Genomic DNA, 288,358 nt, shown 5'->3' with positions numbered 1-288,358 from the left:
CAGGGAAAATGGAAAAAGGATGTGCCCAGGGGCCCCTAGCCCTGGGCAGGGACCTCACTGCAAGAAATCCTTATATCAAAGGATGGACCCCACACCGAAGTTGTCCCCACCTCAAACTTGTGCTGCCCTGATAGACCCAAGGGAGCCCTACAAACTGACATCAGCAACCTGGACTGCTGAGTTTTCTTTCCCAGGGAAAATGGAAAAAGGATGTGCCCAGGGGCCCCTGGCCCTGACTGCAAAAAATCCTTATATCGAAGGATGGACCCCACACCGAAGCTGTCCCCACCTCAAACTTGTGCTGCCCTGATAGACCCAAGGGAGCCCTACAAACTGACATCAGGAACCTGGACTGCTGAGTTTTCTTTCCCAGGGAAAATGGAAAAAGGATGTGCCCAGGTGCCCCTGGCCCTGACTGCAAAAAATCATTATATCGAAGGATGGACCCCACATCGAAGTTGTCCCCACCTCAAACTTGTGCTGCCCTGATAGACCCAAGGGAGCCCTACAAACTGACATCAGGAACCTGGACTGCTGAGTTTTCTTTCCCAGGGAAAATGGAAAAAGGATGTGCCAAGGGCCCTGGCCCTGGGCTGGGACCTCACTGCAAAGAATCCTTATATCGAAGGATGGACCCCACACCGAAGTTATCCCCACCTCAAACTTGTGCTGCCCTGATAGACTCAAAGGAGCCCTACAAACTGACATCAGGAACCTGGACTGCTGAGTTTTCTTTCCCAGGGAAAATGGAAAAAGGATGTGCCCGGGTGCCCCTGGCCCTGACTGCAAAAAATCCTTATATCGAAGGATGGACCCCACACCGAAGTTGTCCCCACCTCAAACTTGTGCTGCCCTGATACACCCAAGGGAGCCCTACAAACTGACATCAGGAACCTGGACTGCTGAGTTTTCTTTCCCAGGGAAAATGGAAAATGGATGTGCCCAGGGGCCCCTAGCCCTGGGCAGGGACCTCACTGCAAGAAATCCTTATATCGAAGGATGGACCCCACACCGAAGTTGTCCCCACCTCAAACTTGTGCTGCCCTGATAGACCCAAGGGAGCCCTACAAACTGACATCAGGAACCTGGACTGCTGAGTTTTCTTTCCCAGGGAAAATGGAAAAAGGATGTGCCAAGGGCCCATGGCCATGAATGCAAAGAATCCTTATATCGAAGGATGGACCCCACACCGAAGTTGTCCCCACCTCAAACTTGAACTGCCCTGATAGACCCAAGGGAGCCCTACAAACTGACATCAGGAACCTGGACTGCTGAGTTTTCTTTCCCAGGGAAAATGGAAAAAGGATGTGCCCAGGGGCCCATGGCCCTGACTGCAAAAAATCCATATATCGAAGGATGGACCCCACACCGAAGTTGTCCCCACCTCAAACTTGTGCTGCCTTGATAGACCCAAGGGAACTCTACAAACTGACATCAGCAACCTGGACTGCTGAGTTTTCTTTCCCAGGGAAAATGGAAAAAGGATGTGCCAAGGGGCCCCTGGCCCTGACTGCAAAGAATCCTTATATCGAAGGATGGACCCCACACCGAAGTTGTCCCCACCTCAAACTTGTGCTGCCCTGATAGACCCAAGGGAGCCCTACAAACTGACATCAGGAACCTGGACTGCTGAGTTTTCTTTCCCAGGGAAAATGGAAAAAGGATGTGCCCAGGGGCCCCTGGCCCTGACTGCAAAGAATCCTTGTATCGAAGGATGGACCCCACATCGAAGTTGTCCCCACCTCAAACTTGTGCTGCCCTGATAGACCCAAGGGAGCCCTACAAACTGACATCAGGAACCTGGACTGCTGAGTTTTCTTTCCCAGGGAAAATGGAAAAAGGATGTGCCCGTGGGCCCCTGGCCCTGGGCCCCTGGCCCTGACTGCAAAGAATCCTTATATCGAAGGATGGACCCCACACTGAAGTTGTCCCCGCCTCAAACTTGTGCTGCCCTGATAGACCCAAGGGAGCCCTACAAACTGACATCAGCAACCTGGACTGCTGAGTTTTCTTTCCCAGGGAAAATGGAAAAAGGATGTGCCCAGGGGCCCCTGGCCCTGACTGCAAAGAATCCTTATATCGAAGGATGGACCCCACACCGAAGCTGTCCCCACCTCAAACTTGTGCTGCCCTGATAGACCCAAGGGAGCCCTACAAACTGACATCAGCAACCTGGACTGCTGAGTTTTCTTTCCCAGGGAAAATGGAAAAAGGATGTGCCCAGGGGCCCCTGGCCCTTGACTGCAAAAAATCCTTATATCGAAGGATGGACCCCACATCGAAGTTGTCCCCACCTCAAACTTGTGCTGCCCTGATAGACCCAAGGGAGCCCTACAAACTGACATCAGGAACCTGGACTGCTGAGTTTTCTTTCCCAGGGAAAATGGAAAAAGGATGTGCCAAGGGCCCTGGCCCTGGGCTGGGACCTCACTGCAAAGAATCCTTATATCGAAGGATGGAACCCACACCGAAGTTGTCCCCACCTCAAACTTGTGCTGCCTTGATAGACCCAAGGGAACTCTACAAACTGACATCAGCAACCTGGACTGCTGAGTTTTCTTTCCCAGGGAAAATGGAAAAAGGATGTGCCCAGGGGCCCCTGGCCCTGACTGCAAAGAATCCTTGTATCGAAGGATGGACCCCACACCGAAGTTGTCCCCACCTCAAACTTGTGCTGCCCTGATAGACCCAAGGGAGCCCTACAAACTGACATCAGCAACCTGGACTGCTGAGTTTTCTTTCCCAGGGAAAATGGAAAAAGGATGTGCCCGTGGGCCCCTGGCCCTGGGCCCCTGGCCCTGACTGCAAAGAATCCTTATATCGAAGGATGGACCCCACACTGAAGTTGTCCCCACCTCAAACTTGTGCTGCCCTGATAGACCCAAGGGAGCCCTACAAACTGACATCAGGAACCTGGACTGCTGAGTTTTCTTTCCCAGGGAAAATGGAAAAAGGATGTGCCAAGGGCCCCTGGCCCTGGGCTGGGACCTCACTGCAAAGAATCCTTATATCGAAGGATGGAACCCACACCGAAGTTGTCCCCACCTCAAACTTGTGCTGCCTTGATAGACCCAAGGGAACTCTACAAACTGACATCAGCAACCTGGACTGCTGAGTTTTCTTTCCCAGGGAAAATGGAAAAAGGATGTGCCAAGGGGCCCCTGGCCCTGACTGCAAAGAATCCTTATATCGAAGGATGGACCCCACACCGAAGTTGTCCCCACCTCAAACTTGTGCTGCCCTGATAGACCCAAGGGAGCCCTACAAACTGACATCAGGAACCTGGACTGCTGAGTTTTCTTTCCCAGGGAAAATGGAAAAAGGATGTGCCCAGGGGCCCCTGGCCCTGACTGCAAAGAATCCTTGTATCGAAGGATGGACCCCACATCGAAGTTGTCCCCACCTCAAACTTGTGCTGCCCTGATAGACCCAAGGGAGCCCTACAAACTGACATCAGGAACCTGGACTGCTGAGTTTTCTTTCCCAGGGAAAATGGAAAAAGGATGTGCCCGTGGGCCCCTGGCCCTGGGCCTCTGGCCCTGACTGCAAAGAATCCTTATATCGAAGGATGGACCCCACACTGAAGTTGTCCCCACCTCAAACTTGTGCTGCCCTGATAGACCCAAGGGAGCCCTACAAACTGACATCAGCAACCTGGACTGCTGAGTTTTCTTTCCCAGGGAAAATGGAAAAAGGATGTGCCCAGGGGCCCCTGGCCCTGACTGCAAAGAATCCTTATATCGAAGGATGGACCCCACACCGAAGTTGTCCCCACCTCAAACTTGTGCTGCCCTGATAGACCCAAGGGAGCCCTACAAACTGACATCAGCAACCTGGACTGCTGAGTTTTCTTTCCCAGGGAAAATGGAAAAAGGATGTGCCCAGGGGCCCCTGGCCCTTGACTGCAAAAAATCCTTATATCGAAGGATGGACCCCACATCGAAGTTGTCCCCACCTCAAACTTGTGCTGCCCTGATAGACCCAAGGGAGCCCTACAAACTGACATCAGGAACCTGGACTGCTGAGTTTTCTTTCCCAGGGAAAATGGAAAAAGGATGTGCCAAGGGCCCTGGCCCTGGGCTGGGACCTCACTGCAAAGAATCCTTATATCGAAGGATGGAACCCACACCGAAGTTGTCCCCACCTCAAACTTGTGCTGCCCTGATAGACCCAAGGGAACTCTACAAACTGACATCAGCAACCTGGACTGCTGAGTTTTCTTTCCCAGGGAAAATGGAAAAAGGATGTGCCCAGGGGCCCCTGGCCCTGACTGCAAAGAATCCTTGTATCGAAGGATGGACCCCACACCGAAGTTGTCCCCACCTCAAACTTTTGCTGCCTTGATAGACCCAAGGGAGCCCTACAAACTGACATCAGGAACCTGGACTGCTGAGTTTTCTTTCCCAGGGAAAATGGAAAAAGGATGTGCCCAGGGGCCCCTGGCCCTGACTGCAAAGAATCCTTATATCGAAGGATGGACCCCACACCGAAGTTGTCCCCACCTCAAACTTGTGCTGCCCTGATAGACCCAAGGGAGCCCTACAAACTGACATCAGGAACCTGGACCGCGCACTTTTCTTTCCCAGGGAAAATGGAAAAAAGATGTGCCCAGGGGCCCCCTGCCCTGGGCAGGCACCTTAGTACTAGAAATCCTTATATCGAAGGATGGACCCCACACCAAAGTTGTCCCCACCTCAAACTTGTGCTGCCCTGATACACCCAAGGGAGCCCTACAAACTGACATCAGGAACCTGGACTGCTGAGTTTTCTTTCCCAGGGAAAATGGAAAAAGGATGTGCCCAGGGGACCCTGGCCCTGACTTCAAGAAATCCTTATATCGAAGGATGGACCCCACACCGAAGTTGTCCCCACCTCAAACTTGTGCTGTCCTGATAGACCCAAGGCAGCCCTACAAACTGACATCAGGAACCTGGACTGCTGAGTTTTCTTTCCCAGGGAAAATGGAAAAAGGATGTGCCCAGGGGCCCCTGGCCCTGGGCTGGGACCTCACTGCAAAGAATCCTTATATCGAAGGATGGAACCCACACCGAAGTTGTCCCCACCTCAAACTTGTGCTGCCTTGATAGACCCAAGGGAACTCTACAAACTGACATCAGGAACCTGGACTGCTGAGTTTTCTTTCCCAGGGAAAATGGAAAAAGGATGTGCCCAGGGGCCCCTGGCCCTGACTGCAAAGAATCCTTGTATCGAAAGATGGACCCCACATCGAAGTTGTCCCCACCTCAAACTTGTGCTGCCCTGATAGACCCAAGGGAGCCCTACAAACTGACATCAGGAACCTGGACTGCTGAGTTTTCTTTCCCAGGGAAAATGGAAAAAGGATGTGCCCGTGGGCCCCTGGCCCTGGGCCCCTGGCCCTGACTGCAAAGAATCCTTATATCGAAGGATGGACCCCACACTGAAGTTGTCCCCACCTCAAACTTGTGCTGCCCTGATAGACCCAAGGGAGCCCTACAAACTGACATCAGGAACCTGGACTGCTGAGTTTTCTTTCCCAGGGAAAATGGAAAAAGGATGTGCCCAGGGGCCCCTGGCCCTGACTGCAAAGAATCCTTATATCGAAGGATGGACCCCACACCGAAGTTGTCCCCACCTCAAACTTGTGCTGCCCTGATAGACCCAAGGGAGCCCTACAAACTGACATCAGGAACCTGGACTGCTGAGTTTTCTTTCCCAGGGAAAATGGAAAAAGGATGTGCCAAGGGCCCTGGCCCTGGGCTGGGACCTCACTGCAAAGAATCCTTATATCGAAGGATGGAACCCACACCGAAGTTGTCCCCACCTGAAACTTGTGCTGCCCTGATAGACTCAAAGGAGCCCTACAAACTGCCATCAGGAACCTGGACTGCTGAGTTTTCTTTCCCAGGGAAAATGGAAAAAGGATGTGCCCGGGTGCCCCTGGCCCTGACTGCAAAAAATCCTTATATCGAAGGATGGACCCCACATCGAAGTTGTCCCCACCTCAAACTTGTGCTGCCCTGATAGACCCAAGGGAGCCCTACAAACTGACATCAGCAACCAGGACTGCTGAGTTTTCTTTCCCAGGGAAAATGGAAAAAGGATGTGCCAAGGGCCCTGGCCCTGGGCTGGGACCTCACTGCAAAGAATCCTTATATCGAAGGATGGAACCCACACCGAAGTTGTCCCCACCTCAAACTTTTGCTGCCTTGATAGACCCAAGGGAACTCTACAAACTGACATCAGCAACCTGGACTGCTGAGTTTTCTTTCCCAGGGAAAATGGAAAAAGGATGTGCCCAGGGGCCCCTGGCCCTGACTGCAAAGAATCCTTATATCGAAGGATGGACCCCACACCAAAGTTGTCCCCACCTCAAACTTGTGCTGCCCTGATAGACCCAAGGGAGCCCTACAAACTGACATCAGGAACCTGGACTGCTGAGTTTTCTTTCCCAGGGAAAATGGAAAAAGGATGTGCCCAGGGGCCCCTGGCCCTGACTGCAAAAAATCCTTTTATTGAAGGATGGACCCCACACCGAAGTTGTCCCCACCTCAAACTTGTGCTGCCCTGATAGACCCAAGGGAGCCCTACAAACTGACATCAGCAACCTGGATTGCTGGGTTTTCTTTCCCAGGGAAAATGGAAAACGGATGTGCCAAGGGCCCATGGCCCTGACTGCAAAGAATCGTTATATCGAAGGATGGACCCCACACCGAAGTTGTCCCCACCTCAAACTTGTGCTGCCCTGATAGACCCAAGGGAGCCCTACAAACTGACATCAGGAACCTGGACTGCTGAGTTTTCTTTCCCAGGGAAAATGGAAAAAGGATGTGCCAAGGGCCCATGGCCCTGACTGCAAAGAATCCTTATATCGAAGGATGGACCCCACACCGAAGTTGTCCCCACCTCAAACTTGTGCTGCCCTGATAGACCCAAGGCAGCCCTACAAACTGACATCAGGGACCTGGACTGCTGAGTTTTCTTTCCCAGGGAAAATGGAAAAAGGATGTGCCAAGGGCCCCTGGCCCTGGGCTGGGACCTCACTGCAAAGAATCCTTATATCGAAGGATGGAACCCACACCGAAGTTGTCCCCACCTCAAACTTGTGCTGCCTTGATAGACCCAAGGGAACTCTACAAACTGACATCAGGAACCTGGACTGCTGAGTTTTCTTTCCCAGGGAAAATGGAAAAAGGATGTGCCCAGGGGCCCCTGGCCCTGACTGCAAAGAATCCTTATATCGAAGGATGGAACCCACACCGAATTTGTGCCCACCTCAAACTTGTGCTGCCTTGATAGACCCAAGGGAACTCTACAAACTGACATCAGCAACCTGGACTGCTGAGTTTTCTTTCCCAGGGAAAATGGAAAAAGGATGTGCAAGGGGGCCCCTGGCCCTGACTGCAAAGAATCCTTATATCGAAGGATGGACCCCACACCGAAGTTCTCCCCACCTCAAACTTGAGCTGCCCTGCTAGACCCAAGGGAGCCCTACAAACTGACATCAGGAACCTGGACTGCTGAGTTTTCTTTCCCAGGGAAAATGGAAAAAGGATGTGCCCAGGGGCCCCTGGCCCTGACTGCAAAAAATCCTTTTATTGAAGGATGGACCCCACACCAAAGTTGTCCCCACCTCAAACTTGTGCTGCCCTGATAGACCCAAGGGAGCCCTACAAACTGACATCAGGAACCTGGACCGCGCACTTTTCTTTCCCAGGGAAAATGGAAAAAAGATGTGCCCAGGGGCCCCCTGCCCTGGGCAGGCACCTTAGTACTAGAAATCCTTATATCGAAGGATGGACCCCACACCAAAGTTGTCCCCACCTCAAACTTGTGCTGCCCTGATACACCCAAGGGAGCCCTACAAACTGACATCAGGAACCTGGACTGCTGAGTTTTCTTTCCCAGGGAAAATGGAAAAAGGATGTGCCCAGGGGACCCTGGCCCTGACTTCAAGAAATCCTTATATCGAAGGATGGACCCCACACCGAAGTTGTCCCCACCTCAAACTTGTGCTGTCCTGATAGACCCAAGGCAGCCCTACAAAATGACATCAGGAACCTGGACTGCTGAGTTTTCTTTCCCAGGGAAAATGGAAAAAGGATGTGCCAAGGGCCCCTGGCCCTGGGCTGGGACCTCACTGCAAAGAATCCTTATATCGAAGGATGGAACCCACACCGAAGTTGTCCCCACCTCAAACTTGTGCTGCCTTGATAGACCCAAGGGAACTCTACAAACTGACATCAGCAACCTGGACTGCTGAGTTTTCTTTCCCAGGGAAAATGGAAAAAGGATGTGCCCAGGGGCCCCTGGCCCTGACTGCAAAGAATCCTTATATCGAAGGATGGACCCCACACCGAAGTTGTCCCCACCTCAAACTTGTGCTGCCCTGATAGACCCAAGGGAGCCCTACAAACTGACATCAGGAACCTGGACTGCTGAGTTTTCTTTCCCAGGGAAAATGGAAAAAGGATGTGCCCAGGGGCCCATGGCCCTGACTGCAAAGAATCCTTATATCGAAGGATGGACCCCACACCGAAGTTGTCCCCACCTCAAACTTGTGCTGCCCTGATAGACCCAAGGGAGCCCTACAAACTGACATCAGCAACCTGGACTGCTGAGTTTTCTTTCCCAGGGAAAATGGAAAAAGGATGTGCCCGGGTGCCCCTGGCCCTGACTGCAAAAAATCCTTATATCGAAGGATCGAGCCCACACCGAAGTTGTCCCCACCTCAAACTTGTGCTGCCCTGATAGACCCAAGGGAGCCCTACAAACTGACATCAGGAACCTGGACTGCTGAGTTTTCTTTCCCAGGGAAAATGGAAAAAGGATGTGCCCGGGTGCCCCTGGCCCTGGGCTGGGACCTCACTGCAAAAAATCCTTATATCGAAGGATGGACCCCACATCGAAATTGTCCCCACCTCAAACTTGTGCTGCCCTGATACACCCAAGGGAGCCCTACAAACTGACATCAGGAACCTGGACTGCTGAGTTTTCTTTCCCAGGGAAAATGGAAAAAGGATGTGCCCAGGGGCCCCTAGCCCTGGGCAGGGACCTCACTGCAAGAAATCCTTATATCGAAGGATGGACCCCACACCGAAGTTGTCCCCACCTCAAACTTGTGCTGCCCTGATAGACCCAAGGGAGCCCTACAAACTGACATCAGCAACCTGGACTGCTGAGTTTTCTTTCCCAGGGAAAATGGAAAAAGGATGTGTCCAGGGGCCCCTAGCCCTGGGCAGGGACCTCACTGCAAGAAATCCTTATATCGAAGGATGGACCCCACACCGAAGTTGTCCCCACCTCAAACTTGTGCTGCCCTGATAGACCCAAGGGAGCCCTACAAACTGACATCAGGAACCTGGACTGCTGAGTTTTCTTTCCCAGGGAAAATGGAAAAAGGATGTGCCAAGTGCCCATGGCCCTGACTGCAAAGAATCCTTATATCGAAGGATGGACCCCACACCGAAGTTGTCCCCACCTCAAACTTGTGCTGCCCTGATAGACCCAAGGGAGCCCTACAAACTGACATCAGCAACCTGGACTGCTGAGTTTTCTTTCCCAGGGAAAATGGAAAAAGGATGTACCAAGGGCCCTGGCCCTGGGCTGCGACCTCACTGCAAAGAATCCTTATATCGAAGAATGGAACCCACACCGAAGTTGTCCCCACCTCAAACTTGTGCTGCCCTGATAGACCCAAGGGAGCCCTACAAACTGACATCAGGAACCTGGACTGCTGAGTTTTCTTTCCCAGGGAAAATGGAAAAAGGATGTGCCCAGGGGCCCCTGGCCCTGACTGCAAAAACTCCTTATATTGAAGGATGGACCCCACACCGAAGTTGTCCCCACCTCAAACTTGTGCTGCCCTGATAGACCCAAGGGAGCCCTACAAACTGACATCAGGAACCTGGACTGCTGAGTTTTCTTTCCCAGGGAAAATGGAAAAAGGATGTGTCCAGGGGCCCCTAGCCCTGGGCTGGGACCTCACTGCAAGAAATCCTTATATCGAAGGATGGACCCCACACCGAAGTTGTCCCCACCTCAAACTTGTGGTGCCCTGATACACCCAAGGGAGCCCTACAAACTGACATCAGGAACCTGGACTGCTGAGTTTTCTTTCCCAGGGAAAATGGAAAAAGGATGTGCCCAGGGGCCCATGGCCCTGACTGCAAAAAATCCTTATATCGAAGGATGGACCCCACACCGAAGCTGTCCCCACCTCAAACTTGTGCTGCCCTGATAGACCCAAGGGAGGCCTACAAACTGACATCAGGAACCTGGACTGCTGAGTTTTCTTTCCCAGGGAAAATGGAAAAAGGTTGTGCCCGTGTGCCCCTGGCCCTGACTGCAAAAAATCCTTATATCGAAGGATGGACCCCACATCGAAGTTGTCCCCACCTCAAACTTGTGCTGCCCTGATAGACCCAAGGGAGCCCTACAAACTGACATCAGGAACCTGGACTGCTGAGTTTTCTTTCCCAGGGAAAATGGAAAAAGGATGTGCCAAGGGCCCTGGCCCTGGGCTGGGACCTCACTGCAAAGAATCCTTATATCGAAGGATGGAAGCCACACCGAAGTTGTCCCCACCTCAAACTTTTGCGGCCTTGATAGACCCAATGGAACTCTACAAACTGACATCAGCAACCTGGACTGCTGAGTTTTCTTTCCCAGGGAAAATGGAAAAAGGATGTGCCCAGGGGCCCCTGGCCCTGACTGCAAAGAATCCTTATATCGAAGGATGGACCCCACACCGAAGTTGTCCCCACCTCAAACTTGTGCTGCCCTGATAGACCCAAGGCAGCCCTACAAACTGACATCAGCAACCTGGACTGCTGAGTTTTCTTTCCCAGGGAAAATGGAAAAAGGATGTGCCCAGGGACCCCTAGCCCTGGGCAGGGACCTCACTGCAAGAAATCCTTATATCGAAGGATGGACCCCACACCGAAGTTGCCCCCACCTCAAACTTGTGCTGCCCTGATAGACCCAATGCAGCCCTACAAACTGACATCAGGAACCTGGACTGCTGACTTTTCTTTCCCAGGGAAAATGGAAAAAGGATGTGCCAAGGGCCCAAGGCCATGAATGCAAAGAATCCTTATATCGAAGGATGGACCCCACACCGAAGTTGTCCCCACCTCAAACTTGTACTGCCCTGATAGACCCAAGGGAGCCCTACAAACTGACATCAGGAACCTGGACTGCTGAGTTTTCTTTCCCAGGGAAAATGGAAAAAGGATGTGCCCAGGGGCCCCTGGCCCTGACTGCAAAGAATCCTTATATCGAAGGATGGACCCCACACCGAAGTTATCCCCACCTCAAACTTGTGCTGCCCTGATAGACTCAAAGGAGCCCTACAAACTGACATCAGGAACCTGGACTGCTGAGTTTTCTTTCCCAGGGAAAATGGAAAAAGGATGTGCCCGGGTGCCCCTGGCCCTGACTGCAAAAAATCCTTATATCGAAGGATGGACCCCACACCGAAGTTGTCCCCACCTCAAACTTGTGCTGCCCTGATAGACCCAAGGGAGCCCTACAAACTGACATCAGGAACCTGGACTGCTGAGTTTTCTTTCCCAGGGAAAATGGAAAAAGGATGTGCCCAGGGGCCCCTGGCCCTGACTGCAAAGAATCCTTATATCGAAGGATGGACCCCACACCGAAGTTATCCCCACCTCAAACTTGTGCTGCCCTGATAGACTCAAAGGAGCCCTACAAACTGACATCAGGAACCTGGACTGCTGAGTTTTCTTTCCCAGGGAAAATGGAAAAAGGATGTGCCCCCGTGCCCCTGGCCCTGACTGCAAAAAATCCTTATATCGAAGGATGGACCCCACACCGAAGTTGTCCCAACCTCAAACTTGTGCTGCCCTGATACACCCAAGGGAGCCCTACAAACTGACATCAGGAACCTGGACTGCTGAGTTTTCTTTCCCAGGGAAAATGGAAAAAGGATGTGCCCAGGGGCCCCTAGCCCTGGGCAGGGACCTCACTGCAAGAAATCCTTATATCGAAGGATGGACCCCACACCGAAGTTGTCCCCACCTCAAACTTGTGCTGCCCTGATAGACCCAAGGGAGCCCTACAAACTGACATCAGCAACCTGGACTGCTGAGTTTTCTTTCCCAGGGAAAATGGAAAAAGGATGTGCCCAGGGGCCCCTGGCCCTGACTGCAAAAAATCCTTATATCGAAGGATGGACCCCACACCGAAGCTGTCCCCACCTCAAACTTGTGCTGCCCTGATAGACCCAAGGGAGCCCTACAAACTGACATCAGGAACCTGGACTGCTGAGTTTTCTTTCCCAGGGAAAATGGAAAAAGGATGTGCCCAGGTGCCCCTGGCCCTGACTGCAAAAAATCATTATATCGAAGGATGGACCCCACATCGAAGTTGTCCCCACCTCAAACTTGTGCTGCCCTGATAGACCCAAGGGAGCCCTACAAACTGACATCAGGAACCTGGACTGCTGAGTTTTCTTTCCCAGGGAAAATGGAAAAAGGATGTGCCAAGGGCCCTGGCCCTGGGCTGGGACCTCACTGCAAAGAATCCTTATATCGAAGGATGGACCCCACACCGAAGTTATCCCCACCTCAAACTTGTGCTGCCCTGATAGACTCAAAGGAGCCCTACAAACTGACATCAGGAACCTGGACTGCTGAGTTTTCTTTCCCAGGGAAAATGGAAAAAGGATGTGCCCGGGTGCCCCTGGCCCTGACTGCAAAAAATCCTTATATCGAAGGATGGACCCCACACCGAAGTTGTCCCCACCTCAAACTTGTGCTGCCCTGATACACCCAAGGGAGCCCTACAAACTGACATCAGGAACCTGGACTGCTGAGTTTTCTTTCCCAGGGAAAATGGAAAATGGATGTGCCCAGGGGCCCCTAGCCCTGGGCAGGGACCTCACTGCAAGAAATCCTTATATCGAAGGATGGACCCCACACCGAAGTTGTCCCCACCTCAAACTTGTGCTGCCCTGATAGACCCAAGGGAGCCCTACAAACTGACATCAGGAACCTGGACTGCTGAGTTTTCTTTCCCAGGGAAAATGGAAAAAGGATGTCCCAAGGGCCCTGGCCCTGGGCTGGGACCTCACTGCAAAGAATCCTTATATCGAAGGATGGAACCCACACCGAAGTTGTCCCCACCTCAAACTTGTGCTGCCTTGATAGACCCAAGGGAACTCTACAAACTGACATCAGCAACCTGGACTGCTGAGTTTTCTTTCCCAGGGAAAATGGAAAAAGGATGTGCCCAGGGGCCCCTGGCCCTGACTGCAAAGAATCCTTGTATCGAAGGATGGACCCCACACCGAAGTTGTCCCCACCTCAAACTTGTGCTGCCCTGATAGACCCAAGGGAGCCCTACAAACTGACATCAGCAACCTGGACTGCTGAGTTTTCTTTCCCAGGGAAAATGGAAAAAGGATGTGCCAAGGCCCATGGCCATGAATGCAAAGAATCCTTATATCGAAGGATGGACCCCACACCGAAGTTGTCCCCACCTCAAACTTGAACTGCCCTGATAGACCCAAGGGAGCCCTACAAACTGACATCAGGAACCTGGACTGCTGAGTTTTCTTTCCCAGGGAAAATGGAAAAAGGATGTGCCCAGGGGCCCATGGCCCTGACTGCAAAAAATCCATATATCGAAGGATGGACCCCACACCGAAGTTGTCCCCACCTCAAACTTGTGCTGCCCTGATAGACCCAAGGGAGCCCTACAAACTGACATCAGGAACCTGGACTGCTGAGTTTTCTTTCCCAGGGAAAATGGAAAAAGGATGTGCCCAGGGGCCCCTGGCCCTGACTGCAAAGAATCCTTGTATCGAAGGATGGACCCCACATCGAAGTTGTCCCCACCTCTAACTTGTGCTGCCCTGATAGACCCAAGGGAGCCCTACAAACTGACATCAGGAACCTGGACTGCTGAGTTTTCTTTCCCAGGGAAAATGGAAAAAGGATGTGCCCGTGGGCCCCTGGCCCTGGGCCCCTGGCCCTGACTGCAAAGAATCCTTATATCGAAGGATGGACCCCACACTGAAGTTGTCCCCGCCTCAAACTTGTGCTGCCCTGATAGACCCAAGGGAGCCCTACAAACTGACATCAGCAACCTGGACTGCTGAGTTTTCTTTCCCAGGGAAAATGGAAAAAGGATGTGCCCAGGGGCCCCTGGCCCTGACTGCAAAGAATCCTTATATCGAAGGATGGACCCCACACCGAAGCTGTCCCCACCTCAAACTTGTGCTGCCCTGATAGACCCAAGGGAGCCCTACAAACTGACATCAGCAACCTGGACTGCTGAGTTTTCTTTCCCAGGGAAAATGGAAAAAGGATGTGCCCAGGGGCCCCTGGCCCTTGACTGCAAAAAATCCTTATATCGAAGGATGGACCCCACATCGAAGTTGTCCCCACCTCAAACTTGTGCTGCCCTGATAGACCCAAGGGAGCCCTACAAACTGACATCAGGAACCTGGACTGCTGAGTTTTCTTTCCCAGGGAAAATGGAAAAAGGATGTGCCAAGGGCCCTGGCCCTGGGCTGGGACCTCACTGCAAAGAATCCTTATATCGAAGGATGGAACCCACACCGAAGTTGTCCCCACCTCAAACTTGTGCTGCCTTGATAGACCCAAGGGAACTCTACAAACTGACATCAGGAACCTGGACTGCTGAGTTTTCTTTCCCAGGGAAAATGGAAAAAGGATGTGCCCAGGGGCCCCTGGCCCTGACTGCAAAGAATCCTTGTATCGAAGGATGGACCCCACACCGAAGTTGTCCCCACCTCAAACTTGTGCTGCCCTGATAGACCCAAGGGAGCCCTACAAACTGACATCAGCAACCTGGACTGCTGAGTTTTCTTTCCCAGGGAAAATGGAAAAAGGATGTGCCCGTGGGCCCCTGGCCCTGGGCCCCTGGCCCTGACTGCAAAGAATCCTTATATCGAAGGATGGACCCCACACTGAAGTTGTCCCCACCTCAAACTTGTGCTGCCCTGATAGACCCAAGGGAGCCCTACAAACTGACATCAGGAACCTGGACTGCTGAGTTTTCTTTCCCAGGGAAAATGGAAAAAGGATGTGCCAAGGGCCCCTGGCCCTGGGCTGGGACCTCACTGCAAAGAATCCTTATATCGAAGGATGGAACCCACACCGAAGTTGTCCCCACCTCAAACTTGTGCTGCCTTGATAGACCCAAGGGAACTCTACAAACTGACATCAGCAACCTGGACTGCTGAGTTTTCTTTCCCAGGGAAAATGGAAAAAGGATGTGCCCAGGGGCCCCTGGCCCTGACTGCAAAGAATCCTTGTATCGAAGGATGGACCCCACATCGAAGTTGTCCCCACCTCAAACTTGTGCTGCCCTGATAGACCCAAGGGAGCCCTACAAACTGACATCAGGAACCTGGACTGCTGAGTTTTCTTTCCCAGGGAAAATGGAAAAAGGATGTGCCCGTGGGCCCCTGGCCCTGGGCCTCTGGCCCTGACTGCAAAGAATCCTTATATCGAAGGATGGACCCCACACTGAAGTTGTCCCCACCTCAAACTTGTGCTGCCCTGATAGACCCAAGGGAGCCCTACAAACTGACATCAGCAACCTGGACTGCTGAGTTTTCTTTCCCAGGGAAAATGGAAAAAGGATGTGCCCAGGGGCCCCTGGCCCTGACTGCAAAGAATCCTTATATCGAAGGATGGACCCCACACCGAAGTTGTCCCCACCTCAAACTTGTGCTGCCCTGATAGACCCAAGGGAGCCCTACAAACTGACATCAGGAACCTGGACTGCTGAGTTTTCTTTCCCAGGGAAAATGGAAAAAGGATGTGCCCAGGGGCCCCTGGCCCTTGACTGCAAAAAATCCTTATATCGAAGGATGGACCCCACATCGAAGTTGTCCCCACCTCAAACTTGTGCTGCCCTGATAGACCCAAGGGAGCCCTACAAACTGACATCAGGAACCTGGACTGCTGAGTTTTCTTTCCCAGGGAAAATGGAAAAAGGATGTGCCAAGGGCCCTGGCCCTGGGCTGGGACCTCACTGCAAAGAATCCTTATATCGAAGGATGGAACCCACACCGAAGTTGTCCCCACCTCAAACTTGTGCTGCCCTGATAGACCCAAGGGAACTCTACAAACTGACATCAGCAACCTGGACTGCTGAGTTTTCTTTCCCAGGGAAAATGGAAAAAGGATGTGCCCAGGGGCCCCTGGCCCTGACTGCAAAGAATCCTTGTATCGAAGGATGGACCCCACACCGAAGTTGTCCCCACCTCAAACTTGTGCTGCCCTGATAGACCCAAGGGAGCCCTACAAACTGACATCAGGAACCTGGACTGCTGAGTTTTCTTTCCCAGGGAAAATGGAAAAAGGATGTGCCAAGGGCCCTGGCCCTGGGCTGGGACCTCACTGCAAAGAATCCTTATATCGAAGGATGGAACCCACACCGAAGTTGTCCCCACCTCAAACTTGTGCTGCCTTGATAGACCCAAGGGAACTCTACAAACTGACATCAGCAACCTGGACTGCTGAGTTTTCTTTCCCAGGGAAAATGGAAAAAGGATGTGCCCAGGGGCCCCTGGCCCTGACTGCAAAGAATCCTTATATCGAAGGATGGACCCCACACCGAAGTTGTCCCCACCTCAAACTTGTGCTGCCCTGATAGACCCAAGGGAGCCCTACAAACTGACATCAGGAACCTGGACTGCTGAGTTTTCTTTCCCAGGGAAAATGGAAAAAGGATGTGCCCAGGGGCCCCTGGCCCTGACTGCAAAGAATCCTTGTATCGAAGGATGGACCCCACATCGAAGTTGTCCCCACCTCAAACTTGTGCTGCCCTGATAGACCCAAGGGAGCCCTACAAACTGACATCAGGAACCTGGACTGCTGAGTTTTCTTTCCCAGGGAAAATGGAAAAAGGATGTCCCCGTGGGCCCCTGGCCCTGGGCCCCTGGCCCTGACTGCAAAGAATCCTTATATCGAAGGATGGACCCCACACTGAAGTTGTCCCCACCTCAAACTTGTGCTGCCCTGATAGACCCAAGGGAGCCCTACAAACTGACATCAGCAACCTGGACTGCTGAGTTTTCTTTCCCAGGGAAAATGGAAAAAGGATGTGCCCAGGGGCCCCTGGCCCTGACTGCAAAGAATCCTTATATCGAAGGATGGACCCCACACCGAAGCTGTCCCCACCTCAAACTTGTGCTGCCCTGATAGACCCAAGGGAGCCCTACAAACTGACATCAGCAACCTGGACTGCTGAGTTTTCTTTCCCATGGAAAATGGAAAAAGGATGTGCCCAGGGGCCCCTGGCCCTGACTGCAAAGAATCCTTGTATCGAAGGATGGACCCCACACCGAAGTTGTCCCCACCTCAAACTTGTGCTGCCCTGATAGACCCAAGGGAGCCCTACAAACTGACATCAGGAACCTGGACTGCTGAGTTTTCTTTCCCAGGGAAAATGGAAAAAGGATGTGCCAAGGCCCCTGGCCCTGGGCTGGGACCTCACTGCAAAGAATCCTTATATCGAAGGATGGAACCCACACCGAAGTTGTCCCCACCTCAAACTTTTGCTGCCTTGATAGACCCAAGGGAACTCTACAAACTGACATCAGCAACCTGGACTGCTGAGTTTTCTTTCCCAGGGAAAATGGAAAAAGGATGTGCCCAGGGGCCCCTGGCCCTGACTGCAAAGAATCCTTATATCGAAGGATGGACCCCACACCAAAGTTGTCCCCACCTCAAACTTGTGCTGCCCTGATAGACCCAAGGCAGCCCTACAAACTGACATCAGGAACCTGGACTGCTGAGTTTTCTTTCCCAGGGAAAATGGAAAAAGGATGTGCCAAGGGCCCCTGGCCCTGGGCTGGGACCTCACTGCAAAGAATCCTTATATCGAAGGATGGAACCCACACCGAAGTTGTCCCCACCTCAAACTTGTGCTGCCTTGATAGACCCAAGGGAACTCTACAAACTGACATCAGCAACCTGGACTGCTGAGTTTTCTTTCCCAGGGAAAATGGAAAAAGGATGTGCCCAGGGGCCCCTGGCCCTGACTGCAAAGAATCCTTATATCGAAGGATGGACCCCACACCGAAGTTGTCCCCACCTCAAACTTGTGCTGCCCTGATAGACCCAAGGGAGCCCTACAAACTGACATCAGGAACCTGGACTGCTGAGTTTTCTTTCCCAGGGAAAATGGAAAAAGGATGTGCCAAAGGCCCCTGGCCCTGGGCTGGGACCTCACTGCAAAGAATCCTTATATCGAAGGATGGACCCCACACCGAAGTTGTCCCCACCTCAAACTTGTGCTGCCCTGATAGACCCAAGGGAGCCCTACAAACTGACATCAGCAACCTGGATTGCTGGGTTTTCTTTCCCAGGGAAAATGGAAAAAGGATGTGCCAAGGGCCCATGGCCCTGACTGCAAAGAATCCTTATATCGAAGGATGGACCCCACACCGAAGTTGTCCCCACCTGAAACTTGTGCTGCCCTGATAGACCCAAGGGAGCCCTACAAACTGATATCAGGAACCTGGACTGCTGAGTTTTCTTTCCCAGGGAAAATGGAAAAAGGATGTGCCCAGGGGCCCCTGGCCCTGGGCCCCTGGCTCTGACTGCAAAGAATCCTTATATCGAAGGATGGACTCCACACCGAAGTTGTCCCCACCTCAAACTTGTGCTGCCTTGATAGACCCAAGGGAACTCTACAAACTGACATCAGGAACCTGGACTGCTGAGTTTTCTTTCCCAGGGAAAATGGAAAAAGGATGTGCCCAGGGGCCCCTGGCCCTGACTGCAAAGAATCCTTGTATCGAAAGATGGACCCCACATCGAAGTTGTCCCCACCTCAAACTTGTGCTGCCCTGATAGACCCAAGGGAGCCCTACAAACTGACATCAGGAACCTGGACTGCTGAGTTTTCTTTCCCAGGGAAAATGGAAAAAGGATGTGCCCGTGGGCCCCTGGCCCTGGGCCCCTGGCCCTGACTGCAAAGAATCCTTATATCGAAGGATGGACCCCACACTGAAGTTGTCCCCACCTCAAACTTGTGCTGCCCTGATAGACCCAAGGGAGCCCTACAAACTGACATCAGGAACCTGGACTGCTGAGTTTTCTTTCCCAGGGAAAATGGAAAAAGGATGTGCCCAGGGGCCCCTGGCCCTGACTGCAAAGAATCCTTATATCGAAGGATGGACCCCACACCGAAGTTGTCCCCACCTCAAACTTGTGCTGCCCTGATAGACCCAAGGGAGCCCTACAAACTGACATCAGGAACCTGGACTGCTGAGTTTTCTTTCCCAGGGAAAATGGAAAAAGGATGTGCCAAGGGCCCTGGCCCTGGGCTGGGACCTCACTGCAAAGAATCCTTATATCGAAGGATGGAACCCACACCGAAGTTGTCCCCACCTCAAACTTTTGCTGCCTTGATAGACCCAAGGGAGCCCTACAAACTGACATCAGGAACCTGGACTGCTGAGTTTTCTTTCCCAGGGAAAATGGAAAAAGGATGTGCCCGTGGGCCCCTGGCCCTGGGCCCCTGGCCCTGACTGCAAAGAATCCTTATATCGAAGGATGGACCCCACACCGAAGTTGTCCCCACCTCAAACTTGTGCTGCCCTGATAGACCCAAGGCAGCCCTACAAACTGACATCAGCAACCTGGACTGCTGAGTTTTCTTTCCCAGGGAAAATGGAAAAAGGATGTGCCCAGGGGCCCCTGGCCCTGACTGCAAAGAATCCTTATATCGAAGGATGGACCCCACACCGAAGTTGTCCCCACCTCAAACTTGTGCTGCCCTGATAGACCCAAGGGAGCCCTACAAACTGACATCAGGAACCTGGACTGATGAGTTTTCTTTCCCAGGGAAAATGGAAAAAGGATGTGCCAAGGGCCCTGGCCCTGGGCTGGGACCTCACTGCAAAGAATCCTTATATCGAAGGATGGACCCCACACCGAAGTTGTCCCCACCTGAAACTTGTGCTGCCCTGATAGACTCAAAGGAGCCCTACAAACTGCCATCAGGAACCTGGACTGCTGAGTTTTCTTTCCCAGGGAAAATGGAAAAAGGATGTGCCCGGGTGCCCCTGGCCCTGACTGCAAAAAATCCTTATATCGAAGGATGGACCCCACATCGAAGTTGTCCCCACCTGAAACTTGTGCTGCCCTGATAGACCCAAGGGAGCCCTACAAACTGACATCAGCAACCAGGACTGCTGAGTTTTCTTTCCCAGGGAAAATGGAAAAAGGATGTGCCAAGGGCCCTGGCCCTGGGCTGGGACCTCACTGCAAAGAATCCTTATATCGAAGGATGGAACCCACACCGAAGTTGTCCCCACCTCAAACTTTTGCTGCCTTGATAGACCCAAGGGAACTCTACAAACTGACATCAGCAACCTGGACTGCTGAGTTTTCTTTCCCAGGGAAAATGGAAAAAGGATGTGCCCAGGGTCCCTGGCCCTGACTGCAAAGAATCCTTATATCGAAGGATGGACCCCACACCAAAGTTGTCCCCACCTCAAACTTGTGCTGCCCTGATAGACTCAAAGGAGCCCTACAAACTGACATCAGGAACCTGGACTGCTGAGTTTTCTTTCCCAGGGAAAATGGAAAAAGGATGTGCCCAGGGGCCCCTGGCCCTGACTGCAAAAAATCCTTTTATTGAAGGATGGACCCCACACCGAAGTTGTCCCCACCTCAAACTTGTGCTGCCCTGATAGACCCAAGGGAGCCCTACAAACTGACATCAGCAACCTGGATTGCTGGGTTTTCTTTCCCAGGGAAAATGGAAAAAGGATGTGCCAAGGGCCCATGGCCCTGACTGCAAAGAATCGTTATATCGAAGGATGGACCCCACACCGAAGTTGTCCCCACCTCAAACTTGTGCTGCCCTGATAGACCCAAGGGAGCCCTACAAACTGACATCAGGAACCTGGACTGCTGAGTTTTCTTTCCCAGGGAAAATGGAAAAAGGATGTGCCAAGGGCCCATGGCCCTGACTGCAAAGAATCCTTATATCGAAGGATGGACCCCACACCGAAGTTGTCCCCACCTCAAACTTGTGCTGCCCTGATAGACCCAAGGCAGCCCTACAAACTGACATCAGGGACCTGGACTGCTGAGTTTTCTTTCCCAGGGAAAATGGAAAAAGGATGTGCCAAGGGCCCCTGGCCCTGGGCTGGGACCTCACTGCAAAGAATCCTTATATCGAAGGATGGAACCCACACCGAAGTTGTCCCCACCTCAAACTTGTGCTGCCTTGATAGACCCAAGGGAACTCTACAAACTGACATCAGGAACCTGGACTGCTGAGTTTTCTTTCCCAGGGAAAATGGAAAAAGGATGTGCCCAGGGGCCCCTGGCCCTGACTGCAAAGAATCCTTATATCGAAGGATGGACCCCACACCGAAGTTGTCCCCACCTCAAACTTGTGCTGCCCTGATAGACCCAAGGGAGCCCTACAAACTGACATCAGCAACCAGGACTGCTGAGTTTTCTTTCCCAGGGAAAATGGCCAAAGGATGTGCAAGGGGGCCCCTGGCCCTGACTGCAAAGAATCCTTATATCGAAGGATGGACCCCACACCGAAGTTCTCCCCACCTCAAACTTGAGCTGCCCTGCTAGACCCAAGGGAGCCCTACAAACTGACATCAGGAACCTGGACTGCTGAGTTTTCTTTCCCAGGGAAAATGGAAAAAGGATGTGCCCAGGGGCCCCTGGCCCTGACTGCAAAAAATCCTTTTATTGAAGGATGGACCCCACACCGAAGTTGTCCCCACCTCAAACTTGTGCTGCCCTGATAGACCCAAGGGAGCCCTACAAACTGACATCAGGAACCTGGACCGCGCACTTTTCTTTCCCAGGGAAAATGGAAAAAGGATGTGCCCAGGGGACCCTGGCCCTGACTTCAAGAAATCCTTATATCGAAGGATGGACCCCACACCGAAGTTGTCCCCACCTCAAACTTGTGCTGTCCTGATAGACCCAAGGCAGCCCTACAAACTGACATCAGGAACCTGGACTGCTGAGTTTTCTTTCCCAGGGAAAATGGAAAAAGGATGTGCCCGCCTGCCCCTGGCCCTGACTGCAAAAAATCCTTATATCGAAGGATGGACCCCACATCGAAGTTGTCCCCACCTCAAACTTGTGCTGCCCTGATAGACCCAAGGGAGCCCTACAAACTGACATCAGGAACCTGGACTGCTGAGTTTTCTTTCCCAGGGAAAATGGAAAAAGGATGTGCCAAGGGCCCCTGGCCCTGGGCTGGGACCTCACTGCAAAGAATCCTTATATCGAAGGATGGAACCCACACCGAAGTTGTCCCCACCTCAAACTTGTGCTGCCTTGATAGAACCAAGGGAACTCTACAAACTGACATCAGCAACCTGGACTGCTGAGTTTTCTTTCCCAGGGAAAATGGAAAAAGGATGTGCCCAGGGGCCCCTGGCCCTGACTGCAAAGAATCCTTATATCGAAGGATGGACCCCACACCGAAGTTGTCCCCACCTCAAACTTGTGCTGCCCTGATAGACCCAAGGGAGCCCTACAAACTGACATCAGCAACCTGGACTGCTGAGTTTTCTTTCCCAGGGAAAATGGAAAAAGGATGTGCCCGGGTGCCCCTGGCCCTGACTGCAAAAAATCCTTATATCGAAGGATCGAGCCCACACCGAAGTTGTCCCCACCTCAAACTTGTGCTGCCCTGATAGACCCAAGGGAGCCCTACAAACTGACATCAGGAACCTGGACTGCTGAGTTTTCTTTCCCAGGGAAAATGGAAAAAGGATGTGCCGGGGTGCCACTGGCCCTGGGCTGGGACCTCACTGCAAAAAATCCTTATATCGAAGGATGGACCCCACATCGAAATTGTCCCCACCTCAAACTTGTGCTGCCCTGATACACCCAAGGGAGCCCTACAAACTGACATCAGGAACCTGGACTGCTGAGTTTTCTTTCCCAGGGAAAATGGAAAAAGGATGTGCCCAGGGGCCCCTAGCCCTGGGCAGGGACCTCACTGCAAGAAATCCTTATATCGAAGGATGGACCCCACACCGAAGTTGTCCCCACCTCAAACTTGTGCTGCCCTGATAGACCCAAGGGAGCCCTACAAACTGACATCAGCAACCTGGACTGCTGAGTTTTCTTTCCCAGGGAAAATGGAAAAAGGATGTGTCCAGGGGCCCCTAGCCCTGGGCAGGGACCTCACTGCAAGAAATCCTTGTATCGAAGGATGGACCCCACACCGAAGTTGTCCCCACCTCAAACTTGTGCTGCCCTGATAGACCCAAGGGAGCCCTACAAACTGACATCAGGAACCTGGACTGCTGAGTTTTCTTTCCCAGGGAAAATGGAAAAAGGATGTGCCAAGGCCCCTGGCCCTGGGCTGGGACCTCACTGCAAAGAATCCTTATATCGAAGGATGGAACCCACACCGAAGTTGTCCCCACCTCAAACTTTTGCTGCCTTGATAGACCCAAGGGAACTCTACAAACTGACATCAGCAACCTGGACTGCTGAGTTTTCTTTCCCAGGGAAAATGGAAAAAGGATGTGCCCAGGGGCCCCTGGCCCTGACTGCAAAGAATCCTTATATCGAAGGATGGACCCCACACCAAAGTTGTCCCCACCTCAAACTTGTGCTGCCCTGATAGACCCAAGGCAGCCCTACAAACTGACATCAGGAACCTGGACTGCTGAGTTTTCTTTCCCAGGGAAAATGGAAAAAGGATGTGCCAAGGGCCCTGGCCCTGGGCTGGGACCTCACTGCAAAGAATCCTTATATCGAAGGATGGAACCCACACCGAAGTTGTCCCCACCTCAAACTTTTGCTGCCTTGATAGACCCAAGGGAACTCTACAAATTGACATCAGCAACCTGGACTGCTGAGTTTTCATTCCCAGGGAAAATGGAAAAAGGATGTGCCCAGGGGCCCCTGGCCCTGACTGCAAAGAATCCTTATATCGAAGGATGGACCCCACACCAAAGTTGTCCCCACCTCAAACTTGTGCTGCCCTGATAGACCCAAGGGAGCCCTACAAACTGACATCAGGAACCTGGACTGCTGAGTTTTCTTTCCCAGGGAAAATGGAAAAAGGATGTGCCAAGGGCCCCTGGCCCTGGGCTGGGACCTCACTGCAAAGAATCCTTATATCGAAGGATGGAACCCACACCGAAGTTCTCCCCACCTCAAACTTGTGCTGCCTTGATAGACCCAAGGGAACTCTACAAACTGACATCAGCAACCTGGACTGCTGAGTTTTCTTTCCCAGGGAAAATGGAAAAAGGATGTGCCCAGGGGCCCCTGGCCCTGACTGCAAAGAATCCTTATATCGAAGGATGGACCCCACACCGAAGTTGTCCCCACCTCAAACTTGTGCTGCCCTGATAGACCCAAGGGAGCCCTACAAACTGACATCAGGAACCTGGACTGCTGAGTTTTCTTTCCCAGGGAAAATGGAAAAAGGATGTGCCAAAGGCCCTGGCCCTGGGCTGGGACCTCACTGCAAAGAATCCTTATATCGAAGGATGGACCCCACACCGAAGTTGTCCCCACCTCAAACTTGTGCTGCCCTGATAGACTCAAGGGAGCCCTACAAACTGACATCAGCAACCTGGATTGCTGGGTTTTCTTTCCCAGGGAAAATGGAAAAAGGATGTGCCAAGGGCCCATGGCCCTGACTGCAAAGAATCCTTATATCGAAGGATGGACCCCACACCGAAGTTGTCCCCACCTGAAACTTGTGCTGCCCTGATAGACCCAAGGGAGCCCTACAAACTGATATCAGGAACCTGGACTGCTGAGTTTTCTTTCCCAGGGAAAATGGAAAAAGGATGTGCCCAGGGGCCCCTGGCCCTGGGCCCCTGGCTCTGACTGCAAAGAATCCTTATATCGAAGGATGGACTCCACACCGAAGTTGTCCCCACCTCAAACTTGTGCTGCCTTGATAGACCCAAGGGAACTCTACAAACTGACATCAGGAACCTGGACTGCTGAGTTTTCTTTCCCAGGGAAAATGGAAAAAGGATGTGCCCAGGGGCCCCTGGCCCTGACTGCAAAGAATCCTTATATCGAAGGATGGACCCCACACCGGAGTTGTCCCCACCTCAAACTTGTGCTGCCCTGATAGACCCAAGGGAGCCCTACAAACTGACATCAGGAACCTGGACTGCTGAGTTTTCTTTCCCAGGGAAAATGGAAAAAGGATGTGCCCTGGGGCCCCTGGCCCTGACTGCAAAGAATCCTTGTATCGAAAGATGGACCCCACATCGAAGTTGTCCCCACCTCAAACTTGTGCTGCCCTGATAGACCCAAGGGAGCCCTACAAACTGACATCAGGAACCTGGACTGCTGAGTTTTCTTTCCCAGGGAAAATGGAAAAAGGATGTGCCCAGGGGCCCCTGGCCCTGACTGCAAAGAATCCTTATATCGAAGGATGGACCCCACACCGAAGTTGTCCCCACCTCAAACTTGTGCTGCCCTGATAGACCCAAGGGAGCCCTACAAACTGACATCAGGAACCTGGACTGCTGAGTTTTCTTTCCCAGGGAAAATGGAAAAAGGATGTGCCAAGGGCCCTGGCCCTGGGCTAGGACCTCACTGCAAAGAATCCTTATATCGAAGGATGGAACCCACACCGAAGTTGTCCCCACCTGAAACTTGTGCTGCCCTGATAGACTCAAAGGAGCCCTACAAACTGCCATCAGGAACCTGGACTGCTGAGTTTTCTTTCCCAGGGAAAATGGAAAAAGGATGTGCCCGGGTGCCCCAGGCCCTGACTGCAAAAAATCCTTATATCGAAGGATGGACCCCACATCGAAGTTGTCCCCACCTCAAACTTGTGCTGCCCTGATAGACCCAAGGGAGCCCTACAAACTGACATCAGCAACCAGGACTGCTGAGTTTTCTTTCCCAGGGAAAATGGAAAAAGGATGTGCCAAGGGCCCTGGCCCTGGGCTGGGACCTCACTGCAAAGAATCCTTATATCGAAGGATGGAACCCACACCGAAGTTGTCCCCACCTCAAACTTTTGCTGCCTTGATAGACCCAAGGGAACTCTACAAACTGACATCAGCAACCTGGACTGCTGAGTTTTCTTTCCCAGGGAAAATGGAAAAAGGATGTGCCCAGGGGCCCCTGGCCCTGACTGCAAAGAATCCTTATATCGAAGGATGGACCCCACACCAAAGTTGTCCCCACCTCAAACTTGTGCTGCCCTGATAGACCCAAGGGAGCCCTACAAACTGACATCAGGAACCTGGACTGCTGAGTTTTCTTTCCCAGGGAAAATGGAAAAAGGATGTGCCCAGGGGCCCCTGGCCCTGACTGCAAAGAATCCTTATATCGAAGGATGGACCCCACACCGAAGTTGTCCCCACCTCAAACTTGTGCTGCCCTGATAGACCCAAGGGAGCCCTACAAACTGACATCAGCAACCTGGATTGCTGGGTTTTCTTTCCCAGGGAAAATGGAAAAAGGATGTGCCAAGGGCCCATGGCCCTGACTGCAAAGAATCGTTATATCGAAGGATGGACCCCACACCGAAGTTGTCCCCACCTCAAACTTGTGCTGCCCTGATAGACCCAAGGGAGCCCTACAAACTGACATCAGGAACCTGGACTGCTGAGTTTTCTTTCCCAGGGAAAATGGAAAAAGGATGTGCCAAGGGCCCATGGCCCTGACTGCAAAGAATCCTTATATCGAAGGATGGACCCCACACCGAAGTTGTCCCCACCTCAAACTTGTGCTGCCCTGATAGACCCAAGGCAGCCCTACAAACTGACATCAGGGACCTGGACTGCTGAGTTTTCTTTCCCAGGGAAAATGGAAAAAGGATGTGCCAAGGGCCCCTGGCCCTGGGCTGGGACCTCACTGCAAAGAATCCTTATATCGAAGGATGGAACCCACACCGAAGTTGTCCCCACCTCAAACTTGTGCTGCCTTGATAGACCCAAGGGAACTCTACAAACTGACATCAGGAACCTGGACTGCTGAGTTTTCTTTCCCAGGGAAAATGGAAAAAGGATGTGCCCAGGGGCCCCTGGCCCTGACTGCAAAGAATCCTTATATCGAAGGATGGAACCCACACCGAATTTGTGCCCACCTCAAACTTGTGCTGCCTTGATAGACCCAAGGGAACTCTACAAACTGACATCAGCAACCTGGACTGCTGAGTTTTCTTTCCCAGGGAAAATGGAAAAAGGATGTGCCCAGGGGCCCCTGGCCCTGACTGCAAAGAATCCTTATATCGAAGGATGGACCCCACACCGAAGTTGTCCCCACCTCAAACTTGTGCTGCCCTGATAGACCCAAGGGAGCCCTACAAACTGACATCAGCAACCAGGACTGCTGAGTTTTCTTTCCCAGGGAAAATGGCCAAAGGATGTGCAAGGGGGCCCCTGGCCCTGACTGCAAAGAATCCTTATATCGAAGGATGGACCCCACACCGAAGTTCTCCCCACCTCAAACTTGAGCTGCCCTGCTAGACCCAAGGGAGCCCTACAAACTGACATCAGGAACCTGGACTGCTGAGTTTTCTTTCCCAGGGAAAATGGAAAAAGGATGTGCCCAGGGGCCCCTGGCCCTGACTGCAAAAAATCCTTTTATTGAAGGATGGACCCCACACCAAAGTTGTCCCCACCTCAAACTTGTGCTGCCCTGATAGACCCAAGGGAGCCCTACAAACTGACATCAGGAACCTGGACCGCGCACTTTTCTTTCCCAGGGAAAATGGAAAAAAGATGTGCCCAGGGGCCCCCTGCCCTGGGCAGGCACCTTAGTACTAGAAATCCTTATATCGAAGGATGGACCCCACACCAAAGTTGTCCCCACCTCAAACTTGTGCTGCCCTGATACACCCAAGGGAGCCCTACAAACTGACATCAGGAACCTGGACTGCTGAGTTTTCTTTCCCAGGGAAAATGGAAAAAGGATGTGCCCAGAGGACCCTGGCCCTGACTTCAAGAAATCCTTATATCGAAGGATGGACCCCACACCGAAGTTGTCCCCACCTCAAACTTGTGCTGTCCTGATAGACCCAAGGCAGCCCTACAAACTGACATCAGGAACCTGGACTGCTGAGTTTTCTTTCCCAGGGAAAATGGAAAAAGGATGTGCCCAGGGGCCCCTGGCCCTGGGCTGGGACCTCACTGCAAAGAATCCTTATATCGAAGGATGGAACCCACACCGAAGTTGTCCCCACCTCAAACTTGTGCTGCCTTGATAGACCCAAGGGAACTCTACAAACTGACATCAGGAACCTGGACTGCTGAGTTTTCTTTCCCAGGGAAAATGGAAAAAGGATGTGCCCAGGGGCCCCTGGCCCTGACTGCAAAGAATCCTTATATCGAAGGATGGACCCCACACCGAAGTTGTCCCCACCTCAAACTTGTGCTGCCCTGATACACCCAAGGGAGCCCTACAAACTGACATCAGGAACCTGGACTGCTGAGTTTTCTTTCCCAGGGAAAATGGAAAAAGGATGTGCCCAGGGGCCCCTGGCCCTGACTGCAAAGAATCCTTGTATCGAAAGATGGACCCCACATCGAAGTTGTCCCCACCTCAAACTTGTGCTGCCCTGATAGACCCAAGGGAGCCCTACAAACTGACATCAGGAACCTGGACTGCTGAGTTTTCTTTCCCAGGGAAAATGGAAAAAGGATGTGCCCAGGGGCCCCTGGCCCTGGGCCCCTGGCCCTGACTGCAAAGAATCCTTATATCGAAGGATGGACCCCACACTGAAGTTGTCCCCACCTCAAACTTGTGCTGCCCTGATAGACCCAAGGGAGCCCTACAAACTGACATCAGGAACCTGGACTGCTGAGTTTTCTTTCCCAGGGAAAATGGAAAAAGGATGTGCCCAGGGGCCCCTGGCCCTGACTGCAAAGAATCCTTATATCGAAGGATGGACCCCACACCGAAGTTGTCCCCACCTCAAACTTGTGCTGCCCTGATAGACCCAAGGGAGCCCTACAAACTGACATCAGGAACCTGGACTGCTGAGTTTTCTTTCCCAGGGAAAATGGAAAAAGGATGTGCCAAGGGCCCTGGCCCTGGGCTGGGACCTCACTGCAAAGAATCCTTATATCGAAGGATGGAACCCACACCGAAGTTGTCCCCACCTCAAACTTTTGCTGCCTTGATAGACCCAAGGGAGCCCTACAAACTGACATCAGGAACCTGGACTGCTGAGTTTTCTTTCCCAGGGAAAATGGAAAAAGGATGTGCCCGTGGGCCCCTGGCCCTGGGCCCCTGGCCCTGACTGCAAAGAATCCTTATATCGAAGGATGGACCCCACACCGAAGTTGTCCCCACCTCAAACTTGTGCTGCCCTGATAGACACAAGGGAGCCCTACAAACTGACATCAGGAACCTGGACTGCTGAGTTTTCTTTCCCAGGGAAAATGGAAAAAGGATGTGCCCAGGGGCCCCTAGCCCTGACTGCAAAAAATCCTTTTATTGAAGGATGGACCCCACACCGAAGTTGTCCCCACCTCAAACTTGTGCTGCCCTGATAGACCCAAGGGAGCCCTACAAACTGACATCAGCAACCTGGATTGCTGGGTTTTCTTTCCCAGGGAAAATGGAAAAAGGATGTGCCAAGGGCCCATGGCCCTGACTGCAAAGAATCGTTATATCGAAGGATGGACCCCACACCGAAGTTGTCCCCACCTCAAACTTGTGCTGCCCTGATAGACCCAAGGCAGCCCTACAAACTGACATCAGGGACCTGGACTGCTGAGTTTTCTTTCCCAGGGAAAATGGAAAAAGGATGTGCCAAGGGCCCCTGGCCCTGGGCTGGGACCTCACTGCAAAGAATCCTTATATCGAAGGATGGAACCCACACCGAAGTTGTCCCCACCTCAAACTTGTGCTGCCTTGATAGACCCAAGGGAACTCTACAAACTGACATCAGGAACCTGGACTGCTGAGTTTTCTTTCCCAGGGAAAATGGAAAAAGGATGTGCCCAGGGGCCCCTGGCCCTGACTGCAAAGAATCCTTATATCGAAGGATGGAACCCACACCGAATTTGTGCCCACCTCAAACTTGTGCTGCCTTGATAGACCCAAGGGAACTCTACAAACTGACATCAGCAACCTGGACTGCTGAGTTTTCTTTCCCAGGGAAAATGGAAAAAGGATGTGCCCAGGGGCCCCTGGCCCTGACTGCAAAGAATCCTTATATCGAAGGATGGACCCCACACCGAAGTTGTCCCCACCTCAAACTTGTGCTGCCCTGATAGACCCAAGGGAGCCCTACAAACTGACATCAGCAACCAGGACTGCTGAGTTTTCTTTCCCAGGGAAAATGGCCAAAGGATGTGCAAGGGGGCCCCTGGCCCTGACTGCAAAGAATCCTTATATCGAAGGATGGACCCCACACCGAAGTTCTCCCCACCTCAAACTTGAGCTGCCCTGCTAGACCCAAGGGAGCCCTACAAACTGACATCAGGAACCTGGACTGCTGAGTTTTCTTTCCCAGGGAAAATGGAAAAAGGATGTGCCCAGGGGCCCCTGGCCCTGACTGCAAAAAATCCTTTTATTGAAGGATGGACCCCACACCAAAGTTGTCCCCACCTCAAACTTGTGCTGCCCTGATAGACCCAAGGGAGCCCTACAAACTGACATCAGGAACCTGGACCGCGCACTTTTCTTTCCCAGGGAAAATGGAAAAAAGATGTGCCCAGGGGCCCCCTGCCCTGGGCAGGCACCTTAGTACTAGAAATCCTTATATCGAAGGATGGACCCCACACCAAAGTTGTCCCCACCTCAAACTTGTGCTGCCCTGATACACCCAAGGGAGCCCTACAAACTGACATCAGGAACCTGGACTGCTGAGTTTTCTTTCCCAGGGAAAATGGAAAAAGGATGTGCCCAGGGGACCCTGGCCCTGACTTCAAGAAATCCTTATATCGAAGGATGGACCCCACACCGAAGTTGTCCCCACCTCAAACTTGTGCTGTCCTGATAGACCCAAGGCAGCCCTACAAAATGACATCAGGAACCTGGACTGCTGAGTTTTCTTTCCCAGGGAAAATGGAAAAAGGATGTGCCAAGGGCCCCTGGCCCTGGGCTGGGACCTCACTGCAAAGAATCCTTATATCGAAGGATGGAACCCACACCGAAGTTGTCCCCACCTCAAACTTGTGCTGCCTTGATAGACCCAAGGGAACTCTACAAACTGACATCAGCAACCTGGACTGCTGAGTTTTCTTTCCCAGGGAAAATGGAAAAAGGATGTGCCCAGGGGCCCCTGGCCCTGACTGCAAAGAATCCTTATATCGAAGGATGGACCCCACACCGAAGTTGTCCCCACCTCAAACTTGTGCTGCCCTGATAGACCCAAGGGAGCCCTACAAACTGACATCAGGAACCTGGACTGCTGAGTTTTCTTTCCCAGGGAAAATGGAAAAAGGATGTGCCCAGGGGCCCCTGGCCCTGACTGCAAAGAATCCTTATATCGAAGGATGGACCCCACACCGAAGTTGTCCCCACCTCAAACTTGTGCTGCCCTGATAGACCCAAGGGAGCCCTACAAACTGACATCAGCAACCTGGACTGCTGAGTTTTCTTTCCCAGGGAAAATGGAAAAAGGATGTGCCCAGGGGCCCCTAGCCCTGGGCAGGGACCTCACTGCAAGAAATCCTTATATCGAAGGATGGACCCCACACCGAAGTTGTCCCCACCTCAAACTTGTGCTGCCCTGATAGACCCAAGGGAGCCCTACAAACTGACATCAGGAACCTGGACTGCTGAGTTTTCTTTCCCAGGGAAAATGGAAAAAGGATGTGCCAAGTGCCCATGGCCCTGACTGCAAAGAATCCTTATATCGAAGGATGGACCCCACACCGAAGTTGTCCCCACCTCAAACTTGTGCTGCCCTGATAGACCCAAGGGAGCCCTACAAACTGACATCAGGAACCTGGACTGCTGAGTTTTCTTTCCCAGGGAAAATGGAAAAAGGATGTACCAAGGGCCCTGGCCCTGGGCTGCGACCTCACTGCAAAGAATCCTTATATCGAAGAATGGAACCCACACCGAAGTTGTCCCCACCTCAAACTTGTGGTGCCCTGATACACCCAAGGGAGCCCTACAAACTGACATCAGGAACCTGGACTGCTGAGTTTTCTTTCCCAGGGAAAATGGAAAAAGGATGTGCCCAGGGGCCCATGGCCCTGACTGCAAAAAATCCTTATATTGAAGGATGGACCCCACACCGAAGCTGTCCCCACCTCAAACTTGTGCTGCCCTGATAGACCCAAGGGAGGCCTACAAACTGACATCAGGAACCTGGACTGCTGAGTTTTCTTTCCCAGGGAAAATGGAAAAAGGTTGTGCCCGGGTGCCCCTGGCCCTGACTGCAAAAAATCCTTATATCGAAGGATGGACCCCACATCGAAGTTGTCCCCACCTCAAACTTGTGCTGCCCTGATAGACCCAAGGGAGCCCTACAAACTGACATCAGGAACCTGGACTGCTGAGTTTTCTTTCCCAGGGAAAATGGAAAAAGGATGTGCCAAGGGCCCTGGCCCTGGGCTGGGACCTCACTGCAAAGAATCCTTATATCGAAGGATGGAAGCCACACCGAAGTTGTCCCCACCTCAAACTTTTGCGGCCTTGATAGACCCAAGGGAACTCTACAAACTGACATCAGCAACCTGGACTGCTGAGTTTTCTTTCCCAGGGAAAATGGAAAAAGGATGTGCCCAGGGACCCCTAGCCCTGGGCAGGGACCTCACTGCAAGAAATCCTTATATCGAAGGATGGACCCCACACCGAAGTTGCCCCCACCTCAAACTTGTGCTGCCCTGATAGACCCAAGGCAGCCCTACAAACTGACATCAGGAACCTGGACTGCTGAGTTTTCTTTCCCAGGGAAAATGGAAAAAGGATGTGCCAAGGGCCCAAGGCCATGAATGCAAAGAATCCTTATATCGAAGGATGGACCCCACACCGAAGTTGTCCCCACCTCAAACTTGTACTGCCCTGATAGACCCAAGGGAGCCCTACAAACTGACATCAGGAACCTGGACTGCTGAGTTTTCTTTCCCAGGGAAAATGGAAAAAGGATGTGCCCAGGGGCCCCTGGCCCTGACTGCAAAGAATCCTTATATCGAAGGATGGACCCCACACCGAAGTTATCCCCACCTCAAACTTGTGCTGCCCTGATAGACTCAAAGGAGCCCTACAAACTGACATCAGGAACCTGGACTGCTGAGTTTTCTTTCCCAGGGAAAATGGAAAAAGGATGTGCCCGGGTGCCCCTGGCCCTGACTGCAAAAAATCCTTATATCGAAGGATGGACCCCACACCGAAGTTGTCCCCACCTCAAACTTGTGCTGCCCTGATAGACCCAAGGGAGCCCTACAAACTGACATCAGGAACCTGGACTGCTGAGTTTTCTTTCCCAGGGAAAATGGAAAAAGGATGTGCCCAGGGGCCCCTGGCTCTGACTGCAAAGAATCCTTATATCGAAGGATGGACCCCACACCGAAGTTATCCCCACCTCAAACTTGTGCTGCCCTGATAGACTCAAAGGAGCCCTACAAACTGACATCAGGAACCTGGACTGCTGAGTTTTCTTTCCCAGGGAAAATGGAAAAAGGATGTGCCCCCGTGCCCCTGGCACTGACTGCAAAAAATCCTTATATCGAAGGATGGACCCCACACCGAAGTTGTCCCAACCTCAAACTTGTGCTGCCCTGATACACCCAAGGGAGCCCTACAAACTGACATCAGGAACCTGGACTGCTGAGTTTTCTTTCCCAGGGAAAATGGAAAAAGGATGTGCCCAGGGGCCCCTAGCCCTGGGCAGGGACCTCACTGCAAGAAATCCTTATATCGAAGGATGGACCCCACACCGAAGTTGTCCCCACCTCAAACTTGTGCTGCCCTGATAGACCCAAGGGAGCCCTACAAACTGACATCAGCAACCTGGACTGCTGAGTTTTCTTTCCCAGGGAAAATGGAAAAAGGATGTGCCCAGGGGCCCCTGGCCCTGACTGCAAAAAATCCTTATATCGAAGGATGGACCCCACACCGAAGCTGTCCCCACCTCAAACTTGTGCTGCCCTGATAGACCCAAGGGAGCCCTACAAACTGACATCAGGAACCTGGACTGCTGAGTTTTCTTTCCCAGGGAAAATGGAAAAAGGATGTGCCCGGGTGCCCCTGGCCCTGACTGCAAAAAATCATTATATCGAAGGATGGACCCCACATCGAAGTTGTCCCCACCTCAAACTTGTGCTGCCCTGATAGACCCAAGGGAGCCCTACAAACTGACATCAGGAACCTGGACTGCTGAGTTTTCTTTCCCAGGGAAAATGGAAAAAGGATGTGCCAAGGGCCCTGGCCCTGGGCTGGGACCTCACTGCAAAGAATCCTTATATCGAAGGATGGACCCCACACCGAAGTTATCCCCACCTCAAACTTGTGCTGCCCTGATAGACTCAAAGGAGCCCTACAAACTGACATCAGGAACCTGGACTGCTGAGTTTTCTTTCCCAGGGAAAATGGAAAAAGGATGTGCCCGGGTGCCCCTGGCCCTGACTGCAAAAAATCCTTATATCGAAGGATGGACCCCACACCGAAGTTGTCCCCACCTCAAACTTGTGCTGCCCTGATACACCCAAGGGAGCCCTACAAACTGACATCAGGAACCTGGACTGCTGAGTTTTCTTTCCCAGGGAAAATGGAAAAAGGATGTGCCCAGGGGCCCCTAGCCCTGGGCAGGGACCTCACTGCAAGAAATCCTTATATCGAAGGATGGACCCCACACCGAAGTTGTCCCCACCTCAAACTTGTGCTGCCCTGATAGACCCAAGGGAGCCCTACAAACTGACATCAGGAACCTGGACTGCTGAGTTTTCTTTCCCAGGGAAAATGGAAAAAGGATGTGCCCAGGGGCCCCTGGCCTTGGGCCCCTGGCCCTGACTGCAAAGAATCCTTATATCGAAGGATGGACCCCACACCGAAGTTGTCCCCACCTCAAACTTGTGCTGCCCTGATAGACCCAAGGGAGCCCTACAAACTGACATCAGGAACCTGGACTGCTGAGTTTTCTTTCCCAGGGAAAATGGAAAAAGGATGTGCCAAGGGCCCATGGCCCTGACTGCAAAGAATCCTTATATCGAAGGATGGACCCCACACCGAAGTTGTCCCCACCTCAAACTTGTGCTGCCCTGATAGACCCAAGGGAGCCCTACAAACTGACATCAGGAACCTGGACTGCTGAGTTTTCTTTCCCAGGGAAAATGGAAAAAGGATGTGCCAAGGGCCCATGGCCATGAATGCAAAGAATCCTTATATCGAAGGATGGACCCCACACCGAAGTTGTCCCCACCTCAAACTTGTACTGCCCTGATAGACCCAAGGGAGCCCTACAAACTGACATCAGGAACCTGGACTGCTGAGTTTTCTTTCCCAGGGAAAATGGAAAAAGGATGTGCCCGCCTGCCCCTGGCCCTGACTGCAAAGAATCCTTATATCGAAGGATGGACCCCACATCGAAGTTGTCCCCACCTCAAACTTGTGCTGCCCTGATAGACCCAAGGGAGCCCTACAAACTGACATCAGGAACCTGGACTGCTGAGTTTTCTTTCCCAGGGAAAATGGAAAAAGGATGTGCCAAGGGCCCTGGCCCTGGGCTGGGACCTCACTGCAAAGAATCCTTATATCGAAGGATGGACCCCACACCGAAGTTATCCCCACCTCAAACTTGTGCTGCCCTGATAGACTCAAAGGAGCCCTACAAACTGACATCAGGAACCTGGACTGCTGAGTTTTCTTTCCCAGGGAAAATGGAAAAAGGATGTGCCCGGGTGCCCCTGGCCCTGACTGCAAAAAATCCTTATATCGAAGGATGGACCCCACACCGAAGTTGTCCCCACCTCAAACTTGTGCTGCCCTGATACACCCAAGGGAGCCCTACAAACTGACATCAGGAACCTGGACTGCTGAGTTTTCTTTCCCAGGGAAAATGGAAAATGGATGTGCCCAGGGGCCCCTAGCCCTGGGCAGGGACCTCACTGCAAGAAATCCTTATATCGAAGGATGGACCCCACACCGAAGTTGTCCCCACCTCAAACTTGTGCTGCCCTGATAGACCCAAGGGAGCCCTACAAACTGACATCAGGAACCTGGACTGCTGAGTTTTCTTTCCCAGGGAAAATGGAAAAAGGATGTGCCCAGGGGCCCCTGGTTTTGGGCCCCTGGCCCTGACTGCAAAGAATCCTTATATCGAAGGATGGACCCCACACCGAAGTTGTCCCCACCTCAAACTTGTGCTGCCCTGATAGACCCAAGGGAGCCCTACAAACTGACATCAGGAACCTGGACTGCTGAGTTTTCTTTCCCAGGGAAAATGGAAAAAGGATGTGCCAAGGGCCCATGGCCATGAATGCAAAAAATCCATATATCGAAGGATGGACCCCACACCGAAGTTGTCCCCACCTCAAACTTGTGCTGCCCTGATAGACCCAAGGGAGCCCTACAAACTGACATCAGGAACCTGGACTGCTGAGTTTTCTTTCCCAGGGAAAATGGCCAAAGGATGTGCCCGGGGGCCCCTGGCCCTGACTGCAAAAAATCCTTATATCGAAGGATGGACCCCACACCGAAGTTGTCCCCACCTCAAACTTGTGCTGCCCTGATAGACCCAAGGGAGCCCTACAAACTGACATCAGGAACCTGGACTGCTGAGTTTTCTTTCCCAGGGAAAATGGAAAAACGTTGTACCAAGGGCCCTGGCCCTGGGCTGGGACCTCACTGCAAAGAATCCTTATATCGAAGGATGGACCCCACACCGAAGTTGTCCCCACCTCAAACTTGTGCTGCCCTGATAGACCCAAGGGAGCCCTACAAACTGACATCAGGAACCTGGACTGCTGAGTTTTCTTTCCCAGGGAAAATGGAAAAAGGATGTGCCCAGGGGCCCCTGGCCCTGACTGCAAAAACTCCTTATATTGAAGGATGGACCCCACACCGAAGTTGTCCCCACCTCAAACTTGTGCTGCCCTGATAGACCCAAGGGAGCCCTACAAACTGACATCAGGAACCTGAACTGCTGAGTTTTCTTTCCCAGGGAAAATGGAAAAAGGATGTGCCAAGGGCCCATGGCCCTGAATGCAAAGAATCCTTATATCGAAGGATGGACCCCACACCGAAGTTGTCCCCACCTCAAACTTGTGCTGCCCTGATAGACTCAAAGGAGCCCTACAAACTGACATCAGGAACCTGGACTGCTGAGTTTTCTTTCCCAGGGGAAATGGAAAAAGGATGTGTCCAGGGGCCCCTAGCCCTGGGCAGGGACCTCACTTCAAGAAATCCTTATATCGAAGGATGGACCCCACACCGAAGTTGTCCCCACCTCAAACTTGTACTGCCCTGATAGACCCAAGGGAGCCCTACAAACTGACATCAGGAACCTGGACTGCTGAGTTTTCTTTCCCAGGGAAAATGGAAAAAGGATGTGCCCGCCTGCCCCTGGCCCTGACTGCAAAGAATCCTTATATCGAAGGATGGACCCCACATCGAAGTTGTCCCCACCTCAAACTTGTGCTGCCCTGATAGACCCAAGGGAGCCCTACAAACTGACATCAGGAACCTGGACTGCTGAGTTTTCTTTCCCAGGGAAAATGGAAAAAGGATGTGCCAAGGGCCCTGGCCCTGGCCTGGGACCTCACTGCAAAGAATCCTTATATCGAAGGATGGACCCCACACCGAAGTTATCCCCACCTCAAACTTGTGCTGCCCTGATAGACTCAAAGGAGCCCTACAAACTGACATCAGGAACCTGGACTGCTGAGTTTTCTTTCCCAGGGAAAATGGAAAAAGGATGTGCCCGGGTGCCCCTGGCCCTGACTGCAAAAAATCCTTATATAGAAGGATGGACCCCACACCGATGTTGTCCCCACCTCAAACTTGTGCTGCCCTGATACACCCAAGGGAGCCCTACAAACTGACATCAGGAACCTGGACTGCTGAGTTTTCTTTCCCAGGGAAAATGGAAAATGGATGTGCCCAGGGGCCCCTAGCCCTGGGCAGCGACCTCACTGCAAGAAATCCTTATATCGAAGGATGGACCCCACACCGAAGTTGTCCCCACCTCAAACTTGTGCTGCCCTGATAGACCCAAGGGAGCCCTACAAACTGACATCAGGAACCTGGACTGCTGAGTTTTCTTTCCCAGGGAAAATGGAAAAAGGATGTGCCCAGGGGCCCCTGGCCTTGGGCCCCTGGCCCTGACTGCAAAGAATCCTTATATCGAAGGATGGACCCCACACCGAAGCTGTCCCCACCTCAAACTTGTGCTGCCCTGATAGACCCAAGGGAGCCCTACAAACTGACATCAGGAACCTGGACTGCTGAGTTTTCTTTCCCAGGGAAAATGGAAAAAGGATGTGCCCGGGTGGCCCTGGCCCTGACTGCAAAGAATCCTTATATCGAAGGATGGACCCCACACCGAAGTTGTCCCCACCTCAAACTTGTGCTGCCCTGATAGACCCAAGGGAGCCCTACAAACTGACATCAGGAACCTGGACTGCTGAGTTTTCTTTCCCAGGGAAAATGCAAAAAGGATGTACCAAGGGCCCTGGCCCTGGGCTGGGACCTCACTGCAAAGAATCCTTATATCGAAGGATGGACCCCACACCGAAGTTGTCCCCACCTCAAACTTGTGCTGCCCTGATAGACCCAAGGGAGCCCTACAAACTGACATCAGGAACCTGGACTGCTGAGTTTTCTTTCCCAGGGAAAATGGAAAAAGGATGTGCCCAGGGGCCCCTGGCCCTGACTGCAAAAACTCCTTATATTGAAGGATGGACCCCACACCGAAGTTGTCCCCACCTCAAACTTGTGCTGCCCTGATAGACCCAAGGGAGCCCTACAAACTGACATCAGGAACCTGGACTGCTGAGTTTTCTTTCCCAGGGAAAATGGAAAAAGGATGTGCCAAGGGCCCATGGCCCTGAATGCAAAGAATCCTTATATCGAAGGATGGACCCCACACCGAAGTTGTCCCCACCTCAAACTTGTGCTGCCCTGATAGACTCAAAGGAGCCCTACAAACTGACATCAGGAACCTGGACTGCTGAGTTTTCTTTCCCAGGGAAAATGGAAAAAGGATGTGTCCAGGGGCCCCTGGCCCTGGGCAGGGACCTCACTTCAAGAAATCCTTATATCGAAGGATGGACCCCACACCGAAGTTGTCCCCACCTCAAACTTGTGCTGCCCTGATAGACCCAAGGGAGCCCTACAAACTGACATCAGGAACCTGGACTGCTGAGTATTCTTTCCCAGGGAAAATGGAAAAAGGATGTACCAAGGGCCCATGGCCCTGAATGCAAAGAATCCTTATATCGAAGGATGGACCCCACACCGAAGTTGTCCCCACCTCAAACTTGTGCTGCCCTGATAGACCCAAGGGAGCCCTACAAACTGACATCAGGAACCTGGACTGCTGAGTTTTCTTTCCCAGGGAAAATGGAAAAAGGATGTGCCCAGGGGCCCCTGGCCCTGACTGCAAAGAATCCTTATATCGAAGGATGGACCCCACACCGAAGTTATCCCCACCTCAAACTTGTGCTGCCCTGATAGACTCAAAGGAGCCCTACAAACTGACATCAGGAACCTGGACTGCTGAGTTTTCTTTCCCAGGGAAAATGGAAAAAGGATATGCCCAGGGGCCCCTAGCCCTGGGCTGGGACCTCACTGCAAGAAATCCTTATATCGAAGGATGGACCCCACACCGAAGTTGTCCCCACCTCAAACTTGTGCTGCCCTGATAGACCCAAGGGAGCCCTACAAACTGACATCAGGAACCTGGACTGCTGAGTTTTCTTTCCCAGGGAAAATGGAAAAAGGATGTGCCCAGGGGCCCCTGGCCCTGGGCCCCTGGCCCTGACTGCAAAGAATCCTTATATCGAAGGATGGACCCCACACCGAAGTTCTCCCCACCTCAAACTTGAGCTGCCCTGCTAGACCCAAGGGAGCCCTACAAACTGACATCAGGAACCTGGACTGCTGAGTTTTCTTTCCCAGGGAAAATGGAAAAAGGATGTGCCCAGGGGCCCCTGGCCCTGACTGCAAAAAATCCTTTTATTGAAGGATGGACCCCACACCAAAGTTGTCCCCACCTCAAACTTGTGCTGCCCTGATAGACCCAAGGGAGCCCTACAAACTGACATCAGGAACCTGGACCGCGCACTTTTCTTTCCCAGGGAAAATGGAAAAAAGATGTGCCCAGGGGCCCCCTGCCCTGGGCAGGCACCTTAGTACTAGAAATCCTTATATCGAAGGATGGACCCCACACCAAAGTTGTCCCCACCTCAAACTTGTGCTGCCCTGATACACCCAAGGGAGCCCTACAAACTGACATCAGGAACCTGGACTGCTGAGTTTTCTTTCCCAGGGAAAATGGAAAAAGGATGTGCCCAGGGGACCCTGGCCCTGACTTCAAGAAATCCTTATATCGAAGGATGGACCCCACACCGAAGTTGTCCCCACCTCAAACTTGTGCTGTCCTGATAGACCCAAGGCAGCCCTACAAACTGACATCAGGAACCTGGACTGCTGAGTTTTCTTTCCCAGGGAAAATGGAAAAAGGATGTGCCCGCCTGCCCCTGGCCCTGACTGCAAAAAATCCTTATATCGAAGGATGGACCCCACACCGAAGTTGTCCCCACCTCAAACTTGTGCTGCCTTGATAGACCCAAGGGAACTCTACAAACTGACTTCAGCAACCTGGACTGCTGAGTTTTCTTTCCCAGGGAAAATGGAAAAAGGATGTGCCCAGGGGCCCCTGGCCCTGACTGCAAAGAATCCTTATATCGAAGGATGGACCCCACACCGAAGTTGTCCCCACCTCAAACTTGTGCTGCCCTGATAGACCCAAGGGAGCCCTACAAACTGACATCAGGAACCTGGACTGCTGAGTTTTCTTTCCCAGGGAAAATGGAAAAAGGATGTGCCCAGGGGCCACTGGCCCTGACTGCAAAGAATCCTTATATCGAAGGATGGACCCCACACCGAAGTTGTCCCCACCTCAAACTTGTGCTGCCCTGATAGACCCAAGGGAGCCCTACAAACTGACATCAGCAACCTGGACTGCTGAGTTTTCTTTCCCAGGGAAAATGGAAAAAGGATGTGCCCGGGTGCCCCTGGCCCTGACTGCAAAAAATCCTTATATCGAAGGATCGAGCCCACACCGAAGTTGTCCCCACCTCAAACTTGTGCTGCCCTGATAGACCCAAGGGAGCCCTACAAACTGACATCAGGAACCTGGACTGCTGAGTTTTCTTTCCCAGGGAAAATGGAAAAAGGATGTGCCCGGGTGCCCCTGGCCCTGGGCTGGGACCTCACTGCAAAAAATCCTTATATCGAAGGATGGACCCCACATCGAAATTGTCCCCACCTCAAACTTGTGCTGCCCTGATACACCCAAGGGAGCCCTACAAACTGACATCAGGAACCTGGACTGCTGAGTTTTCTTTCCCAGGGAAAATGGAAAAAGGATGTGCCCAGGGGCCCCTAGCCCTGGGCAGGGACCTCACTGCAAGAAATCCTTATATCGAAGGATGGACCCCACACCGAAGTTGTCCCCACCTCAAACTTGTGCTGCCCTGATAGACCCAAGGGAGCCCTACAAACTGACATCAGGAACCTGGACTGCTGAGTTTTCTTTCCCAGGGAAAATGGAAAAAGGATGTCCCAAGTGCCCATGGCCCTGACTGCAAAGAATCCTTATATCGAAGGATGGACCCCACACCGAAGTTGTCCCCACCTCAAACTTGTGCTGCCCTGATAGACCCAAGGGAGCCCTACAAACTGACATCAGGAACCTGGACTGCTGAGTTTTCTTTCCCAGGGAAAATGGAAAAAGGATGTGCCAAGGGCCCATGGCCCTGACTGCAAAGAATCCTTATATCGAAGGATGGACCCCACACCGAAGTTGTCCCCACCTCAAACTTGTGCTGCCCTGATAGACCCAAGGGAGCCCTACAAACTGACATCAGGAACCTGGACTGCTGAGTTTTCTTTCCCAGGGAAAATGGAAAAAGGATGTGCCAAGGGCCCATGGCCATGAATGCAAAGAATCCTTATATCGAAGGATGGACCCCACACCGAAGTTGTCCCCACCTCAAACTTGTACTGCCCTGATAGACCCAAGGGAGCCCTACAAACTGACATCAGGAACCTGGACTGCTGAGTTTTCTTTCCCAGGGAAAATGGAAAAAGGATGTGCCCAGGGGCCCATGGCCCTGACTGCAAAAAATCCATATATCGAAGGATGGACCCCACACCGAAGTTGTCCCCACCTCAAACTTGTGCTGCCCTGATAGACCCAAGGGAGCCCTACAAACTGACATCAGGAACCTGGACTGCTGAGTTTTCTTTCCCAGGGAAAATGGAAAAAGGATGTGCCAAGGGCCCATGGCCCTGAATGCAAAGAATCCTTATATCGAAGGATGGACCCCACACCGAAGTTGTCCCCACCTCAAACTTGTGCTGCCCTGATAGACTCAAAGGAGCCCTACAAACTGACATCAGGAACCTGGACTGCTGAGTTTTCTTTCCCAGGGGAAATGGAAAAAGGATGTGTCCAGGGGCCCCTAGCCCTGGGCAGGGACCTCACTTCAAGAAATCCTTATATCGAAGGATGGACCCCACACCGAAGTTGTCCCCACCTCAAACTTGTGCTGCCCTGATAGACCCAAGGGAGCCCTACAAACTGACATCAGGAACCTGGACTGCTGAGTATTCTTTCCCAGGGAAAATGGAAAAAGGATGTACCAAGGGCCCATGGCCCTGAATGCAAAGAATCCTTATATCGAAGGATGGACCCCACACCGAAGTTGTCCCCACCTCAAACTTGTGCTGCCCTGATAGACCCAAGGGAGCCCTACAAACTGACATCAGGAACCTGGACTGCTGAGTTTTCTTTCCCAGGGAAAATGGAAAAAGGATGTGCCAAGGGCCCATGGCCATGAATGCAAAGAATCCTTATATCGAAGGATGGACCCCACACCGAAGTTATCCCCACCTCAAACTTGTGCTGCCCTGATAGACTCAAAGGAGCCCTACAAACTGACATCAGGAACCTGGACTGCTGAGTTTTCTTTCCCAGGGAAAATGGAAAAAGGATGTGCCCAGGGGCCCCTAGCCCTGGGCAGGGACCTCACTGCAAGAAATCCTTATATCGAAGGATGGACCCCACACCGAAGTTGTCCCCACCTCAAACTTGTGCTGCCCTGATAGACCCAAGGGAGCCCTACAAACTGACATCAGCAACCTGGACTGCTGAGTTTTCTTTCCCAGGGAAAATGGAAAAAGGATGTGCCCAGGGGCCCCTGGCCCTGGGCCCCTGGCCCTGACTGCAAAGAATCCTTATATCGAAGGATGGACCCCACACCGAAGTTGTCCCCACCTCAAACTTGTGCTGCCCTGATAGACCCAAGGGAGCCCTACAAACTGACATCAGCAACCTGGACTGCTGAGTTTTCTTTCCCAGGGAAAATGGAAAAAGGATGTGTCCAGGGGCCCCTAGCCCTGGGCAGGGACCTCACTGCAAGAAATCCTTATATCGAAGGATGGACCCCACACCAAAGTTGTCCCCACCTCAAACTTGTGCTGCCCTGATAGACCCAAGGGAGCCCTACAAACTGACATCAGGAATCTGGACTGCTGAGTTTTCTTTCCCAGGGAAAATGGAAAAAGGATGTGCCAAGGGCCCATGGCCCTGAATGCAAAGAATCCTTATATCGAAGGATGGACCCCACACCGAAGTTGTCCCCACCTCAAACTTGTGCTGCCCTGATACACCGAAGGGAGCCCTACAAACTGACATCAGGAACCTGGACTGCTGAGTTTTCTTTCCCAGGGAAAATGGCCAAAGGATGTGCCCCGGGGCCCCTGGCCCTGACTGCAAAAAATCCTTATATCGAAGGATGGACCCCACACCGAAGTTGTCCCCACCTCAAACTTGTGCTGCCCTGATAGACTCAAAGGAGCCCTACAAACTGACATCAGGAACCTGGACTGCTGAGTTTTCTTTCCCAGGGAAAATGGCCAAAGGATGTGCCCCGGGGCCCCTGGCCCTGACTGCAAAGAATCCTTATATACAAGGATGGACCCCACACCGAAGTTATCCCCACCTCAAACTTGTGCTGCCCTGATAGACTCAAAGGAGCCCTACAAACTGACATCAGGAACCTGGACTGCTGAGTTTTCTTTCCCAGGGAAAATGGAAAAAGGATGTGCCCAGGGGCCCCTAGCCCTGGGCAGGGACCTCACTGCAAGAAATCCTTATATCGAAGGATGGACCCCACACCGAAGTTGTCCCCACCTCAAACTTGTGCTGCCCTGATAGACCCAAGGGAGCCCTACAAACTGACATCAGGAACCTGGACTGCTGAGTTTTCTTTCCCAGGGAAAATGGAAAAAGGATGTGCCCAGGGGCCCCTGGCCCTGGGCCCCTGGCCCTGACTGCAAAGAATCCTTATATCGAAGGATGGACCCCACACCGAAGTTGTCCCCACCTCAAACTTGTGCTGCCCTGATAGACCCAAGGGAGCCCTACAAACTGACATCAGGAACCTGGACTGCTGAGTTTTCTTTCCCAGGGAAAATGGAAAAAGGATGTGTCCAGGGGCCCCTAGCCCTGGGCAGGGACCTCACTGCAAGAAATCATTATATCGAAGGATGGACCCCACACCGAAGTTGTCCCCACCTCAAACTTGTGCTGCCCTGATAGACCCAAGGGAGCCCTACAAACTGACATCAGGAACCTGGACTGCTGAGTTTTCTTTCCCAGGGAAAATGGAAAAAGGATGTGCCAAGGGCCCATGGCCCTGAATGCAAAGAATCCTTATATCGAAGGATGGACCCCACACCGAAGTTGTCCCCACCTCAAACTTGTGCTGCCCTGATACACCCAAGGGAGCCCTACAAACTGACATCAGGAACCTGGACTGCTGAGTTTTCTTTCCCAGGGAAAATGGAAAAAGGATGTGCCCAGGGGCCCCTGGCCCTGACTGCAAGAAATCCTTTTATCGAAGGATGGACCCCACACCGAAGTTGTCCCCACCTCAAACTTGTGCTGCCCTGATAGACCTAAGGCAGCCCTACAAACTGACATCAGGAACCTGGACTGCTGAGTTTTCTTTCCCAGGGAAAATGGAAAAAGGATGTGCCCAGGGGCCCCTGGCCCTGACTGCAAAGAATCCTTATATCGAAGGATGGACCCCACACCGAAGTAGTCCCCACCTGAAACTTGTGCTGCCCTGATAGACTCAAAGGAGCCCTACAAACTGACATCAGGAACCTGGACTGCTGAGTTTTCTTTCCCAGGGAAAATGGAAAAAGGATGTGCCCGGGTGCCCCTGGCCCTGACTGCAAAAAATCCTTATATCGAAGGATGGACCCCACACCGAAGTTGTCCCCACCTCAAACTTGTGCTGCCCTGATAGACCCAAGGGAGCCCTACAAACTGACATCAGCAACCTGGACTGCTGAGTTTTCTTTCCCAGGGAAAATGGAAAAAGGATGTGCCCAGGGGCCCCTGGCCCTGACTGCAAAGAATCCTTATATCGAAGGATCGAGCCCAGACCGAAGTTGTCCCCACCTCAAACTTGTGCTGCCCTGATAGACCCAAGGGAGCCCTACAAACTGACATCAGGAACCTGGACTGCTGAGTTTTCTTTCCCAGGGAAAATGGAAAAAGGATGTACCAAGGGCCCTGGCCCTGGGCTGGGACCTCACTGCAAAGAATCCTTATATCGAAGGATGGACCCCACACCGAAGTTGTCCCCACCTCAAACTTGTGCTGCCCTGATAGACCCAAGGGAGCCCTACAAACTGACATCAGGAACCTGGACTGCTGAGTTTTCTTTCCCAGGGAAAATGGAAAAAGGTTGTGCCCGGGTGCCCCGGGCCCTGACTGCAAAAAATCCTTATATTGAAGGATGGACTCCACACCGAAGTTGTCCCCACCTCAAACTTGTGCTGCCCTGATAGACCCAAGGGAGCCCTACAAACTGACATCAGGAACCTGGACTGCTGAGTTTTCTTTCCCAGGGAAAATGGAAAAAGGATGTGCCCGGGTGCCCCTGGCCCTGACTGCAAAGAATCCTTATATCGAAGGATGGACCCCACACCGAAGTTGTCCCCACCTCAAACTTGTGCTGCCCTGATAGACCCAAGGGAGCCCTACAAACTGACATCAGGAACCTGGACTGCTGAGTTTTCTTTCCCAGGGAAAATGGAAAAAGGGTGTGCCAAGGGCCTCTGGCCCTGGGCTGGGACCTCACTGCAAAGAATCCTTATATCGAAGGATGGACCCCACACCGAAGTTGTCCCCACCTCAAACTTGTGCTGCCCTGATAGACCCAAGGGAGCCCTACAAACTGACATCAGGAACCTGGACTGCTGAGTTTTCTTTCCCAGGGAAAATGGAAAAAGGATGTGCCCAGGGGCCCCTGGCCCTGACTGCAAAAAATCCTTATATCGAAGGATGGACCCCACACCGAAGTTGTCCCCACCTCAAACTTGTGCTGCCCTGATAGACCCAAGGGAGCCCTACAAACTGATATCAGGAACCAGGACTGCTGAATTTTCTTTCCCAGGGAAAATGGAAAAAGGATGTGCCCAGGGGCCCCTGGCCCCGACTGCAAAGAATCCTTATATCGAAGGATGGACCCCACACCGAAGTTGTCCCCACCTCAAACTTGTAGTGCCCTGATAGACCCAAGGGAGCCCTACAAACTGACATCAGGAACCTGGACTGCTGAGTTTTCTTTCCCAGGGAAAATGGCCAAAGGATGTGCCCAGGGCCCCCTGGCCCTGACATCAAAAAATCCTTATATCGAAGGATGGACCCCACACCGAAGTTGTCCCCACCTCAAACTTGTGCTGCCCTGATAGACCCAAGGGAGCCCTACGAACTGACATCAGCAACCTGGACTGCTGAGTTTTCTTTCCCAGGGAAAATGGAAAAAGGATGTGCCCAGGGGCCCCTGGCCCTGACTGCAAAGAATCCTTATATCGAAGGATCGAGCCCAGACCGAAGTTGTCCCCACCTCAAACTTGTGCTGCCCTGATAGACCCAAGGGAGCCCTACAAACTGACATCAGGAACCTGGACTGCTGAGTTTTCTTTCCCAGGGAAAATGGAAAAAGGATGTGCCCGGGTGCCCCGGGCCCTGACTGCAAAAAATCCTTATATCGAAGGATGGACCCCACACCGAAGTTGTCCCCACCTCAAACTTGTGCTGCCCTGATAGACCCAAGGGAGCCCTACAAACTGACATCAGCAACCTGGACTGCTGATTTTTCTTTCCCAGGGAAAATGGAAAAAGGATGTGCCAAGGGCCCTGGCCATTGGCTGGGACCTCACTGCAAAGAATCCTTATATCGAAGGATGGAACCCACACCGAAGTTGTCCCCACATCAAACTTTTGCTGCCTTGATAGACCCAAGGGAACTCTACAAACTGACATCAGGAACCTGGACTGCTGAGTTTTCTTTCCCAGGGAAAATGGAAAAAGGATGTGCCCCGGGGCCCCTGGCCCTGACTGCAAAGAATCCTTATATACAAGGATGGACCCCACACCGAAGTTATCCCCACCTCAAACTTGTGCTGCCCTGATAGACTCAAAGGAGCCCTACAAACTGACATCAGGAACCTGGACTGCTGAGTTTTCTTTCCCAGGGAAAATGGAAAAAGGATGTGCCCACGGGCCCCTGGCCCTGACTGCAAAAAATCCTTATATCGAAGGATGGACCCCACACCGAAGTTGTCCCCACCTCAAACTTGTGCTGCCCTGATAGACCCAAGGGAGCCCTACAAACTGACATCAGGAACCTGGACTGCTGAGTTTTCTTTCCCAGGGAAAATGGAAAAAGGATGTGCCAAGGGCCCTGGCCCTGGGCTGGGACCTCACTGCAAAGAATCCCTATAACAAAAAATGGACCCCACACCGAAGTTGTCCCCACCTCAAACTTGTGCTGCCCTGATAGACCCAAGGGAGCCCTACAAACTGACATCAGGAACCTGGACTGCTGAGTTTTCTTTCCCAGGGAAAATGGAAAAAGGATGTGCCAAGGGCCCCTGGCCCTGGGCTGGGACCTCACTGCAAAGAATCCTTATATCGAAGGATGGACCCCACACCGAAGTTGTCCCCACCTCAAACTTGTGCTGCCCTGATAGACCCAAGGGAGCCCTACAAACTGACATCAGGAACCTGGACTGCTGAGTTTTCTTTCCCAGGGAAAATGGAAAAAGGATGTGCCCAGGGGCCCCTGGCCCTGACTGCAAAGAATCCTTATATCGAAGGATGGACCCCACACCGAAGTTGTCCCCACCTCAAACTTGTGCTGCCCTGATAGACCCAAGGGAGCCCTACAAACTGACATCAGGAACCTGGACTGCTGAGTTTTCTTTCCCAGGGAAAATGGAAAAAGGGTGTGCTCAGGGGCCCCTGGCCCTGACTGCAAAGAATCCTTATATCGAAGGATGGACCCCACACCGAAGTTGTCCCCACCTCAAACTTGTGGTGCCCTGATACACCCAAGGGAGCCCTACAAACTGACATCAGGAACCTGGACTGCTGAGTTTTCTTTCCCAGGGAAAATGGCCAAAGAATGTGCCCGGGGGCCCCTAGCCCTGACTGCAAAGAATCCTTATATCGAAGGATGCACCCTACACCGAAGTTGTCCCCACCTCAAACTTGTGCTGCCCTGATAGACCCAAGGGAGCCCTACAAACTGACATCAGGAACCTGGACTGCTGAGTTTTCTTTCCCAGGGAAAATGGAAAAAGGATGTGCCTGGGGGCCCCTGGCCCTGACTGCAAAAAATCCTTATATCGAAGGATCGAGCCCAGACCGAAGTTGTCCCCACCTCAAATTTGTGCTGCCCTGATAGACCCAAGGGAGCCCTACAAACTGACATCAGGAACCTGGACTGCTGAGTTTTCTTTCCCAGGGAAAATGGAAAAAGGATGTGCCAAGGGCCCCTGGCCCTGGGCTGGGACCTCACTGCAAAGAATCCTTATATCGAAGGATGGACCCCACACCAAAGTTGTCCCCACCTCAAACTTGTGCTGCCCTGATTCACCCAAGGGAGCCCTACGAACTGACATCAGGAACCTGGACTGCTGAGTTTTCTTTCCCAGGGAAAATGGAAAAAGGATGTGCCCAGGGGCCCCTGGCCCTGACTGCAAAGAATCCTTATATCGAAGGATGGACCCCACACCGAAGTTGTCCCCACCTCAAACTTGTGCTGCCCTGATAGACCCAAGGGAGCCCTACAAACTGACATCAGCAACCTGGACTGCTGAGTTTTCTTTCCCAGGGAAAATGGAAAAAGGATGTGCCCAGGGGCCCCTGGCCCTGACTGCAAAGAATCCTTATATCGAAGGATGGACCCCACACCGAAGTTGTCCCCACCTCAAACGTGTGCTGCCCTGATAGACTCAAAGGAGCTCTACAAACTGACATCAGGAACCTGGACTGCTGAGTTTTCTTTCCCAGGGGAAATGGAAAAAGGATGTGCCCGGGTGCCCCTGGCCCTGACTGCAAAAAATCCTTATATCGAAGGATGGACCCCACACCAAAGTTGTCCCCACCTTAAACTTGTGCTGCCCTGATAGACCCAAGGGAGCCCTACAAACTGACATCAGGAACCTGGACTGCTGAGTTTTCTTTCCCAGGGAAAATGGAAAAAGGATGTGCCCAGGTGCCCCTGGCCCTGACTGCAAAGAATCCTTATATCGAAGGATGGACCCCACACCGAAGTTGTCCCCACCTCAAACTTGTGCTGCCCTGATAGACCCAAGGGAGCCCTACAAACTGACATCAGGAACCTGGACTGCTGAGTTTTCTTTCCCAGGGAAAATGGCCAAAGGATGTGCCCGGGGGCCCCTGGCCCTGACTGCAAAGAATCCTTATATCGAAGGATCGAGCCCAGACCGAAGTTGTCCCCACCTCAAACTTGTGCTGCCCTGATAGACCCAAGGGAGCCCTACGAACTGACATCAGGAACCTGGACTGCTGAGTTTTCTTTCCCAGGGAAAATGGAAAAAGGATGTGCCTGGGGCCCCCTGGCCCTGACTGCAAAAAATCCTTATATCGAAGGATGGACCCCACACCAAAGTTGTCCCCACCTCAAACTTGTGCTGCCCTGATAGACCCAAGGGAGCCCTACAAACTGACATCAGGAACCTGGACTGCTGAGTTTTCTTTCCCAGGGAAAATGGAAAAAGGATGTGCCCAGGGGCCCCTGGCCCTGACTGCAAACAATCCTTATATCGAAGGATGGACCCCACACCAAAGTTGTCCCCACCTTAAACTTGTGCTGCCCTGATAGACCCAAGGGAGCCCTACAAACTGACATCAGGAACCTGGACTGCTGAGTTTTCTTTCCCAGGGAAAATGGAAAAAGGATGTGCCAAGGGCCCCTTGCCCTGGCCTGGGACCTCACTGCGAAGAATCCTTATATCGAAGGATGGACCCCACACCGAAGTTGTCCCCACCTCAAACTTGTGCTGCCCTGATAGACCCAAGGGAGCCCTACAAACTGACATCAGCAACCTGGACTGCTGAGTTTTCTTTCCCAGGGAAAATGGAAAAAGGATGTGCCCAGGGGCCCCTGGCCCTGACTGCAAAGAATCCTTATATCGAAGGATGGACCCCACACCGAAGTTGTCCCCACCTCAAACGTGTGCTGCCCTGATAGACCCAAGGGAGCCCTACAAACTGACATCAGGAACCTGGACTGCTGAGTTTTCTTTCCCAGGGGAAATGGAAAAAGGATGTGCCCGGGTGCCCCTGGCCCTGACTGCAAAAAATCCTTATATCGAAGGATGGACCCCACACCAAAGTTGTCCCCACCTTAAACTTGTGCTGCCCTGATAGACCCAAGGGAGCCCTACAAACTGACATCAGGAACCTGGACTGCTGAGTTTTCTTTCCCAGGGAAAATGGAAAAAGGGTGTGCCCAGGGGCCCCTAGCCCTGGGCAGGGACCTCACTGAAAGAAATCCTTATATCGAAGGATGGCCCCCACACCGAAGTTGTCCCCACCTGAAACTTGTGCTGCCCTGATAGACCCAAGGGAGCCCTACAAACTGACATCAGGAACCTGGACTGCTGAGTTTTCTTTCCCAGGGAAAATGGAAAAAGGATGTGCCAAGGGCCCCTGGCCCTGGGCTGGGACCTCACTGCAAAGAATCCTTATATCGAAGGATGGACCCCACACCAAAGTTGTCCCCACCTCAAACTTGTGCTGCCCTGATTCACCCAAGGGAGCCCTACGAACTGACATCAGGAACCTGGACTGCTGAGTTTTCTTTCCCAGGGAAAATGGAAAAAGGATGTGCCCAGGGGCCCCTGGCCCTGACTGCAAAGAATCCTTATATCGAAGGATGGACCCCACACCGAAGTTGTCCCCACCTCAAACTTGTGCTGCCCTGATAGACCCAAGGGAGCCCTACAAACTGACATCAGCAACCTGGACTGCTGAGTTTTCTTTCCCAGGGAAAATGGAAAAAGGATGTGCCCAGGGGCCCCTGGCCCTGACTGCAAAGAATCCTTATATCGAAGGATGGACCCCACACCGAAGTTGTCCCCACCTCAAACTTGTGCTGCCCTGATAGACCCAAGGGAGCCCTACAAACTGACATCAGGAACCTGGACTGCTGAGTTTTCTTTCCCAGGGAAAATGGCCAAAGGATGTGCCCGGGGGCCCCTGGCCCTGACTGCAAAGAATCCTTATATCGAAGGATCGAGCCCAGACCGAAGTTGTCCCCACCTCAAACTTGTGCTGCCCTGATAGACCCAAGGGAGCCCTACGAACTGACATCAGGAACCTGGACTGCTGAGTTTTCTTTCCCAGGGAAAATGGAAAAATGATGTGCCTGGGGCCCCCTGGCCCTGACTGCAAAGAATCCTTATATCGAAGGATGGACCCCACACCAAAGTTGTCCCCACCTCAAACTTGTGCTGCCCTGATAGACCCAAGGGAGCCCTACAAACTGACATCAGGAACCTGGACTGCTGAGTTTTCTTTCCCAGGGAAAATGGAAAAAGGATGTGCCCAGGGGCCCCTGGCCCTGGGCCCCTGGCCCTGACTGCAAAGAATCCTTATATCGAAGGATGGACCCCACACCAAAGTTGTCCCCACCTCAAACTTGTGCTGCCCTGATAGACCCAAGGGAGCCCTACAAACTGACATCAGCAACCTGGACTGCTGAGTTTTCTTTCCCAGGGAAAATGGAAAAAGGATGTGCCCAGGGGCCCCTGGCCCTGACTGCAAAGAATCCTTATATCGAAGGATGGACCCCACACCAAAGTTGTCCCCACCTTAAACTTGTGCTGCCCTGATAGACCCAAGGGAGCCCTACAAACTGACATCAGGAACCTGGACTGCTGAGTTTTCTTTCCCAGGGAAAATGGAAAAAGGATGTGCCAAGGGCCCCTGGCCCTGGGCTGGGACCTCACTGCAAAGAATCCTTATATCGAAGGATGGACCCCACACCGAAGTTATCCCCACCTCAAACTTGTGCTGCCCTGATAGACCCAAGGGAGCTCTACAAACTGACATCAGCAACCTGGACTGCTGAGTTTTCTTTCCCAGGGAAAATGGAAAAAGGATGTGCCCAGGGGCCCCTGGCCCTGACTGCAAAAAATCCTTATATCGAAGGATGGACCCCACACCAAAGTTGTCCCCACCTCAAACTTGTGCTGCCCTGATAGACCCAAGGGAGCCCTACAAACTGACATCAGGAACCTGGACTGCTGAGTTTTCTTTCCCAGGGAAAATGGAAAAAGGATGTGCCAAGGGCCCCTTGCCCTGGGCTGGGACCTCACTGCAAAGAATCCTTATATCGAAGGATGGAACCCACACCGAAGTTGTCCCCACCTCAAACTTGTGCTGCCCTGATACACCCAAGGGAGCCCTACAAACTGACATCAGGAACCTGGACTGCTGAGTTTTCTTTCCCAGGGAAAATGGAAAAAGGGTGTGCCCAGGGGCCCCTAGCCCTGGGCATGGACCTCACTGCAAGAAATCCTTATATCGAAGGATGGCCCCCACACCGAAGTTGTCCCCACCTGAAACTTGTGCTGCCCTGATAGACTCAAAGGAGCCCTACAAACTGACATCAGGAACCTGGACTGCTGAGTTTTCTTTCCCAGGGAAAATGGAAAAAGGATGTGCCCACGGGCCCCTGGCCCTGACTGCAAAAAATCCTTATATCGAAGGATGGACCCCACACCGAAGTTGTCGCCACCTCAAACTTGTGCTGCCCTGATAGACCCAAGGGAGCCCTACAAACTGACATCAGGAACCTGGACTGCTGAGTTTTCTTTCCCAGGGAAAATGGAAAAAGGATGTGCCAAGGGCCCTGGCCCTGGGCTGGGACCTCACTGCAAAGAATCCCTATAACAAAAAATGGACCCCACACCGAAGTTGTCCCCACCTCAAACTTGTGCTGCCCTGATAGACCCAAGGGAGCCCTACAAACTGACATCAGGAAGCTGGACTGCTGAGTTTTCTTTCCCAGGGAAAATGGAAAAAGGATGTGCCAAGGGCCCCTGGCCCTGGGCTGGGACCTCACTGCAAAGAATCCTTATATCGAAGGATGGACCCCACACCGAAGTTGTCCCCACCTCAAACTTGTGCTGCCCTGATAGACCCAAGGGAGCCCTACAAACTGACATCAGGAACCTGGACTGCTGAGTTTTCTTTCCCAGGGAAAATGGAAAAAGGATGTGCCCAGGGGCCCCTGGCCCTGACTGCAAAGAATCCTTATATCGAAGGATGGACCCCACACCGAAGTTGTCCCCACCTCAAACTTGTGCTGCCCTGATAGACCCAAGGGAGCCCTACAAACTGACATCAGGAACCTGGACTGCTGAGTTTTCTTTCCCAGGGAAAATGGAAAAAGGATGTGCCCAGGGGCCCCTGGCCCTGGGCCCCTGGGCCTGACTGCAAAGAATCCTTATATCGAAGGATGGACCCCACACCAAAGTTGTCCCCACCTCAAACTTGTGCTGCCCTGATAGACCCAAGGGAACCCTACAAACTGACATCAGGAACCTGGACTGCTGAGTTTTCTTTCCCAGGGAAAATGGCCAAACGATGTGCCCGGGGGCCCCTGGCCCTGACTGCAAAGATTCCTTATATCGAAGGATCGAGCCCAGACCGAAGTTGTCCCCACCTCAAACTTGTGCTGCCCTGATAGACCCAAGGGAGCCCTACAAACTGACATCAGGAACCTGGACTGCTGAGTTTTCTTTCCCAGGGAAAATGGAAAAAGGATGTGCCAAGGGCCCTGGCCCTGGGCTGGGACCTCACTGCAAAGAATCCCTATAACAAAAAATGGAACCCACACCGAAGTTGTCCCCACCTCAAACTTGTGCTGCCCTGATAGACCCAAGGGAGCCCTACGAACTGACATCAGCAACCTGGACTGCTGAGTTTTCTTTCCCAGGGAAAATGGAAAAAGGATGTGCCCAGGGGCCCCTGGCCCTGACTGCAAAGAATCCTTATATCGAAGGATGGACCCCACACCAAAGTTATCCCCACCTTAAACTTGTGCTGCCCTGATAGACCCAAGGGAGCCCTACAAACTGACATCAGGAACCTGGACTGCTGAGTTTTCTTTCCCAGGGAAAATGGAAAAAGGATGTGCCCAGGGGCCCCTGGCCCTGACTGCAAAGAATCCTTATATCGAAGGATGGACCCCACACCGAAGTTGTCCCCACCTCAAACGTGTGCTGCCCTGATAGACTCAAAGGAGCTCTACAAACTGACATCAGGAACCTGGACTGCTGAGTTTTCTTTCCCAGGGAAAATGGCCAAAGGATGTGCCCAGGGGCCCCTGGCCCTGACTGCAAAAAATCCTTATATCGAAGGATGGACCCCACACCGAAGTTGTCCCCACCTCAAACTTTTGCTGCCCTCATAGACTCAAAGGAGCCCTACAAACTGACATCAGGAACCTGGACTGCTGAGTTTTCTTTCCCAGGGAAAATGGAAAAAGGATGTGCCCAGGGGCCCCTGGCCCTGGGCCCCTGGCCCTGACTGCAAAAAATCCTTATATCGAAGGATGGACCCCACACCGAAGTTGTCCCCACCTCAAACTTGTGCTGCCCTGATACACCCAAGGGAGCCCTACAAACTGACATCAGGAACCTGGACTGCTGAGTTTTCTTTCCCAGGGAAAATGGAAAAAGGATGTGCCCAGGGGCCCCTGGCCCTGGGCCTTTGGCCCTGACTGCAAAGAATCCTTATATCGAAGGATGGACCCCACACCGAAGTTGTCCCCACCTCAAACTTGTGCTGCCCTGATAGACCCAAGGGAGCCCTACAAACTGACATCAGGAACCTGGACTGCTGAGTTTTCTTTCCAGGGAAAATGGACAAAGGATATGCCCGGGGGCCCCTGGCCCTGACTGCAAAGAATCCTTATATCGAAGGATCGAGCCCAGACCGAAGTTGTCCCCACCTCAAACTTGTGCTGCCCTGATAGACCCAAGGGAGCCCTACAAACTGACATCAGGAACCTGGACTGCTGAGTTTTCTTTCCCAGGGAAAATGGAAAAAGGATGTGCCAAGGGCCCTGGCCCTGGGCTGGGACCTCACTGCAAAGAATCCCTATAACAAAAAATGGAACCCACACCAAAGTTGTCCCCACCTCAAACTTGTGCTGCCCTGATAGACCCAAGGGAGCCCTACGAACTGACATCAGGAACCTGGACTGCTGAGTTTTCTTTCCCAGGGAAAATGGAAAAAGGATGTGCCTGGGGACCCCTGGCCCTGACTGCAAAGAATCCTTATATCGAAGGATGGACCCCACACCAAAGTTGTCCCCACCTCAAACTTGTGCTGCCCTGATAGACCCAAGGGAGCCCTACAAACTGACATCAGGAACCTGGACTGCTGAGTTTTCTTTCCCAGGGAAAATGGAAAAAGGATGTGCCCAGGGGCCCCTGGCCCTGGGCCCCTGGCCCTGACTGCAAAGAATCCTTATATCGAAGGATGGACCCCACACCAAAGTTGTCCCCACCTCAAACTTGTGCTGCCCTGATAGACCCAAGGGAGCCCTACAAACTGACATCAGCAACCTGGACTGCTGAGTTTTCTTTCCCAGGGAAAATGGAAAAAGGATGTGCCCAGGGGCCCCTGGCCCTGACTGCAAAGAATCCTTATATCGAAGGATGGACCCCACACCAAAGTTGTCCCCACCTTAAACTTGTGCTGCCCTGATAGACCCAAGGGAGCCCTACAAACTGACATCAGGAACCTGGACTGCTGAGTTTTCTTTCCCAGGGAAAATGGAAAAAGGATGTGCCAAGGGCCCCTTGCCCTGGGCTGGGACCTCACTGCGAAGAATCCTTATATCGAAGGATGGACCCCACACCGAAGTTGTCCCCACCTCAAACGTGTGCTGCCCTGATAGACTCAAAGGAGCTCTACAAACTGACATCAGGAACCTGGACTGCTGAGTTTTCTTTCCCAGGGGAAATGGAAAAAGGATGTGCCCGGGTGCCCCTGGCCCTGACTGCAAAAAATCCTTATATCGAAGGATGGACCCCACACCAAAGTTGTCCCTACCTTAAACTTGTGCTGCCCTGATAGACCCAAGGGAGCCCTACAAACTGACATCAGGAACCTGGACTGCTGAGTTTTCTTTCCCAGGGAAAATGGAAAAAGGATGTGCCCAGGGGCCCCTTGCCCTGGGCTGGGACCTCACTGCAAAGAATCCCTATAACAAAAAATGGACCCCACACCGAAGTTGTCCCCACCTCAAACTTGTGCTGCCCTGATTCACCCAAGGGAGCCCTACGAACTGACATCAGGAACCTGGACTGCTGAGTTTTCTTTCCCAGGGAAAATGGAAAAAGGATGTGCCCAGGGGCCCCTGGCCCTGACTGCAAAGAATCCTTATATCGAAGGATGGACCCCACACCAAAGTTGTCCCCACCTCAAACTTCTGCTGCCCTGATAGACCCAAGGGAGCCCTACAAACTGATATCTGGAACCAGTACTGCTGAGTTTTCTTTCCCAGGGAAAATGGAAAAAGGATGTGCCCAGGGGGTCCTGGCCCTGACTGCAAAGAATCCTTATATCGAAGGATGGACCCCACACCGAAGTTGTCCCCACCTCAAACTTGTGGTGCCCTGATACACCCAAGGGAGCCCTACAAACTGACATCAGGAACCTGGACTGCTGAGTTTTCTTTCCCAGGGAAAATGGCCAAAGGATGTGCCCAGGGGCCGCTGGCCCTGACTGCAAAAAATCCTTATATCGAAGGATGGACCCCACACCAAAGTTGTCCCCACCTCAAACTTGTGCTGCCCTGATAGACCCAAGGGAGCCCTACAAACTGACATCAGGAACCTGGACTGCTGAGTTTTCTTTCCCAGGGAAAATGGAAAAAGGATGTGCCCAGGGGCCCCTGGCCCTGACTGCAAAGAATCCTTATATCGAAGGGTGGACCCCACACCGAAGTTGTCCCCACCTCAAACTTGTGCTGCCCTGATAGACCCAAGGGAGCCCTACAAACTGACATCAGGAACCTGGACTGCTGAGTTTTCTTTCCCAGGGAAAATGGCCAAAGGATGTGCCCGGGGGCCCCTGGCCCTGACTGCAAAGAATCCTTATATCGAAGGATCGAGCCCAGACCGAAGTTGTCCCCACCTCAAACTTGTGCTGCCCTGATACACCCAAGGGAGCCCTACAAACTGACATCAGGAACCTGGACTGCTGAGTTTTCTTTCCCAGGGAAAATGGAAAAAGGATGTGCCAAGGGCCCTGGCCCTGGGCTGGGACCTCACTGCAAAGAATCCCTATAACAAAAAATGGAACCCACACCAAAGTTGTCCCCACCTCAAACTTGTGCTGCCCTGATAGACCCAAGGGAGCCCTACGAACTGACATCAGGAACCTGGACTGCTGAGTTTTCTTTCCCAGGGAAAATGGAAAAAGGATGTGCCTGGGGGCCCCTGGCCCTGGGCCCCTGGCCCTGACTGCAAAGAATCCTTATATCGAAGGATGGACCCCACACCGAAGTTGTCCCCACCTCAAACGTGTGCTGCCCTGATAGACCCAAGGGAGCCCTACAAACTGACATCAGGAACCTGGACTGCTGAGTTTTCTTTCCCAGGGAAAATGGAAAAAGGATGTGCCAAGGGCCCCTTGCCCTGGGCTGGGACCTCACTGCAAAGAATCCTTATATCGAAGGATGGAACCCACACCAAAGTTGTCCCCACCTCAAACTTGTGCTGCCCTGATAGACCCAAGGGAGCCCTACAAACTGACATCAGGAACCTGGACTGCTGAGTTTTCTTTCCCAGGGAAAATGGAAAAAGGGTGTTCCCAGGGGCCCCTAGCCCTGGGCAGGGACCTCACTGCAAGAAATCCTTATATCGAAGGATGGCCCCCACACCGAAGTTGTCCCCACCTGAAACTTGTGCTGCCCTGATAGACTCAAAGGAGCCCTACAAACTGACATCAGGAACCTGGACTGCTGAGTTTTCTTTCCCAGGGAAAATGGAAAAAGGATGTGCCCACGGGCCCCTGGCCCTGACTGCAAAGAATCCTTATATCGAAGGATGGACCCCACACCGAAGTTGTCCCCACCTCAAACTTGTGCTGCCCTGATACACCCAAGGGAGCCCTACAAACTGACATCAGGAACCTGGACTGCTGAGTTTTCTTTCCCAGGGAAAATGGAAAAAGGATGTGCCAAGGGCCCTGGCCCTGGGCTGGGACCTCACTGCAAAGAATCCCTATAACAAAAAATGGACCCCACACCGAAGTTGTCCCCACCTCAAACTTGTGCTGCCCTGATAGACCCAAGGGAGCCCTACAAACTGACATCAGGAACATGGACTGCTGAGTTTTCTTTCCCAGGGAAAATGGAAAAAGGATGTGCCAAGGGCCCCTGGCCCTGGGCTGGGACCTCACTGCAAAGAATCCTTATATCGAAGGATGGACCCCACACCGAAGTTGTCCCCACCTCAAACTTGTGCTGCCCTGATAGACCCAAGGGAGCCCTACAAACTGACATCAGGAACCTGGACTGCTGAGTTTTCTTTCCCAGGGAAAATGGAAAAAGGATGTGCCCAGGGGCCCCTGGCCCTGACAGCAAAGAATCCTTATATCGAATGATGGACCCCACACCGAAGTTGTCCCCACCTCAAACTTGTGCTGCCCTGATAGACCCAAGGGAGCCCTACAAACTGACATCAGGAACCTGGACTGCTGAGTTTTCTTTCCCAGGGAACATGGAAAAAGGGTGTGCCCAGGGGCCCCTGGCCCTGACTGCAAAGAATCCTTATATCGAAGGATGGACCCCACACCGAAGTTGTCCCCACCTCAAACTTGTGGTGCCCTGATACACCCAAGGGAGCCCTACAAACTGACATCAGGAACCTGGACTGCTGAGTTTTCTTTCCCAGGGAAAATGGCCAAAGAATGTGCCCGGGGGCCCCTGGCCCTGACTGCAAAGAATCCTTATATCGAAGGATGCACCCTACACCGAAGTTGTCCCCACCTCAGACTTGTGCTGCCCTGATAGACCCAAGGGAGCTTTACAAACTGACATCAGGAACCTGGACTGCTGAGTTTTCTTTCCCAGGGAAAATGGAAAAAGGATGTGCCCAGGGGCCCCTGGGCCTGGGCCCCTGGCCCTGACTGCAAAAAATCCTTATATCGAAGGATGGACCCCACACCGAAGTTGTCCCCACCTCAAACTTGTGCTGCCCTGATAGACCCAAGGGAGCCCTACAAACTGACATCAGGAACCTGGACTGCTGAGTTTTCTTTCCCAGGGAAAATGGAAAAAGGATGTGCCAAGGGCCCTGGCCCTGGGCTGGGACCTCACTGCAAAGAATCCTTATATCGAAGGATGGACCCCACACCGAAGTTGTCCCCACCTCAAACGTGTGCTGCCCTGATAGACTCAAAGGAGCTCTACAAACTGACATCAGGAACCTGGACTGCTGAGTTTTCTTTCCCAGGGGAAATGGAAAAAGGATGTGCCCGGGTGCCCCTGGCCCTGACTGCAAAAAATCCTTATATCGAAGGATGGACCCCACACCAAAGTTGTCCCCACCTTAAACTTGTGCTGCCCTGATAGACCCAAGGGAGCCCTACAAACTGACATCAGGAACCTGGACTGCTGAGTTTTCTTTCCCAGGGAAAATGGAAAAAGGATGTGCCCAGGGGCCCCTTGCCCTGGGCTGGGACCTCACTGCAAAGAATCCTTATATCGAAGGATGGACCCCACACCGAAGTTGTCCCCACCTCAAACTTGTGCTGCCCTGATTCACCCAAGGGAGCCCTACGAACTGACATCAGGAACCTGGACTGCTGAGTTTTCTTTCCCAGGGAAAATGGAAAAAGGATGTGCCAAGGGCCCCTTGCCCTGGGCTGGGACCTCACTGCAAAGAATCCTTATATCGAAGGATGGACCCCACACCGAAGTTGTCCCCACCTCAAACTTGTGCTGCCCTGATAGACCCAAGGGAGCCCTACAAACTGACATCAGGAACCTGGACTGCTGAGTTTTCTTTCCCAGGGAAAATGGAAAAAGGATGTGCCAAGGGCCCTGGCCCTGGGCTGGGACCTCACTGCAAAGAATCCCTATAACAAAAAATGGACCCCACACCGAAGTTGTCCCCACCTCAAACTTGTGCTGCCCTGATAGACCCAAGGGAGCCCTACAAACTGACATCAGGAACATGGACTGCTGAGTTTTCTTTCCCAGGGAAAATGGAAAAAGGATGTGCCAAGGGCCCCTGGCCCTGGGCTGGGACCTCACTGCAAAGAATCCTTATATCGAAGGATGGACCCCACACCGAAGTTGTCCCCACCTCAAACTTGTGCTGCCCTGATAGACCCAAGGGAGCCCTACAAACTGACATCAGGAACCTGGACTGCTGAGTTTTCTTTCCCAGGGAAAATGGAAAAAGGATGTGCCCAGGGGCCCCTGGCCCTGACTGCAAAGAATCCTTATATCGAATGATGGACCCCACACCGAAGTTGTCCCCACCTCAAACTTGTGCTGCCCTGATAGACCCAAGGGAGCCCTACAAACTGACATCAGGAACCTGGACTGCTGAGTTTTCTTTCCCAGGGAACATGGAAAAAGGGTGTGCCCAGGGGCCCCTGGCCCTGACTGCAAAGAATCCTTATATCGAAGGATGGACCCCACACCGAAGTTGTCCCCACCTCAAACTTGTGGTGCCCTGATACACCCAAGGGAGCCCTACAAACTGACATCAGGAACCTGGACTGCTGAGTTTTCTTTCCCAGGGAAAATGGAAAAAGGATGTGCCCAGGGGCCCCTGGCCCTGACTGCAAAGAATCCTTATATCGAAGGATGGACCCCACACCAAAGTTGTCCCCACCTCAAACTTGTGCTGCCCTGATAGACTCAAAGGAGCTCTACAAACTGACATCAGGAACCTGGACTGCTGAGTTTTCTTTCCCAGGGGAAATGGAAAAAGGATGTGCCCGGGTGTCCCTGGCCCTGACTGCAAAAAATCCTTATATCGAAGGATGGACCCCACACCGAAGTTGTCCCCACCTTAAACTTGTGCTGCCCTGATAGACTCAAAGGAGCCCTACAAACTGACATCAGGAACCTGGACTGCTGAGTTTTCTTTCCCAGGGAAAATGGAAAAAGGATGTGCCAAGGGCCCCTGGCCCTGGGCTGGGACCTCACTGCAAAGAATCCTTATATCGAAGGATGGACCCCACACCGAAGTTGTCCCCACCTCAAACTTGTGCTGCCCTGATAGACCCAAGGGAGCCCTACAAACTGACATCAGGAACCTGGACTGCTGAGTTTTCTTTCCCAGGGAAAATGGAAAAAGGATGTGCCCAGGGGCCCCTGGCCCTGACTGCAAAGAATCCCTATAACAAAAAATGGAACCCACACCGAAGTTGTCCCCACCTCAAACTTGTGCTGCCCTGATAGACCCAAGGGAGCCCTACAAACTGACATCAGGAACCTGGACTGCTGAGTTTTCTTTCCCAGGGAAAATGGAAAAAGGATGTGCCTGGGGGCCCCTGGCCCTGACTGCAAAGAATCCTTATATCGAAGGATGGACCCCACACCAAAGTTGTCCCCACCTCAAACTTGTGCTGCCCTGATAGACCCAAGGGAGCCCTACAAACTGACATCAGGAACCTGGACTGCTGAGTTTTCTTTCCCAGGGAAAATGGAAAAAGGATGTGCCCAGGGGCCCCTGGCCCTGGGCCCCTGGCCCTGACTGCAAAGAATCCTTATATCGAAGGATGGACCCCACACCAAAGTTGTCCCCACCTCAAACTTGTGCTGCCCTGATAGACCCAAGGGAGCCCTACAAACTGACATCAGGAACCTGGACTGCTGAGTTTTCTTTCCCAGGGAAAATGGAAAAAGGATGTGCCAAGGGCCCCTTGCCCTGGGCTGGGACCTCACTGCAAAGAATCCTTATATCGAAGGATGGACCCCACACCGAAGTTGTCCCCACCTCAAACGTGTGCTGCCCTGATAGACTCAAAGGAGCTCTACAAACTGACATCAGGAACCTGGACTGCTGAGTTTTCTTTCCCAGGGAAAATGGAAAAAGGATGTGCCCAGGGGCCCCTAGCCCTGGGCAGGGACCTCACTGCAAGAAATCCTTATATCGAAGGATGGCCCCCACACCGAAGTTGTCCCCACCTGAAACTTGTGCTGCCCTGATAGACTCAAAGGAGCCCTACAAACTGACATCAGGAACCTGGACTGCTGAGTTTTCTTTCCCAGGGAAAATGGAAAAAGGATGTGCCCACGGGCCCCTGGCCCTGACTGCAAAAAATCCTTATATCGAAGGATGGACCCCACACCGAAGTTGTCCCCACCTCAAACTTGTGCTGCCCTGATAGACCCAAGGGAGCCCTACAAACTGACATCAGGAACCTGGACTGCTGAGTTTTCTTTCCCAGGGAAAATGGAAAAAGGATGTGCCAAGGGCCCTGGCCTTGGGCTGGGACCTCACTGCAAAGAATCCATATAACAAAAAATGGACCCCACACCGAAGTTGTCCCCACCTCAAACTTGTGCTGCCCTGATAGACCCAAGGGAGCCCTACAAACTGACATCAGGAACCTGGACTGCTGAGTTTTCTTTCCCAGGGAAAATGGCCAAAGGATGTGCCCGGGGGCCCCTGGCCCTGACTGCAAAGAATCCTTATATCGAAGGATCGAGCCCAGACCGAAGTTGTCCCCACCTCAAACTTGTGCTGCCCTGATAGACCCAAGGGAGCCCTACAAACTGACATCAGGAACCTGGACTGCTGAGTTTTCTTTCCCAGGGAAAATGGAAAAAGGATGTGCCCAGGGGCCCCTGGCCCTGACTGCAAAGAATCCTTATATCGAAGGATGGACCCCACACCGAAGTTGTCCCCACCTCAAACGTGTGCTGCCCTGATAGACTCAAAGGAGCTCTACAAACTGACATCAGGAACCTGGACTGCTGAGTTTTCTTTCCCAGGGAAAATGGCCAAAGGATGTGCCCAGGGGCCCCTGGCCCTGACTGCAAAAAATCCTTATATCGAAGGATGGACCCCACACCGAAGTTGTCCCCACCTCAAACTTGTGCTGCCCTGATACACCCAAGGGAGCCCTACAAACTGACATCAGGAACCTGGACTGCTGAGTTTTCTTTCCCAGGGAAAATGGAAAAAGGATGTGCCCAGGGGCCCCTGGCCCTGGGCCCCTGGCCCTGACTGCAAAGAATCCTTATATCGAAGGATGGACCCCACACCGAAGTTGTCCCCACCTCAAACTTGTGCTGCCCTGATAGACCCAAGGGAGCCCTACAAACTGACATCAGGAACCTGGACTGCTGAGTTTTCTTTCCAGGGAAAATGGACAAAGGATATGCCCGGGGGCCCCTGGCCCTGACTGCAAAGAATCCTTATATCGAAGGATCGAGCCCAGACCGAAGTTGTCCCCACCTCAAACTTGTGCTGCCCTGATAGACCCAAGGGAGCCCTACAAACTGACATCAGGAACCTGGACTGCTGAGTTTTCTTTCCCAGGGAAAATGGAAAAAGGATGTGCCAAGGGCCCTGGCCCTGGGCTGGGACCTCACTGCAAAGAATCCCTATAACAAAAAATGGAACCCACACCAAAGTTGTCCCCACCTCAAACTTGTGCTGCCCTGATAGACCCAAGGGAGCCCTACGAACTGACATCAGGAACCTGGACTGCTGAGTTTTCTTTCCCAGGGAAAATGGAAAAAGGATGTGCCTGGGGACCCCTGGCCCTGACTGCAAAGAATCCTTATATCGAAGGATGGACCCCACACCAAAGTTGTCCCCACCTCAAACTTGTGCTGCCCTGATAGACCCAAGGGAGCCCTACAAACTGACATCAGGAACCTGGACTGCTGAGTTTTCTTTCCCAGGGAAAATGGAAAAAGGATGTGCCCAGGGGCCCCTGGCCCTGGGCCCCTGGCCCTGACTGCAAAGAATCCTTATATCGAAGGATGGACCCCACACCAAAGTTGTCCCCACCTCAAACTTGTGCTGCCCTGATAGACCCAAGGGAGCCCTACAAACTGACATCAGCAACCTGGACTGCTGAGTTTTCTTTCCCAGGGAAAATGGAAAAAGGATGTGCCCAGGGGCCCCTGGCCCTGACTGCAAAGAATCCTTATATCGAAGGATGGACCCCACACCAAAGTTGTCCCCACCTTAAACTTGTGCTGCCCTGATAGACCCAAGGGAGCCCTACAAACTGACATCAGGAACCTGGACTGCTGAGTTTTCTTTCCCAGGGAAAATGGAAAAAGGATGTGCCAAGGGCCCCTTGCCCTGGGCTGGGACCTCACTGCGAAGAATCCTTATATCGAAGGATGGACCCCACACCGAAGTTGTCCCCACCTCAAACGTGTGCTGCCCTGATAGACTCAAAGGAGCTCTACAAACTGACATCAGGAACCTGGACTGCTGAGTTTTCTTTCCCAGGGGAAATGGAAAAAGGATGTGCCCGGGTGCCCCTGGCCCTGACTGCAAAAAATCCTTATATCGAAGGATGGACCCCACACCAAAGTTGTCCCCACCTCAAACTTCTGCTGCCCTGATAGACCCAAGGGAGCCCTACAAACTGATATCTGGAACCAGTACTGCTGAGTTTTCTTTCCCAGGGAAAATGGAAAAAGGATGTGCCCAGGGGGTCCTGGCCCTGACTGCAAAGAATCCTTATATCGAAGGATGGACCCCACACCGAAGTTGTCCCCACCTCAAACTTGTGGTGCCCTGATACACCCAAGGGAGCCCTACAAACTGACATCAGGAACCTGGACTGCTGAGTTTTCTTTCCCAGGGAAAATGGCCAAAGGATGTGCCCAGGGGCCGCTGGCCCTGACTGCAAAAAATCCTTATATCGAAGGATGGACCCCACACCAAAGTTGTCCCCACCTCAAACTTGTGCTGCCCTGATAGACCCAAGGGAGCCCTACAAACTGACATCAGGAACCTGGACTGCTGAGTTTTCTTTCCCAGGGAAAATGGAAAAAGGATGTGCCCAGGGGCCCCTGGCCCTGACTGCAAAGAATCCTTATATCGAAGGGTGGACCCCACACCGAAGTTGTCCCCACCTCAAACTTGTGCTGCCCTGATAGACCCAAGGGAGCCCTACAAACTGACATCAGGAACCTGGACTGCTGAGTTTTCTTTCCCAGGGAAAATGGCCAAAGGATGTGCCCGGGGGCCCCTGGCCCTGACTGCAAAGAATCCTTATATCGAAGGATCGAGCCCAGACCGAAGTTGTCCCCACCTCAAACTTGTGCTGCCCTGATACACCCAAGGGAGCCCTACAAACTGACATCAGGAACCTGGACTGCTGAGTTTTCTTTCCCAGGGAAAATGGAAAAAGGATGTGCCAAGGGCCCTGGCCCTGGGCTGGGACCTCACTGCAAAGAATCCCTATAACAAAAAATGGAACCCACACCAAAGTTGTCCCCACCTCAAACTTGTGCTGCCCTGATAGACCCAAGGGAGCCCTACAAACTGACATCAGGAACCTGGACTGCTGAGTTTTCTTTCCCAGGGAAAATGGAAAAAGGATGTGCCAAGGGCCCCTTGCCCTGGGCTGGGACCTCACTGCAAAGAATCCTTATATCGAAGGATGGAACCCACACCAAAGTTGTCCCCACCTCAAACTTGTGCTGCCCTGATAGACCCAAGGGAGCCCTACAAACTGACATCAGGAACCTGGACTGCTGAGTTTTCTTTCCCAGGGAAAATGGAAAAAGGGTGTTCCCAGGGGCCCCTAGCCCTGGGCAGGGACCTCACTGCAAGAAATCCTTATATCGAAGGATGGCCCCCACACCGAAGTTGTCCCCACCTGAAACTTGTGCTGCCCTGATAGACTCAAAGGAGCCCTACAAACTGACATCAGGAACCTGGACTGCTGAGTTTTCTTTCCCAGGGAAAATGGAAAAAGGATGTGCCCACGGGCCCCTGGCCCTGACTGCAAAGAATCCTTATATCGAAGGATGGACCCCACACCGAAGTTGTCCCCACCTCAAACTTGTGCTGCCCTGATACACCCAAGGGAGCCCTACAAACTGACATCAGGAACCTGGACTGCTGAGTTTTCTTTCCCAGGGAAAATGGAAAAAGGATGTGCCAAGGGCCCTGGCCCTGGGCTGGGACCTCACTGCAAAGAATCCCTATAACAAAAAATGGACCCCACACCGAAGTTGTCCCCACCTCAAACTTGTGCTGCCCTGATAGACCCAAGGGAGCCCTACAAACTGACATCAGGAACATGGACTGCTGAGTTTTCTTTCCCAGGGAAAATGGAAAAAGGATGTGCCAAGGGCCCCTGGCCCTGGGCTGGGACCTCACTGCAAAGAATCCTTATATCGAAGGATGGACCCCACACCGAAGTTGTCCCCACCTCAAACTTGTGCTGCCCTGATAGACCCAAGGGAGCCCTACAAACTGACATCAGGAACCTGGACTGCTGAGTTTTCTTTCCCAGGGAAAATGGAAAAAGGATGTGCCCAGGGGCCCCTGGCCCTGACTGCAAAGAATCCTTATATCGAATGATGGACCCCACACCGAAGTTGTCCCCACCTCAAACTTGTGCTGCCCTGATAGACCCAAGGGAGCCCTACAAACTGACATCAGGAACCTGGACTGCTGAGTTTTCTTTCCCAGGGAACATGGAAAAAGGGTGTGCCCAGGGGCCCCTGGCCCTGACTGCAAAGAATCCTTATATCGAAGGATGGACCCCACACCGAAGTTGTCCCCACCTCAAACTTGTGGTGCCCTGATACACCCAAGGGAGCCCTACAAACTGACATCAGGAACCTGGACTGCTGAGTTTTCTTTCCCAGGGAAAATGGCCAAAGAATGTGCCCGGGGGCCCCTGGCCCTGACTGCAAAGAATCCTTATATCGAAGGATGCACCCTACACCGAAGTTGTCCCCACCTCAGACTTGTGCTGCCCTGATAGACCCAAGGGAGCTTTACAAACTGACATCAGGAACCTGGACTGCTGAGTTTTCTTTCCCAGGGAAAATGGAAAAAGGATGTGCCCAGGGGCCCCTGGGCCTGGGCCCCTGGCCCTGACTGCAAAAAATCCTTATATCGAAGGATGGACCCCACACCGAAGTTGTCCCCACCTCAAACTTGTGCTGCCCTGATAGACCCAAGGGAGCCCTACAAACTGACATCAGGAACCTGGACTGCTGAGTTTTCTTTCCCAGGGAAAATGGAAAAAGGATGTGCCAAGGGCCCTGGCCCTGGGCTGGGACCTCACTGCAAAGAATCCTTATATCGAAGGATGGACCCCACACCGAAGTTGTCCCCACCTCAAACGTGTGCTGCCCTGATAGACTCAAAGGAGCTCTACAAACTGACATCAGGAACCTGGACTGCTGAGTTTTCTTTCCCAGGGGAAATGGAAAAAGGATGTGCCCGGGTGCCCCTGGCCCTGACTGCAAAAAATCCTTATATCGAAGGATGGACCCCACACCAAAGTTGTCCCCACCTTAAACTTGTGCTGCCCTGATAGACCCAAGGGAGCCCTACAAACTGACATCAGGAACCTGGACTGCTGAGTTTTCTTTCCCAGGGAAAATGGAAAAAGGATGTGCCCAGGGGCCCCTTGCCCTGGGCTGGGACCTCACTGCAAAGAATCCTTATATCGAAGGATGGACCCCACACCGAAGTTGTCCCCACCTCAAACTTGTGCTGCCCTGATTCACCCAAGGGAGCCCTACGAACTGACATCAGGAACCTGGACTGCTGAGTTTTCTTTCCCAGGGAAAATGGAAAAAGGATGTGCCAAGGGCCCCTTGCCCTGGGCTGGGACCTCACTGCAAAGAATCCTTATATCGAAGGATGGACCCCACACCGAAGTTGTCCCCACCTCAAACTTGTGCTGCCCTGATAGACCCAAGGGAGCCCTACAAACTGACATCAGGAACCTGGACTGCTGAGTTTTCTTTCCCAGGGAAAATGGAAAAAGGATGTGCCAAGGGCCCTGGCCCTGGGCTGGGACCTCACTGCAAAGAATCCCTATAACAAAAAATGGACCCCACACCGAAGTTGTCCCCACCTCAAACTTGTGCTGCCCTGATAGACCCAAGGGAGCCCTACAAACTGACATCAGGAACATGGACTGCTGAGTTTTCTTTCCCAGGGAAAATGGAAAAAGGATGTGCCAAGGGCCCCTGGCCCTGGGCTGGGACCTCACTGCAAAGAATCCTTATATCGAAGGATGGACCCCACACCGAAGTTGTCCCCACCTCAAACTTGTGCTGCCCTGATAGACCCAAGGGAGCCCTACAAACTGACATCAGGAACCTGGACTGCTGAGTTTTCTTTCCCAGGGAACATGGAAAAAGGGTGTGCCCAGGGGCCCCTGGCCCTGACTGCAAAGAATCCTTATATCGAAGGATGGACCCCACACCGAAGTTGTCCCCACCTCAAACTTGTGGTGCCCTGATACACCCAAGGGAGCCCTACAAACTGACATCAGGAACCTGGACTGCTGAGTTTTCTTTCCCAGGGAAAATGGAAAAAGGATGTGCCCAGGGGCCCCTGGCCCTGACTGCAAAGAATCCTTATATCGAAGGATGGACCCCACACCAAAGTTGTCCCCACCTCAAACTTGTGCTGCCCTGATAGACTCAAAGGAGCTCTACAAACTGACATCAGGAACCTGGACTGCTGAGTTTTCTTTCCCAGGGGAAATGGAAAAAGGATGTGCCCGGGTGTCCCTGGCCCTGACTGCAAAAAATCCTTATATCGAAGGATGGACCCCACACCGAAGTTGTCCCCACCTTAAACTTGTGCTGCCCTGATAGACTCAAAGGAGCCCTACAAACTGACATCAGGAACCTGGACTGCTGAGTTTTCTTTCCCAGGGAAAATGGAAAAAGGATGTGCCAAGGGCCCCTGGCCCTGGGCTGGGACCTCACTGCAAAGAATCCTTATATCGAAGGATGGACCCCACACCGAAGTTGTCCCCACCTCAAACTTGTGCTGCCCTGATAGACCCAAGGGAGCCCTACAAACTGACATCAGGAACCTGGACTGCTGAGTTTTCTTTCCCAGGGAAAATGGAAAAAGGATGTGCCCAGGGGCCCCTGGCCCTGACTGCAAAGAATCCCTATAACAAAAAATGGAACCCACACCGAAGTTGTCCCCACCTCAAACTTGTGCTGCCCTGATAGACCCAAGGGAGCCCTACAAACTGACATCAGGAACCTGGACTGCTGAGTTTTCTTTCCCAGGGAAAATGGAAAAAGGATGTGCCTGGGGGCCCCTGGCCCTGACTGCAAAGAATCCTTATATCGAAGGATGGACCCCACACCAAAGTTGTCCCCACCTCAAACTTGTGCTGCCCTGATAGACCCAAGGGAGCCCTACAAACTGACATCAGGAACCTGGACTGCTGAGTTTTCTTTCCCAGGGAAAATGGAAAAAGGATGTGCCCAGGGGCCCCTGGCCCTGGGCCCCTGGCCCTGACTGCAAAGAATCCTTATATCGAAGGATGGACCCCACACCAAAGTTGTCCCCACCTCAAACTTGTGCTGCCCTGATAGACCCAAGGGAGCCCTACAAACTGACATCAGGAACCTGGACTGCTGAGTTTTCTTTCCCAGGGAAAATGGAAAAAGGATGTGCCAAGGGCCCCTTGCCCTGGGCTGGGACCTCACTGCAAAGAATCCTTATATCGAAGGATGGACCCCACACCGAAGTTGTCCCCACCTCAAACGTGTGCTGCCCTGATAGACTCAAAGGAGCTCTACAAACTGACATCAGGAACCTGGACTGCTGAGTTTTCTTTCCCAGGGAAAATGGAAAAAGGATGTGCCCAGGGGCCCCTAGCCCTGGGCAGGGACCTCACTGCAAGAAATCCTTATATCGAAGGATGGCCCCCACACCGAAGTTGTCCCCACCTGAAACTTGTGCTGCCCTGATAGACTCAAAGGAGCCCTACAAACTGACATCAGGAACCTGGACTGCTGAGTTTTCTTTCCCAGGGAAAATGGAAAAAGGATGTGCCCACGGGCCCCTGGCCCTGACTGCAAAAAATCCTTATATCGAAGGATGGACCCCACACCGAAGTTGTCCCCACCTCAAACTTGTGCTGCCCTGATAGACCCAAGGGAGCCCTACAAACTGACATCAGGAACCTGGACTGCTGAGTTTTCTTTCCCAGGGAAAATGGAAAAAGGATGTGCCAAGGGCCCTGGCCTTGGGCTGGGACCTCACTGCAAAGAATCCCTATAACAAAAAATGGACCCCACACCGAAGTTGTCCCCACCTCAAACTTGTGCTGCCCTGATAGACCCAAGGGAGCCCTACAAACTGACATCAGGAACCTGGACTGCTGAGTTTTCTTTCCCAGGGAAAATGGCCAAAGGATGTGCCCGGGGGCCCCTGGCCCTGACTGCAAAGAATCCTTATATCGAAGGATCGAGCCCAGACCGAAGTTGTCCCCACCTCAAACTTGTGCTGCCCTGATAGACCCAAGGGAGCCCTACAAACTGACATCAGGAACCTGGACTGCTGAGTTTTCTTTCCCAGGGAAAATGGAAAAAGGATGTGCCAAGGGCCCCTTGCCCTGGGCTGGGACCTCACTGCAAAGAATCCCTATAACAAAAAATGGAACCCACACCGAAGTTGTCCCCACCTCAAACTTGTGCTGCCCTGATAGACCCAAGGGAGCCCTACAAACTGACATCAGGAACCTGGACTGCTGAGTTTTCTTTCCCAGGGAAAATGGAAAAAGGATGTGCCAAGGGCCCCTTGCCCTGGCCTGGGACCTCACTGCGAAGAATCCTTATATCGAAGGATGGACCCCACACCGAAGTTGTCCCCACCTCAAACTTGTGCTGCCCTGATAGACCCAAGGGAGCCCTACAAACTGACATCAGCAACCTGGACTGCTGAGTTTTCTTTCCCAGGGAAAATGGAAAAAGGATGTGCCCAGGGGCCCCTGGCCCTGACTGCAAAGAATCCTTATATCGAAGGATGGACCCCACACCGAAGTTGTCCCCACCTCAAACGTGTGCTGCCCTGATAGACTCAAAGGAGCTCTACAAACTGACATCAGGAACCTGGACTGCTGAGTTTTCTTTCCCAGGGGAAATGGAAAAAGGATGTGCCCGGGTGCCCCTGGCCCTGACTGCAAAAAATCCTTATATCGAAGGATGGACCCCACACCAAAGTTGTCCCCACCTTAAACTTGTGCTGCCCTGATAGACCCAAGGGAGCCCTACAAACTGACATCAGGAACCTGGACTGCTGAGTTTTCTTTCCCAGGGAAAATGGAAAAAGGATGTGCCAAGGGCCCCTTGCCCTGGGCTGGGACCTCACTGCAAAGAATCCTTATATCGAAGGATGGAACCCACACCGAAGTTGTCCCCACCTCAAACTTGTGCTGCCCTGATAGACCCAAGGGAGCCCTACAAACTGACATCAGGAACCTGGACTGCTGAGTTTTCTTTCCCAGGGAAAATGGAAAAAGGGTGTGCCCAGGGGCCCCTAGCCCTGGGCAGGGACCTCACTGCAAGAAATCCTTATATCGAAGGATGGCCCCCACACCGAAGTTGTCCCCACCTCAAACTTGTGCTGCCCTGATAGACCCAAGGGAGCCCTACAAACTGACATCAGCAACCTGGACTGCTGAGTTTTCTTTCCCAGGGAAAATGGAAAAAGGATGTGCCAAGGGCCCCTGGCCCTGGGCTGGGACCTCACTGCAAAGAATCCTTATATCGAAGGATGGACCCCACACCAAAGTTGTCCCCACCTCAAACTTGTGCTGCCCTGATTCACCCAAGGGAGCCCTACGAACTGACATCAGGAACCTGGACTGCTGAGTTTTCTTTCCCAGGGAAAATGGAAAAAGGATGTGCCCAGGGGCCCCTGGCCCTGACTGCAAAGAATCCTTATATCGAAGGATGGACCCCACACCGAAGTTGTCCCCACCTCAAACTTGTGCTGCCCTGATAGACCCAAGGGAGCCCTACAAACTGACATCAGCAACCTGGACTGCTGAGTTTTCTTTCCCAGGGAAAATGGAAAAAGGATGTGCCCAGGGGCCCCTGGCCCTGACTGCAAAGAATCCTTATATCGAAGGATGGACCCCACACCGAAGTTGTCCCCACCTCAAACTTGTGCTGCCCTGATAGACCCAAGGGAGCCCTACAAACTGACATCAGGAACCTGGACTGCTGAGTTTTCTTTCCCAGGGAAAATGGCCAAAGGATGTGCCCGGGGGCCCCTGGCCCTGACTGCAAAGAATCCTTATATCGAAGGATCGAGCCCAGACCGAAGTTGTCCCCACCTCAAACTTGTGCTGCCCTGATACACCCAAGGGAGCCCTACAAACTGACATCAGGAACCTGGACTGCTGAGTTTTCTTTCCCAGGGAAAATGGAAAAAGGATGTGCCTGGGGCCCCCTGGCCCTGACTGCAAAGAATCCTTATATCGAAGGATGGACCCCACACAGAAGTTGTCCCCACCTCAAACTTGTGCTGCCCTGATAGACCCAAGGGAGCCCTACAAACTGACATCAGGAACCTGGACTGCTGAGTTTTCTTTCCCAGGGAAAATGGAAAAAGGATGTGCCCAGGGGCCCCTGGCCCTGGGCCCCTGGCCCTGACTGCAAAGAATCCTTATATCGAAGGATGGACCCCACACCAAAGTTGTCCCCACCTCAAACTTGTGCTGCCCTGATAGACCCAAGGGAGCCCTACAAACTGACATCAGCAACCTGGACTGCTGAGTTTTCTTTCCCAGGGAAAATGGAAAAAGGATGTGCCCAGGGGCCCCTGGCCCTGACTGCAAAGAATCCTTATATCGAAGGATGGACCCCACACCAAAGTTGTCCCCACCTTAAACTTGTGCTGCCCTGATAGACCCAAGGGAGCCCTACAAACTGACATCAGGAACCTGGACTGCTGAGTTTTCTTTCCCAGGGAAAATGGAAAAAGGATGTGCCAAGGGCCCCTTGCCCTGGGCTGGGACCTCACTGCAAAGAATCCTTATATCGAAGGATGGACCCCACACCGAAGTTGTCCCCACCTCAAACTTGTGCTGCCCTGATAGACCCAAGGGAGCCCTACAAACTGACATCAGCAACCTGGACTGCTGAGTTTTCTTTCCCAGGGAAAATGGGAAAAGGATGTGCCCAGGGGCCCCTGGCCCTGACTGCAAAGAATCCTTATATCGAAGGATGGACCCCACACCGAAGTTGTCCCCACCTCAAACGTGTGCTGCCCTGATAGACTCAAAGGAGCTCTACAAACTGACATCAGGAACCTGGACTGCTGAGTTTTCTTTCCCAGGGGAAATGGAAAAAGGATGTGCCCGGGTGCCCCTGGCCCTGACTGCAAAAAATCCTTATATCGAAGGATGGACCCCACACCAAAGTTGTCCCCACCTTAAACTTGTGCTGCCCTGATAGACCCAAGGGAGCCCTACAAACTGACATCAGGAACCTGGACTGCTGAGTTTTCTTTCCCAGGGAAAATGGAAAAAGGATGTGCCCGGGTGCCCCTGGCCCTGACTGCAAAAAATCCTTATATCGAAGGATGGACCCCACACCGAAGTTGTCCCCACCTCAAACTTGTGCTGCCCTGATAGACCCAAGGGAGCCCTACAAACTGACATCAGGAACATGGACTGCTGAGTTTTCTTTCCCAGGGAAAATGGAAAAAGGATGTGCCAAGGGCCCCTGGCCCTGGGCTGGGACCTCACTGCAAAGAATCCTTATATCGAAGGATGGACCCCACACCGAAGTTGTCCCCACCTCAAACTTGTGCTGCCCTGATAGACCCAAGGGAGCCCTACAAACTGACATCAGCAACCTGGACTGCTGAGTTTTCTTTCCCAGGGAAAATGGAAAAAGGATGTGCCCAGGGGCCCCTGGCCCTGACTGCAAAGAATCCTTATATCGAAGGATGGACCCCACACCGAAGTTGTCCCCACCTCAAACTTGTGCTGCCCTGATAGACCCAAGGGAGCCCTACAAACTGACATCAGGAACCTGGACTGCTGAGTTTTCTTTCCCAGGGAAAATGGAAAAAGGATGTGCCCAGGGGCCCCTGGCCCTGGGCCCCTGGCCCTGACTTCAAAGAATCCTTATATCGAAGGATGGACCCCACACCGAAGTTGTCCCCACCTCAAACTTGTGCTGCCCTGATAGACCCAAGGGAGCCCTACAAACTGACATCAGGAACCTGGACTGCTGAGTTTTCTTTCCCAGGGAAAATGGCCAAAGGATGTGCCCGGGGGCCCCTGGCCCTGACTGCAAAGAATCCTTATATCGAAGGATCGAGCCCAGACCGAAGTTGTCCCCACCTCAAACTTGTGCTGCCCTGATAGACCCAAGGGAGCCCTACGAACTGACATCAGGAACCTGGATTGCTCAGTTTTCTTTCCCAGGGAAAATGGAAAAAGGATGTGCCTGGGGCCCCCTGGCCCTGACTGCAAAAAATCCTTATATCGAAGGATGGACCCCACACCAAAGTTGTCCCCACCTCAAACTTGTGCTGCCCTGATAGACCCAAGGGAGCCCTACAAACTGACATCAGCAACCTGGACTGCTGAGTTTTCTTTCCCAGGGAAAATGGAAAAAGGATGTGCCCAGGGGCCCCTGGCCCTGACTGCAAACAATCCTTATATCGAAGGATGGACCCCACACCAAAGTTGTCCCCACCTTAAACTTGTGCTGCCCTGATAGACCCAAGGGAGCCCTACAAACTGACATCAGGAACCTGGACTGCTGAGTTTTCTTTCCCAGGGAAAATGGAAAAAGGATGTGCCAAGGGCCCCTTGCCCTGGCCTGGGACCTCACTGCGAAGAATCCTTATATCGAAGGATGGACCCCACACCGAAGTTGTCCCCACCTCAAACTTGTGCTGCCCTGATAGACCCAAGGGAGCCCTACAAACTGACATCAGCAACCTGGACTGCTGAGTTTTCTTTCCCAGGGAAAATGGAAAAAGGATGTGCCCAGGGGCCCCTGGCCCTGACTGCAAAGAATCCTTATATCGAAGGATGGACCCCACACCGAAGTTGTCCCCACCTCAAACGTGTGCTGCCCTGATAGACTCAAAGGAGCTCTACAAACTGACATCAGGAACCTGGACTGCTGAGTTTTCTTTCCCAGGGGAAATGGAAAAAGGATGTGCCCGGGTGCCCCTGGCCCTGACTGCAAAAAATCCTTATATCGAAGGATGGACCCCACACCAAAGTTGTCCCCACCTTAAACTTGTGCTGCCCTGATAGACCCAAGGGAGCCCTACAAACTGACATCAGGAACTTGGACTGCTGAGTTTTCTTTCCCAGGGAAAATGGAAAAAGGATGTGCCAAGGGCCCCTTGCCCTGGGCTGGGACCTCACTGCAAAGAATCCTTATATCGAAGGATGGAACCCACACCGAAGTTGTCCCCAGCTCAAACTTGTGCTGCCCTGATAGACCCAAGGGAGCCCTACAAACTGACATCAGGAACCTGGACTGCTGAGTTTTCTTTCCCAGGGAAAATGGAAAAAGGATGTGCCCAGGGGCCCCTAGCCCTGGGCAGGGACCTCACTGCAAGAAATCCTTATATCGAAGGATGGCCCCCACACCGAAGTTGTCCCCACCTGAAACTTGTGCTGCCCTGATAGACCCAAGGGAGCCCTACAAACTGACATCAGGAACCTGGACTGCTGAGTTTTCTTTCCCAGGGAAAATGGAAAAAGGATGTGCACACGGGCCCCTGGCCCTGACTGCAAAAAATCCTTATATCGAAGGATGGACCCCACACCGAAGTTGTCCCCACCTCAAACTTGTGCTGCCCTGATAGACCCAAGGGAGCCCTACAAACTGACATCAGGAACCTGGACTGCTGAGTTTTCTTTCCCAGGGAAAATGGAAAAAGGATGTGCCAAGGGCCCTGGCCCTGGGCTGGGACCTCACTGCAAAGAATCCCTATAACAAAAAATGGACCCCACACCGAAGTTGTCCCCACCTCAAACTTGTGCTTCCCTGATAGACCCAAGGGAGCCCTACAAACTGACATCAGGAACATGGACTGCTGAGTTTTCTTTCCCAGGGAAAATGGAAAAAGGATGTGCCCAGGGGCCCCTGGCCCTGGGCCCCTGGCCCTGACTGCAAAGAATCCTTATATCGAAGGATGGACCCCACACCAAAGTTGTCCCCACCTCAAACTTGTGCTGCCCTGATAGACCCAAGGGAGCCCTACAAACTGACATCAGGAACCTGGACTGCTGAGTTTTCTTTCCCAGGGAAAATGGAAAAAGGATGTGCCAAGGGCCCTGGCCCTGGGCTGGGACCTCACTGCAAAGAATCCCTATAACAAAAAATGGAACCCACACCGAAGTTGTCCCCACCTCAAACTTGTGCTGCCCTGATAGACTCAAAGGAGCCCTACAAACTGACATCAGGAACCTGGACTGCTGAGTTTTCTTTCCCAGGGAAAATGGAAAAAGGATGTGCCCACGGGCCCCTGGCCCTGACTGCAAAAAATCCTTATATCGAAGGATGGACCCCACACCGAAGTTGTCCCCACCTCAAACTTGTGCTGCCCTGATAGACCCAAGGGAGCCCTACAAACTGACATCAGGAACCTGGACTGCTGAGTTTTCTTTCCCAGGGAAAATGGAAAAAGGATGTGCCCAGGGGCCCCTGGCCCTGACTGCAAAGAATCCTTATATCGAAGGATGGACCCCACACCGAAGTTGTCCCCACCTCAAACTTGTGCTGCCCTGATAGACCCAAGGGAGCCCTACAAACTGACATCAGGAACCTGGACTGCTGAGTTTTCTTTCCCAGGGAAAATGGAAAAAGGATGTGCCAAGGGCCCTGGCCCTGGGCTGGGACCTCACTGCAAAGAATCCCTATAACAAAAAATGGAACCCACACCGAAGTTGTCCCCACCTCAAACTTGTGCTGCCCTGATAGACTCAAAGGAGCCCTACAAACTGACATCAGGAACCTGGACTGCTGAGTTTTCTTTCCCAGGGAAAATGGAAAAAGGATGTGCCCACGGGCCCCTGGCCCTGACTGCAAAAAATCCTTATATCGAAGGATGGACCCCACACCGAAGTTGTCCCCACCTCAAACTTGTGCTGCCCTGATAGACCCAAGGGAGCCCTACAAACCGACATCAGGAACCTGGACTGCTGAGTTTTCTTTCCCAGGGAAAATGGAAAAAGGATGTGCCAAGGGCCCCTGGCCCTGGGCTGGGACCTCACTGCAAAGAATCCTTATATTGAAGGATGGACCCCACACCGAAGTTGTCCCCACCTCAAACTTGTGCTGCCCTGATAGACCCAAGGGAGCCCTACAAACTGACATCAGGAACCTGGACTGCTGAGTTTTCTTTCCCAGGGAAAATGGAAAAAGGATGTGCCAAGGGCCCTGGCCCTGGGCTGGGACCTCACTGCAAAGAATCCCTATAACAAAAAATGGAACCCACACCGAAGTTGTCCCCACCTCAAACTTGTGCTGCCCTGATAGACCCAAGGGAGCCCTACGAACTGACATCAGCAACCTGGACTGCTGAGTTTTCTTTCCCAGGGAAAATGGAAAAAGGATGAGCCCAGGGGCCCCTGGCCCTGACTGCAAAGAATCCTTATATCGAAGGATGGACCCCACACCAAAGTTATCCCCACCTTAAACTTGTGCTGCCCTGATAGACCCAAGGGAGCCCTACAAACTGACATCAGGAACCTGGACTGCTGAGTTTTCTTTCCCAGGGAAAATGGAAAAAGGATGTGCCCAGGGGCCCCTGGCCCTGGGCCCCTGGCCCTGACTGCAAAAAATCCTTATATCGAAGGATGGACCCCACACCGAAGTTGTCCCCACCTCAAACTTGTGCTGCCCTGATACACCCAAGGGAGCCCTACAAACTGACATCAGGAACCTGGACTGCTGAGTTTTCTTTCCCAGGGAAAATGGAAAAAGGATGTGCCCAGGGGCCCCTGGCCCTGGGCCCCTGGCCCTGACTGCAAAGAATCCTTATATCGAAGGATGGACCCCACACCGAAGTTGTCCCCACCTCAAACTTGTGCTGCCCTGATAGACCCAAGGGAGCCCTACAAACTGACATCAGCAACCTGGACTGCTGAGTTTTCTTTCCCAGGGAAAATGGCCAAAGGATGTGCCCGGGGGCCCCTGGCCCTGACTGCAAAGAATCCTTATATCGAAGGATCGAGCCCAGACCGAAGTTGTCCCCACCTCAAACTTGTGCTGCCCTGATAGACCCAAGGGAGCCCTACAAACTGACATCAGGAACCTGGACTGCTGAGTTTTCTTTCCCAGGGAAAATGGAAAAAGGATGTGCCAAGGGCCCTGGCCCTGGGCTGGGACCTCACTGCGAAGAATCCTTATATCGAAGGATGGAACCCACACCGAAGTTGTCCCCACCTGAAACTTGTGCTGCCCTGATTCACCCAAGGGAGCCCTACGAACTGACATCAGGAACCTGGACTGCTGAGTTTTCTTTCCCAGGGAAAATGGAAAAAGGATGTGCCAAGGGCCCCTTGCCCTGGGCTGGGACCTCACTGCAAAGAATCCTTATATCGAAGGATGGACCCCACACCGAAGTTGTCCCCACCTCAAACTTGTGCTGCCCTGATAGACCCAAGGGAGCCCTACAAACTGACATCAGGAACCTGGACTGCTGAGTTTTCTTTCCCAGGGAAAATGGAAAAAGGATGTGCCCAGGGGCCCCTGGCCCTGACTGCAAAGAATCCTTATATCGAAGGATGGACCCCACACCAAAGTTGTCCCCACCTCAAACTTCTGCTGCCCTGATAGACCCAAGGGAGCCCTACAAACTGATATCTGGAACCAGTACTGCTGAGTTTTCTTTCCCAGGGAAAATGGAAAAAGGATGTGCCCAGGGGGTCCTGGCCCTGACTGCAAAGAATCCTTATATCGAAGGATGGACCCCACACCGAAGTTGTCCCCACCTCAAACTTGTGGTGCCCTGATACACCCAAGGGAGCCCTACAAACTGACATCAGGAACCTGGACTGCTGAGTTTTCTTTCCCAGGGAAAATGGCCAAAGGTTGTGCCCAGGGGCCCCTGGCCCTGACTGCAAAAAATCCTTATATCGAAGGATGGACCCCACACCAAAGTTGTCCCCACCTCAAACTTGTGCTGCCCTGATAGACCCAAGGGAGCCCTACAAACTGACATCAGGAACCTGGACTGCTGAGTTTTCTTTCCCAGGGAAAATGGAAAAAGGATGTGCCCAGGGGCCCCTGGCCCTGACTGCAAAGAATCCTTATATCGAAGGATGGACCCCACACCGAAGTTGTCCCCACCTCAAACTTGTGCTGCCCTGATAGACCCAAGGGAGCCCTACAAACTGACATCAGGAACCTGGACTGCTGAGTTTTCTTTCCCAGGGAAAATGGCCAAAGGATGTGCCCGGGGGCCCCTGGCCCTGACTGCAAAGAATCCTTATATCGAAGGATCGAGCCCAGACCGAAGTTGTCCCCACCTCAAACTTGTGCTGCCCTGATACACCCAAGGGAGCCCTACAAACTGACATCAGGAACCTGGACTGCTGAGTTTTCTTTCCCAGGGAAAATGGAAAAAGGATGTGCCAAGGGCCCTGGCCCTGGGCTGGGACCTCACTGCAAAGAATCCCTATAACAAAAAATGGAACCCACACCGAAGTTGTCCCCACCTCAAACTTGTGCTGCCCTGATAGACCCAAGGGAGCCCTACGAACTGACATCAGGAACCTGGACTGCTGAGTTTTCTTTCCCAGGGAAAATGGAAAAAGGATGTGCCTGGGGGCCCCTGGCCCTGACTGCAAGAAATCCTTATATCGAAGGATGGACCCCACACCAAAGTTGTCCCCACCTCAAACTTGTGCTGCCCTGATAGACCCAAGGGAACCCTACAAACTGACATCAGGAACCTGGACTGCTGAGTTTTCTTTCCCAGGGAAAATGGAAAAAGAATGTGCCCAGGGGCCCCTGGCCCTGGGCCCCTGGCCCTGACTGCAAAGAATCCTTATATCGAAGGATGGACCCCACACCGAAGTTGTCCCCACCTCAAACGTGTGCTGCCCTGATAGACCCAAGGGAGCCCTACAAACTGACATCAGGAACCTGGACTGCTGAGTTTTCTTTCCCAGGGAAAATGGAAAAAGGATGTGCCCGGGTGCCCCTGGCCCTGACTGCAAAAAATCCTTATATCGAAGGATGGACCCCACACCAAAGTTGTCCCCACCTTAAACTTGTGCTGCCCTGATAGACCCAAGGGAGCCCTACAAACTGACATCAGGAACCTGGACTGCTGAGTTTTCTTTCCCAGGGAAAATGGAAAAAGGATGTGCCAAGGGCCCCTTGCCCTGGGCTGGGACCTCACTGCAAAGAATCCTTATATCGAAGGATGGAACCCACACCAAAGTTGTCCCCACCTCAAACTTGTGCTGCCCTGATAGACCCAAGGGAGCCCTACAAACTGACATCAGGAACCTGGACTGCTGAGTTTTCTTTCCCAGGGAAAATGGAAAAAGGATGTGCCCACGGGCCCCTGGCCCTGACTGCAAAAAATCCTTATATCGAAGGATGGACCCCACACCGAAGTTGTCCCCACCTCAAACTTGTGCTGCCCTGATACACCCAAGGGAGCCCTACAAACTGACATCAGGAACCTGGACTGCTGAGTTTTCTTTCCCAGGGAAAATGGAAAAAGGATGTGCCAAGGGCCCTGGCCCTGGGCTGGGACCTCACTGCAAAGAATCCCTATAACAAAAAATGGACCCCACACCGAAGTTGTCCCCACCTCAAACTTGTGCTGCCCTGATAGACCCAAGGGAGCCCTACAAACTGACATCAGGAACATGGACTGCTGAGTTTTCTTTCCCAGGGAAAATGGAAAAAGGATGTGCCAAGGGCCCCTGGCCCTGGGCTGGGACCTCACTGCAAAGAATCCTTATATCGAAGGATGGACCCCACACCGAAGTTGTCCCCACCTCAAACTTGTGCTGCCCTGATAGACCCAAGGGAGCCCTACAAACTGACATCAGGAACCTGGACTGCTGAGTTTTCTTTCCCAGGGAACATGGAAAAAGGGTGTGCCCAGGGGCCCCTGGCCCTGACTGCAAAGAATCCTTATATCGAAGGATGGACCCCACACCGAAGTTGTCCCCACCTCAAACTTGTGGTGCCCTGATACACCCAAGGGAGCCCTACAAACTGACATCAGGAACCTGGACTGCTGAGTTTTCTTTCCCAGGGAAAATGGCCAAAGAATGTGCCCGGGGGCCCCTGGCCCTGACTGCAAAGAATCCTTATATCGAAGGATGCAACCTACACCGAAGTTGTCCCCACCTCAGACTTGTGCTGCCCTGATAGACCCAAGGGAGCTTTACAAACTGACATCAGGAACCTGGACTGCTGAGTTTTCTTTCCCAGGGAAAATGGAAAAAGGATGTGCCCAGGGGCCCCTGGGCCTGGGCCCCTGGCCCTGACTGCAAAAAATCCTTATATCGAAGGATGGACCCCACACCGAAGTTGTCCCCACCTCAAACTTGTGCTGCCCTGATAGACCCAAGGGAGCCCTACAAACTGACATCAGGAACCTGGACTGCTGAGTTTTCTTTCCCAGGGAAAATGGAAAAAGGATGTGCCAAGGGCCCTGGCCCTGGGCTGGGACCTCACTGCAAAGAATCCTTATATCGAAGGATGGACCCCACACCGAAGTTGTCCCCACCTGAAACTTGTGCTGCCCTGATTCACCCAAGGGAGCCCTACGAACTGACATCAGGAACCTGGACTGCTGAGTTTTCTTTCCCAGGGAAAATGGAAAAAGGATGTGCCTGGGGGCCCCTGGCCCTGACTGCAAAGAATCCTTATATCGAAGGATCGAGCCCAGACCGAAGTTGTCCCCACCTCAAACTTGTGCTGCCCTGATAGACCCAAGGGAGCCCTACAAACTGACATCAGGAACCTGGACTGCTGAGTTTTCTTTCCCAGGGAAAATGGCCAAAGGATGTGCCCGGGGGCCCCTGGCCCTGACTGCAAAGAATCCTTATATCGAAGGATGGACCCCACACCAAAGTTGTCCCCACCTCAAACTTGTGCTGCCCTGATAGACCCAAGGGAGCCCTACAAACTGACATCAGGAACCTGGACTGCTGAGTTTTCTTTTTCAGGGAAAATGGAAAAAGGATGTGCCAAGGGCCCCTTGCCCTGGGCTGGGACCTCACTGCAAAGAATCCTTATATCGAAGGATGGACCCCACACCGAAGTTGTCCCCACCTCAAACTTGTGCTGCCCTGATAGACCCAAGGGAGCCCTACAAACTGACATCAGCAACCTGGACTGCTGAGTTTTCTTTCCCAGGGAAAATGGAAAAAGGATGTGCCCAGGGGCCCCTGGCCCTGACTGCAAAGAATCCTTATATCGAAGGATGGACCCCACACCGAAGTTGTCCCCACCTCAAACTTGTGCTGCCCTGATAGACTCAAAAAAGCCCTACAAACTGACATCAGGAACCAGTACTGCTGAGTTTTCTTTCCCAGGGAAAATGGAAAAAGGATGTGCCCAGGGGGTCCTGGCCCTGACTGCAAAGAATCCTTATATCGAAGGATGGACCCCACACCGAAGTTGTCCCCACCTCAAACTTGTGGTGCCCTGATACACCCAAGGGAGCCCTACAAACTGACATCAGGAACCTGGACTGCTGAGTTTTCTTTCCCAGGGAAAATGGCCAAAGGTTGTGCCCAGGGGCCCCTGGCCCTGACTGCAAAAAATCCTTATATCGAAGGATGGACCCCACACCAAAGTTGTCCCCACCTCAAACTTGTGCTGCCCTGATAGACCCAAGGGAGCCCTACAAACTGACATCAGGAACCTGGACTGCTGAGTTTTCTTTCCCAGGGAAAATGGAAAAAGGATGTGCCCAGGGGCCCCTGGCCCTGACTGCAAAGAATCCTTATATCGAAGGATGGACCCCACACCGAAGTTGTCCCCACCTCAAACTTGTGCTGCCCTGATAGACCCAAGGGAGCCCTACAAACTGACATCAGGAACCTGGACTGCTGAGTTTTCTTTCCCAGGGAAAATGGCCAAAGGATGTGCCCGGGGGCCCCTGGCCCTGACTGCAAAGAATCCTTATATCGAAGGATCGAGCCCAGACCGAAGTTGTCCCCACCTCAAACTTGTGCTGCCCTGATAGACCCAAGGGAGCCCTACAAACTGACATCAGGAACCTGGACTGCTGAGTTTTCTTTCCCAGGGAAAATGGAAAAAGGATGTGCCAAGGGCCCTGGCCCTGGGCTGGGACCTCACTGCAAAGAATCCCTATAACAAAAAATGGAACCCACACCGAAGTTGTCCCCACCTCAAACTTGTGCTGCCCTGATAGACCCAAGGGAGCCCTACGAACTGACATCAGGAACCTGGACTGCTGAGTTTTCTTTCCCAGGGAAAATGGAAAAAGGATGTGCCTGGGGGCCCCTGGCCCTGACTGCAAGAAATCCTTATATCGAAGGATGGACCCCACACCAAAGTTGTCCCCACCTCAAACTTGTGCTGCCCTGATAGACCCAAGGGAGCCCTACAAACTGACATCAGGAACCTGGACTGCTGAGTTTTCTTTCCCAGGGAAAATGGAAAAAGAATGTGCCCAGGGGCCCCTGGCCCTGGGCCCCTGGCCCTGACTGCAAAGAATCCTTATATCGAAGGATGGACCCCACACCGAAGTTGTCCCCACCTCAAACGTGTGCTGCCCTGATAGACCCAAGGGAGCCCTACAAACTGACATCAGGAACCTGGACTGCTGAGTTTTCTTTCCCAGGGAAAATGGAAAAAGGATGTGCCCGGGTGCCCCTGGCCCTGACTGCAAAAAATCCTTATATCGAAGGATGGACCCCACACCAAAGTTGTCCCCACCTTAAACTTGTGCTGCCCTGATAGACCCAAGGGAGCCCTACAAACTGACATCAGGAACCTGGACTGCTGAGTTTTCTTTCCCAGGGAAAATGGAAAAAGGATGTGCCAAGGGCCCCTTGCCCTGGGCTGGGACCTCACTGCAAAGAATCCTTATATCGAAGGATGGAACCCACACCAAAGTTGTCCCCACCTCAAACTTGTGCTGCCCTGATAGACCCAAGGGAGCCCTACAAACTGACATCAGGAACCTGGACTGCTGAGTTTTCTTTCCCAGGGAAAATGGAAAAAGGGTGTTCCCAGGGGCCCCTAGCCCTGGGCAGGGACCTCACTGCAAGAAATCCTTATATCGAAGGATGGCCCCCACACCGAAGTTGTCCCCACCTGAAACTTGTGCTGCCCTGATAGACTCAAAGGAGCCCTACAAACTGACATCAGGAACCTGGACTGCTGAGTTTTCTTTCCCAGGGAAAATGGAAAAAGGATGTGCCCACGGGCCCCTGGCCCTGACTGCAAAAAATCCTTATATCGAAGGATGGACCCCACACCGAAGTTGTCCCCACCTCAAACTTGTGCTGCCCTGATACACCCAAGGGAGCCCTACAAACTGACATCAGGAACCTGGACTGCTGAGTTTTCTTTCCCAGGGAAAATGGAAAAAGGATGTGCCAAGGGCCCTGGCCCTGGGCTGGGACCTCACTGCAAAGAATCCGTATAACAAAAAATGGACCCCACACCGAAGTTGTCCCCACCTCAAACTTGTGCTGCCCTGATAGACCCAAGGGAGCCCTACAAACTGACATCAGGAACATGGACTGCTGAGTTTTCTTTCCCAGGGAAAATGGAAAAAGGATGTGCCAAGGGCCCCTGGCCCTGGGCTGGGACCTCACTGCAAAGAATCCTTATATCGAAGGATGGACCCCACACCGAAGTTGTCCCCACCTCAAACTTGTGCTGCCCTGATAGACCCAAGGGAGCCCTACAAACTGACATCAGGAACCTGGACTGCTGAGTTTTCTTTCCCAGGGAACATGGAAAAAGGGTGTGCCCAGGGGCCCCTGGCCCTGACTGCAAAGAATCCTTATATCGAAGGATGGACCCCACACCGAAGTTGTCCCCACCTCAAACTTGTGGTGCCCTGATACACCCAAGGGAGCCCTACAAACTGACATCAGGAACCTGGACTGCTGAGTTTTCTTTCCCAGGGAAAATGGCCAAAGAATGTGCCCGGGGGCCCCTGGCCCTGACTGCAAAGAATCCTTATATCGAAGGATGCACCCTACACCGAAGTTGTCCCCACCTCAGACTTGTGCTGCCCTGATAGACCCAAGGGAGCTTTACAAACTGACATCAGGAACCTGGACTGCTGAGTTTTCTTTCCCAGGGAAAATGGAAAAAGGATGTGCCCAGGGGCCCCTGGGCCTGGGCCCCTGGCCCTGACTGCAAAAAATCCTTATATCGAAGGATGGACCCCACACCGAAGTTGTCCCCACCTCAAACTTGTGCTGCCCTGATAGACCCAAGGGAGCCCTACAAACTGACATCAGGAACCTGGACTGCTGAGTTTTCTTTCCCAGGGAAAATGGAAAAAGGATGTGCCAAGGGCCCTGGCCCTGGGCTGGGACCTCACTGCAAAGAATCCTTATATCGAAGGATGGACCCCACACCGAAGTTGTCCCCACCTGAAACTTGTGCTGCCCTGATTCACCCAAGGGAGCCCTACGAACTGACATCAGGAACCTGGACTGCTGAGTTTTCTTTCCCAGGGAAAATGGAAAAAGGATGTGCCTGGGGGCCCCTGGCCCTGACTGCAAAGAATCCTTATATCGAAGGATCGAGCCCAGACCGAAGTTGTCCCCACCTCAAACTTGTGCTGCCCTGATAGACCCAAGGGAGCCCTACAAACTGACATCAGCAACCTGGACTGCTGAGTTTTCTTTCCCAGGGAAAATGGCCAAAGGATGTGCCCGGGGGCCCCTGGCCCTGACTGCAAAGAATCCTTATATCGAAGGATGGACCCCACACCAAAGTTGTCCCCACCTCAAACTTGTGCTGCCCTGATAGACCCAAGGGAGCCCTACAAACTGACATCAGGAACCTGGACTGCTGAGTTTTCTTTCCCAGGGAAAATGGAAAAAGGATGTGCCAAGGGCCCCTTGCCCTGGGCTGGGACCTCACTGCAAAGAATCCTTATATCGAAGGATGGACCCCACACCGAAGTTGTCCCCACCTCAAACTTGTGCTGCCCTGATAGACCCAAGGGAGCCCTACAAACTGACATCAGCAACCTGGACTGCTGAGTTTTCTTTCCCAGGGAAAATGGAAAAAGGATGTGCCCAGGGGCCCCTGGCCCTGACTGCAAAGAATCCTTATATCGAAGGATGGACCCCACACCGAAGTTGTCCCCACCTCAAACTTGTGCTGCCCTGATAGACTCAAAGGAGCCCTACAAACTGACATCAGGAACCTGGACTGCTGAGTTTTCTTTCCCAGGGGAAATGGAAAAAGGATGTGCCCGGGTGTCCCTGGCCCTGACTGCAAAAAATCCTTATATCGAAGGATGGACCCCACACCGAAGTTGTCCCCACCTTAAACTTGTGCTGCCCTGATAGACCCAAGGGAGCCCTACAAACTGACATCAGGAACCTGGACTGCTGAGTTTTCTTTCCCAGGGAAAATGGAAAAAGGGTGTGCCCAGGGGCCCCTAGCCCTGGGCAGGGACCTCACTGCAAGAAATCCTTATATCGAAGGATGGCCCCCACACCGAAGTTGTCCCCACCTGGAACTTGTGCTGCCCTGATAGACTCAAAGGAGCCCTACAAACTGACATCAGGAACCTGGACTGCTGAGTTTTCTTTCCCAGGGAAAATGGAAAAAGGATGTGCCCGGGTGCCCCTGGCCCTGACTGCAAAAAATCCTTATATCGAAGGATGGACCCCACACCGAAGTTGTCCCCACCTCAAACTTGTGCTGCCCCGATAGACCCAAGGGAGCCCTACAAACTGACATCAGGAACCTGGACTGCTGAGTTTTCTTTCCCAGGGAAAATGGAAAAAGGATGTGCCCAGGGGCCCCTGGCCCTGACTGCAAAGAATCCCTATAACAAAAAATGGAACCCACACCGAAGTTGTCCCCACCTCAAACTTGTGCTGCCCTGATAGACCCAAGGGAGCCCTACAAACTGACATCAGGAACCTGGACTGCTGAGTTTTCTTTCCCAGGGAAAATGGAAAAAGGATGTGCCTGGGGGCCCCTGGCCCTGACTGCAAAGAATCCTTATATCGAAGGATGGACCCCACACCAAAGTTGTCCCCACCTCAAACTTGTGCTGCCCTGATAGACCCAAGGGAGCCCTACAAACTGACATCAGGAACCTGGACTGCTGAGTTTTCTTTCCCAGGGAAAATGGAAAAAGGATGTGCCCAGGGGCCCCTGGCCCTGGGCCCCTGGCCCTGACTGCAAAGAATCCTTATATCGAAGGATGGACCCCACACCAAAGTTGTCCCCACCTCAAACTTGTGCTGCCCTGATAGACCCAAGGGAGCCCTACAAACTGACATCAGGAACCTGGACTGCTGAGTTTTCTTTCCCAGGGAAAATGGAAAAAGGATGTGCCAAGGGCCCCTTGCCCTGGGCTGGGACCTCACTGCGAAGAATCCTTATATCGAAGGATGGACCCCACACCGAAGTTGTCCCCACCTCAAACGTGTGCTGCCCTGATAGACTCAAAGGAGCTCTACAAACTGACATCAGGAACCTGGACTGCTGAGTTTTCTTTCCCAGGGAAAATGGAAAAAGGATGTGCCCAGGGGCCCCTAGCCCTGGGCAGGGACCTCACTGCAAGAAATCCTTATATCGAAGGATGGCCCCCACACCGAAGTTGTCCCCACCTGAAACTTGTGCTGCCCTGATAGACTCAAAGGAGCCCTACAAACTGACATCAGGAACCTGGACTGCTGAGTTTTCTTTCCCAGGGAAAATGGAAAAAGGATGTGCCCACGGGCCCCTGGCCCTGACTGCAAAAAATCCTTATATCGAAGGATGGACCCCACACCGAAGTTGTCCCCACCTCAAACTTGTGCTGCCCTGATAGACCCAAGGGAGCCCTACAAACTGACATCAGGAACCTGGACTGCTGAGTTTTCTTTCCCAGGGAAAATGGAAAAAGGATGTGCCAAGGGCCCTGGCCTTGGGCTGTGACCTCACTGCAAAGAATCCCTATAACAAAAAATGGACCCCACACCGAAGTTGTCCCCACCTCAAACTTGTGCTGCCCTGATAGACCCAAGGGAGCCCTACAAACTGACATCAGGAACCTGGACTGCTGAGTTTTCTTTCCCAGGGAAAATGGCCAAAGGATGTGCCCGGGGGCCCCTGGCCCTGACTGCAAAGAATCCTTATATCGAAGGATCGAGCCCAGACCGAAGTTGTCCCCACCTCAAACTTGTGCTGCCCTGATACACCCAAGGGAGCCCTACAAACTGACATCAGGAACCTGGACTGCTGAGTTTTCTTTCCCAGGGAAAATGGAAAAAGGATGTGCCAAGGGCCCCTTGCCCTGGGCTGGGACCTCACTGCAAAGAATCCCTATAACAAAAAATGGAACCCACACCGAAGTTGTCCCCACCTCAAACTTGTGCTGCCCTGATAGACCCAAGGGAGCCCTACAAACTGACATCAGGAACCTGGACTGCTGAGTTTTCTTTCCCAGGGAAAATGGAAAAAGGATGTGCCAAGGGTCCCTTGCCCTGGGCTGGGACCTCACTGCAAAGAATCCTTATATCGAAGGATGGACCCCACACCGAAGTTGTCCCCACCTGAAACTTGTGCTGCCCTGATTCACCCAAGGGAGCCCTACGAACTGACATCAGGAACCTGGACTGCTGAGTTTTCTTTCCCAGGGAAAATGGAAAAAGGATGTGCCTGGGGGCCCCTGGCCCTGACTGCAAAGAATCCTTATATCGAAGGATGGACCCCACACCGAAGTTGTCCCCACCTCAAACTTGTGCTGCCCTGATAGACCCAAGGGAGCCCTACAAACTGACATCAGCAACCTGGACTGCTGAGTTTTCTTTCCCAGGGAAAATGGAAAAAGGATGTGCCCAGGGGCCCCTGGCCCTGACTGCAAAGAATCCTTATATCGAAGGATGGACCCCACACCAAAGTTGTCCCCACCTTAAACTTGTGCTGCCCTGATAGACCCAAGGGAGCCCTACAAACTGACATCAGGAACCTGGACTGCTGAGTTTTCTTTCCCAGGGAAAATGGAAAAAGGATGTGCCAAGGGCCCCTTGCCCTGGGCTGGGACCTCACTGCGAAGAATCCTTATATCGAAGGATGGAACCCACACCGAAGTTGTCCCCACCTGAAACTTGTGCTGCCCTGATTCACCCAAGGGAGCCCTACGAACTGACATCAGGAACCTGGACTGCTGAGTTTTCTTTCCCAGGGAAAATGGAAAAAGGATGTGCCAAGGGCCCCTTGCCCTGGGCTGGGACCTCACTGCAAAGAATCCTTATATCGAAGGATGGACCCCACACCGAAGTTGTCCCCACCTCAAACTTGTGCTGCCCTGATAGACCCAAGGGAGCCCTACAAACTGACATCAGGAAGCTGGACTGCTGAGTTTTCTTTCCCAGGGAAAATGGAAAAAGGATGTGCCCAGGGGCCCCTGGCCCTGACTGCAAAGAATCCTTATATCGAAGGATGGACCCCACACCAAAGTTGTCCCCACCTCAAACTTCTGCTGCCCTGATAGACCCAAGGGAACCCTACAAACTGACATCAGGAACCTGGACTGCTGAGTTTTCTTTCCCAGGGAAAATGGAAAAAGGATGTGCCCAGGGGCCCCTGGCCCTGACTGCAAAGAATCCTTATATCGAAGGATGGACCCCACACCGAAGTTGTCCCCACCTCAAACTTGTGCTGCCCTGATAGACCCAAGGGAGCCCTACAAACTGACATCAGGAACCTGGACTGCTGAGTTTTCTTTCCCAGGGAAAATGGCCAAAGGATGTGCCCGGGGGCCCCTGGCCCTGACTGCAAAGAATCCTTATATCGAAGGATCGAGCCCAGACCGAAGTTGTCCCCACCTCAAACTTGTGCTGCCCTGATACACCCAAGGGAGCCCTACAAACTGACATCAGGAACCTGGACTGCTGAGTTTTCTTTCCCAGGGAAAATGGAAAAAGGATGTGCCAAGGGCCCTGGCCCTGGGCTGGGACCTCACTGCAAAGAATCCCTATAACAAAAAATGGAACCCACACCGAAGTTGTCCCCACCTCAAACTTGTGCTGCCCTGATAGACCCAAGGGAGCCCTACGAACTGACATCAGGAACCTGGACTGCTGAGTTTTCTTTCCCAGGGAAAATGGAAAAAGGATGTGCCTGGGGGCCCCTGGCCCTGACTGCAAGAAATCCTTATATCGAAGGATGGACCCCACACCAAAGTTGTTCCCACCTCAAACTTGTGCTGCCCTGATAGACCCAAGGGAGCCCTACAAACTGACATCAGGAACCTGGACTGCTGAGTTTTCTTTCCCAGGGAAAATGGAAAAAGAATGTGCCCAGGGGCCCCTGGCCCTGGGCCCCTGGCCCTGACTGCAAAGAATCCTTATATCGAAGGATGGACCCCACACCGAAGTTGTCCCCACCTCAAACGTGTGCTGCCCTGATAGACCCAAGGGAGCCCTACAAACTGACATCAGGAACCTGGACTGCTGAGTTTTCTTTCCCAGGGAAAATGGAAAAAGGATGTGCCAAGGGCCCCTTGCCCTGGGCTGGGACCTCACTGCAAAGAATCCTTATATCGAAGGATGGAACCCACACCAAAGTTGTCCCCACCTCAAACTTGTGCTGCCCTGATAGACCCAAGGGAGCCCTACAAACTGACATCAGGAACCTGGACTGCTGAGTTTTCTTTCCCAGGGAAAATGGAAAAAGGGTGTTCCCAGGGGCCCCTAGCCCTGGGCAGGGACCTCACTGCAAGAAATCCTTATATCGAAGGATGGCCCCCACACCGAAGTTGTCCCCACCTGAAACTTGTGCTGCCCTGATAGACTCAAAGGAGCCCTACAAACTGACATCAGGAACCTGGACTGCTGAGTTTTCTTTCCCAGGGAAAATGGAAAAAGGATGTGCCCACGGGCCCCTGGCCCTGACTGCAAAAAATCCTTATATCGAAGGATGGACCCCACACCGAAGTTGTCCCCACCTCAAACTTGTGCTGCCCTGATACACCCAAGGGAGCCCTACAAACTGACATCAGGAACCTGGACTGCTGAGTTTTCTTTCCCAGGGAAAATGGAAAAAGGATGTGCCAAGGGCCCTGGCCCTGGGCTGGGACCTCACTGCAAAGAATCCCTATAACAAAAAATGGACCCCACACCGAAGTTGTCCCCACCTCAAACTTGTGCTGCCCTGATAGACCCAAGGGAGCCCTACAAACTGACATCAGGAACATGGACTGCTGAGTTTTCTTTCCCAGGGAAAATGGAAAAAGGATGTGCCAAGGGCCCCTGGCCCTGGGCTGGGACCTCACTGCAAAGAATCCTTATATCGAAGGATGGACCCCACACCGAAGTTGTCCCCACCTCAAACTTGTGCTGCCCTGATAGACCCAAGGGAGCCCTACAAACTGACATCAGGAACCTGGACTGCTGAGTTTTCTTTCCCAGGGAAAATGGAAAAAGGATGTGCCCAGGGGCCCCTGGCCCTGACTGCAAAGAATCCTTATATCGAATGATGGACCCCACACCGAAGTTGTCCCCACCTCAAACTTGTGCTGCCCTGATAGACCCAAGGGAGCCCTACAAACTGACATCAGGAACCTGGACTGCTGAGTTTTCTTTCCCAGGGAACATGGAAAAAGGGTGTGCCCAGGGGCCCCTGGCCCTGACTGCAAAGAATCCTTATATCGAAGGATGGACCCCACACCGAAGTTGTCCCCACCTCAAACTTGTGGTGCCCTGATACACCCAAGGGAGCCCTACAAACTGACATCAGGAACCTGGACTGCTGAGTTTTCTTTCCCAGGGAAAATGGCCAAAGAATGTGCCCGGGGGCCCCTGGCCCTGACTGCAAAGAATCCTTATATCGAAGGATGCACCCTACACCGAAGTTGTCCCCACCTCAGACTTGTGCTGCCCTGATAGACCCAAGGGAGCTTTACAAACTGACATCAGGAACCTGGACTGCTGAGTTTTCTTTCCCAGGGAAAATGGAAAAAGGATGTGCCCAGGGGCCCCTGGGCCTGGGCCCCTGGCCCTGACTGCAAAAAATCCTTATATCGAAGGATGGACCCCACACCGAAGTTGTCCCCACCTCAGACTTGTGCTGCCCTGATAGACCCAAGGGAGCTTTACAAACTGACATCAGGAACCTGGACTGCTGAGTTTTCTTTCCCAGGGAAAATGGAAAAAGGATGTGCCCAGGGGCCCCTGGGCCTGGGCCCCTGGCCCTGACTGCAAAAAATCCTTATATCGAAGGATGGACCCCACACCGAAGTTGTCCCCACCTCAAACTTGTGCTGCCCTGATAGACCCAAGGGAGCCCTACAAACTGACATCAGGAACCTGGACTGCTGAGTTTTCTTTCCCAGGGAAAATGGAAAAAGGATGTGCCTGGGGGCCCCTGGCCCTGACTGCAAAGAATCCTTATATCGAAGGATCGAGCCCAGACCGAAGTTGTCCCCACCTCAAACTTGTGCTGCCCTGATAGACCCAAGGGAGCCCTACAAACTGACATCAGGAACCTGGACTGCTGAGTTTTCTTTCCCAGGGAAAATGGCCAAAGGATGTGCCCGGGGGCCCCTGGCCCTGACTGCAAAGAATCCTTATATCGAAGGATGGACCCCACACCAAAGTTGTCCCCACCTCAAACTTGTGCTGCCCTGATAGACCCAAGGGAGCCCTACAAACTGACATCAGGAACCTGGACTGCTGAGTTTTCTTTCCCAGGGAAAATGGAAAAAGGATGTGCCAAGGGCCCCTTGCCCTGGGCTGGGACCTCACTGCAAAGAATCCTTATATCGAAGGATGGACCCCACACCGAAGTTGTCCCCACCTCAAACTTGTGCTGCCCTGATAGACCCAAGGGAGCCCTACAAACTGACATCAGGAACCTGGACTGCTGAGTTTTCTTTCCCAGGGAAAATGGAAAAAGGATGTGCCCAGGGGCCCCTGGCCCTGACTGCAAAGAATCCTTATATCGAAGGATGGACCCCACACCGAAGTTGTCCCCACCTCAAACTTGTGCTGCCCTGATAGACTCAAAGGAGCCCTACAAACTGACATCAGGAACCTGGACTGCTGAGTTTTCTTTCCCAGGGGAAATGGAAAAAGGATGTGCCCGGGTGTCCCTGGCCCTGACTGCAAAAAATCCTTATATCGAAGGATGGACCCCACACCGAAGTTGTCCCCACCTTAAACTTGTGCTGCCCTGATAGACCCAAGGGAGCCCTACAAACTGACATCAGGAACCTGGACTGCTGAGTTTTCTTTCCCAGGGAAAATGGAAAAAGGGTGTGCCCAGGGGCCCCTAGCCCTGGGCAGGGACCTCACTGCAAGAAATCCTTATATCGAAGGATGGCCCCCACACCGAAGTTGTCCCCACCTGGAACTTGTGCTGCCCTGATAGACTCAAAGGAGCCCTACAAACTGACATCAGGAACCTGGACTGCTGAGTTTTCTTTCCCAGGGAAAATGGAAAAAGGATGTGCCCGGGTGCCCCTGGCCCTGACTGCAAAAAATCCTTATATCGAAGGATGGACCCCACACCGAAGTTGTCCCCACCTCAAACTTGTGCTGCCCTGATAGACCCAAGGGAGCCCTACAAACTGACATCAGGAACCTGGACTGCTGAGTTTTCTTTCCCAGGGAAAATGGAAAAAGGATGTGCCAAGGGCCCCTGGCCCTGGGCTGGGACCTCACTGCAAAGAATCCTTATATCGAAGGATGGACCCCACACCGAAGTTGTCCCCACCTCAAACTTGTGCTGCCCTGATAGACCCAAGGGAGCCCTACAAACTGACATCAGGAACCTGGACTGCTGAGTTTTCTTTCCCAGGGAAAATGGAAAAAGGATGTGCCTGGGGGCCCCTGGCCCTGACTGCAAAGAATCCTTATATCGAAGGATGGACCCCACACCAAAGTTGTCCCCACCTCAAACTTGTGCTGCCCTGATAGACCCAAGGGAGCCCTACAAACTGACATCAGGAACCTGGACTGCTGAGTTTTCTTTCCCAGGGAAAATGGAAAAAGGATGTGCCAAGGGCCCCTTGCCCTGGGCTGGGACCTCACTGCGAAGAATCCTTATATCGAAGGATGGACCCCACACCGAAGTTGTCCCCACCTCAAACGTGTGCTGCCCTGATAGACTCAAAGGAGCTCTACAAACTGACATCAGGAACCTGGACTGCTGAGTTTTCTTTCCCAGGGAAAATGGAAAAAGGATGTGCCCAGGGGCCCCTAGCCCTGGGCAGGGACCTCACTGCAAGAAATCCTTATATCGAAGGATGGCCCCCACACCGAAGTTGTCCCCACCTGAAACTTGTGCTGCCCTGATAGACTCAAAGGAGCCCTACAAACTGACATCAGGAACCTGGACTGCTGAGTTTTCTTTCCCAGGGAAAATGGAAAAAGGATGTGCCCACGGGCCCCTGGCCCTGACTGCAAAAAATCCTTATATCGAAGGATGGACCCCACACCGAAGTTGTCCCCACCTCAAACTTGTGCTGCCCTGATAGACCCAAGGGAGCCCTACAAACTGACATCAGGAACCTGGACTGCTGAGTTTTCTTTCCCAGGGAAAATGGAAAAAGGATGTGCCAAGGGCCCTGGCCTTGGGCTGGGACCTCACTGCAAAGAATCCCTATAACAAAAAATGGACCCCACACCGAAGTTGTCCCCACCTCAAACTTGTGCTGCCCTGATAGACCCAAGGGAGCCCTACAAACTGACATCAGGAACCTGGACTGCTGAGTTTTCTTTCCCAGGGAAAATGGAAAAAGGATGTGCCAAGGGCCCCTTGCCCTGGGCTGGGACCTCACTGCAAAGAATCCCTATAACAAAAAATGGAACCCACACCGAAGTTGTCCCCACCTCAAACTTGTGCTGCCCTGATAGACCCAAGGGAGCCCTACAAACTGACATCAGGAACCTGGACTGCTGAGTTTTCTTTCCCAGGGAAAATGGAAAAAGGATGTGCCAAGGGTCCCTTGCCCTGGGCTGGGACCTCACTGCAAAGAATCCTTATATCGAAGGATGGACCCCACACCGAAGTTGTCCCCACCTGAAACTTGTGCTGCCCTGATTCACCCAAGGGAGCCCTACAAACTGACATCAGGAACCTGGACTGCTGAGTTTTCTTTCCCAGGGAAAATGGAAAAAGGATGTGCCTGGGGGCCCCTGGCCCTGACTGCAAAGAATCCTTATATCGAAGGATGGACCCCACACCAAAGTTGTCCCCACCTCAAACTTGTGCTGCCCTGATAGACCCAAGGGAGCCCTACAAACTGACATCAGCAACCTGGACTGCTGAGTTTTCTTTCCCAGGGAAAATGGAAAAAGGATGTGCCCAGGGGCCCCTGGCCCTGACTGCAAAGAATCCTTATATCGAAGGATGGACCCCACACCAAAGTTGTCCCCACCTTAAACTTGTGCTGCCCTGATAGACCCAAGGGAGCCCTACAAACTGACATCAGGAACCTGGACTGCTGAGTTTTCTTTCCCAGGGAAAATGGAAAAAGGATGTGCCAAGGGCCCCTTGCCCTGGGCTGGGACCTCACTGCAAAGAATCCTTATATCGAAGGATGGACCCCACACCGAAGTTGTCCCCACCTCAAACTTGTGCTGCCCTGATAGACCCAAGGGAGCCCTACAAACTGACATCAGCAACCTGGACAGCTGAGTTTTCTTTCCCAGGGAAAATGGAAAAAGGATGTGCCCAGGGGCCCCTGGCCCTGACTGCAAAAAATCCTTATATCGAAGGATGGACCCCACACCAAAGTTGTCCCCACCTCAAACTTGTGCTGCCCTGATAGACTCAAAGGAGCTCTACAAACTGACATCAGGAACCTGGACTGCTGAGTTTTCTTTCCCAGGGGAAATGGAAAAAGGATGTGCCCGGGTGCCCCTGGCCCTGACTGCAAAAAATCCTTATATCGAAGGATGGACCCCACACCAAAGTTGTCCCCACCTTAAACTTGTGCTGCCCTGATAGACCCAAGGGAGCCCTACAAACTGACATCAGGAACCTGGACTGCTGAGTTTTCTTTCCCAGGGAAAATGGAAAAAGGATGTGCCAAGGGCCCCTTGCCCTGGGCTGGGACCTCACTGCAAAGAATCCTTATATCGAAGGATGGAACCCACACCGAAGTTGTCCCCACCTCAAACTTGTGCTGCCCTGATACACCCAAGGGAGCCCTACAAACTGACATCGGGAACCTGGACTGCTGAGTTTTCTTTCCCAGGGAAAATGGAAAAAGGATGTGCCAAGGGCCCTGGCCCTGGGCTGGGACCTCACTGCAAAGAATCCCTATAACAAAAAATCGACCCCACACCGAAGTTGTCCCCACCTCAAACTTGTGCTGCCCTGATAGACCCAAGGGAGCCCTACAAACTGACATCAGGAACATGGACTGCTGAGTTTTCTTTCCCAGGGAAAATGGAAAAAGGATGTGCCCAGGGGCCCCTGGCCCTGGGCCCCTGGCCCTGACTGCAAAGAATCCTTATATCGAAGGATGGACCCCACACCGAAGTTGTCCCCACCTCAAACTTGTGCTGCCCTGATTCACCCAAGGGAGCCCTATGAACTGACATCAGGAACCTGGACTGCTGAGTTTTCTTTCCCAGGGAAAATGGAAAAAGGATGTGCCTGGGGGCCCCTGGCCCTGACTGCAAAGAATCCTTATATCGAAGGATGGACCCCACACCAAAGTTGTCCCCACCTCAAACTTGTGCTGCCCTGATAGACCCAAGGGAGCCCTACAAACTGACATCAGCAACCTGGACTACTGAGTTTTCTTTCCCAGGGAAAATGGAAAAAGGATGTGCCCAGGGGCCCCTGGCCCTGACTGCAAAGAATCCTTATATCGAAGGATCGAGCCCAGACCGAAGTTGTCCCCACCTCAAACTTGTGCTGCCCTGATAGACCCAAGGGAGCCCTACAAACTGACATCAGGAACCTGGACTGCTGAGTTTTCTTTCCCAGGGAAAATGGAAAAAGGATGTGCCAAGGGCCCTGGCCCTGGGCTGGGACCTCACTGCAAAGAATCCCTATAACAAAAAATGGAACCCACACCGAAGTTGTCCCCACCTCAAACTTGTGCTGCCCTGATAGACTCAAAGGAGCCCTACAAACTGACATCAGGAACCTGGACTGCTGAGTTTTCTTTCCCAGGGAAAATGGAAAAAGGATGTGCCCACGGGCCCCTGGCCCTGACTGCAAAAAATCCTTATATCGAAGGATGGACCCCACACCGAAGTTGTCCCCACCTCAAACTTGTGCTGCCCTGATAGACCCAAGGGAGCCCTACAAACTGACATCAGGAACCTGGACTGCTGAGTTTTCTTTCCCAGGGAAAATGGAAAAAGGATGTGCCAAGGGCCCCTGGCCCTGGGCTGGGACCTCACTGCAAAGAATCCTTATATCGAAGGATGGACCCCACACCGAAGTTGTCCCCACCTCAAACTTGTGCTGCCCTGATAGACCCAAGGGAGCCCTACAAACTGACATCAGGAACCTGGACTGCTGAGTTTTCTTTCCCAGGGAAAATGGAAAAAGGATGTGCCCAGGGGCCCCTGGCCCTGGGCCCCTGGCCCTGACTGCAAAAAATCCTTATATCGAAGGATGGACCCCACACCGAAGTTGTCCCCACCTCAAACTTGTGCTGCCCTGATACACCCAAGGGAGCCCTACAAACTGACATCAGGAACCTGGACTGCTGAGTTTTCTTTCCCAGGGAAAATGGAAAAAGGATGTGCCCAGGGGCCCCTGGCCCTGGGCCCCTGGCCCTGACTGCAAAGAATCCTTATATCGAAGGATGGACCCCACACCGAAGTTGTCCCCACCTCAAACTTGTGCTGCCCTGATAGACCCAAGGGAGCCCTACAAACTGACATCAGCAACCTGGACTGCTGAGTTTTCTTTCCCAGGGAAAATGGCCAAAGGATGTGCCCGGGGGCCCCTGGCCCTGACTGCAAAGAATCCTTATATCGAAGGATCGAGCCCAGACCGAAGTTGTCCCCACCTCAAACTTGTGCTGCCCTGATAGACCCAAGGGAGCCCTACAAACTGACATCAGGAACCTGGACTGCTGAGTTTTCTTTCCCAGGGAAAATGGAAAAAGGATGTGCCAAGGGCCCTGGCCCTGGGCTGGGACCTCACTGCAAAGAATCCCTATAACAAAAAATGGAACCCACACCAAAGTTGTCCCCACCTCAAACTTGTGCTGCCCTGATAGACCCAAGGGAGCCCTACGAACTGACATCAGGAACCTGGACTGCTGAGTTTTCTTTCCCAGGGAAAATGGAAAAAGGATGTGCCTGGGGACCCCTGGCCCTGACTGCAAAGAATCCTTATATCGAAGGATGGACCCCACACCAAAGTTGTCCCCACCTCAAACTTGTGCTGCCCTGATAGACCCAAGGGAGCCCTACAAACTGACATCAGGAACCTGGACTGCTGAGTTTTCTTTCCCAGGGAAAATGGAAAAAGGATGTGCCCAGGGGCCCCTGGCCCTGGGCCCCTGGCCCTGACTGCAAAGAATCCTTATATCGAAGGATGGACCCCACACCAAAGTTGTCCCCACCTCAAACTTGTGCTGCCCTGATAGACCCAAGGGAGCCCTACAAACTGACATCAGGAACCTGGACTGCTGAGTTTTCTTTCCCAGGGAAAATGGAAAAAGGATGTGCCCAGGGGCCCCTGGCCCTGACTGCAAAGAATCCTTATATCGAAGGATGGACCCCACACCAAAGTTGTCCCCACCTTAAACTTGTGCTGCCCTGATAGACCCAAGGGAGCCCTACAAACTGACATCAGGAACCTGGACTGCTGAGTTTTCTTTCCCAGGGAAAATGGAAAAAGGATGTGCCAAGGGCCCCTTGCCCTGGGCTGGGACCTCACTGCGAAGAATCCTTATATCGAAGGATGGAACCCACACCGAAGTTGTCCCCACCTGAAACTTGTGCTGCCCTGATTCACCCAAGGGAGCCCTACGAACTGACATCAGGAACCTGGACTGCTGAGTTTTCTTTCCCAGGGAAAATGGAAAAAGGATGTGCCAAGGGCCCCTTGCCCTGGGCTGGGACCTCACTGCAAAGAATCCTTATATCGAAGGATGGACCCCACACCGAAGTTGTCCCCACCTCAAACTTGTGCTGCCCTGATAGACCCAAGGGAGCCCTACAAACTGACATCAGGAACCTGGACTGCTGAGTTTTCTTTCCCAGGGAAAATGGAAAAAGGATGTGCCCAGGGGCCCCTGGCCCTGACTGCAAAGAATCCTTATATCGAAGGATGGACCCCACACCAAAGTTGTCCCCACCTCAAACTTCTGCTGCCCTGATAGACCCAAGGGAGCCCTACAAACTGATATCTGGAACCAGTACTGCTGAGTTTTCTTTCCCAGGGAAAATGGAAAAAGGATGTGCCCAGGGGGTCCTGGCCCTGACTGCAAAGAATCCTTATATCGAAGGATGGACCCCACACCGAAGTTGTCCCCACCTCAAACTTGTGGTGCCCTGATACACCCAAGGGAGCCCTACAAACTGACATCAGGAACCTGGACTGCTGAGTTTTCTTTCCCAGGGAAAATGGCCAAAGGTTGTGCCCAGGGGCCCCTGGCCCTGACTGCAAAAAATCCTTATATCGAAGGATGGACCCCACACCAAAGTTGTCCCCACCTCAAACTTGTGCTGCCCTGATAGACCCAAGGGAGCCCTACAAACTGACATCAGGAACCTGGACTGCTGAGTTTTCTTTCCCAGGGAAAATGGAAAAAGGATGTGCCCAGGGGCCCCTGGCCCTGACTGCAAAGAATCCTTATATCGAAGGATGGACCCCACACCGAAGTTGTCCCCACCTCAAACTTGTGCTGCCCTGATAGACCCAAGGGAGCCCTACAAACTGACATCAGGAACCTGGACTGCTGAGTTTTCTTTCCCAGGGAAAATGGCCAAAGGATGTGCCCGGGGGCCCCTGGCCCTGACTGCAAAGAATCCTTATATCGAAGGATCGAGCCCAGACCGAAGTTGTCCCCACCTCAAACTTGTGCTGCCCTGATACACCCAAGGGAGCCCTACAAACTGACATCAGGAACCTGGACTGCTGAGTTTTCTTTCCCAGGGAAAATGGAAAAAGGATGTGCCAAGGGCCCTGGCCCTGGGCTGGGACCTCACTGCAAAGAATCCCTATAACAAAAAATGGAACCCACACCGAAGTTGTCCCCACCTCAAACTTGTGCTGCCCTGATAGACCCAAGGGAGCCCTACGAACTGACATCAGGAACCTGGACTGCTGAGTTTTCTTTCCCAGGGAAAATGGAAAAAGGATGTGCCTGGGGGCCCCTGGCCCTGACTGCAAGAAATCCTTATATCGAAGGATGGACCCCACACCAAAGTTGTCCCCACCTCAAACTTGTGCTGCCCTGATAGACCCAAGGGAACCCTACAAACTGACATCAGGAACCTGGACTGCTGAGTTTTCTTTCCCAGGGAAAATGGAAAAAGAATGTGCCCAGGGGCCCCTGGCCCTGGGCCCCTGGCCCTGACTGCAAAGAATCCTTATATCGAAGGATGGACCCCACACCGAAGTTGTCCCCACCTCAAACGTGTGCTGCCCTGATAGACCCAAGGGAGCCCTACAAACTGACATCAGGAACCTGGACTGCTGAGTTTTCTTTCCCAGGGAAAATGGAAAAAGGATGTGCCCGGGTGCCCCTGGCCCTGACTGCAAAAAATCCTTATATCGAAGGATGGACCCCACACCAAAGTTGTCCCCACCTTAAACTTGTGCTGCCCTGATAGACCCAAGGGAGCCCTACAAACTGACATCAGGAACCTGGACTGCTGAGTTTTCTTTCCCAGGGAAAATGGAAAAAGGATGTGCCAAGGGCCCCTTGCCCTGGGCTGGGACCTCACTGCAAAGAATCCTTATATCGAAGGATGGAACCCACACCAAAGTTGTCCCCACCTCAAACTTGTGCTGCCCTGATAGACCCAAGGGAGCCCTACAAACTGACATCAGGAACCTGGACTGCTGAGTTTTCTTTCCCAGGGAAAATGGAAAAAGGGTGTTCCCAGGGGCCCCTAGCCCTGGGCAGGGACCTCACTGCAAGAAATCCTTATATCGAAGGATGGCCCCCACACCGAAGTTGTCCCCACCTGAAACTTGTGCTGCCCTGATAGACTCAAAGGAGCCCTACAAACTGACATCAGGAACCTGGACTGCTGAGTTTTCTTTCCCAGGGAAAATGGAAAAAGGATGTGCCCACGGGCCCCTGGCCCTGACTGCAAAAAATCCTTATATCGAAGGATGGACCCCACACCGAAGTTGTCCCCACCTCAAACTTGTGGTGCCCTGATACACCCAAGGGAGCCCTACAAACTGACATCAGGAACCTGGACTGCTGAGTTTTCTTTCCCAGGGAAAATGGCCAAAGAATGTGCCCGGGGGCCCCTGGCCCTGACTGCAAAGAATCCTTATATCGAAGGATGCACCCTACACCGAAGTTGTCCCCACCTCAGACTTGTGCTGCCCTGATAGACCCAAGGGAGCTTTACAAACTGACATCAGGAACCTGGACTGCTGAGTTTTCTTTCCCAGGGAAAATGGAAAAAGGATGTGCCCAGGGGCCCCTGGGCCTGGGCCCCTGGCCCTGACTGCAAAAAATCCTTATATCGAAGGATGGACCCCACACCGAAGTTGTCCCCACCTCAAACTTGTGCTGCCCTGATAGACCCAAGGGAGCCCTACAAACTGACATCAGGAACCTGGACTGCTGAGTTTTCTTTCCCAGGGAAAATGGAAAAAGGATGTGCCTGGGGGCCCCTGGCCCTGACTGCAAAGAATCCTTATATCGAAGGATCGAGCCCAGACCGAAGTTGTCCCCACCTCAAACTTGTGCTGCCCTGATAGACCCAAGGGAGCCCTACAAACTGACATCAGGAACCTGGACTGCTGAGTTTTCTTTCCCAGGGAAAATGGCCAAAGGATGTGCCCGGGGGCCCCTGGCCCTGACTGCAAAGAATCCTTATATCGAAGGATGGACCCCACACCAAAGTTGTCCCCACCTCAAACTTGTGCTGCCCTGATAGACCCAAGGGAGCCCTACAAACTGACATCAGGAACCTGGACTGCTGAGTTTTCTTTCCCAGGGAAAATGGAAAAAGGATGTGCCAAGGGCCCCTTGCCCTGGGCTGGGACCTCACTGCAAAGAATCCTTATATCGAAGGATGGACCCCACACCGAAGTTGTCCCCACCTCAAACTTGTGCTGCCCTGATAGACCCAAGGGAGCCCTACAAACTGACATCAGCAACCTGGACTGCTGAGTTTTCTTTCCCAGGGAAAATGGAAAAAGGATGTGCCCAGGGGCCCCTGGCCCTGACTGCAAAGAATCCTTATATCGAAGGATGGACCCCACACCGAAGTTGTCCCCACCTCAAACTTGTGCTGCCCTGATAGACTCAAAGGAGCCCTACAAACTGACATCAGGAACCAGTACTGCTGAGTTTTCTTTCCCAGGGAAAATGGAAAAAGGATGTGCCCAGGGGGTCCTGGCCCTGACTGCAAAGAATCCTTATATCGAAGGATGGACCCCACACCGAAGTTGTCCCCACCTCAAACTTGTGGTGCCCTGATACACCCAAGGGAGCCCTACAAACTGACATCAGGAACCTGGACTGCTGAGTTTTCTTTCCCAGGGAAAATGGCCAAAGGTTGTGCCCAGGGGCCCCTGGCCCTGACTGCAAAAAATCCTTATATCGAAGGATGGACCCCACACCAAAGTTGTCCCCACCTCAAACTTGTGCTGCCCTGATAGACCCAAGGGAGCCCTACAAACTGACATCAGGAACCTGGACTGCTGAGTTTTCTTTCCCAGGGAAAATGGAAAAAGGATGTGCCCAGGGGCCCCTGGCCCTGACTGCAAAGAATCCTTATATCGAAGGATGGACCCCACACCGAAGTTGTCCCCACCTCAAACTTGTGCTGCCCTGATAGACCCAAGGGAGCCCTACAAACTGACATCAGGAACCTGGACTGCTGAGTTTTCTTTCCCAGGGAAAATGGCCAAAGGATGTGCCCGGGGGCCCCTGGCCCTGACTGCAAAGAATCCTTATATCGAAGGATCGAGCCCAGACCGAAGTTGTCCCCACCTCAAACTTGTGCTGCCCTGATACACCCAAGGGAGCCCTACAAACTGACATCAGGAACCTGGACTGCTGAGTTTTCTTTCCCAGGGAAAATGGAAAAAGGATGTGCCAAGGGCCCTGGCCCTGGGCTGGGACCTCACTGCAAAGAATCCCTATAACAAAAAATGGAACCCACACCGAAGTTGTCCCCACCTCAAACTTGTGCTGCCCTGATAGACCCAAGGGAGCCCTACGAACTGACATCAGGAACCTGGACTGCTGAGTTTTCTTTCCCAGGGAAAATGGAAAAAGGATGTGCCTGGGGGCCCCTGGCCCTGACTGCAAGAAATCCTTATATCGAAGGATGGACCCCACACCAAAGTTGTCCCCACCTCAAACTTGTGCTGCCCTGATAGACCCAAGGGAGCCCTACAAACTGACATCAGGAACCTGGACTGCTGAGTTTTCTTTCCCAGGGAAAATGGAAAAAGAATGTGCCCAGGGGCCCCTGGCCCTGGGCCCCTGGCCCTGACTGCAAAGAATCCTTATATCGAAGGATGGACCCCACACCAAAGTTGTCCCCACCTCAAACTTGTGCTGCCCTGATAGACTCAAAGGAGCCCTACAAACTGACATCAGGAACCTGGACTGCTGAGTTTTCTTTCCCAGGGAAAATGGCCAAAGGATGTGCCCGGGGGCCCCTGGCCCTGACTGCAAAGAATCCTTATATCGAAGGATGGACCCCACACCAAAGTTGTCCCCACCTCAAACTTGTGCTGCCCTGATAGACCCAAGGGAGCCCTACAAACTGACATCAGGAACCTGGACTGCTGAGTTTTCTTTCCCAGGGAAAATGGAAAAAGGATGTGCCCGGGTGCCCCTGGCCCTGACTGCAAAAAATCCTTATATCGAAGGATGGACCCCACACCAAAGTTGTCCCCACCTTAAACTTGTGCTGCCCTGATAGACCCAAGGGAGCCCTACAAACTGACATCAGGAACCTGGACTGCTGAGTTTTCTTTCCCAGGGAAAATGGAAAAAGGGTGTTCCCAGGGGCCCCTAGCCCTGGGCAGGGACCTCACTGCAAGAAATCCTTATATCGAAGGATGGCCCCCACACCGAAGTTGTCCCCACCTGAAACTTGTGCTGCCCTGATAGACTCAAAGGAGCCCTACAAACTGACATCAGGAACCTGGACTGCTGAGTTTTCTTTCCCAGGGAAAATGGAAAAAGGATGTGCCCACGGGCCCCTGGCCCTGACTGCAAAAAATCCTTATATCGAAGGATGGACCCCACACCGAAGTTGTCCCCACCTCAAACTTGTGCTGCCCTGATACACCCAAGGGAGCCCTACAAACTGACATCAGGAACCTGGACTGCTGAGTTTTCTTTCCCAGGGAAAATGGAAAAAGGATGTGCCAAGGGCCCTGGCCCTGGGCTGGGACCTCACTGCAAAGAATCCCTATAACAAAAAATGGACCCCACACCGAAGTTGTCCCCACCTCAAACTTGTGCTGCCCTGATAGACCCAAGGGAGCCCTACAAACTGACATCAGGAACATGGACTGCTGAGTTTTCTTTCCCAGGGAAAATGGAAAAAGGATGTGCCAAGGGCCCCTGGCCCTGGGCTGGGACCTCACTGCAAAGAATCCTTATATCGAAGGATGGACCCCACACCGAAGTTGTCCCCACCTCAAACTTGTGCTGCCCTGATAGACCCAAGGGAGCCCTACAAACTGACATCAGGAACCTGGACTGCTGAGTTTTCTTTCCCAGGGAAAATGGAAAAAGGATGTGCCCAGGGGCCCCTGGCCCTGACTGCAAAGAATCCTTATATCGAATGATGGACCCCACACCGAAGTTGTCCCCACCTCAAACTTGTGCTGCCCTGATAGACCCAAGGGAGCCCTACAAACTGACATCAGGAACCTGGACTGCTGAGTTTTCTTTCCCAGGGAACATGGAAAAAGGGTGTGCCCAGGGGCCCCTGGCCCTGACTGCAAAGAATCCTTATATCGAAGGATGGACCCCACACCGAAGTTGTCCCCACCTCAAACTTGTGGTGCCCTGATACACCCAAGGGAGCCCTACAAACTGACATCAGGAACCTGGACTGCTGAGTTTTCTTTCCCAGGGAAAATGGCCAAAGAATGTGCCCGGGGGCCCCTGGCCCTGACTGCAAAGAATCCTTATATCGAAGGATGCACCCTACACCGAAGTTGTCCCCACCTCAGACTTGTGCTGCCCTGATAGACCCAAGGGAGCTTTACAAACTGACATCAGGAACCTGGACTGCTGAGTTTTCTTTCCCAGGGAAAATGGAAAAAGGATGTGCCCAGGGGCCCCTGGGCCTGGGCCCCTGGCCCTGACTGCAAAAAATCCTTATATCGAAGGATGGACCCCACACCGAAGTTGTCCCCACCTGAAACTTGTGCTGCCCTGATTCACCCAAGGGAGCCCTACGAACTGACATCAGGAACCTGGACTGCTGAGTTTTCTTTCCCAGGGAAAATGGAAAAAGGATGTGCCTGGGGGCCCCTGGCCCTGACTGCAAAGAATCCTTATATCGAAGGATCGAGCCCAGACCGAAGTTGTCCCCACCTCAAACTTGTGCTGCCCTGATAGACCCAAGGGAGCCCTACAAACTGACATCAGGAACCTGGACTGCTGAGTTTTCTTTCCCAGGGAAAATGGCCAAAGGATGTGCCCGGGGGCCCCTGGCCCTGACTGCAAAGAATCCTTATATCGAAGGATGGACCCCACACCAAAGTTGTCCCCACCTCAAACTTGTGCTGCCCTGATAGACCCAAGGGAGCCCTACAAACTGACATCAGGAACCTGGACTGCTGAGTTTTCTTTCCCAGGGAAAATGGAAAAAGGATGTGCCAAGGGCCCCTTGCCCTGGGCTGGGACCTCACTGCAAAGAATCCTTATATCGAAGGATGGACCCCACACCGAAGTTGTCCCCACCTCAAACTTGTGCTGCCCTGATAGACCCAAGGGAGCCCTACAAACTGACATCAGCAACCTGGACTGCTGAGTTTTCTTTCCCAGGGAAAATGGAAAAAGGATGTGCCCAGGGGCCCCTGGCCCTGACTGCAAAGAATCCTTATATCGAAGGATGGACCCCACACCAAAGTTGTCCCCACCTCAAACTTGTGCTGCCCTGATAGACTCAAAGGAGCCCTACAAACTGACATCAGGAACCTGGACTGCTGAGTTTTCTTTCCCAGGGGAAATGGAAAAAGGATGTGCCCGGGTGTCCCTGGCCCTGACTGCAAAAAATCCTTATATCGAAGGATGGAACCCACACCGAAGTTGTCCCCACCTTAAACTTGTGCTGCCCTGATAGACCCAAGGGAGCCCTACAAACTGACATCAGGAACCTGGACTGCTGAGTTTTCTTTCCCAGGGAAAATGGAAAAAGGGTGTGCCCAGGGGCCCCTAGCCCTGGGCAGGGACCTCACTGCAAGAAATCCTTATATCGAAGGATGGCCCCCACACCGAAGTTGTCCCCACCTGGAACTTGTGCTGCCCTGATAGACTCAAAGGAGCCCTACAAACTGACATCAGGAACCTGGACTGCTGAGTTTTCTTTCCCAGGGAAAATGGAAAAAGGATGTGCCCGGGTGCCCCTGGCCCTGACTGCAAAAAATCCTTATATCGAAGGATGGACCCCACACCGAAGTTGTCCCCACCTCAAACTTGTGCTGCCCTGATAGACCCAAGGGAGCCCTACAAACTGACATCAGGAACCTGGACTGCTGAGTTTTCTTTCCCAGGGAAAATGGAAAAAGGATGTGCCAAGGGCCCCTGGCCCTGGGCTGGGACCTCACTGCAAAGAATCCTTATATCGAAGGATGGACCCCACACCGAAGTTGTCCCCACCTCAAACTTGTGCTGCCCTGATAGACCCAAGGGAGCCCTACAAACTGACATCAGGAACCTGGACTGCTGAGTTTTCTTTCCCAGGGAAAATGGAAAAAGGATGTGCCCAGGGGCCCCTGGCCCTGACTGCAAAGAATCCCTATAACAAAAAATGGAACCCACACCGAAGTTGTCCCCACCTCAAACTTGTGCTGCCCTGATAGACCCAAGGGAGCCCTACAAACTGACATCAGGAACCTGGACTGCTGAGTTTTCTTTCCCAGGGAAAATGGAAAAAGGATGTGCCTGGGGGCCCCTGGCCCTGACTGCAAAGAATCCTTATATCGAAGGATGGACCCCACACCAAAGTTGTCCCCACCTCAAACTTGTGCTGCCCTGATAGACCCAAGGGAGCCCTACAAACTGACATCAGGAACCTGGACTGCTGAGTTTTCTTTCCCAGGGAAAATGGAAAAAGGATGTGCCCAGGGGCCCCTGGCCCTGGGCCCCTGGCCCTGACTGCAAAGAATCCTTATATCGAAGGATGGACCCCACACCAAAGTTGTCCCCACCTCAAACTTGTGCTGCCCTGATAGACCCAAGGGAGCCCTACAAACTGACATCAGGAACCTGGACTGCTGAGTTTTCTTTCCCAGGGAAAATGGAAAAAGGATGTGCCAAGGGCCCCTTGCCCTGGGCTGGGACCTCACTGCGAAGAATCCTTATATCGAAGGATGGACCCCACACCGAAGTTGTCCCCACCTCAAACGTGTGCTGCCCTGATAGACTCAAAGGAGCTCTACAAACTGACATCAGGAACCTGGACTGCTGAGTTTTCTTTCCCAGGGAAAATGGAAAAAGGATGTGCCCAGGGGCCCCTAGCCCTGGGCAGGGACCTCACTGCAAGAAATCCTTATATCGAAGGATGGCCCCCACACCGAAGTTGTCCCCACCTGAAACTTGTGCTGCCCTGATAGACTCAAAGGAGCCCTACAAACTGACATCAGGAACCTGGACTGCTGAGTTTTCTTTCCCAGGGAAAATGGAAAAAGGATGTGCCCACGGGCCCCTGGCCCTGACTGCAAAAAATCCTTATATCGAAGGATGGACCCCACACCGAAGTTGTCCCCACCTCAAACTTGTGCTGCCCTGATAGACCCAAGGGAGCCCTACAAACTGACATCAGGAACCTGGACTGCTGAGTTTTCTTTCCCAGGGAAAATGGAAAAAGGATGTGCCCAGGGGCCCTGGCCTTGGGCTGGGACCTCACTGCAAAGAATCCCTATAACAAAAAATGGACCCCACACCGAAGTTGTCCCCACCTCAAACTTGTGCTGCCCTGATAGACCCAAGGGAGCCCTACAAACTGACATCAGGAACCTGGACTGCTGAGTTTTCTTTCCCAGGGAAAATGGCCAAAGGATGTGCCCGGGGGCCCCTGGCCCTGACTGCAAAGAATCCTTATATCGAAGGATCGAGCCCAGACCGAAGTTGTCCCCACCTCAAACTTGTGCTGCCCTGATACACCCAAGGGAGCCCTACAAACTGACATCAGGAACCTGGACTGCTGAGTTTTCTTTCCCAGGGGAAATGGAAAAAGGATGTGCCCGGGTGTCCCTGGCCCTGACTGCAAAAAATCCTTATATCGAAGGATGGACCCCACACCGAAGTTGTCCCCACCTTAAACTTGTGCTGCCCTGATAGACCCAAGGGAGCCCTACAAACTGACATCAGGAACCTGGACTGCTGAGTTTTCTTTCCCAGGGAAAATGGAAAAAGGGTGTGCCCAGGGGCCCCTAGCCCTGGGCAGGGACCTCACTGCAAGAAATCCTTATATCGAAGGATGGCCCCCACACCGAAGTTGTCCCCACCTGGAACTTGTGCTGCCCTGATAGACTCAAAGGAGCCCTACAAACTGACATCAGGAACCTGGACTGCTGAGTTTTCTTTCCCAGGGAAAATGGAAAAAGGATGTGCCCAGGGGCCCCTGGCCCTGACTGCAAAAAATCCTTATATCGAAGGATGGACCCCACACCGAAGTTGTCCCCACCTCAAACTTGTGCTGCCCTGATAGACCCAAGGGAGCCCTACAAACTGACATCAGGAACCTGGACTGCTGAGTTTTCTTTCCCAGGGAAAATGGAAAAAGGATGTGCCAAGGGCCCCTGGCCCTGGGCTGGGACCTCACTGCAAAGAATCCTTATATCGAAGGATGGACCCCACACCGAAGTTGTCCCCACCTCAAACTTGTGCTGCCCTGATAGACCCAAGGGAGCCCTACAAACTGACATCAGGAACCTGGACTGCTGAGTTTTCTTTCCCAGGGAAAATGGAAAAAGGATGTGCCCAGGGGCCCCTGGCCCTGACTGCAAAGAATCCCTATAACAAAAAATGGAACCCACACCGAAGTTGTCCCCACCTCAAACTTGTGCTGCCCTGATAGACCCAAGGGAGCCCTACAAACTGACATCAGGAACCTGGACTGCTGAGTTTTCTTTCCCAGGGAAAATGGAAAAAGGATGTGCCTGGGGGCCCCTGGCCCTGACTGCAAAGAATCCTTATATCGAAGGATGGACCCCACACCAAAGTTGTCCCCACCTCAAACTTGTGCTGCCCTGATAGACCCAAGGGAGCCCTACAAACTGACATCAGGAACCTGGACTGCTGAGTTTTCTTTCCCAGGGAAAATGGAAAAAGGATGTGCCCAGGGGCCCCTGGCCCTGGGCCCCTGGCCCTGACTGCAAAGAATCCTTATATCGAAGGATGGACCCCACACCAAAGTTGTCCTCACCTCAAACTTGTGCTGCCCTGATAGACCCAAGGGAGCCCTACAAACTGACATCAGGAACCTGGACTGCTGAGTTTTCTTTCCCAGGGAAAATGGAAAAAGGATGTGCCAAGGGCCCCTTGCCCTGGGCTGGGACCTCACTGCGAAGAATCCTTATATCGAAGGATGGACCCCACACCGAAGTTGTCCCCACCTCAAACGTGTGCTGCCCTGATAGACTCAAAGGAGCTCTACAAACTGACATCAGGAACCTGGACTGCTGAGTTTTCTTTCCCAGGGAAAATGGAAAAAGGATGTGCCCAGGGGCCCCTAGCCCTGGGCAGGGACCTCACTGCAAGAAATCCTTATATCGAAGGATGGCCCCCACACCGAAGTTGTCCCCACCTGAAACTTGTGCTGCCCTGATAGACTCAAAGGAGCCCTACAAACTGACATCAGGAACCTGGACTGCTGAGTTTTCTTTCCCAGGGAAAATGGAAAAAGGATGTGCCCACGGGCCCCTGGCCCTGACTGCAAGAAATCCTTATATCGAAGGATGGACCCCACACCGAAGTTGTCCCCACCTCAAACTTGTGCTGCCCTGATAGACCCAAGGGAGCCCTACAAACTGACATCAGGAACCTGGACTGCTGAGTTTTCTTTCCCAGGGAAAATGGCCAAAGGATGTGCCCGGGGGCCCCTGGCCCTGACTGCAAAGAATCCTTATATCGAAGGATCGAGCCCAGACCGAAGTTGTCCCCACCTCAAACTTGTGCTGCCCTGATACACCCAAGGGAGCCCTACAAACTGACATCAGGAACCTGGACTGCTGAGTTTTCTTTCCCAGGGAAAATGGAAAAAGGATGTGCCAAGGGCCCCTTGCCCTGGGCTGGGACCTCACTGCAAAGAATCCCTATAACAAAAAATGGAACCCACACCGAAGTTGTCCCCACCTCAAACTTGTGCTGCCCTGATAGACCCAAGGGAGCCCTACAAACTGACATCAGGAACCTGGACTGCTGAGTTTTCTTTCCCAGGGAAAATGGAAAAAGGATGTGCCAAGGGTCCCTTGCCCTGGGCTGGGACCTCACTGCAAAGAATCCTTATATCGAAGGATGGACCCCACACCGAAGTTGTCCCCACCTGAAACTTGTGCTGCCCTGATTCACCCAAGGGAGCCCTACGAACTGACATCAGGAACCTGGACTGCTGAGTTTTCTTTCCCAGGGAAAATGGAAAAAGGATGTGCCTGGGGGCCCCTGGCCCTGACTGCAAAGAATCCTTATATCGAAGGATGGACCCCACACCAAAGTTGTCCCCACCTCAAACTTGTGCTGCCCTGATAGACCCAAGGGAGCCCTACAAACTGACATCAGGAACCTGGACTGCTGAGTTTTCTTTCCCAGGGGAAATGGAAAAAGGATGTGCCCGGGTGCCCCTGGCCCTGACTGCAAAAAATCCTTATATCGAAGGATGGACCCCACACCAAAGTTGTCCCCACCTTAAACTTGTGCTGCCCTGATAGACCCAAGGGAGCCCTACAAACTGACATCAGGAACCTGGACTGCTGAGTTTTCTTTCCCAGGGAAAATGGAAAAAGGATGTGCCAAGGGCCCCTTGCCCTGGGCTGGGACCTCACTGCGAAGAATCCTTATATCGAAGGATGGAACCCACACCGAAGTTGTCCCCACCTGAAACTTGTGCTGCCCTGATTCACCCAAGGGAGCCCTACGAACTGACATCAGGAACCTGGACTGCTGAGTTTTCTTTCCCAGGGAAAATGGAAAAAGGATGTGCCAAGGGCCCCTTGCCCTGGGCTGGGACCTCACTGCAAAGAATCCTTATATCGAAGGATGGACCCCACACCGAAGTTGTCCCCACCTCAAACTTGTGCTGCCCTGATAGACCCAAGGGAGCCCTACAAACTGACATCAGGAAGCTGGACTGCTGAGTTTTCTTTCCCAGGGAAAATGGAAAAAGGATGTGCCCAGGGGCCCCTGGCCCTGACTGCAAAGAATCCTTATATCGAAGGATGGACCCCACACCAAAGTTGTCCCCACCTCAAACTTCTGCTGCCCTGATAGACCCAAGGGAGCCCTACAAACTGATATCTGGAACCAGTACTGCTGAGTTTTCTTTCCCAGGGAAAATGGAAAAAGGATGTGCCTGGGGGCCCCTGGCCCTGACTGCAAAGAATCCTTATATCGAAGGATGGACCCCACACCGAAGTTGTCCCCACCTCAAACTTGTGCTGCCCTGATAGACCCAAGGGAGCCCTACAAACTGACATCAGGAACCTGGACTGCTGAGTTTTCTTTCCCAGGGAAAATGGAAAAAGGATGTGCCCAGGGGCCCTGGCCTTGGGCTGGGACCTCACTGCAAAGAATCCCTATAACAAAAAATGGACCCCACACCGAAGTTGTCCCCACCTCAAACTTGTGCTGCCCTGATAGACCCAAGGGAGCCCTACAAACTGACATCAGGAACCTGGACTGCTGAGTTTTCTTTCCCAGGGAAAATGGCCAAAGGATGTGCCCGGGGGCCCCTGGCCCTGACTGCAAAGAATCCTTATATCGAAGGATCGAGCCCAGACCGAAGTTGTCCCCACCTCAAACTTGTGCTGCCCTGATACACCCAAGGGAGCCCTACAAACTGACATCAGGAACCTGGACTGCTGAGTTTTCTTTCCCAGGGGAAATGGAAAAAGGATGTGCCCGGGTGTCCCTGGCCCTGACTGCAAAAAATCCTTATATCGAAGGATGGACCCCACACCGAAGTTGTCCCCACCTTAAACTTGTGCTGCCCTGATAGACCCAAGGGAGCCCTACAAACTGACATCAGGAACCTGGACTGCTGAGTTTTCTTTCCCAGGGAAAATGGAAAAAGGGTGTGCCCAGGGGCCCCTAGCCCTGGGCAGGGACCTCACTGCAAGAAATCCTTATATCGAAGGATGGCCCCCACACCGAAGTTGTCCCCACCTGGAACTTGTGCTGCCCTGATAGACTCAAAGGAGCCCTACAAACTGACATCAGGAACCTGGACTGCTGAGTTTTCTTTCCCAGGGAAAATGGAAAAAGGATGTGCCCAGGGGCCCCTGGCCCTGACTGCAAAAAATCCTTATATCGAAGGATGGACCCCACACCGAAGTTGTCCCCACCTCAAACTTGTGCTGCCCTGATAGACCCAAGGGAGCCCTACAAACTGACATCAGGAACCTGGACTGCTGAGTTTTCTTTCCCAGGGAAAATGGAAAAAGGATGTGCCAAGGGCCCCTGGCCCTGGGCTGGGACCTCACTGCAAAGAATCCTTATATCGAAGGATGGACCCCACACCGAAGTTGTCCCCACCTCAAACTTGTGCTGCCCTGATAGACCCAAGGGAGCCCTACAAACTGACATCAGGAACCTGGACTGCTGAGTTTTCTTTCCCAGGGAAAATGGAAAAAGGATGTGCCCAGGGGCCCCTGGCCCTGACTGCAAAGAATCCCTATAACAAAAAATGGAACCCACACCGAAGTTGTCCCCACCTCAAACTTGTGCTGCCCTGATAGACCCAAGGGAGCCCTACAAACTGACATCAGGAACCTGGACTGCTGAGTTTTCTTTCCCAGGGAAAATGGAAAAAGGATGTGCCTGGGGGCCCCTGGCCCTGACTGCAAAGAATCCTTATATCGAAGGATGGACCCCACACCAAAGTTGTCCCCACCTCAAACTTGTGCTGCCCTGATAGACCCAAGGGAGCCCTACAAACTGACATCAGGAACCTGGACTGCTGAGTTTTCTTTCCCAGGGAAAATGGAAAAAGGATGTGCCCAGGGGCCCCTGGCCCTGGGCCCCTGGCCCTGACTGCAAAGAATCCTTATATCGAAGGATGGACCCCACACCAAAGTTGTCCTCACCTCAAACTTGTGCTGCCCTGATAGACCCAAGGGAGCCCTACAAACTGACATCAGGAACCTGGACTGCTGAGTTTTCTTTCCCAGGGAAAATGGAAAAAGGATGTGCCAAGGGCCCCTTGCCCTGGGCTGGGACCTCACTGCGAAGAATCCTTATATCGAAGGATGGACCCCACACCGAAGTTGTCCCCACCTCAAACGTGTGCTGCCCTGATAGACTCAAAGGAGCTCTACAAACTGACATCAGGAACCTGGACTGCTGAGTTTTCTTTCCCAGGGAAAATGGAAAAAGGATGTGCCCAGGGGCCCCTAGCCCTGGGCAGGGACCTCACTGCAAGAAATCCTTATATCGAAGGATGGCCCCCACACCGAAGTTGTCCCCACCTGAAACTTGTGCTGCCCTGATAGACTCAAAGGAGCCCTACAAACTGACATCAGGAACCTGGACTGCTGAGTTTTCTTTCCCAGGGAAAATGGAAAAAGGATGTGCCCACGGGCCCCTGGCCCTGACTGCAAGAAATCCTTATATCGAAGGATGGACCCCACACCGAAGTTGTCCCCACCTCAAACTTGTGCTGCCCTGATAGACCCAAGGGAGCCCTACAAACTGACATCAGGAACCTGGACTGCTGAGTTTTCTTTCCCAGGGAAAATGGCCAAAGGATGTGCCCGGGGGCCCCTGGCCCTGACTGCAAAGAATCCTTATATCGAAGGATCGAGCCCAGACCGAAGTTGTCCCCACCTCAAACTTGTGCTGCCCTGATACACCCAAGGGAGCCCTACAAACTGACATCAGGAACCTGGACTGCTGAGTTTTCTTTCCCAGGGAAAATGGAAAAAGGATGTGCCAAGGGCCCCTTGCCCTGGGCTGGGACCTCACTGCAAAGAATCCCTATAACAAAAAATGGAACCCACACCGAAGTTGTCCCCACCTCAAACTTGTGCTGCCCTGATAGACCCAAGGGAGCCCTACAAACTGACATCAGGAACCTGGACTGCTGAGTTTTCTTTCCCAGGGAAAATGGAAAAAGGATGTGCCAAGGGTCCCTTGCCCTGGGCTGGGACCTCACTGCAAAGAATCCTTATATCGAAGGATGGACCCCACACCGAAGTTGTCCCCACCTGAAACTTGTGCTGCCCTGATTCACCCAAGGGAGCCCTACGAACTGACATCAGGAACCTGGACTGCTGAGTTTTCTTTCCCAGGGAAAATGGAAAAAGGATGTGCCTGGGGGCCCCTGGCCCTGACTGCAAAGAATCCTTATATCGAAGGATGGACCCCACACCAAAGTTGTCCCCACCTCAAACTTGTGCTGCCCTGATAGACCCAAGGGAGCCCTACAAACTGACATCAGGAACCTGGACTGCTGAGTTTTCTTTCCCAGGGGAAATGGAAAAAGGATGTGCCCGGGTGCCCCTGGCCCTGACTGCAAAAAATCCTTATATCGAAGGATGGACCCCACACCAAAGTTGTCCCCACCTTAAACTTGTGCTGCCCTGATAGACCCAAGGGAGCCCTACAAACTGACATCAGGAACCTGGACTGCTGAGTTTTCTTTCCCAGGGAAAATGGAAAAAGGATGTGCCAAGGGCCCCTTGCCCTGGGCTGGGACCTCACTGCGAAGAATCCTTATATCGAAGGATGGAACCCACACCGAAGTTGTCCCCACCTGAAACTTGTGCTGCCCTGATTCACCCAAGGGAGCCCTACGAACTGACATCAGGAACCTGGACTGCTGAGTTTTCTTTCCCAGGGAAAATGGAAAAAGGATGTGCCAAGGGCCCCTTGCCCTGGGCTGGGACCTCACTGCAAAGAATCCTTATATCGAAGGATGGACCCCACACCGAAGTTGTCCCCACCTCAAACTTGTGCTGCCCTGATAGACCCAAGGGAGCCCTACAAACTGACATCAGGAAGCTGGACTGCTGAGTTTTCTTTCCCAGGGAAAATGGAAAAAGGATGTGCCCAGGGGCCCCTGGCCCTGACTGCAAAGAATCCTTATATCGAAGGATGGACCCCACACCAAAGTTGTCCCCACCTCAAACTTCTGCTGCCCTGATAGACCCAAGGGAGCCCTACAAACTGATATCTGGAACCAGTACTGCTGAGTTTTCTTTCCCAGGGAAAATGGAAAAAGGATGTGCCTGGGGGCCCCTGGCCCTGACTGCAAAGAATCCTTATATCGAAGGATGGACCCCACACCGAAGTTGTCCCCACCTCAAACTTGTGGTGCCCTGATACACCCAAGGGAGCCCTACAAACTGACATCAGGAACCTGGACTGCTGAGTTTTCTTTCCCAGGGAAAATGGCCAAAGGATGTGCCCAGGGGCCCCTGGCCCTGACTGCAAAAAATCCTTATATCGAAGGATGGACCCCACACCAAAGTTGTCCCCACCTCAAACTTGTGCTGCCCTGATAGACCCAAGGGAGCCCTACAAACTGACATCAGGAACCTGGACTGCTGAGTTTTCTTTCCCAGGGAAAATGGAAAAAGGATGTGCCCAGGGGCCCCTGGCCCTGACTGCAAAGAATCCTTATATCGAAGGATCGAGCCCAGACCGAAGTTGTCCCCACCTCAAACTTGTGCTGCCCTGATACACCCAAGGGAGCCCTACAAACTGACATCAGGAACCTGGACTGCTGAGTTTTCTTTCCCAGGGAAAATGGAAAAAGGATGTGCCAAGGGCCCTGGCCCTGGGCTGGGACCTCACTGCAAAGAATCCCTATAACAAAAAATGGAACCCACACCGAAGTTGTCCCCACCTCAAACTTGTGCTGCCCTGATAGACCCAAGGTAGCCCTACGAACTGACATCAGGAACCTGGACTGCTGAGTTTTCTTTCCCAGGGAAAATGGAAAAAGGATGTGCCTGGGGGCCCCTGGCCCTGACTGCAAGAAATCCTTATATCGAAGGATGGACCCCACACCAAAGTTGTCCCCACCTCAAACTTGTGCTGCCCTGATAGACCCAAGGGAGCCCTACAAACTGACATCAGGAACCTGGACTGCTGAGTTTTCTTTCCCAGGGAAAATGGAAAAAGAATGTGCCCAGGGGCCCCTGGCCCTGGGCCCCTGGCCCTGACTGCAAAGAATCCTTATATCGAAGGATGGACCCCACACCGAAGTTGTCCCCACCTCAAACGTGTGCTGCCCTGATAGACCCAAGGGAGCCCTACAAACTGACATCAGGAACCTGGACTGCTGAGTTTTCTTTCCCAGGGAAAATGGAAAAAGGATGTGCCCGGGTGCCCCTGGCCCTGACTGCAAAAAATCCTTATATCGAAGGATGGACCCCACACCAAAGTTGTCCCCACCTTAAACTTGTGCTGCCCTGATAGACCCAAGGGAGCCCTACAAACTGACATCAGGAACCTGGACTGCTGAGTTTTCTTTCCCAGGGAAAATGGAAAAAGGATGTGCCAAGGGCCCCTTGCCCTGGGCTGGGACCTCACTGCAAAGAATCCTTATATCGAAGGATGGAACCCACACCAAAGTTGTCCCCACCTCAAACTTGTGCTGCCCTGATAGACCCAAGGGAGCCCTACAAACTGACATCAGGAACCTGGACTGCTGAGTTTTCTTTCCCAGGGAAAATGGAAAAAGGGTGTTCCCAGGGGCCCCTAGCCCTGGGCAGGGACCTCACTGCAAGAAATCCTTATATCGAAGGATGGCCCCCACACCGAAGTTGTCCCCACCTGAAACTTGTGCTGCCCTGATAGACTCAAAGGAGCCCTACAAACTGACATCAGGAACCTGGACTGCTGAGTTTTCTTTCCCAGGGAAAATGGAAAAAGGATGTGCCCACGGGCCCCTGGCCCTGACTGCAAAAAATCCTTATATCGAAGGATGGACCCCACACCGAAGTTGTCCCCAGCTCAAACTTGTGCTGCCCTGATACACCCAAGGGAGCCCTACAAACTGACATCAGGAACCTGGACTGCTGAGTTTTCTTTCCCAGGGAAAATGGAAAAAGGATGTACCAAGGGCCCTGGCCCTGGGCTGGGACCTCACTGCAAAGAATCCCTATAACAAAAAATGGACCCCACACCGAAGTTGTCCCCACCTCAAACTTGTGCTGCCCTGATAGACCCAAGGGAGCCCTACAAACTGACATCAGGAACATGGACTGCTGAGTTTTCTTTCCCAGGGAAAATGGAAAAAGGATGTGCCAAGGGCCCCTGGCCCTGGGCTGGGACCTCACTGCAAAGAATCCTTATATCGAAGGATGGACCCCACACCGAAGTTGTCCCCACCTCAAACTTGTGCTGCCCTGATAGACCCAAGGGAGCCCTACAAACTGACATCAGGAACCTGGACTGCTGAGTTTTCTTTCCCAGGGAAAATGGAAAAAGGATGTGCCCAGGGGCCCCTGGCCCTGACTGCAAAGAATCCTTATATCGAAGGATGGACCCCACACCGAAGTTGTCCCCACCTCAAACTTGTGCTGCCCTGATAGACCCAAGGGAGCCCTACAAACTGACATCAGGAACCTGGACTGCTGAGTTTTCTTTCCAGGGAACATGGAAAAAGGGTGTGCCCAGGGGCCCCTGGCCCTGACTGCAAAGAATCCTTATATCGAAGGATGGACCCCACACCGAAGTTGTCCCCACCTCAAACTTGTGGTGCCCTGATACACCCAAGGGAGCCCTACAAACTGACATCAGGAACCTGGACTGCTGAGTTTTCTTTCCCAGGGAAAATGGCCAAAGAATGTGCCCGGGGGCCCCTGGCCCTGACTGCAAAGAATCCTTATATCGAAGGATGCACCCTACACCGAAGTTGTCCCCACCTCAGACTTGTGCTGCCCTGATAGACCCAAGGGAGCTTTACAAACTGACATCAGGAACCTGGACTGCTGAGTTTTCTTTCCCAGGGAAAATGGAAAAAGGATGTGCCCAGGGGCCCCTGGGCCTGGGCCCCTGGCCCTGACTGCAAAAAATCCTTATATCGAAGGATGGACCCCACACCGAAGTTGTCCCCACCTCAAACTTGTGCTGCCCTGATAGACCCAAGGGAGCCCTACAAACTGACATCAGGAACCTGGACTGCTGAGTTTTCTTTCCCAGGGAAAATGGAAAAAGGATGTGCCAAGGGCCCTGGCCCTGGGCTGGGACCTCACTGCAAAGAATCCTTATATCGAAGGATGGACCCCACACCGAAGTTGTCCCCACCTGAAACTTGTGCTGCCCTGATTCACCCAAGGGAGCCCTACGAACTGACATCAGGAACCTGGACTGCTGAGTTTTCTTTCCCAGGGAAAATGGAAAAAGGATGTGCCTGGGGGCCCCTGGCCCTGACTGCAAAGAATCCTTATATCGAAGGATCGAGCCCAGACCGAAGTTGTCCCCACCTCAAACTTGTGCTGCCCTGATAGACCCAAGGGAGCCCTACAAACTGACATCAGGAACCTGGACTGCTGAGTTTTCTTTCCCAGGGAAAATGGCCAAAGGATGTGCCCGGGGGCCCCTGGCCCTGACTGCAAAGAATCCTTATATCGAAGGATGGACCCCACACCAAAGTTGTCCCCACCTCAAACTTGTGCTGCCCTGATAGACCCAAGGGAGCCCTACAAACTGACATCAGGAACCTGGACTGCTGAGTTTTCTTTCCCAGGGAAAATGGAAAAAGGATGTGCCAAGGGCCCCTTGCCCTGGGCTGGGACCTCACTGCAAAGAATCCTTATATCGAAGGATGGACCCCACACCAAAGTTGTCCCCACCTCAAACTTGTGCTGCCCTGATAGACCCAAGGGAGCCCTACAAACTGACATCAGCAACCTGGACTGCTGAGTTTTCTTTCCCAGGGAAAATGGAAAAAGGATGTGCCCAGGGGCCCCTGGCCCTGACTGCAAAGAATCCTTATATCGAAGGATGGACCCCACACCGAAGTTGTCCCCACCTCAAACTTGTGCTGCCCTGATAGACTCAAAGGAGCCCTACAAACTGACATCAGGAACCTGGACTGCTGAGTTTTCTTTCCCAGGGAAAATGGAAAAAGGATGTGCCCACGGGCCCCTGGCCCTGACTGCAAAAAATCCTTATATCGAAGGATGGACCCCACACCGAAGTTGTCCCCACCTCAAACTTGTGCTGCCCTGATACACCCAAGGGAGCCCTACAAACTGACATCAGGAACCTGGACTGCTGAGTTTTCTTTCCCAGGGAAAATGGAAAAAGGATGTACCAAGGGCCCTGGCCCTGGGCTGGGACCTCACTGCAAAGAATCCCTATAACAAAAAATGGACCCCACACCGAAGTTGTCCCCACCTCAAACTTGTGCTGCCCTGATAGACCCAAGGGAGCCCTACAAACTGACATCAGGAACATGGACTGCTGAGTTTTCTTTCCCAGGGAAAATGGAAAAAGGATGTGCCAAGGGCCCCTGGCCCTGGGCTGGGACCTCACTGCAAAGAATCCTTATATCGAAGGATGGACCCCACACCGAAGTTGTCCCCACCTCAAACTTGTGCTGCCCTGATAGACCCAAGGGAGCCCTACAAACTGACATCAGGAACCTGGACTGCTGAGTTTTCTTTCCCAGGGAAAATGGAAAAAGGATGTGCCCAGGGGCCCCTGGCCCTGACTGCAAAGAATCCTTATATCGAAGGATGGACCCCACACCGAAGTTGTCCCCACCTCAAACTTGTGCTGCCCTGATAGACCCAAGGGAGCCCTACAAACTGACATCAGGAACCTGGACTGCTGAGTTTTCTTTCCCAGGGAAAATGGCCAAAGAATGTGCCCGGGGGCCCCTGGCCCTCACTGCAAAGAATCCTTATATCGAAGGATGCACCCTACACCGAAGTTGTCCCCACCTCAGACTTGTGCTGCCCTGATAGACCCAAGGGAGCTTTACAAACTGACATCAGGAACCTGGACTGCTGAGTTTTCTTTCCCAGGGAAAATGGAAAAAGGATGTGCCCAGGGGCCCCTGGGCCTGGGCCCCTGGCCCTGACTGCAAAAAATCCTTATATCGAAGGATGGACCCCACACCGAAGTTGTCCCCACCTCAAACTTGTGCTGCCCTGATAGACCCAAGGGAGCCCTACAAACTGACATCAGGAACCTGGACTGCTGAGTTTTCTTTCCCAGGGAAAATGGAAAAAGGATGTGCCAAGGGCCCTGGCCCTGGGCTGGGACCTCACTGCAAAGAATCCTTATATCGAAGGATGGACCCCACACCGAAGTTGTCCCCACCTGAAACTTGTGCTGCCCTGATTCACCCAAGGGAGCCCTACGAACTGACATCAGGAACCTGGACTGCTGAGTTTTCTTTCCCAGGGAAAATGGAAAAAGGATGTGCCTGGGGGCCCCTGGCCCTGACTGCAAAGAATCCTTATATCGAAGGATGGACCCCACACCGAAGTTGTCCCCACCTCAAACTTGTGCTGCCCTGATAGACCCAAGGGAGCCCTACAAACTGACATCAGGAACCTGGACTGCTGAGTTTTCTTTCCCAGGGAAAATGGCCAAAGGATGTGCCCGGGGGCCCCTGGCCCTGACTGCAAAGAATCCTTATATCGAAGGATGGACCCCACACCAAAGTTGTCCCCACCTCAAACTTGTGCTGCCCTGATAGACCCAAGGGAGCCCTACAAACTGACATCAGGAACCTGGACTGCTGAGTTTTCTTTCCCAGGGAAAATGGAAAAAGGATGTGCCAAGGGCCCCTTGCCCTGGGCTGGGACCTCACTGCAAAGAATCCTTATATCGAAGGATGGACCCCACACCGAAGTTGTCCCCACCTCAAACTTGTGCTGCCCTGATAGACCCAAGGGAGCCCTACAAACTGACATCAGCAACCTGGACTGCTGAGTTTTCTTTCCCAGGGAAAATGGAAAAAGGATGTGCCCAGGGGCCCCTGGCCCTGACTGCAAAGAATCCTTATATCGAAGGATGGACCCCACACCGAAGTTGTCCCCACCTCAAACTTGTGCTGCCCTGATAGACTCAAAGGAGCCCTACAAACTGACATCAGGAACCTGGACTGCTGAGTTTTCTTTCCCAGGGGAAATGGAAAAAGGATGTGCCCGGGTGTCCCTGGCCCTGACTGCAAAAAATCCTTATATCGAAGGATGGACCCCACACCGAAGTTGTCCCCACCTTAAACTTGTGCTGCCCTGATAGACCCACGGGAGCCCTACAAACTGACATCAGGAACCTGGACTGCTGAGTTTTCTTTCCCAGGGAAAATGGAAAAAGGGTGTGCCCAGGGGCCCCTAGCCCTGGGCAGGGACCTCACTGCAAGAAATCCTTATATCGAAGGATGGCCCCCACACCGAAGTTGTCCCCACCTCAAACTTGTGCTGCCCTGATAGACCCAAGGGAGCCCTACAAACTGACATCAGGAACCTGGACTGCTGAGTTTTCTTTCCCAGGGAAAATGGAAAAAGGATGTGCCAAGGGCCCCTGGCCCTGGGCTGGGACCTCACTGCAAAGAATCCTTATATCGAAGGATGGACCCCACACCGAAGTTGTCCCCACCTCAAACTTGTGCTGCCCTGATAGACCCAAGGGAGCCCTACAAACTGACATCAGGAACCTGGACTGCTGAGTTTTCTTTCCCAGGGAAAATGGAAAAAGGATGTGCCCAGGGGCCCCTGGCCCTGACTGCAAAGAATCCCTATAACAAAAAATGGAACCCACACCGAAGTTGTCCCCACCTCAAACTTGTGCTGCCCTGATAGACCCAAGGGAGCCCTACAAACTGACATCAGGAACCTGGACTGCTGAGTTTTCTTTCCCAGGGAAAATGGAAAAAGGATGTGCCTGGGGGCCCCTGGCCCTGACTGCAAAGAATCCTTATATCGAAGGATGGACCCCACACCAAAGTTGTCCCCACCTCAAACTTGTGCTGCCCTGATAGACCCAAGGGAGCCCTACAAACTGACATCAGGAACCTGGACTGCTGAGTTTTCTTTCCCAGGGAAAATGGAAAAAGGATGTGCCAAGGGCCCCTTGCCCTGGGCTGGGACCTCACTGCGAAGAATCCTTATATCGAAGGATGGACCCCACACCGAAGTTGTCCCCACCTCAAACGTGTGCTGCCCTGATAGACTCAAAGGAGCTCTACAAACTGACATCAGGAACCTGGACTGCTGAGTTTTCTTTCCCAGGGAAAATGGAAAAAGGATGTGCCCAGGGGCCCCTAGCCCTGGGCAGGGACCTCACTGCAAGAAATCCTTATATCGAAGGATGGCCCCCACACCGAAGTTGTCCCCACCTGAAACTTGTGCTGCCCTGATAGACTCAAAGGAGCCCTACAAACTGACATCAGGAACCTGGACTGCTGAGTTTTCTTTCCCAGGGAAAATGGAAAAAGGATGTGCCCACGGGCCCCTGGCCCTGACTGCAAAAAATCCTTATATCGAAGGATGGACCCCACACCGAAGTTGTCCCCACCTCAAACTTGTGCTGCCCTGATAGACCCAAGGGAGCCCTACAAACTGACATCAGGAACCTGGACTGCTGAGTTTTCTTTCCCAGGGAAAATGGAAAAAGGATGTGCCAAGGGCCCTGGCCTTGGGCTGGGACCTCACTGCAAAGAATCCCTATAACAAAAAATGGACCCCACACCGAAGTTGTCCCCACCTCAAACTTGTGCTGCCCTGATAGACCCAAGGGAGCCCTACAAACTGACATCAGGAACCTGGACTGCTGAGTTTTCTTTCCCAGGGAAAATGGCCAAAGGATGTGCCCGGGGGCCCCTGGCCCTGACTGCAAAGAATCCTTATATCGAAGGATCGAGCCCAGACCGAAGTTGTCCCCACCTCAAACTTGTGCTGCCCTGATACACCCAAGGGAGCCCTACAAACTGACATCAGGAACCTGGACTGCTGAGTTTTCTTTCCCAGGGAAAATGGAAAAAGGATGTGCCAAGGGCCCCTTGCCCTGGGCTGGGACCTCACTGCAAAGAATCGCTATAACAAAAAATGGAACCCACACCGAAGTTGTCCCCACCTCAAACTTGTGCTGCCCTGATAGACCCAAGGGAGCCCTACAAACTGACATCAGGAACCTGGACTGCTGAGTTTTCTTTCCCAGGGAAAATGGAAAAAGGATGTGCCAAGGGTCCCTTGCCCTGGGCTGGGACCTCACTGCAAAGAATCCTTATATCGAAGGATGGACCCCACACCGAAGTTGTCCCCACCTGAAACTTGTGCTGCCCTGATTCACCCAAGGGAGCCCTACGAACTGACATCAGGAACCTGGACTGCTGAGTTTTCTTTCCCAGGGAAAATGGAAAAAGGATGTGCCTGGGGGCCTCTGGCCCTGACTGCAAAGAATCCTTATATCGAAGGATGGACCCCACACCAAAGTTGTCCCCACCTCAAACTTGTGCTGCCCTGATAGACCCAAGGGAGCCCTACAAACTGACATCAGCAACCTGGACTGCTGAGTTTTCTTTCCCAGGGAAAATGGAAAAAGGATGTGCCCAGGGGCCCCTGGCCCTGACTGCAAAGAATCCTTATATCGAAGGATGGACCCCACACCAAAGTTGTCCCCACCTTAAACTTGTGCTGCCCTGATAGACCCAAGGGAGCCCTACAAACTGACATCAGGAACCTGGACTGCTGAGTTTTCTTTCCCAGGGAAAATGGAAAAAGGATGTGCCAAGGGCCCCTTGCCCTGGGCTGGGACCTCACTGCAAAGAATCCTTATATCGAAGGATGGACCCCACACCGAAGTTGTCCCCACCTCAAACTTGTGCTGCCCTGATAGACCCAAGGGAGCCCTACAAACTGACATCAGCAACCTGGACAGCTGAGTTTTCTTTCCCAGGGAAAATGGAAAAAGGATGTGCCCAGGGGCCCCTGGCCCTGACTGCAAAAAATCCTTATATCGAAGGATGGACCCCACACCAAAGTTGTCCCCACCTCAAACTTGTGCTGCCCTGATAGACTCAAAGGAGCTCTACAAACTGACATCAGGAACCTGGACTGCTGAGTTTTCTTTCCCAGGGGAAATGGAAAAAGGATGTGCCCGGGTGCCCCTGGCCCTGACTGCAAAAAATCCTTATATCGAAGGATGGACCCCACACCAAAGTTGTCCCCACCTTAAACTTGTGCTGCCCTGATAGACCCAAGGGAGCCCTACAAACTGACATCAGGAACCTGGACTGCTGAGTTTTCTTTCCCAGGGAAAATGGAAAAAGGATGTGCCAAGGGCCCCTTGCCCTGGGCTGGGACCTCACTGCAAAGAATCCTTATATCGAAGGATGGAACCCACACCGAAGTTGTCCCCACCTCAAACTTGTGCTGCCCTGATACACCCAAGGGAGCCCTACAAACTGACATCGGGAACCTGGACTGCTGAGTTTTCTTTCCCAGGGAAAATGGAAAAAGGATGTGCCAAGGGCCCTGGCCCTGGGCTGGGACCTCACTGCAAAGAATCCCTATAACAAAAAATCGACCCCACACCGAAGTTGTCCCCACCTCAAACTTGTGCTGCCCTGATAGACCCAAGGGAGCCCTACAAACTGACATCAGGAACCTGGACTGCTGAGTTTTGTTTCCCAGGGAAAATGGAAAAAGGATGTGCCCAGGGGCCCCTGGCCCTGGGCCCCTGGCCCTGACTGCAAAGAATCCTTATATCGAAGGATGGACCCCACACCAAAGTTGTCCCCACCTCAAACTTGTGCTGCCCTGATACACCCAAGGGAGCCCTACAAACTGACATCAGGAACCTGGACTGCTGAGTTTTCTTTCCCAGGGAAAATGGAAAAAGGATGTGCCAAGGGCCCTGGCCCTGGGCTGGGACCTCACTGCAAAGAATCCCTATAACAAAAAATGGAACCCACACCGAAGTTGTCCCCACCTCAAACTTGTGCTGCCCTGATAGACCCAAGGGAGCCCTACAAACTGACATCAGCAACCTGGACTGCTGAGTTTTCTTTCCCAGGGAAAATGGAAAAAGGATGTGCCAAGGGCCCCTTGCCCTGGGCTGGGACCTCACTGCAAAGAATCCTTATATCGAAGGATGGACCCCACACCGAAGTTGTCCCCACCTCAAACTTGTGCTGCCCTGATTCACCCAAGGGAGCCCTATGAACTGACATCAGGAACCTGGACTGCTGAGTTTTCTTTCCCAGGGAAAATGGAAAAAGGATGTGCCTGGGGGCCCCTGGCCCTGACTGCAAAGAATCCTTATATCGAAGGATGGACCCCACACCAAAGTTGTCCCCACCTCAAACTTGTGCTGCCCTGATAGACCCAAGGGAGCCCTACAAACTGACATCAGCAACCTGGACTACTGAGTTTTCTTTCCCAGGGAAAATGGAAAAAGGATGTGCCCAGGGGCCCCTGGCCCTGACTGCAAAGAATCCTTATATCGAAGGATGGACCCCACACCAAAGTTGTCCCCACCTTAAACTTGTGCTGCCCTGATAGACCCAAGGGAGCCCTACAAACTGACATCAGCAACCTGGACTGCTGAGTTTTCTTTCCCAGGGAAAATGGAAAAAGGATGTGCCAAGGGCCCCTGGCCCTGGGCTGGGACCTCACTGCAAAGAATCCTTATATCGAAGGATGGACCCCACACCGAAGTTGTCCCCACCTCAAACTTGTGCTGCCCTGATACACCCAAGGGAGCCCTACAAACTGACATCAGCAACCTGGACTGCTGAGTTTTCTTTCCCAGGGAAAATGGAAAAAGGATGTGCCCAGGGGCCCCTGGCCCTGACTGCAAAAAATCCTTATATCGAAGGATGGACCCCACACCAAAGTTGTCCCCACCTCAAACTTGTGCTGCCCTGATAGACTCAAAGGAGCTCTACAAACTGACATCAGGAACCTGGACTGCTGAGTTTTCTTTCCCAGGGGAAATGGAAAAAGGATGTGCCCGGGTGCCCCTGGCCCTGACTGCAAAAAATCCTTATATGGAAGGATGGACCCCACACCGAAGTTGTCCCCACCTTAAACTTGTGCTGCCCTGATAGACCCAAGGGAGCCCTACAAACTGACATCAGGAACCTGGACTGCTGAGTTTTCTTTCCCAGGGAAAATGGAAAAAGGGTGTGCCCACGGGCCCCTAGCCCTGGGCAGGGACCTCACTGCAAGAAATCCTTATATCGAAGGATGGCCCCCACACCGAAGTTGTCCCCACCTGAAACTTGTGCTGCCCTGATAGACTCAAAGGAGCCCTACAAACTGACATCAGGAACCTGGACTGCTGAGTTTTCTTTCCCAGGGAAAATGGAAAAACGATGTGCCCGGGTGCCCCTGGCCCTGACTGCAAAGAATCCTTATATCGAAGGATGGACCCCACACCGAAGTTGTCCCCACCTCAAACTTGTGCTGCCCTGATAGACCCAAGGGAGCCCTACAAACTGACATCAGGAACCTGGACTGCTGAGTTTTCTTTCCCAGGGAAAATGGAAAAAGGATGTGCCCAGGGGCCCCTGGCCCTGACTGCAAAGAATCCCTATAACAAAAAATGGAACCCACACCGAAGTTGTCCCCACCTCAAACTTGTGCTGCCCTGATAGACCCAAGGGAGCCCTACAAACTGACATCAGGAACCTGGACTGCTGAGTTTTCTTTCCCAGGGAAAATGGAAAAAGGATGTGCCTGGGGGCCCCTGGCCCTGACTGCAAAGAATCCTTATATCGAAGGATGGACCCCACACCAAAGTTGTCCCCACCTCAAACTTGTGCTGCCCTGACAGACCCAAGGGAGCCCTACAAACTGACATCAGGAACCTGGACTGCTGAGTTTTCTTTCCCAGGGAAAATGGAAAAAGGATGTGCCAAGGGCCCCTTGCCCTGGGCTGGGACCTCACTGCGAAGAATCCTTATATCGAAGGATGGACCCCACACCGAAGTTGTCCCCACCTCAAACGTGTGCTGCCCTGATAGACTCAAAGGAGCTCTACAAACTGACATCAGGAACCTGGACTGCTGAGTTTTCTTTCCCAGGGAAAATGGAAAAAGGATGTGCCAAGGGCCCTGGCCCTGGGCTGGGACCTCACTGCAAAGAATCCCTATAACAAAAAATGGAACCCACACCGAAGTTGTCCCCACCTCAAACTTGTGCTGCCCTGATAGACCCAAGGGAGCCCTACAAACTGACATCAGCAACCTGGACTGCTGAGTTTTCTTTCCCAGGGAAAATGGAAAAAGGATGTGCCAAGGGCCCCTTGCCCTGGGCTGGGACCTCACTGCAAAGAATCCTTATATCGAAGGATGGACCCCACACCGAAGTTGTCCCCACCTCAAACTTGTGCTGCCCTGATTCACCCAAGGGAGCCCTATGAACTGACATCAGGAACCTGGACTGCTGAGTTTTCTTTCCCAGGGAAAATGGAAAAAGGATGTGCCTGGGGGCCCCTGGCCCTGACTGCAAAGAATCCTTATATCGAAGGATGGACCCCACACCAAAGTTGTCCCCACCTCAAACTTGTGCTGCCCTGATAGACCCAAGGGAGCCCTACAAACTGACATCAGGAACCTGGACTGCTGAGTTTTCTTTCCCAGGGAAAATGGAAAAAGGATGTGCCAAGGGCCCTGGCCCTGGGCTGGGACCTCACTGCAAAGAATCCCTATAACAAAAAATGGACCCCACACCGAAGTTGTCCCCACCTCAAACTTGTGCTGCCCTGATAGACCCAAGGGAGACCTACAAACTGACATCAGGAACCTGGACTGCTGAGTTTTGTTTCCCAGGGAAAATGGAAAAAGGATGTGCCCAGGGGCCCCTGGCCCTGACTGCAAAGAATCCTTATATCGAAGGATGGACCCCACACCGAAGTTGTCCCCACCTCAAACTTGTGCTGCCCTGATACACCCAAGGGAGCCCTACAAACTGACATCAGGAACCTGGACTGCTGAGTTTTCTTTCCCAGGGAAAATGGAAAAAGGATGTGCCCAGGGGCCCCTGGCCCTGACTGCAAAAAATCCTTATATCGAAGGATGGACCCCACACCAAAGTTGTCCCCACCTCAAACTTGTGCTGCCCTGATAGACTCAAAGGAGCTCTACAAACTGACATCAGGAACCTGGACTGCTGAGTTTTCTTTCCCAGGGGAAATGGAAAAAGGATGTGCCCGGGTGCCCCTGGCCCTGACTGCAAAAAATCCTTATATCGAAGGATGGACCCCACACCGAAGTTGTCCCCACCTTAAACTTGTGCTGCCCTGATAGACCCAAGGGAGCCCTACAAACTGACATCAGGAACCTGGACTGCTGAGTTTTCTTTCCCAGGGAAAATGGAAAAAGGATGTGCCCAGGGGCCCCTGGCCCTGGGCCCCTGGCCCTGACTGCAAAGAATCCTTATATCGAAGGATGGACCCCACACCAAAGTTGTCCCCACCTCAAACTTGTGCTGCCCTGATAGACCCAAGGGAGCCCTACAAACTGACATCAGGAACCTGGACTGCTGAGTTTTCTTTCCCAGGGAAAATGGAAAAAGGATGTGCCAAGGGCCCCTTGCCCTGGGCTGGGACCTCACTGCGAAGAATCCTTATATCGAAGGATGGACCCCACACCGAAGTTGTCCCCACCTCAAACGTGTGCTGCCCTGATAGACTCAAAGGAGCTCTACAAACTGACATCAGGAACCTGGACTGCTGAGTTTTCTTTCCCAGGGAAAATGGAAAAAGGATGTGCCAAGGGCCCTGGCCCTGGGCTGGGACCTCACTGCAAAGAATCCCTATAACAAAAAATGGAACCCACACCGAAGTTGTCCCCACCTCAAACTTGTGCTGCCCTGATAGACCCAAGGGAGCCCTACAAACTGACATCAGCAACCTGGACTGCTGAGTTTTCTTTCCCAGGGAAAATGGAAAAAGGATGTGCCAAGGGCCCCTTGCCCTGGGCTGGGACCTCACTGCAAAGAATCCTTATATCGAAGGATGGACCCCACACCGAAGTTGTCCCCACCTCAAACTTGTGCTGCCCTGATTCACCCAAGGGAGCCCTACAAACTGACATCAGGAACCTGGACTGCTGAGTTTTCTTTCCCAGGGAAAATGGAAAAAGGATGTGCCTGGGGGCCCCTGGCCCTGACTGCAAAGAATCCTTATATCGAAGGATGGACCCCACACCAAAGTTGTCCCCACCTCAAACTTGTGCTGCCCTGATACACCCAAGGGAGCCCTACAAACTGACATCAGGAACCTGGACTGCTGAGTTTTCTTTCCCAGGGAAAATGGAAAAAGGATGTGCCAAGGGCCCTGGCCCTGGGCTGGGACCTCACTGCAAAGAATCCCTATAACAAAAAATGGACCCCACACCGAAGTTGTCCCCACCTCAAACTTGTGCTGCCCTGATAGACCCAAGGGAGCCCTACAAACTGACATCAGGAACCTGGACTGCTGAGTTTTGTTTCCCAGGGAAAATGGAAAAAGGATGTGCCCAGGGGCCCCTGGCCCTGACTGCAAAGAATCCTTATATCGAAGGATGGACCCCACACCGAAGTTGTCCCCACCTCAAACTTGTGCTGCCCTGATACACCCAAGGGAGCCCTACAAACTGACATCAGGAACCTGGACTGCTGAGTTTTCTTTCCCAGGGAAAATGGAAAAAGGATGTGCCAAGGGCCCCTTGCCCTGGGCTGGGACCTCACTGCAAAGAATCCTTATATCGAAGGATGGACCCCACACCGAAGTTGTCCCCACCTTAAACTTGTGCTGCCCTGATAGACCCAAGGGAGCCCTACAAACTGACATCAGCAACCTGGACTGCTGAGTTTTCTTTCCCAGGGAAAATGGAAAAAGGATGTGCCCAGGGGCCCCTGGCCCTGACTGCAAAGAATCCTTATATCGAAGGATGGACCCCACACCGAAGTTGTCCCCACCTCAAACGTGTGCTGCCCTGATAGATTCAAAGGAGCTCTACAAACTGACATCAGGAACCTGGACTGCTGAGTTTTCTTTCCCAGGGAAAATGGAAAAAGGATGTGCCAAGGGCCCCTTGCCCTGGGCTGGGACCTCACTGCAAAGAATCCTTATATCGAAGGATGGAACCCACACCGAAGTTGTCCCCACCTCAAACTTGTGCTGCCCTGATAGACTCAAAGGAGCCCTACAAACTGACATCAGGAACCTGGACTGCTGAGTTTTCTTTCCCAGGGAAAATGGAAAAAGGATGTGCCCAGGGGCCCCTGGCCCTGACTGCAAAGAATCCTTATATCGAAGGATGGACCCCACACCGAAGTTGTCCCCACCTCAAACTTGTGCTGCCCTGATAGACCCAAGGGAGCCCTACAAACTGACATCAGCAACCTGGACTGCTGAGTTTTCTTTCCCAGGGAAAATGGAAAAAGGATGTGCCTGGGGGCCCCTGGCCCTGACTGCAAAGAATCCTTATATCGAAGGATGGACCCCACACCAAAGTTGTCCCCACCTCAAACTTGTGCTGCCCTGATAGACTCAAAGGAGCCCTACAAACTGACATCAGGAACCTGGACTGCTGAGTTTTCTTTCCCAGGGAAAATGGAAAAAGGATGTGCCCAGGGGCCCCTGGCCCTGGGCCCCTGGCCCTGACTGCAAAGAATCCTTATATCGAAGGATGGACCCCACACCAAAGTTGTCCCCACCTCAAACTTGTGCTGCCCTGATAGACCCAAGGGAGCCCTACAAACTGACATCAGCAACCTGGACTGCTGAGTTTTCTTTCCCAGGGAAAATGGAAAAAGGATGTGCCCAGGGGCCCCTGGCCCTGACTGCAAAGAATCCTTATATCGAAGGATGGACCCCACACCGAAGTTGTCCCCACCTCAAACGTGTGCTGCCCTGATAGACTCAAAGGAGCTCTACAAACTGACATCAGGAACCTGGACTGCTGAGTTTTCTTTCCCAGGGGAAATGGAAAAAGGATGTGCCCGGGTGCCCCTGGCCCTGACTGCAAAGAATCCTTATATCGAAGGATGGACCCCACACCGAAGTTGTCCCCACCTCAAACTTGTGCTGCCCTGATACACCCAAGGGAGCCCTACAAACTGACATCAGGAACCTGGACTGCTGAGTTTTCTTTCCCAGGGAAAATGGAAAAAGGATGTGCCCAGGGGCCCCTGGCCCTGGGCCCCTGGCCCTGACTGCAAAGAATCCTTATATCGAAGGATCAAGCCCAGACCGAAGTTGTCCCCACCTCAAACTTGTGCTGCCCTGATAGACCCAAGGGAGCCCTACAAACTGACATCAGGAACCTGGACTGCTGAGTTTTCTTTCCCAGGGAAAATGGAAAAAGGATGTGCCAAGGGCCCTGGCCCTGGGCTGGGACCTCACTGCAAAGAATCCCTATAACAAAAAATGGAACCCACACCGAAGTTGTCCCCACCTCAAACTTGTGCTGCCCTGATAGACCCAAGGGAGCCCTACAAACTGACATCAGGAACCTGGACTACTGAGTTTTCTTTCCCAGGGAAAATGGAAAAAGGATGTGCCAAGGGCCCCTTGCCCTGGGCTGGGACCTCACTGCAAAGAATCCTTATATCGAAGGATGGACCCCACACCAAAGTTGTCCCCACCTCAAACTTGTGCTGCCCTGATTCACCCAAGGGAGCCCTACAAACTGACATCAGGAACCTGGACTGCTGAGTTTTCTTTCCCAGGGAAAATGGAAAAAGGATGTGCCAAGGGCCCCTTGCCCTGGGCTGGGACCTCACTGCAAAGAATCCTTATATCGAAGGATGGACCCCACACCGAAGTTGTCCCCACCTCAAACTTGTGCTGCCCTGATAGACCCAAGGGAGCCCTACAAACTGACATCAGGAACCTGGACTGCTGAGTTTTCTTTCCCAGGGAAAATGGAAAAAGGATGTGCCCAGGGGCCCCTGGCCCTGACTGCAAAGAATCCTTATATCGAAGGATGGACCCCACACCAAAGTTGTCCCCACCTCAAACTTGTGCTGCCCTGATAGACCCAAGGGAGCCCTACAAACTGATATCTGGAACCAGGACTGCTGAGTTTTCTTTCCCAGGGAAAATGGAAAAAGGATGTGCCCAGGGGCCCCTGGCCCTGACTGCAAAGAATCCTTATATCGAAGGATGGACCCCACACCGAAGTTGTCCCCACCTCAAACTTGTGGTGCCCTGATACACCCAAGGGAGCCCTACAAACTGACATCAGGAACCTGGACTGCTGAGTTTTATTTCCCAGGGAAAATGGCCAAAGTATGTGCCCGGGGGCCCCTTGCCCTGACTGCAAAGAATCCTTATATCGAAGGATGCACCCTGCACCGAAGTTGTCCCCACCTCAAACTTGTGCTGCCCTGATAGACCCAAGGGAGCCCTACAAACTGACATCAGGAACCTGGACTGCTGAGTTTTCTTTCCCAGGGAAAATGGAAAAAGGATGTGCCCAGGGGCCCCTGGCACTGACTGCAAAAAATCCTTATATCGAAGGATGGACCCCACACCGAAGTTGTCCCCACCTCAAACTTGTGCTGCCCTGATACACCCAAGGGAGCCCTACAAACTGACATCAGGAACCTGGACTGCTGAGTTTTCTTTCCCAGGGAAAATGGAAAAAGGATGTGCCCAGGGGCCCCTGGCCCTGGGCCCCTGGCCCTGACTGCAAAGAATCCTTATATCGAAGGATCGAGCCCAGACCGAAGTTGTCCCCACCTCAAACTTGTGCTGCCCTGATACACCCAAGGGAGCCCTACAAACTGACATCAGGAACCTGGACTGCTGAGTTTTCTTTCCCAGGGAAAATGGAAAAAGGATGTGCCAAGGGCCCTGGCCCTGGGCTGGGACCTCACTGCAAAGAATCCCTATAACAAAAAATGGAACCCACACCGAAGTTGTCCCCACCTCAAACTTGTGCTGCCCTGATAGACCCAAGGGAGCCCTACAAACTGACATCAGGAACCTGGACTGCTGAGTTTTCTTTCCCAGGGAAAATGGAAAAAGGATGTGCCCACGGGCCCCTGGCCCTGACTGCAAAAAATCCTTATATCGAAGGATGGACCCCACACCGAAGTTGTCCCCACCTCAAACTTGTGCTGCCCTGATAGACCCAAGGGAGCCCTACAAACTGACATCAGGAACCTGGACTGCTGAGTTTTCTTTCCCAGGGAAAATGGAAAAAGGATGTGCCAAGGGCCCTGGCCCTGGGCTGGGACCACACTGCAAAGAATCCCTATAACAAAAAATGGACCCCACACCGAAGTTGTCCCCACCTCAAACTTGTGCTGCCCTGATAGACCCAAGGGAGCCCTACAAACTGACATCAGGAACCTGGACTGCTGAGTTTTCTTTCCCAGGGAAAATGGAAAAAGGATGTGCCCACGGGCCCCTGGCCCTGACTGCAAAAAATCCTTATATCGAAGGATGGACCCCACACCGAAGTTGTCCCCACCTCAAACTTGTGCTGCCCTGATAGACCCAAGGGAGCCCTACAAACTGACATCAGGAACCTGGACTGCTGAGTTTTCTTTCCCAGGGAAAATGGAAAAAGGGTGTGCCCAGGGGCCCCTGGCCCTGACTGCAAAGGATCCTTATATCGAAGGATGGACCCCACACCGAAGTTGTCCCCACCTCAAACTTGTGGTGCCCTGATACACCCAAGGGAGCCCTACAAACTGACATCAGGAACCTGGACTGCTGAGTTTTCTTTCCCAGGGAAAATGGCCAAAGAATGTGCCTGGGGGCCCCTGGCCCTGACTGCAAAGAATCCTTATATCGAAGGATGGACCCCACACCAAAGTTGTCCCCACCTCAAACTTGTGCTGCCCTGATAGACCCAAGGGAGCCCTACAAACTGACATCAGCAACCTGGACTGCTGAGTTTTCTTTCCCAGGGAAAATGGAAAAAGGATGTGCCCAGGGGCCCCTGGCCCTGACTGCAAAGAATCCTTATATCGAAGGATGGACCCCACACCGAAGTTGTCCCCACCTCAAACGTGTGCTGCCCTGATAGACTCAAAGGAGCTCTACAAACTGACATCAGGAACCTGGACTGCTGAGTTTTCTTTCCCAGGGAAAATGGAAAAAGGATGTGCCCGGGTGCCCCTGGCCCTGACTGCAAAGAATCCTTATATCGAAGGATGGACCCCACACCGAAGTTGTCCCCACCTCAAACTTGTGCTGCCCTGATACACCCAAGGGAGCCCTACAAACTGACATCGGGAACCTGGACTGCTGAGTTTTCTTTCCCAGGGAAAATGGAAAAAGGATTTGCCAAGGGCCCTGGCCCTGGGCTGGGACCTCACTGCAAAGAATCCCTATAACAAAAAATGGAACCCACACCGAAGTTGTCCCCACCTCAAACTTGTGCTGCCCTGATAGACCCAAGGGAGCCCTACAAACTGACATCAGCAACCTGGACTGCTGAGTTTTCTTTCCCAGGGAAAATGGAAAAAGGATGTGCCCAGGGGCCCCTGGCCCTGACTGCAAAGAATCCTTATATCGAAGGATGCACCCTACACCGAAGTTGTCCCCACCTCAAACTTGTGCTGCCCTGATACACCCAAGGGAGCCCTACAAACTGACATCAGGAACCTGGACTGCTGAGTTTTCTTTCCCAGGGAAAATGGAAAAAGTGTGTGCCCAGGGGCCCCTAGCCCTGGGCGGGGACCTCACTGCAAGAAATCCTTACATCGAAGGATGGCCCCCACACCGAAGTTGTCCCCACCTGAAACTTGTGCTGCCCTGATAGACTCAAAGGAGCCCTACAAACTGACATCAGGAACCTGGACTGCTGAGTTTTCTTTCCCAGGGAAAATGGAAAAAGGATGTGCCCACGGGCCCCTGGCCCTGACTGCAAAAAATCCTTATATCGAAGGATGGACCCCACACCGAAGTTGTCCCCACCTCAAACTTGTGCTGCCCTGATACACCCAAGGGAGCCCTACAAACTGACATCAGGAACCTGGACTGCTGAGTTTTCTTTCCCAGGGAAAATGGAAAAAGGATGTGCCAAGGGCCCTGGCCCTGGGCTGGGACCACACTGCAAAGAATCCCTATAACAAAAAATGGACCCCACACCGAAGTTGTCCCCACCTCAAACTTGTGCTGCCCTGATAGACCCAAGGGAGCCCTACAAACTGACATCAGGAACCTGGACTGCTGAGTTTTCTTTCCCAGGGAAAATGGAAAAAGGATGTGCCCACGGGCCCCTGGCCCTGACTGCAAAGAATCCATATATCGAAGGATGGACCCCACACCGAAGTTGTCCCCACCTCAAACTTGTGCTGCCCTGATAGACCCAAGGGAGCCCTACAAACTGACATCAGGAACCTGGACTGCTGAGTTTTCTTTCCCAGGGAAAATGGAAAAAGGGTGTGCCCAGGGGCCCCTGGCCCTGACTGCAAAGAATCCTTATATCGAAGGATGGACCCCACACCGAAGTTGTCCCCACCTCAAACTTGTGGTGCCCTGATACACCCAAGGGAGCCCTACAAACTGACATCAGGAACCTGGACTGCTGAGTTTTCTTTCCCAGGGAAAATGGCCAAAGAATGTGCCCGGGGGCCCCTGGCCCTGACTGCAAAGAATCCTTATATCGAAGGATGCACCCTACACCGAAGTTGTCCCCACCTCAAACTTGTGCTGCCCTGATAGACCCAAGGGAGCTTTACAAACTGACATCGGGAACCTGGACTGCTGAGTTTTCTTTCCCAGGGAAAATGGAAAAAGGATGTGCCAAGGGCCCTGGCCCTGGGCTGGGACCTCACTGCAAAGAATCCCTATAACAAAAAATGGAACCCACACCGAAGTTGTCCCCACCTCAAACTTGTGCTGCCCTGATAGACCCAAGGGAGCCCTACAAACTGACATCAGCAACCTGGACTGCTGAGTTTTCTTTCCCAGGGAAAATGGAAAAAGGATGTGCCCAGGGGCCCCTGGCCCTGACTGCAAAGAATCCTTATATCGAAGGATGCACCCTACACCGAAGTTGTCCCCACCTCAAACTTGTGCTGCCCTGATACACCCAAGGGAGCCCTACAAACTGACATCAGGAACCTGGACTGCTGAGTTTTCTTTCCCAGGGAAAATGGAAAAAGGATGTGCCCAGGGGCCCCTGGCCCTGGGCCCCTGGCCCTGACTGCAAAGAATCCTTATATCGAAGGATCGAGCCCAGACCGAAGTTGTCCCCACCTCAAACTTGTGCTGCCCTGATAGACCCAAGGGAGCCCTACAAACTGACATCAGGAACCTGGACTGCTGAGTTTTCTTTCCCAGGGAAAATGGAAAAAGGATGTGCCAAGGGCCCCTTGCCCTGGGCTGGGACCTCACTGCAAAGAATCCTTATATCGAAGGATGGACCCCACACCGAAGTTGTCCCCACCTCAAACTTGTGCTGCCCTGATTCACCCAAGGGAGCCCTACGAACTGACATCAGGAACCTGGACTGCTGAGTTTTCTTTCCCAGGGAAAATGGAAAAAGGATGTGCCTGGGGGCCCCTGGCCCTGACTGCAAAGAATCCTTATATCGAAGGATGGACCCCACACCAAAGTTGTCCCCACCTCAAACTTGTGCTGCCCTGATAGACCCAAGGGAGCCCTACAAACTGACATCAGCAACCTGGACTGCTGAGTTTTCTTTCCCAGGGAAAATGGAAAAAGGATGTGCCCAGGGGCCCCTGGCCCTGACTGCAAAGAATCCTTATATCGAAGGATGGACCCCACACCGAAGTTGTCCCCACCTCAAACTTGTGGTGCCCTGATACACCCAAGGGAGCCCTACAAACTGACATCAGGAACCTGGACTGCTGAGTTTTCTTTCCCAGGGAAAATGGCCAAAGAATGTGCCCGGGGGCCCCTGGCCCTGACTGCAAAGAATCCTTATATCGAAGGATGCACCCTACACCGAAGTTGTCCCCACCTCAAACTTGTGCTGCCCTGATAGACCCAAGGGAGCTTTACAAACTGACATCGGGAACCTGGACTGCTGAGTTTTCTTTCCCAGGGAAAATGGAAAAAGGATGTGCCAAGGGCCCTGGCCCTGGGCTGGGACCTCACTGCAAAGAATCCCTATAACAAAAAATGGAACCCACACCGAAGTTGTCCCCACCTCAAACTTGTGCTGCCCTGATAGACCCAAGAGAGCCCTACAAACTGACATCAGCAACCTGGACTGCTGAGTTTTCTTTCCCAGGGAAAATGGAAAAAGGATGTGCCCAGGGGCCCCTGGCCCTGACTGCAAAGAATCCTTATATCGAAGGATGCACCCTACACCGAAGTTGTCCCCACCTCAAACTTGTGCTGCCCTGATACACCCAAGGGAGCCCTACAAACTGACATCAGGAACCTGGACTGCTGAGTTTTCTTTCCCAGGGAAAATGGAAAAAGGATGTGCCAAGGGCCCTGGCCCTGGGCTGGGACCTCACTGCAAAGAATCCCTATAACAAAAAATGGAACCCACACCGAAGTTGTCCCCACCTCAAACTTGTGCTGCCCTGATAGACCCAAGGGAGCCCTACAAACTGACATCAGGAACCTGGACTGCTGAGTTTTCTTTCCCAGGGAAAATGGAAAAAGTGTGTGCCCAGGGGCCCCTAGCCCTGGGCAGGGACCTCACTGCAAGAAATCCTTACATTGAAGGATGGCCCCCACACCGAAGTTGTCCCCACCTGAAACTTGTGCTGCCCTGATAGACTCAAAGGAGCCCTACAAACTGACATCAGGAACCTGGACTGCTGAGTTTTCTTTCCCAGGGAAAATGGAAAAAGGATGTGCCCACGGGCCCCTGGCCCTGACTGCAAAAAATCCTTATATCGAAGGATGGACCCCACACCGAAGTTGTCCCCACCTCAAACTTGTGCTGCCCTGATACACCCAAGGGAGCCCTACAAACTGACATCAGGAACCTGGACTGCTGAGTTTTCTTTCCCAGGGAAAATGGAAAAAGGATGTGCCAAGGGCCCCTGGCCCTGACTGCAAAAAATCCTTATATCGAAGGATGGACCCCACACCGAAGTTGTCCCCACCTCAAACTTGTGCTGCCCTGATAGACCCAAGGGAGCCCTACAAACTGACATCAGGAACCTGGACTGCTGAGTTTTCTTTCCCAGGGAAAATGGAAAAAGGGTGTGCCCAGGGGCCCCTGGCCCTGACTGCAAAGAATCCTTATATCGAAGGATGGACCCCACACCGAAGTTGTCCCCACCTCAAACTTGTGGTGCCCTGATACACCCAAGGGAGCCCTACAAACTGACATCAGGAACCTGGACTGCTGAGTTTTCTTTCCCAGGGAAAATGGCCAAAGAATGTGCCCGGGGGCCCCTGGCCCTGACTGCAAAGAATTCTTATATCGAAGGATGCACCCTACACCGAAGTTGTCCCCACCTCAAACTTGTGCTGCCCTGATAGACCCAAGGGAGCTTTACAAACTGACATCGGGAACCTGGACTGCTGAGTTTTCTTTCCCAGGGAAAATGGAAAAAGGATGTGCCAAGGGCCCTGGCCCTGGGCTGGGACCTCACTGCAAAGAATCCCTATAACAAAAAATGGAACCCACACCGAAGTTGTCCCCACCTCAAACTTGTGCTGCCCTGATAGACCCAAGGGAGCCCTACAAACTGACATCAGCAACCTGGACTGCTGAGTTTTCTTTCCCAGGGAAAATGGAAAAAGGATGTGCCCAGGGGCCCCTGGCCCTGACTGCAAAGAATCCTTATATCGAAGGATGCACCCTACACCGAAGTTGTCCCCACCTCAAACTTGTGCTGCCCTGATACACCCAAGGGAGCCCTACAAACTGACATCAGGAACCTGGACTGCTGAGTTTTCTTTCCCAGGGAAAATGGAAAAAGGATGTGCCCAGGGGCCCCTGGCCCTGGTCCCCTGGCCCTGACTGCAAAGAATCCTTATATCGAAGGATCAAGCCCAGACCGAAGTTGTCCCCACCTCAAACTTGTGCTGCCCTGATAGACCCAAGGGAGCCCTACGAACTGACATCAGGAACCTGGACTGCTGAGTTTTCTTTCCCAGGGAAAATGGCCAAAGGATGTGCCCGGGGGCCCCTGGCCCTGACTGCAAAGAATCCTTATATCGAAGGATCGAGCCCAGACCGAAGTTGTCCCCACCTCAAACTTGTGCTGCCCTGATAGACCCAAGGGAGCCCTACAAACTGACATCAGGAACCTGGACTGCTGAGTTTTCTTTCCCAGGGAAAATGGAAAAAGGATGTGCCAAGGGCCCCTTGCCCTGGGCTGGGACCTCACTGCAAAGAATCCTTATATCGAAGGATGGACCCCACACCGAAGTTGTCCCCACCTCAAACTTGTGCTGCCCTGATTCACCCAAGGGAGCCCTACGAACTGACATCAGGAACCTGGACTGCTGAGTTTTCTTTCCCAGGGAAAATGGAAAAAGGATGTGCCTGGGGGCCCCTGGCCCTGACTGCAAAGAATCCTTATATCGAAGGATGGACCCCACACCAAAGTTGTCCCCACCTCAAACTTGTGCTGCCCTGATAGACCCAAGGGAGCCCTACAAACTGACATCAGCAACCTGGACTGCTGAGTTTTCTTTCCCAGGGAAAATGGAAAAAGGATGTGCCCAGGGGCCCCTGGCCCTGACTGCAAAGAATCCTTATATCGAAGGATGGACCCCACACCGAAGTTGTCCCCACCTCAAACGTGTGCTGCCCTGATAGACTCAAAGGAGCTCTACAAACTGACATCAGGAACCTGGACTGCTGAGTTTTCTTTCCCAGGGAAAATGGAAAAAGGATGTGCCCGGGTGCCCCTGGCCCTGACTGCAAAGAATCCTTATATCGAAGGATGGACCCCACACCGAAGTTGTCCCCACCTCAAACTTGTGCTGCCCTGATACACCCAAGGGAGCCCTACAAACTGACATCAGGAACCTGGACTGCTGAGTTTTCTTTCCCAGGGAAAATGGAAAAAGTGTGTGCCCAGGGGCCCCTAGCCCTGGGCAGGGGCCTCACTGCAAGAAATCCTTACATCGAAGGATGGCCCCCACACCGAAGTTGTCCCCACCTGAAACTTGTGCTGCCCTGATAGACTCAAAGGAGCCCTACAAACTGACATCAGGAACCTGGACTGCTGAGTTTTCTTTCCCAGGGAAAATGGAAAAAGGATGTGCCCACGGGCCCCTGGCCCTGACTGCAAAAAATCCTTATATCGAAGGATGGACCCCACACCGAAGTTGTCCCCACCTCAAACTTGTGCTGCCCTGATACACCCAAGGGAGCCCTACAAACTGACATCAGGAACCTGGACTGCTGAGTTTTCTTTCCCAGGGAAAATGGAAAAAGGATGTGCCAAGGGCCCTGGCCCTGGGCTGGGACCACACTGCAAAGAATCCCTATAACAAAAAATGGACCCCACACCGAAGTTGTCCCCACCTCAAACTTGTGCTGCCCTGATAGACCCAAGGGAGCCCTACAAACTGACATCAGGAACCTGGACTGCTGAGTTTTCTTTCCCAGGGAAAATGGAAAAAGGATGTGCCCACGGGCCCCTGGCCCTGACTGCAAAAAATCCATATATCGAAGGATGGACCCCACACCGAAGTTGTCCCCACCTCAAACTTGTGCTGCCCTGATAGACCCAAGGGAGCCCTACAAACTGACATCAGGAACCTGGACTGCTGAGTTTTCTTTCCCAGGGAAAATGGAAAAAGGGTGTGCCCAGGGGCCCCTGGCCCTGACTGCAAAGAATCCTTATATCGAAGGATGGACCCCACACCGAAGTTGTCCCCACCTCAAACTTGTGGTGCCCTGATACACCCAAGGGAGCCCTACAAACTGACATCAGGAACCTGGACTGCTGAGTTTTCTTTCCCAGGGAAAATGGCCAAAGAATGTGCCCGGGGGCCCCTGGCCCTGACTGCAAAGAATCCTTATATCGAAGGATGCACCCTACACCGAAGTTGTCCCCACCTCAAACTTGTGCTGCCCTGATAGACCCAAGGGAGCTTTACAAACTGACATCGGGAACCTGGACTGCTGAGTTTTCTTTCCCAGGGAAAATGGAAAAAGGATGTGCCAAGGGCCCTGGCCCTGGGCTGGGACCTCACTGCAAAGAATCCCTATAACAAAAAATGGAACCCACACCGAAGTTGTCCCCACCTCAAACTTGTGCTGCCCTGATAGACCCAAGGGAGCCCTACAAACTGACATCAGCAACCTGGACTGCTGAGTTTTCTTTCCCAGGGAAAATGGAAAAAGGATGTGCCCAGGGGCCCCTGGCCCTGACTGCAAAGAATCCTTATATCGAAGGATGCACCCTACACCGAAGTTGTCCCCACCTCAAACTTGTGCTGCCCTGATACACCCAAGGGAGCCCTACAAACTGACATCAGGAACCTGGACTGCTGAGTTTTCTTTCCCAGGGAAAATGGAAAAAGGATGTGCCCAGGGGCCCCTGGCCCTGGGCCCCTGGCCCTGACTGCAAAGAATCCTTATATCGAAGGATCGAGCCCAGACCGAAGTTGTCCCCACCTCAAACTTGTGCTGCCCTGATAGACCCAAGGGAGCCCTACAAACTGACATCAGGAACCTGGACTGCTGAGTTTTCTTTCCCAGGGAAAATGGAAAAAGGATGTGCCAAGGGCCCCTTGCCCTGGGCTGGGACCTCACTGCAAAGAATCCTTATATCGAAGGATGGACCCCACACCGAAGTTGTCCCCACCTCAAACTTGTGCTGCCCTGATTCACCCAAGGGAGCCCTACGAACTGACATCAGGAACCTGGACTGCTGAGTTTTCTTTCCCAGGGAAAATGGAAAAAGGATGTGCCTGGGGGCCCCTGGCCCTGACTGCAAAGAATCCTTATATCGAAGGATGGACCCCACACCAAAGTTGTCCCCACCTCAAACTTGTGCTGCCCTGATAGACCCAAGGGAGCCCTACAAACTGACATCAGCAACCTGGACTGCTGAGTTTTCTTTCCCAGGGAAAATGGAAAAAGGATGTGCCCAGGGGCCCCTGGCCCTGACTGCAAAGAATCCTTATATCGAAGGATGGACCCCACACCGAAGTTGTCCCCACCTCAAACTTGTGGTGCCCTGATACACCCAAGGGAGCCCTACAAACTGACATCAGGAACCTGGACTGCTGAGTTTTCTTTCCCAGGGAAAATGGCCAAAGAATGTGCCCGGGGGCCCCTGGCCCTGACTGCAAAGAATCCTTATATCGAAGGATGCACCCTACACCGAAGTTGTCCCCACCTCAAACTTGTGCTGCCCTGATAGACCCAAGGGAGCTTTACAAACTGACATCGGGAACCTGGACTGCTGAGTTTTCTTTCCCAGGGAAAATGGAAAAAGGATGTGCCAAGGGCCCTGGCCCTGGGCTGGGACCTCACTGCAAAGAATCCCTATAACAAAAAATGGAACCCACACCGAAGTTGTCCCCACCTCAAACTTGTGCTGCCCTGATAGACCCAAGAGAGCCCTACAAACTGACATCAGCAACCTGGACTGCTGAGTTTTCTTTCCCAGGGAAAATGGAAAAAGGATGTGCCCAGGGGCCCCTGGCCCTGACTGCAAAGAATCCTTATATCGAAGGATGCACCCTACACCGAAGTTGTCCCCACCTCAAACTTGTGCTGCCCTGATACACCCAAGGGAGCCCTACAAACTGACATCAGGAACCTGGACTGCTGAGTTTTCTTTCCCAGGGAAAATGGAAAAAGGATGTGCCTGGGGGCCCCTGGCCCTGACTGCAAAGAATCCTTATATCGAAGGATGGACCCCACACCAAAGTTGTCCCCACCTCAAACTTGTGCTGCCCTGATAGACCCAAGGGAGCCCTACAAACTGACATCAGCAACCTGGACTGCTGAGTTTTCTTTCCCAGGGAAAATGGAAAAAGGATGTGCCCAGGGGCCCCTGGCCCTGACTGCAAAGAATCCTTATATCGAAGGATGGACCCCACACCAAAGTTGTCCCCACCTTAAACTTGTGCTGCCCTGATAGACCCAAGGGAGCCCTACAAACTGACATCAGGAACCTGGACTGCTGAGTTTTCTTTCCCAGGGAAAATGGAAAAAGGATGTGCCAAGGGCCCCTTGCCCTGGGCTGGGACCTCACTGCAAAGAATCCTTATATCGAAGGATGGAACCCACACCGAAGTTGTCCCCACCTCAAACTTGTGCTGCCCTGATAGACCCAAGGGAGCCCTACAAACTGACATCAGGAACCTGGACTGCTGAGTTTTCTTTCCCAGGGAAAATGGAAAAAGGATGTGCCCAGGGGCCCCTGGCCCTGACTGCAAAGAATCCTTATATCGAAGGATGCACACTACACCGAAGTTGTCCCCACCACAAACTTGTGCTGCCCTGATAGACCCAAGGGAGCCCTACAAACTGACATCAGGAACCTGGACTGCTGAGTTTTCTTTCCCAGGGAAAATGGCCAAAGGATGTGCCCAGGGGCCCCTGGCCCTGACTGCAAAGAATCCTTATATCGAAGGATGGACCCCACACCGAAGTTGTCCCCACCTCAAACGTGTGCTGCCCTGATAGACTCAAAGGAGCTCTACAAACTGACATCAGGAACCTGGACTGCTGAGTTTTCTTTCCCAGGGGAAATGGAAAAAGGATGTGCCCGGGTGCCCCTGGCCCTGACTGCAAAGAATCCTTATATCGAAGGATGGACCCCACACCGAAGTTGTCCCCACCTCAAACTTGTGGTGCCCTGATACACCCAAGGGAGCCCTACAAACTGACATCAAAACCTGGACTGCTGAGTTTTCTTTCCCAGGGAAAATGGAAAAAGGATGTGCCCAGGGGCCCCTGGCCCTGGGCCCCTGGCCCTGACTGCAAAGAATCCTTATATCGAAGGATCAAGCCCAGACCGAAGTTGTCCCCACCTCAAACTTGTGCTGCCCTGATAGACCCAAGGGAGCCCTACAAACTGACATCAGGAACCTGGACTGCTGAGTTTTCTTTCCCAGGGAAAATGGAAAAAGGATGTGCCAAGGGCCCCTTGCCCTGGGCTGGGACCTCACTGCAAAGAATCCTTATATCGAAGGATGGACCCCACACCGAAGTTGTCCCCACCTCAAACTTGTGGTGCCCTGATACACCCAAGGGAGCCCTACAAACTGACATCAGGAACCTGGACTGCTGAGTTTTATTTCCCAGGGAAAATGGCCAAAGTATGTGCCCGGGGGCCCCTTGCCCTGACTGCAAAGAATCCTTATATCGAAGGATGCACCCTACACCGAAGTTGTCCCCACCTCAAACTTGTGCTGCCCTGATAGACCCAAGGGAGCCCTACAAACTGACATCAGGAACCTGGACTGCTGAGTTTTCTTTCCCAGGGAAAATGGAAAAAGGATGTGCCCAGGGGCCCCTGGCACTGACTGCAAAAAATCCTTATATCGAAGGATGGACCCCACACCGAAGTTGTCCCCACCTCAAACTTGTGCTGCCCTGATACACCCAAGGGAGCCCTACAAACTGACATCAGGAACCTGGACTGCTGAGTTTTCTTTCCCAGGGAAAATGGAAAAAGGATGTGCCCAGGGGCCCCTGGCCCTGGGCCCCTGGCCCTGACTGCAAAGAATCCTTATATCGAAGGATCGAGCCCAGACCGAAGTTGTCCCCACCTCAAACTTGTGCTGCCCTGATAGACCCAAGGGAGCCCTACAAACTGACATCAGGAACCTGGACTGCTGAGTTTTCTTTCCCAGGGAAAATGGAAAAAGGATGTGCCAAGGGCCCTGGCCCTGGGCTGGGACCTCACTGCAAAGAATCCCTATAACAAAAAATGGAACCCACACCGAAGTTGTCCCCACCTCAAACTTGTGCTGCCCTGATAGACCCAAGGGAGCCCTACGAACTGACATCAGGAACCTGGACTGCTGAGTTTTCTTTCCCAGGGAAAATGGAAAAAGGATGTGCCTGGGGGCCCCTGGCCCTGACTGCAAAGAATCCTTATATCGAAGGATGGACCCCACACCAAAGTTGTCCCCACCTCAAACTTGTGCTGCCCTGATAGACCCAAGGGAGCCCTACAAACTGACATCAGGAACCTGGACTGCTGAGTTTTCTTTCCCAGGGAAAATGGAAAAAGTGTGTGCCCAGGGGCCCCTAGCCCTGGGCAGGGACCTCACTGCAAGAAATCCTTACATCGAAGGATGGCCCCCACACCGAAGTTGTCCCCACCTGAAACTTGTGCTGCCCTGATAGACTCAAAGGAGCCCTACAAACTGACATCAGGAACCTGGACTGCTGAGTTTTCTTTCCCAGGGAAAATGGAAAAAGGATGTGCCCGGGTGCCCCTGGCCCTGACTGCAAAAAATCCTTATATCGAAGGATGGACCCCACACCGAAGTTGTCCCCACCTCAAACTTGTGCTGCCCTGATACACCCAAGGGAGCCCTACAAACTGACATCAGGAACCTGGACTGCTGAGTTTTCTTTCCCAGGGAAAATGGAAAAAGGATGTGCCAAGGGCCCTGGCCCTGGGCTGGGACCACACTGCAAAGAATCCCTATAACAAAAAATGGACCCCACACCGAAGTTGTCCCCACCTCAAACTTGTGCTGCCCTGATAGACCCAAGGGAGCCCTACAAACTGACATCAGGAACCTGGACTGCTGAGTTTTCTTTCCCAGGGAAAATGGAAAAAGGGTGTGCCCAGGGGCCCCTGGCCCTGACTGCAAAGAATCCTTATATCGAAGGATGGACCCCACACCGAAGTTGTCCCCACCTCAAACTTGTGGTGCCCTGATACACCCAAGGGAGCCCTACAAACTGACATCAGGAACCTGGACTGCTGAGTTTTCTTTCCCAGGGAAAATGGAAAAAGGATGTGCCCAGGGGCCCCTGGCCCTGACTGCAAAGAATCCTTATATCGAAGGATGCACCCTACACCGAAGTTGTCCCCACCTCAAACTTGTGCTGCCCTGATACACCCAAGGGAGCCCTACAAACTGACATCAGGAACCTGGACTGCTGAGTTTTCTTTCCCAGGGAAAATGGAAAAAGGATGTGCCCAGGGGCCCCTGGCCCTGGGCCCCTGGCCCTGACTGCAAAGAATCCTTATATCGAAGGATCAAGCCCAGACCGAAGTTGTCCCCACCTCAAACTTGTGCTGCCCTGATAGACCCAAGGGAGCCCTACAAACTGACATCAGCAACCTGGACTGCTGAGTTTTCTTTCCCAGGGAAAATGGAAAAAGGATGTGCCCAGGGGCCCCTGGCCCTGACTGCAAAGAATCCTTATATCGAAGGATGGACCCCACACCGAAGTTGTCCCCACCTCAAACTTGTGCTGCCCTGATAGACCCAAGGGAGCCCTACAAACTGACATCAGGAACCTGGACTGCTGAGTTTTCTTTCCCAGGGAAAATGGAAAAAGGGTGTGCCCAGGGGCCCCTGGCCCTGACTGCAAAGAATCCTTATATCGAAGGATGCACCCTACACCGAAGTTGTCCCCACCTCAAACTTGTGCTGCCCTGATAGACCCAAGGGAGCTTTACAAACTGACATCAGGAACCTGGACTGCTGAGTTTTCTTTCCCAGGGAAAATGGAAAAAGGATGTGCCTGGGGGCCCCTGGCCCTGACTGCAAAGAATCCTTATATCGAAGGATCAAGCCCAGACCGAAGTTGTCCCCACCTCAGACTTGTGCTGCCCTGATAGACCCAAGGGAGCCCTACAAACTGACATCAGCAACCTGGACTGCTGAGTTTTCTTTCCCAGGGAAAATGGAAAAAGGATGTGCCCAGGGGCCCCTGGCCCTGACTGCAAAGAAACCTTATATCGAAGGATGGACCCCACACCGAAGTTGTCCCCACCTGAAACTTGTGCTGCCCTGATAGACTCAAAGGAGCCCTACAAACTGACATCAGGAACCTGGACTGCTGAGTTTTCTTTCCCAGGGAAAATGGAAAAAGGATGTGCCCGGGTGCCCCTGGCCCTGACTGCAAAAAATCCTTATATCGAAGGATGGACCCCACACCGAAGTTGTCCCCACCTCAAACTTGTGCTGCCCTGATACACCCAAGGGAGCCCTACAAACTGACATCAGGAACCTGGATTGCTGAGTTTTCTTTCCCAGGGAAAATGGAAAAAGGATGTGCCAAGGGCCCTGGCCCTGGGCTGGGACCTCACTGCAAAGAATCCCTATAACAAAAAATGGACCCCACACCGAAGTTGTCCCCACCTCAAACTTGTGCTGCCCTGATAGACCCAAGGGAGCCCTACAAACTGACATCAGCAACCTGGACTGCTGAGTTTTCTTTCCCAGGGAAAATGGAAAAAGGATGTGCCAAGGGCCCCTGGCCCTGGGCTGGGACCTCACTGCAAAGAAACCTTATATCGAAGGATGGACCCCACACCAAAATTGTCCCCACCTCAAACTTGTGCTGCCCTGATAGACCCAAGGGAGCCCTACAAACTGACATCAGGAACCTGGACTGCTGAGTTTTCTTTCCCAGGGAAAATGGAAAAAGGATGTGCCAAGGGCCCTGGCCCTGGGCTGGGACCTCACTGCAAAGAATCCCTATAACAAAAAATGGAACCCACAACGAAGTTGTCCCCACCTCAAACTTGTGCTGCCCTGATACACCCAAGGGAGCCCTACAAACTGACATCAGCAACCTGGACTGCTGAGTTTTCTTTCCCAGGGAAAATGGAAAAAGGATGTGCCCAGGGGCCCCTGGCCCTGACTGCAAAGAATCCTTATATCGAAGGATGGACCCCACACCGAAGTTCTCCCCACCTCAAACGTGTGCTGCCCTGATAGACTCAAAGGAGCTCTACAAACTGACATCAGGAACCTGGACTGCTGAGTTTTCTTTCCCAGGGGAAATGGAAAAAGGTTGTGCCCGGGTGCCCCTGGCCCTGACTGCAAAAAATCCTTATATCGAAGGATGGACCCCACACCAAAGTTGTCCCCACCTTAAACTTGTGCTGCCCTGATAGACCCAAGGGAGCCCTACAAACTGACATCAGGAACCTGGACTGCTGAGTTTTCTTTCCCAGGGAAAATGGAAAAAGGATGTGCCAAGGGCCCCTTGCCCTGGGCTGGGACCTCACTGCAAAGAATCCTTATATCGAAGGATGGAACCCACACCGAAGTTGTCCCCACCTCAAACTTGTGCTGCCCTGATACACCCAAGGGAGCCCTACAAACTGACATCAGGAACCTGGACTGCTGAGTTTTCTTTCCAAGGGAAAATGGAAAAAGGGTGTGCCCAGGGGCCCCTAGCCCTGGGCAGGGACCTCACTGCAAGAAATCCTTATATCGAAGGATGGCCCCCACACCGAAGTTGTCCCCACCTGAAACTTGTGCTGCCCTGATAGACTCAAAGGAGCCCTACAAACTGACATCAGGAACCTGGACTGCTGAGTTTTCTTTCCCAGGGAAAATGGAAAAAGGATGTGCCAAGGGCCCCTGGCCCTGACTGCAAAAAATCCTTATATCGAAGGATGGACCCCACACCGAAGTTGTCCCCACCTCAAACATGTGCTGCCCTGATACACCCAAGGGAGCCCTACAAACTGACATCAGGAACCTGGACTGCTGAGTTTTCTTTCCCAGGGAAAATGGAAAAAGGATGTGCCAAGGGCCCTGGCCCTGGGCTGGGACCACACTGCAAAGAATCCCTATAACAAAAAATGGACCCCACACCGAAGTTGTCCCCACCTCAAACTTGTGCTGCCCTGATAGACCCAAGGGAGCCCTACAAACTGACATCAGGAACATGGACTGCTGAGTTTTCTTTCCCAGGGAAAATGGAAAAAGGATGTGCCCAGGGGCCCCTGGCCCTGACTGCAAAGAATCCTTATATCGAAGGATGGACCCCACACCGAAGTTGTCCCCAGCTCAAACTTGTGCTGCCCTGATAGACCCAAGGGAGCCCTACAAACTGACATCAGGAACCTGGACTGCTGAGTTTTCTTTCCCAGGGAAAATGGAAAAAGGATGTGCCCAGGGGCCCCTGGCCCTGACTGCAAAAAATCCTTATATCGAAGGATGGACCCCACACCGAAGTTGTCCCCACCTCAAACTTGTGGTGCCCTGATACACCCAAGGGAGCCCTACAAACTGACATCAGGAACCTGGACTGCTGAGTTTTCTTTCCCAGGGAAAATGGCCAAAGAATGTGCCCGGGGGCCCCTGGCCCTGACTGCAAAGAATCCTTATATCGAAGGATGCACCCTACACCGAAGTTGTCCCCACCTCAAACTTGTGCTGCCCTGATAGACCCAAGGGAGCTTTACAAACTGACATCGGGAACCTGGACTGCTGAGTTTTCTTTCCCAGGGAAAATGGAAAAAGGATGTGCCAAGGGCCCTGGCCCTGGGCTGGGACCTCACTGCAAAGAATCCCTATAACAAAAAATGGAACCCACACCGAAGTTGTCCCCACCTCAAACTTGTGCTGCCCTGATAGACCCAAGGGAGCCCTACAAACTGACATCAGCAACCTGGACTGCTGAGTTTTCTTTCCCAGGGAAAATGGAAAAAGGATGTGCCCAGGGGCCCCTGGCCCTGACTGCAAAGAATCCTTATATCGAAGGATGCACCCTGCACCGAACTTGTCCCCACCTCAAACTTGTGCTGCCCTGATACACCCAAGGGAGCCCTACAAACTGACATCAGGAACCTGGACTGCTGAGTTTTCTTTCCCAGGGAAAATGGAAAAAGGATGTGCCCAGGGGCCCCTGGCCCTGGGCCCCTGGCCCTGACTGCAAAGAATCCTTATATCGAAGGATCAAGCCCAGACCGAAGTTGTCCCCACCTCAAACTTGTGCTGCCCTGATACACCCAAGGGAGCCCTACGAACTGACATCAGGAACCTGGACTGCTGAGTTTTCTTTCCCAGGGAAAATGGAAAAAGGATGTGCCCGGGGGCCCCTGGCCCTGACTGCAAAGAATCCTTATATCGAAGGATCGAGCCCAGACCGAAGTTGTCCCCACCTCAAACTTGTGCTGCCCTGATAGACCCAAGGGAGCCCTACAAACTGACATCAGCAACCTGGACTGCTGAGTTTTCTTTCCCAGGGAAAATGGAAAAAGGATGTGCCAAGGGCCCTGGCCCTGGGCTGGGACCTCACTGCAAAGAATCCTTATATCGAAGGATGGACCCCACACCGAAGTTGTCCCCACCTGAAACTTGTGCTGCCCTGATTCACCCAAGGGAGCCCTACGAACTGACATCAGGAACCTGGACTGCTGAGTTTTCTTTCCCAGGGAAAATGGAAAAAGGATGTGCCTGGGGGCCCCTGGCCCTGACTGCAAAGAATCCTTATATCGAAGGATCGAGCCCAGACCGAAGTTGTCCCCACCTCAAACTTGTGCTGCCCTGATAGACCCAAGGGAGCCCTACAAACTGACATCAGGAACCTGGACTGCTGAGTTTTCTTTCCCAGGGAAAATGGAAAAAGGATGTGCCAAGGGCCCTGGCCCTGGGCTGGGACCTCACTGCAAAGAATCCCTATAACAAAAAATGGAACCCACACCGAAGTTGTCCCCACCTCAAACTTGTGCTGCCCTGATAGACCCAAGGGAGCCCTACAAACTGACATCAGGAACCTGGACTGCTGAGTTTTCTTTCCCAGGGAAAATGGCCAAAGGATGTGCCCAGGGGCCCCTGGCCCTGACTGCAAAAAATCCTTATATCGAAGGATGGACCCCACACCGAAGTTGTCCCCACCTCAAACGTGTGCTGCCCTGATAGACTCAAAGGAGCTCTACAAACTGACATCAGGAACCTGGACTGCTGAGTTTTCTTTCCCAGGGAAAATGGAAAAAGGATGTGCCAAGGGCCCCTTGCCCTGGGCTGGGACCTCACTGCAAAGAATCCCTATAACAAAAAATGGACCCCACACCGAAGTTGTCCCCACCTCAAACTTGTGCTGCCCTGATAGACCCAAGGGAGCCCTACAAACTGACATCAGGAACCTGGACTGCTGAGTTTTCTTTCCCAGGGAAAATGGAAAAAGGGTGTGCCCAGGGGCCCCTGGCCCTGACTGCAAAGAATCCTTATATCGAAGGATGCACCCTACACCGAAGTTGTCCCCACCTCAAACTTGTGCTGCCCTGATAGACCCAAGGGAGCTTTACAAACTGACATCAGGAACCTGGACTGCTGAGTTTTCTTTCCCAGGGAAAATGGGAAAAGGATGTGCCCAGGGGCCCCTGGCCCTGGGCCCCTGGCCCTGACTGCAAAAAATCCTTATATCGAAGGATGGACCCCACACCGAAGTTGTCCCCACCTCAAACTTGTGCTGCCCTGATACACCCAAGGGAGCCCTACAAACTGACATCAGGAACCTGGACTGCTGAGTTTTCTTTCCCAGGGAAAATGGAAAAAGGATGTGCCCAGGGGCCCCTGGCCCTGGGCCCCTGGCCCTGACTGCAAAGAATCCTTATATCGAAGGATCAAGCCCAGACCGAAGTTGTCCCCACCTCAAACTTGTGCTGCCCTGATAGACCCAAGGGAGCCCTACAAACTGACATCAGGAACCCGGACTGCTGAGTTTTCTTTCCCAGGGAAAATGGAAAAAGGATGTGCCAAGGGCCCTGGCCCTGGGCTGGGACCTCACTGCAAAGAATCCCTATAACAAAAAATGGACCCCACACCGAAGTTGTTCCCACCTCAAACTTGTGCTGCCCTGATTCACCCAAGGGAGCCCTACAAACTGACATCAGGAACCTGGACTGCTGAGTTTTGTTTCCCAGGGAAAATGGAAAAAGGATGTGCCCAGGGGCCCCTGGCCCTGACTGCAAAGAATCCTTATATCGAAGGATGGACCCCACACCGAAGTTGTCCCCACCTCAAACTTGTGCTGCCCTGATACACCCAAGGGAGCCCTACAAACTGACATCAGGAACCTGGACTGCTGAGTTTTCTTTCCCAGGGAAAATGGAAAAAGGATGTGCCAAGGGCCCCTTGCCCTGGGCTGGGACCTCACTGCAAAGAATCCTTATATCGAAGGATGGACCCCACACCGAAGTTGTCCCCACCTCAAACTTGTGCTGCCCTGATAGACCCAAGGGAGCCCTACAAACTGACATCAGCAACCTGGACTGCTGAGTTTTCTTTCCCAGGGAAAATGGAAAAAGGATGTGCCCAGGGGCCCCTGGCCCTGACTGCAAAGAATCCTTATATCGAAGGATGGACCCCACACCGAAGTTGTCCCCACCTCAAACGTGTGCTGCCCTGATAGATTCAAAGGAGCTCTACAAACTGACATCAGGAACCTGGACTGCTGAGTTTTCTTTCCCAGGGAAAATGGAAAAAGGATGTGCCAAGGGCCCCTTGCCCTGGGCTGGGACCTCACTGCAAAGAATCCTTATATCGAAGGATGGAACCCACACCGAAGTTGTCCCCACCTCAAACTTGTGCTGCCCTGATAGACCCAAGGGAGCCCTACAAACTGACATCAGGAACCTGGACTGCTGAGTTTTCTTTCCCAGGGAAAATGGAAAAAGGATGTGCCCAGGGGCCCCTAGCCCTGGGCAGGGACCTCACTGCAAGAAATCCTTATATCGAAGGATGGCCCCCACACCGAAGTTGTCCCCACCTGAAACTTGTGCTGCCCTGATAGACTCAAAGGAGCCCTACAAACTGACATCAGGAACCTGGACTGCTGAGTTTTCTTTCCCAGGGAAAATGGAAAAAGGATGTGCCCGGGTGCCCCTGGCCCTGACTGCAAAAAATCCTTATATCGAAGGATGGACCCCACACCGAAGTTGTCCCCACCTCAAACTTGTGCTGCCCTGATACACCCAAGGGAGCCCTACAAACTGACATCAGGAACCTGGACTGCTGAGTTTTCTTTCCCAGGGAAAATGGAAAAAGGATGTGCCAAGGGCCCTGGCCCTGGGCTGGGACCTCACTGCAAAGAATCCCTATAACAAAAAATGGACCCCACACCGAAGTTGTCCCCACCTCAAACTTGTGCTGCCCTGATAGACCCAAGGGAGCCCTACAAACTGACATCAGGAACCTGGACTGCTGAGTTTTCTTTCCCAGGGAAAATGGAAAAAGGATGTGCCCAGGGCCCCTGGCCCTGGGCTGGGACCTCACTGCAAAGAAACCTTATATCGAAGGATGGACCCCACACCAAAATTGTCCCCACCTCAAACTTGTGCTGCCCTGATAGACCCAAGGGAGCCCTACAAACTGACATCAGGAACCTGGACTGCTGAGTTTTCTTTCCCAGGGAAAATGGAAAAAGGATGTGCCCAGGGGCCCCTGGCCCTGACTGCAAAGAATCCTTATATCGAAGGATGGACCCCACACCGAAGTTGTCAACACCTCAAACTTGTGCTGCCCTGATAGACCCAAGGGAGCCCTACAAACTGACATCAGGAACCTGGACTGCTGAGTTTTCTTTCCCAGGGAAAATGGAAAAAGGATGTGCCAAGGGCCCTGGCCCTGGGCTGGGACCTCACTGCAAAGAATCCCTATAACAAAAAATGGAACCCACACCGAAGTTGTCCCCACCTCAAACTTGTGCTGCCCTGATAGACCCAAGGGAGCCCTACAAACTGACATCAGCAACCTGGACTGCTGAGTTTTCTTTCCCAGGGAAAATGGAAAAAGGATGTGCCCAGGGGCCCCTGGCCCTGACTGCAAAGAATCCTTATATCGAAGGATGCACCCTGCACCGAACTTGTCCCCACCTCAAACTTGTGCTGCCCTGATACACCCAAGGGAGCCCTACAAACTGACATCAGGAACCTGGACTGCTGAGTTTTCTTTCCCAGGGAAAATGGAAAAAGGATGTGCCCAGGGGCCCCTGGCCCTGGGCCCCTGGCCCTGACTGCAAAGAATCCTTATATCGAAGGATCAAGCCCAGACCGAAGTTGTCCCCACCTCAAACTTGTGCTGCCCTGATACACCCAAGGGAGCCCTACGAACTGACATCAGGAACCTGGACTGCTGAGTTTTCTTTCCCAGGGAAAATGGAAAAAGGATGTGCCCGGGGGCCCCTGGCCCTGACTGCAAAGAATCCTTATATCGAAGGATCGAGCCCAGACCGAAGTTGTCCCCACCTCAAACTTGTGCTGCCCTGATAGACCCAAGGGAGCCCTACAAACTGACATCAGCAACCTGGACTGCTGAGTTTTCTTTCCCAGGGAAAATGGAAAAAGGATGTGCCAAGGGCCCTGGCCCTGGGCTGGGACCTCACTGCAAAGAATCCTTATATCGAAGGATGGACCCCACACCGAAGTTGTCCCCACCTGAAACTTGTGCTGCCCTGATTCACCCAAGGGAGCCCTACGAACTGACATCAGGAACCTGGACTGCTGAGTTTTCTTTCCCAGGGAAAATGGAAAAAGGATGTGCCTGGGGGCCCCTGGCCCTGACTGCAAAGAATCCTTATATCGAAGGATCGAGCCCAGACCGAAGTTGTCCCCACCTCAAACTTGTGCTGCCCTGATAGACCCAAGGGAGCCCTACAAACTGACATCAGGAACCTGGACTGCTGAGTTTTCTTTCCCAGGGAAAATGGAAAAAGGATGTGCCAAGGGCCCTGGCCCTGGGCTGGGACCTCACTGCAAAGAATCCCTATAACAAAAAATGGAACCCACACCGAAGTTGTCCCCACCTCAAACTTGTGCTGCCCTGATAGACCCAAGGGAGCCCTACAAACTGACATCAGGAACCTGGACTGCTGAGTTTTCTTTCCCAGGGAAAATGGCCAAAGGATGTGCCCAGGGGCCCCTGGCCCTGACTGCAAAAAATCCTTATATCGAAGGATGGACCCCACACCGAAGTTGTCCCCACCTCAAACGTGTGCTGCCCTGATAGACTCAAAGGAGCTCTACAAACTGACATCAGGAACCTGGACTGCTGAGTTTTCTTTCCCAGGGAAAATGGAAAAAGGATGTGCCAAGGGCCCCTTGCCCTGGGCTGGGACCTCACTGCAAAGAATCCCTATAACAAAAAATGGACCCCACACCGAAGTTGTCCCCACCTCAAACTTGTGCTGCCCTGATAGACCCAAGGGAGCCCTACAAACTGACATCAGGAACCTGGACTGCTGAGTTTTCTTTCCCAGGGAAAATGGAAAAAGGGTGTGCCCAGGGGCCCCTGGCCCTGACTGCAAAGAATCCTTATATCGAAGGATGCACCCTACACCGAAGTTGTCCCCACCTCAAACTTGTGCTGCCCTGATAGACCCAAGGGAGCTTTACAAACTGACATCAGGAACCTGGACTGCTGAGTTTTCTTTCCCAGGGAAAATGGGAAAAGGATGTGCCCAGGGGCCCCTGGCCCTGGGCCCCTGGCCCTGACTGCAAAAAATCCTTATATCGAAGGATGGACCCCACACCGAAGTTGTCCCCACCTCAAACTTGTGCTGCCCTGATACACCCAAGGGAGCCCTACAAACTGACATCAGGAACCTGGACTGCTGAGTTTTCTTTCCCAGGGAAAATGGAAAAAGGATGTGCCCAGGGGCCCCTGGCCCTGGGCCCCTGGCCCTGACTGCAAAGAATCCTTATATCGAAGGATCAAGCCCAGACCGAAGTTGTCCCCACCTCAAACTTGTGCTGCCCTGATAGACCCAAGGGAGCCCTACGAACTGACATCAGGAACCTGGACTGCTGAGTTTTCTTTCCCAGGGAAAATGGAAAAAGGATGTGCCTGGGGGCCCCTGGCCCTGACTGCAAAGAATCCTTATATCGAAGGATCAAGCCCAGACCGAAGTTGTCCCCACCTCAAACTTGTGCTGCCCTGATAGACCCAAGGGAGCCCTACAAACTGACATCAGGAACCTGGACTGCTGAGTTTTCTTTCCCAGGGAAAATGGAAAAAGGATGTGCCAAGGGCCCTGGCCCTGGGCTGGGACCTCACTGCAAAGAATCCCTATAACAAAAAATGGACCCCACACCGAAGTTGTTCCCACCTCAAACTTGTGCTGCCCTGATTCACCCAAGGGAGCCCTACAAACTGACATCAGGAACCTGGACTGCTGAGTTTTGTTTCCCAGGGAAAATGGAAAAAGGATGTGCCCAGGGGCCCCTGGCCCTGACTGCAAAGAATCCTTATATCGAAGGATGGACCCCACACCGAAGTTGTCCCCACCTCAAACTTGTGCTGCCCTGATACACCCAAGGGAGCCCTACAAACTGACATCAGGAACCTGGACTGCTGAGTTTTCTTTCCCAGGGAAAATGGAAAAAGGATGTGCCAAGGGCCCCTTGCCCTGGGCTGGGACCTCACTGCAAAGAATCCTTATATCGAAGGATGGACCCCACACCGAAGTTGTCCCCACCTCAAACTTGTGCTGCCCTGATAGACCCAAGGGAGCCCTACAAACTGACATCAGCAACCTGGACTGCTGAGTTTTCTTTCCCAGGGAAAATGGAAAAAGGATGTGCCCAGGGGCCCCTGGCCCTGACTGCAAAGAAACCTTATATCGAAGGATGGACCCCACACCGAAGTTGTCCCCACCTCAAACGTGTGCTGCCCTGATAGATTCAAAGGAGCTCTACAAACTGACATCAGGAACCTGGACTGCTGAGTTTTCTTTCCCAGGGAAAATGGAAAAAGGATGTGCCAAGGGCCCCTTGCCCTGGGCTGGGACCTCACTGCAAGAAATCCTTATATCGAAGGATGGCCCCCACACCGAAGTTGTCCCCACCTGAAACTTGTGCTGCCCTGATAGACTCAAAGGAGCCCTACAAACTGACATCAGGAACCTGGACTGCTGAGTTTTCTTTCCCAGGGAAAATGGAAAAAGGATGTGCCCGGGTGCCCCTGGCCCTGACTGCAAAAAATCCTTATATCGAAGGATGGACCCCACACCGAAGTTGTCCCCACCTCAAACTTGTGCTGCCCTGATACACCCAAGGGAGCCCTACAAACTGACATCAGGAACCTGGACTGCTGAGTTTTCTTTCCCAGGGAAAATGGAAAAAGGATGTGCCAAGGGCCCTGGCCCTGGGCTGGGACCTCACTGCAAAGAATCCCTATAACAAAAAATGGACCCCACACCGAAGTTGTCCCCACCTCAAACTTGTGCTGCCCTGATAGACCCAAGGGAGCCCTACAAACTGACATCAGGAACCTGGACTGCTGAGTTTTCTTTCCCAGGGAAAATGGAAAAAGGATGTGCCAAGGGCCCCTGGCCCTGGGCTGGGACCTCACTGCAAAGAAACCTTATATCGAAGGATGGACCCCACACCAAAATTGTCCCCACCTCAAACTTGTGCTGCCCTGATAGACCCAAGGGAGCCCTACAAACTGACATCAGGAACCTGGACTGCTGAGTTTTCTTTCCCAGGGAAAATGGAAAAAGGATGTGCCCAGGGGCCCCTGGCCCTGACTGCAAAGAATCCTTATATCGAAGGATGGACCCCACACCGAAGTTGTCCCCACCTCAAACTTGTGCTGCCCTGATAGACCCAAGGGAGCCCTACAAACTGACATCAGGAACCTGGACTGCTGAGTTTTCTTTCCCAGGGAAAATGGAAAAAGGATGTGCCCAGGGGCCCCTGGCCCTGACTGCAAAGAATCCTTATATCGAAGGATGGACCCCACACCGAAGTTGTCAACACCTCAAACTTGTGCTGCCCTGATAGACCCAAGGGAGCCCTACAAACTGACATCAGGAACCTGGACTGCTGAGTTTTCTTTCCCAGGGAAAATGGAAAAAGGATGTGCCAAGGGCCCTGGCCCTGGGCTGGGACCTCACTGCAAAGAATCCCTATAACAAAAAATGGAACCCACACCGAAGTTGTCCCCACCTCAAACTTGTGCTGCCCTGATAGACCCAAGGGAGCCCTACAAACTGACATCAGCAACCTGGACTGCTGAGTTTTCTTTCCCAGGGAAAATGGAAAAAGGATGTGCCCAGGGGCCCCTGGCCCTGACTGCAAAGAATCCTTATATCGAAGGATGCACCCTGCACCGAACTTGTCCCCACCTCAAACTTGTGCTGCCCTGATACACCCAAGGGAGCCCTACAAACTGACATCAGGAACCTGGACTGCTGAGTTTTCTTTCCCAGGGAAAATGGAAAAAGGATGTGCCCAGGGGCCCCTGGCCCTGGGCCCCTGGCCCTGACTGCAAAGAATCCTTATATCGAAGGATCAAGCCCAGACCGAAGTTGTCCCCACCTCAAACTTGTGCTGCCCTGATACACCCAAGGGAGCCCTACGAACTGACATCAGGAACCTGGACTGCTGAGTTTTCTTTCCCAGGGAAAATGGAAAAAGGATGTGCCCGGGGGCCCCTGGCCCTGACTGCAAAGAATCCTTATATCGAAGGATCGAGCCCAGACCGAAGTTGTCCCCACCTCAAACTTGTGCTGCCCTGATAGACCCAAGGGAGCCCTACAAACTGACATCAGCAACCTGGACTGCTGAGTTTTCTTTCCCAGGGAAAATGGAAAAAGGATGTGCCAAGGGCCCTGGCCCTGGGCTGGGACCTCACTGCAAAGAATCCTTATATCGAAGGATGGACCCCACACCGAAGTTGTCCCCACCTGAAACTTGTGCTGCCCTGATTCACCCAAGGGAGCCCTACGAACTGACATCAGGAACCTGGACTGCTGAGTTTTCTTTCCCAGGGAAAATGGAAAAAGGATGTGCCTGGGGGCCCCTGGCCCTGACTGCAAAGAATCCTTATATCGAAGGATCGAGCCCAGACCGAAGTTGTCCCCACCTCAAACTTGTGCTGCCCTGATAGACCCAAGGGAGCCCTACAAACTGACATCAGGAACCTGGACTGCTGAGTTTTCTTTCCCAGGGAAAATGGAAAAAGGATGTGCCAAGGGCCCTGGCCCTGGGCTGGGACCTCACTGCAAAGAATCCCTATAACAAAAAATGGAACCCACACCGAAGTTGTCCCCACCTCAAACTTGTGCTGCCCTGATAGACCCAAGGGAGCCCTACAAACTGACATCAGGAACCTGGACTGCTGAGTTTTCTTTCCCAGGGAAAATGGCCAAAGGATGTGCCCAGGGGCCCCTGGCCCTGACTGCAAAAAATCCTTATATCGAAGGATGGACCCCACACCGAAGTTGTCCCCACCTCAAACGTGTGCTGCCCTGATAGACTCAAAGGAGCTCTACAAACTGACATCAGGAACCTGGACTGCTGAGTTTTCTTTCCCAGGGAAAATGGAAAAAGGATGTGCCAAGGGCCCCTTGCCCTGGGCTGGGACCTCACTGCAAAGAATCCCTATAACAAAAAATGGACCCCACACCGAAGTTGTCCCCACCTCAAACTTGTGCTGCCCTGATAGACCCAAGGGAGCCCTACAAACTGACATCAGGAACCTGGACTGCTGAGTTTTCTTTCCCAGGGAAAATGGAAAAAGGGTGTGCCCAGGGGCCCCTGGCCCTGACTGCAAAGAATCCTTATATCGAAGGATGCACCCTACACCGAAGTTGTCCCCACCTCAAACTTGTGCTGCCCTGATAGACCCAAGGGAGCTTTACAAACTGACATCAGGAACCTGGACTGCTGAGTTTTCTTTCCCAGGGAAAATGGGAAAAGGATGTGCCCAGGGGCCCCTGGCCCTGGGCCCCTGGCCCTGACTGCAAAAAATCCTTATATCGAAGGATGGACCCCACACCGAAGTTGTCCCCACCTCAAACTTGTGCTGCCCTGATACACCCAAGGGAGCCCTACAAACTGACATCAGGAACCTGGACTGCTGAGTTTTCTTTCCCAGGGAAAATGGAAAAAGGATGTGCCCAGGGGCCCCTGGCCCTGGGCCCCTGGCCCTGACTGCAAAGAATCCTTATATCGAAGGATCAAGCCCAGACCGAAGTTGTCCCCACCTCAAACTTGTGCTGCCCTGATAGACCCAAGGGAGCCCTACGAACTGACATCAGGAACCTGGACTGCTGAGTTTTCTTTCCCAGGGAAAATGGAAAAAGGATGTGCCTGGGGGCCCCTGGCCCTGACTGCAAAGAATCCTTATATCGAAGGATCAAGCCCAGACCGAAGTTGTCCCCACCTCAAACTTGTGCTGCCCTGATAGACCCAAGGGAGCCCTACAAACTGACATCAGGAACCTGGACTGCTGAGTTTTCTTTCCCAGGGAAAATGGAAAAAGGATGTGCCAAGGGCCCTGGCCCTGGGCTGGGACCTCACTGCAAAGAATCCCTATAACAAAAAATGGACCCCACACCGAAGTTGTTCCCACCTCAAACTTGTGCTGCCCTGATTCACCCAAGGGAGCCCTACAAACTGACATCAGGAACCTGGACTGCTGAGTTTTGTTTCCCAGGGAAAATGGAAAAAGGATGTGCCCAGGGGCCCCTGGCCCTGACTGCAAAGAATCCTTATATCGAAGGATGGACCCCACACCGAAGTTGTCCCCACCTCAAACTTGTGCTGCCCTGATACACCCAAGGGAGCCCTACAAACTGACATCAGGAACCTGGACTGCTGAGTTTTCTTTCCCAGGGAAAATGGAAAAAGGATGTGCCAAGGGCCCCTTGCCCTGGGCTGGGACCTCACTGCAAAGAATCCTTATATCGAAGGATGGACCCCACACCGAAGTTGTCCCCACCTCAAACTTGTGCTGCCCTGATAGACCCAAGGGAGCCCTACAAACTGACATCAGCAACCTGGACTGCTGAGTTTTCTTTCCCAGGGAAAATGGAAAAAGGATGTGCCCAGGGGCCCCTGGCCCTGACTGCAAAGAAACCTTATATCGAAGGATGGACCCCACACCGAAGTTGTCCCCACCTCAAACGTGTGCTGCCCTGATAGATTCAAAGGAGCTCTACAAACTGACATCAGGAACCTGGACTGCTGAGTTTTCTTTCCCAGGGAAAATGGAAAAAGGATGTGCCAAGGGCCCCTTGCCCTGGGCTGGGACCTCACTGCAAGAAATCCTTATATCGAAGGATGGCCCCCACACCGAAGTTGTCCCCACCTGAAACTTGTGCTGCCCTGATAGACTCAAAGGAGCCCTACAAACTGACATCAGGAACCTGGACTGCTGAGTTTTCTTTCCCAGGGAAAATGGAAAAAGGATGTGCCCGGGTGCCCCTGGCCCTGACTGCAAAAAATCCTTATATCGAAGGATGGACCCCACACCGAAGTTGTCCCCACCTCAAACTTGTGCTGCCCTGATACACCCAAGGGAGCCCTACAAACTGACATCAGGAACCTGGACTGCTGAGTTTTCTTTCCCAGGGAAAATGGAAAAAGGATGTGCCAAGGGCCCTGGCCCTGGGCTGGGACCTCACTGCAAAGAATCCCTATAACAAAAAATGGACCCCACACCGAAGTTGTCCCCACCTCAAACTTGTGCTGCCCTGATAGACCCAAGGGAGCCCTACAAACTGACATCAGGAACCTGGACTGCTGAGTTTTCTTTCCCAGGGAAAATGGAAAAAGGATGTGCCAAGGGCCCCTGGCCCTGGGCTGGGACCTCACTGCAAAGAAACCTTATATCGAAGGATGGACCCCACACCAAAATTGTCCCCACCTCAAACTTGTGCTGCCCTGATAGACCCAAGGGAGCCCTACAAACTGACATCAGGAACCTGGACTGCTGAGTTTTCTTTCCCAGGGAAAATGGAAAAAGGATGTGCCCAGGGGCCCCTGGCCCTGACTGCAAAGAATCCTTATATCGAAGGATGGACCCCACACCGAAGTTGTCCCCACCTCAAACTTGTGCTGCCCTGATAGACCCAAGGGAGCCCTACAAACTGACATCAGGAACCTGGACTGCTGAGTTTTCTTTCCCAGGGAAAATGGAAAAAGGATGTGCCAAGGGCCCTGGCCCTGGGCTGGGACCTCACTGCAAAGAATCCCTATAACAAAAAATGGAACCCACAACGAAGTTGTCCCCACCTCAAACTTGTGCTGCCCTGATACACCCAAGGGAGCCCTACAAACTGACATCAGCAACCTGGACTGCTGAGTTTTCTTTCCCAGGGAAAATGGAAAAAGGATGTGCCCAGGGGCCCCTGGCCCTGACTGCAAAGAATCCTTATATCGAAGGATGGACCCCACACCAAAGTTGTCCCCACCTCAAACTTGTGCTGCCCTGATAGACCCAAGGGAGCCCTACAAACTGACATCAGGAACCTGGACTGCTGAGTTTTCTTTCCCAGGGAAAATGGAAAAAGGATGTGCCAAGGGCCCTGGCCCTGGGCTGGGACCACACTGCAAAAAATCCCTATAACAAAAAATGGACCCCACACCGAAGTTGTCCCCACCTCAAACTTGTGGTGCCCTGATACACCCAAGGGAGCCCTACAAACTGACATCAGGAACCTGGACTGCTGAGTTTTCTTTCCCAGGGAAAATGGCCAAAGAATGTGCCCGTGGGCCCTAGGCCCTGACTGCAAAGAATCCTTATATCGAAGGATGCACCCTACACCGAAGTTGTCCCCACCTCAAACTTGTGCTGCCCTGATAGACCCAAGGGAGCTTTACAAACTGACATCAGGAACCTGGACTGCTGAGTTTTCTTTCCCAGGGAAAATGGAAAAAGGATGTGCCCAGGGGCCCCTGGCCCTGGGCCCCTGGCCCTGACTGCAAAAAATCCTTATATCGAAGGATGGACCCCACACCGAAGTTGTCCCCACCTCAAACTTGTGCTGCCCTGATAGACCCAAGGGAGCCCTACAAACTGACATCAGGAACCTGGACTGCTGAGTTTTCTTTCCCAGGGAAAATGGAAAAAGGATGTGCCCAGGGGCCCCTGGCCCTGGGCCCCTGGCCCTGACTGCAAAGAATCCTTATATCGAAGGATCAAGCCCAGACCGAAGTTGTCCCCACCTCAAACTTGTGCTGCCCTGATAGACCCAAGGGAGCCCTACAAACTGACATCAGGAACCTGGACTGCTGAGTTTTCTTTCCCAGGGAAAATGGAAAAAGGATGTGCCAAGGGCCCCTGGCCCTGGGCTGGGACCTCACTGCAAAGAATCCCTATAACAAAAAATGGAACCCACACCGAAGTTGTCCCCACCTCAAACTTGTGCTGCCCTGATAGACCCAAGGGAGCCCTACAAACTGACATCAGGAACCTGGACTGCTGAGTTTTCTTTCCCAGGGAAAATGGAAAAAGGTTGTGCCAAGGGCCCTGGCCCTGGGCTGGGACATCACTGCAAAGAATCCCTATAACAAAAAATGGAACCCACACCGAAGTTGTCCCCACCTCAAACTTGTGCTGCCCTGATAGACCCAAGGGAGCCCTACGAACTGACATCAGGAACCTGGACTGCTGAGTTTTCTTTCCCAGGGAAAATGGAAAAAGGATGTGCCTGGGGGACCCTGGCCCTGACTGCAAAGAATCCTTATATCGAAGGATGGACCCCACACCAAAGTTGTCCCCACCTCAAACTTGTGCTGCCCTGATAGACCCAAGGGAGCCCTACAAACTGACATCAGGAACCTGGACTGCTGAGTTTTCTTTCCCAGGGAAAATGGAAAAAGGATGTGCCCAGGGGCCCCTGGCCCTGGGCCCCTGGTTCTGACTGCAAAGAATCCTTATATCGAAGGATGGACCCCACACCAAAGTTGTCCCCACCTCAAACTTGTGCTGCCCTGATAGACCCAAGGGAGCCCTACAAACTGACATCAGCAACCTGGACTGCTGAGTTTTCTTTCCCAGGGAAAATGGAAAAAGGATGTGCCCAGGGGCCCCTGGCCCTGACTACAAAGAATCCTTATATCGAAGGATGGACCCCACACCAAAGTTGTCCCCACCTCAAACGTGTGCTGCCCTGATAGACTCAAAGGAGCTCTACAAACTGACATCAGGAACCTGGACTGCTGAGTTTTCTTTCCCAGGGAAAATGGACAAAGGATGTGCCAAGGGCCCTGGCCCTGGGCTGGGACCACACTGCAAAGAATCCCTATAACAAAAAATGGACCCCACACCGAAGTTGTCCCCACCTCAAACTTGTGCTGCCCTGATAGACCCAAGGGAGCCCTACAAACTGACATCAGGAACCTGGACTGCTGAGTTTTCTTTCCCAGGGAAAATGGAAAAAGGATGTGCCCAGGGGCCCCTGGCCCTGACTGCAAAGAATCCTTATATCGAAGGATGGACCCCACACCGAAGTTGTCCCCACCTCAAACTTGTGCTGCCCTGATAGACCCAAGGGAGCCCTACAAACTGACATCAGGAACCTGGACTGCTGAGTTTTCTTTCCCAGGGAAAATGGAAAAAGGGTGTGCCCAGGGGCCCCTGGCCCTGACTGCAAAGAATCCTTATATCGAAGGATGGACCCCACACCGAAGTTGTCCCCACCTCAAACTTGTGGTGCCCTGATACACCCAAGGGAGCCCTACAAACTGACATCAGGAACCTGGACTGCTGAGTTTTCTTTCCCAGGGAAAATGGCCAAAGAATGTGCCCGGGGGCCCCTGGCCCTGACTGCAAAGAATCCTTATATCGAAGGATGCACCCTACACCGAAGTTGTCCCCACCTCAAACTTGTGCTGCCCTGATAGACCCAAGGGAGCCCTACAAACTGACATCAGAAACCTGGACTGCTGAGTTTTCTTTCCCAGGGAAAATGGAAAAAGGATGTGCCAAGGGCCCCTGGCCCTGGGCTGGGACCTCACTGCAAAGAAACCTTATATCGAAGGATGGACCCCACACCAAAATTGTCCCCACCTCAAACTTGTGCTGCCCTGATAGACCCAAGGGAGCCCTACAAACTGACATCAGGAACCTGGACTGCTGAGTTTTCTTTCCCAGGGAAAATGGAAAAAGGATGTGCCCAGGGGCCCCTGGCCCTGACTGCAAAGAATCCTTATATCGAAGGATGGACCCCACACCGAAGTTGTCCCCACCTCAAACTTGTGCTGCCCTGATAGACCCAAGGGAGCCCTACAAACTGACATCAGGAACCTGGACTGCTGAGTTTTCTTTCCCAGGGAAAATGGAAAAAGGATGTGCCCAGGGGCCCCTGGCCCTGACTGCAAAGAATCCTTATATCGAAGGATGGACCCCACACCGAAGTTGTCAACACCTCAAACTTGTGCTGCCCTGATAGACCCAAGGGAGCCCTACAAACTGACATCAGGAACCTGGACTGCTGAGTTTTCTTTCCCAGGGAAAATGGAAAAAGGATGTGCCAAGGGCCCTGGCCCTGGGCTGGGACCTCACTGCAAAGAATCCCTATAACAAAAAATGGAACCCACACCGAAGTTGTCCCCACCTCAAACTTGTGCTGCCCTGATAGACCCAAGGGAGCCCTACAAACTGACATCAGCAACCTGGACTGCTGAGTTTTCTTTCCCAGGGAAAATGGAAAAAGGATGTGCCCAGGGGCCCCTGGCCCTGACTGCAAAGAATCCTTATATCGAAGGATGCACCCTGCACCGAACTTGTCCCCACCTCAAACTTGTGCTGCCCTGATACACCCAAGGGAGCCCTACAAACTGACATCAGGAACCTGGACTGCTGAGTTTTCTTTCCCAGGGAAAATGGAAAAAGGATGTGCCCAGGGGCCCCTGGCCCTGGGCCCCTGGCCCTGACTGCAAAGAATCCTTATATCGAAGGATCAAGCCCAGACCGAAGTTGTCCCCACCTCAAACTTGTGCTGCCCTGATACACCCAAGGGAGCCCTACGAACTGACATCAGGAACCTGGACTGCTGAGTTTTCTTTCCCAGGGAAAATGGAAAAAGGATGTGCCCGGGGGCCCCTGGCCCTGACTGCAAAGAATCCTTATATCGAAGGATCGAGCCCAGACCGAAGTTGTCCCCACCTCAAACTTGTGCTGCCCTGATAGACCCAAGGGAGCCCTACAAACTGACATCAGCAACCTGGACTGCTGAGTTTTCTTTCCCAGGGAAAATGGAAAAAGGATGTGCCAAGGGCCCTGGCCCTGGGCTGGGACCTCACTGCAAAGAATCCTTATATCGAAGGATGGACCCCACACCGAAGTTGTCCCCACCTGAAACTTGTGCTGCCCTGATTCACCCAAGGGAGCCCTACGAACTGACATCAGGAACCTGGACTGCTGAGTTTTCTTTCCCAGGGAAAATGGAAAAAGGATGTGCCTGGGGGCCCCTGGCCCTGACTGCAAAGAATCCTTATATCGAAGGATCGAGCCCAGACCGAAGTTGTCCCCACCTCAAACTTGTGCTGCCCTGATAGACCCAAGGGAGCCCTACAAACTGACATCAGGAACCTGGACTGCTGAGTTTTCTTTCCCAGGGAAAATGGAAAAAGGATGTGCCAAGGGCCCTGGCCCTGGGCTGGGACCTCACTGCAAAGAATCCCTATAACAAAAAATGGAACCCACACCGAAGTTGTCCCCACCTCAAACTTGTGCTGCCCTGATAGACCCAAGGGAGCCCTACAAACTGACATCAGGAACCTGGACTGCTGAGTTTTCTTTCCCAGGGAAAATGGCCAAAGGATGTGCCCAGGGGCCCCTGGCCCTGACTGCAAAAAATCCTTATATCGAAGGATGGACCCCACACCGAAGTTGTCCCCACCTCAAACGTGTGCTGCCCTGATAGACTCAAAGGAGCTCTACAAACTGACATCAGGAACCTGGACTGCTGAGTTTTCTTTCCCAGGGAAAATGGAAAAAGGATGTGCCAAGGGCCCCTTGCCCTGGGCTGGGACCTCACTGCAAAGAATCCCTATAACAAAAAATGGACCCCACACCGAAGTTGTCCCCACCTCAAACTTGTGCTGCCCTGATAGACCCAAGGGAGCCCTACAAACTGACATCAGGAACCTGGACTGCTGAGTTTTCTTTCCCAGGGAAAATGGAAAAAGGGTGTGCCCAGGGGCCCCTGGCCCTGACTGCAAAGAATCCTTATATCGAAGGATGCACCCTACACCGAAGTTGTCCCCACCTCAAACTTGTGCTGCCCTGATAGACCCAAGGGAGCTTTACAAACTGACATCAGGAACCTGGACTGCTGAGTTTTCTTTCCCAGGGAAAATGGGAAAAGGATGTGCCCAGGGGCCCCTGGCCCTGGGCCCCTGGCCCTGACTGCAAAAAATCCTTATATCGAAGGATGGACCCCACACCGAAGTTGTCCCCACCTCAAACTTGTGCTGCCCTGATACACCCAAGGGAGCCCTACAAACTGACATCAGGAACCTGGACTGCTGAGTTTTCTTTCCCAGGGAAAATGGAAAAAGGATGTGCCCAGGGGCCCCTGGCCCTGGGCCCCTGGCCCTGACTGCAAAGAATCCTTATATCGAAGGATCAAGCCCAGACCGAAGTTGTCCCCACCTCAAACTTGTGCTGCCCTGATAGACCCAAGGGAGCCCTACGAACTGACATCAGGAACCTGGACTGCTGAGTTTTCTTTCCCAGGGAAAATGGAAAAAGGATGTGCCTGGGGGCCCCTGGCCCTGACTGCAAAGAATCCTTATATCGAAGGATCAAGCCCAGACCGAAGTTGTCCCCACCTCAAACTTGTGCTGCCCTGATAGACCCAAGGGAGCCCTACAAACTGACATCAGGAACCTGGACTGCTGAGTTTTCTTTCCCAGGGAAAATGGAAAAAGGATGTGCCAAGGGCCCTGGCCCTGGGCTGGGACCTCACTGCAAAGAATCCCTATAACAAAAAATGGACCCCACACCGAAGTTGTTCCCACCTCAAACTTGTGCTGCCCTGATTCACCCAAGGGAGCCCTACAAACTGACATCAGGAACCTGGACTGCTGAGTTTTGTTTCCCAGGGAAAATGGAAAAAGGATGTGCCCAGGGGCCCCTGGCCCTGACTGCAAAGAATCCTTATATCGAAGGATGGACCCCACACCGAAGTTGTCCCCACCTCAAACTTGTGCTGCCCTGATACACCCAAGGGAGCCCTACAAACTGACATCAGGAACCTGGACTGCTGAGTTTTCTTTCCCAGGGAAAATGGAAAAAGGATGTGCCAAGGGCCCCTTGCCCTGGGCTGGGACCTCACTGCAAAGAATCCTTATATCGAAGGATGGACCCCACACCGAAGTTGTCCCCACCTCAAACTTGTGCTGCCCTGATAGACCCAAGGGAGCCCTACAAACTGACATCAGCAACCTGGACTGCTGAGTTTTCTTTCCCAGGGAAAATGGAAAAAGGATGTGCCCAGGGGCCCCCGGCCCTGACTGCAAAGAAACCTTATATCGAAGGATGGACCCCACACCGAAGTTGTCCCCACCTCAAACGTGTGCTGCCCTGATAGATTCAAAGGAGCTCTACAAACTGACATCAGGAACCTGGACTGCTGAGTTTTCTTTCCCAGGGAAAATGGAAAAAGGATGTGCCAAGGGCCCCTTGCCCTGGGCTGGGACCTCACTGCAAGAAATCCTTATATCGAAGGATGGCCCCCACACCGAAGTTGTCCCCACCTGAAACTTGTGCTGCCCTGATAGACTCAAAGGAGCCCTACAAACTGACATCAGGAACCTGGACTGCTGAGTTTTCTTTCCCAGGGAAAATGGAAAAAGGATGTGCCCGGGTGCCCCTGGCCCTGACTGCAAAAAATCCTTATATCGAAGGATGGACCCCACACCGAAGTTGTCCCCACCTCAAACTTGTGCTGCCCTGATACACCCAAGGGAGCCCTACAAACTGACATCAGGAACCTGGACTGCTGAGTTTTCTTTCCCAGGGAAAATGGAAAAAGGATGTGCCAAGGGCCCTGGCCCTGGGCTGGGACCTCACTGCAAAGAATCCCTATAACAAAAAATGGACCCCACACCGAAGTTGTCCCCACCTCAAACTTGTGCTGCCCTGATAGACCCAAGGGAGCCCTACAAACTGACATCAGGAACCTGGACTGCTGAGTTTTCTTTCCCAGGGAAAATGGAAAAAGGATGTGCCAAGGGCCCCTGGCCCTGGGCTGGGACCTCACTGCAAAGAAACCTTATATCGAAGGATGGACCCCACACCAAAATTGTCCCCACCTCAAACTTGTGCTGCCCTGATAGACCCAAGGGAGCCCTACAAACTGACATCAGGAACCTGGACTGCTGAGTTTTCTTTCCCAGGGAAAATGGAAAAAGGATGTGCCCAGGGGCCCCTGGCCCTGACTGCAAAGAATCCTTATATCGAAGGATGGACCCCACACCGAAGTTGTCCCCACCTCAAACTTGTGCTGCCCTGATAGACCCAAGGGAGCCCTACAAACTGACATCAGGAACCTGGACTGCTGAGTTTTCTTTCCCAGGGAAAATGGAAAAAGGATGTGCCAAGGGCCCTGGCCCTGGGCTGGGACCTCACTGCAAAGAATCCCTATAACAAAAAATGGAACCCACACCGAAGTTGTCCCCACCTCAAACTTGTGCTGCCCTGATAGACCCAAGGGAGCCCTACAAACTGACATCAGCAACCTGGACTGCTGAGTTTTCTTTCCCAGGGAAAATGGAAAAAGGATGTGCCCAGGGGCCCCTGGCCCTGACTGCAAAGAATCCTTATATCGAAGGATGGACCCCACACCAAAGTTGTCCCCACCTCAAACTTGTGCTGCCCTGATAGACCCAAGGGAGCCCTACAAACTGACATCAGGAACCTGGACTGCTGAGTTTTCTTTCCCAGGGAAAATGGAAAAAGGATGTGCCAAGGGCCCCTTGCCCTGGGCTGGGACCTCACTGCGAAGAATCCTTATATCGAAGGATGGACCCCACACCGAAGTTGTCCCCACCTCAAACTTGTGCTGCCCTGATAGACCCAAGGGAGCCCTACAAACTGACATCAGGAACCTGGACTGCTGAGTTTTCTTTCCCAGGGAAAATGGAAAAAGGGTGTGCCCAGGGGCCCCTAGCCCTGGGCAGGGACCTCACTGCAAGAAATCCTTATATCGAAGGATGGCCCCCACACCGAAGTTGTCCCCACCTGAAACTTGTGCTGCCCTGATAGACTCAAAGGAGCCCTACAAACTGACATCAGGAACCTGGACTGCTGAGTTTTCTTTCCCAGGGAAAATGGAAAAAGGATGTGCCCACGGGCCCCTGGCCCTGACTGCAAAAAATCCTTATATCGAAGGATGGACCCCACACCGAAGTTGTCCCCACCTCAAACTTGTGCTGCCCTGATACACCCAAGGGAGCCCTACAAACTGACATCAGGAACCTGGACTGCTGAGTTTTCTTTCCCAGGGAAAATGGAAAAAGGATGTGCCAAGGGCCCTGGCCCTGGGCTGGGACCACACTGCAAAAAATCCCTATAACAAAAAATGGACCCCACACCGAAGTTGTCCCCACCTCAAACTTGTGGTGCCCTGATACACCCAAGGGAGCCCTACAAACTGACATCAGGAACCTGGACTGCTGAGTTTTCTTTCCCAGGGAAAATGGCCAAAGAATGTGCCCGTGGGCCCTAGGCCCTGACTGCAAAGAATCCTTATATCGAAGGATGCACCCTACACCGAAGTTGTCCCCACCTCAAACTTGTGCTGCCCTGATAGACCCAAGGGAGCTTTACAAACTGACATCAGGAACCTGGACTGCTGAGTTTTCTTTCCCAGGGAAAATGGAAAAAGGATGTGCCCAGGGGCCCCTGGCCCTGGGCCCCTGGCCCTGACTGCAAAAAATCCTTATATCGAAGGATGGACCCCACACCGAAGTTGTCCCCACCTCAAACTTGTGCTGCCCTGATAGACCCAAGGGAGCCCTACAAACTGACATCAGGAACCTGGACTGCTGAGTTTTCTTTCCCAGGGAAAATGGAAAAAGGATGTGCCCAGGGGCCCCTGGCCCTGGGCCCCTGGCCCTGACTGCAAAGAATCCTTATATCGAAGGATCAAGCCCAGACCGAAGTTGTCCCCACCTCAAACTTGTGCTGCCCTGATAGACCCAAGGGAGCCCTACAAACTGACATCAGGAACCTGGACTGCTGAGTTTTCTTTCCCAGGGAAAATGGAAAAAGGATGTGCCAAGGGCCCCTGGCCCTGGGCTGGGACCTCACTGCAAAGAATCCCTATAACAAAAAATGGAACCCACACCGAAGTTGTCCCCACCTCAAACTTGTGCTGCCCTGATAGACCCAAGGGAGCCCTACAAACTGACATCAGGAACCTGGACTGCTGAGTTTTCTTTCCCAGGGAAAATGGAAAAAGGATGTGCCAAGGGCCCTGGCCCTGGGCTGGGACATCACTGCAAAGAATCCCTATAACAAAAAATGGAACCCACACCGAAGTTGTCCCCACCTCAAACTTGTGCTGCCCTGATAGACCCAAGGGAGCCCTACGAACTGACATCAGGAACCTGGACTGCTGAGTTTTCTTTCCCAGGGAAAATGGAAAAAGGATGTGCCTGGGGGACCCTGGCCCTGACTGCAAAGAATCCTTATATCGAAGGATGGACCCCACACCAAAGTTGTCCCCATCTCAAACTTGTGCTGCCCTGATAGACCCAAGGGAGCCCTACAAACTGACATCAGGAACCTGGACTGCTGAGTTTTCTTTCCCAGGGAAAATGGAAAAAGGATGTGCCCAGGGGCCCCTGGCCCTGGGCCCCTGGTTCTGACTGCAAAGAATCCTTATATCGAAGGATGGACCCCACACCAAAGTTGTCCCCACCTCAAACTTGTGCTGCCCTGATAGACCCAAGGGAGCCCTACAAACTGACATCAGCAACCTGGACTGCTGAGTTTTCTTTCCCAGGGAAAATGGAAAAAGGATGTGCCCAGGGGCCCCTGGCCCTGACTACAAAGAATCCTTATATCGAAGGATGGACCCCACACCAAAGTTGTCCCCACCTCAAACGTGTGCTGCCCTGATAGACTCAAAGGAGCTCTACAAACTGACATCAGGAACCTGGACTGCTGAGTTTTCTTTCCCAGGGAAAATGGACAAAGGATGTGCCAAGGGCCCTGGCCCTGGGCTGGGACCACACTGCAAAGAATCCCTATAACAAAAAATGGACCCCACACCGAAGTTGTCCCCACCTCAAACTTGTGCTGCCCTGATAGACCCAAGGGAGCCCTACAAACTGACATCAGGAACCTGGACTGCTGAGTTTTCTTTCCCAGGGAAAATGGAAAAAGGATGTGCCCAGGGGCCCCTGGCCCTGACTGCAAAGAATCCTTATATCGAAGGATGGACCCCACACCGAAGTTGTCCCCACCTCAAACTTGTGCTGCCCTGATAGACCCAAGGGAGCCCTACAAACTGACATCAGGAACCTGGACTGCTGAGTTTTCTTTCCCAGGGAAAATGGAAAAAGGGTGTGCCCAGGGGCCCCTGGCCCTGACTGCAAAGAATCCTTATATCGAAGGATGGACCCCACACCGAAGTTGTCCCCACCTCAAACTTGTGGTGCCCTGATACACCCAAGGGAGCCCTACAAACTGACATCAGGAACCTGGACTGCTGAGTTTTCTTTCCCAGGGAAAATGGCCAAAGAATGTGCCCGGGGGCCCCTGGCCCTGACTGCAAAGAATCCTTATATCGAAGGATGCACCCTACACCGAAGTTGTCCCCACCTCAAACTTGTGCTGCCCTGATAGACCCAAGGGAGCCCTACAAACTGACATCAGGAACCTGGACTGCTGAGTTTTCTTTCCCAGGGAAAATGGCCAAAGGATGTGCCCAGGGGCCCCTGGCCCTGACTGCAAAGAATCCTTATATCGAAGGATGGACCCCACACCAAAGTTGTCCCCACCTCAAACTTGTGCTGCCCTGATAGACCCAAGGGAGCCCTACAAACTGACATCAGGAACCTGGACTGCTGAGTTTTCTTTCCCAGGGAAAATGGAAAAAGGATGTGCCTGGGGGCCCCTGGCCCTGGGCCCCTGGTTCTGACTGCAAAGAATCCTTATATCGAAGGATGGACCCCACACCAAAGTTGTCCCCACCTCAAACTTGTGCTGCCCTGATAGACCCAAGGGAGCCCTACAAACTGACATCAGGAACCTGGACTGCTGAGTTTTCTTTCCCAGGGAAAATGGAAAAAGGATGTGCCCAGGGGCCCCTGGCCCTGACTGCAAAGAATCCTTATATCGAAGGATGGACCCCACACCAAAGTTGTCCCCACCTCAAACTTGTGCTGCCCTGATAGACCCAAGGGAGCCCTACAAACTGACATCAGGAACCTGGACTGCTGAGTTTTCTTTCCCAGGGAAAATGGAAAAAGGATGTGCCAAGGGCCCCTTGCCCTGGGCTGGGACCTCACTGCGAAGAATCCTTATATCGAAGGATGGACCCCACACCGAAGTTGTCCCCACCTCAAACTTGTGCTGCCCTGATAGACCCAAGGGAGCCCTACAAACTGACATCAGCAACCTGGACTGCTGAGTTTTCTTTCCCAGGGAAAATGGCCAAAGAATGTGCCCGGGGGCCCCTGGCCCTGACTGCAAAGAATCCTTATATCGAAGCATGCACCCTACACCGAAGTTGTCCCCACCTCAAACTTGTGCTGCCCTGATAGACCCAAGGGAGCTTTACAAACTGACATCAGGACCCTGGACTGCTGAGTTTTCTTTCCCAGGGAAAATGGAAAAAGGATGTGCCCAGGGGCCCCTGGCCCTGGGCCCCTGGCCCTGACTGCAAAGAATCCTTATATCGAAGAATCAAGCCCAGACCGAAGTTGTCCCCACCTCAAACTTGTGCTGCCCTGATAGACCCAAGGGAGCCCTACAAACTGACATCAGGAACCTGGACTGCTGAGTTTTCTTTCCCAGGGAAAATGGAAAAAGGATGTGCCCGGGGGCCCCTGGCCCTGACTGCAAAGAATCCTTATATCGAAGGATCGAGCCCAGACCGAAGTTGTCCCCACCTCAAACTTGTGCTGCCCTGATAGACTCAAAGGAGCTCTACAAACTGACATCAGGAACCTGGACTGCTGAGTTTTCTTTCCCAGGGGAAATGGAAAAAGGATGTGCCCAGGGGCCCCTGGCCCTGACTGCAAAAAATCCTTATATCGAAGGATGGACCCCACACCAAAGTTGTCCCCACCTCAAACTTGTGCTGCCCTGATACACCCAAGGGAGCCCTACAAACTGACATCAGGAACCTGGACTGCTGAGTTTTCTTTCCCAGGGAAAATGGAAAAAGGATGTGCCAAGGGCCCCTTGCCCTGGGCTGGGACCTCACTGCAAAGAATCCTTATATCGAAGGATGGAACCCACACCGAAGTTGTCCCCACCTCAAACTTGTGCTGCCCTGATAGACCCAAGGGAGCCCTACAAACTGACATCAGGAACCTGGACTGCTGAGTTTTCTTTCCCAGGGAAAATGGAAAAAGGGTGTGCCCAGGGGCCCCTAGCCCTGGGCAGGGACCTCACTGCAAGAAATCCTTATATCGAAGGATGGCCCCCACACCGAAGTTGTCCCCACCTGAAACTTGTGCTGCCCTGATAGACTCAAAGGAGCCCTACAAACTGACATCAGGAACCTGGACTGCTGAGTTTTCTTTCCCAGGGAAAATGGAAAAAGGATGTGCCCACGGGCCCCTGGCCCTGACTGCAAAAAATCCTTATATCGAAGGATGGACCCCACACCGAAGTTGTCCCCACCTCAAACTTGTGCTGCCCTGATAGACCCAAGGGAGCCCTACAAACTGACATCAGAAACATGGACTGCTGAGTTTTCTTTCCCAGGGAAAATGGAAAAAGGATGTGCCCAGGGGCCCCTGGCCCTGACTGCAAAGAATCCTTATATCGAAGGATGGACCCCACACCGAAGTTGTCCCCACCTCAAACTTGTGCTGCCCTGATAGACCCAAGGGAGCCCTACAAACTGACATCAGGAACCTGGACTGCTGAGTTTTCTTTCCCAGGGAAAATGGAAAAAGGGTGTGCCCAGGGGCCCCTGGCCCTGACTGCAAAGAATCCTTATATCGAAGGATGGACCCCACACCGAAGTTGTCCCCACCTCAAACTTGTGGTGCCCTGATACACCCAAGGGAGCCCTACAAACTGACATCAGGAACCTGGACTGCTGAGTTTTCTTTCCCAGGGAAAATGGCCAAAGAATGTGCCCGGGGGCCCCTGGCCCTGACTGCAAAGAATCCTTATATCGAAGGATGCACCCTACACCGAAGTTGTCCCCACCTCAAACTTGTGCTGCCCTGATAGACCCAAGGGAGCTTTACAAACTGACATCAGCAACCTGGACTGCTGAGTTTTCTTTCCCAGGGAAAATGGAAAAAGGATGTGCCAAGGGCCCTGGCCCTGGGCTGGGACCAAACTGCAAAGAATCCTTATATCGAAGGATGGACCCCACACCGAAGTTGTCCCCACCTGAAACTTGTGCTGCCCTGATTCACCCAAGGGAGCCCTACGAACTGACATCAGGAACCTGGACTGCTGAGTTTTCTTTCCCAGGGAAAATGGAAAAAGGATGTGCCTGGGGGCCCCTGGCCCTGACTGCAAAGAATCCTTATATCGAAGGATCGAGCCCAGACCGAAGTTGTCCCCACCTCAAACTTGTGCTGCCCTGATAGACCCAAGGGAGCCCTACAAACTGACATCAGGAACCTGGACTGCTGAGTTTTCTTTCCCAGGGAAAATGGAAAAAGGATGTGCCCAGGGGCCCCTGGCCCTGACTGCAAAAAATCCTTATATCGAAGGATGGACCCCACACCGAAGTTGTCCCCACCTCAAACTTGTGCTGCCCTGATACACCCAAGGGAGCCCTACAAACTGACATCAGGAACCTGGACTGCTGAGTTTTCTTTCCCAGGGAAAATGGAAAAAGGGTGTGCCAAGAGCCCCTGGCCCTGGGCTGGGACCTCACTGCAAAGAATCCTTATATCGAAGGATGGACCCCACACCGAAGTTGTCCCCACCTGAAACTTGTGCTGCCCTGATTCACCCAAGGGAGCCCTACGAACTGACATCAGGAACCTGGACTGCTGAGTTTTCTTTCCCAGGGAAAATGGAAAAAGGATGTGCCCAGGGGCCCCTGGCCCTGGGCCCCTGGCCCTGACTGCAAAAAATCCTTATATCGAAGGATGGACCCCACACCGAAGTTGTCCCCACCTCAAACTTGTGCTGCCCTGATACACCCAAGGGAGCCCTACAAACTGACATCAGGAACCTGGACTGCTGAGTTTTCTTTCCCAGGGAAAATGGCCAAAGGATGTGCCCGGGGGCCCCTGGCCCTGACTGCAAAGAATCCTTATATCGAAGGATGGACCCCACACCGAAGTTGTCCCCACCTCAAACTTGTGGTGCCCTGATACACCCAAGGGAGCCCTACAAACTGACATCAGGAACCTGGACTGCTGAGTTTTCTTTCCCAGGGAAAATGGAAAAAGGATGTGCCCAGGGGCCCCTGGCCCTGGGCCCCTGGCCCTGACTGCAAAGAATCCTTATATCGAAGGATCAAGCCCAGACCGAAGTTGTCCCCACCTCAAACTTGTGCTGCCCTGATAGACCCAAGGGAGCCCTACAAACTGACATCAGGAACCTGGACTGCTGAGTTTTCTTTCCCAGGGAAAATGGAAAAAGGATGTGCCCGGGTGCCCCTGGCCCTGACTGCAAAAAATCCTTATATCGAAGGATGGACCCCACACCGAAGTTGTCCCCACCTCAAACTTGTGCTGCCCTGATACCCCTAAGGGAGCCCTACAAACTGACATCAGGAACCTGGACTGCTGAGTTTTCTTTCCCAGGGAAAATGGAAAAAGGGTGTGCCAAGGGCCCCTGGCCCTGGGCTGGGACCTCACTGCAAAGAATCCTTATATCGAAGGATGGACCCCACACCGAAGTTGTCCCCACCTGAAACTTGTGCTGCCCTGATTCACCCAAGGGAGCCCTACGAACTGACATCAGGAACCTGGACTGCTGAGTTTTCTTTCCCAGGGAAAATGGAAAAAGGATGTGCCCAGGGGCCCCTGGCCCTGGGCCCCTGGCCCTGACTGCAAAGAATCCTTATATCGAAGGATGGACCCCACACCAAAGTTGTCCCCACCTCAAACTTGTGCTGCCCTGATAGACCCAAGGGAGCCCTACAAACTGACATCAGCAACCTGGACTGCTGAGTTTTCTTTCCCAGGGAAAATGGCCAAAGGATGTGTCCGGGGGCCCCTGGCCCTGACTGCAAAGAATCCTTATATTGGAGGATCGAGCCCAGACCGAAGTTGTCCCCACCTCAAACTTGTGCTGCCCTGATAGACCCAAGGGAGCCCTACAAACTGACATCAGGAACCTGGACTGCTGAGTTTTCTTTCCCAGGGAAAATGGAAAAAGGATGTGCCAAGGGCCCTGGCCCTGGGCTGGGACCTCACTGCAAAGAATCCCTATAACAAAAAATGGAACCCACACCGAAGTTGTCCCCACCTCAAACTTGTGCTGCCCTGATAGACCCAAGGGAGCCCTACAAACTGACATCAGGAACCTGGACTGCTGAGTTTTCTTTCCCAGGGAAAATGGAAAAAGGATGTGCCTGGGGGCCCCTGGCCCTGACTGCAAAGAATCCTTATATCGAAGGATGGACCCCACACCAAAGTTGTCCCCACCTCAAACTTGTGCTGCCCTGATAGACCCAAGGGAGCCCTACAAACTGACATCAGGAACCTGGACTGCTGAGTTTTCTTTCCCAGGGAAAATGGAAAAAGGATGTGCCCAGGGGCCCCTGGCCCTGACTGCAAAGAATCCTTATATCGAAGGATGGACCCCACACCGAAGTTGTCCCCACCTCAAACTTTTGCTGCCCTGATAGACTCAAAGGAGCCCTACAAACTGACATCAGGAACCTGGACTGCTGAGTTTTCTTTCCCAGGGAAAATGGAAAATGGATGTGCCTGGGGGCCCCTGGCCCTTACTGTAAAGAATCCTTATATCGAAGGATGGACCCCACACCAAAGTTGTCCCCACCTCAAACTTGTGCTGCCCTGATAGACCCAAGGGAGCCCTACAAACTGACATCAGGAAGCTGGACTGCTGAGTTTTCTTTCCCAGGGAAAATGGAAAAAGGATGTGCCCAGGGGCCCCTGGCCCTGGGCCCCTGGCCCTGACTGCAAAGAATCCTTATATCGAAGGATGGACCCCACACCAAAGTTGTCCCCACCTCAAACTTGTGCTGCCCTGATAGACCCAAGGGAGCCCTACAAACTGACATCAGGAACCTGGACTGCTGAGTTTTCTTTCCCAGGGAAAATGGAAAAAGGATGTGCCAAGGGCCCCTTGCCCTGGGCTGGGACCTCACTGCGAAGAATCCTTATATCGAAGGATGGACCCCACACCGAAGTTGTCCCCACCTCAAACTTGTGCTGCCCTGATAGACCCAAGGGAGCCCTACAAACTGACATCAGCAACCTGGACTGCTGAGTTTTCTTTCCCAGGGAAAATGGAAAAAGGATGTGCCCAGGGGCCCCTGGCCCTGACTGCAAAGAATCCTTATATCGAAGGATGGACCCCACACCGAAGTTGTCCCCACCTCAAACTTGTGCTGCCCTGATAGACCCAAGGGAGCCCTACAAACTGACATCAGGAACCTGGACTGCTGAGTTTTCTTTCCCAGGGAAAATGGAAAAAGGATGTGCCAAGGGCCCTGGCCCTGGGCTGGGACCTCACTGCAAAGAATCCCTATAACAAAAAATGGAACCCACACCGAAGTTGTCCCCACCTCAAACTTGTGCTGCCCTGATAGACCCAAGGGAGCCCTACAAACTGACATCAGCAACCTGGACTGCTGAGTTTTCTTTCCCAGGGAAAATGGAAAAAGGATGTGCCAAGGGCCCCTTGCCCTGGGCTGGGACCTCACTGCAAAGAATCCTTATATCGAAGGATGGACCCCACACCGAAGTTGTCCCCACCTGAAACTTGTGCTGCCCTGATAGACCCAAGGGAGCCCTACAAACTGACATCAGGAACCTGGACTGCTGAGTTTTCTTTCCCAGGGAAAATGGAAAAAGGATGTGCCCAGGGGCCCCTGGCCCTGACTGCAAAGAATCCTTATATCGAAGGATGGACCCCACACCAAAGTTGTCCCCACCTCAAACTTGTGCTGCCCTGATAGACCCAAGGGAGCCCTACAAACTGACATCAGGAACCTGGACTGCTGAGTTTTCTTTCCCAGGGAAAATGGAAAAAGGATGTGCCAAGGGCCCCTTGACCTGGGCTGGGACCTCACTGCGAAGAATCCTTATATCGAAGGATGGACCCCACACCGAAGTTGTCCCCACCTCAAACTTGTGCTGCCCTGATAGACCCAAGGGAGCCCTACAAACTGACATCAGCAACCTGGACTGCTGAGTTTTCTTTCCCAGGGAAAATGGAAAAAGGATGTGCCCAGGGGCCCCTGGCCCTGACTGCAAAGAATCCTTATATCGAAGGATGCACCCTACACCGAAGTTGTCCCCACCTCAAACTTGTGCTGCCCTGATAGACCCAAGGGAGCCCTACAAACTGACATCAGGAACCTGGACTGCTGAGTTTTCTTTCCCAGGGAAAATGGCCAAAGGATGTGCCCAGGGGCCCCTGGCCCTGACTGCAAAAAATCCTTATATCGAAGGATGGACCCCACACCAAAGTTGTCCCCACCTCAAACTTGTGCTGCCCTGATAGACCCAAGGGAGCCCTACAAACTGACATCAGGAACCTGGACTGCTGAGTTTTCTTTCCCAGGGAAAATGGAAAAAGGATGTGCCCAGGGGCCCCTGGCCCTGACTGCAAAGAATCCTTATATCGAAGGATGGACCCCACACCAAAGTTGTCCCCACCTTAAACTTGTGCTGCCCTGATAGACCCAAGGGAGCCCTACAAACTGACATCAGGAACCTGGACTGCTGAGTTTTCTTTCCCAGGGAAAATGGAAAAAGGATGTGCCAAGGGCCCCTTGCCCTGGGCTGGGACCTCACTGCGAAGAATCCTTATATCGAAGGATGGACCCCACACCGAAGTTGTCCCCACCTCAAACTTGTGCTGCCCTGATAGACCCAAGGGAGCCCTACAAACTGACATCAGCAACCTGGACTGCTGAGTTTTCTTTCCCAGGGAAAATGGAAAAAGGATGTGCCAAGGGCCCTGGCCCTGGGCTGGGACCTCACTGCAAAGAATCCCTATAACAAAAAATGGACCCCACACCGAAGTTGTCCCCACCTCAAACTTGTGCTGCCCTGATAGACCCAAGGGAGCCCTACAAACTGACATCAGGAACCTGGACTGCTGAGTTTTCTTTCCCAGGGAAAATGGAAAAAGGATGTGCCAAGGGCCCCTTGCCCTGGGCTGGGACCTCACTGCAAAGAATCCTTATATCGAAGGATGGACCCCACACCGAAGTTGTCCCCACCTGAAACTTGTGCTGCCCTGATTCACCCAAGGGAGCCCTACAAACTGACATCAGGAACCTGGACTGCTGAGTTTTCTTTCCCAGGGAAAATGGAAAAAGGATGTGCCCAGGGGCCCCTGGCCCTGACTGCAAAGAATCCTTATATCGAAGGATGCACCCTACACCGAAGTTGTCCCCACCTCAAACTTGTGCTGCCCTGATAGACCCAAGGGAGCCCTACAAACTGACATCAGGAACCTGGACTGCTGAGTTTTCTTTCCCAGGGAAAATGGCCAAAGGATGTGCCCAGGGGCCCCTGGCCCTGACTGCAAAAAATCCTTATATCGAAGGATGGACCCCACACCAAAGTTGTCCCCACCTCAAACTTGTGCTGCCTAGATAGACCCAAGGGAGCCCTACAAACTGACATCAGGAACCTGGACTGCTGAGTTTTCTTTCCCAGGGAAAATGGAAAAAGGATGTGCCCAGGGGCCCCTGGCCCTGACTGCAAAGAATCCTTATATCGAAGGATGGACCCCACACCAAAGTTGTCCCCACCTTAAACTTGTGCTGCCCTGATAGACCCAAGGGAGCCCTACAAACTGACATCAGGAACCTGGACTGCTGAGTTTTCTTTCCCAGGGAAAATGGAAAAAGGATGTGTCCAGGGGCCCCTTGCCCTGGGCTGGGACCTCACTGCGAAGAATCCTTATATCGAAGGATGGACCCCACACCGAAGTTGTCCCCACCTCAAACTTGTGCTGCCCTGATAGACCCAAGGGAGCCCTACAAACTGACATCAGCAACCTGGACTGCTGAGTTTTCTTTCCCAGGGAAAATGGAAAAAGGGTGTGCCCAGGGGCCCCTGGCCCTGACTGCAAAGAATCCTTATATCGAAGGATGGACCCCACACCGAAGTTGTCCCCACCTCAAACGTGTGCTGCCCTGATAGACTCAAAGGAGCTCTACAAACTGACATCAGGAACCTGGACTGCTGAGTTTTCTTTCCCAGGGGAAATGGAAAAAGGATGTGCCCAGGGGCCCCTGGCCCTGACTGCAAAAAATCCTTATATCGAAGGATGGACCCCACACCAAAGTTGTCCCCACCTCAAACTTGTGGTGCCCTGATACACCCAAGGGAGCCCTACAAACTGACATCAGGAACCTGGACTGCTGAGTTTTCTTTCCCAGGGAAAATGGCCAAAGAATGTGCCCGGGGGCCCCTGGCCCTGACTGCAAAGAATCCTTATATCGAAGGATGCACCCTACACCGAAGTTGTCCCCACCTCAAACTTGTGCTGCCCTGATAGACCCAAGGGAGCTTTACAAACTGACATCAGGAACCTGGACTGCTGAGTTTTCTTTCCCAGGGAAAATGGAAAAAGGATGTGCCCAGGGGCCCCTGGCCCTGGGCCCCTGGCTCTGACTGCAAAGAATCCTTATATCGAAGGATCAAGCCCAGACCGAAGTTGTCCCCACCTCAAACTTGTGCTGCCCTGATAGACCCAAGGGAGCCCTACAAACTGACATCAGGAACCTGGACTGCTGAGTTTTCTTTCCCAGGGAAAATGGCCAAAGGATGTGCCCGGGGGCCCCTGGCCCTGACTGCAAAGAATCCTTATATCGAAGGATCGAGCCCAGACCGAAGTTGTCCCCACCTCAAACTTGTGCTGCCCTGATACACCCAAGGGAGCCCTACAAACTGACATCAGGAACCTGGACTGCTGAGTTTTCTTTCCCAGGGAAAATGGAAAAAGGATGTGCCAAGGGCCCTGGCCCTGGGCTGGGACCTCACTGCAAAGAATCCCTATAACAAAAAATGGAACCCACACCGAAGTTGTCCCCACCTCAAACTTGTGCTGCCCTGATAGACCCAAGGGAGCCCTACAAACTGACATCAGCAACCTGGACTGCTGAGTTTTCTTTCCCAGGGAAAATGGAAAAAGGATGTGCCAAGGGCCCCTTGCCCTGGGCTGGGACCTCACTGCAAAGAATCCTTATATCGAAGGATGGACCCCACACCGAAGTTGTCCCCAGCTGAAACTTGTGCTGCCCTGATTCACCCAAGGGAGCCCTACAAACTGACATCAGGAACCTGGACTGCTGAGTTTTCTTTCCCAGGGAAAATGGCAAAAGGATGTGCCCAGGGGCCCCTGGCCCTGACTGCAAAAAATCCTTATATCGAAGGATGGACCCCACACCAAAGTTGTCCCCACCTCAAACTTGTGCTGCCCTGATAGACCCAAGGGAGCCCTACAAACTGACATCAGGAACCTGGACTGCTGAGTTTTCTTTCCCAGGGAAAATGGAAAAAGGATGTGCCCAGGGGCCCCTGGCCCTGACTGCAAAGAATCCTTATATCGAAGGATGGACCCCACACCAAAGTTGTCCCCACCTTAAACTTGTGCTGCCCTGATAGACCCAAGGGAGCCCTACAAACTGACATCAGGAACCTGGACTGCTGAGTTTTCTTTCCCAGGGAAAATGGAAAAAGGATGTGCCAAGGGCCCCTTGCCCTGGGCTGGGACCTCACTGCGAAGAATCCTTATATCGAAGGATGGACCCCACACCGAAGTTGTCCCCACCTCAAACTTGTGCTGCCCTGATAGACCCAAGGGAGCCCTACAAACTGACATCAGCAACCTGGACTGCTGAGTTTTCTTTCCCAGGGAAAATGGAAAAAGGATGTGCCAAGGGCCCTGGCCCTGGGCTGGGACCTCACTGCAAAGAATCCCTATAACAAAAAATGGACCCCACACCGAAGTTGTCCCCACCTCAAACTTGTGCTGCCCTGATTCACCCAAGGGAGCCCTACAAACTGACATCAGCAACCTGGACTGCTGAGTTTTCTTTCCCAGGGAAAATGGAAAAAGGATGTGCCCAGGGGCCCCTGGCCCTGACTGCAAAGAATCCTTATATCGAAGGATGCACCCTACACCGAAGTTGTCCCCACCTCAAACTTGTGCTGCCCTGATAGACCCAAGGGAGCCCTACAAACTGACATCAGGAACCTGGACTGCTGAGTTTTCTTTCCCAGGGAAAATGGCCAAAGGATGTGCCCAGGGGCCCCTGGCCCTGACTGCAAAAAATCCTTATATCGAAGGATGGACCCCACACCAAAGTTGTCCCCACCTCAAACTTGTGCTGCCCTGATAGACCCAAGGGAGCCCTACAAACTGACATCAGGAACCTGGACTGCTGAGTTTTCTTTCCCAGGGAAAATGGAAAAAGGATGTGCCCAGGGGCCCCTGGCCCTGACTGCAAAGAATCCTTATATCGAAGGATGGACCCCACACCAAAGTTGTCCCCACCTTAAACTTGTGCTGCCCTGATAGACCCAAGGGAGCCCTACAAACTGACATCAGGAACCTGGACTGCTGAGTTTTCTTTCCCAGGGAAAATGGAAAAAGGATGTGCCAAGGGCCCCTTGCCCTGGGCTGGGACCTCACTGCGAAGAATCCTTATATCGAAGGATGGACCCCACACCGAAGTTGTCCCCACCTCAAACTTGTGCTGCCCTGATAGACCCAAGGGAGCCCTACAAACTGACATCAGCAACCTGGACTGCTGAGTTTTCTTTCCCAGGGAAAATGGAAAAAGGGTGTGCCCAGGGGCCCCTGGCCCTGACTGCAAAGAATCCTTATATCGAAGGATGGACCCCACACCGAAGTTGTCCCCACCTCAAACGTGTGCTGCCCTGATAGACTCAAAGGAGCTCTACAAACTGACATCAGGAACCTGGACTGCTGAGTTTTCTTTCCCAGGGGAAATGGAAAAAGGATGTGCCCAGGGGCCCCTGGCCCTGACTGCAAAAAATCCTTATATCGAAGGATGGACCCCACACCAAAGTTGTCCCCACCTCAAACTTGTGGTGCCCTGATACACCCAAGGGAGCCCTACAAACTGACATCAGGAACCTGGACCTGTGAGTTTTCTTTCCCAGGGAAAATGGCCAAAGAATGGGCCCGGGGGCCCCTGGCCCTGACTGCAAAGAATCCTTATATCGAAGGATGCACCCTACACCGAAGTTGTCCCCACCTCAAACTTGTGCTGCCCTGATAGACCCAAGGGAGCTTTACAAACTGACATCAGGAACCTGGACTGCTGAGTTTTCTTTCCCAGGGAAAATGGAAAAAGGATGTGCCCAGGGGCCCCTGGCCCTGGGCCCCTGGCTCTGACTGCAAAGAATCCTTATATCGAAGGATCAAGCCCAGACCGAAGTTGTCCCCACCTCAAACTTGTGCTGCCCTGATAGACCCAAGGGAGCCCTACAAACTGACATCAGGAACCTGGACTGCTGAGTTTTCTTTCCCAGGGAAAATGGCCAAAGGATGTGCCCGGGGGCCCCTGGCCCTGACTGCAAAGAATCCTTATATCGAAGGATCGAGCCCAGACCGAAGTTGTCCCCACCTCAAACTTGTGCTGCCCTGATAGACCCAAGGGAGCCCTACAAACTGACATCAGGAACCTGGACTGCTGAGTTTTCTTTCCCAGGGAAAATGGAAAAAGGATGTGCCAAGGGCCCTGGCCCTGGGCTGGGACCTCACTGCAAAGAATCCCTATAACAAAAAATGGAACCCACACCGAAGTTGTCCCCACCTCAAACTTGTGCTGCCCTGATAGACCCAAGGGAGCCCTACAAACTGACATCAGCAACCTGGACTGCTGAGTTTTCTTTCCCAGGGAAAATGGAAAAAGGATGTGCCAAGGGCCCCTTGCCCTGGGCTGGGACCTCACTGCAAAGAATCCTTATATCGAAGGATGGACCCCACACCGAAGTTGTCCCCAGCTGAAACTTGTGCTGCCCTGATTCACCCAAGGGAGCCCTACAAACTGACATCAGGAACCTGGACTGCTGAGTTTTCTTTCCCAGGGAAAATGGAAAAAGGATGTGCCAAGGGCCCCTTGCCCTGGGCTGGGACCTCACTGCGAAGAATCCTTATATCGAAGGATGGACCCCACACCGAAGTTGTCCCCACCTCAAACTTGTGCTGCCCTGATAGACCCAAGGGAGCCCTACAAACTGACATCAGCAACCTGGACTGCTGAGTTTTCTTTCCCAGGGAAAATGGAAAAAGGGTATGCCCAGGGGCCCCTGGCCCTGACTGCAAAGAATCCTTATATCGAAGGATGGACCCCACACCGAAGTTGTCCCCACCTCAAACGTGTGGTGCCCTGATAGACTCAAAGGAGCTCTACAAACTGACATCAGGAACCTGGACTGCTGAGTTTTCTTTCCCAGGGGAAATGGAAAAAGGATGTGCTCAGGGGCCCCTGGCCCTGACTGCAAAAAATCCTTATATCGAAGGATGGACCCCACACCAAAGTTGTCCCCACCTCAAACTTGTGCTGCCCTGATAGACCCAAGGGAGCCCTACAAACTGACATCAGGAACATGGACTGCTGAGTTTTCTTTCCCAGGGAAAATGGAAAAAGGGTGTGCCAAGGGCCCCTGGCCCTGGGCTGGGACCTCACTGCAAAGAATCCTTATATCGAAGGATGGACCCCACACCGAAGTTGTCCCCACCTCAAACTTGTGCTGCCCTGATAGACCCAAGGGAGCCCTACAAACTGACATCAGGAACCTGGACTGCTGAGTTTTCTTTCCCAGGGAAAATGGAAAAAGGGTGTGCCCAGGGGCCCCTGGCCCTGACTGCAAAGAATCCTTATATCGAAGGATGCACCCTACACCGAAGTTGTCCCCACCTCAAACTTGTGCTGCCCTGATAGACCCAAGGGAGCTTTACAAACTAACATCAGGAACCTGGACTGCTGAGTTTTCTTTCCCAGGGAAAATGGAAAAAGGATGTGCCCAGGGGCCCCTGGCCCTGAGTGCAAAAAATCCTTATATCGAAGGATGGACCCCACACCGAAGTTGTCCCCACCTCAAACTTGTGCTGCCCTGATAGACCCAAGGGAGCCCTACAAACTGACATCAGGAACCTGGACTGCTGAGTTTTCTTTCCCAGGGAAAATGGCCAAAGGATGTGCCCGGGGGCCCCTGGCCCTGACTGCAAAGAATCCTTATATCGAAGGATCGAGCCCAGACCGAAGTTGTCCCCACCTCAAACTTGTGGTGCCCTGATACACCCAAGGGAGCCCTACAAACTGACATCAGGAACCTGGACTGCTGAGTTTTCTTTCCCAGGGAAAATGGCCAAAGAATGTGCCCGGGGGCCCCTGGCCCTGACTGCAAAGAATCCTTATATCGAAGGATGCACCCTACACCGAAGTTGTCCCCACCTCAAACTTGTGCTGCCCTGATAGACCCAAGGGAGCCCTACAAACTGACATCAGGAACATGGACTGCTGAGTTTTCTTTCCCAGGGAAAATGGAAAAAGGGTGTGCCAAGGGCCCCTGGCCCTGGGCTGGGACCTCACTGCAAAGAATCCTTATATCGAAGGATGGACCCCACACCGAAGTTGTCCCCACCTCAAACTTGTGCTGCCCTGATAGACCCATGGGAGCCCTACAAACTGACATCAGGAACCTGGACTGCTGAGTTTTCTTTCCCAGGGAAAATGGAAAAAGGGTGTGCCCAGGGGCCCCTGGCCCTGACTGCAAAGAATCTTTATATCGAAGGATGGACCCCACACCGAAGTTGTCCCCACCTCAAACTTGTGGTGCCCTGATAGACCCAAGGGAGCCCTACAAACTGACATCAGGAACCTGGACTGCTGAGTTTTCTTTCCCAGGGAAAATGGCCAAAGAATGTGCCCGGGGGCCCCTGGCCCTGACTGCAAAGAATCCTTATATCGAAGGATGCACCCTACACCGAAGTTGTCCCCACCTCAAACTTGTGCTGCCCTGATAGACCCAAGGGAGCTTTACAAACTAACATCAGGAACCTGGACTGCTGAGTTTTCTTTCCCAGGGAAAATGGAAAAAGGATGTGCCCAGGGGCCCCTGGCCCTGGGCCCCTGGCCCTGAGTGCAAAAAATCCTTATATCGAAGGATGGACCCCACACCGAAGTTGTCCCCACCTCAAACTTGTGCTGCCCTGATAGACCCAAGGGAGCCCTACAAACTGACATCAGGAACCTGGACTGCTGAGTTTTCTTTCCCAGGGAAAATGGAAAAAGGATGTGCCCGGGGGCCCCTGGCCCTGACTGCAAAGAATCCTTATATCGAAGGATCGAGCCCAGACCGAAGTTGTCCCCACCTCAAACTTGTGCTGCCCTGATAGACCCAAGGGAGCCCTACAAACTGACATCAGCAACCTGGACTGCTGAGTTTTCTTTCCCAGGGAAAATGGAAAAAGGATGTGCCAAGGGCCCTGGCCCTGGGCTGGGACCTCACTGCAAAGAATCCTTATATCGAAGGATGGACCCCACACCAAAGTTGTCCCCACCTGAAACTTGTGCTGCCCTGATTCACCCAAGGGAGCCCTACGAACTGACATCAGGAACCTGGACTGCTGAGTTTTCTTTCCCAGGGAAAATGGAAAAAGGATGTGCCCGGGTGCCCCTGGCCCTGACTGCAAAAAATCCTTATATCGAAGGATGGACCCCACACCGAAGTTGTCCCCACCTCAAACTTGTGCTGCCCTGATACACCCAAGGGAGCCCTACAAACTGACATCAGGAACCTGGACTGCTGAGTTTTCTTTCCCACGGAAAATGGAAAAAGGATGTGCCAAGGGCCCCTGGCCCTGGGCTGGGACCTCACTGCAAAGAATCCTTATATCGAAGGATGGACCCCACACCGAAGTTGTCCCCACCTGAAACTTGTGCTGCCCTGATTCACCCAAGGGAGCCCTACAAACTGACATCAGGAACCTGGACTGCTGAGTTTTCTTTCCCAGGGAAAATGGAAAAAGGATGTGCCAAGGGCCCCTGGCCCTGGGCCCCTGGCCCTGACTGCAAAGAATCCTTATATCGAAGGATGGACCCCACACCAAAGTTGTCCCCACCTCAAACTTGTGCTGCCCTGATAGACCCAAGGGAGCCCTACAAACTGACATCAGGAACCTGGACTGCTGAGTTTTCTTTCCCAGGGAAAATGGCCAAAGGATGTGCCCGGGGGCCCCTGGCCCTGACTGCAAAGAAGCCTTATATCGAAGGATCGAGCCCAGACCGAAGTTGTCCCCACCTCAAACTTGTGCTGCCCTGATAGACCCAAGGGAGCCCTACAAACTGACATCAGGAACATGGACTGCTGAGTTTTCTTTCCCAGGGAAAATGGAAAAAGGATGTGCCAAGGGCCCTGGCCCTGGGCTGGGACCTCACTGCAAAGAATCCCTATAACAAAAAATGGAACCCACACCGAAGTTGTCCCCACCTCAAACTTGTGCTGCCCTGATAGACCCAAGGGAGCCCTACAAACTGACATCAGCAACCTGGACTGCTGAGTTTTCTTTCCCAGGGAAAATGGAAAAAGGATGTGCCTGGGGGCCCCTGGCCCTGACTGCAAAGAATCCTTATATCGAAGGATGGACCCCACACCAAAGTTGTCCCCACCTCAAACTTGTGCTGCCCTGATAGACCCAAGGGAGCCCTACAAACTGACATCAGGAACCTGGACTGCTGAGTTTTCTTTCCCAGGGAAAATGGAAAAAGGATGTGCCAAGGGCCCCTTGCCCTGGGCTGGGACCTCACTGCAAAGAATCCTTATATCGAAGGATGGACCCCACACCGAAGTTGTCCCCACCTCAAACTTGTGCTGCCCTGATAGACCCAAGGGAGCCCTACAAACTGACATCAGGAACCTGGACTGCTGAGTTTTCTTTCCCAGGGAAAATGGAAAAAGGATGTGCCCAGGGGCCCCTGGCCCTGACTGCAAAGAATCCTTATATCGAAGGATGGACCCCACACCGAAGTTGTCCCCACCTCAAACTTGTGCTGCCCTGATAGACCCAAGGGAGCCCTACAAACTGACATCAGGAACCTGGACTGCTGAGTTTTCTTTCCCAGGGAAAATGGCCAAAGAATGTGCCCGGGGGCCCCTGGCCCTGACTGCAAAGAATCCTTATATCGAAGGATGCACCCTACACCGAAGTTGTCCCCACCTCAAACTTGTGCTGCCCTGATAGACCCAAGGGAGTTTTACAAACTAACATCAGGAACCTGGACTGCTGAGTTTTCTTTCCCAGGGAAAATGGAAAAAGGATGTGCCCAGGGGCCCCTGGCCCTGGGCCCCTGGCCCTGACTGCAAAAAATCCTTATATCGAAGGATGGACCCCACACCGAAGTTGTCCCCACCTCAAACTTGTGCTGCCCTGATAGACCCAAGGGAGCCCTACAAACTGACATCAGGAACCTGGACTGCTGAGTTTTCTTTCCCAGGGAAAATGGCCAAAGGATGTGCCCGGGGGCCCCTGGCCCTGACTGCAAAGAATCCTTATATCGAAGGATCGAGCCCAGACCGAAGTTGTCCCCACCTCAAACTTGTGCTGCCCTGATAGACCCAAGGGAGCCCTACAAACTGACATCAGGAACCTGGACTGCTGAGTTTTCTTTCCCAGGGAAAATGGAAAAAGGATGTGCCAAGGGCCCTGGCCCTGGGCTGGGACCTCACTGCAAAGAATCCCTATAACAAAAAATGGAACCCACACCGAAGTTGTCCCCACCTCAAACTTGTGCTGCCCTGATAGACCCAAGGGAGCCCTACAAACTGACATCAGCAACCTGGACTGCTGAGTTTTCTTTCCCAGGGAAAATGGAAAAAGGATGTGCCTGGGGGCCCCTGGCCCTGACTGCAAAGAATCCTTATATCGAAGGATGGACCCCACACCAAAGTTGTCCCCACCTCAAACTTGTGCTGCCCTGATAGACCCAAGGGAGCCCTACAAACTGACATCAGGAACCTGGACTGCTGAGTTTTCTTTCCCAGGGAAAATGGAAAAAGGATGTGCCAAGGGCCCCTTGCCCTGGGCTGGGACCTCACTGCAAAGAATCCTTATATCGAAGGATGGACCCCACACCGAAGTTGTCCCCACCTCAAACTTGTGCTGCCCTGATAGACCCAAGGGAGCCCTACAAACTGACATCAGCAACCTGGACTGCTGAGTTTTCTTTCCCAGGGAAAATGGAAAAAGGATGTGCCCGGGTGCCCCTGGCCCTGACTGCAAAAAATTCTTATATCGAAGGATGGACCCCACACCGAAGTTGTCCCCACCTCAGACTTGTGCTGCCCTGACACACCCAAGGGAGCCCTACAAACTGACATCAGGAACCTGGACTGCTGAGTTTTCTTTCCCAGGGAAAATGGAAAAAGGATGTGCCAAGGGCCCTGGCCCTGGGCTGGCACCTCACTGCAAAGAATCCTTATATCGAAGGATGGACCCCACACCGAAGTTGTCCCCACCTCAAACTTGTGCTGCCCTGATAGACCCAAGGGAGCCCTACAAACTGACATCAGGAACCTGGACTGCTGAGTTTTCTTTCCCAGGGAAAATGGAAAAAGGATGTGCCCAGGGGCCCCTGGCCCTGACTGCAAAGAATCCTTATATCGAAGGATGGACCCCACACCGAAGTTGTCCCCACCTCAGACTTGTGCTGCCCTGACACACCCAAGGGAGCCCTACAAACTGACATCAGGAACCTGGACTGCTGAGTTTTCTTTCCCAGGGAAAATGGAAAAAGGATGTGCCAAGGGCCCTGGCCCTGACTGCAAAGAATCCTTATATCGAAGGATGCACCCTACACCGAAGTTGTCCCCACCTCAAACTTGTGCTGCCCTGATAGACCCAAGGGAGCTTTAAAAACTAACATCAGGAACCTGGACTGCTGAGTTTTCTTTCCCAGGGAAAATGGAAAAAGGATGTGCCCAGGGGCCCCTGGCCCTGGGCCCCTGGCCCTGACTGCAAAAAATCCTTATATCGAAGGATGGACCCCACACCGAAGTTGTCCCCACCTCAAACTTGTGCTGCCCTGATAGACCCAAGGGAGCCCTACAAACTGACATCAGGAACCTGGACTGCTGAGTTTTCTTTCCCAGGGAAAATGGCCAAAGGATGTGCCCGGGGGCCCCTGGCCCTGACTGCAAAGAATCCTTATATCGAAGGATCGAGCCCAGACCGAAGTTGTCCCCACCTCAAACTTGTGCTGCCCTGATAGACCCAAGGGAGCCCTACAAACTGACATCAGCAACCTGGACTGCTGAGTTTTCTTTCCCAGGGAAAATGGAAAAAGGATGTGCCTGGGGGCCCCTGGCCCTGACTGCAAAGAATCCTTATATCGAAGGATGGACCCCACACCAAAGTTGTCCCCACCTCAAACTTGTGCTGCCCTGATAGACCCAAGGGAGCCCTACAAACTGACATCAGGAACCTGGACTGCTGAGTTTTCTTTCCCAGGGAAAATGGAAAAAGGATGTGCCAAGGGCCCCTTGCCCTGGGCTGGGACCTCACTGCAAAGAATCCTTATATCGAAGGATGGACCCCACACCGAAGTTGTCCCCACCTCAAACTTGTGCTGCCCTGATAGACCCAAGGGAGCCCTACAAACTGACATCAGGAACCTGGACTGCTGAGTTTTCTTTCCCAGGGAAAATGGAAAAAGGATGTGCCCAGGGGCCCCTGGCCCTGACTGCAAAGAATCCTTATATCGAAGGATGGACCCCACACCGAAGTTGTCCCCACCTCAAACTTGTGGTGCCCTGATACACCCAAGGGAGCCCTACAAACTGACATCAGGAACCTGGACTGCTGAGTTTTCTTTCCCAGGGAAAATGGCCAAAGAATGTGCCCGGGGGCCCCTGGCCCTGACTGCAAAGAATCCTTATATCGAAGGATGCACCCTACACCGAAGTTGTCCCCACCTCAAACTTGTGCTGCCCTGATAGACCCAAGGGAGCTTTCCAAACTGACATCAGGAACCTGGACTGCTGAGTTTTCTTTCCCAGGGAAAATGGAAAAAGGATGTGCCCAGGGGCCCCTGGCCCTGGGCCCCTGGCCCTGACTGCAAAAAATCCTTATATCGAAGGATGGACCCCACACCGAAGTTGTCCCCACCTCAAACTTGTGCTGCCCTGATACACCCAAGGGAGCCCTACAAACTGACATCAGGAACCTGGACTGCTGAGTTTTCTTTCCCAGGGAAAATGGAAAAAGGATGTGCCTGGGGGCCCCTGGCCCTGACTGCAAAGAATCCTTATATCGAAGGATCGAGCCCAGACCGAAGTTGTCCCCACCTCAAACTTGTGCTGCCCTGATAGACCCAAGGGAGCCCTACAAACTGACATCAGGAACCTGGACTGCTGAGTTTTCTTTCCCAGGGAAAATGGAAAAAGGATGTGCCAAGGGCCCCTGGCCCTGGGCTGGGACCTCACTGCAAAGAATCCTTATATCGAAGGATGGACCCCACACCGAAGTTGTCCCCACCTGAAACTTGTGCTGCCCTGATTCACCCAAGGGAGCCCTACAAACTGACATCAGGAACCTGGACTGCTGAGTTTTCTTTCCCAGGGAAAATGGAAAAAGGATGTGCCCAGGGGCCCCTGGCCCTGGGCCCCTGGCCCTGACTGCAAAGAATCCTTATATCGAAGGATGGACCCCACACCAAAGTTGTCCCCACCTCAAACTTGTGCTGCCCTGATAGACCCAAGGGAGCCCTACAAACTGACATCAGCAACCTGGACTGCTGAGTTTTCTTTCCCAGGGAAAATGGCCAAAGGATGTGCCCGGGGGCCCCTGGCCCTGACTGCAAAGAATCCTTATATCGAAGGATCGAGCCCAGACCGAAGTTGTCCCCACCTCAAACTTGTGCTGCCCTGATAGACCCAAGGGAGCCCTACAAACTGACATCAGCAACCTGGACTGCTGAGTTTTCTTTCCCAGGGAAAATGGAAAAAGGATGTGCCAAGGGCCCTGGCCCTGGGCTGGGACCTCACTGCAAAGAATCCCTATAACAAAAAATGGAACCCACACCGAAGTTGTCCCCACCTCAAACTTGTGCTGCCCTGATAGACCCAAGGGAGCCCTACAAACTGACATCAGCAACCTGGACTGCTGAGTTTTCTTTCCCAGGGAAAATGGAAAAAGGATGTGCCTGGGGGCCCCTGGCCCTGACTGCAAAGAATCCTTATATCGAAGGATCGAGCCCAGACCGAAGTTGTCCCCACCTCAAACTTGTGCTGCCCTGATAGACCCAAGGGAGCCCTACAAACTGACATCAGGAACCTGGACTGCTGAGTTTTCTTTCCCAGGGAAAATGGAAAAAGGATGTGCCAAGGGCCCCTGGCCCTGGGCTGGGACCTCACTGCAAAGAATCCTTATATCGAAGGATGGACCCCACACCGAAGTTGTCCCCACCTCAAACTTGTGCTGCCCTGATTCACCCAAGGGAGCCCTACAAACTGACATCAGGAACCTGGACTGCTGAGTTTTCTTTCCCAGGGAAAATGGAAAAAGGATGTGCCCAGGGGCCCCTGGCCCTGGGCCCCTGGCCCTGACTGCAAAGAATCCTTATATCGAAGGATGGACCCCACACCAAAGTTGTCCCCACCACAAACTTGTGGTGCCCTGATACACCCAAGGGAGCCCTACAAACTGACATCAGGAACCTGGACTGCTGAGTTTTCTTTCCCAGGGAAAATGGCCAAAGAATGTGCCCGGGGGCCCCTGGCCCTGACTGCAAAGAATCCTTATATCGAAGGATGCACCCTACACCGAAGTTGTCCCCACCTCAAACTTGTGCTGCCCTGATAGACCCAAGGGAGCTTTACAAACTGACATCAGGAACCTGGACTGCTGAGTTTTCTTTCCCAGGGAAAATGGAAAAAGGATGTGCCCAGGGGCCCCTGGCCCTGGGCCCCTGGCTCTGACTGCAAAGAATCCTTATATCGAAGGATCAAGCCCAGACCGAAGTTGTCCCCACCTCAAACTTGTGCTGCCCTGATAGACCCAAGGGAGCCCTACAAACTGACATCAGGAACCTGGACTGCTGAGTTTTCTTTCCCAGGGAAAATGGCCAAAGGATGTGCCCAGGGGCCCCTGGCCCTGACTGCAAAGAATCCTTATATCGAAGGATCGAGCCCAGACCGAAGTTGTCCCCACCTCAAACTTGTGCTGCCCTGATACACCCAAGGGAGCCCTACAAACTGACATCAGGAACCTGGACTGCTGAGTTTTCTTTCCCAGGGAAAATGGAAAAAGGATGTGCCAAGGGCCCTGGCCCTGGGCTGGGACCTCACTGCAAAGAATCCCTATAACAAAAAATGGAACCCACACCGAAGTTGTCCCCACCTCAAACTTGTGCTGCCCTGATAGACCCAAGGGAGCCCTACAAACTGACATCAGCAACCTGGACTGCTGAGTTTTCTTTCCCAGGGAAAATGGAAAAAGGATGTGCCAAGGGCCCCTTGCCCTGGGCTGGGACCTCACTGCAAAGAATCCTTATATCGAAGGATGGACCCCACACCGAAGTTGTCCCCAGCTGAAACTTGTGCTGCCCTGATTCACCCAAGGGAGCCCTACAAACTGACATCAGGAACCTGGACTGCTGAGTTTTCTTTCCCAGGGAAAATGGCAAAAGGATGTGCCCAGGGGCCCCTGGCCCTGACTGCAAAAAATCCTTATATCGAAGGATGGACCCCACACCAAAGTTGTCCCCACCTCAAACTTGTGCTGCCCTGATAGACCCAAGGGAGCCCTACAAACTGACATCAGGAACCTGGACTGCTGAGTTTTCTTTCCCAGGGAAAATGGAAAAAGGATGTGCCCAGGGGCCCCTGGCCCTGACTGCAAAGAATCCTTATATCGAAGGATGGACCCCACACCAAAGTTGTCCCCACCTTAAACTTGTGCTGCCCTGATAGACCCAAGGGAGCCCTACAAACTGACATCAGGAACCTGGACTGCTGAGTTTTCTTTCCCAGGGAAAATGGAAAAAGGATGTGCCAAGGGCCCCTTGCCCTGGGCTGGGACCTCACTGCGAAGAATCCTTATATCGAAGGATGGACCCCACACCGAAGTTGTCCCCACCTCAAACTTGTGCTGCCCTGATAGACCCAAGGGAGCCCTACAAACTGACATCAGCAACCTGGACTGCTGAGTTTTCTTTCCCAGGGAAAATGGAAAAAGGATGTGCCAAGGGCCCTGGCCCTGGGCTGGGACCTCACTGCAAAGAATCCCTATAACAAAAAATGGACCCCACACCGAAGTTGTCCCCACCTCAAACTTGTGCTGCCCTGATTCACCCAAGGGAGCCCTACAAACTGACATCAGGAACCTGGACTGCTGAGTTTTCTTTCCCAGGGAAAATGGAAAAAGGATGTGCCCAGGGGCCCCTGGCCCTGACTGCAAAGAATCCTTATATCGAAGGATGCACCCTACACCGAAGTTGTCCCCACCTCAAACTTGTGCTGCCCTGATAGACCCAAGGGAGCCCTACAAACTGACATCAGGAACCTGGACTGCTGAGTTTTCTTTCCCAGGGAAAATGGCCAAAGGATGTGCCCAGGGGCCCCTGGCCCTGACTGCAAAAAATCCTTATATCGAAGGATGGACCCCACACCAAAGTTGTCCCCACCTCAAACTTGTGCTGCCCTGATAGACCCAAGGGAGCCCTACAAACTGACATCAGGAACCTGGACTGCTGAGTTTTCTTTCCCAGGGAAAATGGAAAAAGGATGTGCCCAGGGGCCCCTGGCCCTGACTGCAAAGAATCCTTATATCGAAGGATGGACCCCACACCAAAGTTGTCCCCACCTTAAACTTGTGCTGCCCTGATAGACCCAAGGGAGCCCTACAAACTGACATCAGGAACCTGGACTGCTGAGTTTTCTTTCCCAGGGAAAATGGAAAAAGGATGTGCCAAGGGCCCCTTGCCCTGGGCTGGGACCTCACTGCGAAGAATCCTTATATCGAAGGATGGACCCCACACCGAAGTTGTCCCCACCTCAAACTTGTGCTGCCCTGATAGACCCAAGGGAGCCCTACAAACTGACATCAGCAACCTGGACTGCTGAGTTTTCTTTCCCAGGGAAAATGGAAAAAGGGTGTGCCCAGGGGCCCCTGGCCCTGACTGCAAAGAATCCTTATATCGAAGGATGGACCCCACACCGAAGTTGTCCCCACCTCAAACGTGTGCTGCCCTGATAGACTCAAAGGAGCTCTACAAACTGACATCAGGAACCTGGACTGCTGAGTTTTCTTTCCCAGGGGAAATGGAAAAAGGATGTGCCCAGGGGCCCCTGGCCCTGACTGCAAAAAATCCTTATATCGAAGGATGGACCCCACACCAAAGTTGTCCCCACCTCAAACTTGTGGTGCCCTGATACACCCAAGGGAGCCCTACAAACTGACATCAGGAACCTGGACCTGTGAGTTTTCTTTCCCAGGGAAAATGGCCAAAGAATGGGCCCGGGGGCCCCTGGCCCTGACTGCAAAGAATCCTTATATCGAAGGATGCACCCTACACCGAAGTTGTCCCCACCTCAAACTTGTGCTGCCCTGATAGACCCAAGGGAGCTTTACAAACTGACATCAGGAACCTGGACTGCTGAGTTTTCTTTCCCAGGGAAAATGGAAAAAGGATGTGCCCAGGGGCCCCTGGCCCTGGGCCCCTGGCTCTGACTGCAAAGAATCCTTATATCGAAGGATCAAGCCCAGACCGAAGTTGTCCCCACCTCAAACTTGTGCTGCCCTGATAGACCCAAGGGAGCCCTACAAACTGACATCAGGAACCTGGACTGCTGAGTTTTCTTTCCCAGGGAAAATGGCCAAAGGATGTGCCCGGGGGCCCCTGGCCCTGACTGCAAAGAATCCTTATATCGAAGGATCGAGCCCAGACCGAAGTTGTCCCCACCTCAAACTTGTGCTGCCCTGATAGACCCAAGGGAGCCCTACAAACTGACATCAGGAACCTGGACTGCTGAGTTTTCTTTCCCAGGGAAAATGGAAAAAGGATGTGCCAAGGGCCCTGGCCCTGGGCTGGGACCTCACTGCAAAGAATCCCTATAACAAAAAATGGAACCCACACCGAAGTTGTCCCCACCTCAAACTTGTGCTGCCCTGATAGACCCAAGGGAGCCCTACAAACTGACATCAGCAACCTGGACTGCTGAGTTTTCTTTCCCAGGGAAAATGGAAAAAGGATGTGCCAAGGGCCCCTTGCCCTGGGCTGGGACCTCACTGCAAAGAATCCTTATATCGAAGGATGGACCCCACACCGAAGTTGTCCCCAGCTGAAACTTGTGCTGCCCTGATTCACCCAAGGGAGCCCTACAAACTGACATCAGGAACCTGGACTGCTGAGTTTTCTTTCCCAGGGAAAATGGAAAAAGGATGTGCCAAGGGCCCCTTGCCCTGGGCTGGGACCTCACTGCGAAGAATCCTTATATCGAAGGATGGACCCCACACCGAAGTTGTCCCCACCTCAAACTTGTGCTGCCCTGATAGACCCAAGGGAGCCCTACAAACTGACATCAGCAACCTGGACTGCTGAGTTTTCTTTCCCAGGGAAAATGGAAAAAGGGTATGCCCAGGGGCCCCTGGCCCTGACTGCAAAGAATCCTTATATCGAAGGATGGACCCCACACCGAAGTTGTCCCCACCTCAAACGTGTGGTGCCCTGATAGACTCAAAGGAGCTCTACAAACTGACATCAGGAACCTGGACTGCTGAGTTTTCTTTCCCAGGGGAAATGGAAAAAGGATGTGCTCAGGGGCCCCTGGCCCTGACTGCAAAAAATCCTTATATCGAAGGATGGACCCCACACCAAAGTTGTCCCCACCTCAAACTTGTGCTGCCCTGATAGACCCAAGGGAGCCCTACAAACTGACATCAGGAACATGGACTGCTGAGTTTTCTTTCCCAGGGAAAATGGAAAAAGGGTGTGCCAAGGGCCCCTGGCCCTGGGCTGGGACCTCACTGCAAAGAATCCTTATATCGAAGGATGGACCCCACACCGAAGTTGTCCCCACCTCAAACTTGTGCTGCCCTGATAGACCCAAGGGAGCCCTACAAACTGACATCAGGAACCTGGACTGCTGAGTTTTCTTTCCCAGGGAAAATGGAAAAAGGGTGTGCCCAGGGGCCCCTGGCCCTGACTGCAAAGAATCCTTATATCGAAGGATGCACCCTACACCGAAGTTGTCCCCACCTCAAACTTGTGCTGCCCTGATAGACCCAAGGGAGCTTTACAAACTAACATCAGGAACCTGGACTGCTGAGTTTTCTTTCCCAGGGAAAATGGAAAAAGGATGTGCCCAGGGGCCCCTGGCCCTGGGCCCCTGGCCCTGAGTGCAAAAAATCCTTATATCGAAGGATGGACCCCACACCGAAGTTGTCCCCACCTCAAACTTGTGCTGCCCTGATAGACCCAAGGGAGCCCTACAAACTGACATCAGGAACCTGGACTGCTGAGTTTTCTTTCCCAGGGAAAATGGCCAAAGGATGTGCCCGGGGGCCCCTGGCCCTGACTGCAAAGAATCCTTATATCGAAGGATCGAGCCCAGACCGAAGTTGTCCCCACCTCAAACTTGTGCTGCCCTGATAGACCCAAGGGAGCCCTACAAACTGACATCAGCAACCTGGACTGCTGAGTTTTCTTTCCCAGGGAAAATGGAAAAAGGATGTGCCAAGGGCCCTGGCCCTGGGCTGGGACCTCACTGCAAAGAATCCTTATATCGAAGGATGGACCCCACACCGAAGTTGTCCCCACCTGAAACTTGTGCTGCCCTGATTCACCCAAGGGAGCCCTACGAACTGACATCAGGAACCTGGACTGCTGAGTTTTCTTTCCCAGGGAAAATGGAAAAAGGATGTGCCCGGGTGCCCCTGGCCCTGACTGCAAAAAATCCTTATATCGAAGGATGGACCCCACACCGAAGTTGTCCCCACCTCAAACTTGTGCTGCCCTGATACACCCAAGGGAGCCCTACAAACTGACATCAGGAACCTGGACTGCTGAGTTTTCTTTCCCACGGAAAATGGAAAAAGGATGTGCCAAGGGCCCCTGGCCCTGGGCTGGGACCTCACTGCAAAGAATCCTTATATCGAAGGATGGACCCCACACCGAAGTTGTCCCCACCTGAAACTTGTGCTGCCCTGATTCACCCAAGGGAGCCCTACAAACTGACATCAGGAACCTGGACTGCTGAGTTTTCTTTCCCAGGGAAAATGGAAAAAGGATGTGCCAAGGGCCCCTTGCCCTGGGCTGGGACCTCACTGCAAAGAATCCATATATCGAAGGATGGAACCCACACCGAAGTTGTCCCCACCTCAAACTTGTGCTGCCCTGATAGACCCAAGGGAGCCCTACAAACTGACATCAGGAACCTGGACTGCTGAGTTTTCTTTCCCAGGGAAAATGGAAAAAGGATGTGCTAAGGGCCCCTGGCCCTGACTGCAAAAAATCCTTATATCGAAGGATGGACCCCACACCGAAGTTGTCCCCACCTCAAACTTGTGCTGCCCTGATACACCCAAGGGAGCCCTACAAACTGACATCAGGAACCTGGACTGCTGAGTTTTCTTTCCCAGGGAAAATGGAAAAAGGATGTGCCAAGGGCCCTGGCCCTGGGCTGGGACCTCACTGCAAAGAATCCCTATAACAAAAAATGGACCCCACACCGAAGTTGTCCCCACCTCAAACTTGTGCTGCCCTGATAGACCCAAGGGAGCCCTACAAACTGACATCAGGAACCTGGACTGCTGAGTTTTCTTTCCCAGGGAAAATGGAAAAAGGATGTGCCCAGGGGCCCCTGGCCCTGACTGCAAAGAATCCTTATATCGAAGGATGGACCCCACACCGAAGTTGTCCCCACCTCAAACTTGTGGTGCCCTGATACACCCAAGGGAGCCCTACAAACTGACATCAGGAACCTGGACTGCTGAGTTTTCTTTCCCAGGGAAAATGGCCAAAGAATGTGCCCGGGGGCCCCTGGCCCTGACTGCAAAGAATCCTTATATCGAAGGATGCACCCTACACCGAAGTTGTCCCCACCTCAAACTTGTGCTGCCCTGATAGACCCAAGGGAGCTTTACAAACTAACATCAGGAACCTGGACTGCTGAGTTTTCTTTCCCAGGGAAAATGGAAAAAGGATGTGCCCAGGGGCCCCTGGCCCTGGGCCCCTGGCCCTGAGTGCAAAAAATCCTTATATCGAAGGATGGACCCCACACCGAAGTTGTCCCCACCTCAAACTTGTGCTGCCCTGATAGACCCAAGGGAGCCCTACAAACTGACATCAGGAACCTGGACTGCTGAGTTTTCTTTCCCAGGGAAAATGGAAAAAGGGTGTGCCCAGGGGCCCCTGGCCCTGACTGCAAAGAATCCTTATATCGAAGGATGCACCCTACACCGAAGTTGTCCCCACCTCAAACTTGTGCTGCCCTGATAGACCCAAGGGAGCTTTACAAACTAACATCAGGAACCTGGACTGCTGAGTTTTCTTTCCCAGGGAAAATGGAAAAAGGATGTGCCCAGGGGCCCCTGGCCCTGGGCCCCTGGCCCTGAGTGCAAAAAATCCTTATATCGAAGGATGGACCCCACACCGAAGTTGTCCCCACCTCAAACTTGTGCTGCCCTGATAGACCCAAGGGAGCCCTACAAACTGACATCAGGAACCTGGACTGCTGAGTTTTCTTTCCCAGGGAAAATGGCCAAAGGATGTGCCCGGGGGCCCCTGGCCCTGACTGCAAAGAATCCTTATATCGAAGGATCGAGCCCAGACCGAAGTTGTCCCCACCTCAAACTTGTGCTGCCCTGATAGACCCAAGGGAGCCCTACAAACTGACATCAGGAACCTGGACTGCTGAGTTTTCTTTCCCAGGGAAAATGGAAAAAGGATGTGCCCAGGGGCCCCTGGCCCTGACTGCAAAGAATCCTTATATCGAAGGATGGACCCCACACCGAAGTTGTCCCCACCTCAAACTTGTGGTGCCCTGATACACCCAAGGGAGCCCTACAAACTGACATCAGGAACCTGGACTGCTGAGTTTTCTTTCCCAGGGAAAATGGCCAAAGAATGTGCCCGGGGGCCCCTGGCCCTGACTGCAAAGAATCCTTATATCGAAGGATGCACCCTACACCGAAGTTGTCCCCACCTCAAACTTGTGCTGCCCTGATAGACCCAAGGGAGCTTTACAAACTGACATCAGGAACCTGGACTGCTGAGTTTTCTTTCCCAGGGAAAATGGAAAAAGGATGTGCCCAGGGGCCCCTGGCCCTGGGCCCCTGGCCCTGACTGCAAAGAATCCTTATATCGAAGGATCGAGCCCAGACCGAAGTTGTCCCCACCTCAAACTTGTGCTGCCCTGATACACCCAAGGGAGCCCTACAAACTGACATCAGGAACCTGGACTGCTGAGTTTTCTTTCCCAGGGAAAATGGAAAAAGGATGTGCCAAGGGCCCTGGCCCTGGGCTGGGACATCACTGCGAAGAATCCTTATATCGAAGGATGCACCCCACACCGAAGTTGTCCCCACCTCAAACTTGTGCTGCCCTGATAGACCCAAGGGAGCCCTACAAACTGACATCAGGAACCTGGACTGCTGAGTTTTCTTTCCCAGGGAAAATGGAAAAAGGATGTGCCAAGGGCCCCTTGCCCTGGGCTGGGACATCACTGCGAAGAATCCTTATATCGAAGGATGGACCCCACACCGAAGTTGTCCCCACCTCAAACTTGTGCTGCCCTGATAGACCCAAGGGAGCCCTACAAACTGACATCAGCAACCTGGACTGCTGAGTTTTCTTTCCCAGGGAAAATGGAAAAAGGGTATGCCCAGGGGCCCCTGGCCCTGACTGCAAAGAATCCTTATATCGAAGGATGGACCCCACACCGAAGTTGTCCCCACCTCAAACGTGTGCTGCCCTGATAGACTCAAAGGAGCTCTACAAACTGACATCAGGAACCTGGACTGCTGAGTTTTCTTTCCCAGGGGAAATGGAAAAAGGATGTGCTCAGGGGCCCCTGGCCCTGACTGCAAAAAATCCTTATATCGAAGGATGGACCCCACACCAAAGTTGTCCCCACCTCAAACTTGTGCTGCCCTGATACACCCAAGGGAGCCCTACAAACTGACATCAGGAACCTGGACTGCTGAGTTTTCTTTCCCAGGGAAAATGGAAAAAGGATGTGCCAAGGGCCCCTTGCCATGGGCTGGGTCCTCACTGCAAAGAATCCTTATATCGAAGGATGGAACCCACACCGAAGTTGTCCCCACCTCAAACTTGTGCTGCCCTGATAGACCCAAGGGAGCCCTACAAACTGACATCAGGAACCTGGACTGCTGAGTTTTCTTTCCCAGGGAAAATGGAAAAAGGATGTGCCAAGGGCCCTGGCCCTGGGCTGGGACCTCACTGCAAAGAATCCCTATAACAAAAAATGGACCCCACACCGAAGTTGTCCCCACCTCAAACTTGTGCTGCCCTGATAGACCCAAGGGAGCCCTACAAACTGACATCAGGAACATGGACTGCTGAGTTTTCTTTCCCAGGGAAAATGGAAAAAGGGTGTGCCAAGGGCCCCTGGCCCTGGGCTGGGACCTCACTGCAAAGAATCCTTATATCGAAGGATGGACCCCACACCGAAGTTGTCCCCACCTCAAACTTGTGCTGCCCTGATAGACCCAAGGGAGCCCTACAAACTGACATCAGGAACCTGGACTGCTGAGTTTTCTTTCCCAGGGAAAATGGAAAAAGGGTGTGCCCAGGGGCCCCTGGCCCTGACTGCAAAGAATCTTTATATCGAAGGATGGACCCCACACCGAAGTTGTCCCCACCTCAAACTTGTGGTGCCCTGATAGACCCAAGGGAGCCCTACAAACTGACATCAGGAACCTGGACTGCTGAGTTTTCTTTCCCAGGGAAAATGGCCAAAGAATGTGCCCGGGGGCCCCTGGCCCTGACTGCAAAGAATCCTTATATCGAAGGATGCACCCTACACCGAAGTTGTCCCCACCTCAAACTTGTGCTGCCCTGATAGACCCAAGGGAGCTTTACAAACTAACATCAGGAACCTGGACTGCTGAGTTTTCTTTCCCAGGGAAAATGGAAAAAGGATGTGCCCAGGGGCCCCTGGCCCTGGGCCCCTGGCCCTGAGTGCAAAAAATCCTTATATCGAAGGATGGACCCCACACCGAAGTTGTCCCCACCTCAAACTTGTGCTGCCCTGATAGACCCAAGGGAGCCCTACAAACTGACATCAGGAACCTGGACTGCTGAGTTTTCTTTCCCAGGGAAAATGGCCAAAGGATGTGCCCGGGGGCCCCTGGCCCTGACTGCAAAGAATCCTTATATCGAAGGATCGAGCCCAGACCGAAGTTGTCCCCACCTCAAACTTGTGCTGCCCTGATAGACCCAAGGGAGCCCTACAAACTGACATCAGCAACCTGGACTGCTGAGTTTTCTTTCCCAGGGAAAATGGAAAAAGGATGTGCCAAGGGCCCTGGCCCTGGGCTGGGACCTCACTGCAAAGAATCCTTATATCGAAGGATGGACCCCACACCAAAGTTGTCCCCACCTGAAACTTGTGCTGCCCTGATTCACCCAAGGGAGCCCTACGAACTGACATCAGGAACCTGGACTGCTGAGTTTTCTTTCCCAGGGAAAATGGAAAAAGGATGTGCCCGGGTGCCCCTGGCCCTGACTGCAAAAAATCCTTATATCGAAGGATGGACCCCACACCGAAGTTGTCCCCACCTCAAACTTGTGCTGCCCTGATACACCCAAGGGAGCCCTACAAACTGACATCAGGAACCTGGACTGCTGAGTTTTCTTTCCCACGGAAAATGGAAAAAGGATGTGCCAAGGGCCCCTGGCCCTGGGCTGGGACCTCACTGCAAAGAATCCTTATATCGAAGGATGGACCCCACACCGAAGTTGTCCCCACCTGAAACTTGTGCTGCCCTGATTCACCCAAGGGAGCCCTACAAACTGACATCAGGAACCTGGACTGCTGAGTTTTCTTTCCCAGGGAAAATGGAAAAAGGATGTGCCAAGGGCCCCTGGCCCTGGGCCCCTGGCCCTGACTGCAAAGAATCCTTATATCGAAGGATGGACCCCACACCAAAGTTGTCCCCACCTCAAACTTGTGCTGCCCTGATACACCCAAGGGAGCCCTACAAACTGACATCAGGAACCTGGACTGCTGAGTTTTCTTTCCCAGGGAAAATGGCCAAAGGATGTGCCCGGGGGCCCCTGGCCCTGACTGCAAAGAATCCTTATATCGAAGGATCGAGCCCAGACCGAAGTTGTCCCCACCTCAAACTTGTGCTGCCCTGATAGACCCAAGGGAGCCCTACAAACTGACATCAGGAACATGGACTGCTGAGTTTTCTTTCCCAGGGAAAATGGAAAAAGGATGTGCCAAGGGCCCTGGCCCTGGGCTGGGACCTCACTGCAAAGAATCCCTATAACAAAAAATGGAACCCACACCGAAGTTGTCCCCACCTCAAACTTGTGCTGCCCTGATAGACCCAAGGGAGCCCTACAAACTGACATCAGCAACCTGGACTGCTGAGTTTTCTTTCCCAGGGAAAATGGAAAAAGGATGTGCCTGGGGGCCCCTGGCCCTGACTGCAAAGAATCCTTATATCGAAGGATGGACCCCACACCAAAGTTGTCCCCACCTCAAACTTGTGCTGCCCTGATAGACCCAAGGGAGCCCTACAAACTGACATCAGGAACCTGGACTGCTGAGTTTTCTTTCCCAGGGAAAATGGAAAAAGGATGTGCCAAGGGCCCCTTGCCCTGGGCTGGGACCTCACTGCAAAGAATCCTTATATCGAAGGATGGACCCCACACCGAAGTTGTCCCCACCTCAAACTTGTGCTGCCCTGATAGACCCAAGGGAGCCCTACAAACTGACATCAGGAACCTGGACTGCTGAGTTTTCTTTCCCAGGGAAAATGGAAAAAGGATGTGCCCAGGGGCCCCTGGCCCTGACTGCAAAGAATCCTTATATCGAAGGATGGACCCCACACCGAAGTTGTCCCCACCTCAAACTTGTGCTGCCCTGATAGACCCAAGGGAGCCCTACAAACTGACATCAGGAACCTGGACTGCTGAGTTTTCTTTCCCAGGGAAAATGGCCAAAGAATGTGCCCGGGGGCCCCTGGCCCTGACTGCAAAGAATCCTTATATCGAAGGATGCACCCTACACCGAAGTTGTCCCCACCTCAAACTTGTGCTGCCCTGATAGACCCAAGGGAGTTTTACAAACTAACATCAGGAACCTGGACTGCTGAGTTTTCTTTCCCAGGGAAAATGGAAAAAGGATGTGCCCAGGGGCCCCTGGCCCTGGGCCCCTGGCCCTGACTGCAAAAAATCCTTATATCGAAGGATGGACCCCACACCGAAGTTGTCCCCACCTCAAACTTGTGCTGCCCTGATAGACCCAAGGGAGCCCTACAAACTGACATCAGGAACCTGGACTGCTGAGTTTTCTTTCCCAGGGAAAATGGCCAAAGGATGTGCCCGGGGGCCCCTGGCCCTGACTGCAAAGAATCCTTATATCGAAGGATCGAGCCCAGACCGAAGTTGTCCCCACCTCAAACTTGTGCTGCCCTGATAGACCCAAGGGAGCCCTACAAACTGACATCAGGAACCTGGACTGCTGAGTTTTCTTTCCCAGGGAAAATGGAAAAAGGATGTGCCAAGGGCCCTGGCCCTGGGCTGGGACCTCACTGCAAAGAATCCCTATAACAAAAAATGGAACCCACACCGAAGTTGTCCCCACCTCAAACTTGTGCTGCCCTGATAGACCCAAGGGAGCCCTACAAACTGACATCAGCAACCTGGACTGCTGAGTTTTCTTTCCCAGGGAAAATGGAAAAAGGATGTGCCTGGGGGCCCCTGGCCCTGACTGCAAAGAATCCTTATATCGAAGGATGGACCCCACACCAAAGTTGTCCCCACCTCAAACTTGTGCTGCCCTGATAGACCCAAGGGAGCCCTACAAACTGACATCAGGAACCTGGACTGCTGAGTTTTCTTTCCCAGGGAAAATGGAAAAAGGATGTGCCAAGGGCCCCTTGCCCTGGGCTGGGACCTCACTGCAAAGAATCCTTATATCGAAGGATGGACCCCACACCGAAGTTGTCCCCACCTCAAACTTGTGCTGCCCTGATAGACCCAAGGGAGCCCTACAAACTGACATCAGCAACCTGGACTGCTGAGTTTTCTTTCCCAGGGAAAATGGAAAAAGGATGTGCCCGGGTGCCCCTGGCCCTGACTGCAAAAAATTCTTATATCGAAGGATGGACCCCACACCGAAGTTGTCCCCACCTCAGACTTGTGCTGCCCTGACACACCCAAGGGAGCCCTACAAACTGACATCAGGAACCTGGACTGCTGAGTTTTCTTTCCCAGGGAAAATGGAAAAAGGATGTGCCAAGGGCCCTGGCCCTGGGCTGGCACCTCACTGCAAAGAATCCTTATATCGAAGGATGGACCCCACACCGAAGTTGTCCCCACCTCAAACTTGTGCTGCCCTGATAGACCCAAGGGAGCCCTACAAACTGACATCAGGAACCTGGACTGCTGAGTTTTCTTTCCCAGGGAAAATGGAAAAAGGATGTGCCCAGGGGCCCCTGGCCCTGACTGCAAAGAATCCTTATATCGAAGGATGGACCCCACACCGAAGTTGTCCCCACCTCAGACTTGTGCTGCCCTGACACACCCAAGGGAGCCCTACAAACTGACATCAGGAACCTGGACTGCTGAGTTTTCTTTCCCAGGGAAAATGGAAAAAGGATGTGCCAAGGGCCCTGGCCCTGGGCTGGCACCTCACTGCAAAGAATCCTTATATCGAAGGATGGACCCCACACCGAAGTTGTCCCCACCTCAAACTTGTGCTGCCCTGATAGACCCAAGGGAGCCCTACAAACTGACATCAGGAACCTGGACTGCTGAGTTTTCTTTCCCAGGGAAAATGGAAAAAGGATGTGCCCAGGGGCCCCTGGCCCTGACTGCAAAGAATCCTTATATCGAAGGATGGACCCCACACCGAAGTTGTCCCCACCTCAAACTTGTGGTGCCCTGATACACCCAAGGGAGCCCTACAAACTGACATCAGGAACCTGGACTGCTGAGTTTTCTTTCCCAGGGAAAATGGCCAAAGAATGTGCCCGGGGGCCCCTGGCCCTGACTGCAAAGAATCCTTATATCGAAGGATGCACCCTACACCGAAGTTGTCCCCACCTCAAACTTGTGCTGCCCTGATAGACCCAAGGGAGCTTTACAAACTAACATCAGGAACCTGGACTGCTGAGTTTTCTTTCCCAGGGAAAATGGAAAAAGGATGTGCCCAGGGGCCCCTGGCCCTGGGCCCCTGGCCCTGAGTGCAAAAAATCCTTATATCGAAGGATGGACCCCACACCGAAGTTGTCCCCACCTCAAACTTGTGCTGCCCTGATAGACCCAAGGGAGCCCTACAAACTGACATCAGGAACCTGGACTGCTGAGTTTTCTTTCCCAGGGAAAATGGAAAAAGGGTGTGCCCAGGGGCCCCTGGCCCTGACTGCAAAGAATCCTTATATCGAAGGATGCACCCTACACCGAAGTTGTCCCCACCTCAAACTTGTGCTGCCCTGATAGACCCAAGGGAGCTTTACAAACTAACATCAGGAACCTGGACTGCTGAGTTTTCTTTCCCAGGGAAAATGGAAAAAGGATGTGCCCAGGGGCCCCTGGCCCTGGGCCCCTGGCCCTGAGTGCAAAAAATCCTTATATCGAAGGATGGACCCCACACCGAAGTTGTCCCCACCTCAAACTTGTGCTGCCCTGATAGACCCAAGGGAGCCCTACAAACTGACATCAGGAACCTGGACTGCTGAGTTTTCTTTCCCAGGGAAAATGGCCAAAGGATGTGCCCGGGGGGCCCTGGCCCTGACTGCAAAGAATCCTTATATCGAAGGATCGAGCCCAGACCGAAGTTGTCCCCACCTCAAACTTGTGCTGCCCTGATAGACCCAAGGGAGCCCTACAAACTGACATCAGGAACCTGGACTGCTGAGTTTTCTTTCCCAGGGAAAATGGAAAAAGGATGTGCCCAGGGGCCCCTGGCCCTGACTGCAAAGAATCCTTATATCGAAGGATGGACCCCACACCGAAGTTGTCCCCACCTCAAACTTGTGGTGCCCTGATACACCCAAGGGAGCCCTACAAACTGACATCAGGAACCTGGACTGCTGAGTTTTCTTTCCCAGGGAAAATGGCCAAAGAATGTGCCCGGGGGCCCCTGGCCCTGACTGCAAAGAATCCTTATATCGAAGGATGCACCCTACACCGAAGTTGTCCCCACCTCAAACTTGTGCTGCCCTGATAGACCCAAGGGAGCTTTACAAACTGACATCAGGAACCTGGACTGCTGAGTTTTCTTTCCCAGGGAAAATGGAAAAAGGATGTGCCCAGGGGCCCCTGGCCCTGGGCCCCTGGCCCTGACTGCAAAGAATCCTTATATCGAAGGATCGAGCCCAGACCGAAGTTGTCCCCACCTCAAACTTGTGCTGCCCTGATACACCCAAGGGAGCCCTACAAACTGACATCAGGAACCTGGACTGCTGAGTTTTCTTTCCCAGGGAAAATGGAAAAAGGATGTGCCAAGGGCCCTGGCCCTGGGCTGGGACCTCACTGCAAAGAATCCCTATAACAAAAAATGGAACCCACACCGAAGTTGTCCCCACCTCAAACTTGTGCTGCCCTGATAGACCCAAGGGAGCCCTACAAACTGACATCAGGAACCTGGACTGCTGAGTTTTCTTTCCCAGGGAAAATGGAAAAAGGATGTGCCAAGGGCCCCTTGCCCTGGGCTGGGACATCACTGCGAAGAATCCTTATATCGAAGGATGGACCCCACACCGAAGTTGTCCCCACCTCAAACTTGTGCTGCCCTGATAGACCCAAGGGAGCCCTACAAACTGACATCAGCAACCTGGACTGCTGAGTTTTCTTTCCCAGGGAAAATGGAAAAAGGGTATGCCCAGGGGCCCCTGGCCCTGACTGCAAAGAATCCTTATATCGAAGGATGGACCCCACACCGAAGTTGTCCCCACCTCAAACGTGTGCTGCCCTGATAGACTCAAAGGAGCTCTACAAACTGACATCAGGAACCTGGACTGCTGAGTTTTCTTTCCCAGGGGAAATGGAAAAAGGATGTGCTCAGGGGCCCCTGGCCCTGACTGCAAAAAATCCTTATATCGAAGGATGGACCCCACACCAAAGTTGTCCCCACCTCAAACTTGTGCTGCCCTGATACACCCAAGGGAGCCCTACAAACTGACATCAGGAACCTGGACTGCTGAGTTTTCTTTCCCAGGGAAAATGGAAAAAGGATGTGCCAAGGGCCCCTTGCCATGGGCTGGGTCCTCACTGCAAAGAATCCTTATATCGAAGGATGCACCCCACACCGAAGTTGTCCCCACCTCAAACTTGTGCTGCCCTGATAGACCCAAGGGAGCCCTACAAACTGACATCAGGAACCTGGACTGCTGAGTTTTCTTTCCCAGGGAAAATGGAAAAAGGATGTGCCAAGGGCCCTGGCCCTGGGCTGGGACCTCACTGCAAAGAATCCCTATAACAAAAAATGGACCCCACACCGAAGTTGTCCCCACCTCAAACTTGTGCTGCCCTGATAGACCCAAGGGAGCCCTACAAACTGACATCAGGAACATGGACTGCTGAGTTTTCTTTCCCAGGGAAAATGGAAAAAGGGTGTGCCAAGGGCCCCTGGCCCTGGGCTGGGACCTCACTGCAAAGAATCCTTATATCGAAGGATGGACCCCACACCGAAGTTGTCCCCACCTCAAACTTGTGCTGCCCTGATAGACCCAAGGGAGCCCTACAAACTGACATCAGGAACCTGGACTGCTGAGTTTTCTTTCCCAGGGAAAATGGAAAAAGGGTGTGCCCAGGGGCCCCTGGCCCTGACTGCAAAGAATCTTTATATCGAAGGATGGACCCCACACCGAAGTTGTCCCCACCTCAAACTTGTGGTGCCCTGATAGACCCAAGGGAGCCCTACAAACTGACATCAGGAACCTGGACTGCTGAGTTTTCTTTCCCAGGGAAAATGGCCAAAGAATGTGCCCGGGGGCCCCTGGCCCTGACTGCAAAGAATCCTTATATCGAAGGATGCACCCTACACCGAAGTTGTCCCCACCTCAAACTTGTGCTGCCCTGATAGACCCAAGGGAGCTTTACAAACTAACATCAGGAACCTGGACTGCTGAGTTTTCTTTCCCAGGGAAAATGGAAAAAGGATGTGCCCAGGGGCCCCTGGCCCTGGGCCCCTGGCCCTGAGTGCAAAAAATCCTTATATCGAAGGATGGACCCCACACCGAAGTTGTCCCCACCTCAAACTTGTGCTGCCCTGATAGACCCAAGGGAGCCCTACAAACTGACATCAGGAACCTGGACTGCTGAGTTTTCTTTCCCAGGGAAAATGGCCAAAGGATGTGCCCGGGGGCCCCTGGCCCTGACTGCAAAGAATCCTTATATCGAAGGATCGAGCCCAGACCGAAGTTGTCCCCACCTCAAACTTGTGCTGCCCTGATAGACCCAAGGGAGCCCTACAAACTGACATCAGCAACCTGGACTGCTGAGTTTTCTTTCCCAGGGAAAATGGAAAAAGGATGTGCCAAGGGCCCTGGCCCTGGGCTGGGACCTCACTGCAAAGAATCCTTATATCGAAGGATGGACCCCACACCAAAGTTGTCCCCACCTGAAACTTGTGCTGCCCTGATTCACCCAAGGGAGCCCTACGAACTGACATCAGGAACCTGGACTGCTGAGTTTTCTTTCCCAGGGAAAATGGAAAAAGGATGTGCCCGGGTGCCCCTGGCCCTGACTGCAAAAAATCCTTATATCGAAGGATGGACCCCACACCGAAGTTGTCCCCACCTCAAACTTGTGCTGCCCTGATACACCCAAGGGAGCCCTACAAACTGACATCAGGAACCTGGACTGCTGAGTTTTCTTTCCCACGGAAAATGGAAAAAGGATGTGCCAAGGGCCCCTGGCCCTGGGCTGGGACCTCACTGCAAAGAATCCTTATATCGAAGGATGGACCCCACACCGAAGTTGTCCCCACCTGAAACTTGTGCTGCCCTGATTCACCCAAGGGAGCCCTACAAACTGACATCAGGAACCTGGACTGCTGAGTTTTCTTTCCCAGGGAAAATGGAAAAAGGATGTGCCAAGGGCCCCTGGCCCTGGGCCCCTGGCCCTGACTGCAAAGAATCCTTATATCGAAGGATGGACCCCACACCAAAGTTGTCCCCACCTCAAACTTGTGGTGCCCTGATACACCCAAGGGAGCCCTACAAACTGACATCAGGAACCTGGACTGCTGAGTTTTCTTTCCCAGGGAAAATGGAAAAAGGATGTGCCAAGGGCCCCTTGCCCTGGGCTGGGACCTCACTGCAAAGAATCCTTATATCGAAGGATGGACCCCACACCGAAGTTGTCCCCACCTCAAACTTGTGCTGCCCTGATAGACCCAAGGGAGCCCTACAAACTGACATCAGGAACCTGGACTGCTGAGTTTTCTTTCCCAGGGAAAATGGAAAAAGGATGTGCCCAGGGGCCCCTGGCCCTGACTGCAAAGAATCCTTATATCGAAGGATGGACCCCACACCAAAGTTGTCCCCACCTCAAACTTGTGCTGCCCTGATAGACCCAAGGGAGCCCTACAAACTGACATCAGGAACCTGGACTGCTGAGTTTTCTTTCCCAGGGAAAATGGCCAAAGAATGTGCCCGGGGGCCCCTGGCCCTGACTGCAAAGAATCCTTATATCGAAGGATGCACCCTACACCGAAGTTGTCCCCACCTCAAACTTGTGCTGCCCTGATAGACCCAAGGGAGTTTTACAAACTAACATCAGGAACCTGGACTGCTGAGTTTTCTTTCCCAGGGAAAATGGAAAAAGGATGTGCCCAGGGGCCCCTGGCCCTGGGCCCCTGGCCCTGACTGCAAAAAATCCTTATATCGAAGGATGGACCCCACACCGAAGTTGTCCCCACCTCAAACTTGTGCTGCCCTGATAGACCCAAGGGAGCCCTACAAACTGACATCAGGAACCTGGACTGCTGAGTTTTCTTTCCCAGGGAAAATGGCCAAAGGATGTGCCCGGGGGCCCCTGGCCCTGACTGCAAAGAATCCTTATATCGAAGGATCGAGCCCAGACCGAAGTTGTCCCCACCTCAAACTTGTGCTGCCCTGATAGACCCAAGGGAGCCCTACAAACTGACATCAGGAACCTGGACTGCTGAGTTTTCTTTCCCAGGGAAAATGGAAAAAGGATGTGCCAAGGGCCCTGGCCCTGGGCTGGGACCTCACTGCAAAGAATCCCTATAACAAAAAATGGAACCCACACCGAAGTTGTCCCCACCTCAAACTTGTGCTGCCCTGATAGACCCAAGGGAGCCCTACAAACTGACATCAGCAACCTGGACTGCTGAGTTTTCTTTCCCAGGGAAAATGGAAAAAGGATGTGCCTGGGGGCCCCTGGCCCTGACTGCAAAGAATCCTTATATCGAAGGATGGACCCCACACCAAAGTTGTCCCCACCTCAAACTTGTGCTGCCCTGATAGACCCAAGGGAGCCCTACAAACTGACATCAGGAACCTGGACTGCTGAGTTTTCTTTCCCAGGGAAAATGGAAAAAGGATGTGCCAAGGGCCCCTTGCCCTGGGCTGGGACCTCACTGCAAAGAATCCTTATATCGAAGGATGGACCCCACACCGAAGTTGTCCCCACCTCAAACTTGTGCTGCCCTGATAGACCCAAGGGAGCCCTACAAACTGACATCAGCAACCTGGACTGCTGAGTTTTCTTTCCCAGGGAAAATGGAAAAAGGATGTGCCCGGGTGCCCCTGGCCCTGACTGCAAAAAATTCTTATATCGAAGGATGGACCCCACACCGAAGTTGTCCCCACCTCAGACTTGTGCTGCCCTGACACACCCAAGGGAGCCCTACAAACTGACATCAGGAACCTGGACTGCTGAGTTTTCTTTCCCAGGGAAAATGGAAAAAGGATGTGCCAAGGGCCCTGGCCCTGGGCTGGCACCTCACTGCAAAGAATCCTTATATCGAAGGATGGACCCCACACCGAAGTTGTCCCCACCTCAAACTTGTGCTGCCCTGATAGACCCAAGGGAGCCCTACAAACTGACATCAGGAACCTGGACTGCTGAGTTTTCTTTCCCAGGGAAAATGGAAAAAGGATGTGCCCAGGGGCCCCTGGCCCTGACTGCAAAGAATCCTTATATCGAAGGATGGACCCCACACCGAAGTTGTCCCCACCTCAGACTTGTGCTGCCCTGACACACCCAAGGGAGCCCTACAAACTGACATCAGGAACCTGGACTGCTGAGTTTTCTTTCCCAGGGAAAATGGAAAAAGGATGTGCCAAGGGCCCTGGCCCTGGGCTGGCACCTCACTGCAAAGAATCCTTATATCGAAGGATGGACCCCACACCGAAGTTGTCCCCACCTCAAACTTGTGCTGCCCTGATAGACCCAAGGGAGCCCTACAAACTGACATCAGGAACCTGGACTGCTGAGTTTTCTTTCCCAGGGAAAATGGAAAAAGGATGTGCCCAGGGGCCCCTGGCCCTGACTGCAAAGAATCCTTATATCGAAGGATGGACCCCACACCGAAGTTGTCCCCACCTCAAACTTGTGGTGCCCTGATACACCCAAGGGAGCCCTACAAACTGACATCAGGAACCTGGACTGCTGAGTTTTCTTTCCCAGGGAAAATGGCCAAAGAATGTGCCCGGGGGCCCCTGGCCCTGACTGCAAAGAATCCTTATATCGAAGGATGCACCCTACACCGAAGTTGTCCCCACCTCAAACTTGTGCTGCCCTGATAGACCCAAGGGAGCTTTACAAACTAACATCAGGAACCTGGACTGCTGAGTTTTCTTTCCCAGGGAAAATGGAAAAAGGATGTGCCCAGGGGCCCCTGGCCCTGGGCCCCTGGCCCTGAGTGCAAAAAATCCTTATATCGAAGGATGGACCCCACACCGAAGTTGTCCCCACCTCAAACTTGTGCTGCCCTGATAGACCCAAGGGAGCCCTACAAACTGACATCAGGAACCTGGACTGCTGAGTTTTCTTTCCCAGGGAAAATGGAAAAAGGGTGTGCCCAGGGGCCCCTGGCCCTGACTGCAAAGAATCCTTATATCGAAGGATGCACCCTACACCGAAGTTGTCCCCACCTCAAACTTGTGCTGCCCTGATAGACCCAAGGGAGCTTTACAAACTAACATCAGGAACCTGGACTGCTGAGTTTTCTTTCCCAGGGAAAATGGAAAAAGGATGTGCCCAGGGGCCCCTGGCCCTGGGCCCCTGGCCCTGAGTGCAAAAAATCCTTATATCGAAGGATGGACCCCACACCGAAGTTGTCCCCACCTCAAACTTGTGCTGCCCTGATAGACCCAAGGGAGCCCTACAAACTGACATCAGGAACCTGGACTGCTGAGTTTTCTTTCCCAGGGAAAATGGCCAAAGGATGTGCCCGGGGGCCCCTGGCCCTGACTGCAAAGAATCCTTATATCGAAGGATCGAGCCCAGACCGAAGTTGTCCCCACCTCAAACTTGTGCTGCCCTGATAGACCCAAGGGAGCCCTACAAACTGACATCAGGAACCTGGACTGCTGAGTTTTCTTTCCCAGGGAAAATGGAAAAAGGATGTGCCCAGGGGCCCCTGGCCCTGACTGCAAAGAATCCTTATATCGAAGGATGGACCCCACACCGAAGTTGTCCCCACCTCAAACTTGTGGTGCCCTGATACACCCAAGGGAGCCCTACAAACTGACATCAGGAACCTGGACTGCTGAGTTTTCTTTCCCAGGGAAAATGGCCAAAGAATGTGCCCGGGGGCCCCTGGCCCTGACTGCAAAGAATCCTTATATCGAAGGATGCACCCTACACCGAAGTTGTCCCCACCTCAAACTTGTGCTGCCCTGATAGACCCAAGGGAGCTTTACAAACTGACATCAGGAACCTGGACTGCTGAGTTTTCTTTCCCAGGGAAAATGGAAAAAGGATGTGCCCAGGGGCCCCTGGCCCTGGGCCCCTGGCCCTGACTGCAAAGAATCCTTATATCGAAGGATCGAGCCCAGACCGAAGTTGTCCCCACCTCAAACTTGTGCTGCCCTGATACACCCAAGGGAGCCCTACAAACTGACATCAGGAACCTGGACTGCTGAGTTTTCTTTCCCAGGGAAAATGGAAAAAGGATGTGCCAAGGGCCCTGGCCCTGGGCTGGGACCTCACTGCAAAGAATCCCTATAACAAAAAATGGAACCCACACCGAAGTTGTCCCCACCTCAAACTTGTGCTGCCCTGATAGACCCAAGGGAGCCCTACAAACTGACATCAGGAACCTGGACTGCTGAGTTTTCTTTCCCAGGGAAAATGGAAAAAGGATGTGCCAAGGGCCCCTTGCCCTGGGCTGGGACATCACTGCGAAGAATCCTTATATCGAAGGATGGACCCCACACCGAAGTTGTCCCCACCTCAAACTTGTGCTGCCCTGATAGACCCAAGGGAGCCCTACAAACTGACATCAGCAACCTGGACTGCTGAGTTTTCTTTCCCAGGGAAAATGGAAAAAGGGTATGCCCAGGGGCCCCTGGCCCTGACTGCAAAGAATCCTTATATCGAAGGATGGACCCCACACCGAAGTTGTCCCCACCTCAAACGTGTGCTGCCCTGATAGACTCAAAGGAGCTCTACAAACTGACATCAGGAACCTGGACTGCTGAGTTTTCTTTCCCAGGGGAAATGGAAAAAGGATGTGCTCAGGGGCCCCTGGCCCTGACTGCAAAAAATCCTTATATCGAAGGATGGACCCCACACCAAAGTTGTCCCCACCTCAAACTTGTGCTGCCCTGATACACCCAAGGGAGCCCTACAAACTGACATCAGGAACCTGGACTGCTGAGTTTTCTTTCCCAGGGAAAATGGAAAAAGGATGTGCCAAGGGCCCCTTGCCATGGGCTGGGTCCTCACTGCAAAGAATCCTTATATCGAAGGATGCACCCCACACCGAAGTTGTCCCCACCTCAAACTTGTGCTGCCCTGATAGACCCAAGGGAGCCCTACAAACTGACATCAGGAACCTGGACTGCTGAGTTTTCTTTCCCAGGGAAAATGGAAAAAGGATGTGCCAAGGGCCCTGGCCCTGGGCTGGGACCTCACTGCAAAGAATCCCTATAACAAAAAATGGACCCCACACCGAAGTTGTCCCCACCTCAAACTTGTGCTGCCCTGATAGACCCAAGGGAGCCCTACAAACTGACATCAGGAACATGGACTGCTGAGTTTTCTTTCCCAGGGAAAATGGAAAAAGGGTGTGCCAAGGGCCCCTGGCCCTGGGCTGGGACCTCACTGCAAAGAATCCTTATATCGAAGGATGGACCCCACACCGAAGTTGTCCCCACCTCAAACTTGTGCTGCCCTGATAGACCCAAGGGAGCCCTACAAACTGACATCAGGAACCTGGACTGCTGAGTTTTCTTTCCCAGGGAAAATGGAAAAAGGGTGTGCCCAGGGGCCCCTGGCCCTGACTGCAAAGAATCTTTATATCGAAGGATGGACCCCACACCGAAGTTGTCCCCACCTCAAACTTGTGGTGCCCTGATAGACCCAAGGGAGCCCTACAAACTGACATCAGGAACCTGGACTGCTGAGTTTTCTTTCCCAGGGAAAATGGCCAAAGAATGTGCCCGGGGGCCCCTGGCCCTGACTGCAAAGAATCCTTATATCGAAGGATGCACCCTACACCGAAGTTGTCCCCACCTCAAACTTGTGCTGCCCTGATAGACCCAAGGGAGCTTTACAAACTAACATCAGGAACCTGGACTGCTGAGTTTTCTTTCCCAGGGAAAATGGAAAAAGGATGTGCCCAGGGGCCCCTGGCCCTGGGCCCCTGGCCCTGAGTGCAAAAAATCCTTATATCGAAGGATGGACCCCACACCGAAGTTGTCCCCACCTCAAACTTGTGCTGCCCTGATAGACCCAAGGGAGCCCTACAAACTGACATCAGGAACCTGGACTGCTGAGTTTTCTTTCCCAGGGAAAATGGCCAAAGGATGTGCCCGGGGGCCCCTGGCCCTGACTGCAAAGAATCCTTATATCGAAGGATCGAGCCCAGACCGAAGTTGTCCCCACCTCAAACTTGTGCTGCCCTGATAGACCCAAGGGAGCCCTACAAACTGACATCAGCAACCTGGACTGCTGAGTTTTCTTTCCCAGGGAAAATGGAAAAAGGATGTGCCAAGGGCCCTGGCCCTGGGCTGGGACCTCACTGCAAAGAATCCTTATATCGAAGGATGGACCCCACACCAAAGTTGTCCCCACCTGAAACTTGTGCTGCCCTGATTCACCCAAGGGAGCCCTACGAACTGACATCAGGAACCTGGACTGCTGAGTTTTCTTTCCCAGGGAAAATGGAAAAAGGATGTGCCCGGGTGCCCCTGGCCCTGACTGCAAAAAATCCTTATATCGAAGGATGGACCCCACACCGAAGTTGTCCCCACCTCAAACTTGTGCTGCCCTGATACACCCAAGGGAGCCCTACAAACTGACATCAGGAACCTGGACTGCTGAGTTTTCTTTCCCACGGAAAATGGAAAAAGGATGTGCCAAGGGCCCCTGGCCCTGGGCTGGGACCTCACTGCAAAGAATCCTTATATCGAAGGATGGACCCCACACCGAAGTTGTCCCCACCTGAAACTTGTGCTGCCCTGATTCACCCAAGGGAGCCCTACAAACTGACATCAGGAACCTGGACTGCTGAGTTTTCTTTCCCAGGGAAAATGGAAAAAGGATGTGCCAAGGGCCCCTGGCCCTGGGCCCCTGGCCCTGACTGCAAAGAATCCTTATATCGAAGGATGGACCCCACACCAAAGTTGTCCCCACCTCAAACTTGTGGTGCCCTGATACACCCAAGGGAGCCCTACAAACTGACATCAGGAACCTGGACTGCTGAGTTTTCTTTCCCAGGGAAAATGGAAAAAGGATGTGCCAAGGGCCCCTTGCCCTGGGCTGGGACCTCACTGCAAAGAATCCTTATATCGAAGGATGGACCCCACACCGAAGTTGTCCCCACCTCAAACTTGTGCTGCCCTGATAGACCCAAGGGAGCCCTACAAACTGACATCAGGAACCTGGACTGCTGAGTTTTCTTTCCCAGGGAAAATGGAAAAAGGATGTGCCCAGGGGCCCCTGGCCCTGACTGCAAAGAATCCTTATATCGAAGGATGGACCCCACACCAAAGTTGTCCCCACCTCAAACTTGTGCTGCCCTGATAGACCCAAGGGAGCCCTACAAACTGACATCAGGAACCTGGACTGCTGAGTTTTCTTTCCCAGGGAAAATGGCCAAAGAATGTGCCCGGGGGCCCCTGGCCCTGACTGCAAAGAATCCTTATATCGAAGGATGCACCCTACACCGAAGTTGTCCCCACCTCAAACTTGTGCTGCCCTGATAGACCCAAGGGAGTTTTACAAACTAACATCAGGAACCTGGACTGCTGAGTTTTCTTTCCCAGGGAAAATGGAAAAAGGATGTGCCCAGGGGCCCCTGGCCCTGGGCCCCTGGCCCTGACTGCAAAAAATCCTTATATCGAAGGATGGACCCCACACCGAAGTTGTCCCCACCTCAAACTTGTGCTGCCCTGATAGACCCAAGGGAGCCCTACAAACTGACATCAGGAACCTGGACTGCTGAGTTTTCTTTCCCAGGGAAAATGGCCAAAGGATGTGCCCGGGGGCCCCTGGCCCTGACTGCAAAGAATCCTTATATCGAAGGATCGAGCCCAGACCGAAGTTGTCCCCACCTCAAACTTGTGCTGCCCTGATAGACCCAAGGGAGCCCTACAAACTGACATCAGGAACCTGGACTGCTGAGTTTTCTTTCCCAGGGAAAATGGAAAAAGGATGTGCCAAGGGCCCTGGCCCTGGGCTGGGACCTCACTGCAAAGAATCCCTATAACAAAAAATGGAACCCACACCGAAGTTGTCCCCACCTCAAACTTGTGCTGCCCTGATAGACCCAAGGGAGCCCTACAAACTGACATCAGCAACCTGGACTGCTGAGTTTTCTTTCCCAGGGAAAATGGAAAAAGGATGTGCCTGGGGGCCCCTGGCCCTGACTGCAAAGAATCCTTATATCGAAGGATGGACCCCACACCAAAGTTGTCCCCACCTCAAACTTGTGCTGCCCTGATAGACCCAAGGGAGCCCTACAAACTGACATCAGGAACCTGGACTGCTGAGTTTTCTTTCCCAGGGAAAATGGAAAAAGGATGTGCCAAGGGCCCCTTGCCCTGGGCTGGGACCTCACTGCAAAGAATCCTTATATCGAAGGATGGACCCCACACCGAAGTTGTCCCCACCTCAAACTTGTGCTGCCCTGATAGACCCAAGGGAGCCCTACAAACTGACATCAGCAACCTGGACTGCTGAGTTTTCTTTCCCAGGGAAAATGGAAAAAGGATGTGCCCGGGTGCCCCTGGCCCTGACTGCAAAAAATTCTTATATCGAAGGATGGACCCCACACCGAAGTTGTCCCCACCTCAGACTTGTGCTGCCCTGACACACCCAAGGGAGCCCTACAAACTGACATCAGGAACCTGGACTGCTGAGTTTTCTTTCCCAGGGAAAATGGAAAAAGGATGTGCCAAGGGCCCTGGCCCTGGGCTGGCACCTCACTGCAAAGAATCCTTATATCGAAGGATGGACCCCACACCGAAGTTGTCCCCACCTCAAACTTGTGCTGCCCTGATAGACCCAAGGGAGCCCTACAAACTGACATCAGGAACCTGGACTGCTGAGTTTTCTTTCCCAGGGAAAATGGAAAAAGGATGTGCCCAGGGGCCCCTGGCCCTGACTGCAAAGAATCCTTATATCGAAGGATGGACCCCACACCGAAGTTGTCCCCACCTCAGACTTGTGCTGCCCTGACACACCCAAGGGAGCCCTACAAACTGACATCAGGAACCTGGACTGCTGAGTTTTCTTTCCCAGGGAAAATGGAAAAAGGATGTGCCAAGGGCCCTGGCCCTGGGCTGGCACCTCACTGCAAAGAATCCTTATATCGAAGGATGGACCCCACACCGAAGTTGTCCCCACCTCAAACTTGTGCTGCCCTGATAGACCCAAGGGAGCCCTACAAACTGACATCAGGAACCTGGACTGCTGAGTTTTCTTTCCCAGGGAAAATGGAAAAAGGATGTGCCCAGGGGCCCCTGGCCCTGACTGCAAAGAATCCTTATATCGAAGGATGGACCCCACACCGAAGTTGTCCCCACCTCAAACTTGTGGTGCCCTGATACACCCAAGGGAGCCCTACAAACTGACATCAGGAACCTGGACTGCTGAGTTTTCTTTCCCAGGGAAAATGGCCAAAGAATGTGCCCGGGGGCCCCTGGCCCTGACTGCAAAGAATCCTTATATCGAAGGATGCACCCTACACCGAAGTTGTCCCCACCTCAAACTTGTGCTGCCCTGATAGACCCAAGGGAGCTTTACAAACTAACATCAGGAACCTGGACTGCTGAGTTTTCTTTCCCAGGGAAAATGGAAAAAGGATGTGCCCAGGGGCCCCTGGCCCTGGGCCCCTGGCCCTGAGTGCAAAAAATCCTTATATCGAAGGATGGACCCCACACCGAAGTTGTCCCCACCTCAAACTTGTGCTGCCCTGATAGACCCAAGGGAGCCCTACAAACTGACATCAGGAACCTGGACTGCTGAGTTTTCTTTCCCAGGGAAAATGGAAAAAGGGTGTGCCCAGGGGCCCCTGGCCCTGACTGCAAAGAATCCTTATATCGAAGGATGCACCCTACACCGAAGTTGTCCCCACCTCAAACTTGTGCTGCCCTGATAGACCCAAGGGAGCTTTACAAACTAACATCAGGAACCTGGACTGCTGAGTTTTCTTTCCCAGGGAAAATGGAAAAAGGATGTGCCCAGGGGCCCCTGGCCCTGGGCCCCTGGCCCTGAGTGCAAAAAATCCTTATATCGAAGGATGGACCCCACACCGAAGTTGTCCCCACCTCAAACTTGTGCTGCCCTGATAGACCCAAGGGAGCCCTACAAACTGACATCAGGAACCTGGACTGCTGAGTTTTCTTTCCCAGGGAAAATGGCCAAAGGATGTGCCCGGGGGCCCCTGGCCCTGACTGCAAAGAATCCTTATATCGAAGGATCGAGCCCAGACCGAAGTTGTCCCCACCTCAAACTTGTGCTGCCCTGATAGACCCAAGGGAGCCCTACAAACTGACATCAGGAACCTGGACTGCTGAGTTTTCTTTCCCAGGGAAAATGGAAAAAGGATGTGCCCAGGGGCCCCTGGCCCTGACTGCAAAGAATCCTTATATCGAAGGATGGACCCCACACCGAAGTTGTCCCCACCTCAAACTTGTGGTGCCCTGATACACCCAAGGGAGCCCTACAAACTGACATCAGGAACCTGGACTGCTGAGTTTTCTTTCCCAGGGAAAATGGCCAAAGAATGTGCCCGGGGGCCCCTGGCCCTGACTGCAAAGAATCCTTATATCGAAGGATGCACCCTACACCGAAGTTGTCCCCACCTCAAACTTGTGCTGCCCTGATAGACCCAAGGGAGCTTTACAAACTGACATCAGGAACCTGGACTGCTGAGTTTTCTTTCCCAGGGAAAATGGAAAAAGGATGTGCCCAGGGGCCCCTGGCCCTGGGCCCCTGGCCCTGACTGCAAAGAATCCTTATATCGAAGGATCGAGCCCAGACCGAAGTTGTCCCCACCTCAAACTTGTGCTGCCCTGATACACCCAAGGGAGCCCTACAAACTGACATCAGGAACCTGGACTGCTGAGTTTTCTTTCCCAGGGAAAATGGAAAAAGGATGTGCCAAGGGCCCTGGCCCTGGGCTGGGACCTCACTGCAAAGAATCCCTATAACAAAAAATGGAACCCACACCGAAGTTGTCCCCACCTCAAACTTGTGCTGCCCTGATAGACCCAAGGGAGCCCTACAAACTGACATCAGGAACCTGGACTGCTGAGTTTTCTTTCCCAGGGAAAATGGAAAAAGGATGTGCCAAGGGCCCCTTGCCCTGGGCTGGGACATCACTGCGAAGAATCCTTATATCGAAGGATGGACCCCACACCGAAGTTGTCCCCACCTCAAACTTGTGCTGCCCTGATAGACCCAAGGGAGCCCTACAAACTGACATCAGCAACCTGGACTGCTGAGTTTTCTTTCCCAGGGAAAATGGAAAAAGGGTATGCCCAGGGGCCCCTGGCCCTGACTGCAAAGAATCCTTATATCGAAGGATGGACCCCACACCGAAGTTGTCCCCACCTCAAACGTGTGCTGCCCTGATAGACTCAAAGGAGCTCTACAAACTGACATCAGGAACCTGGACTGCTGAGTTTTCTTTCCCAGGGGAAATGGAAAAAGGATGTGCTCAGGGGCCCCTGGCCCTGACTGCAAAAAATCCTTATATCGAAGGATGGACCCCACACCAAAGTTGTCCCCACCTCAAACTTGTGCTGCCCTGATACACCCAAGGGAGCCCTACAAACTGACATCAGGAACCTGGACTGCTGAGTTTTCTTTCCCAGGGAAAATGGAAAAAGGATGTGCCAAGGGCCCCTTGCCATGGGCTGGGTCCTCACTGCAAAGAATCCTTATATCGAAGGATGCACCCCACACCGAAGTTGTCCCCACCTCAAACTTGTGCTGCCCTGATAGACCCAAGGGAGCCCTACAAACTGACATCAGGAACCTGGACTGCTGAGTTTTCTTTCCCAGGGAAAATGGAAAAAGGATGTGCCAAGGGCCCTGGCCCTGGGCTGGGACCTCACTGCAAAGAATCCCTATAACAAAAAATGGACCCCACACCGAAGTTGTCCCCACCTCAAACTTGTGCTGCCCTGATAGACCCAAGGGAGCCCTACAAACTGACATCAGGAACATGGACTGCTGAGTTTTCTTTCCCAGGGAAAATGGAAAAAGGGTGTGCCAAGGGCCCCTGGCCCTGGGCTGGGACCTCACTGCAAAGAATCCTTATATCGAAGGATGGACCCCACACCGAAGTTGTCCCCACCTCAAACTTGTGCTGCCCTGATAGACCCAAGGGAGCCCTACAAACTGACATCAGGAACCTGGACTGCTGAGTTTTCTTTCCCAGGGAAAATGGAAAAAGGGTGTGCCCAGGGGCCCCTGGCCCTGACTGCAAAGAATCTTTATATCGAAGGATGGACCCCACACCGAAGTTGTCCCCACCTCAAACTTGTGGTGCCCTGATAGACCCAAGGGAGCCCTACAAACTGACATCAGGAACCTGGACTGCTGAGTTTTCTTTCCCAGGGAAAATGGCCAAAGAATGTGCCCGGGGGCCCCTGGCCCTGACTGCAAAGAATCCTTATATCGAAGGATGCACCCTACACCGAAGTTGTCCCCACCTCAAACTTGTGCTGCCCTGATAGACCCAAGGGAGCTTTACAAACTAACATCAGGAACCTGGACTGCTGAGTTTTCTTTCCCAGGGAAAATGGAAAAAGGATGTGCCCAGGGGCCCCTGGCCCTGGGCCCCTGGCCCTGAGTGCAAAAAATCCTTATATCGAAGGATGGACCCCACACCGAAGTTGTCCCCACCTCAAACTTGTGCTGCCCTGATAGACCCAAGGGAGCCCTACAAACTGACATCAGGAACCTGGACTGCTGAGTTTTCTTTCCCAGGGAAAATGGCCAAAGGATGTGCCCGGGGGCCCCTGGCCCTGACTGCAAAGAATCCTTATATCGAAGGATCGAGCCCAGACCGAAGTTGTCCCCACCTCAAACTTGTGCTGCCCTGATAGACCCAAGGGAGCCCTACAAACTGACATCAGCAACCTGGACTGCTGAGTTTTCTTTCCCAGGGAAAATGGAAAAAGGATGTGCCAAGGGCCCTGGCCCTGGGCTGGGACCTCACTGCAAAGAATCCTTATATCGAAGGATGGACCCCACACCAAAGTTGTCCCCACCTGAAACTTGTGCTGCCCTGATTCACCCAAGGGAGCCCTACGAACTGACATCAGGAACCTGGACTGCTGAGTTTTCTTTCCCAGGGAAAATGGAAAAAGGATGTGCCCGGGTGCCCCTGGCCCTGACTGCAAAAAATCCTTATATCGAAGGATGGACCCCACACCGAAGTTGTCCCCACCTCAAACTTGTGCTGCCCTGATACACCCAAGGGAGCCCTACAAACTGACATCAGGAACCTGGACTGCTGAGTTTTCTTTCCCACGGAAAATGGAAAAAGGATGTGCCAAGGGCCCCTGGCCCTGGGCTGGGACCTCACTGCAAAGAATCCTTATATCGAAGGATGGACCCCACACCGAAGTTGTCCCCACCTGAAACTTGTGCTGCCCTGATTCACCCAAGGGAGCCCTACAAACTGACATCAGGAACCTGGACTGCTGAGTTTTCTTTCCCAGGGAAAATGGAAAAAGGATGTGCCAAGGGCCCCTGGCCCTGGGCCCCTGGCCCTGACTGCAAAGAATCCTTATATCGAAGGATGGACCCCACACCAAAGTTGTCCCCACCTCAAACTTGTGGTGCCCTGATACACCCAAGGGAGCCCTACAAACTGACATCAGGAACCTGGACTGCTGAGTTTTCTTTCCCAGGGAAAATGGAAAAAGGATGTGCCCAGGGGCCCCTGGCCCTGACTGCAAAGAATCCTTATATCGAAGGATGGACCCCACACCGAAGTTGTCCCCACCTCAAACTTGTGCTGCCCTGATAGACCCAAGGGAGCCCTACAAACTGACATCAGGAACCTGGACTGCTGAGTTTTCTTTCCCAGGGAAAATGGAAAAAGGGTGTGCCCAGGGGCCCCTGGCCCTGACTGCAAAGAATCCTTATATCGAAGGATGGACCCCACACCGAAGTTGTCCCCACCTCAAACTTGTGGTGCCCTGATACACCCAAGGGAGCCCTACAAACTGACATCAGGAACCTGGACTGCTGAGTTTTCTTTCCCAGGGAAAATGGCCAAAGAATGTGCCCGGGGGCCCCTGGCCCTGACTGCAAAGAATCCTTATATCGAAGGATGCACCCTACACCGAAGTTGTCCCCACCTCAAACTTGTGCTGCCCTGATAGACCCAAGGGAGCCCTACAAACTGACATCAGGAACCTGGACTGCTGAGTTTTCTTTCCCAGGGAAAATGGAAAAAGGATGTGCCCGGGGGCCCCTGGCCCTGACTGCAAAGAATCCTTATATCGAAGGATGCACCCTACACCGAAGTTGTCCCCACCTCAAACTTGTGCTGCCCTGATAGACCCAAGGGAGCTTTCCAAACTGACATCAGGAACCTGGACTGCTGAGTTTTCTTTCCCAGGGAAAATGGAAAAAGGATGTGCCCAGGGGCCCCTGGCCCTGGGCCCCTGGCCCTGACTGCAAAAAATCCTTATATCGAAGGATGGACCCCACACCGAAGTTGTCCCCACCTCAAACTTGTGCTGCCCTGATACACCCAAGGGAGCCCTACAAACTGACATCAGGAACCTGGACTGCTGAGTTTTCTTTCCCAGGGAAAATGGAAAAAGGATGTGCCCAGGGGCCCCTGGCCCTGGGCCCCTGGCCCTGACTGCAAAGAATCCTTATATCGAAGGATCAAGCCCAGACCGAAGTTGTCCCCACCTCAAACTTGTGCTGCCCTGATAGACCCAAGGGAGCCCTACAAACTGACATCAGGAACCTGGACTGCTGAGTTTTCTTTCCCAGGGAAAATGGAAAAAGGATGTGCCCACGGGCCCCTGGCCCTGACTGCAAAGAATCCTTATATCGAAGGATCGAGCCCAGACCGAAGTTGTCCCCACCTCAAACTTGTGCTGCCCTGATAGACCCAAGGGAGCCCTACAAACTGACATCAGCAACCTGGACTGCTGAGTTTTCTTTCCCAGGGAAAATGGAAAAAGGATGTGCCAAGGGCCCCTTGCCCTGGGCTGGGACCTCACTGCAAAGAATCCTTATATCGAAGGATGGACCCCACACCGAAGTTGTCCCCACCTGAAACTTGTGCTGCCCTGATTCACCCAAGGGAGCCGTACGAACTGACATCAGGAACCTGGACTGCTGAGTTTTCTTTCCCAGGGAAAATGGAAAAAGGATGTGCCTGGGGGCCCCTGGCCCTGACTGCAAAGAATCCTTATATCGAAGGATCGAGCCCAGACCGAAGTTGTCCCCACCTCAAACTTGTGCTGCCCTGATAGACCCAAGGGAGACCTACAAACTGACATCAGGAACCTGGACTGCTGAGTTTACTTTCCCAGGGTAAATGGAAAAAGGATGTGCCCGGGTGCCCCTGGCCCTGACTGCAAAAAATCCTTATATCGAAGGATGGACCCCACACCGAAGTTGTCCCCACCTGAAACTTGTGCTGCCCTGATTCACCCAAGGGAGCCCTACGAACTGACATCAGGAACCTGGACTGCTGAGTTTTCTTTCCCACGGAAAATGGAAAAAGGATGTGCCTGGGGGCCCCTGGCCCTGACTGCAAAGAATCCTTATATCGAAGGATCGAGCCCAGACCGAAGTTGTCCCCACCTCAAACTTGTGCTGCCCTGATAGACCCAAGGGAGCCCTACAAACTGACATCAGGAACCTGGACTGCTGAGTTTTCTTTCCCAGGGAAAATGGAAAAAGGATGTGCCAAGGGCCCCTGGCCCTGGGCTGGGACCTCACTGCAAAGAATCCTTATATCGAAGGATGGACCCCACACCGAAGTTGTCCCCACCTGAAACTTGTGCTGCCCTGATTCACCCAAGGGAGCCCTACAAACTGACATCAGGAACCTGGACTGCTGAGTTTTCTTTCCCAGGGAAAATGGAAAAAGGATGTGCCCAGGGGCCCCTGGCCCTGGTCCCCTGGCCCTGACTGCAAAGAATCCTTATATCGAAGGATGGACCCCACACCAAAGTTGTCCCCACCTCAAACTTGTGCTGCCCTGATAGACCCAAGGGAGCCCTACAAACTGACATCAGCAACCTGGACTGCTGAGTTTTCTTTCCCAGGGAAAATGGCCAAAGGATGTGCCCGGGGGCCCCTGGCCCTGACTGCAAAAAATCCTTATATCGAAGGATCGAGCCCAGACCGAAGTTGTCCCCACCTCAAACTTGTGCTGCCCTGATAGACCCAAGGGAGCCCTACAAACTGACATCAGCAACCTGGACTGCTGAGTTTTCTTTCCCAGGGAAAATGGAAAAAGGATGTGCCAAGGGCCCTGGCCCTGGGCTGGGACCTCACTGCAAAGAATCCCTATAACAAAAAATGGAACCCACACCGAAGTTGTCCCCACCTCAAACTTGTGCTGCCCTGATAGACCCAAGGGAGCCCTACAAACTGACATCAGCAACCTGGACTGCTGAGTTTTCTTTCCCAGGGAAAATGGAAAAAGGATGTGCCAAGGGCCCCTGGCCCTGACTGCAAAGAATCCTTATATCGAAGGATCGAGCCCAGACCGAAGTTGTCCCCACCTCAAACTTGTGCTGCCCTGATAGACCCAAGGGAGCCCTACAAACTGACATCAGGAACCTGGACTGCTGAGTTTTCTTTCCCAGGGAAAATGGAAAAAGGATGTGCCAAGGGCCCCTGGCCCTGGGCTGGGACCTCACTGCAAAGAATCCTTATATCGAAGGATGGACCCCACACCGAAGTTGTCCCCACCTCAAACTTGTGCTGCCCTGATTCACCCAAGGGAGCCCTACAAACTGACATCAGGAACCTGGACTGCTGAGTTTTCTTTCCCAGGGAAAATGGAAAAAGGATGTGCCCAGGGGCCCCTGGCCCTGGGCCCCTGGCCCTGACTGCAAAGAATCCTTATATCGAAGGATGGACCCCACACCAAAGTTGTCCCCACCACAAACTTGTGCTGCCCTGATAGACCCAAGGGAGCCCTACAAACTGACATCAGGAACCTGGACTGCTGAGTTTTCTTTCCCAGGGAAAATGGCCAAAGGATGTGCCCGGGGGCCCCTGGCCCTGACTGCAAAGAATCCTTATATCGAAGGATCGAGCCCAGACCGAAGTTGTCCCCACCTCAAACTTGTGCTGCCCTGATAGACCCAAGGGAGCCCTACAAACTGACATCAGGAACCTGGACTGCTGAGTTTTCTTTCCCAGGGAAAATGGAAAAAGGATGTGCCCAGGGGCCCCTGGCCCTGACTGCAAAGAATCCTTATATCGAAGGATGGACCCCACACCGAAGTTGTCCCCACCTCAGACTTGTGCTGCCCTGATACACCCAAGGGAGCCCTACAAACTGACATCAGGAACCTGGACTGCTGAGTTTTCTTTCCCAGGGAAAATGGCCAAAGAATGGGCCCGGGGGCCCCTGGCCCTGACTGCAAAGAATCCTTATATCGAAGGATTGACCCCACACCGAAGTTGTCCCCACCTCAAACTTGTGCTGCCCTGATAGACCCAAGGGAGCCCTACAAACTGACATCAGGAACCTGGACTGCTGAGTTTTCTTTCCCAGGGAAAATGGAAAAAGGATGTGCCAAGGGCCCCATGCCCTGGGCTGGGACCTCACTGCAAAGAATCCATATATCGAAGGATGGAACCCACACCGAAGTTGTCCCCACCTCAAACTTGTGCTGCCCTGATAGACCCAAGGGAGCCCTACAAACTGACATCAGGAACCTGGACTGCTGAGTTTTCTTTCCCAGGGAAAATGGAAAAAGGATGTGCCCAGGGGCCCCTGACCCTAACTGCAAAGAATCCTTATATCGAAGGATGGACCCCACACCGAAGTTGTCCCCACCTCAAACTTGTGCTGCCCTGATAGACCCAAGGGAGCCCTACAAACTGACATCAGGAACCTGGACTGCTGAGTTTTCTTTCCCAGGGAAAATGGAAAAAGGATGTGCCAAGGGCCCCTGGCCCTGGGCTGGGACCTCACTGCAAAGAATCCTTATATCGAAGGATGGACCCCACACCGAAGTTGTCCCCACCTGAAACTTGTGCTGCCCTGATTCACCCAAGGGAGCCCTACGAACTGACATCAGGAACCTGGACTGCTGAGTTTTCTTTCCCAGGGAAAATGGAAAAAGGGTGTGCCCAGGGGCCCCTGGCCCTGGGCCCCTGGCCCTGACTGCAAAGAATCCTTATATCGAAGGATGGACCCCACACCAAAGTTGTCCCCACCTCAAACTTGTGCTGCCCTGATAGACCCAAGGGAGCCCTACAAACTGACATCAGGAACCTGGACTGCTGAGTTTTCTTTCCCAGGGAAAATGGAAAAAGGATGTGCCCAGGGGCCCCTGGCCCTGACTGCAAAGAATCCTTATATCGAAGGATGGACCCCACACCGAAGTTGTCCCCACCTCAAACTTGTGGTGCCCTGATACACCCAAGGGAGCCCTACAAACTGACATCAGGAACCTGGACTGCTGAGTTTTCTTTCCCAGGGAAAATGGCCAAAGAATGTGCCCGGGGGCCCCTGGCCCTGACTGCAAAGAATCCTTATATCGAAGGATGCACCCTACACCGAAGTTGTCCCCACCTCAAACTTGTGCTGCCCTGATAGACCCAAGGGAGCTTTCCAAACTGACATCAGGAACCTGGACTGCTGAGTTTTCTTTCCCAGGGAAAATGGAAAAAGGATGTGCCCAGGGGCCCCTGGCCCTGGGCCCCTGGCCCTGACTGCAAAAAATCCTTATATCGAAGGATGGACCCCACACCGAAGTTGTCCCCACCTCAAACTTGTGCTGCCCTGATACACCCAAGGGAGCCCTACAAACTGACATCAGGAACCTGGACTGCTGAGTTTTCTTTCCCAGGGAAAATGGCCAAAGGATGTGCCCGGGGGCCCCTGGCCCTGACTGCAAAGAATCCTTATATCGAAGGATCGAGCCCAGACCGAAGTTGTCCCCACCTCAAACTTGTGCTGCCCTGATAGACCCAAGGGAGCCCTACAAACTGACATCAGGAACCTGGACTGCTGAGTTTTCTTTCCCAGGGAAAATGGAAAAAGGATGTGCCAAGGGCCCTGGCCCTGGGCTGGCACCTCACTGCAAAGAATCCTTATATCGAAGGATGGACCCCACACCGAAGTTGTCCCCACCTCAAACTTGTGCTGCCCTGATAGACCCAAGGGAGCCCTACAAACTGACATCAGGAACCTGGACTGCTGAGTTTTCTTTCCCAGGGAAAATGGAAAAAGGATGTGCCCAGGGGCCCCTGGCCCTGACTGCAAAGAATCCTTATATCGAAGGATGGACCCCACACCGAAGTTGTCCCCACCTCAGACTTGTGCTGCCCTGATACACCCAAGGGAGCCCTACAAACTGACATCAGGAACCTGGACTGCTGAGTTTTCTTTCCCAGGGAAAATGGAAAAAGGATGTGCCCAGGGGCCCCTGGCCCTGGGCCCCTGGCCCTGACTGCAAAAAATCCTTATATCGAAGGATGGACCCCACACCGAAGTTGTCCCCACCTCAAACTTGTGCTGCCCTGATACACCCAAGGGAGCCCTACAAACTGACATCAGGAACCTGGACTGCTGAGTTTTCTTTCCCAGGGAAAATGGAAAAAGGATGTGCCCAGGGGCCCCTGGCCCTGGGCCCCTGGCCCTGACTGCAAAGAATCCTTATATCGAAGGATGGACCCCACACCAAAGTTGTCCCCACCTCAAACTTGTGCTGCCCTGATAGACCCAAGGGAGCCCTACAAACTGACATCAGGAACCTGGACTGCTGAGTTTTCTTTCCCAGGGAAAATGGAAAAAGGATGTGCCAAGGGGCCCCTGGCCCTGACTGCAAAGAATCCTTATATCGAAGGATGGACCCCACACCAAAGTTGTCCCCACCTCAAACTTGTACTGCCCTGATAGACCCAAGGCAGCCCTACAAACTGACATCAGGAACCTGGACTGCTGAGTTTTCTTTCCCAGGGGAAATGGAAAAAGGATGTGCCCGGGTGCCCCTGGCCCTGACTGCAAAAAATCCTTATATCGAAGGATGGACCCCACACCGAAGTTCTCCCCACCTTAAACTTGTGCTGCCCTGATAGACCCAAGGGAGCCCTACAAACTGACATCAGGAACCTGGACTGCTGAGTTTTCTTTCCCAGGGAAAATGGAAAAAGGATGTGCCAAGGGCCCCTTGCCCTGGGCTGGGACCTCACTGCAAAGAATCCATATATCGAAGGATGGAACCCACACCGAAGTTGTCCCCACCTCAAACTTGTGCTGCCCTGATAGACCCAAGGGAGCCCTACAAACTGACATCAGGAACCTGGACTGCTGAGTTTTCTTTCCCAGGGAAAATGGAAAAAGGATGTGCCCAGGGGCCCCTGACCCTAACTGCAAAGAATCCTTATATCGAAGGATGGACCCCACACCGAAGTTGTCCCCACCTCAAACTTGTGCTGCCCTGATAGACCCAAGGGAGCCCTACAAACTGACATCAGGAACCTGGACTGCTGAGTTTTCTTTCCCAGGGAAAATGGAAAAAGGATGTGCCAAGGGCCCTGGCCCTGGGCTGGGACCTCACTGCAAAGAATCCTTATATCGAAGGATGGACCCCACACCGAAGTTGTCCCCACCTGAAACTTGTGCTGCCCTGATTCACCCAAGGGAGCCCTACGAACTGACATCAGGAACCTGGACTGCTGAGTTTTCTTTCCCAGGGAAAATGGAAAAAGGGTGTGCCCAGGGGCCCCTGGCCCTGGGCCCCTGGCCCTGACTGCAAAGAATCCTTATATCGAAGGATGGACCCCACACCAAAGTTGTCCCCACCTCAAACTTGTGCTGCCCTGATAGACCCAAGGGAGCCCTACAAACTGACATCAGGAACCTGGACTGCTGAGTTTTCTTTCCCAGGGAAAATGGAAAAAGGATGTGCCCAGGGGCCCCTGGCCCTGACTGCAAAGAATCCTTATATCGAAGGATGGACCCCACACCAAAGTTGTCCCCACCTCAAACTTGTACTGCCCTGATAGACCCAAGGGAGCCCTACAAACTGACATCAGGAACCTGGACTGCTGAGTTTTCTTTCCCAGGGAAAATGGAAAAAGGATGTGCCAAGGGCCCCTGGCCCTGGGCTGGGACCTCACTGCAAAGAATCCTTATATCGAAGGATGGACCCCACACCAAAGTTGTCCCCACCTCAAACTTGTGCTGCCCTGATAGACACAAGGCAGCCCTAAAAACTGACATCAGGAACCTGGACTGCTGAGTTTTCTTTCCCAGGGAAAATGGAAAAAGGATGTGCCCAAGGACCCCTGGCCCTGACTGCAAAAAATCCTTATATCGAAGGATGGACCCCACACCAAAGTTGTTCCCACCTCAAACTTGTGCTGCCCTGATAGACCCAAGGGAACTCTACAAACTGACATCAGCGACCTGGACTGCTGAGTTTTCTTTCCCAGGGAAAATGGAAAAAGGATGTGCCCAGGGGCCCCTGACCCTAACTGCAAAGAATCCTTATATCGAAGGATGGACCCCACACCGAAGTTGTCCCCACCTCAAACTTGTGCTGCCCTGATAGACCCAAGGGAGCCCTACAAACTGACATCAGGAACCTGGACTGCTGAGTTTTCTTTCCCAGGGAAAATGGAAAAAGGGTGTGCCCAGGGGCCCCTAGCCCTGGGCAGGGACCTCACTGCAAGAAATCCTTATATCGAAGGATGGACCCCACACCAAAGTTGTCCCCACCTCAAACGTGTGCTGCCCTGATAGACTCAAAGGAGCCCTACAAACTGACATCAGGAACCTGGACTGCTGAGTTTTCTTTCCCAGGGAAAATGGAAAAAGGATGTGCCCGGGTGCCCCTGGCCCTGACTTCAAAGAATCCTTATATCGAAGGATGGACCCCACACCGAAGTTGTCCCCACCTGAAACTTGTGCTGCCCTGATTCACCCAATGGAGCCCTACGAACTGACATCAGGAACCTGGACTGCTGAGTTTTCTTTCCCAGGGAAAATGGAAAAAGGATGTGCCTGGGGGCCCCTGGCCCTGACTGCAAAGAATCCTTATATCGAAGGATCGAGCCCAGACCGAAGTTGTCCCCACCTCAAACTTGTGCTGCCCTGATAGACCCAAGGGAGCCCTACAAACTGACATCAGGAACCTGGACTGCTGAGTTTTCTTTCCCAGGGAAAATGGAAAAAGGATGTGCCCGGGTGCCCCTGGCCCTGACTGCAAAAAATCCTTATATCGAAGGATGGACCCCACACCGAAGTTGTCCCCACCTCAAACTTGTGCTGCCCTGATACACCCAAGGGAGCCCTACAAACTGACATCAGGAACCTGGACTGCTGAGTTTTCTTTCCCAGGGAAAATGGAAAAAGGATGTGCCAAGGGCCCCTGGCCCTGGGCTGGGACCTCACTGCAAAGAATCCTTATATCGAAGGATGGACCCCACACCAAAGTTGTCCCCACCTCAAACTTGTGCTGCCCTGATAGATCCAAGGCAGCCCTAAAAACTGACATCAGGAACCTGGACTGCTGAGTTTTCTTTCCCAGGGAAAATGGAAAAAGGATGTGCCCAGGGGCCCCTGGCCCTGACTGCAAAGAATCCTTATATCGAAGGATGGACCCCACACCAAAGTTGTCCCCACCTCAAACTTGTACTGCCCTGATAGACCCAAGGGAGCCCTACAAACTGACATCAGGAACCTGGACTGCTGAGTTTTCTTTCCCAGGGAAAATGGAAAAAGGATGTGCCCGGGTGCCCCTGGCCCTGACTGCAAAAAATCCTTATATCGAAGGATGGACCCCACACCGAAGTTGTCCCCACCTTAAACTTGTGCTGCCCTGATAGACCCAAGGGAGCCCTACAAACTGACATCAGGAACCTGGACTGCTGAGTTTTCTTTCCCAGGGAAAATGGCCAAAGAATGTGCCCGGGGGCCCCTGGCCCTGACTGCAAAGAATCCTTATATCGAAGGATGGACCCCACACCGAAGTTGTCCCCACCTCAAACTTGTGCTGCCCTGATACACCCAAGGGAGCCCTACAAACTGACATCAGGAACCTGGACTGCTGAGTTTTCTTTCCCAGGGAAAATGGAAAAAGGATGTGCCCAGGGGCCCCTGGCCCTGGGCCCCTGGCCCTGACTGCAAAGAATCCTTATATCGAAGGATCAAGCCCAGACCGAAGTTGTCCCCACCTCAAACTTGTGCTGCCCTGATAGACCCAAGGGAGCCCTACAAACTGACATCAGGAACCTGGACTGCTGAGTTTTCTTTCCCAGGGAAAATGGAAAAAGGATGTGCCCAGGGGCCCCTGGCCCTGACTGCAAAGAATCCTTATATCGAAGGATGGACCCCACACCAAAGTTGTCCCCACCTCAAACTTGTACTGCCCTGATAGACCCAAGGGAGCCCTACAAACTGACATCAGGAACCTGGACTGCTGAGTTTTCTTTCCCAGGGAAAATGGAAAAAGGGTGTGCCCAGGGGCCCCTAGCCCTGGGCAGGGACCTCACTGCAAGAAATCCTTATATCGAAGGATGGACCCCACACCAAAGTTGTCCCCACCTCAAACTTGTGCTGCCCTGATACACCCAAGGGAGCCCTACAAACTGACATCAGGAACCTGGACTGCTGAGTTTTCTTTCCCAGGGAAAATGGAAAAAGGATGTGCCAAGGGCCCCTGGCCCTGGGCTGGGACCTCACTGCAAAGAATCCTTATATCGAAGGATGGACCCCACACCAAAGTTGTCCCCACCTCAAACTTGTGCTGCCCTGATAGACCCAAGGCAGCCCTAAAAACTGACATCAGGAACCTGGACTGCTGAGTTTTCTTTCCCAGGGAAAATGGAAAAAGGATGTGCCCAAGGACCCCTGGCCCTGACTGCAAAAAATCCTTATATCGAAGGATGGACCCCACACCAAAGTTGTTCCCACCTCAAACTTGTGCTGCCCTGATAGACCCAAGGGAACTCTACAAACTGACATCAGCGACCTGGACTGCTGAGTTTTCTTTCCCAGGGAAAATGGAAAAAGGATGTGCCCAGGGGCCCCTGACCCTAACTGCAAAGAATCCTTATATCGAAGGATGGACCCTACACCGAAGTTGTCCCCACCTCAAACTTGTGCTGCCCTGATAGACCCAAGGGAGCCCTACAAACTGACATCAGGAACCTGGACTGCTGAGTTTTCTTTCCCAGGGAAAATGGAAAAAGGATGTGCCCAGGGGCCCCTGACCCTAACTGCAAAGAATCCTTATATCGAAGGATGGACCCCACACCGAAGTTGTCCCCACCTCAAACTTGTGCTGCCCTGATAGACCCAAGGGAGCCCTACAAACTGACATCAGGAACCTGGACTGCTGAGTTTTCTTTCCCAGGGAAAATGGAAAAAGGGTGTGCCCAGGGGCCCCTAGCCCTGGGCAGGGACCTCACTGCAAGAAATCCTTATATCGAAGGATGGACCCCACACCAAAGTTGTCCCCACCTCAAACTTGTGCTGCCCTGATAGACTCAAAGGAGCCCTACAAACTGACATCAGGAACCTGGACTGCTGAGTTTTCTTTCCCAGGGAAAATGGAAAAAGGATGTGCCCGGGTGCCCCTGGCCCTGACTGCAAAGAATCCTTATATCGAAGGATGGACCCCACACCGAAGTTGTCCCCACCTGAAACTTGTGCTGCCCTGATAGACCCAAGGGAGCTTTACAAACTGACATCAGGAACCTGGACTGCTGAGTTTTCTTTCCCAGGGAAAATGGAAAAAGGATGTGCCAAGGGCCCTGGCCCTGGGCTGGGACCTCACTGCAAAGAATCCTTATATCGAAGGATGGACCCCACACCGAAGTTGTCCCCACCTGAAACTTGTGCTGCCCTGATTCACCCAAGGGAGCCCTACGAACTGACATCAGGAACCTGGACTGCTGAGTTTTCTTTCCCAGGGAAAATGGAAAAAGGATGTGCCCGGGTGCCCCTTGCCCTGACTGCAAAAAATCCTTATATCGAAGGATGGACCCCACACCGAAGTTGTCCCCACCTCAAACTTGTGCTGCCCTGATACACCCAAGGGAGCCCTACAAACTGACATCAGGAACCTGGACTGCTGAGTTTTCTTTCCCACGGAAAATGGAAAAAGGATGTGCCAAGGGCCCCTGGCCCTGGGCTGGGACCTCACTGCAAAGAATCCTTATATCGAAGGATGGACCCCACACCGAAGTTGTCCCCACCTGAAACTTGTGCTGCCCTGATTCACCCAAGGGAGCCCTACGAACTGACATCAGGAACCTGGACTGCTGAGTTTTCTTTCCCAGGGAAAATGGAAAAAGGGTGTGCCCAGGGGCCCCTGGCCCTGGGCCCCTGGCCCTGACTGCAAAGAATCCTTATATCGAAGGATGGACCCCACACCAAAATTGTCCCCACCTCAAACTTGTGCTGCCCTGATAGACTCAAAGGAGCCCTACAAACTGACATCAGGAACCTGGACTGCTGAGTTTTCTTTCCCAGGGAAAATGGAAAAAGGATGTGCCAAGGGCCCCTGGCCCTGGGCTGGGACCTCACTGCAAAGAATCCTTATATCGAAGGATGGACCCCACACCAAAGTTGTCCCCACCTCAAACTTGTGCTGCCCTGATAGACCCAAGGGAGCCCTACAAACTGACATCAGCAACCTGGACTGCTGAGTTTTCTTTCCCAGGGAAAATGGAAAAAGGATGTGCCCAGGGGCCCCTGGCCCTGACTGCAAAGAATTCTTATATCGAAGGATGGACCCCACACCAAAGTTGTCCCCACCTCAAACTTGTGCTGCCCTGATACACCCAAGGGAGCCCTACAAACTGACATCAGGAACCTGGACTGCTGAGTTTTCTTTCCCAGGGAAAATGGAAAAAGGATGTGCCCAGGGGCCCCTGGCCCTGACTGCAAAGAATCCTTATATCGAAGGATGGACCCCACACCAAAGTTGTCCCCACCTCAAACTTGTACTGCCCTGATAGACCCAAGGGAGCCCTACAAACTGACATCAGGAACCTGGACTGCTGAGTTTTCTTTCCCAGGGGAAATGGAAAAAGGATGTGCCCGGGTGCCCCTGGCCCTGACTGCAAAAAATCCTTATATCGAAGGATGGACCCCACACCGAAGTTGTCCCCACCTTAAACTTGTGCTGCCCTGATAGACCCAAGGGAGCCCTACAAACTGACATCAGGAACCTGGACTGCTGAGTTTTCTTTCCCAGGGAAAATGGCCAAAGAATGTGCCCGGGGGCCCCTGGCCCTGACTGCAAAGAATCCTTATATCGAAGGATGCACCCTACACCGAAGTTGTCCCCACCTCAAACTTGTGCTGCCCTGATAGACCCAAGGGAGCTTTCCAAACTGACATCAGGAACCTGGACTGCTGAGTTTTCTTTCCCAGGGAAAATGGAAAAAGGATGTGCCCAGGGGCCCCTGGCCCTGGGCCCCTGGCCCTGACTGCAAAAAATCCTTATATCGAAGGATGGACCCCACACCGAAGTTGTCCCCACCTCAAACTTGTGCTGCCCTGATACACCCAAGGGAGCCCTACAAACTGACATCAGGAACCTGGACTGCTGAGTTTTCTTTCCCAGGGAAAATGGAAAAAGGATGTGCCCAGGGGCCCCTGGCCCTGGGTCCCTGGCCCTGACTGCAAAGAATCCTTATATCGAAGGATCAAGCCCAGACCGAAGTTGTCCCCACCTCAAACTTGTGCTGCCCTGATAGACCCAAGGGAGCCCTACAAACTGACATCAGGAACCTGGACTGCTGAGTTTTCTTTCCCAGGGAAAATGGAAAAAGGATGTGCCCAGGGGCCCCTGGCCCTGACTGCAAAGAATCCTTATATCGAAGGATGGACCCCACACCAAAGTTGTCCCCACCTCAAACTTGTACTGCCCTGATAGACCCAAGAGAGCCCTACAAACTGACATCAGGAACCTGGACTGCTGAGTTTTCTTTCCCAGGGAAAATGGCCAAAGGATGTGCCCGGGGGCCCCTGCCCCTGACTGCAAAGAATCCTTATATCGAAGGATCGAGCCCAGACCGAAGTTGTCCCCACCTCAAACTTGTGCTGCCCTGATAGACCCAAGGGAGCCCTACAAACTGACATCAGGAACCTGGACTGCTGAGTTTTCTTTCCCAGGGAAAATGGCCAAAGGATGTGCCAAGGGCCCTGGCCCTGGGCTGGGACCTCACTGCAAAGAATCCCTATAAGAAAAAATGGAACCCACACCGAAGTTGTCCCCACCTCAAACTTGTGCTGCCCTGATAGACCCAAGGGAGCCGTACGAACTGACATCAGGAACCTGGACTGCTGAGTTTTCTTTCCCAGGGAAAATGGAAAAAGGATGTGCCTGGGGGCCCCTGGCCCTGACTGCAAAGAATCCTTATATCGAAGGATCAAGCCCAGACCGAAGTTGTCCCCACCTCAAACTTGTGCTGCCCTGATAGACCCAAGGGAGCCCTACAAACTGACATCAGGAACCTGGACTGCTGAGTTTTCTTTCCCAGGGAAAATGGAAAAAGGATGTGCCAAGGGCCCCTGGCCCTGGGCTGGGACCTCACTGCAAAGAATCCTTATATCGAAGGATGGACCCCACACCTAAGTTGTCCCCACCTGAAACTTGTGCTGCCCTGATTCACCCAAGGGAGCCCTACGAACTGACATCAGGAACCTGGACTGCTGAGTTTTCTTTCCCAGGGAAAATGGCCAAAGGATGTGCCCGGGGGCCCCTGGCCCTGACTGCAAAGAATCCTTATATCGAAGGATCAAGCCCAGACCGAAGTTGTCCCCACCTCAAACTTGTGCTGCCCTGATAGACCCAAGGGAGCCCTACAAACTGACATCAGGAACCTGGACTGCTGAGTTTTCTTTCCAGGGAAAATGGAAAAAGGATGTGCCCAGGGGCCCCTAGCCCTGGGCAGGGACCTCACTGCAAGAAATCCTTATATCGAAGGATGGACCCCACACCGAAGTTGTCCCCACCTCAAACTTGTGCTGCCCTGATAGACCCAAGGGAGCCCTACAAACTGACATCAGGAACCTGGACTGCTGAGTTTTCTTTCCCAGGGAAAATGGAAAAAGGATGTGCCCAGGGGCCCCTGGCCCTGGGCCCCTGGCCCTGACTGCAAAGAATCCTTATATCGAAGGATGGACCCCACACCAAAGTTGTCCCCACCTCAAACTTGTGCTGCCCTGATAGACTCAAAGGAGCTCTATAAACTGACATCAGGAACCTGGACTGCTGAGTTTTCTTTCCCAGGGAAAATGGAAAAAGGATGTGCCCGGGTGCCCCTGGCCCTGACTGCAAAGAATCCTTATATCGAAGGATGGACCCCACACTGAAGTTGTCCCCACCTCAAACTTGTGCTGCCCTGATAGACTCAAAGGAGCTCTATAAACTGACATCAGGAACCTGGACTGCTGAGTTTTCTTTCCCAGGGAAAATGGAAAAAGGATGTGCCCAGGGGCCCCTGGCCCTGGGCCCCTGACCCTGACTGCAAAGAATCCTTATATCGAAGGATGGACCCCACACCAAAGTTGTCCCCACCTCAAACTTGTGCTGCCCTGATAGACCCAAGGGAGCCCTACAAACTGACATCAGGAACCTGGACTGCTGAGTTTTCTTTCCCAGGGAAAATGGAAAAAGGATGTGCCCAGGGGCCCCTATCCCTGGGCAGGGACCTCACTGCAAAAAATCCTTATATCGGAGGATGGACCCCACACCGAAGTTGTCCCCACCTCAAACTTGTGCTGCCCTGATAGACCCAAGGGAGCCCTACAAACTGACATCAGGAACCTGGACTGCTGAGTTTTCTTTCCCAGGGAAAATGGAAAAAGGATGTGCCCAGGGGCCCCTGGCCCTGACTGCAAAAAATCCTTATATCGAAGGATGGACCCCACACCGAAGTTGTCCCCACCTCAAACTTGTGCTGCCCTGATAGACCCAAGGCAGCCCTACAAACTGACATCAGGAACCTGGACTGCTGAGTTTTCTTTCCCAGGGAAAATGGCCAAAGTATGTGCCCAGGGGCCCCTGGCCCTGACTGCAAAAAATCCTTTTATTGAAGGATGGACCCCACACCGAAGTTGTCCCCACCTCAAACTTGTGCTGCCCTGATAGACCCAAGGGAGCCCTACAAACTGACATCAGGAACCTGGACTGCTGAGTTTTCTTTCCCAGGGAAAATGGAAAAAGGATGTGCCCAGGGGCCCCTGGCCCTGGGCCCCTGGCCCTGACTGCAAAGAATCCTTATATCGAAGGATGGACCCCACACCGAAGTTGTCCCCACCTCAAACTTGTGCTGCCCTGATAGACCCAAGGGAGCCCTACAAACTGACATCAGGAACCTGGACTGCTGAGTTTTCTTTCCCAGGGAAAATGGAAAAAGGATGTGCCCAGGGGCCCCTGGCCCTGACTGCAAAGAATCCTTATATCGAAGGATGGACCCCACACCGAAGTTGTCCCCACCTCAAACTTGTGGTGCCCTGATACACCCAAGGGAGCCCTACAAACTGACATCAGGAACCTAGACTGCTGAGTTTTCTTTCCCAGGGAAAATGGAAAAAGGATATGCCCAGGGGCCCCTGGCCCTGACTGCAAAGAATCCTTATATCGAAGGATGGACCCCACACCGAAGTTGTCCCCACCTCAAACTTGTGCTGCCCTGATAGACCCAAGGGAGCCCTACAAACTGACATCAGGAACCTGGACTGCTGAGTTTTCTTTCCCAGGGAAAATGGCCAAAGGATGTGCCCGGGGGCCCCTAGCCCTGGGCAGGGACCTCACTGCAAGAAATCCTTATATCGAAGGATGGACCCCACACCGAAGTTGTCCCCACCTCAAACTTGAGCTGCCCTGATAGACCCAAGGGAGCCCTACAAACTGACATCAGGAACCTGGACTGCTGAGTTTTCTTTCCCAGGGAAAATGGAAAAAGGATGTGCCTGGGGGCCCCTGGCCCTGACTGCAAAGAATCCTTATATCGAAGGATGGACCCCACACCAAAGTTGTCCCCACCTCAAACTTGTGCTGCCCTGATAGACGCAAGGGAGCCCTACAAACTGACATCAGGAACCTGGACTGCTGAGTTTTCTTTCCCAGGGAAAATGGAAAGAGGATGTGCCAAGGGCCCTGGCCCTGGGCTGGGACCTCACTGCAAAGAATCCCTATATCAAAAAATGGACCCCACACCGAAGTTGTCCCCACCTCAAACTTGTGCTGCCCTGATAGACCCAAGGGAGCCCTACAAACTGACATCAGGAACCTGGACTGCTGAGTTTTCTTTCCCAGGGAAAATGGCCAAAGGATGTGCCCGGGGGCCCCTGGCCCTGACTGCAAAGAATCCTTATATCGAAGGATCAAGCCCAGACCGAAGTTGTCCCCACCTCAAACTTGTGCTGCCCTGATAGACCCAAGGGAGCCCTACAAACTGACATCAGGAACCTGGACTGCTGAGTTTTCTTTCCAGGGAAAATGGAAAAAGGATGTGCCCAGGGGCCCCTAGCCCTGGGCAGGGACCTCACTGCAAGAAATCCTTATATCGAAGGATGGACCCCACACCGAAGTTGTCCCCACCTCAAACTTGAGCTGCCCTGATAGACCCAAGGGAGCCCTACAAACTGACATCAGGAACCTGGACTGCTGAGTTTTCTTTCCCAGGGAAAATGGAAAAAGGATGTGCCTGGGGGCCCCTGGCCCTGACTGCAAAGAATCCTTATATCGAAGGATGGACCCCACACCAAAGTTGTCCCCACCTCAAACTTGTGCTGCCCTGATAGACCCAAGGGAGCCCTACAAACTGACATCAGGAACCTGGACTGCTGAGTTTTCTTTCCCAGGGAAAATGGAAAGAGGATGTGCCAAGGGCCCTGGCCCTGGGCTGGGACCTCACTGCAAAGAATCCCTATATCAAAAAATGGACCCCACACCGAAGTTGTCCCCACCTCAAACTTGTGCTGCCCTGATAGACCCAAGGGAGCCCTACAAACTGAAATCAGCAACCTGGACTGCTGAGTTTTCTTTCCCAGGGAAAATGGAAAAAGGATGTGCCCAGGGGCCCCTGGCCCTGACTGCAAAGAATCCTTATATCGAAGGATGGACCCCACACCGAAGTTGTCCCCACCTCAAACTTGTGCTGCCCTGATAGACTCAAAGGAGCTCTACAAACTGACATCAGGAACCTGGACTGCTGAGTTTTCTTTCCCAGGGAAAATGGAAAAAGGATGTGCCCGTGTGCCCCTGGCCCTGACTGCAAAAAATCCTTATATCGAAGGATGGACCCCACACCAAAGTTGTCCCCACCTCAAACTTGTGCTGCCCTGATAGACCCAAGGGAGCCCTACAAACTGACATCAGCAACCTGGACTGCTGAGTTTTCTTTCCCGGGGAAAATGGATAAAGGATGTGCCCGGGGGCCCCTGGCCCTGACTGCAAAGAATCCTTATATCGAAGGATGGACCCCACACTGAAGTTGTCCCCACCTCAAACTTGTGCTGCCCTGATAGACCCAAGGGAGCCCTAGAAACTGACATCAGGAACCTGGACTGCTGAGTTTTCTTTCCCAGGGAAAATGGAAAAAGGATGTGCCCAGGGGCCCCTTGCCCTGGGCCCCTGGCCCTGACTGCAAATTATCCTTATATCGAAGGATGGACCCCACACCAAAGTTGTCCCCACCTCAAACTTGTGCTGCCCTGATAGACCCAAGGGAGCCCTACAAACTGACATCAGGAACCTGGACTGCTGAGTTTTCTTTCCCAGGGAAAATGGAAAAAGGATGTGCCCAGGGGCCCCTATCCCTGAGCAGGGACCTCACTGCAAGAAATCCTTATATCGAAGGATGGACCCCACACCGAAGTTGTCCCCACCTCAAACTTGTGCTGCCCTGATAGACCCAAGGGAGCCCTACAAACTGACATCAGGAACCTGGACTGCTGAGTTTTCTTTCCCAGGGAAAATGGAAAGAGGATGTGCCAAGGGCCCTGGCCCTGGGCTGGGACCTCACTGCAAAGAATCCCTATATCAAAACATGGACCCCACACCGAAGTTGTCCCCACCTCAAACTTGTGCTGCCCTGATAGACCCAAGGCAGCCCTACAAACTGACATCAGGAACCTGGACTGCTGAGTTTTCTTTCCCAGGGAAAATGGAAAAAGGATGTGCCCAGGGGCCCCTGGCCCTGGGCCCCTGGCCCTGACTGCAAATTATCCTTATATCGAAGGATGGACCCCACACCAAAGTTGTCCCCACCTCAAACTTGTGCTGCCCTGATAGACCCAAGGGAGCCCTACAAACTGACATCAGGAACCTGGACTGCTGAGTTTTCTTTCCCAGGGAAAATGGAAAAAGGATGTGCCCAGGGGCCCCTGGCCCTGGGCCCCTGGCCCTGACTGCAAATTATCCTTATATCGAAGGATGGACCCCACACCAAAGTTGTCCCCACCTCAAAATTGTGCTGCCCTGATAGACCCAAGGGAGCCCTACAAACTGACATCAGGAACCTGGACTGCTGAGTTTTCTTTCCTAGGGAAAATGGAAAAAGGATGTGCCCAGGGGCCCCTATCCCTGGGCAGGGACCTCACTGCAAGAAATCCTTATATCGAAGGATGGACCCCACACCGAAGTTGTCCCCACCTCAAACTTGAGCTGCCCTGATAGACCCAAGGGAGCCCTACAAACTGACATCAGGAACCTGGACTGCTGAGTTTTCTTTCCCAGGGAAAATGGAAAAAGGATGTGCCTGGGGGCCCCTGGCCCTGACTGCAAAGAATCCTTATATCGAAGGATGGACCCCACACCAAAGTTGTCCCCACCTCAAACTTGTGCTGCCCTGATAGACCCAAGGGAGCCCTACAAACTGACATCAGGAATCTGGACTGCTGAGTTTTCTTTCCCAGGGAAAATGGAAAAAGGATGTGCTAAGGGCCCCTTGCCCTGGGCTGGGACCTCACTGCAAAGAATCCTTATATCGAAGGATGGACCCCACACCGAAGTTGTCCCCACCTCAAACTTGTGCTGCCCTGATAGACCCAAGGGAGCCCTACAAACTGACATCAGGAACCTGGACTGCTGAGTTTTCTTTCCCAGGGAAAATGGAAAAAGGATGTGCCCAGGGGCCCCTGGCCCTGGGCCCCTGGCCCTGACTGCAAAGAATCCTTATATCGAAGGATGGACCCCACACCAAAGTTGTCCCCACCTCAAACTTGTGCTGCCCTGATAGACCCAAGGGAGCCCTACAAACTGACATCAGGAACCTGGACTGCTGAGTTTTCTTTCCAGGGAAAATGGAAAAAGGATGTGCCCAGGGGCCCCTAGCCCTTGGCAGGGACCTCACTGCAAGAAATCCTTATATCGAAGGATGCACCCCACACCGAAGTTGTCCCCACCTCAAACTTGTGCTGCCCTGATAGACCCAAGGGAGCCCTACAAACTGACATCAGGAACCTGGACTGCTGAGTTTTCTTTCCCAGGGAAAATGGAAAAAGGATGTGCCCAGGGGCCCCTGGCCCTGGGCCCCTGGCCCTGACTGCAAAGAATCCTTATATCGAAGGATGGACCCCACACCGAAGTTGTCCCCACCTCAAACTTGTGCTGCCCTGATAGACTCAAAGGAGCTCTACAAACTGACATCAGGAACCTGGACTGCTGAGTTTTCTTTCCCAGGGAAAATGGAAAAAGGATGTGCCCGGGTGCCCCTGGCCCTGACTGCAAAAAATCCTTATATCGAAGGATGGACCCCACACCAAAGTTGTCCCCACCTCAAACTTTTGCTGCCCTGATAGACCCAAGGGAGCCCTACAAACTGACATCAGGAACCTGGACTGCTGAGTTTTCTTTCCCAGGGAAAATGGAAAAAGGATATGCCAAGGGCCTATGGCCCTGGGCTGGGACCTCACTGCAAAGAATCCTTATATCGAAAGATGGACCCCACACCAAAGTTGTCCCCACCTCAAACTTGTGCTGCCCTGATAGACCCAAGGGAGCCCTACAAACTGACATCAGGAACCTGGACTGCTGAGTTTTCTTTCCCAGGGAAAATGGAAAAAGGATGTGCCCAGGGGCCCCTGGCCCTGGGCCCCTGGCCCTGACTGCAAAGAATCCTTATATCGAAGGATGGACCCCACACCAAAGTTGTCCCCACCTCAAACTTGTGCTGCCCTGATAGACCCAAGGGAGCCCTACAAACTGACATCAGGAACCTGGACTGCTGAGTTTTCTTTCCCAGGGAAAATGGAAAAAGGATGTGCCAAGGGCCCTGGCCCTGGGCTGGGACCTCACTGCAAAGAATCCCTATAACAAAAAATGGAACCCACACCGAAGTTGTCCCCACCTCAAACTTGTGCTGCCCTGATAGACCCAAGGCAGCCCTACAAACTGACATCAGGAACCTGGACTGCTGAGTTTTCTTTCCCAGGGAAAATGGAAAAAGGATGTGCCCAGGGGCCCCTGGCCCTGGGTCCCTGGCCCTGACTGCAAATTATCCTTATATCGAAGGATGGACCCCACACCGAAGTTGTCCCCACCTCAAACTTGTGCTGCCCTGATAGACCCAAGGGAGCCCTACAAACTGACATCAGGAACCTGGACTGCTGAGTTTTCTTTCCCAGGGAAAATGGAAAAAGGATGTGCCCAGGGGCCCCTGGCCCTGGGCCCCTGGCCCTGACTGCAAATTATCCTTATATCGAAGGATGGACCCCACACCAAAGTTGTCCCCACCTCAAACTTGTGCTGCCCTGATAGACCCAAGGGAGCCCTACAAACTGACATCAGGAACCTGGACTGCTGAGTTTTCTTTCCCAGGGAAAATGGATAAAGGATGTGCCCGGGGGCCCCTGGCCCTGACTGCAAAGAATCCTTATATCGAAGGATGGACCCCACACTGAAGTTGTCCCCACCTCAAACTTGTGCTGCCCTGATAGACCCAAGGGAGCCCTACAAACTGACATCAGGAACCTGGACTGCTGAGTTTTCTTTCCCAGGGAAAATGGCCAAAGGATGTGCCAAGGGCCCTGGCCCTGGGCTGGGACCTCACTGCAAAGAATCCTTATATCGAACGATGGACCCCACACCAAAGTTGTCCCCACCTCAAACTTGTGCTGCCCTGATAGACCCAAGGGAGCCCTACAAACTGACATCAGGAACCTGGACTGCTGAGTTTTCTTTCCCAGGAAAAATGGAAAAAGGATGTGCCCAGGGGCCCCTATCCCTGGGCATGGACCTCACTGCAAGAAATCCTTATATCGAAGGATGGACCCCACACCGAAGTTGTCCCCACCTCAAACTTGAGCTGCCCTGATAGACCCAAGGGAGCCCTACAAACTGACATCAGGAACCTGGACTGCTGAGTTTTCTTTCCCAGGGAAAATGGAAAAAGGATGTGCCTGGGGGCCCCTGGCCCTGACTGCAAAGAATCCTTATATCGAAGGATGGACCCCACACCAAAGTTGTCCCCACCTCAAACTTGTGCTGCCCTGATAGACGCAAGGGAGCCCTACAAACTGACATCAGGAACCTGGACTGCTGAGTTTTCTTTCCCAGGGAAAATGGAAAGAGGATGTGCCAAGGGCCCTGGCCCTGGGCTGGGACCTCACTGCAAAGAATCCCTATATCAAAAAATGGACCCCACACCGAAGTTGTCCCCACCTCAAACTTGTGCTGCCCTGATAGACCCAAAAGAGCCCTACAAACTGAAATCAGCAACCTGGACTGCTGAGTTTTCTTTCCCAGGGAAAATGGAAAAAGGATGTGCCCAGGGGCCCCTGGCCCTGGGCCCCTGGCCCTGACTGCAAAGAATCCTTATATCGAAGGATGGACCCCACACCAAAGTTGTCCCCACCTCAAACTTGTGCTGCCCTGATAGACCCAAGGGAGCCCTACAAACTGACATCAGGAACCTGGACTGCTGAGTTTTCTTTCCCAGGGAAAATGGAAAAAGGATGTGCCCGGGTGCCCCTGGCCCTGACTGCAAAAAATCCTTATATCGAAGGATGGACCCCACACCGAAGTTGTCCCAGCCTCAAACTTGTGCTGCCCTGATAGACCCAAGGGAGCCCTACAAACTGACATCAGCAACCTGGACTGCTGAGTTTTCTTTCCCAGGGAAAATGGAAAAAGGATGTGCCAAGGGCCCTGGCCCTGGGCTGGGACCTCACTGCAAAGAATCCTTATATCGAAGGATGGAACCCACACCGAAGTTGTCCCCACCTCAAACTTGTGCTGCCCTGATAGACCCAAGGGAGCCCTACAAACTGACATCAGGAACCTGGACTGCTGAGTTTTCTTTCCCAGGGAAAATGGAAAAAGGGTGTGCCCAGGGGCCCCTAGCCCTGGGCAGGGACCTCACTGCAAGAAATCCTTATATCGAAGGATGGACCCCACACCGAAGTTGTCCCCACCTCAAACTTGTGCTGCCCTGATAGACCCAAGGCAGCCCTACAAACTGACATCAGCGACCTGGACTGCTGAGTTTTCTTTCCCAGGGAAAATGGCCAAAGGATGTGCCCGGGGGCCCCTGGCCCTGACTGCAAAGAATCCTTATATCGAAGGATCAAGCCCAGACCGAAGTTGTCCCCACCTCAAACTTGTGCTGCCCTGATAGACCCAAGGGAGCCCTACAAACTGACATCAGGAACCTGGACTGCTGAGTTTTCTTTCCCAGGGAAAATGGAAAAAGGATGTGCCCAGGGGCCCCTGGCCCTGGGCCCCTGGCCCTGACTGCAAAGAATCCTTATATCGAAGGATGGACCCCACACCAAAGTTGTCCCCACCTCAAACTTGTGCTGCCCTGATAGACCCAAGGGAGCCCTACAAACTGACATCAGGAACCTGGACTGCTGAGTTTTCTTTCCAGGGAAAATGGAAAAAGGGTGTGCCCAGGGGCCCCTAGCCCTGGGCAGGGACCTCACTGCAAGAAATCCTTATATCGAAGGATGGACCCCACACCGAAGTTGTCCCCACCTCAAACTTGTGCTGCCCTGATAGACCCAAGGGAGCCCTACAAACTGACATCAGGAACCTGGACTGCTGAGTTTTCTTTCCCAGGGAAAATGGCCAAAGGATGTGCCCGGGGGCCCCTGGCCCTGACTGCAAAGAATCCTTATATCGAAGGATCAAGCCCAGACCGAAGTTGTCCCCACCTCAAACTTGTGCTGCCCTGATAGACCCAAGGCAGCCCTACAAACTGACATCAGGAACCTGGACTGCTGAGTTTTCTTTCCCAGGGAAAATGGCCAAAGGATGTGCCCGGGGGCCCCTGGCCCTGACTGCAAAGAATCCTTATATCGAAGGATCAAGCCCAGACCGAAGTTGTCCCCACCTCAAACTTGTGCTGCCCTGATAGACCCAAGGGAGCCCTACAAACTGACATCAGGAACCTGGACTGCTGAGTTTTCTTTCCCAGGGAAAATGGAAAAAGGATGTGCCCAAGGGCCCCTGGCCCTGACTGCAAAAAATCCTTATATCGAAGGATGGACCCCACACCAAAGTTGTTCCCACCTCAAAATTGTGCTGCCCTGATAGACCCAAGGGAACTCTACAAACTGACATCAGCGACCTGGACTGCTGAGTTTTCTTTCCCAGGGAAAATGGAAAAAGGATGTGCCCAGGGGCCCCTATCCCTGAGCAGGGACCTCACTGCAAGAAATCCTTATATCGAAGGATGGACCCCACACCGAAGTTGTCCCCACCTCAAACTTGTGCTGCCCTGATAGACCCAAGGGAGCCCTACAAACTGACATCAGCAACCTGGACTGCTGAGTTTTCTTTCCCAGGGAAAATGGAAAGAGGATGTGCCAAGGGCCCTGGCCCTGGGCTGGGACCTCACTGCAAAGAATCCCTATATCAAAACATGGACCCCACACCGAAGTTGTCCCCACCTCAAACTTGTGCTGCCCTGATAGACCCAAGGCAGCCCTACAAACTGACATCAGGAACCTGGACTGCTGAGTTTTCTTTCCCAGGGAAAATGGAAAAAGGATGTGCCCAGGGGCCCCTGGCCCTGGGCCCCTGGCCCTGACTGCAAATTATCCTTATATCGAAGGATGGACCCCACACCAAAGTTGTCCCCACCTCAAACTTGTGCTGCCCTGATAGACCCAAGGGAGCCCTACAAACTGACATCAGGAACCTGGACTGCTGAGTTTTCTTTCCCAGGGAAAATGGAAAAAGGATGTGCCCAGGGGCCCCTGGCCCTGGGCCCCTGGCCCTGACTGCAAATTATCCTTATATCGAAGGATGGACCCCACACCAAAGTTGTCCCCACCTCAAAATTGTGCTGCCCTGATAGACCCAAGGGAGCCCTACAAACTGACATCAGGAACCTGGACTGCTGAGTTTTCTTTCCCAGGGAAAATGGAAAAAGGATGTGCCCAGGGGCCCCTGGCCCTGGGCCCCTGGCCCTGACTGCAAAGAATCCTTATATCGAAGGATGGACCCCACACCGAAGTTGTCCCCACCTCAAACTTGTGCTGCCCTGATAGACCCAAGGGAGCCCTACAAACTGACATCAGGAACCTGGACTGCTGAGTTTTCTTTCCCAGGGAAAATGGAAAAAGGATGTGCCTGGGGGCCCCTGGCCCTGACTGCAAAGAATCCTTATATCGAAGGATGGACCCCACACCAAAGTTGTCCCCACCTCAAACTTGTGCTGCCCTGATAGACCCAAAAGAGCCCTACAAACTGAAATCAGCAACCTGGACTGCTGAGTTTTCTTTCCCAGGGAAAATGGAAAAAGGGTGTGCCCGGGGGCCCCTGGCCCTGACTGCAAAGAATCCTTATATCAAAGGATGGACCCCACACTGAAGTTGTCCCCACCTCAAACTTGTGCTGCCCTGATAGACCCAAGGCAGCCCTACAAACTGACATCAGGAACCTGGACTGCTGAGTTTTCTTTCCCAGGGAAAATGGAAAAAGGATGTGCCCGGGTGCCCCTGGCCCTGACTGCAAAAAATCCTTATATCGAAGGATGGACCCCACACCGAAGTTGTCCCAGCCTCAAACTTGTGCTGCCCTGATAGACCCAAGGGAGCCCTACAAACTGACATCAGCAACCTGGACTGCTGAGTTTTCTTTCCCAGGGAAAATGGAAAAAGGATGTGCCAAGGGCCCTGGCCCTGGGCTGGGACCTCACTGCAAAGAATCCTTATATCGAAGGATGGAACCCACACCGAAGTTGTCCCCACCTCAAACTTGTGCTGCCCTGATAGACCCAAGGGAGCCCTACAAACTGACATCAGGAACCTGGACTGCTGAGTTTTCTTTCCCAGGGAAAATGGAAAAAGGGTGTGCCCAGGGGCCCCTAGCCCTGGGCAGGGACCTCACTGCAAGAAATCCTTATATCGAAGGATGGACCCCACACCGAAGTTGTCCCCACCTCAAACTTGTGCTGCCCTGATAGACCCAAGGCAGCCCTACAAACTGACATCAGGAACCTGGACTGCTGAGTTTTCTTTCCCAGGGAAAATGGCCAAAGGATGTGCCCGGGGGCCCCTGGCCCTGACTGCAAAGAATCCTTATATCGAAGGATCAAGCCCAGACCGAAGTTGTCCCCACCTCAAACTTGTGCTGCCCTGATAGACCCAAGGGAGCCCTACAAACTGACATCAGGAACCTGGACTGCTGAGTTTTCTTTCCCAGGGAAAATGGAAAAAGAATGTGCCCAGGGGCCCCTGGCCCTGGGCCCCTGGCCCTGACTGCAAAGAATCCTTATATCGAAGGATGGACCCCACACCAAAGTTGTCCCCACCTCAAACTTGTGCTGCCCTGATAGACCCAAGGGAGCCCTACAAACTGACATCAGGAACCTGGACTGCTGAGTTTTCTTTCCAGGGAAAATGGAAAAAGAGTGTGCCCAGGGGCCCCTAGCCCTGGGCAGGGACCTCACTGCAAGAAATCCTTATATCGAAGGATGGACCCCACACTGAAGTTGTCCCCACCTCAAACTTGTGCTGCCCTGATAGACTCAAAGGAGCCCTACAAACTGACATCAGCAACCTGGACTGCTGAGTTTTCTTTCCCAGGGAAAATGGAAAAAGGGTGTGCCCAGGGGCCCCTAGCCCTGGGCAGGGACCTCACTGCAAGAAATCCTTATATCGAAGGATGGACCCCACACCGAAGTTGTCCCCACCTCAAACTTGTGCTGCCCTGATAGACCCAAGGCAGCCCTACAAACTGACATCAGGAACCTGGACTGCTGAGTTTTCTTTCCCAGGGAAAATGGCCAAAGGATGTGCCCGGGGGCCCCTGGCCCTGACTGCAAAGAATCCTTATATCGAAGGATCAAGCCCAGACCGAAGTTGTCCCCACCTCAAACTTGTGCTGCCCTGATAGACCCAAGGGAGCCCTACAAACTGACATCAGGAACCTGGACTGCTGAGTTTTCTTTCCCAGGGAAAATGGAAAAAGGATGTGCCCAAGGGCCCCTGGCCCTGACTGCAAAAAATCCTTATATCGAAGGATGGACCCCACACCAAAGTTGTTCCCACCTCAAAATTGTGCTGCCCTGATAGACCCAAGGGAACTCTACAAACTGACATCAGCGACCTGGACTGCTGAGTTTTCTTTCCCAGGGAAAATGGAAAAAGGATGTGCCCAGGGGCCCCTGGCCCTGGGCCCCTGGCCCTGACTGCAAAGAATCCTTATATCGAAGGATGGACCCCACACCAAAGTTGTCCCCACCTCAAACTTGTGCTGCCCTGATAGACCCAAGGGAGCCCTACAAACTGACATCAGGAACCTGGACTGCTGAGTTTTCTTTCCCAGGGAAAATGGAAAAAGGATGTGCCCAGGGGCCCCTATCCCTGGGCAGGGACCTCACTGCAAGAAATCCTTATATCGGAGGATGGACCCCACACCGAAGTTGTCCCCACCTCAAACTTGTGCTGCCCTGATAGACCCAAGGGAGCCCTACAAACTGACATCAGGAACCTGGACTGCTGAGTTTTCTTTCCCAGGGAAAATGGAAAAAGGATGTGCCCAGGGGCCCCTGGCCCTGACTGCAAAAAATCCTTATATCGAAGGATGGACCCCACACCGAAGTTGTCCCCACCTCAAACTTGTGCTGCCCTGATAGACCCAAGGGAGCCCTACAAACTGACATCAGCAACCTGGACTGCTGAGTTTTCTTTCCCAGGGAAAATGGAAAAAGGGTGTGCCCAGGGGCCCCTAGCCCTGGGCAGGGACCTCACTGCAAGAAATCCTTATATCGAAGGATGGACCCCACACCGAAGTTGTCCCCACCTCAAACTTGTGCTGCCCTGATAGACTCAAAGGAGCCTTACAAACTGACATCAGGAACCTGGACTGCTGAGTTTTCTTTCCCAGGGAAAATGGAAAAAGGATGTGCCCAGGGGCCCCTGGCCCTGGGCCCCTGGCCCTGACTGCAAAGAATCCTTATATCGAAGGATGGATCCCACACCGAAGTTGTCCCCACCTCAAACTTGTGCTGCCCTGATAGACCCAAGGGAGCCCTACAAACTGACATCAGGAACCTGGACTGCTGAGTTTTCTTTCCCAGGGAAAATGGAAAAAGGATGTGCCCAGGGGCCCCTGGCCCTGACTGCAAAGAATCCTTATATCGAAGGATCAAGCCCAGACCGAAGTTGTCCCCACCTCAAACTTGTGCTGCCCTGATAGACCCAAGGGAGCCCTACAAACTGACATCAGGAACCTGGACTGCTGAGTTTTCTTTCCCAGGGAAAATGGAAAAAGGATGTGCCTGGGGGCCCCTGGCCCTGACTGCAAAGAATCCTTATATCGAAGGATGGACCCCACACCAAAGTTGTCCCCACCTCAAACTTGTGCTGCCCTGATAGACTCAAAGGAGCCCTACAAACTGACATCAGGAACCTGGACTGCTGAGTTTTCTTTCCCAGGGAAAATGGAAAAAGGATGTGCCCGGGTGCCCCTGGCCCTGACTGCAAAAAATCCTTATATCGAAGGATGGACCCCACACCGAAGTTGTCCCCACCTCAAACTTGTGCTGCCCTGATAGACCCAAGGGAGCCCTACAAACTGACATCAGGAACCTGGACTGCTGAGTTTTCTTTCCCAGGGAAAATGGAAAAAGGATGTGCCAAGGGCCCTGGCCCTGGGCTGGGACCTCACTGCAAAGAATCCTTATATCGAAGGATGGAACCCACACCAAAGTTGTCCCCACCTCAAACTTGTGCTGCCCTGATAGACCCAAGGGAGCCCTACAAACTGACATCAGGAACCTGGACTGCTGAGTTTTCTTTCCAGGGAAAATGGAAAAAGGATGTGCCCAGGGGCCCCTAGCCCTTGGCAGGGACCTCACTGCAAGAAATCCTTATATCGAAGTATGGACCCCACACCGAAGTTGTCCCCACCTCAAACTTGTGGTGCCCTGATAGACCCAAGGGAGCCCTACAAACTGACATCAGGAACCTGGACTGCTGAGTTTTCTTTCCCAGGGAAAATGGAAAAAGGGTGTGCCCAGGGGCCCCTAGCCCTGGGCAGGGACCTCACTGCAAGAAATCCTTATATCGAAGGATGGACCCCACACCAAAGTTATCCCCACCTCAAACTTGTGCTGCCCTGATAGACTCAAAGGAGCCCTACAAACTGACATCAGGAACCTGGACTGCTGAGTTTTCTTTCCCAGGGAAAATGGAAAAAGGATGTGCCCGGGTGCCCCTGGCCCTGACTGAAAAAAATCCTTATATCGAAGGATGGACCCCACACCGAAGTTGTCCCCACCTCAAACTTGTGCTGCCCTGATAGACCCAAGGGAGCCCTACAAACTGACATCAGGAACCTGGACTGCTGAGTTTTCTTTCCCAGGGAAAATGGAAAAAGGATGTGCCCAAGGGCCCCTGGCCCTGACTGCAAAAAATCCTTATATCGAAGGATGGACCCCACACCAAAGTTGTTCCCACCTCAAACTTGTGCTGCCCTGATAGACCCAAGGGAGCCCTACAAACTGACATCAGGAACCTGGACTGCTGAGTTTTCTTTCCCAGGGAAAATGGAAAAAGGATGTGCCCAGGGGCCCCTGGCCCTGGGCCCCTGGCCCTGACTGCAAAGAATCCTTATATCGAAGGATGGACCCCACACCAAAGTTGTCCCCACCTCAAACTTGTGCTGCCCTGATAGACCCAAGGGAGCCCTACAAACTGACATCAGGAACCTGGACTGCTGAGTTTTCTTTCCAGGGAAAATGGAAAAAGGGTGTGCCCAGGGGCCCCTAGCCCTGGGCAGGTACCTCACTGCAAGAAATCCTTATATCGAAGGATGGACCCCACACTGAAGTTGTCCCCACCTCAAACTTGTGCTGCCCTGATAGACTCAAAGGAGCCCTACAAACTGACATCAGGAACCTGGACTGCTGAGTTTTCTTTCCCAGGGAAAATGGAAAAAGGATGTGCCCGGGTGCCCCTGGCCCTGACTGCAAAAAATCCTTATATCGAAGGATGGACCCCACACCGAAGTTGTCCCCACCTCAAACTTGTGCTGCCCTGATACACCCAAGGGAGCCCTACAAACTGACATCAGGAACCTGGACTGCTGAGTTTTCTTTCCCAGGGAAAATGGAAAAAGGATGTGCCAAGGGCCCCTGGCCCTGGGCTGGGACCTCACTGCTAAGAATCCTTATATCGAAGGATGGACCCCACACCAAAGTTGTCCCCACCTCAAACTTGTGCTGCCCTGATAGACCCAAGGGAGCCCTACAAACTGACATCAGGAACCTGGACTGCTGAGTTTTCTTTCCCAGGGAAAATGGAAAAAGGATGTGCCCAAGGGCCCCTGGCCCTGACTGCAAAAAATCCTTATATCGAAGGATGGACCCCACACCAAAGTTGTTCCCACCTCAAAATTGTGCTGCCCTGATAGACCCAAGGGAACTCTACAAACTGACATCAGCGACCTGGACTGCTGAGTTTTCTTTCCCAGGGAAAATGGAAAAAGGATGTGCCCAGGGGCCCCTGGCCCTGGGCCCCTGGCCCTGACTGCAAAGAATCCTTATATCGAAGGATGGACCCCACACCAAAGTTGTCCCCACCTCAAACTTGTGCTGCCCTGATAGACCCAAGGGAGCCCTACAAACTGACATCAGGAACCTGGACTGCTGAGTTTTCTTTCCCAGGGAAAATGGAAAAAGGATGTGCCCAGGGGCCCCTATCCCTGGGCAGGGACCTCACTGCAAGAAATCCTTATATCGGAGGATGGACCCCACACCGAAGTTGTCCCCACCTCAAACTTGTGCTGCCCTGATAGACCCAAGGGAGCCCTACAAACTGACATCAGGAACCTGGACTGCTGAGTTTTCTTTCCCAGGGAAAATGGAAAAAGGATGTGCCCAGGGGCCCCTGGCCCTGACTGCAAAAAATCCTTATATCGAAGGATGGACCCCACACCGAAGTTGTCCCCACCTCAAACTTGTGCTGCCCTGATAGACCCAAGGGAGCCCTACAAACTGACATCAGGAACCTGGACTGCTGAGTTTTCTTTCCCAGGGAAAATGGCCAAAGGATGTGCCCGGGGGCCCCTGGCCCTGACTGCAAAGAATCCTTATATCGAAGGATCAAGCCCAGACCGAAGTTGTCCCCACCTCAAACTTGAGCTGCCCTGATAGACCCAAGGGAGCCCTACAAACTGACATCAGGAACCTGGACTGCTGAGTTTTCTTTCCCAGGGAAAATGGAAAAAGGATGTGCCTGGGGGCCCCTGGCCCTGACTGCAAAGAATCCTTATATCGAAGGATGGACCCCACACCAAAGTTGTCCCCACCTCAAACTTGTGCTGCCCTGATAGACTCAAAGGAGCCCTACAAACTGACATCAGGAACCTGGACTGCTGAGTTTTCTTTCCCAGGGAAAATGGAAAAAGGATGTGCCCGGGTGCCCCTGGCCCTGACTGCAAAAAATCCTTATATCGAAGGATGGACCCCACACCGAAGTTGTCCCCACCTCAAACTTGTGCTGCCCTGATAGACCCAAGGGAGCCCTACAAACTGACATCAGGAACCTGGACTGCTGAGTTTTCTTTCCCAGGGAAAATGGAAAAAGGATGTGCCAAGGGCCCTGGCCCTGGGCTGGGACCTCACTGCAAAGAATCCTTATATCGAAGGATGGAACCCACACCAAAGTTGTCCCCACCTCAAACTTGTGCTGCCCTGATAGACCCAAGGGAGCCCTACAAACTGACATCAGGAACCTGGACTGCTGAGTTTTCTTTCCAGGGAAAATGGAAAAAGGATGTGCCCAGGGGCCCCTAGCCCTTGGCAGGGACCTCACTGCAAGAAATCCTTATATCGAAGTATGGACCCCACACCGAAGTTGTCCCCACCTCAAACTTGTGGTGCCCTGATAGACCCAAGGGAGCCCTACAAACTGACATCAGGAACCTGGACTGCTGAGTTTTCTTTCCCAGGGAAAATGGAAAAAGGGTGTGCCCAGGGGCCCCTAGCCCTGGGCAGGGACCTCACTGCAAGAAATCCTTATATCGAAGGATGGACCCCACACCAAAGTTATCCCCACCTCAAACTTGTGCTGCCCTGATAGACTCAAAGGAGCCCTACAAACTGACATCAGGAACCTGGACTGCTGAGTTTTCTTTCCCAGGGAAAATGGAAAAAGGATGTGCCCGGGTGCCCCTGGCCCTGACTGAAAAAAATCCTTATATCGAAGGATGGACCCCACACCGAAGTTGTCCCCACCTCAAACTTGTGCTGCCCTGATAGACCCAAGGGAGCCCTACAAACTGACATCAGGAACCTGGACTGCTGAGTTTTCTTTCCCAGGGAAAATGGAAAAAGGATGTGCCCAAGGGCCCCTGGCCCTGACTGCAAAAAATCCTTATATCGAAGGATGGACCCCACACCAAAGTTGTTCCCACCTCAAACTTGTGCTGCCCTGATAGACCCAAGGGAACTCTACAAACTGACATCAGCGACCTGGACTGCTGAGTTTTCTTTCCCAGGGAAAATGGAAAAAGGATGTGCCCAGGGGCCCCTGGCCCTGACTGCAAAGAATCCTTATATCGAAGGATGGACCCCACACCGAAGTTGTCCCCACCTCAAACTTGTGCTGCCCTGATAGACCCAAGGGAGCCCTACAAACTGACATCAGGAACCTGGACTGCTGAGTTTTCTTTCCAGGGAAAATGGAAAAAGGATGTGCCCAGGGGCCCCTAGCCCTTGGCAGGGACCTCACTGCAAGAAATCCTTATATCGAAGGATGCACCCCACACCGAAGTTGTCCCCACCTCAAACTTGTGCTGCCCTGATAGACCCAAGGCAGCCCTACAAACTGACATCAGGAACCTGGACTGCTGAGTTTTCTTTCCCAGGGAAAATGGAAAAAGGATATGCCAAGGGCCTATGGCCCTGGGCTGGGACCTCACTGCAAAGAATCCTTATATCGAAGGATGGACCCGACACCGAAGTTGTCCCCACCTCAAACTTGTGCTGCCCTGATAGACCCAAGGGAGCCCTACAAACTGACATCAGGAACCTGGACTGCTGAGTTTTCTTTCCCAGGGAAAATGGAAAAAGGATGTGCCCAGGGGCCCCTAGCCCTGGGCAGGGACCTCACTACAAGAAATCCTTATATCGAAGGATGGACCCCACACCGAAGTTGTCCCCACCTCAAACTTGTGCTGCCCTGATAGACCCAAGGGAGCCCTACAAACTGACATCAGGAACCTGGACTGCTGAGTTTTCTTTCCTAGGGAAAATGGCCAAAGGATGTGCCCAGAGCCCCCTGGCCCTGGGCTGGGACCTCACTGCAAAGAATCCTTATATCGAAGGATGCACCCCACACCGAAGTTGTCCCCACCTCAAACTTGTGCTGCCCTGATAGACCCAAGGCATCCGTACAAACTGACATCAGGAACCTGGACTGCTGAGTTTTCTTTCCCAGGGAAAATGGAAAAAGGATGTGCCCAGGGGCCCCTGGCCCTGGGCCCCTGGCCCTGACTGCAAAGAATCCTTATATCGAAGGATGGACCCCACACCAAAGTTGTCCCCACCTCAAACTTGTGCTGCCCTGATAGACCCAAGGGAGCCCTACAAACTGACATCAGGAACCTGGACTGCTGAGTTATCTTTCCCAGGGAAAATGGCCAAAGGATGTGCCCGGGTGCCCCTGGCCCTGACTGCAAAGAATCCTTATATCGAAGGATGGACCCCACACTGAAGTTGTCCCCACCTCAAACTTGTGCTGCCCTGATAGACCCAAGGGAGCCCTACAAACTGACATCAGGAACCTGGACTGCTGAGTTTTCTTTCCCAGGGAAAATGGAAAAAGGATGTGCCCAGGGGCCCCTGGCCCTGGGCCCCTGGCCCTGACTGCAAATTATCCTTATATCGAAGGATGGACCCCACACCAAAGTTGTCCCCACCTCAAACTTGTGCTGCCCTGATAGACCCAAGGGAGCCCTACAAACTGACATCAGGAACCTGGACTGCTGAGTTTTCTTTCCCAGGGAAAATGGAAAAAGGATGTGCCCAGGGGCCCCTGGCCCTGGGCCCCTGGCCCTGACTGCAAAAAATCCTTATATCAAAGGATGGACCCCACACCAAAGTTGTCCCCACCTCAAACTTGTGCTGCCCTGATAGACCCAAGGGAGCCCTACAAACTGACATCAGCAACCTGGACTGCTGAGTTTTCTTTCCCAGGGAAAATGGAAAAAGGATGTGCCCAGGGGCCCCTGGCCCTGGGCCCCTGGCCCTGACTGCAAAGAATCCTTATATCGAAGGATGGACCCCACACCAAAGTTGTCCCCACCTCAAACTTGTGCTGCCCTGATAGACTCAAAGGCAGCCCTACAAACTGACATCAGGAACCTGGACTGCTGAGTTTTCTTTCCCAGGGAAAATGGAAAAAGGATGTGCCCAGGGGCCCCTGGCCCTGACTGCAAAGAATCCTTATATCGAAGGATGGACCCCACACCGAAGTTGTCCCCACCTCAAACTTGTGCTGCCCTGATAGACCCAAGGGAGCCCTACAAACTGACATCAGGAACCTGGACTGCTGAGTTTTCTTTCCCAGGGAAAATGGAAAAAGGTTGTGCCCAGGGGCCCCTGGCCCTGGGCCCCTGGCCCTGACTGCAAAGAATCCTTATATCAAAGGATGGACCCCACACCAAAGTTGTCCCCACCTCAAACTTGTGCTGCCCTGATAGACCCAAGGGAGCCCTACAAACTGACATCAGGAACCTGGACTGCTGAGTTTTCTTTCCCAGGGAAAATGGCCAAAGGATGTGCCCGGGTGCCCCTGGCCCTGACTGCAAAGAATCCTTATATCGAAGGATGGACCCCACACTGAAGTTGTCCCCACCTCAAACTTGTGCTGCCCTGATAGACCCAAGGGAGCCCTACAAACTGACATCAGGAACCTGGACTGCTGAGTTTTCTTTCCCAGGGAAAATGGAAAAAGGATGTGCCCAGGGGCCCCTATCCCTGGTCAGGGACCTCACTGCAAGAAATCCTTATATCGAAGGATGGACCCCACACCGAAGTTGTCCCCACCTCAAACTTGAGCTGCCCTGATAGACCCAAGGGAGCCCTACAAACTGACATCAGGAACCTGGACTGCTGAGTTTTCTTTCCCAGGGAAAATGGAAAAAGGATGTGCCTGGGGGCCCCTGGCCCTGACTGCAAAGAATCCTTATATCGAAGGATGGACCCCACACCAAAGTTGTCCCCACCTCAAACTTGTGCTGCCCTGATGGACGCAAGGGAGCCCTACAAACTGACATCAGGAACCTGGACTGCTGAGTTTTCTTTCCCAGGGAAAATGGAAAGAGGATGTGCCAAGGGCCCTGGCCCTGGGCTGGGACCTCACTGCAAAGAATCCCTATATCAAAAAATGGACCCCACACCGAAGTTGTCCCCACCTCAAAATTGTGCTGCCCTGATAGACCCAAGGGAGCCCTACAAACTGACATCAGGAACCTGGACTGCTGAGTTTTCTTTCCAGGGAAAATGGAAAAAGGATGTGCCCAGGGGCCCCTAGCCCTTGGCAGGGACCTCACTGCAAGAAATCCTTATATCGAAGGATGCACCCCACACCGAAGTTGTCCCCACCTCAAACTTGTGCTGCCCTGATAGACCCAAGGCAGCCCTACAAACTGACATCAGGAACCTGGACTGCTGAGTTTTCTTTCCCAGGGAAAATGGAAAAAGGATATGCCAAGGGCCTATGGCCCTGGGCTGGGACCTCACTGCAAAGAATCCTTATATCGAAGGATGGACCCGACACCGAAGTTGTCCCCACCTCAAACTTGTGCTGCCCTGATAGACCCAAGGGAGCCCTACAAACTGACATCAGGAACCTGGACTGCTGAGTTTTCTTTCCCAGGGAAAATGGAAAAAGGATGTGCCCAGGGGCCCCTGGCCCTGACTGCAAAAAATCCTTATATCGAAGGATGGACCCCACACCGAAGTTGTCCCCACCTCAAACTTGTGCTGCCCTGATAGACCCAAGGGAGCCCTACAAACTGACATCAGCAACCTGGACTGCTGAGTTTTCTTTCCCAGGGAAAATGGAAAAAGGGTGTGCCCAGGGGCCCCTAGCCCTGGGCAGGGACCTCACTGCAAGAAATCCTTATATCGAAGGATGGACCCCACACCGAAGTTGTCCCCACCTCAAACTTGTGCTGCCCTGATAGACTCAAAGGAGCCTTACAAACTGACATCAGGAACCTGGACTGCTGAGTTTTCTTTCCCAGGGAAAATGGAAAAAGGATGTGCCCAGGGGCCCCTGGCCCTGGGCCCCTGGCCCTGACTGCAAAGAATCCTTATATCGAAGGATGGATCCCACACCGAAGTTGTCCCCACCTCAAACTTGTGCTGCCCTGATAGACCCAAGGGAGCCCTACAAACTGACATCAGGAACCTGGACTGCTGAGTTTTCTTTCCCAGGTAAAATGGCCAAAGGATGTGCCCGGGGGCCCCTGGCCCTGACTGCAAAGAATCCTTATATCAAAGGATCAAGCCCAGACCGAAGTTGTCCCCACCTCAAACTTGAGCTGCCCTGATAGACCCAAGGGAGCCCTACAAACTGACATCAGGAACCTGGACTGCTGAGTTTTCTTTCCCAGGGAAAATGGAAAAAGGATGTGCCTGGGGGCCCCTGGCCCTGACTGCAAAGAATCCTTATATCGAAGGATGGACCCCACACCAAAGTTGTCCCCACCTCAAACTTGTGCTGCCCTGATAGACCCAAGGGAGCCCTACAAACTGACATCCGGAACCTGGACTGCTGAGTTTTCTTTCCAGGGAAAATGGAAAAAGGATGTGCCCAGGGGCCCCTAGCCCTGGGCAGGGACCTCACTGCAAGAAATCCTTATATCGAAGTATGGACCCCACACCGAAGTTGTCCCCACCTCAAACTTGTGGTGCCCTGATAGACCCAAGGGAGCCCTACAAACTGACATCAGGAACCTGGACTGCTGAGTTTTCTTTCCCAGGGAAAATGGAAAAAGGGTGTGCCCAGGGGCCCCTAGCCCTGGGCAGGGACCTCACTGCAAGAAATCCTTATATCGAAGGATGGACCCCACACCAAAGTTATCCCCACCTCAAACTTGTGCTGCCCTGATAGACTCAAAGGAGCCCTACAAACTGACATCAGGAACCTGGACTGCTGAGTTTTCTTTCCCAGGGAAAATGGAAAAAGGATGTGCCCGGGTGCCCCTGGCCCTGACTGAAAAAAATCCTTATATCGAAGGATGGACCCCACACCGAAGTTGTCCCCACCTCAAACTTGTGCTGCCCTGATAGACCCAAGGGAGCCCTACAAACTGACATCAGGAACCTGGACTGCTGAGTTTTCTTTCCCAGGGAAAATGGAAAAAGGATGTGCCCAAGGGCCCCTGGCCCTGACTGCAAAAAATCCTTATATCGAAGGATGGACCCCACACCAAAGTTGTTCCCACCTCAAACTTGTGCTGCCCTGATAGACCCAAGGGAACTCTACAAACTGACATCAGCGACCTGGACTGCTGAGTTTTCTTTCCCAGGGAAAATGGAAAAAGGATGTGCCCAGGGGCCCCTGGCCCTGACTGCAAAGAATCCTTATATCGAAGGATGGACCCCACACCGAAGTTGTCCCCACCTCAAACTTGTGCTGCCCTGATAGACCCAAGGGAGCCCTACAAACTGACATCAGGAACCTGGACTGCTGAGTTTTCTTTCCAGGGAAAATGGAAAAAGGATGTGCCCAGGGGCCCCTAGCCCTTGGCAGGGACCTCACTGCAAGAAATCCTTATATCGAAGGATGCACCCCACACCGAAGTTGTCCCCACCTCAAACTTGTGCTGCCCTGATAGACCCAAGGCAGCCCTACAAACTGACATCAGGAACCTGGACTGCTGAGTTTTCTTTCCCAGGGAAAATGGAAAAAGGATATGCCAAGGGCCTATGGCCCTGGGCTGGGACCTCACTGCAAAGAATCCTTATATCGAAGGATGGACCCGACACCGAAGTTGTCCCCACCTCAAACTTGTGCTGCCCTGATAGACCCAAGGGAGCCCTACAAACTGACATCAGGAACCTGGACTGCTGAGTTTTCTTTCCCAGGGAAAATGGAAAAAGGATGTGCCCAGGGGCCCCTAGCCCTGGGCAGGGACCTCACTACAAGAAATCCTTATATCGAAGGATGGACCCCACACCGAAGTTGTCCCCACCTCAAACTTGTGCTGCCCTGATAGACCCAAGGGAGCCCTACAAACTGACATCAGGAACCTGGACTGCTGAGTTTTCTTTCCTAGGGAAAATGGCCAAAGGATGTGCCCAGAGCCCCCTGGCCCTGGGCTGGGACCTCACTGCAAAGAATCCTTATATCGAAGGATGCACCCCACACCGAAGTTGTCCCCACCTCAAACTTGTGCTGCCCTGATAGACCCAAGGCATCCGTACAAACTGACATCAGGAACCTGGACTGCTGAGTTTTCTTTCCCAGGGAAAATGGAAAAAGGATGTGCCCAGGGGCCCCTGGCCCTGGGCCCCTGGCCCTGACTGCAAAGAATCCTTATATCGAAGGATGGACCCCACACCAAAGTTGTCCCCACCTCAAACTTGTGCTGCCCTGATAGACCCAAGGGAGCCCTACAAACTGACATCAGGAACCTGGACTGCTGAGTTTTCTTTCCCAGGGAAAATGGCCAAAGGATGTGCCCGGGTGCCCCTGGCCCTGACTGCAAAGAATCCTTATATCGAAGGATGGACCCCACACTGAAGTTGTCCCCACCTCAAACTTGTGCTGCCCTGATAGACCCAAGGGAGCCCTACAAACTGACATCAGGAACCTGGACTGCTGAGTTTTCTTTCCCAGGGAAAATGGAAAAAGGATGTGCCCAGGGGCCCCTGGCCCTGGGCCCCTGGCCCTGACTGCAAATTATCCTTATATCGAAGGATGGACCCCACACCAAAGTTGTCCCCACCTCAAACTTGTGCTGCCCTGATAGACCCAAGGGAGCCCTACAAACTGACATCAGGAACCTGGACTGCTGAGTTTTCTTTCCCAGGGAAAATGGAAAAAGGATGTGCCCAGGGGCCCCTGGCCCTGGGCCCCTGGCCCTGACTGCAAAAAATCCTTATATCAAAGGATGGACCCCACACCAAAGTTGTCCCCACCTCAAACTTGTGCTGCCCTGATAGACCCAAGGGAGCCCTACAAACTGACATCAGCAACCTGGACTGCTGAGTTTTCTTTCCCAGGGAAAATGGAAAAAGGATGTGCCCAGGGGCCCCTGGCCCTGGGCCCCTGGCCCTGACTGCAAAGAATCCTTATATCGAAGGATGGACCCCACACCAAAGTTGTCCCCACCTCAAACTTGTGCTGCCCTGATAGACTCAAAGGCAGCCCTACAAACTGACATCAGGAACCTGGACTGCTGAGTTTTCTTTCCCAGGGAAAATGGAAAAAGGATGTGCCCAGGGGCCCCTGGCCCTGACTGCAAAGAATCCTTATATCGAAGGATGGACCCCACACCGAAGTTGTCCCCACCTCAAACTTGTGCTGCCCTGATAGACCCAAGGGAGCCCTACAAACTGACATCAGGAACCTGGACTGCTGAGTTTTCTTTCCCAGGGAAAATGGAAAAAGGATGTGCCCAGGGGCCCCTGGCCCTGGGCCCCTGGCCCTGACTGCAAAGAATCCTTATATCAAAGGATGGACCCCACACCAAAGTTGTCCCCACCTCAAACTTGTGCTGCCCTGATAGACCCAAGGGAGCCCTACAAACTGACATCAGGAACCTGGACTGCTGAGTTTTCTTTCCCAGGGAAAATGTCCAAAGGATGTGCCCGGGTGCCCCTGGCCCTGACTGCAAAGAATCCTTATATCGAAGGATGGACCCCACACTGAAGTTGTCCCCACCTCAAACTTGTGCTGCCCTGATAGACCCAAGGGAGCCCTACAAACTGACATCAGGAACCTGGACTGCTGAGTTTTCTTTCCCAGGGAAAATGGAAAAAGGATGTGCCCAGGGGCCCCTATCCCTGGTCAGGGACCTCACTGCAAGAAATCCTTATATCGAAGGATGGACCCCACACCGAAGTTGTCCCCACCTCAAACTTGAGCTGCCCTGATAGACCCAAGGGAGCCCTACAAACTGACATCAGGAACCTGGACTGCTGAGTTTTCTTTCCCAGGGAAAATGGAAAAAGGATGTGCCTGGGGGCCCCTGGCCCTGACTGCAAAGAATCCTTATATCGAAGGATGGACCCCACACCAAAGTTGTCCCCACCTCAAACTTGTGCTGCCCTGATGGACGCAAGGGAGCCCTACAAACTGACATCAGGAACCTGGACTGCTGAGTTTTCTTTCCCAGGGAAAATGGAAAGAGGATGTGCCAAGGGCCCTGGCCCTGGGCTGGGACCTCACTGCAAAGAATCCCTATATCAAAAAATGGACCCCACACCGAAGTTGTCCCCACCTCAAACTTGTGCTGCCCTGATAGACCCAAGGGAGCCCTACAAACTGACATCAGGAACCTGGACTGCTGAGTTTTCTTTCCAGGGAAAATGGAAAAAGGATGTGCCCAGGGGCCCCTAGCCCTTGGCAGGGACCTCACTGCAAGAAATCCTTATATCGAAGGATGCACCCCACACCGAAGTTGTCCCCACCTCAAACTTGTGCTGCCCTGATAGACCCAAGGCAGCCCTACAAACTGACATCAGGAACCTGGACTGCTGAGTTTTCTTTCCCAGGGAAAATGGAAAAAGGATATGCCAAGGGCCTATGGCCCTGGGCTGGGACCTCACTGCAAAGAATCCTTATATCGAAGGATGGACCCGACACCGAAGTTGTCCCCACCTCAAACTTGTGCTGCCCTGATAGACCCAAGGGAGCCCTACAAACTGACATCAGGAACCTGGACTGCTGAGTTTTCTTTCCCAGGGAAAATGGAAAAAGGATGTGCCCAGGGGCCCCTAGCCCTGGGCAGGGACCTCACTACAAGAAATCCTTATATCGAAGGATGGACCCCACACCGAAGTTGTCCCCACCTCAAACTTGTGCTGCCCTGATAGACCCAAGGGAGCCCTACAAACTGACATCAGGAACCTGGACTGCTGAGTTTTCTTTCCTAGGGAAAATGGCCAAAGGATGTGCCCAGAGCCCCCTGGCCCTGGGCTGGGACCTCACTGCAAAGAATCCTTATATCGAAGGATGCACCCCACACCGAAGTTGTCCCCACCTCAAACTTGTGCTGCCCTGATAGACCCAAGGGAGCCCTACAAACTGACATCAGGAACCTGAACTGCTGAGTTTTCTTTCCTAGGGACAATGGCCAAAGGATGTGCCCAGAGCCCCATGGCCCTAGGCTGGTACCTCACTGCAAAGAATCCTTATATCGAAGGATGCACCCCACACCGAAGTTGTCCCCACCTCAAACTTGTGCTGCCCTGATAGACGCAAGGGAGCCCTACAAACTGAAATCAGCAACCTGGACTGCTGAGTTTTCTTTCCCAGGGAAAATGGAAAAAGGATGTGCCCAGGGGCCCCTGGCCCTGACTGCAAAGAATCCTTATATCGAAGGATGGACCCCACACCAAAGTTGTCCCCACCTCAAACTTGTGCTGCCCTGATAGACCCAAGGGAGCCCTACAAACTGACATCAGCAACCTGGACTGCTGAGTTTTCTTTCCAGGGAAAATGGAAAAAGGATGTGCCCAGGGGCCCCTAGCCCTGGGCAGGGACCTCACTGCAAGAAATCCTTATATCGAAGGATGGACCCCACACCGAAGTTGTCCCCACCTCAAACTTGTGCTGCCCTGATAGACCCAAGGGAGCCCTACAAACTGACATCAGCAACCTGGACTGCTGAGTTTTCTTTCCCAGGGAAAATGGAAAAAGGATGTGCCCAGGGGCCCCTGGCCCTGACTGCAAAGAATCCTTATATCGAAGGATGGACCCCACACCGAAGTTGTCCCCACCTCAAACTTGTGCTGCCCTGATAGACTCAAAGGAGCTCTACAAACTGACATCAGGAACCTGGACTGCTGAGTTTTCTTTCCCAGGGGAAATGGAAAAAGGATCTGCCCGGGTGCCCCTGCACCTGACTGCAAAGAATCCTTATATCGAAGGATGGACCCCACAGCAAAGTTGTCCCCACCTCAAACTTGTGCTGCCCTGAAAGACCCAAGGGAGCCCTACAAACTGACATCAGGAACCTGGACTGCTGAGTTTTCTTTCCCAGGGAAAATGGAAAAAGGATGTGCCCAGGGGCCCCTGGCCCTGGGCCCCTGGCTCTGACTGCAAAGAATCATTATATCGAAGGATGGACCCCACACCGAAGTTGTCCCCACCTCAAACTTGTGCTGCCCTGATAGACCCAAGGGAGCCCTACAAACTGACATCAGGAACCTGGACTGCTGAGTTTTCTTTCCCAGGGAAAATGGAAAAAGGATGTGCCCGGGTGCCCCTGGCCCTGACTGCAAAAAATCCTTATATTGAAGGATGGACCCCACACCGAAGTTGTCCCCACCTCAAACTTGTGCTGCCCTGATAGACCCAAGGGAGCCCTACAAACTGACATCAGGAACCTGGACTGCTGAGTTTTCTTTCCCAGGGAAAATGGAAAAAGGATGTGCCTAGGGGCCCCTGGCCCTGGGCAGGGACCTCACTGCAAGAAATCCTTATATCGAAGGATGGACCCCACACCGAAGTTGTCCCCACCTAAAACTTGTGCTGCCCTGATAGACCCAAGGGAGCCCTACAAACTGACATCAGGAACCTGGACTGCTGAGTTTTCTTTCCCAGGGAAAATGGAAAAAGGATGTGCCCAGGGGCCCCTGGCCCTGGGCCCCTGGCTCTGACTGCAAAGAATCCTTATATCGAAGGATGGACCCCACACCGAAGTTGTCCCCACCTAAAACTTGTGCTGCCCTGATAGACCCAAGGGAGCCCTACAAACTGACATCAGGAACCTGGACTGCTGAGTTTTCTTTCCCAGGGAAAATGGAAAAAGGATGTGCCCAGGCGCCCCTGGCCCTGACTGCAAAGAATCCTTATATCGAAGGATGGACCCCACACTGAAGTTGTCCCCACCTCAAACTTGTGCTGCCCTGATAGACCCAAGGGAGCCCTACAAACTGACATCAGGAACCTGGACTGCTGAGTTTTCTTTCCCAGGGAAAATGGAAAAAGGATGTGCCAAGGGCCTATGGCCCTGGGCTGGGACCTCACTGCAAAGAATCCTTATATCGAAGGATGGACCCCACACCGAAGTTGTCCCCACCTCAAACTTTTGGTGCCCTGATATACCCAAGGGAGCCCTACAAACTGACATCAGCAACCTGGACTGCTGAGTTTTCTTTCCCAGGGAAAATGGAAAAAGGATGTGCCCAGGGGCCCCTGGCCCTGGGCCCCTGGCTCTGACTGCAAAGAATCATTGTATCAAAGGATGGACCCCACACCGAAGTTGTCCCCACCTCAAACTTGTGCTGCCCTGATAGACCCAAGGGAGCCCTACAAACTGACATCAGGAACCTGGACTGCTGAGTTTTCTTTCCCAGGGAAAATGGAAAAAGGATGTGCCCAGGGGCCCCTGGCCATGACTGCAAAGAATCCTTATATCGAAGGATGGACCCCACACCAAAGTTGTCCCCACCTCAAACTTGTGCTGCCCTGATAGACCCAAGGGAGCCCTACAAACTGACATCAGCAACCTGGACTGCTGAGTTTTCTTTCCCAGGGAAAATGGAAAAAGGATGTGCCAAGGGCCCTGGCCCTGGGCTGGGACCTCACTGTAAAGAATCCTTATATCGAAGGATGGACCCCACACCAAAGTTGTCCCCACCTCAAACTTGTGCTGCCCTGATAGACCCAAGGGAGCCCTACAAACTGACATCAGGAACCTGGACTGCTGAGTTTTCTTTCCCAGGGAAAATGGAAAAAGGATGTGCCCAGGGGCCCCTGGCCCTGGGCCCCTGGCCCTGACTGCAAAGAATCCTTATATCGAAGGATGGACCCCACACCGAAGTTGTCCCCACCTCAAACTTGTGCTGCCCTGATAGACCCAAGGGAGCCCTACAAACTGACATCAGGAACCTGGACTGCTGAGTTTTCTTTCCCAGGGAAAATGGAAAAAGGATGTGCCCGGGTGCCCCTGGCCCTGACTGCAAAGAATCCTTATATCGAAGGATGGACCCCACACCGAAGTTGTCCCCACCTCAAACTTGTGCTGCCCTGATAGACTCAAAGGAGCTCTACAAACTGACATCAGGAACCTGGACTGCTGAGTTTTCTTTCCCAGGGAAAATGGCCAAAGGATGTGCCCGGGTGCCCCTGCACCTGACTGCAAAAAATCCTTATATCGAAGGATGGACCCCACACCGAAGTTGTCCCCACCTCAAACTTGTGCTGCCCTGATAGACCCAAGGGAGCTCTACAAACTGACATCAGGAACCTGGACTGCTGAGTTTTCTTTCCCAGGGAAAATGGAAAAAGGATGTGCCCAGGGGCCCCTGGCCCTGGGCCCCTGGCCCTGACTGCAAAGAATCCTTATATCGAAGGATGGACCCCACACCGAAGTTGTCCCCACCTCAAACTTGTGCTGCCCTGATAGACCCAAGGGAGCCCTACAAACTGACATCAGGAACCTGGACTGCTGAGTTTTCTTTCCCAGGGAAAATGGCCAAAGTATGTGCCCAGGGGCCCCTGGCCCTGACTGCAAGAAATCCTTATATCGAAGGATGGACCCCACACCGAAGTTGTCCCCACCTCAAACTTGTGCTGCCCTGATAGACCCAAGGGAGCCCTACAAACTGACATCAGGAACCTGGACTGCTGAGTTTTCTTTCCCAGGGAAAATGGAAAAAGGATGTGCCCAGGGGCCCCTGGCCCTGGGCCCCTGGCCCTGACTGCAAAGAATCCTTATATCGAAGGATGGACCCCACACCGAAGTTGTCCCCACCTCAAACTTGTGCTGCCCTGATAGACCCAAGGGAGCCCTACAAACTGACATCAGCAACCTGGACTGCTGAGTTTTCTTTCCCAGGGAAAATGGAAAAAGGATGTGCCCGGGTGCCCCTGGCCCTGACTGCAAAGAATCCTTATATCGAAGGATGGACCCCACACCGAAGTTGTCCCCACCTCAAACTTGTGCTGCCCTGATAGACCCAAGGGAGCCCTACAAACTGACATCAGGATCCTGGACTGCTGAGTTTTTTTTCCCAGGGAAAATGGAAAAAGGATGTGCCCAGGGGCCTATGGCCCTGGGCTGGGACCTCACTGCAAAGAATCCTTATATCGAAGGATGGACCCCACACCGAAGTTGTCCCCACCTCAAACTTGTGCTGCCCTGATAGACCCAAGGGAGCCCTACAAACTGACATCAGGAACCTGGACTGCTGAGTTTTCTTTCCCAGGGAAAATGGAAAAAGGATGTGCCAAGGGCCCTGGCCCTGGGCTGGGACCTCACTGCAAAGAATCCTTATATCGAAGGATGGACCCCACACCGAAGTTGTCCCCACCTCAAACTTGTGCTGCCCTGATAGACCCAAGGGAGCCCTACAAACTGACATCAGGAACCTGGACTGCTGAGTTTTCTTTCCCAGGGAAAATGGAAAAAGGATGTGCCAAGGGCCTATGGCCCTGGGCTGGGACCTCACTGCAAAGAATCCTTATATCGAAGGATGGACCCCACACCGAAGTTGTCCCCACCTCAAACTTGTGCTGCCCTGATAGACCCAAGGGAGCCCTACAAACTGACATCAGGAACCTGGACTGCTGAGTTTTCTTTCCCAGGGAAAATGGAAAAAGGATGTGCCCGGGTGCCCCTGGCCCTGACTGCAAAAAATCCTTATATCGAAGGATGGACCCCACACCGAAGTTGTCCCCACCTCAAACTTGTGCTGCCCTGATAGACCCAAGGGAGCCCTACAAACTGACATCAGGAACCTGGACTGCTGAGTTTTCTTTCCCAGGGAAAATGGAAAAAGGATGTTCCCAGGGGCCCCTGGCCCTGCCTGCAAAGAATCCTTATATCGAAGGATGGACCCCACACCGAAGTTGTCCCCACCTCAAACTTGTGCTGCCCTGATAGACCCAAGGGAGCCCTACAAACTGACATCAGCAACCTGGACTGCTGAGTTTTCTTTCCCAGGGAAAATGGAAAAAGGATGTGCCCAGGGGCCCCTGGCCCTGACTGCAAGAAATCCTTATATCGAAGGATCGACCCCACACCAAAGTTGTCCCCACCTCAAACTTGTGCTTCCCTGATAGACCCAAGGCAGCCCTACAAACTGACATCAGGAACCTGGACTGCTGAGTTTTCTTTCCCAGGGAAAATGGAAAAAGGATGTGCCCAGGGGCCCCTGGCCCTGACTGCAAAAAATCCTTATATCGAAGGATGGACCCCACACCGAAGTTGTCCCCACCTCAAACTTGTGCTGCCCTGATACACCCAAGGGAGCCCTACAAACTGACATCAGGAACCTGGACTGCTGAGTTTTCTTTCCCAGGGAAAATGGAAAAAGGGTGTGCCCAGGGGCCCCTGGCCCTGGGCAGGGTCCTCACTACAAAAAATCCTTATATCGAAGGATGGACCCCACACCGAAGTTGTCCCCACCTCAAACTTGTGCTGCCCTGATAGACCCAAGGGAGCCCTACAAACTGACATCAGGAACCTGGACTGCTGAGTTTTCTTTCCCAGGGAAAATGGAAAAAGATTGTGCCCGGGGGCCCCTGGCCCTGGGCTGGGTCCTCACTAGAAAAAATCCTTATATCGAAGGATGGACCCCACACCGAAGTTGTCCCCACCTCAAACTTGTGCTGCCCTGATAGACCCAAGGCATCCGTACAAACTGGCATCAGGAACCTGGACTGCTGAGTTTTCTTTCCCAGGGAAAATGGAAAAAGGATGTGCCCAGGGGCCCCTGGCCCTGACTGCAAAAAATCCTTATATCGAAGGATGGACCCCACACCGAAGTTGTCCCCACCTCAAACTTGTGCTGCCCTGATAGACCCAAGGGAGCCCTACAAACTGACATCAGGAACCTGGACTGCTGAGTTTTCTTTCCCAGGGAAAAGGGAAAAAGAATGTGCCCAGGGGCCCCTGGCCCTGGGCCGCTGCACCTGACTGCAAGAAATCCTTATATCGAAGGATGGACCCCACACCGAAGTTGTCCCCACCTCAAACTTGTGCTGCCCTTATACACCCAAGGGAGCCCTACAAACTGACATCAGCAACCTGGACTGCTGAGTTTTCTTTCCTAGGGAAAATGGCCAAAAGATGTGCCCAGAGCCCCCTGGCCCTGGGCTGGGTCCTCACTGCAAAGAATCCTTATATCGAAGGATGGACCCCACACCAAAGTTGTCCCCACCTCAAACTTGTGCTGCCCTTATACACCCAAGGGAGCCCTACAAACTGACATCAGGAACCTGGACTGCTGAGTTTTCTTTCCCAGGGAAAATGGAAAAAGGATGTTCCCAGGGGCCCCTGGCCCCGACTGCAAAAAATCCTTATATCGAAGGATGGACCCCACACCGAAGTTTTCCCCACCTCAAACTTGTGCTGCCCTGATACACCCAAGGGAGCCCTACAAACTGACATCAGGAACCTGGACTGCTGAGTTTTCTTTCCCAGGGAAAATGGCCAAACGATGTGCCCAGGGGCCCCTGGCCCTGACTGCAAAAAATCCTTATATCAAAGGATGGACCTCCCACCGAAGTTGTCGCCACCTCAAACTTGTGCTGCCCTGATAGACCCAAGGGAGCCCTACAAACTGACATCAGCAACCTGGACTGCTGAGTTTTCTTTCCCAGGGAAAATGGCCAAAGGTTGTGCCCAGGGGCCCCTGGCCCTGACTGCAAAAAATTCATATATCGAAGAATGGACCCCAGGCCAAGTGAAGTCTTGATTACCTCCCTTGAGAACCAAATAATATGGGGAGGACAGAGGAAGGGGGAAGGGAAGACAGAGACAAGTTGTATAATAATAAAATATAGAAAGAAATTAATCACTGATCCATTAGTGTTACTACAAATGCTTTATGACTCACCTCAATCATTTCACATTATTTAATAACAGAAAGTCATTATTTCCTGGGAGAATTAGGATAAAGATTGTTTGGGGGGTATGTGTGTGGGTTTTGTGTGATTTGGGTTTTTTTTTACAATAGCTAAAAATCAGGTTTTAGGTGTAGTTAGAGCAAGACAAAGTGTGTGGCAGGGAGATTTTAACCCCTCACAGCCATCACCCTTCTTGAGCTCCCAGGGATGGAGTGGGCAGGTGACCCAAGAAAAGGGAGGGTGGTACCCAGGGTGCAGGAGAACATCCCAAAGCCTCCCTGGGTAGGTCTGGGGGCAGCTGAGCCCCTCAGCTGGGTCTGGCCGTGCCTCAGGGTGGGTGTTGGCTTTGCAGGGGCAGGGGGGCTCAGCTGAGCTGTGAGATTTATCAGGTGGTCAGTGCAGCACACCTGGGGCATCCCGTGATGAGACACTTGTGGCTGCCCCCGTGAGCCTCTCAGGCTCTGTTTGTTGACTTCACATCTGCCTCCCAGACTTCATTTAATCTTGCTTTCTCTTGTTGTGTCCAGAGATGGTGCTACACTCATTGATGTGGGTTTTAAATCTCTTGCTGTCTGCCTTCTGGTTAGGAGAGGATTGATTTTTATAGGCAAGGCAGCCCTGGAATGAAGGGAGGTGCCAAGCTCCTGGCCAGGTGGGCATTTCACAGCTGTGCCCAAAAACACAGGAACCTCCCCCTGGTGCTGGCCAAGGCTCCCTGCACTAATTTCAGTGGTCCAGAGCAAGCCAGTGTGTCGTTTCCCTGGGGATGTAGATATGGGAAAGATGAAAGAGGATAAGGAGGATATTGTCCCCATGCAGGCTGTTCTCCCCAGCCTGTGGGGGTGTGGATAGCACAGGAATGTTATCCCCAGCTGCAGCTGATCCCTGGGAGCCGAGGGGTGAGTCAGCTCCTGGAAGTGGCCTCCTCTCTGCAGAGGCTGACTGTCTTAGGTTGGAAATGGGGGTGTGTATTCAATTCCCATCTGTCAGAGGTGGGGCAATTCTCTTCTGTTAATTAGGCAGTTTTATCTCTTCCACAGCCAATCTTTCTTCCAGGAGATATCTTCTGTTAATGGGCCATTAATTATTAATTATCTTCTGTCCATGGCCACTGAGTGTCCCAGCATGGCTGAGAAAATTCCATCATCCCATGGGGAGATGCTCTGCCGAGGGGAGGAGCCAAAAATTACTACCTGGATACAATCTGACCTGGGAACAGCATAGCAGCCTTTGCCCCCTGCATTCCCAGAGGAGCAGTTTTCTTCCCACTGCATTCCCAGAGGAGCAGCTTTCTTCCCCCTGCATTCCCAGAGGAGCAGCTTTCTCCCCACTGCATTCCCAGGGGAAGTCCAGGCCCATCTCCAGCAGCCCTGGAGCTCCAGAGGAAAACTCCCCCCTTGTGCAGGATCCTGCTCCAGCAGAAGCACAGCTGGTACTGCAGGAGGGCTGAGCCACCCTGGGATGGGGCTGAGCCACCTCCCTGACCCACAGGGTTTCAACTCCTATTCTGACTCTGGCAGTGTTGTTTCATATCACTGCATTGTTTATTTTATGTTTTTATTTTCTTCCCTAATAAAGAACTGTTATTCCCATTCCCGTATCTTTGCCTGAGAGCCCCTTATTTTCAAAATTATACTAATTCAGAGGGAGAGACTTTACATTTTCCATTTCAGGGGAGATCCTGCCTTGCTTAGCAGACACTTGGCTTTCCAAACCCAGACACCGAGTTAGAAGGGGCAGGAGCATCTCCCAGCACACGAGGTGGAGCAGCACAAGGGTGCTCTCTACTGATCCAGCTCTTCAGGCTGGGGGAGCTCACCTGAACTGCTGAGGGTGACAGGAGCTTTGCTTCCCATGGGGCAGGTTTCAACCAGATGGTTCTGTGCTACCTGCACACAACCCAGTAAATTCCAGCTCAGTCTGGAACCACTCCACTTTCCCGTGCCTCAGTTTCCCATCTGTAAAATGGAGATAAGTAGTTTGATTGAGGTGTATTCTTGTGTAAAATGCCATAACACCTGCCTGGAAAGCACCACTTCTTGAAAACCTACCCTTCCACTTAAAAAGAAGGTTAAATTATATATATTTTCCACCAAACCCAGTTAAAACAGGATTTGTGTCTTATACTTGCAGGTTTGTGAGTGTAGACTTTATAACAGCTTGAGATGACTTTGCTGTTGAAACTGAAGTTGATTATAGGATGAGCATCTTCCTGCCCTATCAGGCACTGCTGCTGTGGGGTCCTGGGTGCTTTATGTGCTCAGGGTAAAATTCAGTGTCTGCCTTGAAATGCTCACAGACAATAAGCAAAGGAGGAATTATTCCTTCCACCTCATTGTGAGGAGCAGAAGGACAGAGGCAAAGGTAATTTTCTGGGGAGCTCAGCTTTGGTGCCAGGGAAGGTGCTGACTTCTGCATGTCTCAGGCAATATTTTAAAGAAGAAAAAAATTCCATCCTTTCTGTCGAAGGAGAGACCAGCTGCTTAATCCAACCATGGGAAACATGACATGTAACTGTTGAGCAAAGGCTGGGAAAAGATCCTGAGGATGTCTTACCAATGTCTGTTTACCTGAGCACTGTAATTGCTCAAGCTGTTTGCTACTCAAGGAGTTGAGAAAGTGTCAGAGGCAAACAGGACACCCAGTTTTCAGTGGAAAGTTAACTTTTCTGATTGCCATTGAAAGCTTGCTTCTTTTGACCTAATTTCACACTCCAAGGGTTAACTGCTCTCTGTGGTACAGCAGCCCTCCAGTGAGTGCAGCCAGACAATGCCATTTAAGTGACTATTCCTAGCCTACAGAAGTCCTGGAGATAGCTCCATCTTGCTCACAGCAGGTGTTACATTAGCTGCTCAAACCATATTCAGTAAATTAGAGCTGGGCTGATTTAGACAATCACTGGGTCATTCTTTCCTCCAATTCCCTGTCTCACACAGAGATAACAGCAGCTGGGGGAAAGCAGAGCTGTGGACGAATAGCAGTTTGCTTGCTTATTAGGGGTTAGATGCAGCCTTGAGTCTGTGATTTGCAGTTCATGACTGATACCAGCAACAAAACCTCCAAGTTAAATGATGTGGTATTTGTTTCAGGACTAATAAAGACACTTAAACAACCAGCAGGTACTTTCTTCCTCAGAGGCCAGTCAATGCGTTAAAATGCCTTTATAAACCAGGATGAAGCATATGGTGGGCAGGAATTTAGAGGTGAGGGCTGGTCAGTCCCAGTGTGAAAGCGTGGCCAGAGCCTCAGACTAAGGGGTCAGACCCTCTAAACCCATGGTGTTTGCTGGATGGCTCCAGGTGTTTGTCTTCTTCTCCACAGCCTCGAGCTGCCATAAAGCTTCTTCAGTGGTTTTACACCTCACCTAGTGCCAGAGGAACCTGATTTTCATTTGGCCTCTGAACAGCAGAATAAACTGCTGCTATTGGAATGATCTGACCTGCTTGTGTCAGCCAGTGAGTAAGCAAGAGAGCTTACAACCCTTCTGCAGCCCTTTGATGTGACTGGCTTTTTTCTTCAGTCAGAAACGTGTACTATGTTCTTTAGGAGCTGGGTGAAGTCATATCAGAGAAGTGTTGTACCGAGGAGCTCTGCAGGTGTTCAGAGCCCTTTTTTTTTTTTTTTTTTGGCTCACTTTCAGCCCCCAGTCCAACCAAATATTAAGGAAATGCTTAAACAGAAGTTCTGCCTCAGTGTCTGTGACTGAATAGATTCTTGGAGCTGAGCTGCCCCAGGGGAGGGCTGATGCTGCTCCCCAAGGCAGCCAAGCCATGACCTCTTTTTCTCTTTTTTTCACATTGTAATATCCCTGGCCGTGTAAAAATGCAGCATAAATGCTGTGAAAAGCAGTGACTGCAGGTGTCCAACAGCTTCAACGGATTAAGAAGAGGGAGGAAGCAGCAGAAGACAGGAGCCAAGGTGAAGTGTAAATGCCTGTAATTTAAAGGGGAAAAGGCTGTTTTCTTAGCTCTGGAGGATTGGTTGCTGCTTACCTTGATTTTTTTTTCAGCTCTGGTGTGAAATGCTGTATTTCAGAAGGTGTGTCCAAGGCAGGGAACTAAGCTTCAGCATACAAATAGAAAGGGCACCACAGAGAGAATTATTTATTTCTCCTATTCCCGTTGCTCTCTTTAAAACTCACTGTAATGACGTTGCTGTGACCCAGGCCTCTGTAATATGTGCCTTAGGTAACACAGATTGATACATAAATACCTGAGTTTATTACACTTGAAAGACCTTTTGAAAACTCAGGGGGAGAGAGAGAAATTGTGGGATCTAATCTACTGTCCCTGAGGGAGAAAATTAGTCCATGGGTAGTGCCAAACGATGGAGCAGCATTTGGATGCTGCAGGAAAAGAGTGTTGTTTATGAAATGGTTCAGCTCTGTCCTGGAGAGAGCACTGAGAAAAAGTGGGATTCAGCTCTGGAACCCCATTTTTAGGCTTGCCACCCTCTTGAAATGGCACAAGTTCCTCTAAAGCCCTGTTGTGTTTAGGTCAGTGTCAAAATCTGAGCTATTGATGATCCCCAGATTGTAAAAAGTCTCTGTCTCTCAGCCCCGCTGCCAAAGAAGAAGCCATCATTGGTCTGTGCTGGTTTCCAGGTTGTTTATTCTGTTGATCTCTCACATGTTCTGCTGCCCTGCCCAGCTCTGTCCTGCAGGGCAGCGTGTGGGGCTCTGCCCTCAGTGGGATGTGACAAACATTCAATACCAGAAACTCCCTGGGCTGCATTTACAAGAACGTGCCAATATCTGTCACCTACGTTGGACAGTGTGTCCCCAGCCTGAACCAACAGAAAAATGCCAACACCACAGTGAGACATGGAGGGCATGAAGAAGGAGAAAAAGGACAAGGCACACCCAATTTCCTCCATCTTGTCCCCTTTGGACCCCTCATCTAGAATCCAAAAATTTTACTTTTGCACCTGTGCCACACTTAATTATTACTCATATCAAACACTCAGAGCTGGTAATTCATCCTGTAAGATTGAAAACTCTTTTCCATGGCCAGAGATCACAGCCAGTGTCTGTGGGGGCTCTGTCCAGGGTGGTTCCTGACCCCTGCCAAGGTCCCAGGGCAGCCAGAGGGAAGCCCTGGATTACCACAGGTCAGGACTGGCTGCAGCCTGCTCTGTGTCAAGGCGTGAACTTGGACATTTCCTCTGGCACCAGGTAAGCAAAGAGCAGTGGAGATTGTTCATCAGCAGCTGCAGAATCACACAAGGTCTCGCTGGGAATAAGGTTAAAACCCCTCACGTCCCTACCTGCCTGTGCCCTGGGCATTTTCCAGGGCTCAGGGCAGAGGCTGAAGGTTGTTGCCATTGAGTCAGAGATGACACAGAGTCACATCAGGTGGCAAAAAGCCTCCTTTAGTTCATCCTCTATTCTTTTATAGCTTAGTTTGCTACAGGTGGACCTGGCTGGTCATTTAATCAATACATTTCACCCCTGACTGGTTAATTAACAAGGCACCCCATTTGTAAACACTCTTACGGGAAAACCAGAAAAACAGATTATTAGAAAAACACCACCTGCACGTTGTTTTAATATTTGGCTATCGTTGTTTATCTCCAGCTCCCTAAAGCTTCCCAGGCTGATTCTGGGAAAGTTTCTTTAGCTTTCTCACTCTCTGAGCAGGCTGTCAAATCCACAGAAGTTTCCTACCTGCAGAAAACACTGACTGCAATGAGTGTGACAGTTCTCTGTAGCTCCTGTTCTGCCTGGCTCTGGTGACCTCAGCTGTTCTGATGAATTTTTCTCATGTATTAAATCATGTTGCACCCATGATTATAAAGGTTCTTGCTACTCCCAAGTCGTAAAGTTCTGAAGGACTCGATTTTTGAGCCACGTTTAAAAGTGCCAAACGCGATCTTGTGGTTTCCTTTTGAGCAACAACGTTTACCCCAGGGGCTGGTTGGGCTGTGAGACCTCTTCTCTGTTATCCACCAGCATGCCAGGCTGTTCACGTGCGTGTCAAACCCTCCTGGTTTGAGCTGGCAGCAGTTCATCCTCTGTTCTAGCACAGCCCAAGGCCCAGGGACGAGCAGCCGCTGCCTCAGAGCTCCTGTGACACCGGGAGCTCTCCCCCGTGACCCTGCCCGCTGCAATTAGCCAGGGGGAAATCTCACTCCTGATTAGGGACCAGCCCTTGCAGCAGAAGTTGGAACAACAGGTGCAGCCAGAACTGCATTAGGAGATTTTAAAAGTGCTCATTAACACGGGACATAATTACCCTGAAACTCTTTGACACAGGAAGACGCTGAGGCTGGGCAGTTAGCAAGAGTCACCAAAGACAGGGGCACTGCTACAAAATGGCAAAAGTATATTAAAAAAAATTAATATATAAAAATATTTTAATATAGATAAATAATAAATATCTAATTATATATACAAAAATATATAATATCATTATATATAATATATAATTATGTATAATATATAAAAATATATATTATATCTATTTATTAATATAATATAATATAATATAATATAATATAATATAATATAATATAATATATGTTTATAAATATAATATATGTTTATAAATATAATATATGTTTATAAATATAACTATGACTATGACTATAAATATAAATATAAATAATATAAATATATAAATATATAAAATAATATGTAAATTCTAAATACATAATGTGAATATATAATATAGAAATAATATATTAAAATATAGATGTAATATATAATATAATTATATATTATGCATGTAATTATATACCATATATTTATATATAAATTATATATATAGATAATATTTTAATATATATGAATATTTTTTAAATATATAAAATATGATGATACATTTTGCTGCAGGCTTAGTAAACCACACATTTAGGCCAGTCTCCTCCTGGTAGAGTCCAGGATGCTCATCATTAATGTGAGGAGGAGAACGAGCAGTTTGGAGCTGCTCACACAAGGGGAGTGTGTTTGACTCAGACCCAATCTCCCCGTGCCTGGCTCACTGTCACAGCTCAGCCACTGCCTCTCCACACTGTGGCAGAGAAATCTTCATAGCTGATGAACAATAAAAGTGGGAGCACAAAGTTGAAACCAGTTTTCTTCCCCCCTAAAGAGGAATACATTTCCCAGGTCATTACATTTTTGGTTCATGCGCTGAGGGTTTCTCTCCCTGGGAAGTTTTTACAGTAGATTGAATCTGATCATTGAAAAGCTCATCTGGAAAACAGGTTAGATGCAAGAATAAAATGCCTCCCTCCCTTCTTGCTTCTTTTTTATTTTGTATACCCAGAGAGAGAAAAAAAAAATGATGGTAGGTTTAGCAGGTTTTAATTATCATTTACTGCCTGGGTGAAATCTCAAGCCTCCCTTCCTGGGTTCATCTCTAAAGAATGGGTCTTAACTTCTCATTACCTGCTTGAGGTGAGTGGGGGATTGAGGCACAGATTTCCCCACAGGAGCTGTGAGTTCCTCTCATTCCTCTTGAGCTTCTGCTTCAGTGTTGGAGGATTGATGGGCCTCCTTTTAATAGCTGGATTTTTCCTTTTGTTATGGATTGAGAACCTGAATTTATGCCTTCCTTCCTTCCTCTGTGCTTATCTTTCAAGAGAGCAAAACATCCACAGAGCCTGGAAGATTCCCATGCAGGAACGCAACAGTGGGATGATGTTGCTGCAGCAGGAGTGCTGCTGGTGGGAGGAGAGAGGAGCTGAGCTTTCAGCTCTCAGCTCAGTGTTTGCAAGTGCAGAAAAATCACAAAATACCTCCTCCTGTGCAGATGCTGCCAGCCCCAGCAGGGCTTCATTTCAGCCCCTGAGCAGCCCTGCTTTATGGCCCAGCAGGAGCCAATTCCAAGGCCACTGCTGGCAGATTTGTTGCCCCCAGAGCAGGAGAGGAGCTTTGCCCAGCTGGGCTTTCTGAGCAGAGAAGTGGCACTGCTGGCAGCTCTGCTCTGTGGCCAGATTCCTGTTAGGAAATGAGATGAGCTCCCAGTCTTGTTCCACCTCTTGTTCTTCCCAGCCTGGAGTGGATCTGAGCTGGAAGGAGGCTCCTCCACCCATCAGCAGCTTTCCCTGGTGGATTGAATTCAGCAGCACCTTTCATAGGAGCAGATGCTGCTCCCACCAAGGCGCCCTCGGCTCTCCCTGTGGCCAGGAGGATGTTAAATGTAGTTAAATGTAAAATGGAAAGTACAAATTGTATACTAAGAGCTGTACATAGAGGAAACAAGTTGGTTTGGTTTGGGTTTTTTTCAGAACAAGAGGACACAGTCTCAAGCTACATCAGAGAAGGTTTAGGTTGGATATCAGGAAAAAAATTTTCACTGAAAGAATAATAAAGCACTGGAATTGTCTTCCCACGGAGGTGGTGGAATCACCATCTCTGGATGTGTTTAAAAAAAGACTGGACATGGCACGTGGTGCTATATTCTAGTTGAGGTGTCTAGTTGGGCTTGATCTTAGAGGTCTTTTCCAATCTCATTATTCTGTCATTCTGTGTGATTCTGTGATCTGACAAAGCCCTTTAGTTGTGCTGAAATGCAGATTGCTGATAACGTCTAGTGCTGGCGAAGATGAAACAGGAAAGCTTGATAAATATGATTGCTTGGTAAAAGATTTTGAGAATATGGAAACCACAAGGAAAATTGAAATGGAAGCAAGTTTTGAGATACTAAGCCTTAGTTACTGAATGACTAGAAAACAATAGTATAATTAATTGAAGGTAATCCTTTTTTGATTAAACAATACTTTCTGCTTTCTAAGGATCAAAGCACACCCTACCAGCTTAGCAAAAGGGGTCCAAAGAGTAGTTTTTTAGGGTTTAAAATGTAGCACAGTATAGTAATGTAATAATTCCTATAAGCTATATGTAAATGCTGTAAGATTTGTATCTTGTACTAGATTAGTTAGTAAAAATTTCAATCTTCAGCACAGAAGAAGATTTACTGTATTGTAATGGAAATTTCCTCCTCGTGCTCTTTGGGGTCTCTCTTTCAGGCCTGCTCTGAGCTGTGGCTGGCAACTCCAAGCAGGGCCCCTGCACCCACACCCTGTGAAAAAAAACCCAAATTCCAAGCCCTAACTTCAGAGATCTCTCGTCTCCATCCATCCCGACCATCCTAACCACCCTCACTCCTCCAGCCCAGGCTGTAGGGTCAGTCCCAGCACAGGATTTTGCTGAAGAGTTGCACCTGATGATCCTCATGGCATTTTCTGTGATGCCTGGGGGCTGTAACCTGGGCATGAACCGAGTCCACCAGGTTCCTGTCACCATTGGACACGAGTACACAGAAGTTTGGGGAGTTCAAGAGAGAAAAAGAGCCAGGGTGGTGTCAGTGCCAGTGTCAAACCAGTGTGGGTTTGGCTGGCAGCTGGGAGGGCAGGTGAGTCCTGGTGATAGTAAAAGGGTTTTAAAATCATGGGGATTTAGGGTTAAAAGGAAAATTAAGCTTAGTAAGCCCTAAAAAGATAAATAAATACCCTAAGTACATGAAGACTTTGTACCATGCTAGAACTGCACCTGTGTAGATAGTACATGATAAATTATATAATTGTTAGATGTGATGATTGTTTAGTAATTAAATATAATTACTGTTTAATCGTAAGAATAAGCATGAGAATCTGTGGTCAGGGACCTAAGAAAGATCACGAGAAACTCATGTCAGTGTATACAATAGAACAATATAAGCTTAATAATTAATATGTAAATTATATATCGATAGAATATAAAATACGTTCAGCTCGAAAGCCATGCCAGAATCAGATTTGGGTTTGTACCCCGACTCCCAGAGCTCTCAGTAAAAGCACCTGCATAGAATCATATCCTGTGATGATGTGTGCTCCTGAACTTTATCACTGGTGGCAGGAAAATTCACCTTGCCTGGCTGAGCATGCTGAGCTATGTTCCTGGAAATCAAAATAACTCGTGAAGCCCTGCAGGGGTCTGTGCTGGATTGTGACTGGGCATGGAGGAATTTGTCCCTGCCCAAAGGGGGGGGTAAAGGTGAGGCTTCAGTGGCCAAGCACCAGGGAGGAAGGTGAGCCAAGCCTGCAAGGAGATGTTTAAAGCTGCTGCCACACAAAGCCAGGCCCAGCCTGAACCAAAATGCTCTGAAAGAGTCCTGGAGGATGGGTAGAGTTAATGTGAAAGCTGCCCTGTCAGTGCCTGCTTTTATTCCCTGCACTGCAAACACTTGTTCTGGTTATAAATGGATCCATGAAGAATTTATTTCTTTTGCTGTTTCTGGGTTCTGTATTCCTCTGCTTATGTTTTTTGAGCATAGAGGGATATCACTCTTGCTTTGTGCTTTGCTGTCCATCTCCTTCCTGTGCACTTTTTCTTTCTCTCCTACAGCAGAGCCATTTAGGCATCCATAAAACTCCCATAAAATTTTCTCTCCCACAACTTTTGCAGGAGCAGAAAAATGTCTGCTTCGCTTCACAGGCATTTTGATGTGGGGGGAAACAGACTTTATGTTAAAAAAATGAACAGTGAGTAAAATAACAAGCCCAGAGAAAAAGGGCAGCTTTGGCAGAGCTGACATACTCCCACCAGCTCACCCTCAGAGCAATTACCCCATGTAAATCTCCCTTTTTTAAGAGAGCCAAAACCATCACCAGTCACTTCAGCTTGTGTCTTGCATGGAGAAATAGCCTTGGTATTAACACAGCTGGGTGTGGGCCAGATGCCTGTGCATGGAAACATATTTAAACCATTGAATAAGTAGGGTATAAACAAGAATTTTCAAAGTTTGGTGGTTTTTTTGCAGCTCCGGGCAACACGAATTAGAGTCTACAGTTATTAAGTTCCCATCTGGTGGCTTCTTTATGAAGGAATGATATTTGCATGTTTCCAGCAGAGAAAAGCTGTTTTTAGTTCAGATAAAATGGAACATTTTGCGACAGTATGGGAAATAACAGACTATGCTTATTTTAGCAACTGGGGTTGTAGGTTTCACCAGCTGCCCTTTAAAAAAAATTATTTATCTTTAAGTAATGTTTTTCCAAGTGCTCTTAACACCCATTGATTTGGAAGACTTTGGTCATAGGAAATGATGGCATCTTGCAGGGAAAGAAAATAACCCATTGGGTCATCTGCTGTAAGTGCTGGACCTCAGTGCATTTTTTTCCCCGTCTAATTTGAGCAATATTTGGTGCTGGTGTAGCCACAGGTTATCAAAATGCAAGAGGATCTGATGATTTTATTTCTTGCAGGAGAGGGGTGAGCAGGAAAGACTGGCAGCTGCTGCACTGCACTGCAGCTGTGGGGACTGTGAATATTCCCAACCACACAAGGCAGGAACTGCATGGATTAACCTAAAAGGAAGGCAGTGCCTGGCTTGTTTTGAAATATCCTGTTGCACCACTGCAAACTGAGTGTGGTTCTGGAACCAGACACAGTTTTTAAACCAGCCTGTTCAGGCAGACAGTGCCAGCTTCAAGCCTTGAAAACCATAAATACAGCTTGGCCACCACAGCACTGCTGACACACAAGTGCTTTCCCACCCAAACAGCTGCTCTGCTGTCACAGCCAAGAGCAAAAGGAGCAGCGATATCCCAGCATGTGGGAACCCAGAGCTTCCCTCTGGCTGTCCTTGAATGTCTGGCACCCTGGCAGGGGTCAGGAACCCCCCTGGACAGAGCCCCCAGAGACACTGGCTGTGATCTCTAGCCATGGAAAAGAGTTTTCAATCTTACAGGATGAATTACCAGCTCTGAGGGTTTGATATGAGTAATAATTAAGTGTGGCACGGGTGCAAAAGTAAAATTTTAGGATTCTAGATGAGGGGTTCAAAGGGGACAAGATGGAGGAAATTGGGTGTGCCTTGTCCTTTTTCTCCTTCTTCATGCCCTCCATGTCTCACTGTGGTGTTGGCATTTTTCTGTTGGCTCAGGCTGGGGACACACTGTCCAACGTAGGTGACAGATATTGGCACGTTCTTGTAAATCCAGCCCAGGGAGTTTCTGGTATTTAATGTTTGTCACATCCCACTGAGGGCAGAGCCCCACACGCTGCCCTGCAGGACAGAGCTGGGCAGGGCAGCAGAACATGTGAGAGATAAACAGAATAAACAACCTGGAAACCAGCACAGACCAATGATGGCTTCTGCTTTGGAAATGGGGCTGAAAGACAGAGACTTTTTACAATCTGGGGATCATCAATACTTCAGATTTCAACACCAGCAGAGCTGCAGCACTGGAGCAGGAGGCTGTGCCCAGGCTCAAAGCAGGGCCAGCATCACCCTGAACTCAGTAGTAGCTTCAGTGGAGTTTAGGGGGGAGAAGGGAAGGGGGTTTTTGGGGTTTGCAGGCTGAGGAGAGTGAAATCTGCATGTGAGATTCAGCAGTGGAACCACAGACTCGTTTAGGCTGGAAAAGGTCTCCAAGATCATCATCACATCCAACTGTTTCATTTCCCAGCTGTTCCCAAGGTTTCCCTCCTAACATGGGTTTGGCCAACCCCAAGTGTCATATCTGCACATCTTTTAAATCCTCCTAAGGATGGTGACTTTCCCAGTGCCCTGGGCTGCCTATGGCAGGGCTGGAGAACATTTTGGTGAAGAAATTTTCCCTAATACTCAGTGTAAACCTCCCCTGGCCCAGCCTGAAGCCATTCCCTCTCCTCCTTCTCTGTTCCCTGAAGCAAAGCCTGACTCCCCTCAGTGTCCCCTTCTGTCAGGGACTTGTGCAGAGCCAGGAATTCCCCCTGGTCCCCTTTTTCTCCAGGCTGAGCCCCTTCCCCAGCTCCTTCAGCCCCTTCTGGTGCCCCAGACCCTTCCCAGCTCTGTTTCTTTTCCTGGACATGCTCCAGCTCCTCAATGTCTTGCTTGGGCATGAGGGGCCCAAAACTGCCCCCAGGTTTTTGAGGTGCAGCCTCAGCAGTGCCCAGCACAGGGAGATGATTTTTTCCCAGGTCCTGCTGGCTGTGTTATTGCTGATACAATCAACACAATCTCTGAATGTGTGTTTGCAGTCCCCTTTGGAAGCCTTGATGTAACAGCACCAGCACTGCCCTGCACTCCAGAACTCTGCAAGGCTGGAAATTTTTATAGCAATTTCAGCTATTTGCAGCCTTCTGATAGTGAAGTGTTTTAGAAGGCAGCAAGTCTGTTATTGGCAGAGAAATCTCTGGCCTCCCTCCAAGTCTTATAAAATCTTTGGGGTATTGCTAGGTTTGAACAGTGGCCTTTGGGGGAAGGTTTGTCTTTGCCATCCTCCTGCTCTCCTCTTCTGTAGGAAGGCACAGCTCATGGTGTATTTAAGACTTCTGCCAGTAGCCCAAGAGATCCCATGTGTGGGAATTCCCTCAGCTCTTTTCTCTTGCTCCTGTTCTAAAAATAATTTTTAATCCTTCCTGCAGCACTGAAGAAGCTTGGGCTGGCTGTGTGTGCAGTGCTGTGGCCTCCACCTTTCTCCAGGACCTTTCTGGGCACAGGTTTGGGATTCACTCAGCTGCTGGTGACAGGTCCTGGAATGAGAATGGTGCTGCCAATAATGTGCAAAACAAATCAGTGCTCTGCAGGGTACTCCTGAGGGCTGGCTGTGACATTCCCATTCTCTGGACACAGAGACAGAATTCTGTCTCTCAGGAGAAGCACAGAGAGAAGAAGAGATAATAATCTTCACCTCTGCTCCTTTGTTCTCCCCATGTGGAATGTGGTGTGGAGATGGTTCACCTGCAGCGATGGCTGGGTTGGATTCTGGTGAAGATGTTTGGGGTCAGTGACCAATGGATCCAGCTGGGTTGGACTCTCAGCAGAGTCACGAGTTTGAGTTAGGTGAGTAAGTAAGAAGTAAATATGTAGAATAGGATAGTCTCTCTTTAACTAGTATATTAATGTAATATAGTGTGGGAATCCAGAGCTTCCCTCTGGCTGCCCTGGGACCCTGGCAGGGGTCAGGAACCCCCCTGGACAGAGCCCCCAGAGACACTGGCTGTGATCTCTAGCCATGGAAAAGAGTTTTCAATCTTACAGGATGAATTACAAGCTCTGAGTGTTTGATATAAGTAATAATTAAGTGTGGCACTGTGCAAAAGTAAAATTTTAGGATTCTAGATTAGGGGTTCAAAGGGGACAAGATGGAGGAAATTGGGTGTGCCTTGTCCTTTTTCTCCTTCTTCATTCCCTCTGTTTTACTATAGTGTTGGCATTTTTCTGTTGGTTTTGGCTAAGAACACACTGTTCAACGAAGATAATAAATATTAGCACATTATTATAAATATAGCCCACGTAGTTTCTGGTATTTAATGTTTGTAACATCCCACTGAGGGGCAGAGCCCCACACGCTGCCCTGCAAGACAAACAAATGGCAGGGCAGCAAAACATGTTATAGATAAGCAAGAATAAACAACCTTAAAAACCAACACAAACAAATTATGACTTCTTCTTTAACAATGAGGCAAAAAAACAAAGACTTTCTACAATCTCAAAATCATCAATACCACAAATTCCAACAATATAGTTTTAATAAATCTATCCTTCAGCCTTCTGATCTGAAGCAGACATCATCATTTCTTCCCTGAGCCAGGCTTTGTCACATTTTTGCTATAGCTGTCCAGTTAAACTTTTCTTCTTCTTGGTTTTCTTGGCTTTCTTTAAACTTCTCTCCTTCAAGGCTTTCTGTTCATGGAGAACCACGTGAAGCAACAAGTCTGCAGCTCTGAGGGCCTGGGACTGCTCTTTCCCCAGCTACTGTTGGAATCTTTGGTGTTGATGATTTTGAGATTGTAGAAAGTCTTTGTTTTTTTGCCTCGTTGTTAAAGAAGAATTCATAATTCATCTGTGCTGGTTTCAAGGTTGTTTATTCTGTTTATCT

This window comes from Lonchura striata, chromosome 28, assembly GCF_046129695.1.
Source record: "Lonchura striata isolate bLonStr1 chromosome 28, bLonStr1.mat, whole genome shotgun sequence".
NCBI lineage: Eukaryota > Metazoa > Chordata > Aves > Passeriformes > Estrildidae > Lonchura > Lonchura striata.
This window is presented reverse-complemented; position numbering follows the sequence as displayed.